Source organism: Zosterops lateralis (assembly GCF_965231275.1).
Source record: "Zosterops lateralis genome assembly, chromosome: 25".
NCBI classification, from domain to species: Eukaryota; Metazoa; Chordata; class Aves; order Passeriformes; family Zosteropidae; genus Zosterops; species Zosterops lateralis.
In genome coordinates, this window is record NC_139785.1 from 3,680,963 (window position 1) to 3,967,306 (window position 286,344).

The 286,344-nt window shown below is 46.4% G+C and overlaps 3 protein-coding genes across 12 annotated transcripts; 2 read left to right on the plus strand and 1 right to left on the minus strand.

Annotated features, from left to right (window-relative positions):
- The first annotated feature begins 54,730 nt into the window (after positions 1-54,730).
- Positions 54,731-161,418, plus strand: GRAMD1B (GRAM domain containing 1B). Of its 9 annotated transcripts, XM_083877953.1 has the most exons (22): positions 63,881-64,129; positions 68,484-68,561; positions 77,023-77,203; positions 81,830-81,873; positions 118,767-118,977; positions 126,465-126,485; positions 135,937-136,021; positions 138,090-138,193; positions 138,828-138,923; positions 140,102-140,182; positions 142,865-142,980; positions 144,353-144,509; positions 145,879-146,068; positions 147,010-147,153; positions 147,914-148,032; positions 148,640-148,782; positions 149,606-149,709; positions 150,442-150,645; positions 151,377-151,467; positions 153,375-153,482; positions 154,507-154,624; positions 155,559-161,418. In XM_083877953.1, exons 5-22 carry the CDS (start codon positions 118,864-118,866, stop codon positions 155,646-155,648), a joined length of 2,085 nt encoding a protein of 694 aa, XP_083734079.1. In that variant the 5' UTR covers positions 63,881-64,129; positions 68,484-68,561; positions 77,023-77,203; positions 81,830-81,873; positions 118,767-118,863; the 3' UTR covers positions 155,649-161,418. The 9 variants fall into 9 exon arrangements, with proteins under 9 accessions (XP_083734075.1, XP_083734079.1, XP_083734080.1 ...); XM_083877954.1 differs by lacking the exon at positions 81,830-81,873; XM_083877952.1 differs by lacking the exon at positions 77,023-77,203.
- Positions 161,419-163,311: 1,893 nt separating this feature from the next.
- Positions 163,312-169,563, minus strand: SCN3B (sodium voltage-gated channel beta subunit 3). Of its 2 annotated transcripts, none has more exons than XM_083878200.1 (5): positions 169,506-169,563; positions 167,299-167,465; positions 165,939-166,164; positions 164,785-164,923; positions 163,312-164,284 (listed from the first exon to the last, which is right to left on the minus strand). In XM_083878200.1, the coding sequence occupies exons 1-5, from the start codon at positions 169,558-169,560 to the stop codon at positions 164,221-164,223; spliced, it is 651 nt and encodes a 216-aa protein (XP_083734326.1). In that variant the 5' UTR covers positions 169,561-169,563; the 3' UTR covers positions 163,312-164,220. The 2 variants fall into 2 exon arrangements, with proteins under 2 accessions (XP_083734326.1, XP_083734325.1); XM_083878199.1 differs by lacking the exon at positions 169,506-169,563 and having other exon boundaries at positions 163,312-163,755; positions 164,188-164,284; positions 167,299-167,457.
- Positions 169,564-198,976: 29,413 nt separating this feature from the next.
- Positions 198,977-222,013, plus strand: ATP12A (ATPase H+/K+ transporting non-gastric alpha2 subunit). Its single transcript, XM_083877899.1, has 23 exons — positions 198,977-199,253; positions 200,990-201,136; positions 202,462-202,521; positions 203,325-203,528; positions 204,377-204,490; positions 205,000-205,134; positions 205,680-205,797; positions 206,969-207,237; positions 208,582-208,780; positions 209,235-209,344; positions 210,078-210,212; positions 210,459-210,651; positions 210,914-211,089; positions 212,370-212,506; positions 213,500-213,650; positions 215,478-215,646; positions 216,331-216,485; positions 217,011-217,134; positions 217,704-217,849; positions 218,784-218,917; positions 220,421-220,522; positions 221,075-221,166; positions 221,493-222,013. Exons 1-23 carry the CDS (start codon positions 199,245-199,247, stop codon positions 221,519-221,521), a joined length of 3,108 nt encoding a protein of 1,035 aa, XP_083734025.1. The 5' UTR covers positions 198,977-199,244; the 3' UTR covers positions 221,522-222,013.
- The last annotated feature ends 64,331 nt before the right edge of the window (positions 222,014-286,344 follow it).

Here is a 286,344-nt window from a genome sequence, read left to right on the forward strand (position 1 = left end):
TGTGTTCTCCTTGGATCTGCAGCTCTGTGGGTGAAGGAATTCTGTGCTGTGACTTCCAGGGGTCTCACTCAGGGATACTCTGAGAAGTACAAATCACTTTGTGGATGAAAAATGAGATTTAGGAGAGCTCAGAGTTCAAATAAAAACAGAGCACCCAGTTTTATAGGAATGTCTGCATGGATGCTGTGACTTCCAGAGGCTCCTGAATTTCCTGCTCAGCTCCTCATCCCCCTTTTGGGGAATCCAGAGCCCAGAATGGTCTGGGAGCAGGGATTTGTTCTCATCTCGCACTCAGGGACGCTCCAGGGAGCACAAATCTCAGGGAAAAAATGAGATTTAAAAGGCTCAGAGCCTGAATCAATGCAGGACATGGAGTTTTGTCCCATCCAGGTGTCTGGATCTGTGAGCATAAGGGAAACTCTGCATCCCTGCTGGGACTTCCAGAGGCTCCTGAATTCCCCGCTGGCTTCTCCATCTCTGGGGAATCCAAAGCCTGAAACTATTCAGGGTTTGCTCCAGGCTGGAGTTGAGTGTGGCCCTTCCCAGCAGGGATTTGTTCTCCCAGACAGGAGCAGCTCCCACTTAGGAAATCACAAATCTCAGGGAAAAAAAGACATTTAGAAAGGCTGAGAGCCTGAATCAATGCAGGACATGGAGTTTTGTCTCATCCAGATGTTTTCTCCTTGCATCTGCAGCTCTGTGGGTGAAGGAATTCTGTGCTGTGACTTCCAGGGGTCTCACTCAGGGATCTCTGAGAAGCACAAAAGAAATAATGAGATTTAAACGGCTCAGAGCCTGAATCAATGCAGGACATGGAGTTTTGCCTTATCCAGGTGTCTGCCCTGTGGATCTGTGAGCATAAGGAACCTCTGCATCCTGCTGTGACTTCCAGGGACCCTCACTCAGGGATGCTCTGGGAAGCACAAACCACTCTATGGATGAAAAATGAGATTTAGGAGAGCTCAGAGTTCAAATAAAGACAGAGCACCCAGTTTTATAGGAATGTCTGCATGGATGCTGTGACTTCCAGAGGCTCCTGAATTCCCTGCTCAGCTCCTCATCCCCCTTTTGGGGAATCCAGAGCCCAGAATGGTCTGGGAGCAGGGATTTGTTCTCATCTCTCACTCAGGGATGCTCCAGAGAGCACAAATACAGGGGGAAATGAGATTTAGAAAGGCTCAGAGCCTGAATCAATGCAGGACATGGAGTTTTGTCCCATCCAGATGTTTTCTCCTTGGATCTGCAGCTCTGTGGGTGAAGGAATTATTTCACCCTCCCGAATTCCCAGCTCAGCTCCTGTTTAGGGCTGAGACCAGCCCGGGCTGTCCCTGTCCCAGCAGATGGAGCCCCTGCAGAGCCGTTCATCCCCAGCCCTGCCCAGCACACCCGGGAAGGGAAAAGGCCGGGGAGAGTCACCAGGCAAAGGTTAGTGAGGGAAAGGGGAAAAGGCAGGAGTTGAAGTTTGTTTCTTTGCAGGAGCTGATCCAGGACATAAAGGAATTGCTGCACGGGATGAGCAGAGCTAAAAATAAAAATCCCAAAAAATAAAAACCCCCAAAAATAAAATAATAATAATAATAATAATAATAATTAAAAAACAAACAAACAAACAAACAAACAAACAAACAAACAAAACTCCCCCAAAAAACTAAACACAAAAAAACCCCAAAACCCCCCCCAAACCCCAAAATAAAAAAACCAGCAACAACAACAGCAAAACTCCCAAAAATAAACCCCCCAAAAATAAAAACAAGCAAAAAAAACCCCAAAAAAACCCACAAACAAAAAAAAAAAAAAAATCTCAAAATAAAACCCCCAAAAAATAAGAATAAAAATAAGAATAAGAATAAAAATAAGAATAAAAATAAGAATAAAAATAAAAATATTGCCCTGGCAAACAAACCCAGCGCATTTAAAGAGCTGGAGGAGACAGAAGTGGTTTTGAGCAGAGCCTGGTGCTCCATCCCCGGAATTCAGAGAAGAGGATGCAGGAAGCTGGATCATGATCTAACAGCCATTTATTAACTCTGCACATGTCATCCCACATTAAAGCTTAAATATGTTTCTCCCCAGGCCTCCAAAGGAATTTAATGCCTTTCCCCAGTGCTTTTATCTTTCCTCTCCCTGCGTTTCAATTCCGAACGTTGCTGCTTCCCACAGCAAAAAAAATATTTTTCTGGGTCATGATTTTTATCTGGAAGTGGAAGTTGAGCGAGGTTAGCCTGGGTTAACTAGTGAATAGTTTTAAAGTTTTAAATGAACCCCAGAAAGTCTGAGGATGGATTATTTGTGTTGGATTTCTCCTTCGTGGATTTGGGGGAGCATGAGATGAGTGTGGGGTGTGAGGGAGTCATGTCCTGATGGTTGGTTGACTCTGTTTTACCCCACAACGACACAAACTGTGAACTTCAGGAGGCTGAAAATGACTCCTTTATTTCTGGGCTGTGTCTCCCTTTTATCCCATTTCACACAGACCAATTGGATTGGTGACACAAAGACAAACCTCTTCACTCCCATTGGTCAGAGCAGAGGGACAGCAAGGAGAAGTCCCTCCTGGGGAAAGGAATGAATAACAAAGTTACAGCTACAAAAACATTTCTCCTGTTTACAGAAAATTCCCTGGGGAAAAGAATTTCAGAAAACCAAAACACCTCAGGCACAAAACCAGAGCTACACTGGTGTCCTCTCCTTCCTGTAATGATGGGATCCTCATCATCCTTGTCCTCCTCATCCTCATCCTCATCATCATTTCTCATCTGGAATTTCACACCGGGCTGTGACACAGGGCTGAGCATCACACTCCTGGTGTGATGCTGTTTTACACCACAACGACACAGACTCTGAGCTTCAGGAGGCTGAAAATGACTCCTTTATTTCTGGGCTGTGTCTCCCTTTTATCCCATTTCACACAGACCAATTGGATTGGTGACACAAAGACAAACCTCTTCACTCCCATTGGTCAGAGCAGAGGGACAGCAAGGAGAAGTCCCTCCTGGGGAAAGGAATGAATGACAAAGGTACAGCTACAAAAACATTTCTCCTGTTTGCAGAAAATTCCTTGGGGAAAAGAATTTTGGAAAACCAAAACATCTCAGGGATAGAATCAGGGCTGCACTGGTGCTGTTTAAAAAACCTCCTCAGGGTGCTGTGGGTGCCAAACCTGCTCCAATTTTGGTGCCAAAAGGCAGGGTTTGCTCTCTGAAGAAAATTCCTGTGCAAACCCAGGCTGAGGATGCTGCTGCAGTGGCTGTTCCCTGCACAGGCACAGGAGCAGATTGCAGGGGAGCAGATGGAGCCCCAGCTGTCCCAGCTGTCACAGCGATGTCCTGGCACCGCTCTGCAAACACCCGGCACAACCCTCTGCTCCTGCCTGTGCTGAGTGCAACAAAAAACATCCAACACAACCTCCTGCAGGCAAAATAAGGAGCCAGGACTTGGGTGTTTAACAAGATTCGTGCAATCCTTTGCTTTTTTGGGTGTGAGGTTTTTATCTTGGTGTTAGAGCCGGGATTATCACACGAGAGTCGCAGTTTTTGTGTTTGAACTCAGTGTTTATTAATCCTTGTCTATAGCACAAAGGAATGAATAACAAAGTTACAGGTACAAAACACTTCTCCTGATTACAGAGTCATTTTCAGCCTTCTGAATCTCAGAGTCTTTTTGTCATTGTGGTGTAAAACAGCGTCAGTGGGAGTCATCAAAAGTCCTTTTCAACCCTGACAGAAAAACCCAAATTCATTTGATGGGCACTGGAACCACAATTTACAATCTGACCTCAATTTACCATTTGCCTTTTCAAGCATAAACTGTTAGAAATGGTGCCTGATTCACTCCTGGCACTCAGAACACCTTAAACCCCATTTATAACCCCCCTGAGGTGCTGCATTAATCCCCCAGGCCAGAGCTAAAAATGTTCCTCACTGTTTAATTATTATAATTTAACATTTAGAAGCTTTAAGCACAGCCAAGGTGTCTGGTGAGGTGCTGAGCAAACACTGAGCCAAGTGCAGCTCCTGCCCTGCAGAGGCCACTGCGAGCAAATTAAATCAATTACAGAGAGCTGGAAGGGAGTCCAGCCCTGCTGCAAAGAGCCTCTGCCACATCCTCATCCCTGGAGTTCTCTGCTTCACATCTGAGCAGCTTCTCCAGCTTTAAAGATGCAAAGGGGAAAAAAAAAAAAAAAATTAGAGTTCCTCTTTTTGAGGACAATGAGGGGGGGGTTGCCATTTTTTTTCCACCTTTTTTTTTTTTTTGCTTTTTTGCTCCTTTTTTGCCTATTTTTCTCCTTTTTTTTTCTTTTGCTTTTTTTTGCCTGATTTTTTTTTTTTTTTTTTTTTTTTTTTTTTTTTTTTTTTTTTTTCTGAAAAGGGAATGTTTCTGCTCTTTTACAAGTGAGTGAAATAATTTTTCCTGGGAAACCCAAACTTGGGCGCAAATGAGAGGAATTTGACCATCCCTCTGATGTGGGGTGAGGTTTGACTGAAAATTCATCCACAGGGCCTGACCCAGCCAAAGAATCCCAAGGAAGGATTTTGAAGGAGGTGACGTTAAATTTGGATTTATACAGACCTTATCCCCCAAAATGCAACCCCAAAACACTTTGTAGAAGCATCTTGATTGTTTTAATCACCTTCTGAAGGCAGGCTGGTGTTATAAATGCACATTATAAAGTTGCATATATTATACACAATATATATATAATATTATATAAATGCAATAATATAATATATTATTATATTCGCAAATATTGGAATGAATACTATATGTATAATTGTACTGTATTATGTTTTATTAATAGAGTTTAGAAAAGTGATGAATGTATTTTCTGATTGTGACATAATGGAAATAGTAAAAAAACTTAAGTTTTTTTTCTTCTTTGTAACATCTAAACTGACCAAGACAGAAGGTCTGGGGGGGTCACCTTGTATCCCTGTATAAAAAGACTGCTGAATTTTTGGATTTTTATTCAAATGAAAAGATTTATGGGACCCATGTTACCAGACAGAGTGGAGCCACCCACAAATGAATCTACCAGATAAAATGATTAAAGATAAGTAAAAAAAAAAAGTTTAAATCATGCACAAGTAGCACAGAGATCCTTAAAACACAGAAACCTGAAAGGGTGAAGGTGCTGCTCGTCGCCTTTATGCCAGACATCCTCAGCTGAAAAACTTCTTTATTCTGTCTCTCAATTGTCTGTTTTATTTTTTTTATTAAACTTATAAACTTTTAAAAGAGAGTAGAACCCGTTTTCACAGTGCTGTGACACCTGGCAGCTCAGGGTGGGGAAATCTGTGTCCCCCTGGGTGGGAACACAAACTCCCTGCTGGGAGTCTCTGCCTCAGGCACAGTTTAATGTAAAGATTTTGGGATCAGCTGTTCCCCCATTGTTATTCAAAGCTTCTCTCCTGCCCCCCAATTTTTTTTTTTTTTTTTTTTTTGTGGTTTTTTTTTTTTTTTTTTTTTTTTTTTTTTAGAGCAAAATGTAACCGAGTTCATTCCCCTCCCCAGTGCAGACAAACAAACAGGGATCAGGCAAGGGTTTGCTGAAGGAAAAATGTCAAGGTGATGCAGATTCTCCCTACACTGATGTGATCGAGCTTCACTTCCCCTCTGCTCAGACTGGGGAGTGCATCTGCCTTTTTTTAATTTTTTTTTTCCTCTAAAAAGGGAAATTCAGCCTCTGGCAGAGCTCTGGCTGTGCTTATGTAACAAAGCCTAGCAGGGCCCAGCTGCAGCAGGAACACAAGTCTGGGTAATACCAGCAAAAAGAATTCATCCTGCTGTATTTGATGCAGCCCCTGGAGCTACAGAGAGATGTTTTGGCACAGATCCCTCCTTGGAAGGTCCGGGAGTTGCTGTAGCCCTGGAAATAATTGTGATTGTTCCAGGCTGTTCCAGGCTGCCAGACCTGCTGCTGCCACAACCTTTAGGAGTCAAAGCAAGGGATGAGTTCTGGCCCCCAGGGCTCCCAATCTCCTCCTGATTTTCCTTCTGCTCCCTGGAGAGTGGCTGAACACAACAACTTTTTGATCCCAGCAGACACATCTTTATGCTTCTTGCCACCCAGCCTCCCGTCAGCCAAGAGGCTGCTCTGGGTCTCCCAAATCCTGCAGGAATCACAGAATCCCAGAATCCCCAGGTTGGAAGAGACCTCCAAGATCATCGAGTCCAACCCAGCCCTGACACCTCAACTAAACCCTGGCCCCGAGTGCCACATCCAGTCTGTCCTTAAACACACCCAGGGATGGTGACTGCACCACTCCCTGGGCAGACCATCCCAGTACTTTATTATTATTTCTATAAAAATCTTTTTCCTGATATCCAGCCTGTATTTGCCTTGGCTCAGCCTGAGGCTCTGTCCTCTGGTTCTGTCAGTGCTGCCTGGAGAACGAGACCAACCCCACTGAGCACAGGCACCTTTCAGGGGGTTGTGGAGAGTGATCAGGTCACCCCTGAGTCTCCTTTTCTCCAGGATAAACAACCCCAGCTCCCTCAGCCCTTCCTCACAGGGTTTGTGTTCCGAGCCCCTCACCAGCCTCATTCCCTCCTCTGGACGTGCTCAAGGCTCTGAATGTCCTTCCTGAACTGAGGGGCCAGAACTGGACACGGCACTCAGTGTCCATCCTAAACTGGACACAGCACTCACAGTCCATCATAAACTGGACACAGCACTCACAGTCCATCATAAACTGATGGACAGAACTGGACACAGCACTCAATGTCCACCCTAAACTGGACACAGCACTCAATGTCCATCCTTAACTGAGACACCCAGAGCTGGACACAGCACTCAAGGATGGGAAAAGAAAGAATCAGGGCAAGGAGTCTCAGAGTGACTCTGCCTTTTCCTGCTGTCCCTACAGACACTCACACTTGTGTTTTTTGGAGCTTTTCAGCCAGAAAATGGCCTTGGGGAAAGGTCAGTGTGACCTGAGTGTGCACAAAATCATGGCAATGGTGACTAAAAATATAACAGAAAGTAGAGGGGGGATAAAAACTTGCTAGTTTGGCCTCTGTGTTTGCTTAGTTTGGGTTTATTATGAATTTGTCACACTGAAGGGGAATATTGGCTTTCTCCCCTCCTCCCTGTTATCTGATAGATCTTCCCAAAGTGATTTCTGTGAATATTTTACTTTCCCTGAAACGCTGTTACCCCAGGAAACTGTGCAAGATCAACCCTTTCCATTGGGTGAGCAAAGAATAAATAATCTCAGGTTTGAGAGGTGCTCACACACTCTGGATCTAGAGAATGAGAGAAAGAATTTGCATGTAAATGCCTTGGACTGGAAAGCTTAAAATTCAAATCCTGCCCTTCATCCTGGAGGATCTGAAGGGAATTTTTTCTGCCAGGCTCCTTCAGCTTTTTTTATTGAGACAGGCAAGTGCTTTCTCTCTATCAATTCTGCCATGTAAGAGCTTGTTCCTTGCATCGGATTAACAGAATCCTCAGATTTCATGTCGAGTTTTCTCTGACTCTCACTGAAATAATCGAATTTTTATCTCCAGAAGAAGCAGATTTGCTGCTGCACTGGATTATTTGTCCCTGGGATGTTGTATGAAGGAATGAGAGTGTGAGACTGAGGTGTTCATGGAGGAAAAATGGATAAATTAATTTATAATTTGGACAAGAAAAAAACCCAAAATCCACAAATCCCAAAGAACTTTTTGCTCCCTATTTATTATTATTATTATTTTTAATTAAGTCAGATTTGCCAATATCTTTCCGGAGTAAATATTCCTCACCACAAATGAATTAGAATAAATAAATATTGAAGAGGTCGGAGCAGCTGCGACTTTATTGCTGCATTTTTCACCTTCACTGGGGGAAATGAAAGTTTTTGTGCCTTGGTTTGCTGAGGTACCAAAATCCCTTTTTTGTTGCTTTTTTTTTCAATTTTTTTTTGGTTTATTTTGTTTTTAGAGTGGCCAAGCTCAAGCTCCAGGCACTTGATATGATTTTTTTGCTTAAACACATCCTGGATTTTAAAAGTTCCCAAAGTTGTTTTTTTTTTTTTTTTTTTTTTTTTTTTTTTTTTTTTTTTTTTTTTTTTTTTTTTTTGTTTTGTTTTGTTTTTTGTTTTTTTTTTTGTTTTCCAAACAAGTTTTGGAGTTCAAGAAATGAAGAGTTTTAAAGTTTTTTTTGCCTAAGAAGGTGTGTTGGGACTTTGAGGAATAAAGAGTTTTTAAGTTTATCCTTTTTTTTTTTTTCTTGAGCACATTTTGAAGTTTGTGGACTAAAGAATTTACAAATTTTTTTAAAAAAATTATTTATTTACTTTTATTTTTTTTTTTTTTTTTGCCTAAGCATGTGTTTTGGAGTTAGAGGAATAAAGAATTTTAAAGTTGTTTTTTTTTTTTTTTTGCCTAAGCACATATTGGAGTTACAGGAATAAAGAGTTTTTTAAGGTTTTCTACCTAAGCACATCTTGGACTTTGAGGAATAAAGAATTTAATTTTTTTTAATTATTATTATTATTATTATTATTTGCCAAAGCGATATCTTGGAGTTCAAGAAATAAAGAGTTTTTAAGGAATTTTTTTTTTGCCTAAGCACAAGTCTTGGAGTTTGAGAAATAAAGAATTTTTCAAACCTTTAAAAGAATCGAAGGAATTTTGAAGTTTTTAAGGTTTGGGGGATTTGGCCTCTCTGTACAAACCAAAATTCTTCTTGAGGTCAGGCTGGGTAATATTTATTGTGATTTTATTCCAGAAAAAACAGGGAGGATTTGGATTCCTCCTCTCACACTGGAACTTTCTCATCATCTCATTTTGAAGAGGAGGGAAAAAAAAAAATCACCATGCTATCCTGATTTTTCACTCACTTTATTCACTTTTCTGCTGCAAAAATCTATATTTTTTTTTTGGTTTTTTTACAGAGGTTTTGTCTGTGGAAATGCTGGGAAAAGGGAGGGAAAATCAGAGCTAAATTTGGTCACTGTGTTCATCATTTTGGGAGGCAGCAGACACTGGGAATGTGTTAAATGTCTCTAATAAAATCCCCCTCCATCCCTGAGCTCTCCCCCAGGCCCTGCTGCATTTTTCTCACTCTGGATTTATCTCCCATTTATTATTAAACACCTCGAGAGGAGAAGCCTGGAGGTCTCTTTGAATTTTTCTGTCCCTGGGATTGATTGTTTGTGCTGCATTTGAGGTTTCTGCTTTTCCTGGCCTCGATGGCAGTGACCAGTGGAGATGTTGTGACTCTTTTCTCGTTCTGATTTTAAAGCAAAATTCCTCAGTTGTGGCCATTAATGTGAAAAATAATTTGGATTTTGGCTCCAGAGGGCAGCTCCTGGTTCTGGGGTTGATTTTCCCTCCCCAATGCACAACTGAGAATCAAATTTTTGTAAATCTGGAGTCACACCAGGCTCTTATTGGTGCAGAACTTGGTACAAAGTTCTGCCTTTCCACCAAAAAAAAAAGGGATAAAATTCGAGGATGAGGGGTTGGAACTGCAGCCACACCAGGCTTTTATTGATGCAGAACTTGGCACAAAACTGTCTTTTCACCAGAAAAAAAAGAGGGTAAAATTCAAGGATGAGGAGTTGGAACTGCAGCCACACCAGGCTTTTATTGGTGCAGAAACTGCCTTTTCACCAAAAAAAAAAAAAGAGTAAAATCTGAGGATGAGGGTTTAGAACTTCAGCCCTGAAGCTGCCAGGCGCTGAGGTGTGGTTGGAAGTGGCTCTGCTGGAGAAAAAGACTTTTGTCATCCTCGTGGGTAAATCCAGACAGCTCAACTGCTGGGAGGTTTCCAGATCTCTGGCTCCTCTGTGCCTCCTTTTTTCCTCAGGTGGGTAATTTGCAGCTCTTTTTATTGCTGGGAATCTTGGAAAGCCTTGGCTGGGTTGTACAATGGGCTTGAGCTCCAGTGCTGGGCTCAGATTATCAGGAAATCAGGATCAGAATCAGGATCAGAATCAAGATCAGGAATCCCCAGGTTGGAAGAGACCTCCAAGATCATCAACTCCAACCCAGCCCTGACACCTCAACTAAACCCTGGCACATCCAGTCTGTCCTTAAACACATCCAGGGATGGTGATTCCACCACTCCCCAGGTAGATCATCCCAAACTTTATCCCCCTTTCTGTAAAAACCTTTTCCAGAAAATGGCAGAATGAAGAGGTTCCTCAGCAATGCACGAGGTAATTCACTTAAAAATCTGACTGGGAAGAGAAAAATCCTTTTCAGGGCCACATTGATGAAAAAAAAAAAAAAAATTGATTTGATCACCCCAAGGAGTTGAGGATACACCTGAGTTTGTGGGATTGGGGGTTGAAAATGCTTCTGGGATTTGAAAATGTGATTTCATGTTTTTCCACCTGTCTGAAAACAGGTAAATGAACAATCTCATCAAACACAAAAGACACCCTGATTGTCTCAATATCTTTATTTATTCTCCTCCTGAAGCTGATGCTGGAAAAGTTTCCCTGATGAGGAGTTGGGGCCTGCCAAGTGGAGATAGAGGCATTTCCAGCATGCGAGGTTTAGATAATGGGTTTATTTCCTGAAAAAAAAACAAACCTCAAAGGCTCTCACAGCCTTTTGCTGCCAAGTCTGTTCTGCCCAGCCCTGTTGGCAGGGCATGAGGCCTTTTCTTGGGGTTTTTTTTAGGGTTTTTTTTGCCTCCAATTATTCATCTGGGCTTTTTTTGCATGTTTTAAGTGGGTAGCCTGGAGTAAACGAGAGTTCAGAGCAGCAATGGCTCACTGGAGGAATTCTGAGTGTTTCCACAAAGAGTGTTGAAGTGGAGAGAATAGAAATCTGTCAGAAGGATTCTTCAAATCCATCCTGACCTCCACAACCCAAAGGATGTTCAGTTCTGCTGTGGGAAATGGCATCTAAACCAGGAATGATGTGTGGAAATGGTTCAGAGGGAAAAATTAATATTTGTCTGCTCAAGTTCTCCACGGCCTAAATGGGCTTTAATTTCTCTGCTTCAGGTACTGAGACAAATTTTGCCTTCTGGTTTGTTTGAAACTAAATTTGGCCATATGGCAAAAAAAAAAAAAAAAAAGGAAGAAAATACAGAAGGAAATGGGAAGGAAGCTTTGGACCTGCTTCTTTAATAGAAGCACTGAGTGTCAGAAAAAAATCCCATTTCTGAGGAATTCCTTTTATGTTTGTGTAGCAATTCTGAGCTGACAGATTGTGAATTCAACCTTGTGAGCAGCTGAATACATTTTTATTTTTTTTTTTAAATTTTATTTTATTTTGTTGGGGTTTTTGTTTGTTTGTTTCGTTTTGTTTGTTTGTTGTTTGTTTGGGGTTTTTTTTCTTTTTTTTTCTTTTTTTTTTTTTTTAATTTTTTCTGTGCAGGTGTTTGAGCGGTTTAAGTTATACAATATGGATTGGCAAACAATAAAGGAGAACATTTTCCCAGAGCAGGGGCTGAGTGTGCTGCTGCTCCCCAGGAGAGGAGCTGAACCCATTTTTGATGGGAAAAGGCACAGCCAGGCTCTCCTGGCCACTGGATTTACAAATCCCACATTTCCATACCCAGAACCAGATTTACACATCCATATTTCCATTCTCCCACCCCCAGTGGGGACAACTCTGCCCAAGGGGATTGAGTTGGTGTCTTTAAATCATATAAAATCACTTGAACCCCTATCTCAAACACTAATTTCCCACTGAATTTCCTTTTTTTCAGGACTCTGCTTTCCTTTCTCCCTCCTCCAGTCCTCACATTCAATTTTATGGGTGATGGGAGGGGAGATAAATCCCACTTCTCTCTTTCCTGCTGGATAAATCCCACCCAAATTTCACTTTCCCTCAAGTCTCCCTGAAGAACTTGCAAGTGAAGAATAAGACCTTTTTATTTATTTTTTTTTTTTTGGCTTTTCCCTCTAATTGGCAGCTGGAAAAGTGAAATCCCAGCAGTTCCTGCCTGGCTGGAGGCAGAGCTGGGGTAATTCAGGAGTTGTTCCTGCAGTGCTGAGTTCCAGCTGTGTCCCCTGCCTGCTGCAGGACAGACAGGAACGTGTGGCCCTAAAATAATGATGTGAAAAGCAAAGAAATGTCATAAAACAGGGAGTTCTCCAGCGTGGGCAGGAGTTTGGCCCTAAATTCTAATCCCATCTCTGCCCATTTGTTCTCTGCCTGCACTTCTGCCTTGAATTCTGCTCAGAATTATTCTGAGATAATTCTGGTGCTAATTCTGCTCAGAGAATAAAGAAAACTCTGGTTGTGCAGTAATCAAGCAGCATTTGACTGATTTTTTTTTTTTACTATTATTTGTTTTTTTTCCTTTGTTAAACCCCAAATTCTTGGAGTTTTTTGTTACTCTCGAGTTGAGTTTTAGCAGCAAACTCAATATCTGAGGGGAATAAATCCAAACCCTTTGTGCAGACAGACTTAATCCCATGTCTAGGTGGGCTCAGTTAAATGTTTGAGGTTTAGGGTTGTTGTTTTTTTTTTTTTTTTTTTTTTCCCTGTTTTTCTTTTGCAGCTTATCAACACCCACACGAGTCTTTGAGGTCAAATTCCTTTCTCAGAAGGCCCGGGTTGGCTTTGTGTTGACTCCCTGCTTTGCAGAAGAGATTAGAGCCTGGAGGAGGCAAAACAGGCCACAGATTATTATTTTTTTTTTCCCTTTTTCCAAGAGAAAAGATTTAGATCTGAAAAACAGACAGGTGGAAACCTGCTGTCCAATTTCCCCAGGTCTGGGAGCACAAGAAATGTGATTTTTTTTGTACCTTTAGTGTGTTTTTTAACCTCCAAAAGTCCCCGTGTCTGCTCCCATGGAAATCCCCGTGTAACTCTGTCATCTTTGGGAATATTTTCAGCTCTGCATTGACAGCTCCCTTCAAGGATGTTTTTTTTTCCTGAGCTGGCAGGTGATGCATGAAGGAGTTTGGCTCCTGCAAAGGGTCAGCTTTGCTTTTTATAGAGGAGCAAGAGGGATGGAGATGAGGGAGTGTTGTGTTTGAATAATGGCTGCAGCTCCCTGAGAAATCTGGGCTCCTCAGCACCACTTTTTATTCAAGTCTGGCCAGACTAACCCCAAAACTGATTAAAATGTGGGTTTGCAGGGTGGCTGGATGGTTTTTTGCAGGCAGATCAGAGGAGTGTTTTACACCCTCATCTCCTGAGGAGCTGTTGGTTTATTCTGTGATTTTGTGAGGAGTTCAGATAAAAGTTTCCTCAGTGAGACACCAAGGGATGGGTTTGTGCTGTTTATTATCAGTGCTCGATGCTGTGATGGGCTTTGTGCTCCTGAGAGGACAAACTCACAGGAAAAAAGTTCATTCAGCAAATTTTCTGGATTAAAATCTGGAGAGAACGACTCCAGTGAGGTGTTTGGGATGGATGTGCTGCTCCTTAACTGGGTCAGTGTTCTGAGATAATCACAGCACTGCTGGGTCCTGGCAGGTTTTCAGCATTAAATCAGAGCAATTCCACCCTCTCTGAAGTGAGATTTTGATGCTGGGAATTAGGGGAGCCTCTCTTTTCCACTTGGAGCAGCCAGGGAATGTCAGATTTTCCCTCTCCCACGAGGATTCCAGCAGCTCCAGCGGGTCAGGCTGGGCAGGGTGAAGGATCCTCCTGCTCTGGCTCTGCTTGGGTGGATTTTCTGCCCAAGACAACCTTGGGCTCTGCCTGCAGAGCAGGCACTCTGGGGTTTAATGGTTTCTCTCATCTGAGATTCCAAGGCTGGTGGTTCTTGTGGGTCCAAGGGAGTGTTTTTCCCTCCTGACCTCTGAAGGATTCAGGGTCTGACTTTGTGCTGAGTCTGGTGTGGCGTGAGGAAGATATGGAGTCTCAAGGTCTTGGTTTTCTTGGTTTCTCATGTTGTTTATTAATTCTTATCTTACAATTCTCTATGTCCGGCCAAGGTGTTCACAGCAGCTCGGACACGATGGGACTCCCCTGTGATGGGAGGTCACTGCCTCTTATTCAGATAATTATGTGTCTGTTATTTACAATTTCATACCAATGTCTATCACCTGGACTAGAAGGGTCATTTCTGCTTTGACCCAATCCACTGAAACTCCCCTGTGCCCACGTCACTGCAGACAATGGATGCCGAGGGAGAAGAAGAAGAACCCAGGGCACCGCCCTGAAATCTCCACCTTGTCCCTTTGCACCTACATTCTAAAAATCCAAAACTACAAAATCTTCTACACGGTGATAAACCACACCACTGTCTGTCACACATTTGTAACTTGCAATTCTTCTCTGTGTTGGATGTTTTTCTCATGGACCAAACTCAAAGCCTGTGTCCTCCTGGGCTCTGTGCCAGGCAAACCCCCCTGCACAGACCCCAGACCCTCTTTCTCAGGTCCCAGACCCCTCTGCTGAGGTCTGTGACCTTCCAGGGTGCCCAGAGGGATGTCCTGGACTCCGACAGACACAACCTTGAGCCCCTGTCTGCAGCTTTGTCTGGTGGCTGGGATGTTCCTCTCTGTTGTTTTCTAGGGGATCTCTGGCTCCAGTCTGTCCAAATCCTCACCAAACGCGGCTGCAGCCAGTGGTGCAAACACTGGGATTTCCCAAGGTCTGCCCCAAAACTCCCAGAGGAAGGCTGAGGTTTGCTTTGAGAACAAACAGGAGAGAGGAAACCCTGGATTAGAGTGTCTTGGAGGGGAAGGATGTGATGGTTGGGGGTTGCCTTGTGAAGGTTTTCTGCCTCTGCTCCTTCACCATGTGCTTTATTTCCCTGCCTATGGTGCATTTCTGGTGTGAGTTTAGTCCTGAGCAAGTGCCCTTTGAAGAAATATGCTTTTTAATTTTAATTTTGATTTTTTTTCTTTCTCTGGTTAGTGTGGGCCATGCCAGCCTGCTGAAAACCTGTTTTCTCTGCCATTGTACAAGTCAGGCTGTCCCCTGAGACTTGGCAGCCCCAGGGTGGGAGCTGGAGCTCCTGTCAGGGCTGGGAGTCTCAGGTGTTGTATTGAGCTGTGGTTAAAAGCAGGGCCAGGCAGCTGAACCTCAGCCCCCACAGTGGATTTTTGATTCATTACAGTTAATGAGAGCCTGGTATCCAAGTCCCTGGGGTGTGCTTTTAAGGGAGGAATATTTGGTATATGAAGGCAGTGTGGAAGGGGGAGTGATGCAGTGAGGAAGGAGGATCAATCCAGGCCCTGGCAGCAGGGCTGGTGTGCCCCAGTGTGAGTGTTTGGTGCTGGGATGACCCTGAGCTGCTCCACCATCTGTGTCCCCTCTGGGACATCTTTGCTGGGGGTTTCTCAGGTGCTGCCCTGACCCCTCTGACCCTGGGAACAAATAAACCCTTAAATCCCTGAAGAGCTGCATTCCTGCTGCAGATGGGGGGCACAGACCCCCAAAACCTCTCTAACACTGCTGTGAAAGGGGGAAACATAAATATTCAGAGAGCTTTTCTGTAAGATCCAAGTCACCTTTCCAAAATATTCTGACCACTCCTCTAATATCCAAATCACCTTTCCAAAATATTCAGACCACCCCTCTAAGATCTGAGGCACCTTTCCAAAAATATTCAGACCACCCTTCCAAAATATTCAGACCCCCCCTTTAAGATCCAAGTCACTTTTTCAAAAATATTCTGACCACTCCTCTGTAAGACTCAAGTCACCTTTCCAAAATATTCAGACCCCTCCTCTGTAAGATCCCATCACCTGTCCAAAAATATTCAGACCTCCCCTTTAAGATCCAAGTTACTTTTCCAAAATACTCAGATCCCTCCACTGGAAGATCCCATCACCTCTCCACCTCCAGTTCTGTGTGTTCGGGATTCAGTCGCTCCAGGCACCCCCTTTCCCCAGCAGCTCCTCCTCCTGCTGATAATGAGCTTTTTTGGGATTTTCTTTTGGTGTTTTTTTAGAGCTGTTCTGACAGCTTTTAAACCTCCAGCCTTCCAAACCGCACCTGGAGAGGGGGGATGAGGGAGAGCCTGGATGGATTGGGCGGCACCGAGGGACCATCCCCGGGGATTGGGGGAGCCCCCGGCGGCAGCGCCGCGGCCGGGAAAGGGTTAACAGGAGCTTTCTGCAGGCTCCGAGCGCCGTGCGGGGCTCTGTGCTCTCTCTGCGTGTCCTTGGGGCTGAGCTGAGCTCGGGCAGGGCGGGCTGGACCACCCGGAGCATCCCCTGGAGCATCCCCTGGAGCATCCCCTGGACCATCCCCTGGAGCATCCCCTGAGCATCCCCTGGACCATCCCCTGAGCATCCCCTGAGCATCCCCTGGAGCATCCCCTGAGCATCCCCTGGAGCATCCCCTGGACCATCCCCCTGGACCATCCCCTGGACCATCCCCCAGAGCATCCCCTGGACCATCCCCTGGAGCATCCCCTGGACCATCCCCCAGAGCATCCCCTGGACCATCCCCTGGAGCATCCCCTGGACCATCCCCTGGAGCATCCCCTGGACCATCCCCCTGGACCATCCCCTGGACCATCCCCTGGACCATCCCCTGGAGCATCCCCTGGAGCATCCCCTGGACCATCCCCCTGGACCATCCCCTGGACCATCCCCCAGAGCATCCCCTGGAGCATCCCCTGGAGCATCCCCTGAGCATCCCCTGGACCATCCCCTGGACCATCCCCTGGAGCATCCCCTGGAGCATCCCCTGGACCATCCCCCTGGACCATCCCCTGGACCATCCCCCAGAGCATCCCCTGGAGCATCCCCTGGAGCATCCCTGCATCCTCATCCTCATGGGATGCCCCGCTCGGCGCTCAGTGAGTGAATCAGTGAATGAATGAGAATCTCCGGCAGCAGAGACAGGTAAGAGCCGTGATCCTGCTCCTCATCTCTGCGGGAGGCACTGGAGCCAGAGAAATAAATGAGGGAAAATTAAAAGTATTAAATCTGTGGGTACCGTTCCCTGCAGAGGGTGAGGTGTGAGCCCGGTGAGGAGTTTGCTGGTAAAGCTATTAACATGGACTGAGGAACAGGCTGTGATGGGTGTGGGGAATTCCAGGACTTTATTTTGTTTTTTTGGGGGTTTTTTTTTGGTTCATCCCGTAGAATTTCAGTGCCTCAGAGTGTTCAGATCATCCAAGGGAGGGCTGGCACAGGGACACAACTCTGATTACACAGTGCCTTTCTGGACCTCCTGGGATTCCAAACTTACTCAATTCTCAACCCAAACCTTTCTCTCTGCTCTCCTATCTTAATTCTGTGGTGGTTTTTCCTCTGGTTTTCTTTCCTCGAGCAGCTTTTCTGGCTGTCAACAAGTATTTCCAGCTCCCTCATGGAAGTGATTCCTTGGAAATAGCGGCTGGATGGGAGCTGGGAGCCTCAGGTTGGTCCAGAGCTCTTATCTGAGTTTTCAGAACAGCTTTTGCCACAAATTAGTATCAATTTGGTACATAAATTAGTATCAATTTGGTATATAAATTAGTATCAATTTGGTACATAAATTAGTATAAATTTGGTATATAAATTAGTATAAATTTGGTATATAAATTAGTATAAATTTGATATATAAATTAGTAAAAATTTGGTATATAAATTAGAATAAATTTGGTATATAAATTAGTATCAATTTGGTACATAAATTAGAATAAATTTGGTACATAAATTAGTATAAATTTGGTATATAAATTAGTATCATTTTGGCATAAAAATTAGTATAAATTTGGTATATAAATTAGTATTAATTTGGTATATATATTAGTATCAATTCAATATATAAATCAGTATCAATTTGGTACATAAATTATTATCAATTTGGTATATAAATGAGTATAAATTGCCACAAATTGGTATAAATTTATTAAAAATCGCATGGCCAACCCTTTTTACAGCCAGTTGTTTGTCTGCTCTGAGAACAAACTCAAAGACATAATTCACACATTAGCTATAATTCACACCAAGATATAAATTCACACAAATATTGAGAGGAGGAATCACTTAGAGCAGCAAACACTTGCCAAAAAACGCTGCTTGGCTGGATTGGAGCGTGGGCTGAGGCAGCCCAGGATTTCTGGGCACACATTGATTATTCTGGGAGCAGAACTCACACCCAGATAATCTCATTAACAGTGAGCAACATCAGGCCTTGAATAAAAGATGACACTGTTAATTCTTGGGGGGGTTTAGGGCTGGGATTCTCTGGATGCTTGACAGAAAAACCTGTATAAAATGCACTGGAAATGCACTGAGAGGGTGCAGGAATTACAGATTTCCTTCACTGCTGGGATCTGTATCCAAACATCAGAAAACTTGAGGTCTAGGAAACATTCCCTGTTTTTTTTCTTTTTATTTTTTTTCCCCACAGCTCCATGTGCTGTTGCTCAGAGCGTGTAAATAGAATTCAAAGATGCTGATTGGTGACCAGAGCTTGTCTTTTATTTCCCTTAACCCAAAATTCTGTCTGGTTTTATCTCCAACCCCTTGTGCTTCCCTGCATTTTTCATGAGAACACGTTGAGGCAAAGAGGGAAAAAAGAAATTTGAGATCAATCTGGAGATATCAGGTGCTGTTAGCATCATCTGCTTCTGACCTTTTCCACAGAAGAGGCCTGAAACTGTTGGGTAAATGTTAAATAAATAACAGCTTTATTGCAGAATTTCATTTATTTATGGATGACCCCGATCTGCATCTTGCTTTATCTGGATTAGATGAGCTCTGAATATTTATTGTTTTTACTTTTACAACCTATTTTTTATGAATATTAGCAACAAGGCTGGAGTTTGGCCTCAGAAAATAAAAAGTTTGAGCCTTGAAGCTCCTGTTGCCCTTTTTCCTCCCTAAAATGGAAACAGCAGAGTTGAATAATTCAATTTTTTGGCCTACCCTGAAGAGAACACAATCTCGGCTCCTCAGAGCACCAATTTTCTCTTGTGAATGGGGATATTAAAATTCATCTGCCCATTTATCAGCTCCTGGGTAGGAAGGCAGAGATGGAGGGACCAAAAGAACATCAGGAGGAGAACAAATACAGCTCCTGGAGGTTCTGGGTGTGCCAAGGAGTCAAGGGGAGCTCTTGGCAGGGAGGGTGGAGGAGGAAAAGGATGGAAAAATGTGTGGATGTGGCAGCAGCAGGGACAGGAGCCTGGAAGGGGAGGAAAAAGGCTGTGGAGTTTGCTGGTAAAGCTGTTAACATGGACTGAGGAACATCATATAATATATATTTATAAAACACAACCTAAGGCAATCATATATGCATTTATAATATACCACCTAAGCCAATCATGTAATGTGTATTTATGACATATAACCTAAGCCAACCATATAATGTGTATTTATAACATTCATCCTAAGCTAATAATATAATATATATTTATAACACACAACCTAAGCCAATCATATAATGTATATTTATAATATACAACCTAAGCCATTTGTAACATACAACCTAAGCCCATCATATAATATATATTTATAACATACAACCTGAGCCAATCATATAATATGTATTTATAACATACAACCTGAGCCAACCATATAATGTGTATTTATCACACACATTCTAAGATAATCATATAATATATATTTGTAACATTCATCCTAAGCCAATCATATAAAGTGTATTTATAATATACAACCTAAGCCATTTGTAACATGGAACCTGAGCCAATCATATAATATGTATTTATAACATACAACCTGAGCCAATCATATAATGTGTATTTATAACACACAACCTAAGCCAACAATGTAATATGTATTTATAACATTCATCCTAAGCCAATCATATAATACGTATTTATAATATACCACCTAAGCCAATCATATAATATATATTTATAACACGCAACCTAAGCCAATCATATAATATGTATTTATAACATTCATCCTAAATCAATCATATAATATATATTTATAACACACAACTTACCCCCAAATTCTGACCTGCTGCCCTGATTTTTCCCACCACCCCTCCCTTGTGGATCAATCCAGCCGCTGCTCCTGTCCTGTGCCCTGTGTTTTGGGAGGAAGAAGAGCCGGAATTTCTATTTGGAAATAACTGTGGCCACCTCCAGCCCTTGGTGTCTGCTGGGAGAGGCTGATGAGGGCGAGCAGGGTGGCCATGTGTGACACTGATGGCTGTGACACAGGGCACAGAGGGAAGGGCAGCCAGCCTGGGGCTGCAGAGCCCCCCTGCCCTCCTGCCCCCCACAGCAAGGAGGGGACACATCCACCCGGGCAGGCTGCACTGATGTGACACGGCTGCTGCCAGAGATAATTGCACCGAATGTGGAAGGCTGGACATGCAGGGGAGGAGAGTGGATCCTTCCTTGAGCTCGGCTGGACAGAGCCCAAAGCTCTGGGAAATGGATTTGTAGAGGATTTTTAAAGTTTGATAGAAAGTTCACATAGTCTTGTGTGTTTGTATGCAAACTTTGAGATGGAAAATGTCCATCTCAAATATATATATATATAACATAGAAATGTTATAGAACAGGACAGATGTTTTCGAGAGAGAAATGGAACTGGAAACAAGTTTGAAATGATGGCTTTGCAAATAGACCAGATACTTTGGAGAAATAGAACTATGTAAGATGCATTGTGGTAGGACCTACAAAGGGTAATTTTAGATTATTAGGCCAAGAAATGCTTATAATGGACTATAATTAAGAAATAGTTTGGCTTCTGATTGTGATGGTGTGAGTTATAACACCGGTACCTTGTCACCCTTCCCATGAGACTGAATGGGAGGAGGGTGGATCCTCCCCTGAGCTTGGCTGGACAGAGCCCAAAACTGTGGGAAATGGATTTGTAGAGGATTTTAAAAGTTTGATAGAAGGTTCACATAGTCTTGTGTGTTTGTATGCAAACTTTGAGATGGAAAATGTCCATCTCAAATATATATAATATACATAACATAGAAATGATACAGAACGGGACAGACGTCGTTGAGAGAGAAATGGAACTGGAAACAAGTTTGAAATGATGGCTTTGCAAATAGACCAGATACTTTGGAGAAATAAAACTATAAAAGATGCATTGTAGTAGGACCTACAAAGGGGAGTTTAGATGATTAGGCCAAGAAATGCTTATAATGGATTATAATTAGGATATAATCATTTGGCTTCTGATTGTGATAGTGTGAATTGTATCACCTGTACCTTCTCACTCTTCTCATGAGACTGAAGGGGAGGAGGGTGGATCCTCCCCTGAGCTCAGCTGGACAGAGCACAAAACTGTGGGAAATGGATTTGTAGACAACTTTTAAAGTTTGATAGAAGGCTTATATAGTCTTGTGTATTTGTATGCAAACTTATCTGTCTAGAAATCCAGTAAGGGTTCTGTTCCTGAGACTTTGATGTGTTCAGAGGAAGCATTTCTTTTAGTAAAAAAACAAAAAAAAAAAAAAAACAAACAAACACAAAAACCCCAACAACGAACACCAGCAAAACAAAAACCCATTAGAGAGAACCTTTGTATGACAACAATGAGGATCATGATGATCCTTTCCTCAAGAGTTTGTTTGGCAGGTCTCTGACTGCACACAGCCACAGGTTTGCTCCATCCCAATCCTCCCTCAGTGAATAAAGTGTTTATTTGAAATTCTCTCTCAGTGAGTGAATACAGTGTTTATTTGAAGTAACTCTTGTGAGAATCTGCAGGCGGGGTCAGGGAGGAAGGACTTGGCTTAATGGTTATGTGATGACACCAGGGGAAAAACTCACTGCTGGAACTGTATATTGCTCTTTGTTACACTTTTAATTAACTCCATGGCAGGGAAAACGGACAAATAGCCTCAAACATGAACAGATAATCTGTGTTGAAATAAAAGATTAATCAAGGAGCTGCTGTGGTGGAGCTGCAGAGTCCAGCTAATGACTTACTCCTTGCCCGAGGGCTGGGTCCCAGGAGGGAGCACTGCTGGGTTAATATTGTGTCTGTACCCCAGTGATTAATGATCTCTCAGCTCCCAGGGTTTGCTGGCAGAGAAGTTGCAAACACCAGGAAAGGACTGAGATGAGTGAGGAGTGCTCATTGCCCCTGGAGTTCCTCCTCTCCACCTGCAATTATCCACAAGGAAAGGCTCGCATTGCACTTTGCAGAAACTCCCCCCGCAGTGCAATTAATTATTGCAAGGGAGGGCTCAAGTTCGGTTTAGTGACGGGTCTAAAAGTGGCAGATTCTAAAAGAGGATCTGAATTTTAAAGTACATGGAGTGGGTGCTCTTCCTGTGGATAAAAATACCTATGGGGGAAAAAAAAATATATATAGACACCAATAGAATTAAATATATATATATAATATTATATTCTATATTTTATATAGAATATATAAAATATATACAAATATATATATGGAAAAAATATAAAATAGAAATATAGAAAAATATATAGACACATATATAAGTATATGTATTTTATATTTTTATATATATCTATGGATGTTATATATATACAATTTATATTCTATACTTTATGTAGAATATATATTTTTATATATATAGACATATATATAGACATATATATAAGTGTATATCTATTTTTATATATATACACACCTATGGAATTATATATATATAATATATATAAATATATACTATACAATATACAATATATATATATAATATTCTATATTTTATGTAGAATATATATTTTTATAGAATGCAGAATATATATTTTTATATACAAATATATATAGAAAAAATATATAGACATATATAAGTGTATATCTATTTATATATTCATATATATATACACACTTATGGAATTATATATATATATAATATATTCTATTTTTATACCGAATATATATATTATATCTTCATATTTATATATGAAGATATATAGACATATATATAAGTATATATATTAGTAGTATAATACACTACTGACAAGCAGCAACTTGTTCTAATCTGATGTTGCCATGTCCATACTGAAGAGGACAATTCCACTTTTTACCTCCATGATCTCATTAAGGATAAACTTGGATGGATCCTGTCAGTGCCACAGCCCTGCACCCCGAGTTTGGAGAGAATTCCCATTGCCTGAAATTTGGCAAAGTTATACCCAGGTGGATTTTGTGACAGAACTTGGGCTTGGTGACAATTTGTGTCACGGACTGTGGCCTCGGAGCAGTGACTGGCAGAGCTGAGAGTGGTTTTGGGTAGAGTTCAAGCAGACCTGGCACTGTATTCATATATATATATATATATTCACTATGGAATTTTATATATGTATATAATATAGATATTCTATATTTTATATGGAATAGATATATTTTTTATACATACATACATACATATATATATAGTGTATATATAGACATATATATAAGTATATATATTAGTAGTATAATACACTACTGACAAATAGTAACTTGTCCTTATCTGATGCTGCCATGTCCATATTGAAGAGGACAATTCCCCTTTTTACCTCCATGATCTCATTGGATGATCCATCTCTCGGATGGATCATGTCACAGCTGTGCACTCCCAAGTTTGGAGAGGATTCCCTTTGCCTGAAATCTGGCAAAGTTACACCCAGGTGGATTTTGTGACAGAACTTGGGCTTGGTGACAACTCATGTCAGGGATTGTGGCCTCGGAGCAGTGACTGGCAGAGCTGAGAGTGGGTTTGGGTAGAGTTCAGGCAGCCCTGGCACTGTGGGGTGGGAGGTGAGATGCTCAGTGTACCTGTGAAACCAAAAATAGGAACTCTGTGCCCAGCAAATGCTTCAGGCAGGGGAACAATCAGGCTGGAGGCTGATGTTTTGTTGAATGCAGCTCTGAGAGAATAAGAAATGTGTTCATCCGAGGTGATTTCTTCTTCATTATGTGCTGGGAGCTTTCATTGACGTGTTTATGGCAAACAAAATAACAAACTCACCAGCGCTATTTTTACCCCCCTGGCCCCTGCCTGTCCCTTCCCAGCTCAGTCTGAGCCCCTGTCCCCTCCCTGTCCCTCCTTTGAAGCCGAGCACACCTTTCCTCACACTTGGAATGTGTTTGGTCTGCATTTTCCTGCCAGGTGCAAACCCAATTTGTGTTACCACTTTTAGTCCTAAACCCTGAAATTCCAGGGAGGGAAATGACAGCTCTGCTAGGCCTGGATCAGCACTGCCTTTCCGTAATGCTGCTTTGTCCTAGAACTTCTGGTCCTGATGCTTTTTTAGTGCTTTCCCTCTTTTAGAGGTGAGGAAATTGGTGGAGAGAAGATTTAATTTGTGCAATTTCATGTTAAGGTGTCCAGAGTCTGTTCTCTTTGGGGTGTGTGCCCTGATTTTTGTGGATTCTCTCGGGATTTCCCTTGTGGGGCTCTTCAGGAACTCACAAAAAAAAAGTTAATTTAGTAATTCTCACCTGCTTTAGTGAGAATCCTGAAATTTCACTCAAGAGGGAACAGAAATTGGGATTTGCTGTAACCCCATTCTGAATCCTCAGAGCACAAACACTGGTAACTACTGAGGGCCTAATTTAACTAAAGAGCAGGAGATTACAGTGGGATTAGCAGAGATAAACACTAAAAGCTCAGTGACAGCAGCGTGCTCCAAACCCCAAAGCCAGAGCAGGCAGGTTTGCCACCAGCCCTGCTGGGGAGAAGCTTCCAGGACGTGCTTTCATGGCCATGGAAGGTCTTTGATCATCACACTCAGGACTGGGGGACTCTGCTGGATAAAGCCCTGGAAAAATAGGACACCTGGAAAGGTTGGGAAAGGAGGATGGAGAAAATCAGCAGCTCCTTCGTCCCAGCCATGTGAGTGTTTGCTATTTCCCAGGGTTGTGGTAGGAAGAGCAGGGAATAATTGTAGCCCTGGTTTGTGCCTGAGGTGTTTTGGTTTTCTGAAATTCTTTTCCCAGGGAATTTTCTGTAAACAGGAGAAATGTTTTTGTAGCTGTACCTTTGTTATTCATTCCTTTCCCCAGGAGGGACTTCTCCTTGCTGTCCCTCTGCTCTGACCAATGGGAGTGAAGAGGTTTGTCTTTGTGTCACCAATCCAATTGGTCTGTGTGAAATGGGATAAAAGGGAGACACAGCCCAGAAATAAATTCAGCCTTCTGAAGTTCAGAGTGTGTGCTGTTGTGGTGTAAAACAGTGTCAAATAATGGCTCTTTCCACATTCACTCCCAGCCTTTGTGCTGGGAAGGGGTTACAGAATAATCAGTTTCAGATCACCAGGGTGGGAATTGCAGCTTTTATCTGGATACAGGTTTATTAAAATGCCTTTAATCCCTGTTTGTGTCTCAGCCCACTCACCTCGCCCACCTTCCCACCCTCCACCTGAGCTGTGTTGTGACTGAAAGAAACATCCACATAATTGCCTTGGTTCGTTTTTATTCCCTTTTTTCCCTTCTTCCCTCCCTGGAGACCTCCTCAAACAGCTCCATTGGCTGGGTGATGTTTTATCTCATGAGTCATCCAGCTCAGATGTACACATATAAACTTTTTATTCTAACCTAATTTATCAATTTCTCCTCGCCTCTTCCTGATTTTTTTTTTCTTTCTTTCTCCTGCCATTATTCTTTTCCCTTCTAATATTTAACTTTTTCTGCCTCTGGGGTGCCCAGTAATTAATTAGGATTTCACACTTTGGTTTCTGAGTCTTATGAGTTGCTGGAAAGGTAAAATCAAAAGAGTGGAACCAAGTTCCTCAGGCCAAGGTAATTTTTGAAGCCAAATTCCTTGGTCCTGGTGGTAAATTTGACCAGTGTTTTGTCACTTTTAGCAGCAGAATCAATTATCAAACCTGAGATCTTTTCCCTCGACTTTCATTTTAGTCTCTACCTTTCTCTTTTACAGGATAGGGGAGCCAATATGGGACATTTCCCTTTAATCTCCTCTGAACTGAACATCTGCTCTTCCTTTCCTTTGCCAGGGAAAGCTTTGGGGATCGAGGCTGGAGAGACGAGGGGGAAATCTCATTATTTAGTCTTAGAGCAGCCTAAATGTTGAAAGAATCCTCTTCTGTGCCACAAGGAAGGGAAAGTTAAAGGAATGGTGTGTGCAGAGGCTCTGGGCTATATTGGTAGCCTGACAGGAGCTTCTGATTTTATTTTAATGAGACTTTGGGGTGCAGAAGGAGCTGGAGATGATCTCTGAGCTCCCACTTTACAGATCTGGGAAGAGCAGAACAAGGCTGTGTCCCTAAAGCTTTTAGCTCCAAACCTGTGTGAGGCTGTGCTGCTCTGGGCTGGGAATGCTCCAGCCTCTGCCCTGGTAGATCACCTTCCACTCGTGGGTTTTGGCTGATTTTGAGCCGTCTGTGGCACCTCAGACCTGGAAATGCTCAGTCCCCTCTGCACCAAATGCTGCTGCTGAGAGAAGGAGCCCTCAGGGAGCTCAGGGTGACTTTGTGCTCCTTTTCCAAACCCTCAGAGGTCTCAGGGATCTTTGTGCTCCTTTGCTCAACCTTTAGAGAGCTCAGGGGTCCTTGTGCTCCTTTTCCAAACTTTCAAGGAGCTCAGGGGTGACTCTGTGCTCCTTTTCTCAACCCTCAGAGAGTTCAGGGTGACTTTGTTTTCCTTTTCCCAACCCTCAGAGATCTCAGGAGTTTTTGTGCTCCTTTTCCAAACTTTCAAGGAGCTCAGGGTGACTTTGTGCTCCTTTTCCACACCCTCAGAGATCTCAGGGTGACTTTCTGCTCCTTTTCCAAACCTCAGAGAGCTCAGGGGCTGTTGTGCTCCTTTTCCCAACCTTCAGAGAGCTCAGGGGGTTTTGTGCTCCTTTTCCAAACCTCAGGGAGCTCAGGGGTCCTTGTGCTCCTTTTCCAAACTTTCAGGGAGCTCAGGGGTGACTTTGTGCTCCTTTTCCACACTCTCAGAGAGTTCAGGGAACGCTTTGTGCTCCCTCTCCAAGCCCTTCCCATCCCCTGGCTGGGTTAAGCAGCTCAGTCCAGTTGGATGTTCACTATTTGTGCAGATAAACCTTTTATCTCCCAACGTGCCTTTGAGGAAGGGCCAGGCTCTCAGGGGTCCTTCACATCTGAAAATGTGAGTTCCTGCCCCTTGTCACAAACCTGGCACTGTCCTGGTGCTGGTGACATCCCTAGATTTGTCACTGGGTTGGGATGGACACGAGGAATTCCCCGGGGAGCAGAAAAGGAGAGTGTCGTGGTTTGAAAGCAAAACGAGTGAGAGGCTCCAAGTCAGAAATATAATTTAATAAGAAGAAAGGAAAAAAGGTAAAATAAAAAAAAATCAATGCAATAACACAAAAGAGCACTGACAGAGTCAGAACACACCCTGAGCAGGGTGGGGGGAGCAGTCCAGGTGAGGGGCTCTTCCTGAAGCAGTGATCCCACAGAAAGGTCTGGGAGCTCTGCTCCTCTGGGAATCCAGTGGCTCAGGGCTGCTTGTCCTGTCCCAAATCCCAGATTCTCTCCAGGTGGGAATGCTTGGCTCCTCCCCCTGGGCATTGGGAGCATCTCCCAATGGGATGAGGAGTCGTGCAGTGGCTCCTTGATGGCCCATTAAACAGAGAGAGCTCCTGGAGGGAGTTCCCTGTGAGTCCTGGGCAAGGCATTGATGGGCCATGAGCAGAAGAGCCCAAAGGAGGGGCCTGGGAAAACACTGCCCCACCTGGTTCCAACAGCTCATGGGGATGGGGATGGAATAAATACTGTGTGCACATCCTACACTGCAACCCAGGACAGAGAGAGAAAAAGGAGACTTTAAGCACAGCTGGAACCAGCACAGCTGGAACCAGCACAGGCTCCACCCCACAGGAGCTGATCCCCCTGGGACAGCACAGGAGGGGACTCTGACCTGCCCCGTCCCCAGGGCACACTTTGGATTCCCCAAATTCAGGGTTGTGATTCAGCTGTGACCTGCCCACAGGGGCCAAGGAGAACCACCCAAAGCGCAGGGTTTGTGCCCAGCTCTGAGGTCTCTAATCAATGCAGAAAATCACATTTATCTCCCAGGTCAATAACTGCAGGATTTCAGAATAAAATTTGAGTTGGATATAATAGAAAGGGAGAAAGATGCATTATTTAATTCTAATAGGTCACTAATGAGCTAAAAGATGTGAATATCAATTGAAACAACAGTTTAGATGAACTCACATTCAAAAATCCCATCAACAACAGCAACCCCAGTGCTCCTCACCAGCTGCTGGGCCCACAGGGGCTGCTCCAAGCACCAGCCCTGGCAGGGATTTGCTGTTTAATGTTCTGTCCCTGCCAGGCTGGTTTTATGTGTCCTTATCCTTCCATTCATTGTCTGCCCGGGCTGGAATTCCCGACAGTGAGAGCGAGCCCAGGGGTGGATTCCCGGCAGTGCTTTATGGGCTGTGGAGAACAAAACGTGTGTGGGAGCCAGATAAGGGACGTGTGCCCTGCTCTGCTTCCTGCTCAGGGCAGCAAATCAGTCAAAAATAGTTCTCAGTGCTATTCCTAAGTTCATTCTATCTCAGACTTGTTGAGGCGGCAGCTCACAGCAAATAAAGCCTCTTGAATTTGGGTGTGAAAGGAGAGACAATCTATTTAAACACAGAGTGCTCCAGCAAAAACTGGAGAGGTTTTTGTTGACCATAAGGAGAGCACTAGGAACCTCCTGGATGCTTAAAACACTAAATTGAAGAGGTTTTTTGTAAAGTGTAAGGATAACACGAGAAACCTTCTGGATGTTTAAAACACAGAATTTGAGAGGTTTTTGCAAAATTTAAGGACAGCACAAGAAACCTTCCGGATGTTTAAAACACAAAACTGGAGAGGTTTTTGTTGACTATAAGGACAGCACAAGGAACCTCCTGGATGTTTAAAACACTAAATTGAAGAGGTTTTTGCAAAATGTAAAGATAACACAAGAAACCTTTTGGATGTTTAAAACACAAAATTGGAGAGGTTTTTGTTGACTATAAGGACAGCACAAGGAACTTCCTGGATGCTTAAAACACAAATCTGGAGAGGTTTTTGCAAAGCTGGTGTCCTTAGGTACCACAGTTCCAATTCCAGGCCCTCAAAACCTATTCCTAACCCAGAGCTGCTGTTTATTTTGGGACACATCTTGGTTTTCACGTTTATTTCTGAGCTCCTGCAATGGTTGATTGTGTTTCAGGGCTCTCCAAACTGGGGTTTTGCAGCTCCCCTTGCCCCATTTACGAGGCTTTGATGGGGAGCAGGAATGGGAGGATGTTTATTGATGCCTTTTATTTCTCCTGTTAGTCAGTGAGGGCCTGAACGAAATCATTCTGGGCTTAAATTATTATTGGAATGCCAAGTGTAATTACAGCCGAGATGATCTGTTTACTAATGCTCTGCTCTCCCTGGAGACATCCCTCACCTCTTCCTGAAGGGTGAGCAGGAGCTGAGACCTGCTGGAGGCCAAAAAATGTGAGCCCTGCCCACCAGAGAGTGTTTTCTTCTGCTCTTTATGAGATGTGATAAAACTTTAGATAAACGAATGACGTTATATAAAAATAAACGACAATTTTATATAAATGACTTGTGGCTGAAGAGACTCTTTGGGGTATGGCAGTAATGGAGTCTCTGATTTTTGGCATAAATCCCCCCCACCAGGGAGTGTTTTCTTTTGCTTTTGTTTTGAGATGTGATAAAAAATATAAAAATTAATGACATTTATGTATAAATGACTTGTGGCTGAAGGGACTGTTTGGGGTATGGCAGTAACTGAGTCTCTGGTTTTTAGCATAAACCCTGCCCATGAGGGAGTGTTTTCTTTTGCTTTCTTTGAGATGTGATAAAACTTTATATAAAACTCCGTGATTTGTGGCTGAAGGGACTGTTTGGGGTATGGCAATAAATGAGTCTGATTTCTGGCACAAACCCTGCAGGAGGGCTCAGGTGAGCTCAGTGCAGCATTTTGGGTCTCAGCATCTCCTGGGTTATTCCCCTCTGCAGATGGGAATATATAAAGTCATATTTATATATATATAAAGTTTATATAAAGTCATTTGTCTAAAGATGAGTGCTGGTGACTGAACAGATGATTTTGCACAACTCTGGGCTCAGAGCAGAGGCTGCTGGGTTCTCTTTGGGATAAATTTGTTTGATGAAATCCAGAAATTCACATCTCTGTGTCCTCTCCCTTCCCGCTGTTCCAGCTCTGCTTCCCCAGTAAAAACCTCACTGTTCATAAAACCTGTGAAATGGCTTTTATTTAATGAGCGAATTTCAGTGCTCATAAATCTGATGTATTAGTGCCAGGAGTGGGACTGTGCTGCCTGCAGAACTGCCAGGGAGGGTTTAATCTGATTTTTAGAGGGGGAATTGAGCACTTTTATTTGCTGTATGGGCTGGGCAGAACAAGGATGGCAAAGAACATCTCAGTGGTGGGCAAAGAAAACCCAGGGCTGCTGGGGCTGTTCTTGCAGAGCTTTAACAACTCAGCAGAGGCATCTGAAAGTCACTTCAATGATCACCTCCAGAAATAAGGGGAGTTTTTGAAGAGTTCTGATCCTTTAGATCTCCTCCCTATGGGTTTATACATTTCTTTCCTTTTTCCATTGGCTTCTGCCTCCCTCCAGACTCGAGAGGGAGAAGCAAAGTGATCACAGCAACATCCAAATCCATGTTAATAGTTTTACTACGAGCATGCTCAAAGATCCGTGCTGTGGGTGTGTTGAAATGTGGAAAATAAACGAGGCAGAGTTTGGTTGGTGGCAAAAAAAAAAAAAAAAAAAAAAAAAAAAAAAGAGAGAGAAAAAGCTTCACTGAGTAACAGCTTGGGGTGTTCAAATCCAAACCTGCTGCTTCCAAAATGCCGTGGAATGTGTGTGCAGCATTTGACTGTCTGTGTTCCATCTGTGTGTGTGTTTGCTCTGAGAGTTCTGCAGAACCTGCTGGTCATTATTGTGTGTTGTTCCTTTCCTCAGCACCCTTGGACCCCAAGCAGAATTCTTGAGATTATATATTTTTTTTATTTATTCTTTGGGGGGTTGGTTGAGCTGATTGTTCTGTTTTACTGGAAACTCTGATCTGAGGAGGAAATGAAGGCAGGAACTCCTGCACCTCCCTGAGTGTTTTGGGTTAAGGAATGAGCCCATAAAACAAAGATAAAATCCAAAGGTTCTCATTGAAAGGGGAGAGCTCAGGTTTTACAACATGAGATGTGAGTTCATGTATCAGCATCAGAGGGAAATGGTAATAATGAAGTGATTGAAAGAGAGAAATGAGGAGATAACTCGGTGTGGCAGCCTGGAGAGGATGGATTTGGAGCAGAACCAATAAACACTCCCGTGCTCTGTCGGGGTCACTCAGGGTTGGAAATGCAGCCCCCAGGGGTGGCTGCTCCTCCTGGGCTGGAATTCTGATTGTCTCTGCAAACCTGGGGACAGTGTCCTCTGTTTGTGCCCCTGAGCTGCCACCTCCGTGTGAAAATGGCATTTTAATGGTGATTGTGCAATTGAATTATTGAATACTTGAGATTGCAGAGCCAGCCCAAGGAACATGGGCAACAAACTGATATAATTGGAATAAATTAAGGAATTTCCCCTTAGGAGAACTGGATGTGTCTCAGCTGTCAAAGCACTGGCTGGGAGGGAGATGAAGCTCTGGAATACAAATCCTGTGCTGTTGACACAAAAAGCGGATTTTGTACCTGTATTTCTCTCCAAAGGAACATTGGAAGGTGTTTTCTGACAGCAGCACCTCGTGTGAGGTCCCCTCAGTGCTCAGCCCTGGGGTTTGTCCCGCACACTGAATTTCACCTTTATGTCAACAAATTATCTTAAATCTCCAGGAGCAGGTGGGCACAAATACCTGGGAAAAGAATCTCCTGCTGAAGACTCAGTTAGAGTGAACAATGCTTTAATTGTCTTAAATTCTCCTCTGTTTAAAGCCACTTCATGGCTTGGAGTTTTACGAGCTCCGGGGAAAAACGGGAAAAGGGTTTGGTGAGCAAAGTTCAGGCTGGAGGGTCTGAGCCATCCCAGCAGGGAAAATGTTTCTTTAACTCCTCTAAGGGTGTCAAGGAGAGGAGCACAACAGCACAAGAGCTGGGGATGTTTTCCAGCTTCCTCTGGAGGACACTGATATCCCTCCTGCGTGTTTATCCAAAAAAAATTAAAATAAAACCTTGTGGTTCTGTGATTGGCAGGCCAAGATAAACGAGGCTTGTTTGTGTTTTGGAGATGTGAGAGGAGCTCAGGTACCTCCTGCAGCTGCTCACAGCAGGGAGGGGTTTGCTCCAAATGGATTTGTCTGACAAATTTATTCCTGGGGATGGCTCTGGCTCCTGATTAAAACTGTTTGTCTCAAGGAAAAAAAATGCTCCACGATTTAATACCTGGAAAGTGTAAAACCCTGAGTGGAGTTCTTGCTGTAACAAATCTGATCCTTAATCCAAAGCTCAGTTTTGATTTTCTTCACAAACATATGGTGAAAAACCAATTCTGAGTTGCTCAATGGAAAAAAAAACCTGGAATTTTGATGGTTGATGCTCCTGATTAAAACTGTTTGTCTCAAGAAAACCAAATGCTCCACGATTTAATGCCTGGAAAGTGTAAAACTCTGAGTTGAGTTCTTGCTGTAACAATGCTGATCCTTAATCCAAAACTTAGCTTTGATTCCCTTTACAAATATATGGTGAAAACCAATTCTGAGTTGCTCAATGGAAAAAATCCCGGAATTTTGATGTCTCTGCTCCAGTGAAATGATAATTTGCCTTTTGGGTTTGTGATGCCTTTTCCCCACAGGTTTATTTTAACTTTTTGCAGTGGAGGATGCAGAATTTTCCAGCTGTAAATAGCAAACCTGGCTGGAGAGATGGGCTAAAAAAAAAAAATGGATCTGATGAGACGAGTGAGGCTATTCCTGAGAGGGGAATTTTACAAATAAAGTGTTCTGTGAGTTAAGTTTTGGCAGGCAATGGGGGGAATGTGAAATGGAGCCGGGCAGGAAGAGGTTTGAGGGTTGAGTGGTGTAAGATTGCAAAAGCACCAAACAGCAGGGCTTGGGAAGCTGGACAGGGGCAGGGCAGGAAGTTCGTGTGCCCTGGAATTCTGGGGCTGTCACAGAGAAGCTTTGCCTGACATTAATTCCCTGAAAAAGAGGAGCAGCTCCTGCAGAGCCTGGCTGGCTGTGAGCTCGGGGTTTGTGGTTTCACAATATTCCCCAGGCTCAGGGTTGTGTCCTCCAGCTGGAAGGGCTCCTGTGAAACCTCAGATCAAAACTCTTTTTAGGGAAATACAACCTGAGAGAAAGAGTGGAAAAGGGAAACAGAATGGGAAAAGAATGGGGAGAAGAGACTGCAATTATAACATGCTCAGGGTTGTTTCCTCCAGCTGGAAGGACTCCTCTGAATCCCCAAATTGAAAATTTTTCAGGGAAATACAACCTGAGAGAAAGAAAAAAGGAAAAGGGAAATAGAATGAGGAGAAAAGACTGGAATTACAACACACTCAGGGTTGTTTTCTCCAGTTGGAAGGACTCCTGTGAATCCCCAAACCAAAACTCTTTTCAGGGAAATAGAACCTGAGAGAAAGAAAAAAGGAAAAGGGAAACAGAATGGGAAAAGAATGGGGAGAAGAGACTGGAATTCCAACACACTCAGGGTTGTTTCCTCCAGCTGGAAGAGCTCCTGTGAATCCCCAAATCAAAACTCATTTTGGGGAAATATAACCTGATAGAAAGAGTGGAGAAGGAAAAAGAATGGAGAGAAAAGACTGGAATTACATCAGTGTCTGTAACTCAGCACCTTCTGTAACCACACAAAACGTTCCTTAGTGATAAAGCAGCCAAATGCTGCAAAAACTCTTTTTTTATTTAATTTCTGGAAGGATTTTTTTTTTCAGGCACTCCCACATCTGTTGAGATGTTTCCTGTGCATCCTTTTCCCCACCAAAGCCCCATGAATGGAGCAGGCAGTGGCTGGGAGCAGCTGGGGAAAGGGAAACTGCAGACAACCAGCTGCTCCCACAGTTTCAATAAACAGCATTAAATAATTTGTCTGGGGTTAGTGAACGAGCAAGTGCTGATTAAGGATTAGATTTGACTCGTTTGCTGGAGGCTCCTGAGCCATTTAAATGCTTATTTCACCATGAGAGAGCAGCATATGTTTCCCTGGGAGTGCCACTGGGGGAGATCAGGGTAACAGAGTCAGGATGAGATGTTGAGGGTGCCTCACTTGGCTCCAGCACCATCCAACAACAACAGGCAGGGCTGTGCTTTAATCTTCTGTTTTATGCAGCAAATGGGAATTTCCAGAAGGTTCTTGTTCCGGAGTCTGCCTTTCCAACAGCCCCTTAAAGAATAAATATTGTGTTTTTCCACTGCTCTGGTGATAGTTGTAGACAAGTGGGATGAAAATTTACCCACAAATGTCTCGACTTCCTTTCAGAGCAGGGTGATGTGTCTGTAGGGCTGAAACCAGCCAGGGCTGTGGGGTGAATTGACTTGTCCCAATCCCAACTCCTTTTTTAGCTTGGGTCACCTTTGGTTTGTGCCAGGCTGCTCCCAGGTTTAGGGGAGGTGTTTGTGGGGTATTTTAGCCATATGGGGTAAAATATAGTGTATCTGGGGTGTTTTAGTGTTTGTGGGGTGTTTTAGTGTTTGTGGGGTGTTTTAGTATGCAGAAAGGTGTTTGTGGGGTGTTTTAACATTTGTGGGGTATTTTAGCCATGTGGGCAGGTGTTTGTGGGATGTTCTAGCCTTGTGGGCAAGTGTTTGTGGGGTATTTTAGTGTTTGTGGGGTGTTTTATCCACGTGGGCAGGTGTTTGTGGGGTGTTTAATGTTTGTGGGATGTTCTAGCCTTGTGGGTAGGTGTTTGTGGGGTGTTTCAGTGTCTGTGGGGTGTTTTAGTGTCTGTGGGCTGTTTCGGTGTCTGTAGAGTGTTCTAGCCATGCAAACAGGTGTCTGTGGGGTGTTTCAGTGTCTGTGGGGTGTTCTAGCCATGCAGACAGGTGTCTGTGGGGTGTTTTAGTGTGCAGCCAGGTGTCTGTGGGATGTTTTGGTGTCTGTGGGCTGTTTTCCCCCCTGGCAGTGCAGTCACTGGCCCAGGCTGTGCCCGGTGTGTCCCAGCCCCTCCCGTGCCCAGCCCTCCAGCCCAGCAGGGACAGCAGGGACAGCAGGGACAGGCAGGGACAGCAGGGACAGCCAGGGCTGGCACTCTGCACCCTCAGCTGATGATCATCCCACACAAACCCTCTCCCTTCATCTCCCCTGACAGCCGGGGCTGGTTTCCATGGAGCTGCTCCATCCATACCTTTAGGAAACATTTATTTTATTTTTTCTCTTCCCCTATAGACACAATTTGAGGTTTCTATGGCAACATCTCAGGAGGGAAAGGGAAGGGCTGTGATGTCTCCAGCAGGGCTGGAGTGATCCCTGGAACCCCCAGTGTGAGGCTGGGTGTGCTCCTGACACACTTCATGACACTGTCCCCTCCCCTAGTCCTTATTCTGGAATTCTGGACCCTGCCTGATGTGATGAAAAAAATAAAATAAAATAAAATAAAAAATCCTGAGGGACTGCCTGGCATAATAAAGTTAAAACTCTGAAAGTCACAGCTCAAAAAGGGGGAAAAAAATGAAATTTCAAGATTTGAATTTAGCTGTGCCATAAAGGTGTTTGAGATGGAAAAGGAATGGTGACATGAACTTCATTCAGTGGCAGGGAAGGTTCTAGGAGGACAATGATCCCTGGAGATAAAATGAGATAAAAACCTTTAGGGTTTTGTATTTAAGGAGCTTTGGAAGAAATATATTAAGCATGAATTGTTATTTTTATATATATATATACACACAAATATATATATATAAATATATACAAATATATATAAATATTATATAGATACAAATATATAAATATATATATAAAATGTATAAATATTATATATAGAATGATATATACAATTATATATAATTTATATATGATATTTAAAAGTGTATATAAGTTTATTTATATTTATATAAAACATACAATTGATTTTTATATTTAGAGAAAAAAGAAGTTAAAAGAAAAACTTCCAATATTCTTGGGAGGAGGAAGAAAGCCAAATATTCACTGTAAATCCTGCAAAGGCCAAGATCAACAGAATTGTGTAATTTTGGGAGAAGCAGGAGGTGGAGCTGGTTTGTGTTGGAAGCAGAGCAGAGATCAGGAAATCTGAGCTGCAATGGCAGAGTCTGATTTGAGCCTCTGCGAGCGCTGGGGGTAATCTGGGAAATCTGGAAATCTGGTAGAAAATCTGTATTAGAAAAGGATAATTACACATTTTTGGGAGAAAACGTCAGGACAGGTCTTAAACTCCCTGAGACAGAGGTTGCCAAGGTTCTTTCTCAAACCCCCAGCTGCTTGAACTTTAATTTCTGCTGACTGAAGGAGAATTTGTATATTCAACAAATTAAACTTCTGATCTCCTCCTTGTGTCACCAAAGAGTCAAGAACAGCCACGTTCATGTTCCCACACCCTCCACAATCCCAGGGATGTTTCACTCCTTCTGATCAGCTCTGGATTTCTGAATCACATCCTGTGATTTCAACCTTCTGGAGATGCTCTGAAGAATTCTAGAGGAGGAAAAAAAGGGAGTAGAAACCCTCCCAAGGAAATTATTGCTGCCTGTGTCACTCCAGTGAGTTGGGGCTGTATTGCTGGTGGAGTTAAGTGAGAGGAAAATGGAAATGACTCATCAACAGAGGGGAAATTCTGTCAAGATTTGTGATTTTGGCTGAAGTGCTGAATTCACTGGAGTGTTCTGGAGGTGGATCATCAACTGCTGCACTAAAGAAATGATGTGAACCTTGGAGAATGTGAGCCCTGAGCCTCCTGCTGGAAAAGTGCAGCTCTTTTGTGCTTTTGTCACTCCCTTTTTCTGGAGCTGGAGGTGACTGATGTGGAGAGTGGCTCTGGAGGAGACAGCTCAGCCCCAGTGAGGCTCTGCTGGGATTGCTGACAGCTCCATCCACTCCTGGTGTGCTTTTTCATTTTCAGCAAGTGGAGAAACTTGTGGATGTCGGGGAAATTAATTCATAAAACCCACAATTTTATGTCCAAAGAGGAGACAGAGGAGTCCTGGAACTTTATTGGAATAAGGGGAGAGGCCATGAGGCATTTCCCCTGGGGTCTCTCCCATTTTTAGAGGATGCAGCCTCCTTTTTATCCCAATTTCCAGCCACATTTCCCTCTCTCTTTCCCCACTGGCTGAGGCACTTGAGAGGTCCAGACTTCCCAAATCACCTAATACAGACCCTTCTAATGTGACCCCTCCCCTTTTTCTTTTCCTTGTGTCACTCAGTGGAATTCCCATGGAATTTATGGTTCTTCCCATTGTTCCCTTCATCCCTCAGTATCCAGTTTTATATATCAGCAAACCCACAGTTTGTTTGGAAAGACAAATTTAATTTGTCATCCCTTTCATGTAGAAGCCAAATTCCTGCTGCAGCCCCACTGAGAATTCCAGGGAGGTGAGAAGAAACCCCTTTTTTAAAGTTTTTACACATCCAGTCAGGCTGCTGATCCCTCCTGAAATGGGAAAAGATGTGTGGAATTCCTGTTTGCTCCCAAAAAATCGTGTCTGTGATGTTCTCTGTGCCAGATGGCCTCCTCTCACATCTCTTTGTCATCTGTCCCAAAAACAGCTGCTGCAGACAGGACAGGTCAGGATGTCACCAGGGCATTCCCGAGACCCTCCTGGCAGCTGCAGGAGGAGCAGTTGGTGCTGCAGTTGCTCTCTGAGCTCGCTGAAAGGCCAGGGCAGGCCCCTGAATGTCCTGCAGATCAGGGCCAGAGTTGGTATAAATGTGAATTTTGTTGGTCACAGCTTTGTTTGCTGCCTCTGGCTCTGACATCACTCCTGGGAAGGGAATCATGGAATCTCCTGCCTGATTCTCCTGCTTTATCCACCAGCATTTCCCATGATCTGCTGATCCTCCCATTTCCCCCGTCCCTCTTTTCTGTCCATCCTGGGTGTGCCTCTGGCCTGGTTTGGAAAGACAGGTGTCTGCCAGGGACAGCTGGAACCTCCCTTGGAATGGAGAATGTAAACCCCCTCCCTCTGAATTATTATAATTGTGAAATTAAGGGTCTCTCAGGCAAAGATATGGGAACAGGAATTAACAGTTCTTTACCAGGAAAATTAAAATAAAAATGCAGTGGCACAAAATAAAACCACTGACAAGGTCAGAGCACAGCCTGACCCCTGTTGTTGCTCAGGGTGTTGGTGTCAGCCCAGCCCAGCCCTCCTGCAGGGACAGATGTGGTTCTGCTGGAGCAGAGATGATCCTGTAGAAGGTGCAGTTTCCCTCTGAAGCTCCAGTGGGGCTGAGCTGGGGCTGGTCTCCCTCTGGGAATCCAGTGCAAACAGGCTGTGCTGGAGTTGCCAATGGCAGGTTTGATCCAGGTGGGAATGCTGGGCTCCTCCCCCTGGGTGGAGCATCTCCCCATGGGCTGATGGAATTGTCTGAGCCCTGCAGTGAGCCTGGATGGGCCATGGACAGCAGAGATCCCCTGGGGGGAGGATGGGCCTGGCAGGGATAAAGAACTGCCCCGGCTGGTTTAACAGCTGGTAATAACAGAATATAAATTTTGGTTACATCCTGCACTGCAGCCCAAGACAACCTCCCCACCAGAACCCTCACAAGTCTCAGAGAAGCTGGAATAAATGACCACAGTGAATTTTTGGCAGAGGTTTTCTTGATGGATGTGGCCAGAGGTGACAGCCCAAATCCTCTGCTGAGTGTTTAACCCCCTAAGTGCTGCTCCACCACATACATTTCACACTGGCTGTTAGAGATGTGCTCTCTGCTGGGTGTTTATTGTGTAAAAATGGCAATTTTAGTTCAAAAACAACAACAAAACCCCCCCTCAGCTACCAGAAACAAAAGTGTGAGGAGAGGATGTGCAGCAGCGCTTGTTGATTGTAACTTGAGGTTTAGTTGTTTTTTTTTTTTTTAATACAGAAAAACAGCAGTTTCTTTGAAATGTTTGTGAAGGAAACTGCAATAAATGTGGAGGAGTTTGCTGCTGGAGCTGGAGTGTCAGTGCTAAAGAGAAAAGGAATTGCTGTGTTATGTAGGTCAGTTTTGTCAAACACTGCTCCTTGGGCAGGGCTGTGCACAGGGAGTGATGGATGTGGCTGTGCAGGTTGTAAATACCAGTTTTCAGTAGAATTATTGGAATTATGAGCCTGTCAGAGGCTTTTTTATCCTCAGAAAATAAGCTCAGTAGTGAGTGCTTCTTGTCACAGATGGAATTGCTCAGAAAAATGTGATGGGATCTCTTGAATGTGAGTTCATCTAAGCCTGTTGCTGCAATTGATATTCACATCTTTTAGCTCATTAGTGACCTATTAGAGTGAAATTATGGATCTCTCTCCCTTTCTATTATATCCGGCTCAAATTTTATTCTGAAATCCTGCAGTTATTGACCTGGGAGATAAATGTGATTTTCTGCATTGATTAGAGACCTCAGAGCTGTGCACAAACCCTGTGCTTTGGGTGGTTCTCCTTGGCCCCTGTGAGCAGGTCACAGCTGAATCACAACCCTGAATTTGGGGAATCCAAAGTGTGCCCTGGGGACGGGGCAGGTCAGAGTCACCTCCTGTGCTGTCCCAGGGGGGATCAGCTCCTGTGGGGTGGAGCCTGTGCTGGTTCCAGCTGTGCTGGGAGCTCTGGGGTCAGCTCTGGGGTCAGCTCTGCTGGGGGTGGCCTTGTAGGGCACGAGAGAGAGAGATGAGACACTCCAAATATTTCAGAAGGCAAAGAGAAAAAAGGCTTTTATTGTCTAATTTTTACTGCCTTTTATAAGGTGTTCCCATACAGATCTAAATGGTTGGTGAATGTCGTAAGAGGACACAAAAAGAACTACAGTCACCTGTTTGCACGAGAGGGAGAAAAAGAAGAAGTTTATTTTTGGGTTCAGGGTTTAAATAGGGTTTGGACTTAGACCAGTGATTGGGGGACAAGGTTAACACCCCTTTGACCCCACTGCTCAAGCCAGGAGTCCATCACAGAAAGGAATGTGAAAACAATCTACTTTATATCACACTTGTGAGAACTCCAATACAAGAATGTAAAAACATCAGAAGGCTGAAAAATCAGAGCGACAGGTGAACAGGAACGACACCTCTCTGATCCCATGGGTTAAACCAGAGAAACAGCAAAACACCACCTGGAGAAAGATTGTTCTGAGAAAGGAGAGTTGCTTGCCAGGATTGTTTTGAGAAGAACCTTTCTTGAAAAATTTTTCCTTGGGAAAAAGCTCACAGCTGCCAGCAGGCTGAAATCTCTCAGGCCCAGAAATATCAGGGCCACAGGTGGGGAAGGGGCTGGGGTGCATTGGCTGAGCCCCTGTTACCCCACAAACAGCTCCAGCACCTTTCCAGGGCTTTTGTGCCACACTGAGAGTGAGCACTGCAGTGTTCTGCTCTAATTTCACTTCTCCATTTGTTTCCTCCCTCTGTTGATGCTCTTGCTTAAGAGTATTTTGGCATTAGTTTTTTTTAAAGGTCCTTTGAGGCAAGTAATTCGTGATTTTCTATTCTTCTGGTCTTAATTTTTTGGTGTAGGTTCATTAGAGAAAATGACTTGTGGAAGCACCTGCTGAGAAATTGTGTTCCTGCTGGGCTGTCCTCAGTAAACATCCAATTCCTGCAGTAAATATCCAACTCCTGCAGTGAATATACAATCCCTGCATTAAATATCCAGATCTTGCAGTGAATATCCAGATCCTGCAGTAAATATCCAATTCCTGCAGTGACTATCCAATTCCTGCAGTGAATATCCAATTCCTGCAGTAAATATAAAATTCCTGGAGTGGATATCCAATTCCTGCAGTAAATATCCAGTTCCTGCAGTAAATATCCAATCCCTGCAGTAAATATCCAGTCCCTGCAGTAAATATCCAATCCCTGCAGTAAATATCCAATTCCTCCAGTGAATATCCAATCCCTGCAGTTGCCTTTGAGTCTGATGTGGGGAAAAGGGGATGGAGATTCCCTGATTGCTGCAGATTCACAGGACTGGGCCATGTGTTCACTCCCCCAGAGCACAGCTGGATTTCCTGGAGCTGAGAACTCCAGCTCTCCATGAATCCCCGCTGCAGAGAGTCCAGGCTGACAGATGAGGATTATTTTTATTTGTGTGACAGGAACCTTCTGGATGTCTGGAGCAGATGCTGTTGAATCCTCACTTCTCGAGGGGGAGAGACTCAGCCTGCTCCTCCATCTGTCTGGGCTTCTGCCTCCTCATTAGGAGCTCTGAATTTGGGGATAAATGTGCAGATTGTTGGGATCTGAGCTCCCTGGGGATGCGTTTTCCTGTCTTAGGCACACAGCTCTTTGTATATTCAATTTATCTGCCCATTCCTAAGCTTGGAAAAATCCTGTAATGACTCCTGCACAGCCCTGGATTCCACTGAGCACCAGGACCTTGTAAGAGCAATTAGCAATTAGTCCGATCCTTGTTTTGCTTCCAGCTGGGATAAAGTTCTGTCCTTAAAACCAGGACAGTCCCAAAAACTTGCTGTGGCAGTGGAAATTTCTCTGAAATTTGGTGAAAGTTCTGTAAAATCCAAGGATTATCTGAGCTATGACTATGCATGAACCACACACAAATCTCTTTCCCCTCCATGCCCCAACTTTTTTTAGGTAAAAGCTGGTAAAATTATTAATTACTTTTACCATTTAATTACCTGAATTATTAATTACTTATTCTGTACTGGAGGGGGAAGCTTAATTCACCATCTGCAAACTCTCCCTGGGATTGTGATAATAATTCTTTGGATGGTCCAAGGAAATGCTTGAAGCTCCTGAGCTGCTTTCAACGTGGTTAAACCCAGAAAACACACCTAGAGGTGATTGCAGAGACAATTTCACATCTTTATGTGAAAATCAAAGATGCAACAGGTCCAATCTCTCAGGGATGAAATTTAAGATTATTCTCTTGGGAGTAGAAGACAAAGAAAATCAACAGATCCCCCAAAGTGAACAGATTTGCTGCTTTCTTGGTGCACAAATTAATATTTAAATAAAAAAGTTTTGCCTTTAAGAACTGGAAGTCACCCTGCTCTCAGCACCACTGTAACTATGCCTGATTATAAATCCCATTGGTAATTTTAGACCCAAATCAGCCACTTAGATCAGCTCAGTGCCTCAGATTTAATTATTGCATGTTATTCACGCTGATGTGCGAGGTAATTGCCGGATTCCAGTGTATTAAAAAAAGACATTTATCTGATTCTTCACTGAGTTTCCACTTGCTGGGGCTTTTCTTTCTGTTTAATATCAGCTTTTTTTTTATTACAGCCTTGCAAAGGTGTCATTGTGCAGCTCAGCCCGAGGCGAGGTGACGAGAGGCTCAGGGAGATGAGTTTTTAGAAAATAACCCTGTAAATGTCATTGTTTGCTCAGATCTAATAGTGGCTGCCTGGGAAGGAGTGGGAGTGAAAGAGCACGGAGGCGAAAATGAGTGGCAGGTGTATTTATAACTAATGAAAAGATCCTGCAAAGAGCTCAGAATTCATCCCTGTGCAGGTTATTGACTCACATCCCCAGTCTGGGCTGGATAATTTTATAACTTAGAGTCAGAACTTTAGAAAAACCTGAATTTGTGGCTCAAAGGTTTAATCTCTGCCTGCCTTCCAACTCTGTTCCAATCGCTTGGAATTGGCTTTTTCCCCCCTTTGATTCAGGATGGAATTTAAACATAAATTTGTGATTTTTTTCATTTAGGAACTTGCCCATGCCTGGAGATCGTGGTAAACACACAGCAGTGGCCATGAAATTTGGTAGGAGCTGCAAACAAAAAATAAAATAAAATAAAGCAGAGACAGAAGCAGTAGAGGTGCAATATTGAAGTAGCCAGATTGATGTTGAGCTTGAGAATATTTCCCTGTTGCCTGCAAATTGAGTTATGGTTCAGACAGGGGAGGAGAGAAATTGCCATTGTGTGAGTGTCAGAATTGGAGAATTCTGAGTATTAAAGCTCAGCAAATGCTGGTGGCACCCCCCAGCCCAAATTTAATAAAGGGAAAAAAAGGGCAGTGAGTTTGTCAGACACATGAATTATTCATTTGCAGCAAACCAGATTTTCTAACTCAGGAGCAGCTGGATCCCAGTGTCTGATCAGGAAGGAGAAGCGAGAAAAAATTTTTTATTTTCCATTTTCCGCCCTGAAAATGGATTCTTGTTCTGCACTGGAGTCGCTCTGGTTGGTGACAGGACATGGAATTTTCAGAACTCTGGAAATCTCCTGGACTGTTCGTTCTGAGAGACTCCTGAGCTCACCACGTGCCTTCATGTTCTTTCTTAAATTAAACTTGCACAGTTCCAACACATCAGGCAGTGCTTCATCTCGGTGTTGTCGGGGAGGAAATGGAGACAGAATGTGAAATGACTTTCTTTGAAGGACAAAGGAATAAAATGCTGAAATTCTGATATTGAGGCTCTCAGCAGGACTATAACCATATCTCCTCTCTGCCTGGCTTTGAGGAAAAATTAAGAGTTTTTTGGGTAGTTTTACTCAGAAGTTACACTGGTGGCAAACATGAATTTCTGAGATTATTTACAGGGCAGGGCAGGTTGTGTGTGACAGGTAAAACCTACTCAAACAAAACATCATTTCTGGGTGCAAATCTTGGTGTATAAAAATAGGAATTACCATTTTTTATTGTGATTTAAACCCCCAAGCAGCAGGAGGAGCATCACCTGTTGGCCTCTGTTGCTACTCCTGTGTTAAAAGGGGAAAACAAAATACTTTTATTTGATGGTTATTAGTGGAGTTTGTAGCTCTGGGGATATTTGGAATTGAGTCCTGCTGGGCTCCCCAGAGCTCTCCTGTCTGACCTCCATTGAGATTCTCTGCAGAGTTTGACCTTGTTTTCCCCGGGAGCCTCACTGGAACATAAAAATGATAATTTTTTTGGGAAAAAAGCATATTTCTGGTGCCACAGCCTGACAGCTCCGAGCCATTCCATTAAACAATGACCATCCTGTTAAACAATATCCTCAGCAGCTGCTGGGTCTGGGTCAGAGAGAGGCTCTGGCACTGAAGCTGTGAGTGTTTATTGAGATTATTTACAACCTGTGCCAGCAGGGGAACCCATCCTGGGCATCCTTGGCAAAGCAAAACACAGGAAAACAAAGGGAAATCATTGCTGGGAGGATGCAGCCAGGAGGAGGTGTGGTGTTGATGTGTGTTATGTGCCAAAAAACAGGTTTGATGTGTGAAATATGCACAGAAAATTCACCTCCATGGCTCTATTTATATAAAAATATCCAGATTTTTCTAACAGTCTATGTTATAGAACATATAAATGTGTATTTGGAGCATCCCCTCACTTTTTTTGGCATAAAAATATATTTTTTGTATATTAATATATATATATATATTTGGTATAAAATATTTTTTTTAAGATTTTCAGGATTTGCTGCTTTTCTCTGGTGTTTCACACCTGCAGGTGCAGGCTCAGGTTAAAATTCCTGCCCCAGGAATTCAGTTTACTGAATTCTGGTTAAAAACAAAGGGAAATCATTGCTGGGAAGATGCAGCCAGGATTTGTTTGGGCAATAGCTGTGGTTGTGTTTAAGATATTCAGGATTTGCTGCTTTTTTTCCTGGTGTTTCACACCTGCAGGGGCACACTGGGGTTTAAATTCCTGCCCCAGGAATCCAGCTCAGTGAATTGTGGTTGTACACAATAAATGTGGGATTTCCTCTGTGACAGAGCTTTTCCACTCTCCTTTAGGGTGACCCCAGCCTGGCTGGAGATGGTTAATTATCTCTGGATAGATGCTGCAGGTGAGGGAATGGTCACATACACTCTAATATGTTCTATAACATACACTGAGAGAAAAATATAGATATTTTTATACAAACCAGAACCATGGGGATGAGTTTTCTGTGCATATTTCTCACCTCAAAGACGTTTTTTGGCATGTAACACACATCAACAAATAGACATTTTTCTGTGATAATAAAATATTAATAATATTACATGTAATATTAATATTACATTGTGCATGTAAAACACACCAACAGACAGACACTTGTCTGTGTTCTATAATAGAGCATTAATAATATTACATGTAGTATTAACAATGTCATAATATTACATTATTATCACATTAATAATATTACATATAATATTAATTTGTGCATGTAACACACATCAACAAAAAGACATTTGTCTGTGTTCTATGATAATAGAACATTAATAATATTACAGATAATATTAATTTTTGCATGTAAAACACATCAGCAAACAAACATTTGTCTGTGTTCTATGATAAAGAACATTAATAATATTACATATAATATTAATTTGTGCATGTAACACACATCAACAAAAAGACATTTGTCTGTGTTCTATGATAATAGAACATTAATAATATTACATATAATTTTTGCATGTAAAACACATCAGCAAACAGACATTTATCTGTGTTCTATGATAATAGAACATTAATTGTTTTACATGTAATATTAACAATGTAATAATATCACATTGTGCATTTGATACACATCAACAAACAGATATTTGTCTGTGTTCTATGATAATAGAACATTAATAATATTACATGTAATATTAACAATATTACATTGTAACCCTATTACAAGTAATAATATTACATTGTACATGTAACACATATCAACAAACAGACATTTGTCTGTGTTCTATAATAGAACACTCCTAATATTGTATGTAATATTAAAAATGTAATAATATCGCATTGTGCATGTAAAACACATCAACAAATAGACATTACTCTGTGTTCCATGACAATAGAGCATTAATAATATTACATGTATTAATAACAATGTAATAATATGACATTTTGCATGTAAAACACATTGACAGACAGAAATTTGTCTGTGTTCTATGATAATAAAGCATTAATAATATTACATATAATATTAACAACATAATAATATTACATTGTGCATGTAAAGCACATCAACAGACACTTGTCTGTGTTCTATGGCAATAGAGCATTAATAATATTACATATAATATTAACAATGTAATAATATTACATTTTGCATGTAAAACACATTGACAGACAAAAAAATCGTCTGTGTTCTCTGATAACAGAACATAAATAATATTACATATAATGTAGTATTATCCACGTAACACACATCACCAGACAGACATTTGTCTGTGTTCTCTGATAATAGAACATTAATAATATTACATATAATATTAACAATGTAATAATTTACATTGTGCATGTAAAACACATCACCAGACAGACATTTGTCTGTGTTCTCTGATGCGTGAGCCCTGGATGGATGCTGGGGGTGTGGAGCTGCCTTTGGGTGGCTCCATTTCCACCCCACAGTGCAGGATCAGGGCTGGGAATGGCACAGGCAGCTGGAGGAGGAGGTTTTCAGTCGTCCACAGAGTTATTTTTCCAATGGATCTGGGAGGGATGGTGAGGAATGCTGACAGGTGTCCTCAGGCATTTGCTTCACTGGAGGCACAGGCTCCAGCAGCTCTGCTGCAGCTGGGAGGTTTGAGGTGATGGACAGGAATGGTATTTATTATAAATTTATATGTATTTTAGTATAAAATGAGTTTACAAATCATAGGAAAGAACCTCTTCTGTTCCTCTGTCTCTTTAGTGGCTCTTGGGAGTTCAGGGATAATTTTGGTGGTTTCCATTTAGGCCTTGTGCAGAATAAAACTTAAATCTTTTCCTGGAATAAAACTTAATTCCCTTTCCTGGTATTTCTGTGGGACAAAGATGTGTTCTTCCTCTTGAAATTCCACAAAGAAAGACAGTGACACTCGTTTTAGGACTGGTTTTGTGTTAAACATAAGACAAAAATCAGAAAAACTCCAGAACACTGCACATCCAACCAACATAGAAAACCATGACCCAGAGGTAAAAGTGATTTATTCTCTTCAGGATCAGCTGTAGAGCCTTGGCTTTCCTGGATCTGAGTTTCCTGGACCTGAATTTCCTGGACTTGAATTTCCTGGATCTGGGTTTCCTGGATCTGAGTTTCCTGGACCTGAATTTCCTGGATCAGCCAGGGCAGCAGCAGGGAATGCCCAGCCAGGAACAAGTCCCAGCTCTGTGCCAGGCACAAATGTAAATTGGAGTCAGGACAATCCAGCAGTGCCAAAGCACCTGGTGGGTTTTGTTCCAGCTGAAACAAAGGCTCACGTCACCCCTGTTCATGGGAGACAGGAGCTGAAATTCCACCACAGTTGTGCTGATCAGGGCAAGCCTCTCCAGACTGGCTGCTCTTGGTACAAATAATTCGCTGCATCTCCCTAGAATGAGAAATCAGTGATATTGTGAGAGCCTCAATTGCTGGCCTGGAGGGTGTTGTGTAACAAAACCTTCCTTCGTTTTTAACTTGGGAAGTATTTGTTTTGTCCAGGTACTGAATGGAAGCAAAGCTGGCTGTTCCTGGCTCCTGGAGCAGGGATTTTACCTGGAGGGGGGAAATGGATTGTTCAGAGCCCTTTTTGTACTCCCAGGCCTGTCCTCCTGTGCTGTGATCCAGGGAGAGGGATTCCCTGGGATTCCTCCACACACCACAGAACAAACCCAGGCTCCAATGGGGATTCACTCTCATGGATCACCCTTGATCCAGTTTAACCCATGCTCAGAGTGTAATGAACCACCTGTAAACGTATCAGTCTCTGAGGGTCCAGCATTTGCAGAGAAGTGGCTAAAATAATCTTAGCCAGACAGATCTTCAGAGGTGCTTTGCAAAGCAAAAGGTTTCATAAATGAAAACATCAAAATAACAAATGTTACAGAAAAGATAAACTGCACACAGGTGTCTGAGAAAACCTCTGTGTGGTGATACAATCCCCACACCTCCAGCAGGTGCTTCCAGATGGGGAAAGGGTCTCACTTTACCTTTGGACATGTTAATAAGCTTAGGTGGAAAGTTCTGTGGATTTCTCCTTGTGATTGCCTCAGAGTCAGCCCAGAATTGTGGATTGGACCCTGGAAATGTAACTCAAAGACTCTTGTTTCACTCATTGGGCCAAGGGCCACAAAGCCCACCTGAGCCATTAGGGACTAAAGAGAGAGAATAAAGGAACTCCACACTTTTCCAGGTGCTGTAGCAGCAAGGAGTTTGTCTCTGTGCTGTGCTCAGCTTTGTTGTATTGCTTTTTGTATTATTTTCCATCTTTATCAAAACCCTTTTTGATTTTTCAAAGCACCCTCAATCAGCAGCCTCACTCATTATTATTGGCCATGTCCCTGCCAGGCTGGACGCTCAGAGTGTGGGTAAAACCCTGCTAAAAACACTCCAAAAAGCCCTTTACTTCCTTCCTGCTCCTTCCTAAATACTGAATGCTTTAGGAGGGACAATCTGGATTTGAAGAACAGTGACAGGGTCCAATAGGTGCTTCTCTCCCAGCCCTGAGCCCATCACTGCCAGGAGGGGATGGAAAAACCTCTGCAAACTTCCTAAAATGTCTATAGAGGTAAACTGAAACTCTTTTCCATTTTGGAAACACCTGCTGGGGGTGTGGGCTGCATTACCACACACCCTCTGTCCCGTGATGGACTGAATTTAATTAGTCCTCTAAATAATCCTTTAATTAGATTTAGGAGAAGAAATGAGCTCCCCTTGCTGACGCTCAAGCAGAATCCCCTTGATCAGAGTGAACAGGCAGTGCCAAACATTTCTTTTCATTTCTAAAATATGAAGAGTGTCAAACAGGTTGAGAAACCTGTGCCCTGCTGCTGTCTCCTGCTGGATCCTCCCTGCCAAGCCATGACATTGATTTAATTTGTGTTGTTTGCTATCCTTGGCTCTGCTGTCCCCTTCAATTTGGAGAGAGAACGACGCCTGGAGAAATTAACTGTGAAAGTCCTGCCCTAGTGCTGGGAAAGGGCTCGGTGTGCTGAGCTGCTGGGATCACATCTGACAGCTCCTGGAGGTCTGGGGGGGATCTGGAGCATCTGGGCAGTGCTGCTGTGCAGGAGGCCAGAGCTGAAGGGCCTGGTGAAGGTGCTGCTCTCCCAGCAGCAATTCATGGCCTGGAGTCTTTAATTGCTGTTGTTGACGTGGGAATTGTTCCCTGGGGAAGGCACAAATAGATATTAATCTCTAATTAATACCTCCCATAAACACAGAATATCTATCCAAATTAACCCCTGAGAAAGCTCCTTTTTCCCATCTTTTCCAAGATGGGCAGGGACCAACAGGTGATGGAATAAATATTCCTCAAGTTGTGGCTCTGAGAGCAGAGATTGGGCACAAATTTTCACCCACAAGGCTGGGGATGGGACTGTGACTGGGAGATGCTCCCAATTTTTTGGGCTGGGTGACCTCCTGTGATGCACTTGGCACTTGTGGGCACTGGGACTACAGGGCCCAGAGCAACTTACAGCAATATTAATTTATATTTCATTTCTTCAGTATTCTTTTAATGCTAAGGTCTATTAAAACAAATTTCTGTCAAATTTAAGTGTTTAGTTTAGTTTAAGCCAGGTAAAGTTTAAGTGTTGCTTAATAAAATATGTTTACTATAAGTTTATATAATTAATAAGTTTAATATAATGCTTAATATAAGTTTAAATTATACTATTTTAAGTTCCGTTAAGTTTTGGCCCTATTAAATTTAGGCGAAATTTTAGTTTTATTAAGTTTAAGTGTTGTTAAATTTAAGTGATATTACTATAAAGTTCTGTTAAGTTTAACTTTCGTAAAGTTTAAGTGATATTAGGTTTACATTCTGTTAATTTGAAGTTTTGTTACATGCAAGTTTTATTAAGCTAATGTAGTTTATGGGCAAACATAACTAAACATTACTATGTGCACACCTGCTTTTAATTCAGTGGCCAAAACACAGATAAAATCAAGAAAGAATATACACTATTTATCCAAAAGCTGATTTTCCCACTGACTGGAGTTTTAATTGAAATATTTCACCGAGGAGGGGAAAAATTGAGGCGGAGGAATGTGTGACCCCCTCTCTTTGTCCCAGGCTGTCTCTGGTGTTTCTGGCCTGTGAAATTTGTTTTATCTGCCTGGTCACAGTGCTGGGATTCCAGAAAACAACCCGTGCAGGGATCAGGTGTCACCCAGGCCAGGGACAGGGAGGGCAGGGCTGGAGGGCACCAAAATAAGAATTTACTCATCAGGGTCTCGTCTGTCACACTGTGATAGAGCTCATCTGATTTAATGTGCAAAGAGGAAAATGGGGCTGAAGTCCCTGCTGGAGATCCAGCTTCAAGGATAACGTGTGTTCTTGCAGAATGAGGTTAGAGTGTGAAAGTGGATGTGGATAAATGGATTGGTTTTTTATTCAAATATCACAAAATTACTCTAGAATTTTCACAAAAACATCCCCCAACCAATACCAGCATCACCAAAAAACACTCAAGCAAACAAACAAAAACCAGGGAAAAAAACACCCAAAAAACACAAAAACCAACCAAAAAGAAGCCCACCAAAAAAAACCCCAAACCAAAACACAAAACCCAAACCCAACAAACCAATAAACAGGAAAATCCTAAAAAAGCTCCCTCTGTGTTTTTGAACTTCAGAAAATCAGAATTTTGACTTAGACTGAGCTGCAGGTTCCTCGTGCAGAACCTGCCCCTCTCAGCTGTGTGCACAGGAAAGGGAAGAACCTGAAAATGATGTTGAACTATGGGAAAAGGGGAATTCTGCTGGGCTCCAATCTCCCTGCCCGGCCTGGCAGAGCCAGATGTGCATCTGAGTGACTGAAGAAACTGTGATGGATTTCCTGTGCTTAAAAATAACTGCTTTTAATTAATAAAATCAGGTTTCTTACCCTGTACTCTCAGTGCCAGCTCCTACTCTGTATTCATCTCCCTTAAACCCATGGGAAAACCCTCATGGAAAATTCTGCCAAAGAAGTCTGGGCTGACATTAGTTCACCTTCTTCCTTCAGGGAAAGGATTTGAATTTATTTTAATAGGATTTTTTTCTTTACTAATTGCTTCATTTGCAAGCCCTTTTCTGGAGAACCCAAGAACATTTGGGGATGAGAAAGGCTGATGATCAACCCGAAGCCTCGACAACCCATTTGTTGCTGGAATAAATCTGTTATTAGCTGGATAATTAAACTGCAGGGAGAGTCATTAACTGGAGCTGGGGGAGAGGGTGCTGCTGTGGCTCTGGGACAGAAATAATCCTTGCTCAGGCTGGAATCTCTCACTCCGGGTCAGGTGTTGGAGCTGGATCTCCTGGTAGAGTGGTTTTATTTCCCAGGCAGGTGTCCGGAATCCCCTCTCAGGGATAAAAATGTTCCAGAGTGTAAATGAGGGTTGGTCACTAATCCCTGAGTGCCTGGAGTTAAAGGGGCAGTGACTGTGCTGCTGCCTCACTCCAGAGAAAGACTCCCAGAGTACAGAGAATTATCTCCTTTTCCATGTTTAAAGGAGGTGGGAAAAGCTCTTTCCTCCAATGAGCTCCACTGGAGTTCAGTGGGGATCAGGGTGAAAACCCACCACCAGCTCCTCCTTGTGCAACAACGTGGTTACCAAAGCCTGGCCCAGAGCAGTGAGGATGAGCCTCCTGTGGATTAATTAGCTAATTGCTGTGGGGTTCTGAGGGTTTGCAGTGCCCACTGTGCTGAAGGATCAGGCCAGAGCTGGAGCTCTGACCCTCGTTTGTACTTGTTGCTGCAATTAAATGAGGCTCTTGTGCTGCTGCTGGAAGATTCCAATGGGAGATCAAACTCGTTAATGCATGGGACAAACCATGATATAATGATGATCTCCAAAGGGCTGCTCATCCCTCCCCAGAACAGGCAGATGAATTTTGTGAAGGTTCACATTTTCTTGGTTAAAATTCAGGAGTGATGCTCTGGGGGTTTGATTCCATCATCATGGACAAACCATGGATGATGATGATGATTTCCAAAGGGTCGTTCATCCCTCCCCAGAGCAGGCAGGTGGATTGTGTGAAGGTGGTTAAAATTCAGGAGTGATGCTCTGGGGGTTTGATTCCCCCATGCCCTGGGAAGAAGGTGAAATGTGAATTTTTTGGTTAACCATTCTCTTGGTTAAAATTCAGGAGTGATGCTCTGGGGGTTTGATTCCATCATCATGGACAAACCATGATGATGATGATCTCCAAAAGGGCTGCTCAGCCCTCCCCAGAACAGGCAGATGAATTTTGTGAAGGTTCACATTGTCTTGGTTAAAATTCAGGAGTGATGCTCTAGGGGGTTGATTCCCCCATGCCCTGGGAAGAAGGTGAAATGTGAATTTTTTGGTTAACCATTCTCTTGGTTAAAATTCAGGAGTGATGCTCTGGGGGTTTGATTCCATCATCCTGGACAAACCATGGATGATGATTTCCAAAGGGCTGCTCATCCCTCCCCAGAACAGGCAGATGAATTTTGTGAAGGTTCACATTGTCTTGGTTAAAATTCAGGAGTGATGCTCTGGGGGTTTGATTCCATCATCCTGGACAAACCATGGATGATGATGATTTCCAAAGGGCTGCTCATCCCTCTCCAGAACAGGCAGGTGAATTGTGTGTGGAGGTTCACATTCTCTTGGTTAAAATTCAGGAGTGATGCTCTGGGGGTTTGATTCCCCCATGCCCTGGGAAGAAGGTGAAATGTGAATTTTTTGGGGATTATGAGGTAGCCAAGAATGATTCTGACTGTGGTGAGGAGGTGGAAATCATGGCAGGATGTGGGAGAAAAGGGATCTGCTCCCGAGGCAGAGGAGATGCAAAGCTACTCTCAAACCATTGGCATCTTGCCTCAATATAGATTTTTGTTTCTTGGACTTAAAAAGAAAACAACAAACCGCATTTATTTGAGTTTCTCTTTTTAAGTGGGCGTCTGTGGAAGGCATTCTGTTTGTGTGTGTGCACCTGGTGCATGGATCCTAGGGTGACAGATTCTCCAGAAATCCCTCTGAAGAGCTGGCAGGCTATTAACTTACAGAAACGAGCAGAGCAAAAAGGACAGTGCAGAAATTAAATATAGCACTTGAGCATTTAAACTGCTCTGTCATTTGATTGAAATGTTTCCTTCCCCCCTTGTTCCTGCTGCTATAAATCTGCCTTTCCTGACACATTATCCCTGTCCTAGATGGCAGTTTCTGATGTCCTGTAAAGTTTATTTTCAAACAAAACCGAGGCAGCCTGTGCAAGAACAACTATTTGGATTTGGGTTGACAAATATTTTCTGACCTGAAGCTAATATTTTTTTAAAAGTCCAGGCTGTTGAACAATGAAAACTAAAGCTGTGTCAGGTTGATTTAGAGATGTTTTTGTGTTGATTTTTTTTTTCTTTGAGAGAAGAGAGAACACACCAAATTCACTCAGCCGAGTTTTAGTCACCGCCTTGGAGGGCTTTAATTTTATATCTCTTTTTTATCACAACAAATTAGGGCCTCAGGCAGCGAAATTCAGAGGATGCTGATGGAGAATCTGTCAGAACATTTTTCCCTGAGCTGATTTTGCCAGCAGAATTTTGCAAGTCGTGTCCTGTGGCTGCTGGAGCTCCCTTGGGGTGTGGATGCTGAGAATTGTCCCCTCGGTGTCTCTGTCCTGTGTGAAACCCGTTCTGCTCGTGTTTTGTGGTGTCTCTGTGGGTTCCTGCCCCTCACACCCTCCATCCTCCCCCTCCACGGGCATTTTGGAAGCAGCATCTCCCCCAGGAGAACTGTTTTAAATCAGCTTTCACTGGTGTGAAACTGAGCTAAAAGCCCCACCAGTTCTGGTGCCAGAATTGCTGCTGCTGCTGCTGCTTTGTTTGGGTTTGTTCCTCAATCCCCCTTCTCCTCCTCCTTTGGCTTCTCTGGTCAATCCTCCTTCTCCTCCTCCTTTGGCTTCTCTGCCAGCAGCTAATGGGGACGAGAAATAATAATAACAATAACAATAACAATAATAACAATAATAACAATAACAATAATGATGATAATGATAATAATAATAATAATAATATGACAATGATAATGATGATAATAATAATATGATGATGATGGTGATGATGGTGATGATGATGAAGATGATGATGATGATGATGATGAAACTATTGTGAAAGAAGGCTGAAACCTTCTTCACAACCCGAAATATTCTGAAAGAAAGGCTGAAAGTCCCAGTTCTCTCCCCGCCGGGGCTGGGCTGTGCTGGCTGAGCAGGAAGGTGGGACAAAAGGGACAAACCCAGCCCAAGCGGCTCCTCGGGGCGTCTCTTCCCCTCCTTCCCCTTTCCCCGGGCGGTGCATTTTGTCTCAGCCGCACGTTGGGTAACCCCAGCCCTGCCCGGGGATCCCAGCGCGGTTACACTTGCCACAGCCCGACACAAACACACACACACACAGGGAACGCGCCGCTCTCGATACACTTTCTCCTGATTTTTATCGAGCCTTGTTCCTCTCCCCTCCCTCTGTCTCTCTCTCTGCCCTCCCCACAGCTGCTCGCCGCTCCTCTCCATGCTTGCCTCGCCTCTGGAGAAGATCCGCAGCCACAGAGTTTTCCCAGGAGCTTTTGCTTCCCCTGATCCGGCAGAAAAGGGGAGGGAGGGCTGGGGAGGGGGAGCTGAACCCCGGCCAAGCCTTGTGTCAGCCCTTGTGTCAGCCCTGAACCTGCTCTGACACAGCCAGGGGAGGGACTTTTCCTAGAGGAGAAAAAAGGGGAAAAAAAAATAAAAAGCAACTGGAGTCGTTTTCCCTTTGCGGGTGTCCCGGCCGTGCCCTCCCCTCCCTCCCCTCCCTCCCCATGAGCGGGGCGCTCCACCAGAGCACGTGAAGAACATGAGGTTTCCTGCCTGACAGGGCGGGCGGAGGGAGGAGGAGGAGGAGGAGGAGGAGGAGGAGGAAGGCGAGCCGTGGCTTTGCGGTGTGCTGTGCTCTACACCCGCCTCACAGCCACAAGTGCCCCGGGGGTGGGAGCGCCAGGGAGGAAAGGGCGGCCTGATCCAGCTGCCAACATGACAGAGACCCTGCGGCTCCCGGCGCTGCGGGTGCCCCAGCAGCAGGTGCTGGAGGGCGGCTGGTCCAGCTCCTCCACCCCGACCCTGCGCAGGAAACGCTTCAAGATGAGGCGGATGAAGAACGTGCAGGAGCAGAGCCTGGAGGCCGGCACCTTCCAGGAGTCTCCTTCCTCCAGCAAGGAATACCTGCAGCTCCCCTCCATTGAGATCACCCCCTCCAGTGACGAGGACACCCCCTGGTCCAACTGCTCCACTCCCAGTGCCTCCCCCCGCCGCAAGCGCTTCCTCCTGCGCAAGTGGCTGCGCGTCCGAGAGAAGAAGGAGTGCAGTGAGAGCAGGTAGGTCTGTGCTCCCTCCCTGCTCCATCCTGAGGTGATGCTGTCCAAAGTGAGCTGGAAGGGTCTGGTGCTCCCCTGGATGCGCCTCTTTCCAGATTTTGTCCTCGCCTGTTGGCCGGGATGTGTCATAGTGTTGGTTGGATGTGCTGGAGGCAGAGCAAAAGGCCTGGGAGCTCTCTGGGAACATCAGGGCAAGGCTCTTGTCCTTGCTGTTGGCCCTCCTCTGCTCCCTCCCTGCTCCACCCTGAGGTGATGCTGTCCAAAGTAAGCTGGAAGGGTTTGGTGCTCCCTTGGATGTGCCTCTTTCCAGATTTTGTCCTCGCCTCTTGGCTGGGATGTGTCATGGTGTTGGTTGGATGTGCTGGTGGCAGAGCAAAAGGCCTGGGAACACCAAGGCAAGGCTCTGACCTTGCTGGTGGCCCTCCTCTGCTCCCTCCCTGCTCCACCCTGAGGTGATGCTGTCCAAAGTGAGCTGGAAGGGTTTGGTGCTCCCCTGGATGCGCCTCTTTCCAGATTTTGCCCTCCTTGCCTGTTGGCTGGGATGTGTCATGGTGTTGGTTGGATGTGCTGGAGGCAGAGCAAAAGGCCTGGGAGCTCTCTAGGAATAAAGGGACAAGGCTCTGACCTTGCTGGTGGCCCTCCTCTGCTCCCTCCCCTGCTCCACCCCGAGGTGATGCTGTCCAAAGTAAGAGTCCAGTGCTCCCCTGGATGTGCCTCTCCCCGGAATTTGTCCTCGCCTGTTGGCTGGGATGTGTCATGGATGTTCTAGTGGCAGAGCAAAAGGCCTGGGAGCTCTCTGGGAACACCAGGACAAGGCTCTGACCTTGCTGGTGGCCCTGCAGGTGACACAGAGCAGATTTAACTTCACACTGAGCGAGAGCAGTGACCTCTCTGCTGGCATTACCTGTGTGTGATGATGATGATGATGCCAAAGCTCTGCCGGGTTTTGTGGTGATGCTCATTCCTGCCACTGAGACTTCCCTTGATGTCCCTAGCTCAGTGCTGGGACAAAGAGAGGACAGGAGAGAGAAACCAGTGGGTCTGTGTGTCAAGGCTCAGCCCTTGGCTGTTGTCCAGACCTGAAAGTCACACAGTCCTCTGGCTGGAAAGGACACAAATCATTCCCAAAGGCCTCCAGGAGCTTGTCAACACAGGGAATTAATTCCTGGCCATTGTGTTGTGTGGCCACACAGGAGATAAAGCTGCACCTTGTGTAATAACCCTCTGCAGGGCACCCCACAGGCAGAGGAATTAACCCTTCCTTTGACAATCTGCCTTTCCTGAAGGCCCCAAATACACAAGACATGTTAAAGATTTCTCCCAGAAATTACAACTTTATAAATAAACTCCTTGGCCTTAGTGTGGGCCAACTTTTCTTCCCCCTGTTTGCAGCTGCTCCGTGGGGTTGTGCTTAAAGAATGTGCTGCACTCCCAGAAAAAGAGAAACCCTCAGCATTTCTGCACAAACCACGCTGACTCACTGCCTGCTGTGCTGCTCTGAGTGTTTACAGGGCAGAGCTTTGAATGTCCACTCTGATTATGTGATAATTTCTCTTTTCATCGGGTCCCTTCAGCAAGGTCAGCCTGGCAGCTTATTAATTTTTAAAGAGCATTCATCAATTAATTCATGGCACTGAGGATCTGATAGTCCCTCTCAGCACTGAAAAAAAACATCTCTTGGCTTGGGGAATATTTGTGATTTTCATGTGGCAGTGGTGGTGTCAGTAGGGATTGAGGCAGAGCACACAAAATGGGAAAGATGATGCGTGAGGCACGTGGTGAGGTGTCAGAATATTGAAGTTATGGTCTCAAGTTCGGAGGATGAAGGATCCAATCCTTCAGCTGAAGGGCTAAATTTGGATTTATTGATGGTGAGTGAGTTTCGGGCAGGCCAGGACACGTTTCTTTTGGTGTGAAGGAGGAAGAAATAACTGAGTTTCCTTGTACATGTATTATTTACACGGCCATGCTGACAACTTCCTGCTTATTCATCCCCAAGGGAGTTTTTGGGGATGTTCCCTAATCAGTGCCTGGAAAAAGGTGAGGTGGTGAACAGTTTAGGTGGTATCAGCACCCCAAAACCAGCCTGGCACCTCCTTCCTTCACGTGCAACAGGCTCCAGACCTGCCCTTTCTGCCACGGGAGACACGGTGCTTTCAGAGGGAATTTTCCCCTCCCTGGCCCGGATGGAAAAGCCCAGTTTGGTGGTCACTGTGGGCTGGCAGAGTGCAGAGATCACCCCAGGCTCTCACACCTCAGCAGGAAACAGCACAGGGGAAGCAGAACCTGTGGGGGGCTGGCCATGGGAAGGGTGATGAACCCTGAGGGGTTTGTGGCATTAATTTGAAAGAGACGTGGGGTAAATTTGCAGTGCCCTGAATGAAATGGGACTTTTTTAGGACAAAGAAGCTGTTTTGTTATAGAACAACTATTGCCTGTTTGCTGCTGCTGCTGCTTTAGCAGGGCCAGAGAGCACCTGCTCTGTCCTGCTGTGCCATTGGTGACAGATGCTCCTAATGTCACCTCGGTGCCACCCGTTTGTCTGAGGGTGACAGGGACAGCCGTGCTGGAGGGGTTTGTGCAGCAGGGACAGCCATGCTGGAGGGGTTTGTGCAGCAGGGACAGCCGTGCTGGAGGCTGGAGGGGTTTGTGCAGCAGCTCATCCACCAAACTTTCATTTAATTCATTCCCTTGAGATCCAGACAGTGATGGTGTCACTGGGATTCCCAAGGTGTGCCACCCTGTGCAGGGGTCTGTTGTTATTTTGGACACACAAAGGATGAGGCAGACAGCAGAAGGTTTGGCAGGAAAGTTTTATTTTAATGTTTTTGACTTTATACATATATACACTTGTTACAGAAGGCAAAAGGTTGGCTACACAAGGTGCCACTTTGACCTCATTGTGCTGGAATTTCAGATTTTAACTTTTATCACCATTCCATGGCCAACCACCCAATTTCTCTGGCTGAGTCGCCATCAGGCTGCTACTTAAAATTTCAAATTTTAATTTTTTTCCCTATTCAGTGGCCAATCACTCAGTTTCTCTGGTCGAATCACCATCAAGCTACTGGAATTCCAAATTCTAACTTTTATCCTTTTCAAATTTCAAATATCTAACTTTTATTCCATGGCCAATCACTCAATTTCTCTGGCTGAGTCACCATCAAGCTGATGCAATTTCAAATTCTAACTTTTATCCTTTTCAAATTTCAAATATCTAACTTTTATTCCATGTCCAATCACTCAATTTCTCTGGCTGAATCTCCATCAAGCTGCTGGAATTCCAAATTTTAACTTTTATCCCCATTCCATAGCCAACCACCCAATTTCTCTGGCTGAGTCACCATCAAGCTACTGGAATTCCGAATTCTAACTTTTATCCCCGTTCCGTGGCTGATCACTCAATTTCTCTGTCTTAGTTGCCATCAAGCTGCTGGAATTCCAAATTCTAACTTTCATCCTTTTCAAACTTCAAATATCTAACTTTTATTCCGTGGCCAATCACTCAATTTCTCTGGTTGAATCTCCATCAATCTACTGGAATTCCAAATTTTAACTTTTATCCCTGTTCCATGGCCAACCACTCAGTTTCTCTGGCTGAGTTGCCATCGAGCTGCTGGAATTCCAAATTTTAACTTTTATCCCTGTTCCGTGGCCAACCACCCAATTTCTCTGGCTGAATCACCATCAAGATGCTGCAATTCCATTTTTTGGCCCCATTCCATGTCCAGGTACCTGTTTGGGGCAGGGTTTTCCCAGGAAAGCTGGCAGAGAGCTCAGTGCTCCCACGGCCCCGAGCAGGAGCTCTGTGACCATTAACACACACCAACCATCCAAGTGAATAAACAAAAAGCTTTCAGCCCTCCCAGCTCTGTCTCTAACGCTCCAGGTCTGCTTTCCTCACCCGGAAACACCGAGGTGCTGGTTAGTTTTTAACAGCCGGGGGATAATTGTGGGCTTTGTTGACCTGCTGGGTCTCTAAAAGCTGATAGAGCAGGGGGGAGGCTGTTCTTTTCCTCCCATTAAACCAGCTGAGAGAGCCTTTCCTGCCCCTGACACTGCTTTGTTCAAGGTGAAGGTGATTCCTGGGGGGCAGGACTGTCCCTGTGATGTGTCCTCGCTCAAAGAGCCACAATCCAAACTTCAAGGTTGCTCTGCAGATGATAAATAGGATTATTTTTATGAGAGATTGTTGTGGTTTGAAAGCAAAACGAATGAGAGGCTCCAAGTCAGAGATATAATTTAATAAGAAAAAAGGAAAAAAGGTAAAAATAAAATAAAATCAATGCAATAACACAAAGGAGCACTGCCAGAGTCAGAACACACCCTGAGCAGGGTGGTGGGAGCAGTCCAGGTGAGGGGCTCTTCCTGAAGCAGTGATCCCACAGAAAGGTCTGGGAGCTCTGCTCCTCTGGGAATCCAGTGGCTCAGGGCTGCTTGTCCTGTCCCAAATCCCAGATTCTCTCCAGGTGGGAATGCTTGGCTCCTCCCCCTGGGCATTGGGAGCATCTCCCAATGGGATGAGGAGTCGTGCAGTGGCTCCTTGATGGCCCATTAAACAGAGAGAGCTCCTGGAGGGAGTTCCCTGTGAGTCCTGGGCAAGGCATTGATGGGCCATGAGCAGAAGAGCCCAAAGGAGGGGCCTGGGAAAACACTGCCCCACCTGGTTCCAACAGCTCATGGGGATGGGGATGGGATAAATACTGTGTGCACATCCTGCAGCACAACCCAGGGCAGGGATGCAGACAGCTCCTCCTCCACCCCTCACCCATCATTTACCAGCCAGGCAATTAAGTTATTTACCTTTATAAACTATGAACTCTGCACATAGGTGATCAAATTTTGTGTTTTTTATTAAAACATAATGATGTCTCTGTCTTCAGGGCCAAGCTGGTGGTGTTTTGCTGTGCCTGGAGCCTTCCTGCATTATTGATGTGGGCACAAAACACACATTAATTCATTATTTACCTCTCCAAGCCACCCTTGCTTGTAATTTCAGGACCTGAGTGTGATTTTTTGCTGAGTAGGTAATTCAGGCTTCAATTTAAGGACAGCTCTCCCTCTTGGCCAAGATCAGGGCTGGTTAAGGGTGAAATGTTGGTGCTGCAGAAGATGCACAAACTTGTGGGTTTTGTTCTTGGTGCAGCAGCTCTTGACACTTCTGCAGAGGAATTCGCTCAGGTTGGTTTTCTGCTGGAAAATCTGATATTCACTGTGGATTCATCCAAAAGGAAAGGCTTGTCTAAGTCCTAAAACACCTCTAACAAATTAAAAATGAAGTTTATTATGAGGAGAATTCCATCCCAGCTCAGGGCAGTGCCTGTGCTGAGGGGCTGGAGGTTCCTTGGGCTGCCAGCCACGTAAATGTGGAGTTTTTTCAGATGAAATCTTGATAACTTATCTCAAAGTGAGGGAAAAATGAGGGGAGACTCCAGCACTGCTCAGCACTGGGCTCTGAGGCTGTTTCCCTTCTTGTTCTGAGGTAAAAATTCTCATTTTTTTCCTTAAAAAAAATCTCTCTAGTGCTATAAATCAGTTAACAGTGAACTGCTGATTTGGTTGGAAATTGAGCTAAAAATATTATTTACAAATTGGTGGCTCAGCTATTTTGAATTGGCTTGTAAAATCAAATGAGCCTTTCATTTCTAGTAGCCCATAATGCTTTTATTTGCCTTAATTAAATTGGAATTCACTCTGAGCATTTCTGGGAATAAATTATTGGTCATTCCCCTTCCTCTGGCTTTGATGTGTGTGAAAAATATTGTGGTGTTTTCTAGAGGAAAAAAAAAAACCTGAATGATGTGATTTATTTTTTTTTATTTTTCTCCTAAGAAACTACTGATTATGAAATGTAAAAAAACCCAAAATGCTGCAAAATTAAGGTTCTAGAGCCTCTTCCATTATGGAAAAGTGATGGAAGGCTTTAGGAATATGGTGGAGGTGTTTGGTGGTGAGGAGGGAGCTGCTCCAGCCCTGGGGAAGGTTTTGGTCTCTCTGTTCTGAGAAGCCGCTCTAAATTTTGCAGGTTTTAATTTTTTTTTTTTTTTTTTTTTTTTTTTTTTTTTTTTTTTTTTTTGAACTTCCATGTTCCAGCTGTGTGTCAGAGAGGGGAGGAAATGGGGCTGCTCCTCTCTGAGAATTGGGAAGTTGGGTGTGAGCTGGGCTCGCTCAGTTCTGTTAAAATCCCTGTTAAAATCCTCTTTGTGTAAAGAACAATTTTACAATTTTAAAGAAGTGACGGCCCCACTGGGTTCCACTATGGAAGACACAAATGCTTTTGTTTCCCCCCTGTTTTTGCTTGTAGTTGGAACTGGTTAATTGAGGATTTTGGGGAAGACAAGTGTTTGGGAACCAGCTGTTCTTCTTGGGAAAACCCCTGAGCACAAACTTCCCTCTGTGGTGTCTATTCTAATCTGAAGATAATAACAACGTGGTGGCAACTCAGTATTAATGTAACTTTTTCCTTTTTGAACCTGCAGGTTCAATTGAGGCCTAAAGTGCTCTCAAAAAAGTGATTGATTGATTTATTTATTTATGGTGGGGGGTTTTTTTGTGGGTTTTTTTGTGGGTTTGTTTTTTTTGGTTTTTTTTTTTTTTTTTCAGCTATTTTTGCTGGTGGCTGGAGATGGTTAATTGAGGATTTTTTGGAGGACAAGTGTTTGGGAACCAGCTGTTCTTCTCTGCTTTAGGTGGCTTTGGGAAAACCCCTGAGCACAAACTTCCCTCTGTGTGGTGTCTGTTCTAATCTGAAGTTTGAAAACACTCAAATAACAGTGTAGTGGTAACTCACTATTAATGTAACTTTTTCCTTTTTGAACCTGCAGGTTCAATTGAGGCCTAAAGTGCTCCCAAAAAAGTGATTTATTTTTCTTTTTCAGCTGTGCACACCTATCTCCTGGGAGTGCTGATGTGCTGTTTGCTGCCACTGCAGATTTTTTATTTTTATTTTTTTTTTTTTTTGTGCCATTTGTTTCTGGTATTCTGTGCCAAGTGACTGTGGATTCCACCAACCTTGGCTTTTCTTTAATTTATTTATTTTTTTTTGGCTGAATCTCACTGCCTTTGTGGTTTTCTGTCCAAATATTTGCCTTGCAGTATTTGTGTGGTTTAGGGCAGCCAATCACCCCCAGAGTATCAAAATTGGAGTGATTTACAAACATCCTGGGACTGAAATACTGTCGGATCTTATCTGGTCAGCAAATATTTGCCATCTGAGATCCTGCTGATGGAATTCAGCAATTAATTCCTCATGGAATTGAACAATTAATTCCTGTTTTTCTCAGCTCAGGGGTTTCTGCTCCCAGCTCGAGGCTCTGCTGGTGGTTGGTGAATGAGATGTTGGTGAAAGGGCTCAGGGAGGGGTTGGTGTTGATGTTTTAACTGGAACTTTGATGTGTTTGATTTTAACCCATATATCCTTCAGTTCCCAAAGGTGATGGTGAAAATCTTCATGTGCTGTGAATATTTTGGCGGATTTTGGTTTAAAACTGTTGCCAAAGTTGTTGAAAACAACTGAAGAATTGCCAATTGTCAATTATTCCTTTTTTTTTTTTTTTTTTTTTTTTTTTTTTTTGAAACAGGTAATACTGAACCCAAAGCCTTATGAATAAAGGGGTTAATTAAACAAAGTGAATATAAAATACTCACCTGAGTTCAGACCTGGAATTCTCACTAATACCTGTGATTTTTTATTTTTTTTTTTGGCTAATTCTCCAAACTCCTGAACTGATCCCATTTCCCAGGACACAGTTTTATTTATTTCCTTATCCCATTCATCCTCAACTTTGGAAAAAAAAAATAAATAAAATATCCTTGGATTAAAATTTTTCCAGACACACCTGGAGATTTAAAAGCACAATGGGTTCATCACCCACACCTGGAGGGCTCAGGAGTTCCAGAAGGTTCTTGGTGTGCAAAAATTGACCTGAACTTTGTGAAATGCTGATAAATATCTCCTGCTGGAGCTCTGAAAGGCTGTTCATGCATAAAATCAGAGATCCTGCCTCTGCCTTATCCTTCCCTGAATAAAATGAGACTTTTCTGTCTCTTTTCATAAATAATAATAGTACAAAATACAGTTTATAGCTCCTAACTTCCCCAGTGCAAGAGAAATATTGAAATATTGAAGGCAACAACAGCAAATTCGATTTTGCTTCAAAGAAATCGTGTGGGATGAGAACACCTGGGTTTAGTCAGTGGAAAAATGGGTTTTTTTGTGCTTGGGTTACCTGGGTAAATTGCTTGTGGAGGAGTGCTGGAAGCTGAGGCTTCAAAGATTTAATTGTTAAAAGGCCTGGTTAATCTGTGCTGAGGAATTTTCTAAAGCAATAACTAATGAGTTTGCATGAGAATTGAGGAAAAACCACAAGGGCACAAACCTTGAATTATTTTTTATTGTTTTAGAAATTACAGGAACAACAGGGGCACCCTGGGCTTGTGCACCTGGAGATTTAAACCTTGTCCAAATCCAAGTTTCTCTCTGCTGAGCTTGTTTTGCTGATTCCCTCAGAGCTTTATCCAGCTTTTTGACCTTCCCTGTGGATACAAAATCCTGTCTGAACATTTCTTTTCTGTGTTTTTCCTCAGCACAAATCCCACTTTTTTTCTTCATCTCCTTTCATTCTGCCACATTTTAAATTGTCATTACACGAATTGTCATTACACCAAAGGAACACTTAATAGCAGGTTATCCTCAAATGGACTGAAAAAAAAAAAAAAAAAAAAAACAACCATAAACCAGCAGATTTTGCATTTCAACCACTCTGAGCATTTTACTGAGCAATTTAACTGCTTCACTGCCTAATAACCAGAAAGTTGAAATAATTTTATTTTTGCTTGTGAAAAGCTCCCAAATTTTTATGCAAATCACTTCTCTGGTGAGCAGCTCATGCTGAAGGGGCAGGTGGGTTAAAAGTGATTTATTTTTTTTTCTCTCTGAGTGTTTAATTGCTCCCAGTCTGGAGCTGAGGTGTTGTATTTCAATGAGCTGCCAGCCCTGGGTTCTGTTAAATTTTAAACTCCCCCCTATTCGGAATGTGAACTTTATTGGGTGGGTGAGCGGGAAGAGGTCTAAGGTTCATTTTGGCTGTTCATTTTGATGTTTGGAGTTCCCAGCATTGCTGGCCTGGGAGAGACTGGCAATTCTCCTTGGGTAAGTTTGGGCTCCATCTGAACCAAAATGGGGAAATCTGGGGGGAAGGTTTTCTATTGCAGAAACAAGAAATTATAGAAATAATCCCTGCACTGCTTGCTCTGATCAAAAAGGGGAGATTCCTTTGGCAGAGGAGGGGAAATGTGGTTTCCTCTGTGCTCTTTCCCAGTTCACTGGGCCACAATTCAGCTCTGAAGTGCAAAAAAAAAAGGTTTATTTGCTTTCAGGAATGTGTTATTCTTACCCAATTTGGGGCCAATACAGAATTCTTCTGTACAGAATTCTTCCTCCCTTATTGCAAGAGTTTTGCAGTTTCCTGTCAGCCCCAAAGGCTGATCCCTGTGATGGTTTTTCCAGGATTTTTATGACTATTGATCACTAATTCCCTTCTCTGGAGGCTCCAGCCTGCTCTGCTCTCTCTGATGACAGTGACAATGTTCTGTCTCGAGCTCTGGAGGGGCAGAGATGGGGGACAGTGCCAGGGGGTGTCACCCCAGTGCTGGAGGTGTCCCCAAGGCTGGTCAAAATGAAGGTGGTTCAGGAAAATATGGACTGGAATTAAGATTCATTAGTTTTTATTCTTTGCAGAAAAATGCAAATTTTTTGGCCAAAAACTCTTACCAGGAGGGAGAAGGGAAAACCCATCTTTTTATTTTAATTCTTGAGTCCACTGCATGGAAATGTGCTATTTGCAGTTTGGGTGCTGTTTCCTCCAAAATAGATGTCACTGGATAAAAATTTGCTCTTTAGAATAAAAAAGATGTAATTTGATGGAGGTTTTTTTTATCCCATATTTGCATTTCTGTGCCTCTGCACGATGTGATGTGTCCAGTGCAGCAGAGCTGTGACTGCAGCAGGTGATAACACACTTAAACTGGTTTGATTTAAAGATTTAGATCCTTCCCAACAGAGAAATTTATCCTGGTCTGAGTTTGTTGCATTTAATCTTCTTTTTCTGCCAGAGTTGGGATTCAATGCACCAGACGGTGTTTCTTGTTCAGACTTAGATGTTTATTAATTCTTATCTTTGTTACAGTCTCACAAACTGTGAATGCTACAGCACTGCTGATAACAAAGTAAAAATGGCCCCTATTTCTGTCTCTACAAGGCCTTTTAAGCACAAACTGTCCAATTATGAGATGACACCTAAATTATTTTTACTTTTAACCCAATAACCAACCACCCATGGCCTGCAATGAGGATTTTTCTCTCCAATTACGAAACACCACCCAGACCCATGAAGGAGAAGGTGCAAAAGAAGGAGAAAAAAAAAGGACTCAGCCTCTGCCCTAAAACTTCCATGTCACTTTATATATATATTACTATATTCTATATATTACTGTATATTCTATATATTATATTATGTATGTATTACTGTATTCTAAACCCTTAAACTCCAGTTTTCCACCCTGTGCTATCACACACTTCTATCCAAACCCCACACCCACAATCCCAGTGCTGTCACTCAATTTTGGGAGCCTTTTCCACGGGCTCAGGTCAATGCAGTGTTTGCTTGGGGGTCAGTGCCTGTGAGCACAGAAATCTGAAATTCTCAGTTCCAACAGGAGTTCCCAGACCAGTTTGTGCTGCTGGTTTGCACCTGGATGATTTCAGAGCCAGATTAAATCCCTCCCAGGCTCAGCAGGAGCTGCTGCAGGGAAATGAAGCTGCACCAGGAACCCTGAGCAGCCCCTGGAGCTGCCAGAGGGGGATTGAGGTGAACTCTGCAGGAGAAATGCAATTATCTCCCACAAAACACCCATTGCAGGGGGGACAGTGACATCTGGTGGGCTCAGCTGGCAAATCTCACCAGAAATTCAGCGCTGAATTTCAAAAGTTGGTTTTTAATGCTCTTTTTCTGCCTCTGCCTGGGACTGGGGTGGGTATAAACACTCAGCAGCTCCCTGTTGGAATGTTTGGCTGTAAGGAATTATGAGATGCAAGGTCACTTTTATATTACAGAAAGTTCTCAGGGAATTGTCACCAAGTGAAATTAAAAAGACTCCAAACCCCTGTGCTGGTTGTGGATCAGATATAAACTTAATGCCTCCTGTCGTTTCCTCTCTTCCACCCCAAATGGAGTGTGAACCTTGTGTTCTCCTCCATCTGGGTTTAAAAATGAGTGTTCCAGAGGAGTCACCCAGCTCTGGCTGTGTTTTCTTCCACCTGAATTCAAACTGAGTGTTCCAGAGGTCACAAAGATGTTTTCTGTGATCTGGATTTCAGCTGAGTGTTCCAAAGGAAGCCACAAAGATCTGTTTTCCTCCATCTGGATTTAAGATGAGTGTTCCAGAGGAGGTTACCCAGCTCTATCTGTGTTTTCCTCAATCTGGATTTAAAGCTGAATGTTCCAAAGGAGGTCACACAGCTCTGTCTGTGTTTTCCTCGATCTGGATTTCAGCTGAGTGTTCCAAAGGAGATCACACAGATTTGTTTTCCTCAGTCTGGATTTAAAAATGAGTGTTCCAGAGGAGGTTACCCAGCTCTGTCTGTGTTTTCCTCCACCTGGATTTAAGGGGAGTGTTCCAGAGGTCACAGAGATCTGTTTTCTGTAATTTGGATTTAAAGATGAGTGTTCCAAAGGAGGTCACAAAGATCTGTTTTCTTCAGTCTAGATTTAAGATGAGTGTTTTAGAGGAGGTTACCCAGCTCTATCTGTGTTTTCCTCAATCTGGATTTCAGCTGAGTGTTCCAAAAGAGGTCAAATAGATTTGTTTTCCTCAGTCTGGATTTAAAAATGAGTGTATTAGGAGAGGTTACCCAGCTCTGTCTGTGTTTTCCTCCATCTGGATTTAAGGTGAGTGTTCCAGCGGCCACAAAGATGTTTTCTGTGATCTGGATTTAAAGCTGAGTGTTCTGAAAGAGGCCACAAAGATCTGTTTTCCTCAGTCTGGATTTCAGCTGAGTGTTCCAGAGGTCACAAAGATGTTTTCTGTGATCTGGATTTCAGCTGAGTGTTCCAAAGGAGGTCACAGAGATTTTTTTTCTTCAGTCTGGATTTAAAAATGAGTGTTCCAGAGGAGGTTCCCCAGCTCTGTCTGTGTTTTCCCCCACCTGGATTTAAAGGGAGTGTTCTAGAGGTCACAGAGATCTGTTTTCTGTAATTTGGATTTAAAGATGAGTGTTCCAAAGGAGGTCACAAAGATCTGTTTTCCTCAGTCTGGATTTAAGCTGAGTGTTTTAAAGGAGGTTACCCAGCTCTATCTGCGTTTTCTTCAATCTGGATTTAAAGCTGAATGTTCCAAAGGAGGTCACACAGCTCTGTCTGTGTTTTCCTTGATCTGGATTTCGGCTGAGTGTTCCAAAAGAGGTCAAATAGATTTGTTTTCCTCAGTCTGGATTTAAAAATGAGTGTATTAGGAGAGGTTACCCAGCTCTATCTGTGCTTTCCTCCATCTGGATTTAAGGTGAGTGTTCCAGCGGTCACAAAGATGTTTTCTGTGTTCTGAATTTAAAGCTGAGTGTTCTGGAGGTCACACAGATCTGTTTTCTGTGATCTGGATTTCAGCTGAGTGTCCCAGAGGAGGTCAAACAAATTTGTTTTCCTCAGTCTGGATTTAAGCTGAGTGTTCCAGAGGAGATTCCCCAGCTCTATCTGTGTTTTCCTCCATCTGGATTTAAGGTCAGTGTTCCAGAGGTCACAAAAATGTTTTCTATGATCTGGATTTCAGCTGAGTGTTCCAGAGGTCACAAGGATGTTTTCTTTAATTTGGATTTAGAGATGAGTGTTCCAGAGGTCACAAAAGTCTATTTTCCTCAATCTGGATTTAAAGCTGAGTGTTCCAAAGGTCACAAAGATATTTTCTGTGATCTGGATTTAAGCAGAGTACTCCAGAGGGGGTGAAGCAGAGCTGTTTTCCTAAATCTGGATTTAAGCTCAGTGTTTTAGAGGAGGTGAAGCAGAGCTGTTTCCCTGATCTGGATTTCAGCTGAGTGATCCAGAGGAGGTGAAGCAGAGCTGTTTTCCTAAATCTGGATTTCAGCTGAGTGATCCAGAGGAGGTGAAGCAGAGCTGTTTTCCTGATCTGGAATTTAAGCTGAGTGTTTTAGAGGGGGTGAAGCAGATTTGTTTTCCTGCTCTGGATTTAAGCTGAATGTTTTAGAGGAGGTGAAGCAGAGCTGTTTTCCTAATCTGGATTTAAGATGAGCATTCCAGAGGAGGTGAAGCAGAGCTGTTTTCTTGATCTGGACTTAAGCTGAGTGCTCCAGAGGAGGGCAAACAGATCTATTTTCCTCAATCTGGATTTAATCTGAGTGCTGCAGAGGAGGTGAAGCAGAGCTGTTTTTGGGATCTGGATTTAATCTGAGTGCCGCAGAGGAGGCCCCAGGCCTGACTGTGCTGTGTGTGTTGCAGCAGCCAGCAGAGCAGCCAGCAGAGCAGCCACGACGATGACTCCGCGCGGTTCCTGAGCCCCTTCACGCGGGAGGACAGGTGAGTCTGAGCTGCTCATTTATTTCCCTTGCGCTTCTCAGAGCCATTTAACAAAAAAAAAAAAAAAAAAAAAAAAAAAAAAAAAAAAAAAAAAAAAAAAGTTATTTAAATTGGTCTTATCGATGTCTAAAAAGCTGCATTTTTCATCACCTTGACAGAGGGACAATGCAGCTTTTTTTTTTTTTTTTTTTAAATTTTAAAATCTCATAAATGGAATTTCCTGAGTGGATCCTGTCCTCAGCAAACACACCTCTGAGCTTGGCTGTTTTATTCGCTTCTGATATATTTTGGCAGTGCTGGAGCCCAGACCTTGTGTGCAGCACCTGGGGCAGAACTGCTGGGAAATTCCAAAAGAAACTTTTAATTTGGGTTGATTAATGACCATTTCAAACTGCAGCATTGGCACAAAAAGCTGTTGAAAACTGATTTTTTTGCCTTTCATTTTGGTGGGTGATTTATGAACGTTGCTTTGCTCAGAGCCACGTGGTGAGGAGGAGTTTGGTGCATTTTGTAGGTTCAACTTCTGAGCCTGAACCTGCTGAGTTTTCCTGCACTGGGCATGAACTGTGAGCCCTGAGTTATCACTGCTTTATTTTCCTTGCGCTTCCCAGAGTAAGGAAAATAAAATTTCTTTTCTTTTTTTTTTTTCTTTTTTTTTTTTTTTTTTTTCATAAAAAAGAAATTTTATTATTTGTGATTTACCTTGGTTTTAGTAATATTTAAAATCTGCATTTTCCATCAGCTTGAAAATAAAAAAATCCATCCAGCCCCTGAAACAGCAGGAATTGATTCACTTGAGGGTGACCCTAAGGAGCCAATTAATATCCCACGAGGGTTTTTGGCTTGGATTCAGCACTTGGGAATTGTGGCTCACCTTTTCCTCCATATTTCACTCCAATTATCCATCTCCCCATGGCTGTGGAACAACTCAGCAATGCTGACCCTACTGGCTTCTTGTATTTAGGACCAGCAACGTTCCTGCTGCCTAAATTTAATTACAATTTAATTCTCTTTTGGTGGATCCTAAAATTATCCCTATGTGAGGGATAGTAAATTATCTTTTCTACTTTTTTTTTTTTTTTTTTTTTTTTTTTTTTTTTTTTTTCTGCTTTGGGATGGTATTTTTTCACTGTTTTTAACAAAGAGTCCTCCAAGCACAAATCTGAAGCTCTGAGCTTCTGTTTTGAAAAACTTCAAGGCAAGTTCTGGTCACTTATACATCACCCTGAATTTTCAACTTTCTAAAACTTTCTCCTACTTATAACAAAACCAGAGGCTGATATTTTGTAAATTACCCATTCCTTCCAGGGGGAAGGACAAATCAATAAACTTCTAAGTTAATTCTAAGTTACCTTCTAAGTTAACTCCATTAATTCTAAGTTAACTTCTAAGTTAACTCCTCATCAGCATTAGAATCAAAGAAATATTACTCTCATCCCCCAATCCCTAATCAAATTCCTATTTAAACCCCAAACCATAATAAACTTTCTCTTCCTCTTCTCACTTCTCACCTTGATGGGTGAGTGTGGTTGTTTTGTGTCCTCTGGTGACACTTATCCACTGACTATTGTACATCAGTTAAAAAAACTCTTAAAAAAACCCTAAAAGCCCCACAAACCCCCCAGGATTTCATCAGAGCTGTAGGATGTGGGCAGGAAGGAGGGCAGGGAGCCCTGGAAGGTTCCCCTGGCCTTGGCAGCCTGTCCTGGTGTCCCAGAGCTGGGGCAGGAGCAGAGGGAGAGCAGGAGATGCTCAGAGCAGGGCACAGGCTGCACCAGCCTCAGGACAGCTGGGAAAGTGCTGAAAGAAGCTGTCCCCAGCCAAGAGCAAAGAGCTGCTGAGTTGATTCTGGGATGAAAAAAAACTGGAGAGCACAGAGCTGAGGATGGCTGGAATCCTCCCAGGCAGCACCTTCCCCCAAGGTGGAATTCCCTTCTCAGCATCGCCAAGGGCCACGCTCCAGCTCCTGCAGGTTTTAGGAGAAGCCTGAACGTTTTCCCCCAGCTCTGGCTGCGTTTGGGGCTCTCTGGGCATCTTTTCCCTGGAGGTGTGAGAGCTGCTGCTGCCTGGAGGGTCGGGAAGTGCTGCCATGGTCCAGCAGCCCTGCCCTGGCACCGAGTCCTGCAGCAGGATCTGCCACCCCTGCGTCACCTCCCTGAGGAAAAAACTCTCCCTCTGCAAATCCCTGTGAGTTTTTCTGCCTCTGCCACGCCTGGGGGATGCTGAGAGGGAACCACATCATTATCCTGGGACAGTGATGTCCTCCATGGGTGTTTTTGGGAGGCAGAATGGAGTGGGATGTGCTGGGAGGAGGATTTTGTGGGGGTTTAGGGCTGATTGTCTGGGTGAGTCACTTCGTGAAATCTGAGTTCTTTTTTTACCTCACGGGGAATTAAAGTGGGGAATTAAGTCTGAGATGCTGAACCACCATTTCTGTGTCAGTACAAATCCAGGCAGAGCTGAGGTTGAGGGTCCAAATTTGTGCTTGACTTAAAATAATTCCTGGGGTGGGTAAGGCTGGGATGGAGCCACAGGTTTTTAAAATAATTCCTGGGGTGGGTAAGGCTGGGATGGAGCCACAGGTTTTTAAAATAATTCCTGGGGTGGGTAAGGCTGGGATGGAGCCACAGGTTTGGGTGAGATGTGTGCACATGAGAGACCCCAAAATCACTGAAAGGAGAAAAAGTTATGCATGAATTACCTTGGATTTTCACCTAATTAACCCCAAATTCATGTGCCTGTCCCTGCTTGATCCAAGGGTTTGTTCTTTATCACAGCACCGAGGCACCCATAAGGTTCAAGGGTGAAAAATGTGTTTTAATTTAAAGTTAAGCTACTGAAGCAGGGGAAAAATCAGTCCTTAGACTCAGCCTAAGGTGGAGATAAACTGTTGAAGAGAGGAGAGTGTGGAAAGCAAAGCTGGAAATGAAGGAGAGGGAAACAAGTGGCAGTTTACACAAGATAATAAAAAACCTATTTACACAAAACCCCAAATAAATCAGAATTATTTACATTTACACTGCTGTAAACTCAAATGATTTACACAGAGCTGATATCTGATGGAGGAAATGGGGAAGCACAGTTAACTTTAACATCTCTGCCTTTGACATATCCTGCATTTCAATTCCTTCATCTGTGCAGCTCCTGCAGGTCTTGCTGTTGCCCTGAGCAATCTAATGAAGATTTCTCAAGAAGTGAATCAAAATTCACCAGACAGTTTTCCTGGGAATCAGGGAAAAGCTCACGGCAGAGACAAGTTGAAGAAATTCTGTGGAATTTTCCCAGGAAGTTGTGGGAGGAGCAGAAAGGAGGTCAAAGTTTGAAAATGGATAAATTCCATATTATTTATGGGATAAATAGGGCTTGTACATTCTGTATCTTTCTCCCTCTGTCCTTTTCCCTTTGGCACTAAGCCCTGGGCCCCTTTTCCTGCAGAGATCCAGCACAGACACTTTTCAGGAAGGTCCTGACCCACTCAGATCCCTCAGGAGTTTTATCCCACACAGGGAAATTTTAAAACTGCTCTGGACAAGGTTTGGAGGCTTCTGAGCCCTCACAGGTCCCTGATCTGAGCCCTGATGCTTTTGCCATAACTTGAAAATGAGTTTGGATGCCTTTCTAAGCTGGGCAGTGTGGGATGCATTTAAGGGTTTATAACTGTCCTCCCAATCTTCCTGGATGTGCCCAAACCCAAAGGATTTGGGAATTTTATCTGTGCCAGTCGTGCTGACAGAATGAATGGCTGCTGGCAATGAGTGCAGGGCTCCCTGAGGAAAAGCAGAGTGTGGGCAACTCCTCTTTGTCTGCCTGTCACAGGAACCCACCTTCCTCCGTGCTGGGAACATTTCAGCTGGGCTGGCACCACTGAGAGAGGTGTGAGTCATGCCATGAGTGTGCCTGTGAAAAATAAAAAAAAAAGTTCTAGGAGTGCATTTGTCCCTTGTTTCCACCCCTGTGACACAAAGGTGGTGTTCCGATAAAATGGGGTGGGATGGGGTGCAGCTCTTCAGGAATTTTTTTTTTTTACTGACATCTTTTTCCTTGTGAATCATTGCAAATGTGCTTTGCTGTCGTGACAGAAATGTTTTGTAAATGGTATTTGCGTGTAGAATTTCCGTGGGGACGTTCTGGGACCTGGTGTGCTGGTCAAGGGGAAGTAAAAAAGTGATCTTGGACACACAGAACTCCACCTGTGCGTCTAAGCAACAGAGAAGACAAATAATAAGTGGGAATGCACATAACAGAACACGTCCCTCAGCTTCTTTGCAGCCAAAATCCAGTTTAAAAGGGGAGTTTCCCATTTCAAAAGGCTTCCTGGGAGGTGGAAATGTGTGTCCACTTAATAAAACTCTCAAATACGATGTCAGACATCCCAGCTGGACCACAGAATGTCTGTGCCTGTGCTGAAGAGTCGAGGTAGCAGATGGGGGAGCTGCTGCTGGTGCCTGTGAGGAATAAATGTCATCTTCTCCCACCTTTTTAACAGAGATTTTTAACTCCAAGCTGAGGGGTGGAAAGGGTGGCTCAAGGTAGGAGCTCCTTGGGTTGTTATGGCTTTAATCTGCTTCTGCTCTGAATGAAATCTCAAAGATTTCAGGCTTCACTTAATCTTGGGGATGAGATGGGGTGAAATCTCTGAATTTATAGTGACTTGGTTAATGCCCAGTGGGCAGAGAAAGGATAAATGCACAGGTGAAGGTGAGGAGAGACAGTGCAGGGATAAGTGAGATAAAACCCATTTGTGGAGCCAGTAAATCAAAGGGCAGAAACAGAAAGTTTATTTTTTTTTACAGCGTATTTCCTTTGGTTCTCCCCCTCTTATATTTTGGAGACTCTGGGCCCACAATAAACTGGAGTTTTGCTGGTCCCAGCCCTGGCTGAGGGAAGCTGAAGGCACAGGGAGATGCTGATCCTCCTTCTGCAGCAGAAATTGCTCTTGAGCCACTCTGGTGCTGCCTCAGCCTCCCCTGGGACTGGAGCAGGTTGTGAGTGCTGGAAAAGGATCTGGGAATGGTTTCCTTCAGCTGGAATGTCTGTGCTGCTGTCCTTACAGAGACCTCTGCAGTCACAGCCATCAGCTCTTTCTGAGGTGCAGCTGCTCCCTGCAGGGCATTTCTTCCTCATTTTCTGTAGGAATGGAAAAATCCCACTGGTCTGAACTGGGAATTCAAGGGGTTTTGTACTGGTTTGGTGAAGGATCCTCCAGCTCTTGCGTCGCTGTAGGACATGAAAGACTCCAAATATTTCAGCAGGCAAAGAGCACAGAAAAAAGACTTTATTTTCTAATTCTTACCACCTTTTATAAGGTGTTCCCATCCAGACTGAACATGGTTGGTGAATAGGAACGACACCTCTCCGATCCCATGGGTTAAACCAGAGAAACAGCAAAACACCACCTGGAGAAAGATTGTTCTGAGAAAGGAGAGTTGTTTGCCAGGATTGTTTTGAGAAGAAGCTTTCTTGAGAAATTTTTCCTTGGGAAAAAGTTCCCAGCTGCCAGCAGGCTGAAATCTCTCAGACCCAGAAATATCAGGCCCACATGATGGATGATGAATGGATGGAGGGATGGATGATAAAGGGATGATAAAGGGATAATAAAGGGATGGATGCGTTGCTGTAGGACACGAAAGAAAGATGAAAGACTAAAATCTCTCAGGCCCAGAAATACCAGGCCCACACTGTTCTGTTGTAGTTGTTCCTGTCAGTGAGTGTCTGAACAAAGCTCACTCCTGACTGTGCAGTCAGCACACACACACACAATCTCCATCATGGCCTGTTCTGTGCATTTAGGGCTGTAAATCTTCAGAATATAAAAGGATTTGCAATGGTTACCTTGGGAAATACCGGCATCTCCACATTTCATAGTCAGCAGTCAAAAAGCAGAGGTACCAACCATTCCAAAGCAGCTTGGAACATCTTTGTATGGATTTTACCTCCGTAAGGCATCCCTGGGCTTCCTTCTGAGCTGAGCATCCACACTTTTCACCAGTTTTCTCCTCTGACTGAGGAGATTTGGGGAAAGCTGTGACAGTGGTCGTGAACAGCCCTTGGGAATTTTGTTCCAGTAATCATTACCCTCCAACCCTCTTTGTGCCAACAGGGAATTCCTTCTCTCAGTTTTGTGCATCCACACTTTTCACCAGGTGTTTTCTCTCCTGTTTGAGGAGATTTGGGGAGAGCTGTGACAGTGGTAGTGGACAGAACAGAGAATTCCTTCTCTCAGCTTTGAGCATCCTACCCCAGAGCAGCATCTGGCTCAAGGCTCCAAGGCAGCTGCTCCTTTAAAACCGAATTGCCTGTGATGGGAGAAATCTGAGAGCAGAGCAGAGAGCCGGGTGCCTCCTGCACAGCTCTGCCCTCTCATCATCAGCCTCGTCACCGCTGCTTCCTCTGGGAAGGGCACAGCAGCCCCCCAAAACTCCATCCCAGGGCTGTCTCCATGGCAGCACTGCATCCTTCCACGCTGGACTCCGAGGTCACGGCCCTGTGCTGCTTTTCCCCCTGCCCCACTGTGCGTGTGTAACCCGCCTGGGATTTTATCCTCTTTGACTGCAGAGGTGTTTTCTCCCCTGCTGCTGAAGGGAGGCTCCCTCAGGGTGCTGGGAGCTGGCCTGGGACAGGCTCCCCTCCTCTCCTGCCGATGACTGTAACCGTGTGAGTGCTCGCTGACCTCTTTCTGCTTGTCCCCTGCCCGTCCATCCCTCCCTGGGCTGTGCAGAGCATCCCTTGTGTGTTCTGGTGATGTGGTGTGTGTGTGTGGAGTGGGGTCAGGCACTGGGGTGGCCCCAGCCAAGCTCTATCCTTGAGCCCCTCTGCTTTTTTCCCCTCCAGCTTTAACCTAATACCTTTCCTTAAGCTTTCCCTGCTTTCCCTTCCCTCCATGAGCCCTGCCCCAAACCTTTGGCTCTGCTGAACCCCTCCCTGGGCCTGCCTGGGGGTCTGGCAAAGCTTCCAGCTCCGTAAGATTTCATTATTTCTGTACTCTGTTAAAGGATCTTTGCTCCAGGCTTAGGCTTCTTGACGTGAGTTTGGGTTTTGTGCAGCACCTGCCACCCCTCAGTGCCCTGAGAAACCAGGATTGAGGCTGGGGACCCCAAGGGAGTGTGGCTCTGTGGGGAAGGGGCATTTTCTGCACTCTGTTCCTATTCCCAGCCCTTGTCCTGCCCTGTTGTTGATGTCACTGTCCCTGGGAGAGCTCTGAAGGTGCAGGAGGGGCTGGGGGAGGCTTTCAGTGCTGCCCTGAAATGCCTCTCTGCAGCCTCAAGTTGTGTTCTTTAGCTGCTTCCTTCTGGCTCAGGTTTCAGAAATGAAAGATTCAGGATCTTTCTCCTGCTCTGCAGTCATCCCTCTAGTGGCTTTTATTCTTAAAGCCAAAAAAAAAAAAAAAAAAAAAAAAAAAAAAAAAAAAAAAAAAAAGAAATCATAATGTGGGTTTTTCACCACTCTACCTGAAACTGGAGACTGGAGATTATTTTTGAACAGGATATTGCAGGAGATACCCCACAGACCCAGATGGGAACAGAAGGTTTGGTTTCTCCAGTGTCTCCCTGGGTGATCCCTCAGGGACTCCAGGCTGTTGGACTGAATATAAAGATTTAATTTGATGGACTGGTAAAATCTTCAGTTCCAACAGGCCTAAAGGCTTCAGGCAGTTAAAACACTCTGATTTGGGGAGTTCAGCATTATCCTGAGTGAAAATCTTGTCCTGTTCAGCTGTTGGGCTGTGTGTGGTGTGATGGGAATTATTTCAGGCCGTGAGATAATTCAGAATTTCCTCGTCTTTAAGTGCAAAACCCAACCAGGCCACAATATTTCCACCCCAGGCAGTGACGTCTTGCTGCCTTCTCACAGTGGCCACAAGTTCCTGGCAATGAAGGCAAAAATTAGGAAACGACTTTCCTTTGAATTGGGCAGAAAACGAGCAGGGGGATTTCTGTCTGAGGCAATGCCATGAGTCACAGAGCTCTGGTAGCAGCTCTGCAGAGTGCCTGAGCCTCTCCTGGGCTGGGAGAGGTGATTGCACCACCTCGGGCAAAGGGAAGGCTGAGTCCAAACAGGCAGGACAATGAGGGGAGGAAAAGAGCCAGGGTTTTTTAATTCTAATATTGCTCAAGAGAGCAGCAGTTACAACCTGAACCATCCCAGTCTCTCTGCCTTCCTGGTGCTGTTCCTCATTCTCCCGACACAAAAATTCTCCCAAATCTCTCTGGGGGATTATTTTTTTATTTTTCTCCTGCTGATGGAGGGGTGTTTTTCTCCACTCTCCAATCCCAACTATCTGAAGGTGCTGAGCTGCTGCTCCACTTTCCTCTCCCCCCAAGGCCAGAGGCTGCAGGCACAGCTCAGAAATGGCTCAGCCTCTCTCAGCTCTGCCCATGGAACTACAGCTCCCATCATGCCCAGAGAGAGAGGAAAAATAAAAAGGAATTTTTTTTTTTTTTTTTTTTTGCTGGAAATGAAGGCCCATGTGACTTCCCAGTGTGTGCACACAGAGGGAGTCCCCGCTGAGGATTTGTCCGGGGAGATGGAGGTGATGCTGTGATGGCACCTCTGAGCCCGCACATCACTGCTGACTCCGGGGAGGACTCGGGATTTGACCTGCCCGCCACATTTTCCTGGGGATCTGTACACCTGTAACCGAGGTGCATTACCCATTCAACTCTCTCCTCCCTCCACCACCCTGGCGTTCTCTGTAGCAGTTCTTTCCTCTCTCCCCCCATAACATTTTCCTGTTTTGTTTCTAATTTCCCCTCCCAGCGGTTCTGTCACTAACAGGTTTTGTTTTGCATGCATTTCTCAGACCCACAGAGAGGTGTTTTTTTTTTTTTTTTTTTTTTTTTTTTTTTTTTTTTTGTGTTTTCCTAACTCCTGCAGCCTTTTCTTCTTTTTTTACCATATGGGAGGATGACATTGTGACTGGAGTGGTGCAGCACGTTGAATTCTCTTGCCTGCAGGTCATGCACCTTTCCAGGCAAATTAATCTGTCTGAGCCTCCCCAGCCCTTTGTTTGCCCTGCCTGGGCACTTGAAAAAGGGAATTTTTTGGGTCCCTGGAAGTCTTGGAGAGGTGAGTGTGAAGCCACACAGAGGATGCCCTGCTGGCTCTGGGGTGTGACTATTTGGACTTACAAAAAGCGACGTTTTTTAATTTTCTAAGATCTCCTTTTGGAGGGAATTATGAGCTGGAAGCCCGGGCTAACAGGAGCGGGGCTATTTATAGAGCCTGGAATTCCTACCCAGAGCTCAGGCATTTCACAGTGGGCTGTTCCCTTCCGAACACTGCACTTCCTCAGGAGATGTTTCCTGTTTGCTTTCAACTCCAGGAGCTGCTGCAGCCACAGGGAAGCCTCTGCTGTAAACGAGGCTGAAACGTGGAAATTCCACTTTTTCCCTTTTTCCCAATAGCAAAGTCATGATTCTGTAGCTCAGGATTTGCTGAACTGATGATTCTTTAGCTCAGGATTTGTCCTTCATGAAGCTGTTGTGGGTTTTTTTGGGTTTTTTGGTTTTTTTTTTTCCTTCTCATGCTGCTGTGAACTTGGAGGAAATCACAGGAGTAGAAATGTCATTAAGGGACATCAGTGGCCTCAGGAAAGGGGGATTGGGGAGCAGATTGTGTGGATTTGCTGTTTGTGGATCTCTGTGCCTGCAGTGGATGCCTCAGGAGGTTGAAATAAGAGTTCAGAAGAGGGATGTGTGTCCCTGATAAGGCTGGATTTTATGGAATCATGGGATGGTTTGGGATGGGAGGGACCTTAAACCCATCCAGTGCCACCCCTGCCATGGCAGGGATAAATTCCACTATCTCAGGTGCTCCAAGCCTTGTCCAACCCAGCCTTGGGCACTGCCAGGGATCCAGGGTCCCCTGTGCCAGGGCCTGCTCACCCTCCCAGGGGAAAATTCCTTCCCAAAATCCCATCCCAGGCTGCTCCAAGCCCCATCCAACCCAGCCTTGGGCACTGCCAGGGATCTAGGGTCCCCTGTGCCAGGGCCTGCTCACCCTCCCAGGGGAAAATTCCTTCCCAAAATCCCATCCCAGGTGCTCCAAGCCCTGTCCAACCCAGCCTTGGACACCTCCAGGGATCCAGGGGCAGCCACAGCTTCTCTGGGCACCCTGTGCCAGATCCTGCCCACCCTCCCAGGGGAAAATTCCTCCCCAAAATCCCATTTCAGCTCTCTCTGTCCCCGAGGGTTGGTGTGCTCTGAGCCCAGGGGTGCAGTGTGCCAGCTGGGCTGTGTGCAGGCACGCACAGAGGCGGCACAGCACAAACAGGGCAAAACTCACATTTCCTGTGTGTGCCCAGCCAGGAGCCTCCTCTGTGCTCACGGCCCTTTCCAGGGCTGGTTTTGTTTGTAAAATATGAATTGCTGCCTGTTCCCAGCCTGCTGGACCCTCTGCACCTCTGCAGGATGGGGATGTCTGTGCTGTTTGCCTCCAGTGCAGGCACAGGGCAGGGCTGGAAAATAGTCAGATATATTAAACCCTCGTGGGTCTGCCAGGGCTGGAAAATACTGAATATACTAAACCCATATGGGTCTGAAAGGGGTGGAAAATACTGAATATACTAAACCCTCATGGGTCTATAAAATACTGAATATATTAAATCCTCGTGGGTCTGCCAGGGCTGGAAAATACTGAATATACTAAACCCATGTGGGTCTATAAAATACTGAATATAATAACCCCCCCTAGATCTGCCAGGGATGTAAAATATTGAATATACTAAACCCTTGTGGGTCTGCAAGGGGTGTAAAATAATGAATAAACTAAACTCCCCTATGTCTGCCAGGGGTATAAAATACTGAATATACTAAACCCTTTTGTTTCTACCAGAGATGTAAAATAATGAATATACTAAACCCCCATGGGTCTAGCAGGGGTATAAAATACTGAATATACTAAACCCCTGTGGGTATGCAAGGGGTGGAAAATACTGAATATACTAAACCCTCCTAGGTCTGCAAGGGATGTAAAATATTGAATATACTGGTTCTGCCAGGGGTGCAAAATACTGAATTTACTAAACCCATGTGGGTCTATAAAACACTGAATATAATAAACACCCATGGGTCTACCAGGGGTGTAAAATACTGAATATACTAAGCCCCCGTGGGTCTGCTAGGGCTGGAAAATACTGAATATACTAAACACCCCTAGGTCTGCCACGGATGTCAAATATTGTATATATTAAACCCTTGTGGGTCTGCAAGGGATGTAAAATACTGAATATACTAAACCCATGTGGGTCTATAAAATACTGAATATACTAAACCCCTGTGGGTATGCAAGGGGTGGAAAATACTGAATATACTAAACCCTAGTCGGTCTGCAAGGGGTATAAAATACTGAATATACTAAACTCCAATGGATCTGCCAGGACTGGAAAATACTGAATATACTAAACCCTGTGGGTCTATAAAATACTGAATACACTAAACCCCCCTAGGTCTGCAAGGGATGTAAAATATTGAATATACTGGTTCTGCCAGGGGTGCAAAATACTGAATTTACTAAACCCTCGTGGGTCTGCAAGGGATGTAAAATATTGAATATACTAACCCCCCGTGGTTCTGCTCCCTGGGGGCAGTGTGTGCCCACCCCTGTGTTTTTGCAGCCTGGGCTGCCCTTTGGTGCTGTTCAGACCCTTCAGTGCATTCAAACCCTGCTGTAAATTGCTCTGCGGGTCTCTGCACCGCGCCTGAGCCACCTGGGGATGAATAAGCACTTTGAGGCGGTGATGCTCCTCACCCTCCGAGCATCTCCATCCTCCTGAGCTCCGCAGCGTTATCCCTGCCTCTCTCATAGCCAGGGCGCTTTGGGGAGCTCTGGGGTTGATTTTCCCGGAGCAAAGTAGGCCAGGGAGGATCTGGGGGGATGCTGATGATGCTGATGCTGAGTGTGAAGTCAGAGTGATGCGCCAATCCCGCAGCTACGGGTGCCTCTGCTGCCGGCCCCCAGCGCCTCTCCCTGCGGGGTTTGTGCCTCCAGCCCCAGCTGGGCGCGCAGGAAAGAGTGACAGCCTCAGGAAAGAGTGACAGCCTCAGTAAAGAGTTACTGCCTCAGTAAAGGGTTCCAGCCTCAGGCGCGGTGCTGTGTGAGCGTTCCGTGAGGTGAGTGCGCTCAGGGGATGCTGCGGCTGAGCCTGGCGGTGTCCGCCCCCCCAGAGCGGGGTCTGTGCGGCTGCTGTGCCCCATGGCTGCTTCACCCGCCCCGCCGCCCCTCCCGCACTGTTTTCTTTGCTCCGCCGGTGTCTGAGCGCTCCTCCTGTGCCTGTGCACTGCCCACAGCATCCTGCTTTGTTCCTTTCCTCCTCACTGCTCGAATGCCCGCTCGGGGTGGGTGGGTGGGTGGGATGTGTGGGGTGTGAGGCTCTCCCTTCCCGCAGAGTGACAGGGATGAGCAGCTGCCTGGGAGCTGGGATGTTCCCATACTGGGAGCTGGGATGTTCCCATACTGGGAGCTGGGATGTTCCCATGCTGGGAGCTGGGATGTTCCCATGCTGGGAGCTGGGATGTTCCCCTGATGGAAGTTGGGATGTTCCCCTGCTAGAAACTGGGGTGTTCCCATGCTGGGAGCTGGGGTGTTCCCATGCTGGAAACTGGGATGTTCCCCTGCGGGAAATTGGGATGTTCCCATGCTTGAAGAGTGGGATGTTCCCATGCTGGGAGCTGGGGTGTTCCCCCTCTGGAAACTGGGATGTTCCCCTGCTGGGAGCTGGGATGTTCCCTTGCTCTCCAGAAGTTGGGTTGTTCCCTGATTTTTGGAAGTTGGGTTCTGTCCCTGCCCTCTGGAAGTTGAGTAGTTCCCCTGCTGGAAGCTGGGTTGTTCCCTGCTCACTGGAAGTTGAGTTATTTCATTTCCCTGCTCCCTGCAGGAGCTCAGCCTGGAGAGGAAGCTGGGAGCAGCAGGAGGAGCAGGGTCCTCTCTGCCCCTCAGGGTCCTCTCTGCCCCTCAGGGTCCTCTCTGCCCCTCAGGGTCCTGCCCGACCCCTGGGAGGTGGCAGGGGAGGATCTGGAGCATGGCAGTGACTCAAGTCTTGGTGCCAGGCTCCAAACAAGTTCCTAACCTGGGCCCACCTGCTCGAGATGCTTTTCCTGCCCTTCTCAGGGTGGGGGCAGAATGTCAGGACAAACCCCTAAGCGACTCATTGTTCTCACCCTCCTGTCGAGTTGTTTGCCTGTTGTTCTTCACCCTCTTTTGACTGTCCCTTTCTCTCCCTTCCCTCCCTCCCTCCCTCCCCTGTCCCCCGGTGCTGTGTCCCCTGCTAGGCCAAGCAGAAAGCATGGAGACGTCTGATATGGCGACAGCAAAGGTAGGATGGAAATGCTGCCGGCCTCACTGTGCGTAAGTGGTTTCGCTTGGCACCTTCTTAACTCTGCCCCCAGACCTTTTCACTGCCCCCCCAGCCAGGGCTGGGCTCAGCATGGCTTTAAACCCCGGGAGGATGGCACAGTTCTGAGGTTGGAGGAATTGCTGGAGTGGTGGGGTTGGCAGGGAGGGAAATTTAGAGGGTTGTGGTCCCTCCAAGTGGTGTCTGAGGTGGGGACAGGGATGCTGGCAGGGTCTGCTTGGTGAGGGAGTGACACTAGATGGTGCTTTAGGGGCAGCTTTCCACTCCCAGGGATGGTTGTGTGAGGAGAAATAAATAATTCCTTCTGGCAGCCTCTTTTCTTTTTTTTTTTTTTTTTTTTTTGGAAAGGATGTCGGGGGAGTGCCAAGCGAGAAAGTAATTCGAGCTTATGGATGCATCCACCCTCTTTCTGTGAGGTTTCTCTGTTGCCTGTGCCTGCTTTCACCAGGCTGTGGGTTGTGCTTTCCTGTGGGCTGGGCAGCCTGGAAATCTGGGAGTGCAACTGGGTGGATCCAGTTGGGTTTGCCAGTGGGAATGGCTGGGAGGCCTGGGAAGCTCCACTGAGTGGCTCAACATCACTGCACGGTGCCTTTGGAGCCAAGGTTTGCTTTCCTGGCCACCAAAAGGACTCTCCTTGGGATCAGAGCAGGGTTGGAGTGTGTGGGATGTGTCTGTAAAATGTGTTGGAGGCTTTGTCTCACAAAGTGATGAAGTTCAGCGTGGCTGGAGGGAGCCAAGGCTTGCAAAGGGCATGAAGAGTTATAAATCCCAGCTTTGGAGGCTGCTGTGTACAGAAAGGGGGATAAAGTATTGGGATGATCTACCTGGGGAGTGGTGGAGTCACCATCCCTGGGTGTGTTTAAGGACAGACTGGATGTGCCAGGGTTTAGTTGAGGTGTCAGGGCTGGGTTGGACTCGATGATCCTGGAGGTCTCTCCCAACCTGGTGATTGTGATTGTGATTGTGATTGTGATTGTGATTGTGATTGTGATTCTGATTGTGATTCTGATTCTGATTCTCCTCTGGCTGGACCCTCAAGCACGTCCTGCTGTATTCCACGGAGAAACTCCTTCCTGGGCACAGAATTCCCTGGTTAAGCCCCTCCCTGTTCCCCATGGTCAAACCTTGGTGCTGCTCGCAGACTCAGGGCTCATGTCTCAGCTCGAGCCCAAGCTGGGTTTTCCCTGTCACGTTGATTCCAGCTGGAACCTTCTCAATTCCACTTCCCTGGGTGATGCTGGGGAAGGTTTTGCCCTGGGACTGGGCAGATCCTTGAATGCAGCTCTTGAGTTTTTGAAGTGTTTATCAATAAATTGTATGGTGCTTCTGGATAAATATGTTGCTTTATAGAGGTGAACTCATCCTCGCTATCACATTTGCTGAAGCCTCAGCCCTCTTCAAGCTGAAGGGCTTGAATAATAATAATAAAAAATCCCACTGAGGATGCTGGAGAGTCTGTGGCATTTCAGTTCTGTTTTGGTGGCGTTTTGAGGAACTCATTTTTTTCCTCTGGGTTAAAACCCAGACATTTTCCATGACAGAAACAACAGCATTACTGGAAAATTGTTTTTCTCTGTACCTGTTTTTGGTAGGTTTTGGTTTTCATTAAAAGGAAATGTGGCCTGTGGTGTTAAGGCAGCATCTGAGCATGAATGTACTGGAAATAAAAATCTAATTATCTTTTTTGAGAAATGGAAAACTGGGTTGAGTTTGAACCTTCTAAAAGAGATACAACTTGGGAATTAGATGTGTAGACATTCCTGGGGCATGCACAGGTTTATTTGGACTTAACCTTGGCGAGTGCCGATGTTTAGTGCCCAGTTCTTTATTTTAAACCCCAAAATTCTGTTTTGAGCCAGTTACCCTGGAAGGAGTTTGGAGCATTAAAGGGATGTTGTTAATTTGGATTAATTTCTGCTGGGGTCAGTCTGGAAGAATTTCTGAGGAGGTTGAAGAGATTTGTTTCCTCCTGCTGGAAGGCTCCAGGAGTGGTTGGGATGTCAGGATGTTCTGTCACAGTTTCTCTCCTTTGAGAAGACCAGAGAATGGTCCCTCCCCCCAAAAAATAAAATAAAATAAAAAAATTAATATTTAATTAATATTTTAGAAATCCTGGGGAAAAAATTTGCCTTTTTTTTCCCCCTGCAGCACCAAGCCCTAATTCTTTTGCCTCATTTGTGCAGATGTTCCTGCCCCATGCACAGCCCTGTTTTATCTGGACAGCCCCATCCAGTATTTCCTTCATCCAAGTAGGGGGCCAGGAAAAAACAAACAAACAAACAAATAAAACCCCTCTGGTTTTGTGTATTCCAGACCCAATTTTAAAATTCATGAGGCCTTGACAGTTTGTACTTGCAGGTCAACAAAACATCCGGTCTTCTTTTCCAACCGCTTTTTATTTTATTTATTTAAATTTTTTTTCTGCTGCTCCTGATCTCCCAAGTTTTTTTGGTTTTGTTTTTTTTTTTTTTTTCCAGTTTGAGAAAGTTCTGTTGGGTTTTGTTGCTGTTTTTAGTGTTTTTGTGCTGCTGCTGTTTGATTTCCTCCTCCTGGCTGGTGCTGGAAGCCACCAGGAGCCCCCAGGGAGGTTTTATTAATGGAATTCTTGATCTGGACCAGGAATACTCCAAATGTCACTGGCACGAGGCCAGGATCCAAATTATCCTCATTCTTTTTGAAGTTTATGAGAATTTATTTTATTTTTTTATCCTGGGAGAAAGGACAGGACAACACAACCATGTGAACTTGTTTTATTATTATTTATTGTTTGTGCTGAGCTGATGGTGCATCTAATTAAAAAAAAATAAAATATATTCCCTCCCCCAAACAATCTAAATGTCATTCCAATAAATTCATTGGATTTACAGCATTTATGGCTGTGTGGACCAAATGAACCTCTGGTCTAACATCCTGTATGAAGGATGAAAATGGTGAAAATACGAATTTATGGCTCTGTGAGGGCACCTGCACATCTTTCAGAGCCGCTGCTCAGCTCAGCTATTATGTTTATTTTCACAAAACATCAAAACAAACTCTAAGGAAACCCAGTGTTTACCCTTTTAATGCCTATTTTTAATTTTTCATATGGAAAAAGAATTTTTACCAAAATACCAAAGGCTTGGGAAAACTCTTTTGAACACAAAACATGATCAGGAAAGAGATTTGCCATTAAATTGACATTTATACAGATGAGGACAATATATCAATGATGCTTTTTAGTACCATTTTCTGAATTACCACCTGCAATTGCACAGAGCAGTGAGAAGCCAGGGATTTTTAGGGCTTCCCTTCCCAAAAAAAAAAAGAGTTTGGAGTTCTCCAGCCACATCCCTGGCTGTTTTTTTTTTTTTCCCATTTTCCCCTTTTAGTGGGATGGAGTAGGTAGATAATTAATCTGGAATTAATTTTGTGTGTGACTGACAGGTATTCTTAGCTGTGAGGAGGTGGCTGAGCACAGCCCATCCCTCCTGATCCCACAGCTGCTTTTGCCTTGCCTGATTTCCTTTTTAATAATTTTAAATTTATTTTTTTTCCCCACTGGAACAGTTAATGCAGAGGATGGGGGGGGGGAAAGTGAAGGGTGGAATCTGGGATTGGGAATATCTGAGTGGGGTGACCCACACTCCCCCCCCAAGGCTCCTGCTGGGGGGATTTTGGACATTCCAAACATTTAAACAAACACCTTTCCAGCCATTGATAACTTCCCCACCCCTCACATTATTTGAATTAAAAAAAAAAAAATCTAAAAAAAAATCTAAAAAAGAAAAAAAAGTGCACCACTGCTTATCTCTTAATACCTTTCTTGCCTGAGCTTTGATTTCCCACCATGCGGCTCTGCAGCACGAGTCTGTCCTAGATTTGCCAAGCCTGCAGGTTTCCTGACCCATTTTTTCCAGCATTTGTGATTTGCCTCCCTCCCTCCCTGGCACCCTGCGGGCCACAGCTGCAGAGCTGCTCCTGGAGAAAAGCCCAGCCCAAAGCCCGGCCCAGGCTGGTGGAGGTGGGACCTGAGGAGGGCTGAGTTTGGGATTACCTGGAGTGAGATTTGAAGGGTTTTTTTTCTCGTGGGGGAAAAGCCTGTGCAGTGATTTGTGGTTAAATCGGTGCTTTTTGTCTAGAAATGAATAAAAATGCCTTGTGGAGTTGTTGTTATTGCAGCCAATTCCCAAAGCAGGGATTTGGGATCTCCCCACCTGCCCTGGGGTGGGGAGATTCTCCTGGAATTCTCCTGCACAATTCCCCATTTCAGTGTTGCTGCCTCAATTTCTCAAACTTCAGCCCAAGGTGCTGTTTCATTTCAGCTGCCCTGAAACCATCCAAACCCTCCTAAAGTGACTTTCCTGCTGAATTCAGAACTGAAACTTTGCTGCTCTTCATCTCTTTAGGGCTTGGGACAATCAGAAAAAAAAAAAACAAACCAAAACCCACCCCCAAAAAAATCCCCAAAACAAACAGACAAACAAACCACAAAAAAACCCCACAAACAAACCCCCAAAACATCTTTTTTTGTTATTAGGCCCAGTAGGAAAGCAGAGAACCACATTTGTTACTTTCCCAAGGGGATGTGGGTGTCAGAATCCCAGAATTTCCTCGGATAGTTGTCACTGGAAGCTTTGCAGACCAAGACAGAGCTGTGGGACTGCCCCAAACACTCCCCTGTCCCCTGAGCAGAACAAAGGTGATGATTTTACAAATTAAAGTTTTTCTGTCAGTCCCACTCATCATTATCTGCAGCCACGGGGATGGGGGTGTGAGTGTCACAAAAAAATATTGGCAAAATATCATTTAAAGCCCTTCAGGAGAGTAGAATCTTTATTTACACCCAGCTCCCTGCTCTCTTTCCTCTGCCACCCCTAAAACTCATTAATTTCTGCAGGATTTATAACCCAGGCTGTTCCTATCCCAGGAGCAAACCCCGCCAGAACTCTCTGTGTGGAATAAGAGTGTGGATGTCCATCCCTGGACTCTGCCAGGCTTCACTTTTTGAAGCACTTTACGAAGAAATAATGAAATTATAAATAATTTGAAATCCATTGCCCCAATCCTTACCAACCTGTGTGCAGGATCAGCGGGCTGGGCTCGGATCCTGTGGGATGGACAGAAGAATTCCAGGGAAAAGCACCTTGGATTGCAGGAAATGAGGATGGGAATGAAAGAATTGGCACTTTTCCCTCCAGGCCAGGAGCTGTGGGGGGCTGCTGGGGGGGGCCAGAGCTCTGCTCCTGCCCTGATAAGAGATAAGAGATAAGAGATGGTGCAACAACGGCTCTGCTGCTCCCCCAGTGCCAGAGCTGCCAGATGAGATCCCCCTCCCTCAGCTCCAGGGCAGGCACTGGCCCCTGCCTCACTGAGGGTTTTGGTTTTCCATTAGGAAATTCGGTCTTCCATTAGGAAAATCAGTTTTCTATTAGGAAATTCGGTTTTCCATTAGGAAAATCAGTTTTCCATTAGGAAATTTGGTTTTCCATTAGGAAATTCTGTTCTTCCATTAGGAAATTCAGTTTTCCATTAGGAAATTCAGTTTTGTATTAGGAAATTCAGTTTTCCCTTAGGAAATTTGGTTTTCCATTAGGAAATTTGATTTTCCATCAGGAGCATCAGTTTTCCATAAGGAAATTCAGTTGGGTATTAGGAACATCAGTTTTCCATAAGGAAATTCAGTTTTGTATTAGGAAATTCATTTTTCCATTAGGAAATTTGGTTTTCCATTAAGAAATTTGGTTTTTCCATTAGAAAAATAAGTTTTCCATTAGGAAATTCAGTTTTTCCATTGGTTTTCACAGCCCTGAGGTGAGCCTGGCGGGGCTGAGTCTCTCCCCTTCAGGAAGCTGCAGAGGGGATCTTCCTCAGGAACTGGTGATAGGACAAGGAGAAATGGGTACAGACTGAAGGAGGGGAAATTCAGGTTACATGTCCCAGCTTCCTGAGCATCACCAGGGATGGAATTCTCTTTTTTGGCCTGGACAATCAGCTCATCCCTGCTCTGAGACAGTCAGGGTATTGGAGGGGTGGTTTGGCAAACCCCCCATGAGCATCAGCTACTGAATATTGCAGCCTTGGCAGAGGGAGGAGAGGACTGGGATTCACTCTTCCTCTTCCTCCAGCTCCATGGACAGGACCTTGAGCTGGGAGAGAAGAGCAGACAAACCTCTTGCTGCAGAAAAAAGTCCAAAGGAACACAACCCATGTGTGTGAGGGGCCTTCAAAACCCCCATGTGTCCTTGCTGGCCCCAGGAACTGATTGCACACGGGGGGGAGAATGAACAGGACTGGGGGGAGTCTGCAAGGGAGATGGAGAGGGGCTTTTATGGGGGCATGGAGTGACAGGGCAAGGGGGATTCACACTGACAGAGAGGAGGTTTAGAATAGATAATAGGAAATATTCTTTACTGTGAGTGGTATGGAGGGACAGGACAAGGGAGGATGGCTTCACACTGACAGAAAGTAGGGTTAGGATGGATAATAGGAAATATTCTTTACTGTGAGGGGCACAGAGTGACAGGGCAAGGGGGGATGGCACCACACTGACAGACAGTAGGGAGAGGTTTAGATTAGATAATAGGGAATATTCCTTACCTTGAGGGGCATGGAGTGATGGCAAGAGGGGATGGCTTCACACTGACAGAGAGTAGGGTTAGATTAAGAATAGGAAATATTCTTTACTGTGAGTGGGATGGAGTGACAGGGCAAGGGGCTGTGGCTCCACAGTGACAGAGAGCAGGGTCAGATTGGATAATGGGAAATGCTCTTTACTGTGAGGGGCATGGAGTGATGGCAAGGAAGGGATGGCACCAGAGAAGAGGTTTAGGTTAGATAATAGGGAATATTCCTTATCTTGAGGAGCATGGAATGATGGCAAGAGGGGATGACTTCACACTGACAGAAAGTAGGGTTAGATTAGGTAACAGGGAATATTCTTTACTGTGGGGGGCACAGAGTGACAGGGCAGGGGGGGATGGCTCCACAGTGACAGAGAGGAGATTTAGATTAGATTATAGGAAATATTCTTTACTGTGAGGGACGTGAGCCCCCGGACGAGAGAAGCTGCCGCCCCGTCCCTGGCCGTGTCCAGCTCTCCCAGAGCTCACTCTGACACTCTGCCAAGCCTCTCCCTCCCGTACGGCGGGGCCGGTCCGCGCCCCCCCTGCCCGTCCAGCCGCACATCCCGCTCTCCCGGGCGGCGCTGGGGGCCGGCCCATGGCACATTCCGCGCTCCCCGGGCTGCTGCACATGCTCAGCAGCGAGCGGGGCGGCTCAGCCCGAGCCCCGGCCCCATTCCCGTTCCCATCCCCATCCCCATCCCCCGGCGCTGCTGCGCGGAGCCGTGCGCGCCTCTCCGCGGCTCGGGGGGCGCGGGGGGCGGCCGTGGCCCGGCCCGGCGCATGGGGCTGCGCGCTCCCCGCGGGACGCTGGCCCGCCCGGCCCGCTCCAATATGTGCTGGCACCTCTGGAGCTCTCCCTGGGCAGACAAGGGCACGGGCAGCGCCTTGTCGTGGCTGTACTAATGAAAGGGTTCAAGCTCGCCTGGTAAGAGAGCGGGGAGGGATGGGGGAGAAAAGGGAGGGGAGGGGTGGGGGGGGGATGCTGCTGCCCCCTCCCCGAAATGGGATTAATAATAATAATAATAATAATAATAATAATAATAGGAGGATGCGCTCCGCCAAGTTGGCGGCGCGGGCGCTGCGGCACGGCCGGGGGGGATGGAGGGAGGGATGGATGGAGGGATGGATGGATGGATGGAGGGATGGATGGATGGACGGACGGATGGATGGAGGGATGGATGGATGGATGGATGGAGGGATGGATGGAGGGATGGATGGACGGACGGACGGACGGACGGAGGGATGGATGGAGGGATGGAGGGATGGATGGAGGGATGGATGGAGGGATGGACGGACGGAGGGATGGATGGATGGAGGGATGGACGGACGGATGTGGCTGCGGGATGCGGACAGGGAGGCACCGGGAGAGGCTCCGGCGGGGGATGCGGCGCTGGGCCGCCGCTGCCCGGGGAGCTCTGCATCCCTCCGTGCTACCCCGAGCCTCCCTGAGCTCTGAGCTCTGCCTGAGCCCCTTTAGCTCTGCTGAGCCCCCCCGAGCTCTCCCCGGCTCCGCCGCCGCCCTGGGCACGAACCGCATCGCCCGGGCTCGGGGGATGCTGAAATAACCACGAGCGGCTCTTGCCGAGGGATATAAAAGTGTTTTGGATGCTGCGTGTGTGGAATGGCTCCTGCCCGGCTCGTCCTTTAAATAGCGGCTTTTTGGGGATGCTCCTCATCAGTCCCAGGGAACACAGAGCTGCCTGCGAGGTACCCCAGTGCTGCTGAATTCTTTCATCATTTCATTATTTCTGGGTGTTTTGGGGGGGGAAACTCGCCAGGTTTGGCTAATTGGGCACTGAAAGAAAACATTGTGTGGGTGAAAGGCGATTGGCAAAGCTCTGTGTGTGTTTGTGTGTCTAAAACATTCACACATAGATATTTTGTTAGTCAAGTTTGTATTTTATTGTGTAGGTAAATACCTATATATGTGATAGAGGATATAATTATATATCTGTATATAAATATAATATCAACTTGGCCACCAAAGGCTTACGTAGGACCCCAAGTGTCTCAAAACTATTTTAAATTTCCAATATGTCAAAACCACTTAGCTGGGATAAATAGGCTTTGAATTATGATGATGAAATTGATTTAAGCAGAACTTTATCAGATGGGAACGGGTCCACAGCTAACAGTGGAATGTGACTTCGTAATTTGGGTTGACAAGAGCAAAGGGAAGGCCTGTTTCTTTTCCTTAATTCTTTTTTTTTATTATTATTCTGGGATGAAAAAGGAAGTAATCATAGAAATAACAGCCTCTCTGGTTTTGCATCACGATGAATGTGGTGCTTTGAGATCCTCGCCTGCAAAGTGTGAGAAAACAGCAAAGTTATTTTGCATTTGTTATTTTACTTATTGCTGCTATTTTAATTTTAATTTTTTTTTTCTGTGTAAAAAATAAAAGCACTACAGTATAGCATCTTGTACTGGGCCCCAGGGGACAGACGCGAGCCAGGGATGACTCAATAGGTCATCTCTTTTTCTAATTTCTCTAATTCTGTCTTTTATTTAATTACGCTGAGAGCCTTTGAATTTTCCCTGTGTTTTGTATTGCTCTGTCTCACACAGGCCATACAGATTTGAAAATATTACACGATTTTATTTATTTAATTTTTTTTTTTGGACTGAAAAGAAAAAAAATAAAGAAAAAAAAAGCTTTTCTCTTGCAGCAATTTGCTGCCTTCTGTGCTGTGCAGTTGGGCTGAGGAGTTGCATAATCTCTCCGTGTAGTACCAGGAGAGCAGAGCGTGTGCTGGAGATGCTGGAAATGCAGGAAAAGCTGGGATGGAGCAGATCTGCAGTGACACTGCATCCCCATCCCTGCCTCCCCTCAAGCCCAGCAGGGAGATTTTGGCGTTCCCGGTTTATTCCTGGCAGCTCCTGTTGGAGCATCCTGGGGATGGTGCAGGCCGGGGCTGAGCAGGGAGGTCTGGAGGGACATAAGCAGATTACAGGGCTGGAGGGAGAGCTGGCCCGGCTTCAGTAGGTGACGCTCTTCCCTCTCCCTTCCTCAGGCTCTGGGCAGGGCCCTGGGGGCTCCAGGCAGCCCTGGACCCCTTTATTCTGCTGGGATGCCATAAAACCCCCATCAGCTCCCCTGGAACAAGTGCCACCCCAGCCCTGCCTCTCCAGCATCCCCCTTCATCCCAACCCCAAAATCAAACATTCTGATTGCTCCCCTTATTTAATTACACAGCAGTCTGGAGCTCTGCAGCTGTCACTGTGTTCCCCCCAGGATATTTACAGGCAGTTTTGTTTATTTGGCTGTGCTGCAATGTGCAGGCACAGGAGGATGAGTTGGGGATGTTATTCCAGGTCCTGCTTTGCCCAAATCCCTTTGGCCCTGCTGGATTGGCTGGAGGAGCACAGATTTAAGGACAGGATGAAGGCAGGGTTCTCTGAACTTGCTCAGGGTATTTAATGTGGGCTGGACAGCCTTGATACCAAATGGGTTGATAGGGTTTGTATTTCTATAAAGAAAAACCATCCAGTGCATGGGATGCAAATAAATCCTCTGCTCCAGGCACTGCTGGGTTAACCCAGATTTCCTCAGGGAGCCGTGCTCAGAGAGAGATGTGATTTCTGTCTGTACCAGGGGGGGGACAGAAAGCTGTCAGCAGGAGTGATCCTTAGGGACAGGAAGGTTTTCCCACTTTTTTTCCTCCCCTTTTCCCACTTTCCAGGCCCCACATCCATCCCATGCTGTGTGACCACACCAGCTCCCACCCTGTGTGACATCAGGGAACCTCTGGGCCCGTCCTGGCCCTGCATTTCTTACATCACACCACCTCATCCTGCCCAAAATGATCTCATCCCTGTCTGGCTGCAGCTCCCGGGGCTCTGCAGCAGCAGGGGACAGGCAGAGGGGCTGGGTGACATCACAGGGTGACAGTGGCACCATGCAGGGAGCTGCTGTGGCGTCACACGGTGCTGGTGGCCCAGTGATGCTGCAGCCCCCCCAGGACTCTGTTAGGACAGATGACAACAGCGATTTGCCTCATTCAGAGCCTTGGTTTAATCAGTTATTTTGGTGTTTGAATGCTGTCTCCATCTTTATGTTGTGACCTGGTATTGTGAGAGAGAGCTTTTGCCTCCAGGCTGACATCACTGTTATCTCACAGCTCCTCGGGGACTGTAATCAGCCAGGCCTGGAGCTTTGAATCCCAGAAAGCCAAAATCCACAGCAGCCTTTCCCTCCCCTTCCATCTCAGGCCCTGCTGCTCGCCCTGCTCTTCCTTCTTAGGAGTTTTGGGGAGTTCATGATCCGGCAGAGATGGAAACTAATTTAGATCTTTGTTGAAAAATGAGAATCTAATGCCAGAAGAGCGTTGCAGGGACAAAAACAAGCTGGTTGGTGAAGTTGATGTCCCATAAATGGGATACTGAGTAAGACTCTGCTCGTCTGATTTTCCTTGTTTTTGTGGCTCCTTCTGCATTGCTTGTGCTGCTGTGTTGGTTGGGATAGTTCTGAGCTGCAGAACCTGTGATCTGGAACCTACAGAGAAAATAAGGGCCAAAGGCTCCACTAAAAATAAATCTGTAATTCATTTTTTTTCTGCTAGTGCCTGTGGGTGAGAAAAAAAGAAAAAAAAGAAAAAAAAAACAACAACCAACCTCTCAATGTTCCAACACCCTACTTATCTGAGGGAAGGATCTATTATGTAGTTGTGGGGGTGGGATGGGAACTAGGTAGGGTTACAGAACAGCAGAGCTAAAATTAGAAATTGTTTGATGTCAGGGAGCAGTGGAGATTGACTTGAGGCAGTTTCAGTTCTGCCTTCTGGAGGCTGCAGGGCCCTTGGTACCTCCACCAGCCCACCCCTGCCCTTCCCCTGGTCTGGAAATCCCACCCCTGCCCTTCCCCTGGGCAGGAAATCCCACCCCTGCCCTTCCCTGGCTCTGGAAATCCGTGTCCAGGGGGTGGGAGAGGGGAGGGAAAGGTTCCTGAGCTGTCACACTCATCCCACCCAGCTCTGCTCTTCCAGCCTCGCCGCTTCTTTGAGATGTAAAATTAGGGGTTGGTGAGACAGGGACAGGAGGGGTGGTGGCTCTGTCCTCGCTTCCAGGCACGGCTGTGACACACAGGGGTGACAAACGTGGGTGTTTGGGATTCGTGGCTCCTTGATTACCCAGGGAAATGATGAAGCTGCTTAAATCACTTCCAATTTCGTGTTGAAGCTGCAGAGCCTTGAAGATCTGCTGCGTGCAGCGACAATGAACTTCATCCTGTGGCACTGCAAATGATCCCAAATTTCCACATCAATTCTTCCCCAATTTTTCGGAGGAGCCTCGCAAAATAGTTCTATTAAAGTTACATAATTGTGCTGCTGTGCCCGTTGTGCTGTTCGACCTTCACGTTACAGGTTCAAATGTTGCATTTTCCGTCTTTCCTGCCTTCATTGATTCCTCTGCGCTTCTACATCTCCCTTTGTGCCTTTTATTCAGGGGGAAGAAATAGGTGCTGATAATCCTCGGCTAAAAAGCACCAGGGCTGACCCACATGCATATAAATATGGCTCTGGTGTTTGGGAAAGGAGAGGCCTCAGCTCTTTATGAATTCTGCAAATGGATCTGAGGAGTCAGAACGTTCCCGTTGGCTGGAAGGGCAAAACCTCATTAATGGGTCGCTCGTCTTTCCCTCTGCATCCAGAACATTCTGACCTGGCCACGCGTCCTGAACATCCTGGCTGTCCAAAAAATACAGGTTTTATCCTTTTACCAGCAAGGAGATGTGGTGCCAGGTGCCTGGAAGGGCAGCTTGGAGCAGCTTTGGCAGGTTTATTTCGTGGATGGTTCTGTGGCACGCAGTCACTAAGGGGTTATCAGCAGGTTTTGTGCTGATTTCTCTGGCCTTGGTGTTATTTTTCCCACAGTGGGAAGCCCTAGGAAGCAGTGAGGAGCCTAATCCCAGTGTCCTAAAGCCAAGGAAAAGCTTTGCACACAATTCCCTTGGGCAGGCTGTGCCCGTGGGCACCGAGAGAGGCAGAAATAGGAGCAGGATCAGCCCCAGCACCAATTCTTGTCCTGGGCTGCACAGTGCCACGCTGGATTGATACCTGCAGTGGCAACAGGCTGCGAAACACAACTTTTATTTTAGTAAAAGTATGGAACTACACTGGAAGGAGACCATTTGAAGTAAAACCAAGGCATTTTGAAGCCCTTGATCTGAGGCTGGGTTTGCTGTGTGATAACAGACTGGCAAAAGCATCCCTTTAATATTTTTCTTTCTTGTGTGGTTGGCTTTTGGCATCAAGTTTTGGTTTAAATTTGGACAAACATCTGTAATTTTGTTCTCTAATATATATGTACAGATTGAAACCTCTCCAAGGACAGCCAGACAGGGCAGATTTCTTGATTTAGGCCATGGAGAAGCTGCACTTTGCAGGGTTTGCTGCCACAATCTCTCCCCCAGATCTCTCCTTGGGCTGCAGATCATTTTGGCTAATTGAATCCCAACCGTTTGTTCTGCTGGGAAATTGCCTTCCCCTCCTGTCAGATGGCCAGATCACCTTGTCTCTGCCTCCAGCCCTTCAGCAGCCTCAGAAATGTCAAGTGAAGGGCAAACTCCTCGGAATGGCTCTGGAATTCTGCAGCCTTTGCTCACTTGGGGCCTGCAGTTGAGGCGGGTGAGGCAGCAGTGGGGCTGTTCCAGAGATCCTTTTCCTCACTAAAAACCCCTGAAATTCAGTCAAGAAGAGACGAAATGTGGAGCTGAGGCTGCTGTTTGACTGCTTGAAGGGAAGGAAGGTTGTGGAAGCACAAGGGGCCCTGATTGTGCCTGGATCTGTCATTGACCATTTTCATCCTGCTGTGGCCTCTGCCCCGCTTTCCCTGCCTGAAAAATGAGGCAAATCAGTCTCCTCTTCCTTCTCCCTGTGCCTGGGGCAGAGATTTTCATGGGACAAGTGCTGGAAGGAGGTGTTAGACAGGAGTAATTGTCCTCTTCCTTCTCTCTCTGCCTGGGGTAGAGATTTTCAAGGGACAAGTGGTGGAAGGAGGTGTTGGACAGAAATCAGTCTCCTTTTCCTTCTCCCTCTGCCTGCAGTAGAGATTTTCATGGGACAAGAGCTGGAAGGAGGTGCTGGACAGGAATCAGTCTCCTTTCCCTTCTCCCTCTGCCTGGAGTAGAGATTTTCATGAGACAAGTCCTGGAAGGAGGTGTTAGAGAGGGATCACTCGCCTTTTCCTTCTCCCTCTGCCTGGAGCAGAGATTTTCACGGGCCAAATGCTGGAAGGAGGTGTTGGACAGAAATCAGTCTCCTCTTCCTTCTCTCTGTGCCTGGGGCAAAGATTTTCATGGGACAAATGCTGGAAGGAGGTGCTGGACAGGAATAATTCTCTTTTTCCTTCTCCCTGTGCCTGGGGCAGAGATTTTCAAGGGACAAGTGGTGGAAGGAGGTGTTGGACAGAAATCAGTCTCCTTTTCCTTCTCCCTCTGCCTGGGGTGGAGATTTTCATGGGACAAGAGCTGGAAGGAGGTGCTGGACAGGAATCAGTCTCCTTTTCCTTCTCCCTGTGCTTGGGGCAGAGATTTTTGTGGGACAAGTCCTGGAAGGAGGTGTTAGAGAGAAATAATTCTCCTCTTCCTTCTCCCTGTACTTGGGGCAGAGATTTTCATGGGACAAGTGCTGGAAGGAGGTGCTGGGCAGGAATAATTCTCCTTTTCCTTCTCCCTGTGCTTGGGGCAGAGATTTTCGTGGGACAAGTGCTGGAAGGAGGTTTTGGACAGTGTCCCACGTTTTTAAGTGTCTGATTCACCCCGTGTGTGTTGATAGTTGTGTTGGGCTGAAGAGAAGCACTCACATAGTTGGAATTTCTGCCTCGGTTCTGCTCAGCAAGTGGGCAGGGCAAGGCCTGAAAGAGGCAGAAATTACCATCAAAACCCTTGTGGTGCTCCCTGACAGAATCACCCTGTCCTGGGCAAGGCTTCTTCTGCTTTTCCCAGCTGAAATTCCAGATTTCTCTCTGTTTTAACCAGTTCATGGATTCCTTTGGTTGATTGAGCAGCTGCTGTTTTTTGCTTGAACCTTCCCCTGAACACCTCTGAGTTCAGGCCTAGTTAAAAAGTGCATCTTAATGCCATTATTGTTTTAATTGATGCTTATTACGACTGGTAACTACTAAATTCAGGATTTGGAGCCTGTATAAAGTAAATGATATAAGTTGCAATATAGCAGCAATAATATATGCAAGGATGGAATATCCAGGCTCAGGAAATGGAGACACCAAACCCAAAATGCTGCACAGAATTAATTTTCCTTCTGGGTGCCCATACTGAATCCAAAATGCTGGAATGTTCTCTGAGCTTCTCCTTTCCTGAAGTTCTCCTTTTTGGCCAGATTTAGGCCTGTGCTGTTGATTATATTTTACATTTTCCAGTGGTTTATTCCCCCTGTAACCATTTTTTTCCAGCACAGAATGCTCTCTGTGGTCACAGCCAAGTGATCTGGGGGCAGATGCTCTGCTTTTTTTTTTTTTTCTTTTTTTCCAACTAAAAAAAGATGCAAAATGCTGCCACTCTCCTTTGCCAATGTCACAGTCACTCCATGCATGTGGCAGAGGAGCAGAGAAACAGGAATTTGTGGCTTTTTTTTTTTGGAGGTTCATATATTTGGGATATATATTTTGGATAATTTTCAAACCCCTCAGAATAGCAGGTTTGGTAGAGTGTGGTTTGGGCCACAGCTTAATTTCAGGCCTTGGAATTGAGAAAGGAGAAAAATGGAGGATAAAATGAGTGGAGTGAAAAAGACTTTAGGGGGGGGGAAAGGAGGAGCAGCAAGGATTTGGTAACAGAAGAAATGTCCAGATATGCACATAAAATTAGAACAAATTAGCTGGAGGGGGAACACACAACTTGTTTAGTTTGAGAACAGCTCCCTCTAATTAGAATCGTTCCCTTAATGAAATACTGAGCAAACCAGGCTGTGGTTAAAGGATTGCAGAGATCATTTGCCAGGTCTCAGCCCTGGTGCAGTGAGGACACACGAGGGGCTGGGAATGAAAAGGTTTGCACTGCAGACAGAGGGGTTTTAGAGAACTGCTGGAGAGGCAGAGCTGTAATTTGGGTGTATTTCTGACCCCGCAGGACCAGGAATAAAACAGCTCTGGAGATGTGGAAGAAGTGCCCTTTGCTGTGAGGAGATTGAGGGCTCTGTGCAGCCCTCAGAGCTGGAATTTGGCTTTTTTCAGAGCTGTCAGCTCTGAGAGAAATGTGATGCACAACCTGATGCACATTTTGGAAATGAGGTTTGGGAGGCAAGGCCAGCTCAGCTGCAGGCCATGAAAGAAGGATGTGTCTGGAGGCCAGGGCTGAACCTGAGTAATATCCACTGGCTGCTCCAGGGCACTAAAGCTGCATCATTGCCTCAAATACCTCCTGTATTATTTTTTTTCCAGCAGGAAGACTAAGTTCCCCGTGGATTCTTTTCTGTTTTAAAGGCAGTTGATAGCACAGCTGATCTGGGAAATGGAGCTGTTTCTGAAATGTTGTTGTTTTACAGCAAAAGAGGCTCTTGAAAACAGAGATTTGCTGTGCTGGGAGATTTTCATTGCCTCACCTCCAGTCTGGAGGAAGAGAATCCATCCTAAATAGTCAAGATGGACAAAGGGTAGAAGAAAGGAAGTGGAATTAGTCCTGGTTTGCAGATGAGGCACTTGGAGATTAAAGGTGTTTTTCCTTTTAATGCATTTATTAATAGCTGTGTATTAATTCCCTGCTGGAAGCTTGGCTTAGGAAAGCAAAAAAATTTTTAAGAGTTTAAACAACTCTCTAAAGAGAGCAGAATTTACTGAAGTAAGAGCCAGGATGAGAAATGCAAACTTCCATCCCTATCCCTGCACTTCTCACAGGGGACTTGCCCAAAGGCACAAACAGAATCTTTACGATTGTCCCAAAACAACCTGTGCCTTGCTCGTGTTTGGACATGCCAGAATTATCCCCAGGACATCTGTTCTTTCAAGGATCTCAGCCCAGATTAGGAACTCGGGATGATTTGGATGTCACTTTGCAACATTTCCCACGTGGAGCTCCAAACCACATGGATGTCACTGTGTGTGTGTCCTGGGAGTTTTGGGGACAAAAAAATGCAGCAAAGTCAAAACAATCCTTGAAATTGTAACACTCAGCCAGCCCTGACACCAAACATTGCAAACCTTCAGAGCCCTGCATTGCTGCAAACTGGGCTGCTGCCTCTTAAAAAAATTGGAAATATTGGAAAGCAGAACTAGAGACTGAAAAAAATGTGATTTTATTGAGGTGTTGATCCATGTTCCTGCCAATGGGGTGAACTGTGCAGGGCCAGGAGCTGGAATTTAATAATCCTTGTGGGTTCTTTCCAGCTCAGGATATTCTGTAGTTCTGTGATCCTGTTTTGTTAACAGTTACCTATTGCTGTTTATGGATATGAGTTTATTCCACTTCTCTCCTGCTCCTCTGCCTGTGAGGATTTGACTTTGGCCTTGTTCCTTTCCCACAATTTCATATAATCCCATTGCTCATTGTTCAAAAAAAAAAACCCAAAAACCCCAAACCTTTTAATGCAGCTTCTCTTTCTCTTCAATATTTACATTCCTCAAATATTTATTGACCACTCCAGCGTGTTTACCCTTGGAGTTTGTTTTCACAAACGAGCCTCATGAGTGCCGGGATGTTTTTGTTGCTTTCCTTTGAACTCGTTGCTCTGCAGGAAAAAATCTGTCTGGTTGTTTGCCACCTTTCTAAACATGTTCCTGCTCGGGGATTAACTGATCATACAGAGCAAATATTTCATCATCCCATGAGGGGAGATTGATCAGCTCCCAGTCACATCAGTCCTTCCTTCTCCTTTATCATGTTGCAGGAACATTTTTCATTTGCTTTTTGTCCATCTGTGCTGTTTTCTTGCTTTCTGAATTCTTTAAATTGCTGCTCGTGGTGTTGTTTCCTCTGTTGCACCTGCCTGGAGTAGGTACAAGCCCAAGGGCAGCAGCAGGGTTTTGTTCTTGCTTTTCCCCAGTGGGAATCAAGCACAGCCTCTGTTTATTTTTCCCCAGACAGGTTTTTTAAGTGTGTTTATACACACTTTCAAGATGAGTCACATTGTTACCTTCTGCATTGTAGAACCTCCGTGCAGAACGTGGCCTTTCCCAGAGCTTGAATTTGGAAATGCCCGAGTGTGGAAGGCAAATATTTTTATTTATTTTAAGTATTTCCTGCTGCTGCCTGCTGTTCTAGCAGGGAAATCGATGGTTTGCGTTGCTGATAAGGTTTAGGAGGGTGTGCAGCCCCTCAGGGTGAAAAGCCAGAGCTTTGTGGGAGCTGAGGAAGTGGAATTTGGAGGTAATTGGAGGGATGTTTGTGTCCACGCTGACTTCTCTGCTCCTTTGTCGTCACACAAGTGCTCCCTGGTGGTTTGCACGGCGGGGAGGACGGGGATGTTTAATAAATCCCTGCTCAGGATGGCAGGGCTGTGCAGCCACCCCGAATATTTAATAAACCCTTACTCAGGGTGCCGGGGCTGTGCAGAAACCCTGAATATTTAATAAATCCCTGCTCAGGATGGCAGGGCCGTGCAGAAACCCTGAATATTTAATAAATCCCTGTTCGGGATGCCAGGGCTGTGCATGAAACCCTGAATATTTAATAAATCCCTGTTCGGGATGCCAGGGCTGTGCAATAACCCCGAATATTTAATAAATCTCTGCTCAGGATGGCAGAGCTGTGTAGCAACCCTGAATATTTAATAAATCCCTGCTGGGGATGCCAGGGCCGTGCAGCCACCCCGAATATTTAATAAATTCCTGTTTGGGATAGCAGGGCTGTGCAGCAACCCCGAATATTTAACAAATCCCTGCTCAAGATGCCAGGACTGTGCAGAAACCCCGAATATTTAATAAATCCCTGCTCGGGATGCCAGGCAGAGAAGCTGCACCAGGGCAGGAGAAAAGATGGGTAAGAGGAGGAGAAGAACAGAAATCCTGGGATTTCTCAATGCGAGGAGCATCCAGGGTTAACCAGGCCATGCGGGACATCCTTAAAGCCCCAGTGGGAGCTTTTCTCCCCAGTGGGCAGCGGGCGGCTCGGATGCCAGAGCCGGGCAGCGCATTGCAAAAGGCGGCTTTGTTCCAGCCATGCCAAGCCTTTATCAGAGCGGGGAATCTTTTTGTCAGACTCCTTTGGCGGCCGTGAGATGCCTCGGAGCAGCAGCAGCAGCAGCAGGGAGGTTCCCGGGCGGTTCCATGGTGCGGCCCCCGGCAGGAGCGCTGCGGGCTGCGGGGACCTGCCGGAGGAGCGATGCCCTGACAGGTGGAATCCTTTAACTCCTCGGTTTTCATCTCCCAGGCAGGCGGGGACTCCTTCCTTTTGTGTGCTGGAGGTCAGGCATCTCCTCGGGGAAAAGGATAAAAGGATGCGGGGCTGGGATGGGGCTGCGGTTGGATGGGGGAATCTCAGTGGGGGTGGAAGGGAAAAGACTTAAGGTGGAGAAATATTCTGTCGTCGTGGGAGTAGGGGCTGTGCTGAGCAGCTCTGATAGTGTTTTTGGTGAGTTGCAGAGTGATGAGTTTCAGGACGAGCCCAGCAGATTTCAGGAATCTGGAGGAAAGGGCCAAGCAGAGTTAAGGATGTCACCAGGAGCAGGGATGAATCCACTGGGGTTGGGGTTGGGATTGGGAATCAGAGGAGGCGCAGGGCAGGGCTGAAGGCAGAGGCTGGAGCAGTGCTCTGTAGGAGGCTGCAGGAGGGGCTGGTGTCTGCCTGGATAAACAGATTGGAACAGTTGGGAGAGCTGGAATAGCCAGAGCAGAATAACACCGTGCAGAGGCACACACTGCACCAGCCAGTGCTGGAGGAAGAGATTGGACCACAGACCATTTTAGGACAATTAGGACAATTTTCCTTCTATTTATGAATGAGCTGTGAGCCATTCCAGCTCCGTGGAGCAGGGAATAGGGGGCAGAGGGTGCTGGGTGGTGGATGGGGCCTGTCTGTACCAGGAGGCTGCTGCAGCCCAGCCCTGGCACAGCTCCGTGGGTGCTCATTCTGCTCTCCCCAATGGCAGCTATTGAAGCTGTGGCAGCTGTCAGGGAGCTCTCCCTTTGTGCTGAGCCTGCACAGGAGCTGCACAACTGAGGGCTGCTGCTCAGTTCCTGGGAGCAGAGAGGGGGTGGCTGTCACGTATTCCCAGAGGCATCCCAAGAACTCCTTTGTTTGTGTTGGGTTTGAGGTGAAATTTTTGGTGCTGCTTTGTCCCTTCTGACTGTCCTATAGGAAGTATAGTGGCGTAACATTTAACTCTGTCCTGAGGGAAGAAAAGAAGGATAAATAATGGAGGCACTACTGTGATGATTTCCCAGGGGCCTGTAATTAGTGTGAGCTCCTGTTTCTGCTTTTTCCCTGTGTATAGGGCAGCCTTCCCTGGCCGACCTATTTTGCTTTCCCCTTCATCCTCCCTGAAACTGGGGGCTGATCCTGCTGAGATGCGCTCAGGCCAGTGTCTGCCTCCTCTTCCCAGGCCTCAGCACGGTGCTATAACCCAAATAAATGCAGGAGTCCCTTTTATCAGTGCTCCATCTCAGAGACATCTGCTGGCGTTATTGATGTGCCCGTTAATCTTCATTTTCGAGCGCGCTGCCTGCTGGATCCATTATCTGTCAGCGCACAGAGAGGGCTCCTGGGGTAAAATATGCACCAGTGCAGGAGAACAGAGCATGCAGTGGCTCCACAGAAAAAAACAACAAACAGGTGGATTTAGCACCAAGCAGAGGCTGACAGGGAAGTTAAGGTGTGTGAGTGTGATACGTGGTTAGGAATTCCAGGCTGGGGGTTTGTGGGTGGGCAGCTCAGCCTTTTCCCTCTGCATCATTCCAAACTGGAGGTTTCCAGGTGGGATTTGCTGCCTGTCCCTGGTGCTGTGTGCTCTCCTTTTATCCTGGCATTCATCCTGCTGTGCCTGTCCGTGTTGGGATGGGATTCTCTTGGCCTCAACCCACAGGGAAAAACTGATTTACCTTGTGCTACTCCTCCTCCTCCTTGTTTTCAGAGATCACATTGGTTTAAAGGCCAGAACTGCATTGAACATCCTCGTGGACATCACTGTTCATGCAGTGATAGTTGTGCTTCCCTTGGGGATTTGGGGCAGCCCATGGCAGTGGCTGATGAGGAAACTAAGACAGATTCTGGCCGTGCTACAAATGCTTCTCCTGGCTGGTGGAGGCTCCAGCTCTCCCTCCAGCACTTGTTGATGCTGAACCTCCCCAGAGCCTTTTTCCTGCCATCCATCCCTGCCCCTGGATCGTGGTGTTGGGGACAACAGGTGGGGCCGAGTTTCCTGGGTGAGGTGGGACTGGGACCTGCTGCTGGTGAATGTCTTTAATTCTGTGTGGTTCCCTTTGTGCAATTAAGGAGAGCTAATTAGCTCCTTTTAGTGCAGTCTCCTTGCAGAGGTAGCTGACCTCTTGTTAATCCTGGATTAAGTTCTTACTAAGAACTGGCTCTTTGTGTGTCCCAGTTAAGATGTTGACACTTTGTTCTCTCTCTCCCCTTGTTCTCCTCCTCCCCCTCTTCCTCCCCATGCCTGTGAGCACATGATTCCCTGCCTCCTCCAGCCCCCACTGCTGGAGGAATCCATGGACTCTGTGAAAATGCCAGCTCAGAAATGAGCTTTGCTTGGTCTGGCACCTGTCTGGGAGCTCGTTTTCCACAAGGGAAAAGGGAGAGTGCTTCTTGTTGCTTGACAGGGTGGGAATCCTGTGGGGTTTGAGGAGTAGCACCCATGGAATGAGCAGGAGTGTCAAACCAGCCAGAGAAGTCCCCCTGGCCCGTGTTGAGCAGTCAGGAGTCCACCCATTCATCCCTAAAGAGGGTGAATGGCAGAAAAGCAGCTGTGGAATGAGCAAAAAACAAATTAAACATGTGCAAAATGCTAATTACCACCCAGTTACCCACTAGTGCTAATCCTGCTTGCACATCTTGAAGTTGTTGCACTGAGTCTTCCCTGAGGACAAGGTTTTGTATTTTTTTTTTTTTTTTTTACATTTCTGATGTGTCTTTCAAAGATGAAAGAGTGACCCCCTGGTCCTGTCTGAACTCATCTGACAAGCAGAGATCTTGGGGAGTAACTGTCCCAGTGCCTCTAAGTTTTCAAACCAGGTCATATTAAAGGTGGACAAAGAATTATGGCCTGGGAGGGAAATGAGAAACCCTTGGTGTTTTCCAGTCCAGGTGCTCATTGTTGCCTGACGTTTTGCAGACAGACTTTTAAAGGCTCCTTTTTGTTCTGCACGGGTGGTGTGGCTTACAGGGAGGGTAGGATTGCTCTGCCTGCCTGGAGAGTTGATCCCAGCCCCACCTGATGCTCTGCAGGCCCGGCCATCCAGGCCCAGCTCTGTCCCACGGATCTGTCACCAGCCCCGGGCTTTAATTACTCGGACAGTGCCTCATTTCCTCGAGGCTGGGAGATGCAATATGCATGAGAGTGCTTGTGTTACAGGCGGCAGGACAGCCCTGCAGGCACTGAGGGGCAGTTTGGGGAAGGAGAAGGCTCTGCCTGGCACAGGTGTGCCCAAAATTGGAGCATCCTCGGAGGGAGGATCCCCAGATGTGACTCTGCTCCTCCTGCAGGGCCTGGCAGAGCTGTGATGTGTGACCATGTCATGCTCACATTGTCCTTCACACATGAAATAAAGTCCTTACCTTGAGCCTTGAATGCCAAACCCATGCAAGCGACCCCAGCTGACATAAAATGCATTCTTGCAGCTCTTGAACAAGGCAGGATCTTGCAGCTTTATGTTCCTTAAAGGCTCCTAAAGATCCTCTCTCAGTGCATTATTATCTAACTTTTGTCACCATGGAATGAGTTCAGTGCCAGGGATGGTGCTGCAGAAATGTAAAAACCCTTTGTCCTTCCAAGAGTTTTGGGTGAAACTTTGCAGATCTGACCAAGTCTGTAAAGCTTTTGGAGGTGCTGTGTGGTTTTCCAAACTCCCCATAACTTTGCCCCTTGCACACCACACCAGATAAGCTTAAGCAGCTTTTCTCTAAGTAAGTCTTGCATTTTTACTACTGCTCTTAAAGTGCTTTTAGAAGCAGGATTTTGTTTGATCCATCTTCTCTCCTGACAGTCTGAAGGGTGGGTTAGACTTGACCTCGTGTCCATCTTGCCACTCCATGACCTGCTTTGAGCCTTTGTGTGTTCCAGATGTGAAGAAGCCATTATATAGAATTTATCACATCATTTGGGTCAGTGTAACTCTTGTGACTATTGAAAAATATCACCTATTCAAACCTTAATAGTCATCCAGACTAAATATTTCAAAAATTGTGGAGGTTAAGAATTATGTTTTTTAATTATTTTTCTTGCTTTCTGGAAGAGAATAAAACACTGGAAAGATCCATAGGCTGTAAAACAAAATGGGACCATTCAGATATCTCATTCCAAGTCCTGCTGAATGCAGAGAGTGAGGCTTGAATTGATGCTGGTTCGAGGTACAGAACAGTGTTTGGGAGAACACAAACCCTTGCATAATAATGTCTGCCACAGATGGGTAATTGAGCCTTGAATTAGTTACAGTGGTTAGTTTTGTTTGCTTCCCAAAATAGGTTTTCTCTTGTCTAGTCAGGATTCATCCAGCTTCAGCTTCCAGCACTTCCAGCTGATCCCCACTGGGATCAAACCTGGATTCCAGGTGAGCATTTAAATCTTGCCATTCCTTGGCCTCCAGGCTGTGTTCAGAGGACTCAGTGCCACTGCCTTTAGTGCTGGTTGCTCTTATCTGAGTTTATCCAGGTTATCCACTCACTCAACCTGGACACAATCCTGGATGTGGTGTTTCAGGGGAATCACACCATCCTTGGGCACAGGGAGTGAGGAAAATTGAAGGTAAAATGTCATTTACATGAAATAAATTTCTAATTCTCCAGCCAGCAAGCTTTGGGAGGCATTTTAAACAACAAATTTGACATCAGGCTGATGGATACCATGAATTTATTAGACCAGTGGCACATAAACAGTGAATAATGTGCACCTAGGAGTAATCTCTGAGTAGTATGAAGGTGGTAATTGTGGTGTCCAGACAAAGGTGTATATGGTGGTGGTTGTGTTTTCAGTTTGAAACCCTTTGAATCATGCTGGGCTGAGCCTGCTGGAGCACCTGCTGCCCCCACTGATTTTGATTCTAGAGAAATGATGGATAATCAGCCTTGTGGGAAGGTGCTGTCCTGGGAATCAGCACCCAAGGCTGGGAGTGATTGTAAAGAGAAGAGAAAATGCCCAACTCTGGTTATGGAAGGGGCAAAATGCAACTAAAGCAGGCAAAGGGCAGAGTGATCAGTATTTGCAGCATCCAGGGAACAGCTCCCTGTGTTGTCAGTGCAGCCTGAGGGGTCATTCACAGCATCCTGAGTCCAAAATTCAGTGTAATTCCACACGTGGACACTTGTGCTCTGATCAGGGGTGTTAGTACAGCTCCAGTTCAGTTCTACACCATTTCCTTGCCCACACAAGGCCTGATTTCATAGACTGGGAGCTAAAGTGTGAGCTGGGTGATTGTTTTGGTCTCTTATCATCCTTAATTTTTATTATACTAAGGTTGACTTATTATCACTTATTTATTGTATCGGGAGGGACTGAATCCCACCTCTTTATTCTGGAATAAAGATGCCCCCAAGGAGCTTTGGAGGGGATACAGTGTCCTCAAAAGAAACACCACGTCCTAATGCTGAAAAAGCTGCAAACTTTCCTTGATAATGTTTCTTTAAAAATCCCAGGCTTGTTTACACATGGATAAGCACGGCAAAAGCAAAAAACAAACAAAAAAAAAGAAACCAAATTAGCTTCCTAGACAGAGCCGGCTAAATTGAGTCGAGGTCACCTTAAACCCTGAATGAGCGTTGTTTAATTCAGCTCAGATAATCCACGCGGCCGCTTAATTAGGGTTTAATTTTCCTGCCTGTTCCTGCTCACAGGCTTTGAAACTTTCTCCCAGCAGCACGTGTGCGGCAGGGAGGACAAAACACAATGTTTCCAACCTGTCCGGGTTTAACTCCCAGGGTTTGCTGAAGCCCTTGGAAAACCTTTTAGGGTCGTTTTTTTGGGTTCCTCGGAGGAGATGGGAGGACAAAACACAATGTTTCCAACCTGCTGGATTTTCACTCTTGGGGTTGTTTAAATCCTTGAGAAGTGTTTGAGGGTCTTTTTTTGGCATTGGGGGAGATTGGAGCCGGGTGGGTGCGTTATGTAAAACGTTGCATGTGCAGGGAGGACAAACACATTTCTAACCTGTCGGATTTTAACTCCTGGGGTTGTTTAAATCCTTTAAAAGCGTTTGGGGTCTCTTTGGCATTAGGGGAGAGGCGAGTGGGGCGGGCAGGGGTGGGTGAGTTATTTAATGTGCTGTGCACACACAGAGAGGACAAACAGCGCTTCCAACCTGTCGGATTTTAACTCCCAGAATTGTTTAAATCCTCAAAAAGTATCTAGGGGTCTGTTTGGCATTAGGGGGAGACTCGAGCCGGGGGGGTGCGTTATTTAATGTTCTGGGCACTCAGAGAGGACAAACACATCTCTAACCTGTCAGATTTTAACTCCTGGGGTTGTTTAAATCCTCTAAAAGCGTTTGGGGGTCTCTTTGGCATTGGGGGAGAGGCGAATGGGCCGGGCAGGGGTCGGTGCATTATGCAAAGCACCGCGCACACAGACAGGACAAACAAAACATTTCCAACCTGTCAGATTTTTAACTCGTAGCATTTGTTCAGGCCCTCCAAAAGCGTTTTGGGGTCTCTCTGGCGTTAGGGGGGAGACGAGAGGGGCGAGAAGGGGCGGACGCATTATGCAAACTGCTACACACACAAAAAGAACACACACAGCATTTCCAGCCTGTCGGATTTTAACTCCTCGGGCTGTTTCATTCCTCTAAAAGCGTTTGGGGGTCTCTTTGGCATTAGGGGAGAGGCGAGAGGGGCGGGCAGGGGCGGGTACATTATGCAAACTGCTACACACGCAAAAAACCCAAACACAGCATTTCCAACCTGTCGGATTTTTAACTCGTAGCGTTTTTCAGGCCCTCCAAAAGCGTTCGGGGGTCTCTTTGGCGTTAGGGAGAGGCGAGCGGGGCGGGCAGGGGTGGGCGCATTATGTAAAGCGCTGCGCAGGCGTGTGCGCGGAGCGTGTGCCGGGCACAGCATCACCGGGGGGACGGGCACGGCCATGGCCGGGGCAGCGTGTCCGGCACGGAGCCCCTGAGAGCCCCCCGGGGAAAGGCCGTGCCATGCTGCAGGAGGTGAGTAACCCCTCCCGGCCGGCCGCTGCCCCAGTGCATGAATGAATGAACCCCCAATGAATGGCGAGCGATCCCGAGTGAATTCCTAACTGCTGCTGCTGCTGGTGCTGCTGCTGCGCCGCTCCACGCTCCCCAATGGCTGCCAGGTTAGTGCTGTCGCTGTCCCCGCTGGCTGTCACACACATGTGTCACCCGCAGGGCTCGGCTCCATCGCACACAGGCGCTCTCCGGGCAGATTAAAGCCGGAGTCCATGTTGGTTGCTGCTGTTGCTGCTGTTGCTGTTCTCCGTTTGGGGGGCTGGAAAAGCAGGCGGTGTGACATCATGGTGCGGAGATGCTTCGTTCCTCTTCCTTTCCGCCGGGCTGGTCTCTCCGTTTTATTTTATTTCATTTTATTTAATTTAATTTCATTTTATTATTTATTCTTTTTTTTTTTTCTCTCCCCCTGCCTCTCTCCTGCGGGGCGGAATTGCTGAAACAGCCCTTTCGATTGTTCAAAACAATGGGCAAATCTGATTGTTTGCCTTCCTTTTTATTTATTTATTTATTTATTTTATTTTATTTTTTTCCCTGCAGCTTTCATTCCCCTCACCCCTCCTCGTTTCCCCTTCACGCCCTGCTGTGTCCCCCATCCCCCATTCCCAGGGGGACAGTTATTCCTGCAGTAACATCTGGGGCCAGGGGAAGAGACAAGGCACGAGGGGGTCGGAGTCGGCTGCAGGAATATGGTTGGATTTGTTTGCCCATGTGCTCCCTGTGCTCCTTTGCCTCTCCAAAGGGCTCCTGGTTCCTCTCTGCCTTCTCCTGCCCGTGTTTGTGTGTTTGCACTGATGGGGAGAGGCGAGGTTTGGTTTGTGCAGCTTTTTCAGGCTCTGCTCCAGAGTCTATACAGGTGGCTTTTTTATTTATTTATTTTTTAATATATTTTTTGGCTAGGGAGAACAGTAGGAAGTGAGGATTCATCACACTGTGTATGTTCACAGACAAGGAGAACCTGCTGAATGCCCCCAAAATTTGCTTTTTCTTCGATTACTGGTGGCTGGCATTGTCCATGTCCTCCTGTGCATCATGGAAATGCTGGTTTAGAAAACTAGAGTCCGTATTCCTGTTCCTTTGCTCCATTAAATCACACTCATCTGCAGGAAAGGCTGGTAAATTTAGGATGGAGCTTGTGATTTTGACTCAGTAGGATGGAAACTTCAGGTCAAATCTTGGGGATGTCCTTTACAGCAATGCCATAACTTGGAACCCCCAACATTCCCTTGGAGAAGCCCCCAGCTGATAAACAGCTGATAAACAGCTGGATGAAGCAAGAGGGAATCTGTTGAAGGGGAGGACAAGGTTGGAGCAGGTCCTCAAGGACAAAGGGCAGTTTGTGGCTCTTGCACTGAGGGGTCTGACCCTCCCTGGTTTTCACTGGGACTGGCCAGTTCTCAGCTTTTAATTTTGTCTCAGTAGGATGGAAACTTAGGTGAAATCTTGAGGATGTCTTTTACAGCAGCGCCATAACTTGGGACCCCCAACATCCCCTTGGAGAAGCCCCCAGCTGATAAATGGCTGGATGAAGCAAGAGGGAATCTGTTGAAGGGGGGGACAAGGTTGGGCCAGGTCCTCAAGACAAAGGGCAGTTTGTAATTTTTGGAGTCAGACTGAGGGGTCTGACCCTCCCTGTTTTTCACTGGGACTGGCCAGTGCTGCTGCCTGGCTGGAGCAAAGCAGAGGGAAATCAACCAGAAATTGTCGCCTTGTTATTTTCAGAAAGGTAAAAGGGAGGAAACGTCAAGGGCTGAACAAAGGGAAGTCGCTTTGATCCCAGCTTTGAAGATCACAACATCTTCCATTAACTTGTGACGGCTGAGGAGCTGTGGGAGTGAGTGGGAAGATGCAGAGCTCCAGCTTTGTCTCCTGCTCCTGATGCACAATATCCCTGTCCGCCCCCACGCTGGCTGTGAGGCGTGCTCAGAGCCTTCCTCAGTCATCCTCAGAGCTTTCTTGAGCCTTCCTCAGAGCCTTCCTCAGGGGCTTCCTCAGAGCCCCCCTGAGCCTTCCTCAGGGCCTTCCTCAGAGCCTTCCTCAGGGTCCTCCTCAGAGCCTTCCTGAGCCCTCCTCAGTGACCTCCTCTTCCTCAGAGCGTCTCTCAGAGCCTTCCTCAGGGTCCTCCTCAGAGCTTTCCTGAGCCCTGCTGAGGCCTCCTGAGCCTTCCTGAGCCCTCCTCAGAGTCTTCCTCAGAGCGTCTCTCAGAGCCCTCCTTGGAGCCTTCCTCAGCCCTCCTCAGAGCCCTCCTCAGAGCCCTCCTGAGCCCTGCTCAGGGCCTTCCTAAGCTTTCCTCAGTGCCCTGCTCAGAGCCTTTTTGAGCCCTCCTCAGTGACCTCCTCAGAGCCTTCCTGAGCCCTGCTGAGCCCTCCTCAGTGCCCTCCTGAGCCTTCCTCAGTGTCCTACTCAGAGCCTTCCTCAGAGCCTTCCTGAGTCCTCCTCAGAGCACTCCTGAGCCCTTCTCAGAGCCTTTTTGAGCCCTCCTCAGAGTCTTCCTCAAAGCCTCTCTCAGAGCTCTCCTCAGGGCCCTCCTCAGAGCCCTCCTGAGCCTTCCTCAGTCCCCCTCAGAGCCTTCCTCGGAGCCTTCCTGAGCCTTCCTTAGAGCTCTCCTCAGGGCCTTCCTCAGAGCCTTCCTGAGCCCTCCCTCAGGGCCCTGCTCAGAGCCTTCCTGAGCCCTCCTGAGCCTTCCTCAGTCCTCCTCATAGCCCTTCTGAGGCCTCCTCAGAACCTTCCTCAGTGTCCTCCTCAGAGCCTTTCTGAGCCCTCTTGAGCCTTCCTCAGGGCCTTCTGAGCCCTCCTCAGAGCCTTCCTCAGTTCCTCAGGGCCTTCCTGAGCCCTGCTGAGCTTTCCTCAGAGCCCTTCTGAGCCTTCCTTAGTCACTCAGTCTTCCTCAGAGCCCTCCTCAAGGCTCTCCTGAGCCTTCCTGACCCTTCCTCAGTCCTCCTCAGAGCCCTTCTGAGGCCTCCTCAGAGCCTTCCTCAGAGCTTCCTCAGAACTCTCTTCAGAGCCTTCCTCAGATCCCTCCTGACCCTTCCTCAGCCCTCCTCAGAGCCTTCCTGAGCCCTCCTCAAGGCCTTCCTCAGAGCTCTCCTCAGGGCCTTTCTGAACCCTCTTGAGCCCTCCTCAGGGCCCTGTTCAGAGCCTTCCTGAGCCTTCCTCAGTTCCTCAGAGCCTTCCTGAGTCTTCCTCAGAGCCTTCCTCAGTGTCCTCCTCAGAACCTTCCTGAGCCCTCCTGAGTGCCCTCCTCAGTTCCTCAGTGACCTCCTCAGTGTCCTCCTCAGGCATTCTCTCAGTTGGGCTTTGTGACACCCCTGCCCCAAGGCTGGGATGTGCCCAAGGGGACACTGCTGTGCCAGGGGGAAAGTCTGGAAAACCTTGCTGGAATTGCAGCAGGAAAAAGTGCCTGAGCTCTTCTGGAGGGAACCCGGGAGTGGTATCACACCTACATCCCCACCCAAAAGTGGGGCTGGGGGTTTATCATCAGCTCTGTTGCTTTATCTCACTCTCTCCTTTGAAATAAAGCACATTTGACAGCAGCATTGCATCCCCAAACCACTGCAGGATTCTGCTGTTTGCTTGGAAACGGCGAGGATTAAAATAAACAGGCTCGGATTTACTTTAATTTTTATTTTTATCCTTCGAGCTGTCAGGTTTTCAAAACTTTTCCTCACATCAAAGATGGTTTAACAGTATCTTTGTTGTTCTGTTTATTTTATTAACAAGGCTTTGCGAGCTCCATTCTGCCCCAAGTTCCAGGCTTGGAGATGTTGATGGAAACCTCAGACATTGCAGTTCTTGCTGTTAATTGCAAGAGCTGTTGACTTTGTGGTGGGGAGGGGGGGAAAACAAAGCCTGGATGTGTTTCTCCTTGGAAAGCACAGCTGTAGAGTTGGTGACCTGCAGGTGACAGTGCTGGGGGCCGTGTCTGTCACCTCCAGAGGGATGTGAAATTCTTCCTTAGTGCTGTTTCCCCTTTACTGCTTCCCAGATTTCTTTGTGTTATCCATCATGCTTTGTTTTATGAGGCTTGGCCTCCCTTTGGAGCAAATGGAATTGTAATAATTTGTGACTGAGGGAGGGGTTCGGGGTGTGATTTATAACCCGTGCACATTAATGACCTTTTCCAAGTCGTGACTGGTGCGTTCTTGGACTTCATGACTAAGATCTATCTTGTTGTATTCCAGAAACATTTTTCCAACTTTTCCTGGGCATTTTTGCAGCCACTTCAAGCAGGAAGGGAGAGGTTTCTTCCAAGCAGTCCGAGGGGGAGTTTCTGTGAGAGATAAGGCCGTTTGTCCATGGGTCTGTCTCCAGTGGTAACCAGGATCGGGTGTTCCACGGGGACAATGACATGGTTAATAATGCATCTGCCCATCCTCGCCCTGCTGGCTGTGGGCAGAAGGCAAATTCCTCCCTAATGCTTGCAGTGATTTGCTAATCCTCTGAGGCATAATAATTGCATTAATTTTATTTCATGAATATGTAAACATGTGATTGGATGTCATGGGAGGACAGCATTCTGCCAAACGTCAAAATAGACAGAATAAATCTTAAACAAGGCTGGACTTCTCTGCTGCAAAAACACACACAGAAGGCAGACTATTTTTATGATTCTTTTCAAAGCACTTGTCATGAAACACTCCTTGGTTTCTGCACAGCCCTGCAGGTGTCATTGCTTTTTTGACTTATTGCTTTCTCTTTTGTCTCTCTTGCTGGGAGGGAGATGTAATAGAAATATAACATTTTGTTATTGCTTGTAGAGCAATGGTGAGCCCAGGGAATTGCTCCAGGATCTGTGCAGGTTTTCATTCTTGGATTATCAATTTGAAGGGGAGTGTAGGTTGGTGATCAAAAGTTGTTACCATCTGCTTGCTGTTTGGGAGACTGCATAATGAGCTTCTGAATCTCCTCGTTTTCCACTGATGTCAGACTGGATGGCAGAAAAGTATCTTTGTAGGCGTGTAATTAACCCCTCTAATAGCTGTTTCTGAGGAGAATTAACTCTTTTCAGTGCTCCAGCCAGGCCTGAGGTGCCTTCTTGACCTTTCTGCTCTTTTCCAGACTATCAGCACAGTTCTGTGGTTGTTGTCCTCGAGGATCTCCTCTGGTCTTGTTCAGGAAAGTGTAGGCACAGCCTTGACTTAGCACAGCCCTTAGATTTCAGACAGAGAAGGTTCAATATGTGCTTCAGTATGTGCATCCTTGCTGGTTTGGGGACATATTGCTCAGCACTTCCCAAATTCAGCTCAAATTGCAGAACAAACCCCAATTCTGGGCTGGAAGAGCTCATTACCAAGTCGGTGCTGCAGGGAGAAGTGAGTAATTGCAGGATGACTCTAGGAAAGCAAATTCTTATGAGGACTGAGGGAAGACTTGGAGGCCTTTGAGCTTTCCAGATCAGGACTTCCATGAGGAGATCCAAGGGGTTGAGAAATGCACTGCAGGGAATGGTGTCCCTGGTGGTTTTTTCTGCAGGGAATGGTGTCCCTGGTGTTTTTTGTGCAGGGAATGGTGTCCCTGGTGTTTTTCTGCCCCCTGAGGAGCTGGTGGTGGTCACAGCAAAGGTGGTCAATGCTGTGTACCTGAGGCTGCTGTTTGTTCAGCTGAGCTGCTCTGGCTGCAGAATTCTTTGGTCCTTTTCCTGCTTCTGGCTGAATTCTCATTCATACCCTGCAAGTGGCAGAGCCAAAGGGATTTGCTGTGTTAATCTGTGTCACAGGTGCTGTGACAATGCCCTGCTGGAGGTGGCTGGTGGATCTTGGGGCACCTGTGGGTTGGGAAGGAGCTGCTGCAGGGTGCCTGTGTCAGTCTGTGATTTCAGATCTGATGGGGTGGACAGACTTCTGTGTCACTTCAGGGCTGTTTGGGTCATTCAACAAACTGCAGCAAAGTCAGGTTTCTTGTGGAGTTCTCCATTGTAAAGAGTTCCTTTACAGTTTTAAGAACACCAAGCTTGACTTGTGGAATACCTTTCCCAACAATGACTGCTTGGTGAAGCTCTGTTCATCACCTGGTTCAGATCCTTGCAGGAAATACTCTGTTGGAGGAGGAAATTTGGCTTTTCTGTGTCTTTCCTGATGTCTCAGAGCAGGGTATGAGCAGGGGCTGGTCTGTGCATTGCCAAATGTTCTTTTTCATCAGCTCAAGGAAAGCTTGTGGGATCCCAGAATGGTTTGGGTTGGAAAGGCCCTTAAACATCATCTATCCCATGGGCAGGGACACCTTCCACTATCCCAGGTTGTTCCAAGCCCCATCCTTGGGATTCCAGGGATGAGGCAGCCACAGCTTCTCTGGGCACCCTCTGCCTCTGCCCACCCTCACAGGGAGGAATTTCTTCTATTTATCCCCCCTCTATTTATCTCCTCTTTTAGTCTGAATCTGTTACTCCTTGTCCTATCACTGCAATTTCTGCTAAAAAAACAAGACACTGGCAGGCTACAGATGCTTTACTGCACTACTGCAGGTATTGATGCTTTTCCTCCACCTCTGAGCAGAGTTTGGCCCCTTCCCACCCACACCAGCCTTGCTGATGGTGTTTTGATGATTTTTTTTCCTTTAGGGACAGCAAGGACATAAACCAAGGAGACAAACTCAGCCTTCTGTGCTCTCGAAATGCTCCGTGCAGGGGTTTTCACCTCTGAGCAAAGGGGTTGCTGCTTAGGTGGGCTTGTTTGTGTTCTGTCCCTCTCTTAATGTGTCTCATCTACTGAAGGCCACTCCGCAGGGGGATGTGAGGCCCTGAATGAGCTCCGGGCAATTAGGTCTCTAAAGCGTTATTTATTACAATTATTTTTTTTTTCAAAGTGGGTCAAGCCGTTTTGGCATTTCAGGCGTCGATTCCTGGTTCAATTGCAGGCCCTGGTCGCCGTGGCAACTGCAGAAAGCGTTCGTCATGGCTGTGCCTTGGGCTGGATTCAAGCTCCAGGGAATGAGCAGGAGCTGGGGGAGTTTGGAGGGGCTCAGGGCAGGGGCAGCCCTGTGCTTTCTGTGCCCATCCGCAGTGCAGTTAACAAACTCGTCGTTTTCTCTGTCTGTGGAGTCCTTCATGTGAGGAATATTGAGCTTTTCCTAGTCATCAGAGAGCAGGAGGGGAATTCAGCCCTCCTGGGTTTGATATTTGTGCCACTGACTTCAGGGAGAGCCAGAGAAGGAGTCCTTGATGTTATTTCCCTCCCCCCGCCCCTATTTCTGCAAAGGTGAGAATCCACATCTAACACGATATATGTGGATGGATTTAATCATTTGAACTAAAAAAAATTATCTTGGAAGACAGAATCTTGTCTAAGGTCGTGCTTGGCAGAGCTGGCACCAAAAATTATGGCCATGGCAGTGTGAGCTGGGCAAAAATAAAATTGCCAGCTCTGAGCAAGTCAGTGCTGAAATATTCAGCTTTTCCCAGTCATCAGAGAGCAGGAGGGGAATTCAGCCCTCCTGGGTTTGATATTTGTGCCACTGACTTCAGGGACAGCCAAAGAAGGAGCTCTGGATGTTATTTTTCCCCTCCTATTTCTGCAAAGGTGAGAATCCACACACACCTATCACAATATATGTGGATGGATTTAATTGTTTGAACTAAAAAAATTAGCTTGGAAGACAGAACCTTGCCCAAGGTTGTGCTTGGCAGAGCTGGCACTAAAATAGGTGGCCATGGCAGTGTGAGCTGGGCAAAAATAAAATTGCCACCTCTGAGCATGTCAGTGCTGAGGCTGCTCCTGTGCAGCTTTCTGGGCTGTGACTGAAAAACCCACCTTGAGGAGCTTTGTAAGGCCATAAAAAGACAAAAACAGCACCAGACACTCCAGCATTTTTCATCTTGAGTTTCACATGCACCTGATGGCAGCTGTACCCCCGGGTTTGAGCTGCTCATTCTGAGCTTCGATTGAGCAGCAGCAAAATCTCCCAGCTGCAAACTGAAAGCAAACAGAGCCTTGGCTTGGGCTTTACAGAGCTGCTCTAAACTCAAACTCAAAGTGAAACTGTGAACCCACACAAACTGAAAATGAGACAGAGGTTGTGCATGGTAAACTTGGGTTTTGTGGAGCTGAAGAGGAAAAATGAGTTCATCTGTTCAGAGCGATTTGGCCCAGTGATGTGTTAGCCAGGGGAAATGCCTTGTGTTTTTGGGGACTTCTCACACAAACCAGCTTATGTTGCCTCAAGCACGCTGGGGGCAGGCAGGACCAGCACAGCCTCAGGATTTAGAGGTTTTAACAAGAAGTCTGCTTTTTCTACAGTCTGTGAAAATGGCAATTCAGAACCGTGTCCACCTCTGGGACCACTGCTGATGGACTTGGAGTCACTAATACAGCTCTGCTGGGCTGCTAAAACTGAGTTTAGCAGGGAAGGAGCAGCAGGAGCACAGACAGATGAAAATATGTGAAAGGAACCTGATGCTATTTTTAATACTTCAATAAACTAAGAAATCCCTGATAATTTTACATCATGTTATACCTAAACTGTTGCAGGCAGTGCTGCTGAGAGAATGGTCCAGATCATTTTTTTTTGATTTGTCTTTTGCTTCAATTATTATTTGGGGGAGATTAAATCTTGAATATTGCTACAGTTATTGGTGCAGTGGTCTGGCATTCAATATTCCTGTGCCTTGTCCAGGGAAAGGGAGGGCACAGGATGAGATGATGTGACAATATTTCATTTGGGGCTGTGCCATTGCTGCTTGTGAAGAACCCCAAGCCAAGGGGGAATTTCTCTGGAGCTGCCTTGGGGTTTAGGTGATATTTGAGGGGATTTTTGTTGGTCTATATCTATATTTCTCATCCTACTGAGTAGAAATAGGTAACAGAACAGAGTTGAGCTTAATACACCTCCTTGCCTACAGAACATTTTGCAAACCCATTTTCCCAAGCCTGTTCATCATCTGTATGAAATTCCACACTTTGTAGTGGTGGAAGCATCTTCTCAGGGGCTCCTTGTGGAGCTCCATGCTGCTGTTCCTGCCCCGTGCCAGCTCCTAGGAAATCTGATTCTGGCCCTGTTTGCATAAGCAGCTTGGCTGTGTGCTTCCTGCAGGCTGCTCAGGGAGAGTTTCATCACTTGTGCCTTGACACAAGCAGTGAGCAAATAAAGGATCATTTACGAGACCAGCTCATCCAGAACCAAACCAACCCAAACCTGGTGGTAACTGCTGCAGGAGTGTGTGACACTGGCTGCTCACATCTGACTGATGCTTGTACAATGGTTTTGGCATCCTCAGAGCTAAGAAGAGATGGATATGGTTTTTATCTGGAAATTAATGGAACCTCAGAAATCTTCTAGATTATCAGGGAGGAAATGAGCTATTTGGAGTTCCTTCATTGGGATTGCTGTATCTAATTTGGCTTAAATTGTAACCCTAAAGAGTCTGATTGTAACAACTTCTTTAATTCAGCCCCTTGCAGTTGTAATTCCTCCATCCTTCTCCTGCTGACAGATGTGGCCAGTTTGGCGTTGCTCATGAGATAACAGAGTCCTGGAGAAGTTAACACAGATCCAATCCTTGCATCAGCCCAGGCTCCTCTGTCGCCTGCTGGCTTGGGCAGGACCAGCTGGAAAAGCCTCGAGGATGTCTGGACTGGCCAGAAATAGATTTGACTCCTGAAGGAAATGAGTGACTGAGGGAAAAATGGGTGTAGTGTGTGGTATTTTGAAGAGTCTGGCAGGAAGGAGAAGCATCAAAAGAGAAGGAGCAGTGAGGAAATTTGAGTTTTCCTGTTCTGTGTTAGTGGACACGTTGCTGGCTTGCTGATCCAGGTGTTGGGGCATTTGCTGAGGAAAGAGGATGAGAAGTTCCATTCACCTCATCATTTCTGTAAAACTCTAAAAAGCCTTGTTTCTCCCATTGTGAAAGAGGAACTGGATTTTATTTTTTTAATCGTAAAAGCTTTTAGGTCACAGCAAACCATTTTCATGCCCATTTCGTGTGGGAAAGGATGGTTCTGTACAGGAAATGCTGCATTGAATGTCATCATGACTCGCCTCCCAGAGGCCCAGCATTTCTGATGCTCTTTGATGGGGTGTTTTCTGAAAGATGTGACCCTGTTTTCATGCATCCTGTTGAGAAGAGCTGCACTAACAGAGGAGGGGCAGAGTGAGGCTGCATTGAGAACACACTGAGAGGAGAGCACACCTCTCTTCTTTTTGGGTGCACATTTGACTTTTCTAAGCTCAGATCACATTTTGAAACTCTGGGAGCCCACAGCAGTCAACGAGTTCGTTCTTGTGGGCACTGCTCTGTGGTCTGAGGGGTTGAGGGCTGGGTGGAGAAAGGCACTGCCAGCAGTTCCTCTGTCCCTGCTAAACGAGAACTGCCTGAATCCACCTTGGGGCACCGGGGGTGATTGCTCAGGAAGCAGCTCTGCCTGCAGTGCCTGGGGGAGCCCTGGGGGAGCCCTGCGGGTGCTGCTCAGCTCGAGGTGCAGCAGTTTCCCTTTGGGGATGGTTTAACCTCTTCTCCCTTCCTCTCTCCCTGCAGTGCTGCCAGTAACTCCAACCACAGCACGCCTGTCTGAACAGCTTGGGGTGCAGATCAGGGAGCAGATCAGGGTGCAGCTTGGGGTGCAGCAGCTGTTTCATTTTGGGGATGGTTTAACCCTACTCTCTTCTCCCTTCCTCTCTCCCTGCAGTGCTGCTAGTAACTCCAACCACAGCACACCCGCCTGCACAGCTCAGGATGCAGCTTGGGGTGCAGATCAGTGTAAGATCGTGGTGCAGGTTGGGATACAGCAGCTGTTTCACCCTGGAGATGGTTTAACCCTTCTCTCTTCTCCTTTCCTCTCCCCCTGCAGTGCTGCCAGTAACTCCAACCACAGCACATCCACCTGCACAGCTCAGGATGCAGCTTGGGATTTAACTTGGGGTCCAGCTCAGTGTCAGATCAGGGTGCAGATCAAGGTGCAACTCGGGATACAGCAGCAGTTTCACTCTGGAGATGGTCTAACCCTGCTCTCCCCTCCTCTCCTCCTGCAGTACTGCCAGTAACTCCAACCGCAGCACGCCCGCCTGCTCCCCGATCCTGCGCAAACGCTCGCGCTCGCCCACGCCGCAGGACGCCCCGGGGGACGCCATGGTGGAGAAGGGCTCCGACCACTCCTCGGACAAGTCCCCGTCCACGCCGGAGCAGGGAGTCCAGAGGAGCTGCTCGTCCCAGTCCGGCCGCAGCGGGGCCAAGAATTCCAAGGTGAGGGGTGAGCAGAGGGCTGGTGTCCTCGTGTCCGTGGTGCTGGGCTTGTGCTGCACTGCCTTTGTCCTCTGCCCTTTTTATCTCTGACTTCCTTCCCTCCCTCTTCCCCCATCGTATTTCTGAAGGTTCTCCTAACTCGGAGTCCTGGTGGGTCAGCACAGCTCTGAGTCTACAAGTTTCTGTAGTATAATTATGGATGTCAGGATAATTTTTTATTATTTTTTTTGTGTGTGGAAGAGTTTAAAGAAGAACCTGCAGAGCTCTCTCATAGAGGACCTTTGATTCAGGGGAATTCAAATGTGAGGAGGGGAAAAAAAACCAGTTCCTGCAATGAATGGAGCAGAGTCAAGGTCCTGTTCTCTGGGAGGCTCTGTGGTTTTGAGAAAGGCCTTGAAAAATCAGCTGTTGCAATCACTTGTTATCACCTGGATCATGAAGGGGCAGGAAATAAATAAGGTTTCCCCTGTGAAGGGCCTGTGCATTTTCTCAGTCCTATCCAAGCCCTCTGAGGTCAGTTCAAACTGCACAGAATCAATTTTCCAGCCCTCTGCCCATTCGTTCCATGGCTGCAATGTTATCACTGCCTTGCCCAGGGTAGCTGATATTTTCCCCAGGCAGGTTTTGTGCCTTTGGACCATATAAAAAACAGCCTTGTCCTTGCTGTGCAGGGGAAGAGAGTTTCAGGTTTGGATCTAGGTTTTTGTGGGAGCTGTGGGACAAGACACACAAGAGCCTGAGGTACCAAATAAATCTTTGATTATAGCCCTGGTATCAGTGATAGCATATAGATAAACATAACACTGCTAGCTGTCAGGAGCACTTGTGTTTGCCCAGATTTTGGAAGCGAGCTGTTTCAGCCAGGATGATTTCACAGGCAGAACTCTGCTGGCCTGTATAAAATGAATTGTTAGATCTTTGCCTGGTTTATTGCTGGATTGTGTCACAGACAAGAAATCTCCATCCCCTCCCCTTTGTGGCCACCACTCAGCACTCAGTGGCCCACATTCTGATCTCTCACCACCACTGGGGCAGTCTGTGAGCTCAAAAGAGAGGGGAAAAGGGTTTTTCAAGCTGAATCACTGGCGTTCTGAGGTTGCCCTTGGGGTCAGCCTGGCTTCCTGTGCACACAGTGACCTACAAACCCCGTCCCAGGGCCGGTGACACCCTCAGCACGGGGCTGCCAGCACTGTGCTCCCAAAGGGAAGCCTTGGGATGGGAGGCAGGCAGGATGTGCTTGGAGCCACACTGGGGATGCTCGCAGGGAAATGGGCTCCCTGGGATGGGGGAACCACAGGGAGGAAAGAGTTGCATCGCCCTGGCCCTCAAAATGCTGTGAATTAAGGTCATGGGAGTGAGATTTTTATCAAAAAGGTGATTACTAAAGCTCAACTTTAACTCCTGGTGCTTCCCACAAGGAAGAAAGGGGGTACAATGCTCTCTGTTGGGTGTGTGGGTTTTCCTTCTCTTGATCTGCGAGGTAATTTTTTTCTTCTTTCCCTAATTTCTCTCTTTTCATTCCTGCATGCTTTCTCTCCGATTAAGTCACACAAGCGCCTCTCCAAAGTAAGCCTTCTTTTTTCTCTCCTGTCCCCCACTGTAGAGCTGTCTCACCACTCAGGAACCCTCCCCGTGGTGCTGAGTGCTGACCCCAGTCAGGCATTCTCCTGCTGTGGCTGTGAGAATGCCAGCAAGAGCTCAGCCCCGTGCCTGTAGCTGGAAGCTGGGTTCACTTACATCACTGGCATCTCGCTGGGATTTGCTCACACAGACTGAGAACTGGCCTGTTCATCACACCCCTCCAGCTGCTCCCAAATCAGCCTTTGAGTTCTGCTTTCCCCTCTTCCTTGGAGTGAGCTTTGCCAGGGAGAAATCCTCTGGAGCTGAACAGAACCATGATCCCTTCTCTTTCCTGTCTTCTTCCTCCATGATTTCAGGAACAAGAGTTGTTCTCCATGACTTCTTCCCTGCTTTTCATGATGAATAGCATTTTTTGTGGCCAGTGATCTCAGCTCACTGCCCTTGCACGCTGTGTGATGTAAATGTGAAAGATCCATGATTTCAAATGAACCCAGCTTGAACCTGGTAGAACAGACCTGTCCCAAATGAATTGTGAGAATTCATGGGCTCGCTCTGAGAGGTGATAAGTGGAAGATCCCTCTGTGGGTGCTTGAATTGGAGATAAGCTCAATTGGGATTTGATCTCACACCTCTGTGTTGCCCTCAGTAGAGTGGGAAAATCAGAAATGCAGGTGGGATGTCACTGGGGGAAGTGCCAGGCTGTTGGCATTTCCTCTCCCTGAAAGCAGAATGGCTTGGATGGCTTCACAAAAATCCACCAAATCCTTGTCTTGGCCTTTCCCCAGCCTCAGGTTTCCTTCTAGGCAAGTTCTCAGAGAGCAATGCTGGCTCAGCGTCTTCCCTTGGTCGTGGTCCTTGTGACCAGCCCGACCTTGCATGATGTGCTGGTGTCTGCTGGAAGCTTCTTGACGTCTCTTTTTTAGACAGATTGTCTTGTGCTTTGGTATCTGTAGCTGGGATAAACTGCAGAGGAGCACTGTGGGACTCAAAGTCTCAAGGTGAGGTGTGAAAGAAGTGCTGTGGAAGGTCTGGAGTAGCAGAGCCCTGGCAGGATTGCTGGTGAGTAGAGGTGTGTGGGCCAGGACAGGTGCAGAGTGCAGGGGGTTTTAGGAGAGGGATTGGTGGGAATGAGCCTGGAACAGAGGGATGTGTGTGTAAAATGTGTGTGCAGTGGTGCTGGGAGGGGCCTGCAGCCAGCCCCTGCTTCTCTGAGAGGGAAAAAACCCAACCAGAGTGAGGCAGCTGGAGAAACTGGAGGGAAGCAGAGCCCAGATGAGTTCAGAGGGAAGGGGATCCCAGGCAGGGACCCCCAGCAGCCTGTCAGGGCCTCCTGCCCTGCTCACACAGAATATCCTGAGCTGGATCCATGAGAATCATCAAGGATACAGCCTGGAGCTCTGCTCTGTGCTCCACAAGCTGCTTCCTCTGCCACAAATGCAGAATTTTCAGGCATTAACCCCCCTGCTTCTCCCCACGCAGATCATTCTGTTGTCTACTCATACAGGGACAGAATAAGAACAAAAAACCTCAAGGGGCAAAGATTATAAACTCTCCTTTCTCAGCCTCTTCTCCTCTCCCCACTCATCTCCTGCAGGAAGAATGGTTTGGTTTCCCAACCTGTCTGGCTAATGAGGTGGAACAGCTTGAGCCCATGAGTTTGCTGCTGTGTTGGTACAATTGCTGACAGATCTGCTTGAGTTCCCTGCCCTCTTTTGTCTGTGGTGTTCTGTCGTGCTGCAGCGCTGCCATCAGAGGGAGTGCTCCTCCAGGAGTTTTTAAGCACTGGAATTATCAAAGGCAGTGCTCCACCAGTTTTTAAGCACTGGAATTGTCAAAGGCAGTGCTCTACCAGTTTTTAAGCACTAGAATTGTCAGAGGGAGTGCTCTACCAGTTTTTAGGCACTGGAATTGTCAGAGGCAGTGCTCCTCCAGGAGTTTTTAAGCACTGGAATTGTCAGAGGGAGTGCTCCTCCAGGAGTTTTTAGGCATTGGAATTGTCAGAGGCAGTGCTCCACCAATTTGTAAGCACTAGAATTGTCAGAGGCAGTGCTCCTCCTGGAGTTTTTACAGCACTGGAATTATCAGAGGCAGTGCTCCACCAGTTTTTAAACTACTGGAATTGTCAGAGGGAGTGCTCCACCAGTTTTTAAACTACTGGAATTGTCAGAAGCAGTGCTCCTCCTGGAGTTTTTAGGCACTGGAATTTTATCCCAAGGGAATCTTTCCTGGAGCTCTCTTTGCCACCCTGACACCACCACAGTGCCACAGACCAAGGTCTGAATCAGCTTTAGGCTTTTCTGGAACAGCTTTCCCAGCTCAGGGAAACCCCATCTTTTTGCTTGTAGCCAGTGATGAAATATGTATTTTTAAACTATTTTGCTCTTGCCTGACGATAAAAGTGATTTCCTTCAGATCCTTCCCAATGCCTGTAGCTAAAGCTGAACACTGAGGATTAATATTAAAGTTAGGGGGAAAAATGGAAATTTTGGTGCAGGTGCTGGGGGGTTGTAGAACAGTTTCGGTCAGGAGGAATCTCAGGAGGTTTCTCCCCCAAGTCCCCACTCAAAGCAGAGTTAAACCCTTGTCCAGCCACATTTTGCAGCCCTCCAAGGCTGGAGATCCCACAGCCTGGCCAGGCCCCTGCTCCAGTGCTTAACCACTCCTGTGAACAGGCTTTTTCCTCCCCTCCAAGTAGAATTTCCCCTCCTGCAGCTCATGACTGTTGCACCCTGTCCTTCCAGGATGAGAAGGGTTTGTCTGTGTCTTCTCATTCACCCCTCCCACTGGGTGGGACAAACCCCCTTTAGGTAGCAGGTGATGAAATCCTGATCATTTGAGGCTGGGGTGAGGGTTTGGGGAATAAATCCCATAATTTCCCCTGGGTTGTGGCCATTTAGGATCTGGGTGGGCAGAGCAGCTTTTACAGGTGCACAGATGAGGAGAGAGGGCTCTGGAATGTCCCGAGCTCTGGTTCTGTGCCTCTGCCCCCCCAGGTGTGGGAGGGATTTAGGGATGCTCCTGGAGCTCTGTGATGTGCCATTCACTTGGCAAAAAGGTTTCTGTTCCCCTGGGAGCAGCAAGGAGTGAGTTGTGGTGCTGCTGCCAGTGATGAGAGGCAGAAACTCTGTTTGGATGGAGTTCTCAGGGTGAGGTTTAATGTGTGAGCTGTGTGCAGAGCTGTAACCTTCCCTGGCAGTGCACACACATGGGGGGTCACTAAATCATCACTGTTCAGAGGGTCAAGTTAAAGGCTTAGAGAAAATATTCCATTTTTCACATCCCTCCAAAGCTCTTCCTGGTTATACCCCCCTTGTAACCACGAGCTCTGCTCTGTCCTCCTGCAGCATCATCTCTGCAAAGCAGCCCCATCTTCTCCCTGTCTGTGTGCAGCCCCCTCCTCCTGTCACTTATTTATTTTCTCTTTTCAGTTCTAATGCTTATGGTTTCTTTTTCCAGTATGACAGACTTAACCTGCTCAAAGTAAGAATATGTTTTTCCTTTTTCTTTCTTTTTCCCCACCTCCGTCTCTCCATTTTACTGTTTCTTGATTTTCACAGTTCGCATTTCCCTCTCAGTGATAAAAAAAAGATAAAGTAGAAGAGAGATTAAAAAAAAAAAGATAAAATAGATTAAAAATATTTTAAAAAAGATAAAATAAAAGAGAGATTTAAGGGCTGAGGTTGTTTGGATTTTGGACAAGTCTGTTGAACTTGGTGGAGGCATAAGATGGAGTTTGAGTGTTGGTATAATTAAGGACATTGGTAAAATTACAGATGTCAGTCTAGTTATGGATGTCAGGATAATTTTTTTTTTCATGTGGAAGAGCTTGAAGAAAAACCTGCAGAGCTCCCTTATAGAGGACCCTTGATTGGAGGAAATTCAAATGTGAGGAGGGAAAAAAAATAAGCAATTCCTGCAATGAATGCAGCAGAGGGGAGTGAAATCCTGTTGGGCTGTGCTGACACCACAGCATGGGCACCCTGAGTGAGCACTGCCTCTGCTCTGTGTGTGCCAATTATAGTTTGATTGTGAGGGGTTTGGTTGTTTTTTTTTCCCCAGGAATCTCTGAATTACGCCTTTTTGCTCATTAAGGCAGACAGATGGCAAAACAAATCTGCAGGAAAATCAGATTCATCTCAGGCCCTGTGCTCCTGAGGACAAGGTGCTGTGTGCATGGTTCAGATTAATTACCCTGCTTCTTTTTTTAGTCTACACTGGGTTGCATAAGAGTTGTTTTTTTTTTTTCCACGTCCTACTTGCAGGCAGGGCTGACTTCAGCCCAGTCCTTTATGAATGGATCAGGTATGGCCAAGTATGGAAAAGAGTGGGAAGTAAGAGGAGATTCCTCTGGTTGGAGGGATGAGTGTGAGATATGAGCCATACTCTGTGTTCAGTGCCTCAGCTCATCTCCTCTCCCCAGGATTTGGGGGGAAAAAAAAGGGATGTTCCTCTTTTTAATGTCAGTTTTTTGTATTTTAGCCTGTGTACTGTATTACTGTGAGGCTTTTCATTAGAGGCTGGGAGCTCTGCAGTGGATCTTCCAGAACTGTTGGCTCCAGGAGGGGGATCCAGTGAGGTTTTGTGGCTGGAGTGTCACACAGAGGGAGCTTGGAGCAGGAAGATCCAGGGCTGGGAACAGCCCCTGTGTCTTCACAGACCTCACAAACACTTCTCCTCCTTCCCTGTGGCAGAACAGCCCCTGTGTCCTTGGGCAGGCAGTGTCCCATCCCAGGGAATTCCCAGTGAAACTCCCGCAGCCACAGCACACAATGTTTCCCCTCCCATTCCAAACTGGCTGCAAAGCCTGGAAAGTCCTCCAAGGTCAGCAGCAAGATGGCTTCAGAGGAGGAAAGGCAGTGAGATTGTGCTTCTGTCCTCAGTTCCTACAGATGGAAGTGTTTGGGAGAGGGAACAGCACAGCTGGAGCTGCCCACCCTCAGTGGGAAAGGCTCCTGTGCCCCCAGGCTTCACTGCCAGCAGGGAAATCCCAAAAAAAGGGGGATTCCTGTGTGTCCTGGCAGCTCTGCTCAGTGTCCTGCTGTTGGAAAGCCAGTCTGGGAGTGGGAAGCTCATTTCTCCCTCTCCCTGTGCAGATAAATCTCACCTCCAGCTGAAAGTTGCCAAGTGTGACTTTCCAAGCTGAGCCAGCTCTTTTGTGTGCTCTGGTGTGTGTGTCCTGCCCTCTCCAACCATCTGAAATGCCATGATAAGGACTGAAAAATAAAATAAAATAATAAAAAAAAATCACATGTGCAGATGATGCAAAACACTGTGCACTGAAATGCTGAAAAAAAAAATAAAATCCCAGCCTTTTTTTTTTTCTCCTTGCTTAGCTTTTCTACCGATTTTCTACAGCACTTTTCCTGGCTCTGTGTGTGTGTGTCTCCCTTTTAAAATTCAAAATACCCTTGGAACATTTGCCTTTTGTGAGCAAAGCTGTGTCCCTGCCCTTAGCAGTGCTGCCAGGGCTGCTCTGAGTGAGTTTTGCCACCTGGCCAGTGGAAGAATGAAGCCCCTGAAGAGGTGGTTGGCAGTGCTGATAATGATGATGATGATGATGGTGATGATGATGATGGTGATGATGATGAGCTCCTGTGTTGCTGGCTGGCACTGCTGGTCTGCAGACAAGCTGACAGCATGTCTGTGTGTGTGTGTGCATGTGGACATGCACACTTGGCCTGAACTGTCTCCTATTCCAGACTCCTGCTGCTGGATTTGTCCCTTGCTCCTGTAACTGGGGATGTGTTAGACCACACTGTGAAATCCATTGAAATCTTCTGTTTAATCCCACTTTCACTCCACTAATGATCCAAACCAGATCGGACCTGCTCTCTCTGCCCCTCTTTCCTTTTGATCCTAAAGATCTCTGTGCTAACTAATGCTTCTCTTTTATTTTGTCCTTACAGAAAAGCCAGAGTTGGTATAATGTAAGTACTCCCGTTTCTCTTGTCCCTGGGTGGCTCTGGGCTGGGCGGGGGGAAGGTGCAAAGGGGCTTTGCAGTGGCACCGGGGCACTCTGACCATTTCCAGCAGGAGCAGAGGTGGAAATGGCTCAGCACTGGCAAAGGAGGGCTGACATCCCCAGGAAAGGGGTGCCAGAGGCCACAGAGCAGGAGCTTTGTCCCTTTGGTCACTCTCGTGGCGCTCCCCACATCCTGCACCTCTGGTTTCTCAGCTGGGGGGGCCGGGATGTGGTGACACACGGTGGTGACACATGGTGGTGACACATGGTGGTGACATGTGGTGACAAGCAGAGCTGCCACCCTGCAAACCCTTTGCATCTCTCAGGGTGCTGCGGGGGCGACAGAGGAATCATTTTCTCCCAACCCCAGAGAAACCCCCACCACCCTTTGCTTCTGCCTCGTTGTTGTTTTCCCTTGTGCCAGCACGAGTGGCTCTGCTCTGGGGACAAAGCCAGTGTCACCTTTGCACAGTGGGGTCCCCTGGGGGCTCTGGAGCAGCCACAGCTCCTGCCCTCCTGCAGCCACTCAGATCAGAGCAGGTGTGAGATCTTGGCTGGGCAGGTCTGACAGAGGGCAGAGGCAGAGTGAGGAACCTGCTGGGTGTGAGCAGCATGGGGCAGGAGGAGATCCCAGAGGCAGAGAGGGGCTGTGGCTTTAGGAATAAAATACAAACCACGGTGGGCCAAACTGGGGGAGAAGTGGCAGATAAGTGTGAGGCTGATATTTCTGGGTCTGAGACATTTTAACAGCTGCTAAAATCTCTCAGACCCAGAAATTTCAGGCCCACAGATAAAGACTGTGAGCAGATGCCCCAGCCTGACCTGGCTGCTGCCAAACCCTGACTCTGTCACCAGGCTAGAGGTGACTTTGGCTCTCGCTGCTTCTGCCTGTAGCTGCTGAGCTCCATTCCCTGCTGCATGATGCTTTGCTGTGCTCTGCTTCTGTGGGTCTCTTGTGTTTTCATGTCCTCTCTATCTTATCTTTCTGTTCTCTTGTTTTTCCTCCATATATTTTCAGCATGAGAGACAGTACATCCGGAGAGTAAGCACTGGCTGCATTTTTTTGTGGTTTTCCCCACCCCACCCCGTTATTTTCCTTTGTAAACAAAACGAAACAAACCCGTTTTCTAGTTAGCAGAGACATTCTGGCCAGATAAAAGCAGCAGGGTGAAAATATGGATGAGCCCCAGACTCCAGGAAGGCAATCAGTCCTACTTGGCAGTGTTATTCCCATTAAAAAATTGCTAATGCATCTCCCTGATAGAGTTTCCCTTCTTTGCCAGCTCCTTCCAGGCAGGATTTTTCTGCCATTTGGACCATTCTGATTCCATTTCTCTCCTCTCTGAGAGCAGCTCTAGAAATGAATCCCTGGACTCTTCTGCCGCTGTGTAACCTCACCATTTCCTTTGCTCCCTTTCCCCCACTCTCATTTTACACAAACCTCACCGTGCCCAGAGCATCCTCCACATTGTTCTGTGTGTCAGCTCAGCAGCCCTGGCAGTAAATCCAGCCCAAAACATAATCTCTGCCTCAAAGAGCACTTGGGCCTCAAATATCCACAGGGCATCACCAATTTTCTTCATTTTCTTGCTGCTTTTACCTGGTCTTTTTGTCTCTGGAGCACCGCCTTCCTCTTTGCCAGTTGGAACCTTTCCCTTCCCCTCTCCTGGAGTCCTTTATCTCTAATTTTTATTTTTTCCTTAGATGCCACCAACTTCTCCTGCTTTGTGTGTTCTCCTTTCGATCCCACCAGTGCTTTTTTTTGGGATTGCCATCCCTGTCCCGGGGAGAAGTGGGAGGAGAGGGGTGAAATGAGGTTGTGGGTTGGTTTGGCAGACCTGCCCCTCTCTTTTTCTCTGGTTGTGCTTTCTCTGCTTGGCTTTGCAGAGGATCAATGCAAAGTGGTGCAGGTGCACTGTGAGATTGAGGAGAGATTATTCTCAATTCCAGTTTGGGAATAAATGCACTCAGGGTTTTGGGGTTTGCTCTGTGTTCTTGTCCTCATGGTGGAAGAGCACAGGGTCGGTGGAAAGGAAAAGTCCCTGAGGTGCTTCTCATGGCTTTAGTGAGGAATTGTGCACATGGAGACTTTGGTTTGGAGATATTGTTGTTTTTAGGGGGAAAATAATCTGTTGGCCACTTGTGGTTTAGCCATCAATTGTGTCTGCTTTGGGTTGGGTGTCTGCACGGTGAATTATTGTTAATTAATTTATTATTTTAAAATAATTCATAAAAATTGACCTCAGACCTTACAAGGAAAGTTCCTGTGTAGTTTTGTTGGCTGAAACAGAGATGTGCCTCACTCTGCACCCCTGGGGTGCCCAGAGAGGTGGGAAATTTGTGTTTCACCTCCCCGAGGACACTGAGGAGGAGCTGCTCTGTCTGTGGGGGTGTCACTAACTCCACACCTGGGAGAAGGCATTTGTCACCCACTGTCATTCCAGTGAGAGACAAACTGGAGATGTTTTTCCACCAGGGAGAAAATCTCTCTCCTTCTCTCTGTGTTTTGGGCAAAGGGCCCCATTTCTGAGCTCTCATTTCTGTGTCACAGTTGAGCCTGGCAAACCTGCCATGGTTTTCCTGCCTTGTTCTGTCTCCCTTGGGCTGTGAACCTTCTGTTTCCCTGTTCCTAAAGGAGTTTTCTGTCTCAATGCCCTGCGATGTTTCTGCTGCTCTAGAGCAAGGCTGGGCTCTTAAATTCAGCACCAGGAGAACCCAGAGGATGCTCTGGACAAGAGAATGGATAAGATGATCTTGAAAAGTTAGAGGAAACACAGTTGACACCAAGGAAGAGATGAGATTTAAATCCATGAGATTTTCACTTCAGCATTTACATCCCAAGGTCTGCCTTACTCTTTATTCCTTTATTTTTATCTATCACACACTTGAATATTTTACTTCTTCCTTTAACTGAGCAGTGAAAAGACATCAATTGTCTCTTACAGGTGCTCCTAAATATTAGAATATTAGAAATATTAGAATATTAGAAATATCTGCTGTCCCAGTCATTCTGGGCAGGTCAATATTATTTATCTATTTATTTATCTGTCAATTGTTTATCTATTTATCTTTATTTTTATCTACCAATACACTATCACACACCTGAATATTTTCCTTCTTCCTTTAACTGACCTGAGCAATGACAAGACACCAATTGTCTCTTTCAGGTGTTGCTAAATATTAGAATATGAGGAATATTTGCTGTCCCAGTCAGTCTGGGCAGGTCAGTAGGAGCCCAGTCCTCCCCACCTGTGTTTGGGAGAGCAAAGTCTGCCCTGAGGATTGCAGGGAGTGGGACAGGAGCCCTGCTCCTGCAGCTCTGCAAACAAATTTGTGCTCTCAGGGCAGCCCTCAGCCTGGCAGGAGCTCAGAGTCTCAAAAATAAACCCAAAATGCCAGTGGGGGAGGCAGGTAAAGAGGAGAGCCCAGAGTTTTCCTTTGGGAAAGGCTGTGCAGGAGGAGCTGGCTGAGCATCTGTCGTGGGTTGTGATGCTGCAAAGGGCCTTTGTGGGGAACTCTGAGCAGCTCTTGGGCTTCTGAAGAATGACCAGACATCACAAGACTGAGCAGAACCCAGCCCTGGCTGGTCTCAGTGCTGTGTTTTTTCTTGGAGACCTCGTGGATGCCACAGCAGAGGGAAACTCAGCTGCTGGGAAGAGTAAAATATTCCCTGTAAAGGCACAGGGGAATTTTGTCTCATTTTAGGGAGAACATCAGGAACACCTTTCCCAGGGCTGGCAGGCTGAGCCTCCCTCAGCACCAGAGTTTAAATGAAAAAATCCAGGCCTGATGAGTGAGCAAGGTGCTGGAGAGCCCTTTTCTCTGCAAACCAGCACAATCATCTTTGAGCTCCCAGCAGCCATTTCATCCAATTATTCCTGCAGCAGCATTAACTCCCTCCCTTTCAGATATTTTCCATCCTGTCAGATTTGCCCCCTTTTCTTTGCAAATCAGCACAATCATCTTTTGACTCCCAGCAACCATTTCATCAAATTATTCCTGCAGCAGCATTAACTCCCTGCCTCTCAGGTACTTTTTTTTTCACTCTGTCAGATTTTCCATGACTTTCAGCATGTGGATTGCTCAGCCTGGCTGAGTTGCTGGGTTGTAGAGGCATTAAATTATCAGTGAACTCTTGTGTGGTGATGATGAGCTCAGGTCCATTTTCCAGCCCAGATGGCCAGTGATTACTTTGAAGCGTCTTCATTCTGCTTTTCATTCACTTTTAAAGGGAGAAAAAAGGAAAAAAGATGGAAAATCTGAGCAGCCAGAGTGAGTTTGGAGGAGATGCTGTGGGACAGGTGGTTTCTTTGGTGGTTTTTCATACCAGCCCTGCTGTCAGTGGGGTCTGAACTCTCCCCCATGCACAGGGAACATGTTCTGTTTATTCCAGTAGTTTCCAGAAGCAATGAAAATCATGGTATGAAAACTGGCTGAGATTTTCCTTCCCCCTCTCCTCTGTGCCATCTCTGCTTCCTATTTTTTGTATTGCCCAAGACTCACCATTCCAGGTTTTGTGTTCTCAGGCTTCCCTGTCCTGCCCCATCCCCCAGCAGGGTTTAATTTCCCCTGGAGGATTTGTTTGTGTGTGATGGGGAGATGTCACCACGGGCAGTGTCCCCTGTGTCCCCATCCCCTCACCTTGGCAATGCCATCCTGTCCCATCCCTGTGTTTGCACTGGAGTTAATATTTGCTGCCTGCAGCTCCAGGCCAGCTCTTCCCAGCACTGCTGGCACTCAGTGGCTGGGGATGGTTTTATTTTCTTTTTTCCCTTTTTTAAATTATTTTTTCTTCCTTTTTTTTTCTTTCTTTTTTTTTTTTTTTTCATTTTTTCCCCCTTTTTTTCCTTCCCCCTCCTTTTTTTTTCTTTTTTTTTCTTTTTTTTTCTTTTTTTTCTTTTTTTTTTTCTTTTTTTCTTCAATCCCAGTCTCCAGCCAAGAGAGCCATCCAACAAAAGCAGTGCAGGTGGCTGTAATGCCAATTCTTTGTCCTCCACAGCTACAGAATGCTTTTTTTTTAATCATTCCCTCATTTTGGGGTGCAGATGGATGCAGTGCTGAGTGGGGACACCTCTGTGCTCCCCAGCTCCAGTGATTTTGGGCAGACAGAGGTGTCAGTGAGCAGAGCAGTGACTCTGCAGGGCTGGTTTGGTTCCTTGGGGCTTTGTTGAGATCTGTGTGCCCAGTTCTGGAGGGATGAGGGGTTTATTTCAGTGTTTGCTCACAGCTGAGCAGGTCTGGGGTGTTCACCTGCACACCTGAGCAGGGAGATGGAGGGGCTGGGGCTTGGGGCACAGGGAGTACCAGCACCCCAAAAATCTCCTGCACCTGCAGGGAGTTCATTCATCCTTCATTTCCAAAGTGACCTGGCTGATTAATGGATCCTGCAAAGTCCTGGGTTTTGGGGGGAGAAGAGGGGGCTCAGAGATGGACCCAGGAGTGGTGCAGCCCCTCAGATTTCTGCCTGGGTGGGTCTCCCATGTCTGGTTCCTCCCAGTCACATCCTTTATTTTTATCTAATTACATTTATATATATATTTATTTATTTATCAATCTATTATCTTTTATTTATTTATTTATTTATTTATCTATTTATAATCTATTTTAAATTTATATATCTATTATTTATCTATCTATTTATCTAATTATCTTTATTTATCTTTATTTTTATCTATTTATCTTTATCTAAGTAGATTTATTCATTTCTTTACCTATCTATTATTTATCTATTTATCTACCTATTATTTATCTATTTATCTATCTATTATTTATCTATTTATCTTTATTTTTATCTATTTATCTTTATCTAATTATCTTCATTTATTTACCTATTATTTACCTATTTATCTATCTTTTATTTATCTATATATCTATTTATTATTTATCTCTTTATCTTTATCCTTTTTTCTTTATTTTTATCCACCACTACACCATCACATGCCTGAATATTTTTCTTCTTCCTTTAACTGACCTGAGCTGTGACAAGACACCAATTGTCTCTTTCAGATGTTCCTTAATATTAGAATATTAGAATATTAGAAATATTAGAATATTAGAAATATTTGCCCCTGCTCAGTCTGGGCAGGTCAATATTATTTATCTATTTATATATCTATCTATTATTTATCTGTTTATCTTTATCCATTTATCTTTATTTTTATCCACCACTACACTATCACACGCCTGAATATTTTTCTTCCTCATTTAACTGATGTAAGCTGTGACAAGACACCAATTGTCTCTTTCAGGTGTTGCTAAATATTAGAATATTAGAAATATTTGCTGTCACAGTCAGTGTGGGCAGGTCAGTAGGAGCTCAGTCCTCCCCACCTGTGTTTGGGAGAGGAAAATGTTCTCTGAGGTTTGCAGGGAGTGGGATGGGGCCACATCCCAGCCCGCCCTGGCTCCCCTCAGCCAGCACACTGTGTCCAGCAACTTTCCATGACAGGAAACATCTGCTGGGAGGCCGGGCCGGGTTACTGCAGGGCATTGGCCGGCAGAGCTCCCCAGCCCCGGGGACTGAGCTGTGTCAGAGTCATTTTGGGATCTTCCCCACCCAGCCCTGCCATGGGAAACACCCGGACTGAGGCTGCCTTTGACAGCGGGGAGAGGCTGCAGGGGAGAGCCTGGGGCAGGCACTGAGGAGCCACAACCGCTGCTTTTCTGCTTCCAAAGAGCCTTTTCAGCTTCCAGAGAGGAGGGAAAGCTGGGCTGGAGCTGCTTGTCTTCCTGGAAGCTGCGGAAGCCTCAGCGGGGCCAGAGCTGTTTGGGACTGGAGCTGTTTGGGACTGGAGCTGTTTGGGGCCAGAGCTGTTTGGGACTGGAGCTGTTTGGGGCCAGAGCTGTTTGGGGCCGGAGCTGTTTGGGACCGGAGCTGTTTGATTCTGGAGCTGTTTGGGGCCGGAGCTGTTTGGGGCCGGAGCTGTTTGGGACTGGAGTTGTTTGGGGCCGGAGCTGTTTGGGGCCGGAGCTGTTTGGGGCCGGAGCTGTTTGGGGCCGGAGCTGTTTGGGGCCGGAGCTGTTTGGGGCCAGAGCTGTTTGATTCTGGAGCTGTTTGGGGCTGGAGCTGTTTGGGGCCAGAGCTGTTTGGGGCCGGAGTTGTTTGATTCTGGAGCTGTTTGGGGCCGGAGCTGTTTGGGACTGGAGCTGTTTGGGGCCGGAGCTGTTTGGGACTGGAGCTGTTTGGGGCCAGAGCTGTTTGGGACTGGAGCTGTTTGGGGCCGGAGCTGTTTGGGGCCGGAGCTGTTTGGGGCCAGATCTGACACTCCTGGACTGTTCCTAAGGGCACTGCAGGTGCCCTGCACACACCTCCCCAGGCTCCTGCAGGGAATGCCCACTGCCAGAACCTGCTGAGGCTGCAGCAGGACAGCCCAGAGGGTGCCTGCCAGCACAGCCACCCCAATGAGGCTCTTGGGGAAAGGTCCTGTGGAGGGCAGATCCTCTCTCAGATCCTCAGGTGAGCTGGATGTGGGCAGGGAACCAGGGGAAGGCACCTCGACTCCTGCCAGGCTGCTGCACCTCTCTCGACTTTGGACATAAACAAGGAGCAGTGGGAGCAGGAAGAGCAGAGTGTGAGTGGACACGGGGAGCTGTGCCAGTGCTGGGGGAAGGAGATGGATTCCCTGCTGGAGTGTGGCTCCCTCTGGGAGCTTTTCATGGATCAAGAGCTGCCGTGGCTGCGGTGGGACCTGGAGGGGCTTGTGGACTTGTCTCGAGGAAACGCCAGCCCTGGATCTGATGAAATCCCAGCTGTGAGTGTCTCTGGGCTGATTTGTGCTGGGGCTGAGCGGAGCCTCTGCCAGGACAGGTTTAACTCCTGCTGAGTTGGGCTGCACTGAGCCCAGAGCTCAGCCCTGCAGGATTTATCATCCCTTTTCCCCTCTCCATCCCCATCCTGTCTGCCTGTTCCTGGAAATCTTGGCCTTGGGCTCTTGCTGGAGCCCATCTCATGCCAAAATCTTTTCCAGATGTTCAGGCTGGGAGTTTGGTAAGTTACAATTCCTATTTCTGTCATCAGGTGGTTGGCAGGCTTTGCTCAGAGTCAGATCCCTTCCTCTGGGCCTGCAGCAAGGCTGGGGAGTGCTGAGCTGCCCTTGGAATATTCTGTTTCCAGCCCACTGAGTCGCTGTGAGGAGCAGGGAAACGCTTTTGGGGGCGAGGGGTTGTCTGTGATGTGACAACCAGCACTGAATCTGCTGTGATCTGACAGCTTTTGGCAGCTCAGTGAGGCTAATCCTGAATAAACTCTATTCCTCCCACCCTGTGGCTCCACCACCATTCTTAAGCAGAAACTGCCTTCTCTAATCTCAGAATTTTGGGGCCATCACTGGAACATTTCTGCTCTTCCAGAAGATCAGTGCCTCTGGAGAGAGGAGGATTGTTGGATAAAGAGGGAAATGTTCTACCCCAAGTGGCTTTTTCTCTACATTTGTGGGAGAAGGAGCATTGCAGCTTCTCTGGGAGATGTTGATTTTCCCTGCTCTGTTTGGAGCCTTCAGAAGGTGCTGTGGCTGTTGGGAGGTGCAGAGTCACATCCCAAACCCCAGAGAGGAGCCTGCTGTCCCTCCAGCCACCAGCCCCGTGTCCCCTGAGCCCTTCCCTGGGGCTGGGACACAGAACAAGTGCAGGACACGCTTCAGTCCCTGGGAGAGCCTTTTTGGGGCCCCACTGGAGTGTCCTCACAGTCCCAGGACGTGGCTGTGTTTGCTTGGTGGGGAGAGAGGGGGTGGGCCCAGGGAATCCTGAGCTATTGGTGACAGTGTTTGCTCAAGCTCCTCTGGTGGGGCAAATCCCCCATTTTCTGGGGTTAATCACCCCTTTTCTTGGGTAAATTCTCCCTTTTCTGTGCTGAATCATGACTTTTCCTGGGTGAATCTCCTGTTTTCTGGGGTGAATCCCCAGTTTTCTGTTGTGAACCCGTTGTTTTCTGTGCTGAATCCCCTGTTTTCTGGGGTAAATCAACCATTTTCTGGGAGAATCATCAGTTTTCTGGGGTGAATCTCGTTTTCTGGGGTAGCTGTGCCATCCCTGGGCCCTGGGAGGTGCTGGCTGCTGCCAGCAGAGCACACTCTGTACCTTGCACGGTGTAGGATTGCAGGCAGAGGGAATTCCTGTGCAGCCACAGCTTCTGCAGGCAGGGCTGCAGCCTTCCCAGCCTGGATTTGCTCTTCCAAGGCAGATTCTCCTCGTCCTCTCCCTCCCTCCCTGCCCTGAACCCAAACCCTCCCATGGCTGGGCTGTGATGGGAGTTTATTCAAACTTATTTTTTTTATAAAACTCCCAGCCCCAGGCTCTGTGAGTGCATCAGACCCCCCTTTTCCTCCTGTCCCCGAGGTGATCCCGTTTTTCCCACTCCATATCCCTGCTCCCCTGGCTGCCCCTCTCCTCACCAGGGCCCCTCATTTTTTCCTTTGCAGGTGTTGAGTCCCACCTACAAACAGCGGAACGAGGATTTCAGGAAACTCTTCAAGCAGCTCCCGGACACGGAGCGACTCATCGTAGGTAAGGGCAGGGCTGTGCTCGGGGCAGGAGAGCAGCACAAATCCAGCCAGGGGTTAGTTCTTGGCAGGAGAATTAATGCACAAACACCAGAGGTTTGGGTCCAAAGAGGAGATAGAGGAGTCCTGGAATTTTACTCCAATAAAGGGAGAGGCCGTGGGGCTTTCCTTTATATTTTTAGAGGATTCAGCCTCCTTTTTATCCCAATTTCCAGCCACATTTCCCTCTCTTTATCCCCACTGGCTGAGGTATCTGAGAGGTCCAGACTTCCCAAACCACCTAATAGAGACCCTTCTAGTGTGACCCCCCCTTTTTCCTTTTCCCTTTTCCCTTTTCCCTTTTTCCTTTTTCCTTTTTCCTTTTCCCTTTTTCCTTTTTCCTTTTCCCTTTTCCCTTTTTCCTTTTCCCTTTTTCCTTTTCCCTTTTTCCTTTTCCCTTTTTCCTTTTCCCTTTTTCCTTTTCCCTTTTTCCTTTTTCCTTTTCCCTTTTCCCTTTTTTCTTTTTCCCTTTCCATTTCCCATGGAATTCCCATGGAATTTATGGTTCTTCCCATTGCTCATCTCTCAGTATCCAGTTTTATTTATCAGCAGACCCACAATTTGCCTGTAAAGACAAATCTCTCATTTCTTTCATCAGTCAGTGGGATCCTTCCCATTCTTTCCTTTATATCTCAGAGCTGGTTTTACCTCCCAGCAGACCCACAGTTTGTCTGTAAAGAAAAATCCCTCATTCATTTCATTCTTCTGTCATTCTCTCACTGACAATAAGCCTGTTTTGTCTGCCTGGAGCACAGGCAGAGCCCCATTTCCAGTGGGTTTTGATTTTCTGATGGATTTTCCTCATTTATTGGGGGACGACATGATTATTTCCTCCCTTTTTCCTTAACATCCCTGCTGCCACAGGAGTGCCCTTCCCAAACCTCACCTCCCAGCTGGTGAGATGCACCTGCTCCTGTGTCTTACACAGCTGCTGATCCCCTCCTGTGCCCCACGCTGGTGGAAGCTGCAGAGGGGTGGAAATCCTTAGGGATGCTTAAACTAGGAGAGGGGGAAATGCACAATGAGAGAGGAAAAGACAGATGGGATGGTGCAGAGTGAGCAGCTGAGGAGGCAGATCATCACTCAGGGGGAGAGATTGGTGTGACGTACCCCTGGAGCAAACAGCTGAGCTGGGGCCCAGCTCCTGTGGCCTCTCTGTGTTTGGTGCCTTCTCCTGATGCTGCTGCTCCTCGTCCTCACCTCCAGACTGTCCTGGTGCCTTTTCTCAGGCTCACCTAGAAACAGAGGCCAGACACAATTAAAAACATGGATTTATTAAGTGAGTATGTTTAATGAAGGGGCTTCAGGTTGATTTGGGGCAGATGAAGCCTCCCCAAGTATGGAGGATTGAGAGAAAGACATAAAGACTGATTCATGATCAGGATTTGTTTTTACTGAGATTTCCAAATGTTTATATACTATTCTAGGATGATTAATAGTTTTTTACTACAATGATTGGGTTAAACATCACACGAACAAAACTCATTTCACAACATCTCTTGCTTGCAGAGGTTTGACTCAATTTTCTTTTCCTGTCAGACAGGCTTGATCCAATCTTCTCATAATCTTCAAATCTCTCTGTTTGTTCTTGCCAAGGCATCTTGGTTATCAAACTGGCTGTGCTAATTAAATCCACAGTGCCCTGTGTCCCATGTGTACACCCCAAATGGACAATGGCCACAAGCTTTTCACACAATTATAAATTGGCTCATTTGCATATCAGGGGTTAATCCTCCAATTACAGTTCAGGTAATGAAGTAATTTTCCACCCAAATTCACTTTTGTTTATAATTTTGGGGCCTGAGGTTTTTGGCTGTCCTTGGTTTCCAGGCCCAGAGGGATTGTTTTGTCTGACCAAAGTGTTAACTACACTTCATATGGAGTTTAGACTTACGCACTGATACAACACAGGAAAAATATATTGAAAAATATAAAGGCAAAAAATATTTGAAAAATATAAAGACAAAAAATCACAATCAGCTGCACTTTGTGTTTTCTGTGCTCCTCACTGAGCACATTCTGTCCTCCCACAGATTACTCATGTGCCCTCCAGAGGGACATTCTCCTGCAGGGCCGCCTCTACCTCTCCGAGAACTGGATCTGCTTCTACAGCAACATCTTCCGCTGGGAGACACTGGTGAGGCTCCCCCCTGCTGCCCCAGCCAGGGCTCTGCTCACATTTTCTTTGCAAGCTGTTTTAAATACATATTATAAATTTTTTTTGCAAATATTAACATGAATGCTGTATGTATAATGCCAAAATAACTTTGCTTTTATTTCTGCTATTAACAAAAATTTAGTAGTAATAGTAGCTGATATAATTATAAGTGAAGTGTCAGTTTAACATCCTATAAACATTAATGAAGACTCTGCTATTAATGTGCTAACTATCAATATCTGCTGTCTGAAAAAAGTGTAGACCACAGCCCAAACTAGAAGTGATAATAAAACCACATATGCTTTAAAAAAGCAGACCCAAGGAGGGGCCATGCTAAATAGTTCTTAGAAAAATATGAATATACATAATAGTCTATAAATATGCAACAGGCTGATGTAATAGGAAAAGTATTTAAGGAATTTCTCCCATATAGTAGGTGTGCTCTTGGTTGAATGCCAAGCACCCAAACATTAAAACCTTTACTTTTTATTTCTGTCTCCTATTGTCTTTTTATTAAACTTCTTAAATTTTACCAAAAAATGCAAACCTCGTTTTCTGCTGCCTTTCTCACCAATCTTTCCCTTTTCCTGGTGTTTTTCCCCCCCTGCTGCAGCTGACAGTTCGCTTGAAGGACATCTGCTCCATGACCAAGGAGAAGACAGCCCGGCTCATCCCCAATGCCATCCAAGTTTGCACTGACACTGAAAAGGTACTGAGCCCACCCTGCCAGACTGCCAGGGCACTCAGGGTGTGTGTGGGGTTTTTCCAAACTGGGGCAGGGTTTGTGCTGAGCTGGGATAAGGCTGGAGCTCAGATGAGGAGTAAAATATCCAGGTTTTCCAGCAAAGAGCTGTTCCAGTGCTCACTCCCTGGTGAGAGACCTGGCCTCTCCATGAGCTTCACTCTGTTATAAATGGATATTATATAGTTGGCTTTTTTGCAAATATTAAAATGAATACTTTGTGTATAATTGCACTGTATTATGTGTTATTAATAGAGTTTAGAAAGGTAATGAATGTATACTTTCTGATTGTACCATAGTGTTAACAGTAAAAACACTGAGTTTATTTCTCTTTGTAACATCTAAACTGACCAAACCTTGTGTTCCTGCATAAAGGCTGCTGACTTTCTGTTTCTTATCCAAATGGAGATAACCAAAAACCTCAGGAGGAGAATTTACAAGACTGTTATAAATGGATATTATATAGTTGGTTTTTCACAAATATTAAGATGAATACTATATGTATAATTGTACTGTATTATGTTTTATTAATAGAGTTTAGAAAGGTGATGAATGTTTATTTCCTGATTGTACCATAGTGTTAACAGTAAAAAAACTGGGTTTATTTCTCTTTGTAACATCTAAACTGACCAAACCAGCAGGTCTGGAGGGTCACCTTGTGTTCCTGTATAAAGGCTCCTGGCTTTCTGTTTCTTATCCTAAATGAAGATAACCAAAAACCTCAGGAGGAGAATTTATGACCCCCCTGTCACCAGATGAAATGGAGCCACCCACAGATGGATCCACCAGATAAAATGATTGGGGGGGAATTGAAATGGATCAAACCCAAAGAGAATGTTTGAATCAGCATTGGGGTCTATTGAATATTTAAAACACAGAGATCTGACAGGGTGAAGGTGCTGCTGGCTGGATTTATGCCAGGTACCCCTGGCTGAGAAACTTTTGCTTTTCTGTCTCCCAATTGTCTATTTTTTTTTATTAAACTTATACACTTTTCTAAGAGAGTAGAACTCATTTTTCACAACACTGTGTTCTATGGATGGCTCACTCCAGCTCCAAAGTGACCCCAAACCAGCCTTGTTGTGTTCTCCTGTTTTTTTGGCTTTTTCTGAACTGATTTTCCTCTCCCTCTCTCCCCCATGCAGCACTTTTTTACTTCCTTCGGGGCTCGAGACAGGACGTACATGATGATGTTCAGACTGTGGCAGAATGCTCTGCTTGACAAGGTACAGAGAGAAACCCCAGAGCTGGGCTGGGATGGGAGGGGGTGATGGAGATGGGCAGGAGCATCACTTCTGGCTGAAAAAATCCACCCAGGGACAGCAAACACAAGTGTTCAGGCAGAGCAGGCTCATGACTGCAGATGCAATTCCCTCTTCTTGCAGGGAAATTTTTGCTGGGGTAAATCACCCATTTTCTGGGATAAATCACCTGTTTTCTGGGGTTAGTCCCTCATTTTCTGGGGTAAATAACCTGTTTTCTTGGGTGAATCACCCTTTTTCTAGGCTGAATCACATGTTTTCTGGGGCTAATCACTCATTTTTTGGGATAAATCACTCATTTTCTGGGATAAATCCCCCATTTTCTGCGATAAATCACCGCAGTAGGTGCCACTCTGCCCCTGCTGTGGAATCAGGGTCTCAGGAGGAATTTTATTATTTATTATTATTATTATTATTTTAATTCTGTAATTCCACAGTGTAGCAGCCCTCAAGAAAGCAGCTCAGAAAGCAGCAGGAATAACTCCCTGTGCAGGCAGAGCTCTCAGTCAGTCTGTGCTCCAGGAGTGGGGAGATCCAGACAGGACAGAAAATGAGTGTTCAGGGCATCCCAGATCCAGGTGGGAGCAGCTGTGGGTGCTCTGGGTGAGGGCTCAGTGGGTTGGATTTTAAAATAAATTAAAATAATTAATAATTAGTTTTAAAATTAAAATTTAAAATAAAATTACAGGGTCTCTGGGTCCTGCTGTGCGAGAGGCTCTGTAAATCCTGTGTGGAGGGTGTTTCTTTCCTCCCTGATGTTACAGAACTCCCAGAATTTTGGGGTGTCCTGGCTGGAATTCAGACCTGAGGCACCAGGAACACCCTGTCTCAAAAATCAGGATGGGATTTAAGGAGGAGAAAGGATCACCTTGCCTGGGTTGTTCTGTAACCTGAGCAGTGTTTTGAAATTCCCAACGAAAATTCCGCGCCCTTGGCCTCAAGGTCAAGGCAAAAGGGAACTGAGACAGACAAACACAGGAAACTCTTCCAAAGCTCTTTTTGGGATCCTTGGCTGGCAGGAAAAAGGGAGAAAAAGCTGAGTCCAGTGTTCCTGATAAGACAGGGATGGGAGTTAATTAATGTGTGTGGGAAGGAGGTGGAACAGTCAGATTTTTCTGGATGAAAGTTCCTCATTAGAGGCATTTTTTTTCCCCCTATGCTTTTGGTTGCTGCTGTAGGCAGAAAGATTAAAAAAATTCCTGCCTTATCCCATGCAGTTACTATGGGAAGAAATTCAAGCCAGCAACTCAGGAAAAGTTCACTGCATTTGTTTCTCCTCGTTACCAAGAAATCTTTGTCGTTGGTCATAAGTTTCATGTGGGTGAAAATCCCCTTTCATTCCTGAACCACATCTTTAACTCACAAGTTTTCCTGCCCCGTTTTTCAGAGCCTCATGTCACAGTCATGTGGTGATCACTGAGCTGCATCCCTAAAATTTGGGCTTTTTTCAATGGTCTGGATAATTAATTTTCTCTTTTTTCACTTTTTTTTTTTGCTTTTCACAAGGGTGTCTGCTGACACAAACTCCTTTTGATTCCAAACTGCAGCAGGAAATGTTTTCCTTTGTTGCTGCTTTAGATAATTTTCCCTGCAGCTGGGATTTTTCAGGCAGCTTTAAATTAAACGAAGTTGAAGGGAGAGGGGAAAAAAATAAATCTCAAAAGGTGTTGGGGTTTGGTGGAGCAGCAGGGATTAAATGGAGGCACAGCAGAAGAGGTGGGGAAAACATCTGTGGAGGGAAATGCAGGTTTAGTGCTTCCATTGGTACATTCCAGCAGTTTGGTGGGAAATCTCATCCATGGGCTGCTTTTGGATTTTTTTTAAGGAAAAGGAGAGTGTGGCATGGAAAAATCCCAGTGGTGGATTTTGGGGCAGAACATGGGCTGATGGTGGAGGATTATTGGTGACAGGTCCTGTTTGTGCTCAGTGAGGGCAATCTCTAGGCCAGAGATTAAATAAATAATAAAATATATTATTAAATAATAATATAATAAAACATTACATATAATCACATATATAATATATTATTCTATATTATAACAGATAAGATTATTTATAATATATTATATAAAACATTTTATAATATATTATATTGTAGTATATGTCATATATTATATATGTGCATATATACATTATATATAAAAATAATATTATATATGTGTATATGTATATACATAAATATATACATATGTATATACATAAATACATACGTGTATATATATACATATATATGTATATATATATATACACATATGCATATACATAAATATAAAATTCCATTATATAAATATATATATTTATATATAAATATGTAAATTTCCATTATTTATATAAAAATAAATAATTCCATTTAATGGCATTTATTATTATTTATTTTTTATTTAAAAATTAACTTTATATATAAAATAGTTATTAAAATAGATAATAATAAATAAATAAATTTATTTTAAAAAAGTAATAAACAACTCAATAAAATGGAATTTCACAGAGCTGAGCCCACAGAAAAGCTCCCACCTCAAATATCAGAATCTTTCCCTTCTCCTTTCAAGGCAAGGAATGCCCTCCTGGCTGTGGTAATCCCAGACTTTCCCTGTATTTTGGCATTTTTAGCTGCACATTAATGATGTTCTGTACCCCCTGTTGCAGCCCCTGTGCCCAAAGGAGCTCTGGCACTTTGTCCACCAGTGTTACGGGAACGAGCTGGGGCTGACCAGTGACGATGAGGACTACGTGCCTCCCGACGACGACTTCAACACCATGGGGTGAGTGGGGCTGAGCTCTGCCTGGGGGGCAGGACGTGCTGCATGGCCCAAAGTGCTGCTGCTGCTCCTGCCACGTCCCGGGCTCTGGCCAAGTGCTTGCCCTGGGATGTGTGAGGCCTGAAGAGCTGCAATTGTAGCATTTTCTCATGGATTGAAATGCCCCCTGAGCCAGCTGAGCAATTCCAGAAATGCCAAAGCACGAGGCCAGGCTGTAGGGGAAAAAAATTATTATATTTTATTATATCTATTATATTATATTATTATATTATTGTATTAGTTATTATATTACAATATATATTATATTATTTTAATTAATGTTTATAATATTAAAGTATTATTTATTATACTTATTTCAGGGCTACTGAAATAAACGAATCAATATGATTCCAACAGAAGTTATTTATTGTTTACATAAAGCCATAGTTATAGTTTCTAGCCCTAATGTTTATACCTGCAGGAGTCTTTTGATTGGCTGAGTCATTTGTCCATCCTTCAGGACACTTTTGTCCATCCTTCAGGACACTTTTGTCCATCCTAAGGCACACATCCTTCAGGGCACTTAATTGCTCAAATGTCCATCACCACCACACTGTGTGTCTTCTATCTGAGTTTTGTATTTCTTGTAGACACTTTCCCAGGCTCTTGCCCGTTATTTTTAGGCCTGTTGTTATTCCCTGTAGGTATTTTGGAATTAAGTTTGAACACCAAGACCAACTGTAAAGCCTGTGGTGCAGCTAAAAATTAGATGTTAAGGTGTTAATGAGAGATAGTGGGTTTTCTAGAGGTTAATAAGTATAGTCATTAGTGTGAACACTTTACTCACCTTAAGGAACAAGTAAAACAATGTTTGTTTGCATTTTTCTGTGTGCTGTGTGCCAATAAAAATGTATCTGCATTTGTAAACTATCTAGAAGGGTATATAACCTGCCATTTTAGACAAAATAAAGGGAGAATGTAGAATTAATCACAGTGATTGGATCTGTGTTTGCTCCCATCCAACTTCCCATTATTTTAAGGGTCTTCCCTGTTTATAGTTCCCATAGCCTTGACAAATCTTCGAGAATTCTGAAATCAAGACTGCAAATATCTTCTTATCTACAAACAGTTTGGCTGGTACAAAGCATGGCCTGAGTTATTCAGATAAATTACTGCACCAGGCAGTGCTGCATGGCCAGAAAATGCTGATGCTTGTCAGTCCCTGCATAAAACACCCCCCCAAAAAATCGGGGCTTGCTCTCCCCTGCACTGAGCCATTCCTGCCTCTGGACAGCGTGGAGACTTCATAGAAACGTTCTCACTTGCTCTGTGTGTGCAGCTGTAGCTGTTGTGAGAGGGGTAACCATAAAAACCTGTGTTCTCTGTGGCGTCCCAGCTACTGCGAAGAAATCCCCGTGGAGGAGAACGAAGTCAACGACAGCTCCTCCAAGAGCAGCATGGAGGCCAAGCCAGAGGCCAGCCCTCAGCTGCCAAAGAAATCTGTCACTGCCAGCACCCTGACCTCCACAGGCAGCAGTGAAGCCCCAGCCTCGGTGAGTTTTCTCTCTCCCTGTAGTCCTGATTCTGTGCCTGAGGTGTTTTGGGTTTCTGAAATTCTTTTCTCAGAGAATTTCCTGTAAATAAGAGAAATTGACTCTGGTTTACATCACAACGACACAGACTCTGAGATCCAGGAGGCTGAAAATGACTCCTTTATTTCTGGGATGTGTCTCCCTTTTATCTCATTTCACACAGACCAATTGGATTGGTGACACAAAGACAAACCTCTTCACTCCCATTGGTCAGAGCAGAGGGACAGCAAGGAGAAGTCCCTCCTGGGGAAAAAAATGTAAACAAAGTTTACAGTTACCAAAATATGTCTCTTGTTTACAGAAAATTCCCTGGGAAAAGAATTATGGAAACCAATACATTTCAGGCACAAACCAGGTCTACAAGAAATATTTTTGTAACTGTACTTATGTTATTTATTTATTTATTTATTAGGAGGGACTTGTTCTTGATGTCCCTCTGGTCTGACCAATGTGATTGAAGAGGTTTTGCCTTTTTTTTCACCAATCAAATTGGTCTGTGTAAAATAGTATAAAAGAGGGACACATCCCAAAAATAAAAGAGTCATTTTCAACCTTCTTAATCTCAAAGTTTGTATCACTGTAGTATAAAACAGTGTCACCTCCCTGGCAGGAGGGATTTGTTTTCCCTGAAATTCAGCACCCCCTGGGTTGTAGGAGATTTATTCATCCTCCAGTTCCTGTTCCACTGCTGCTGATTTCAGTCTTTGCTCAGTGATTTTGTCGCTGGGACTCTCAGCGGCAAGATTTTCCTTTCTGAGCTTCTGGATGAAAAGTCTTGGACATAAAAGAATTATAATTTCTTCCCTGCCTTCAGTAATTCCCTGGAAAACAGTATGTACCCTCCTGGTGTTATGGCAGAGCAGACCTTGTTTAGCAATTACCTAATAGGTTCTTCTAGCTTGTTCAGGAGCAAAACCAGCACTGGACAATATTGTGCTTGTCTGAACAAAAATCCTGGTGCTGCTCAAAGCTTGAACACTAATTTTTTTGAGAGGAGGTTTTACAAACACTGCCTGGCAATTCTCCTCCTCTCTCTATTTAATTTCCTTACTTGAGAGGTCCAGACTTCCCAAACCACCTAATACAGACCCTTCTAATGTGTACCTCCCCTTTTTCTTTTCCTTGCATCACTCAGTGGAATTCCCGTGGAATTTTTGGTTCTTCCCATTGTTCATCTCTCAGTATCTTGAGATAAGATATTATACATATCTTTCTGACTATATATCAAGGCCAAATAGGCAGAAATTGGCTCAGATATGTGAGTTTTTGTGAAGCAAAGGCCATTTTTAGGTGCTGATGTTGCCCTTGTTGTGCCCTGTCCCTGCTGCAGTTCGATGGAGTGCTCCCGGAGGAGGAGGAGGCAGTGGCAGAGAGCCCTGTGGAGAAAGACCTCGGCATTGCCAACATCATGGGGGAGAAAATCGACATCATTGGCCCCGTGAACTCCCCCTCCCTGGACTTCAATGACAACGAAGACATTCCCACTGAGCTCAGTGACTCCTCAGACACCCACGATGAGGGTACGTGGGCCAAGGCCGTTCCAGCAGGGGATTTCCACCCTTATCCCATCCTCTCCTGTCAGGGAATGGAGTGGGGGCCACTGAAATCCTCTTCTGGACCCTGAAGATGCAAGGAATTCCCTTTGTGGGCTGCAGAGAGTAAATATTTAAATTTTAGGGTGTGCCTAAAAATTTTAAGATGTCCCTAAAATAAGCTATATAATTAATTATCTCTTCTGATCCCAACTCCTGCCCTGGGGTCAGTGCAGAAGAAGAGTTGAAGTCTCTCCTTTACATTCCTTCTGAATTATTTGGGTCCTGGAGAATAGGTTTTTATCTTTATTTTCTGTCAGAGCTGGGATTAAATGCTCGATAGATGGATTTTGTGTTCAGGCTCAGATGTTTATTAATTCTTATCCATGTTAGGATCTCACAAGTTATAAGTTTTAGCTAACAAAGTGAAAAATGGCTCTGTCTCTAACTCTTTCCAAGGTCTTTTAAGCACAAACTGTCCAATTATGAAATGACACATAAATTATTTTTAGTTTTAACACAATAACCAACCACCCATGGCTGCAATGAGGATTTTTCTCTCCAATTACAAAACACCACCCAGACCATGGAGAAGAAGGCGGAAAAGAAGGACTCAGCCTCTGCCCTAAATCCTCCATCTTACTTTATATATAAATTACTATATTCTAAACCCTTAAACTCTAAGTTTTCCACCCTGTGGTATCACACACTTCTATCCAAACCCCACACCCACAATCCCAGTGCTGTCACTCAATTTTGGGAGCCTTTTCCATGGCCTCAGGTCAATGCAGTGTTTGCTTGGGGGTCAGTGCCTGTCAGCACAGAAATCTGGAATTCTCAGTGCCCAGAGCTCCAACATTGATGCTGTGCCAGCACATTTTCCATCCCCTGGAGGGTCTGGCTGGCCCTGAGGGTCTCTGTCCCCACAGGGGAGGTCCAGGCGTTTTACGAGGACCTGAACGGGCGGCAGTACGTGAACGAGGTGTTCAACTTCAGCGTGGACAAGCTCTACGACCTGCTCTTCACTGACTCCCAGTTCCAGAGGGACTTCATGGAGCAGCGCCGCTTCTCTGGTGAGCTGCCCTGCCCGAGGGGCTGCACAGGGCAGGGCTCTGCCTTGGAGGTATAATTTGGTCTGTTTGGATGATGCTCTGAGCAGATTTTGGGACAGCGTGGCCTCTAAGCAGGCAGGACCTGTGTGCCTATCTGGTTACATTTTGTAACAGCTAGAACAGCAAAAGCAGAATTTATATATATATATATATATATATATAAATAATTATTGTAATTATAATTATTATTTATTAAATATTTAATATTTATTAGTATTATATATATAGTAATTATTATTTATTATTTATTTATTTATACATATATATTATATATATACTGAGAGTTCTGGCTTTTTGGTTTTTTAAAAAATTTTTATCATCACCCAATTAAATAAAAAATTAAAAAATCATTAAAAAAAATTATCATCATCTGATTCTGTCTTGGAGGCTTAGGAATGTGAGGAAAAAGCTTTTCTAGCTCCACACCTGACACTGGCATGGACAGAGCTGCAGAGAGAATCCCTTGGCATGTCATAGTCCTCCTTTCACTGTAAATGTAGGTTTGCTGGAGGGGATAAATCCCCAGCCTCTCCTCTTTTCCCTGCCCTTAAAATAGGGGAAAATATTCCCATTTAGCACAGGAGCCCTTTGTTTCACACTCAGCTGAGCTCCAGAGCAACCAGGCTCCCCAAAGGGGAAGGAAATCCCATTCCCACCTTGGTTATATGGTTATGCCTTTCCCTCCCCAGTTACCTGACTGGAATGTTCTTTGTCCTCTCAGATATTATCTTTCACCCCTGGAAGAAGGAGGAGAATGGCAATCAGACCAGAGTGATCCTGTACACCATCACCCTCACCAACCCTCTGGCCCCCAAAACTGCCACAGTCACTGAGACTCAGGTAAGTGGCAATGGAGCAGGGCGGGAATGCTTGGTAAAAACTGCTCTGAGAGTTATTTTTTTGTCCTGAGCATGTTTTCATTCTCCCTGTCCATTTTCCTATCCACATTCCCTTGATTTAACTCCCAGCCATGAACAGTTAACCTTACCCTGCATTTTAATGAAAGCACCACAAATTTCCCAAATTTGCAAAAGCAGCTGAGTTTGTGAACAAGGCAGGACATCTTAACACCTCACCCAAACTGGTGGTTTTTTGAGCTGTGAAAGATGCATTGTAGCAAGACCATGTGGGGTAAAATAATAATAATAATAATAATAATAATAATAATAATAATAATAATAATCGGTGATTGGTGTTAGAAGTATTAGCAGCATTGTGTGGCAAAAGCTGATAGGCTGAAAAACATTTATAAGAAATAATTTGGCTTCTGATAGGATGGTGTTGAGTTTTCCATCTCTCCCTTCTATGAGATTGATAATGGAATAAAATCTCCAAAAACCCCTCTCAGTCCCCCCATCTCTGCAGAGCTGGGTTTTTCCAGCCCCACTCTCCCAGAGCCGTGTCCTGACCACACTCAGAGCTGCCCTGCCTGCTCTTTTCCCTGCAGACAATGTACAAAGCCAGCCAGGAGAGCGAGTGCTATGTCATAGATGCAGAGGTGCTAACTCACGACGTCCCCTATCACGATTATTTCTACACCATCAACCGCTACACGTTGACTCGTGTCGCCAGGAACAAAAGCCGACTCAGGTACCTCTCCTGGGCAGTGCATGATGAGCAAAAGGCACCTTTGGGTGGGAGTTTTGGGTGTTTGGGTGGGTTAGGAAGGGTTGAGGGGGTTATTTCTTTGTCTTCATTCCTGTCACAAAGAGTAGGAGCAGGATTTTCCCCTGCTGGGTTGACACCAATGCAAAGGAGTTAGAGCTGCATCAGGGAGAGGATTTACAGAGTTTTTCTTGCCTCTCTCTCATAGGGGTTTGCAGAGCCTGCTATCACTGCAGACTCTGAGTGGATGATGAGCAAAAAGCACTTTTGGGAGGGAGTTCTGCTGTTTGGGTGGGTTAGGAGGGTTTGAGGAGGTTATTTCTTTATCCTGTTGCTGGGACATTCGTGTCACGAAGAGTAAGGGAAGGATTTTCACCTGTTGGGTTGCAGAGGAGTTAAAGCTGCATCAGGGAGAGGATTTACAGATTTTTCTTGCCTCTCTCTTGGATGCAGGGGTTTGCAGAGCCTGTTATCACTGCAGACTCTGATAAGCAACAGGATGAACTTCCTGGGGCTGTGCCTGGGGGGAGAAGCAGAGGAGTTGGGCAAAGCTGTATCCCTGTGACTCTGTGACTTCAGTAATGACAATCCAAATGGCTGTGGAGTGCTCTTGGGAGAGGCTCTTCCTGCCTTTGGAAGGACTTTTCCAGCAGAGCTTCTCCTCTGGAAACGTGAAGGGCCACTGAGGCCATTCCAGAAATAACAGTGTACATGATTATTTCCTGGATTTACACTGACAAAGATTATGAATTGACATCACCCCCAGGAAGCAAAGCCAGGGGAATGACTGACCTTTGTCTCCTCACAGGGTTTCCACAGAATTACGCTACAGGAAACAGCCTTGGGGGCTGGTGAAATCCTTCATTGAGAAGAATTTCTGGAGCGGCCTGGAAGATTATTTCCGTCATTTGGGTAAGAGTGGCAATGCCAGTGACATTCATGTCTCCCTGGGAGTGGGAAGTGTGATCCAACCTTTGGGTGGTTTATAAAAGGGGCTACCACAGCCAGAAAACCTGCTGGAATTAATCAGAGCATCAAATCCTGCTCCCTGTCAGGCAGTTTGGAGACAAATTTTGGTAAAAGGTGCGAGGAATGTGGAACACAAATCTCTCTTCTTTGGGCCAGCTGCTGCCTTTTTTTGGCTTACCTAAAAACAGAGGCCAGACAAAATTAAGGGAATAAAAGGCAGTTCTGTTTATTGAAAGGCCTTCAGGTGCATTTAGGGCAGACAAAGCCCCCCAGGGGCTGCACCCAAAATGGACAATGGGCACGGCTTTGCACACTTGGATCACTTTGGTCCATTTGCACATTGGGGGTTCATCTGCCAATTCCAGCTCCAGGTCATGAAGTCATTGAGCCCAAGTTTGCTGCCCCCAACTCCCTTTTGTTCCCATCTCTGGGGCCTGAGGCAGTGAGGGGTCCTTGATTGCCAGGCCTGGAGAGGAATTGTTGTGTCTGCCCAAAGTGGGGAAGCAGCAGCTCACAGTGTGTGTGGGGTTTGGAGTTCTGCACTAAACAACTGCAGGGTTACAGGTGGATGGAAAATAGAAAAGCTCAAATCCTAAAGCACCACAACAGAGGGATTAAACCTCTCTCTCTCTCTTTCCAAAACCACCCCTCTAACCCTCTCCCTTGGTGCTGCAGAGAGCGAGCTGACCAAGACAGAGAGCACGTACCTGGCCGAGGTGCACAGACAATCCCCCAAGGAGAAGGTGAGCAAGCAGCCCGCGGTGCGGCGGCGGAAACGCGCGCACACCCACCTGCGGGTGCCGCACCTGGAGGAGGTGCTCAGCCCCGTCACCACCCCCACGGACGAGGAGGTCGCCCATCGAATCAAGCACGTGGCAGGTGAGGAGCTGCCAGCCCCACAGCCCTGGGCATGGGGACAAACAGGGGCTTTGGTACAAAGGGAGGGAGTAGGTTTTTGTCTTCTTTTTCTGCCATTTAATCCATTGGGATTAAATGCTCGAGATGATATTTCTTGTCGGGACTCAGATGTTTATTAATTCTTATCTATGTTACAGTCTCACAAACCGTGAGTTCTACAGCACTGCTGATAACAAACTAAAAATGGCCCCCATCTCTCTCTCTACAAAGTCTTTTCAGCACAAACTGTCCAATTATGAAATGACACCTAAATTATTTTTACTTTTAACCCAATAACCAACCACTTGTGGCCCTCAATGAGGATTTTTCTATCCAATTACAAAACACCACCAGACCCATGAAGAAGAAAGTGAAAAAGAAGGACTCAGCCTATGCCCTTAATCCTCCATCTTGCTTTATATATATATTACTGTATTCTAAACCCTTAAACTCTGAGTTTCCCACCCTGTGCTATCACACACTTCTATCCAAACCCCACACCCACAATCCCAGGGCTGTCACTCAATTTTGGGAGCCTTTTCCACGGCCTCAGGTCAATGCAGTGTTTGCCTGGGGGTCAGTGCCTGTCAGCACAGAGAGCCTGAAATTCTCAGGGTTCCAACAGGTTGGGGAGGATGTGTTGGGGTTGTTTGGGTGAGGTGGAGGGGTGGGTTTCCCCTGTTTCCCATCCCAAATGCATCCCATCTCCTCAGGTTCCACTCAGACACGGCACATCCCCGAGGAGAGCCCCAGTGGCTTCCACCTGCAGAGTGTCTCCAAGCTGCTCCTTGTCATCAGCTTTGTGTAAGTGAGGATTTTTTCTGCTTTCCTTCCCAGTCAGCTTTAACTACCTTTGGTTTATCTGTGTTCCTGGAGTTCATTTCTGGAGTTTTGTGCTCCCTTCTCTCCTTTCCCTTTGGTTTTGCCCTTGTTTGAGGCAAACATGGGCTTTGCAGATCTATTCTGGGAGTCCTAAAGGCAGGTCTGGGACAGTGACAATCAGGACAGAGGCAGCTGTGCAAGAAGAGAGGTGTCAATACCTACAAGAGAAGAAATCCAACAAGCATAAGCATTTTAGTTTTTTGGGGATTTTTTGGGGTTTTTTTTACTTCAGGGACGCAATTTACAGATTTTTAATGGCACATAGAAACTCTCTGTGTGGGTAAAATAAAACAAGTGATTTAATTGCTGACACACGAGCTGCTGTCATAGACAACGAGTGTGCAAAGCTCTCTGGGAGTCACTGGACTGCCACAACAGGCCTCAATGTCTATGGATTGTCACATCTTCCCTCTGATCTGGCAAAAACCTTTCCCATGTCAGGTTCTGGACAGTGATTTTGGTGAGAGGCATAACCAGAAAGCAGCTGGAGCCTTTAGAGATGATTTCTGGACAATAAGTAAAGAAACACTTCAAGCACAAGAAATTGGTGTGATTCCATCAGCCCCAGCAGCAGGAACTGCTTGGTTTGGGTGTCCTTCTGCCACACCTTTCAGGATTGGTGATACTGGACTGGGATGTGCTCACATCTCTGTGGCTCAGTTTAATTCCTGAACTCACTGTTTTTACTGTTCCTTTCCCCTTGGGCTGACAGCAGCCTCCATTTATTTCTGGGCAGGTGCTGTGGAGCAGACCAGTCTAAAGCAGTGATCCAGACTTTTCTGACTTGGGCTGGGCTTTTCCTTAAGCTCCACCCAGTTTCTAGAGAGGTGTGGAGAAGCTGGGATTTCAGGGCTGAAATTCCAGCTCCAGCTGAGCTGCTCTCTGTGTTTCCTGGTCCCAGAGGGGGCACAGCTGCAGAGGTTTGCAGCAGCACCCAGCCAGTGATGGATGAGGTGCTGTGAGGTGCTGTCGAGATGAGAACGTGGCACAGAGGTACCAAAGCTTTGTGCCAGTGTCTCCTGGCAGCTTCCCTTGGGTCACAGAGCCCTCTGTGATGTTTCCAGAATATTCCTCTGGCCAGTTGCCATCCTCCTGACTGAGCTGGTCATAGTGGGCCATTCATTCTTCCAGCAAAATAACTGCACTGTTCAGAGGCAGGCACCAGCCTGGCAGTCTGGGATCTCCTCCTGGGGAGGAGCAGAAATGCCCCTGTGTGGTGAGGGGTGAGAGGAGCTGGGCAGGGCAGGGCTGGGGTGTGTTCTCAATGCCAGGGGAAGGCTGAGTGTGAGCCCTGTGTGTGTGTGTGTGTGTCAGACAGTGCCTGCTGTCCCAGGAGCTCAGCTGTGCTGAGGGAGCTTCACCAGCAGTGCAGGCACACAGATCCCTGTCTGTCCTTCCTGCCTCTCTTCCCTCTGCTCCTTTTTCCTGGCCCTGTCTGAGCCTCCTCCTCCTCCTCCTCTCAGCCCAGTTTGTGTCAGTCCGTTTCTAACCTGCGGCTGCTCCGTCTTTTCTCTTCCCTGCTCCCATTAGGATCTGTTTCAGGTACTGTCTCTTCTCTTTTTTGACCTCTTTACTCTCCCATTTCCCTCCCTTTCTCTGCATTCAGCCCATCCACTCACCCAGCCTGAGCTGTCTGTCTGTCCTGGCTCACACATTTCTTCCACGAGGTGAAGTTTTGGGTTGCTCACTCCGATTGAATCCCCACACTCACAGCATGGACTGAGCCTCAGACACCTTCCTAAAGGCCTGGGTGTTTTCCCAGGTGTTCCTGGTGAGCAGTGAGCTGTGAAATGCTCCTAAACTGGGCTGTTTTCTTGCTTTCTTTGCAGTCTGGTGCTGCTGGTCATTCTGAACATGATGCTGTTCTACAAGCTCTGGATGTTGGAGTACACCACACAGACACTCACGGCGTGGCAGGGCCTGAGGCTGCAGGAGAGGTACAGCCACACCTGCTTGTTTTTTATGCATTTCAGAGGTTTTTGTATCACACCAGAGCTCTGGGCTCTCATTTCTGTGTAAAACAGGTTGTGTGCATTTCCCCTGCAGCTGAAGAGCAGAGTTAAAGCCTTCAGTGTGAATTGGCATCACTCCCAGGAGGCAAAGCCAGGGGAATGACTGACCTTTGTCTCCTCAGGGGATGCTCTGTGAATAAATGTCCACCAGTTTTGGGCTGAGGTGGTCACTTCCCTTCCTTTGGCCAAACTTCCCTCTGCGTGGGAAGAAGCATCTGAGAATGATCCATTTGTACCCAGAGCAGAGTCTGGGCCTGGGACACACAGCCTGTTGGGTTTGTGTTTTGGATCCAGATACCAGCAATGTGTCCTGCCTGGATGGCCTCTGGTCTATTTTTAGTCTGAGAACATCCTGCACCCACTTTTCTGAGGTGTTTTAGTCCCCTTGTGTCCCTCTTTTGAGGTCCCAGCTGCTCCTTTGCTACACTGGGTTTAACTTCAAGCATTCACAGCCATGTGCTACCACTGTGCTGGAATTTTTATTTTTTTTTTTCTATTTGTGTCATTTCTCCTCATTAGGAAAGGGAATTATTATCTTCTCCATAACAGCCCTGCTACTTCCCCACAGATGGATACTTTAGGTGATTATAGACACTTTAGGTGATTTTATCTTTCTCTGGTGCTCTTGCTGCTTTTTTAGATTACTACAATAGTTTTGAAGTACAGACCTTACATCCTGTTTGCATAGTTGTGATGATGTGCAAGTGCTGGAATTATGTGAATAGCTCCACATGGGTGATTTTATAGTTGCAGCCAGGATTGCTGTGGAAACATCTGAATTTATCCAAACAACTGGAATGTTTCCATCTGTCCTGGTTCCCCTCAGTTCTGTTCTGGGGGTTTAAATGGACCTGAAGGGAAGGGATTGGGAAAAAGAGCCAGTGCAGCTACTCCTCACAATAAAGAGAATTCTGTGATTTTCTGACTCCTGGCTGTGTTTTTGTGGCAGGTTACCCCAGTCTCAGACAGAGTGGGCCCAGCTGCTGGAGTCCCAGCAGAAATACCACGACTCCGAGCTGCAGAAATGGCGCGAGATCATCAAATCCTCGGTGATGCTTCTGGACCAGGTGAGGCTGCCCAGCTGCAGGCAGAGCTGTCACTGTTTCCTCCCAGCTCTGCTCCCCATCCCTCAGCACCTTCTGCCTCCACCACAGCCCCTCAGGTGGGCCAGCTCCTTCAGATCCATCTCCTGCTGGAGCTGGGTGCCACAAGGGCTCTCTCCCATCAGAGGGGTCCATGCACATCAAGGAGGGAACCCTAAAATCTCATATTGGGCCAAAAATCTGATATTGGCACTTTCGGGATCTGAGCTCTGTCATCCCAGTTTGGAGAGCAAACTGGTTTTAGCTGAGCAATGGATTTCCAGGCAGCTTTCAGGGAGGAAGGGGACACAGTCTTGTAGCACAAAGCCAGGAATTTCAGGGTGTGCTCCCCAAAAAGCACACAGGGCTGCTGAGAGCACAGTCCAGGAATGAGGGCTGCTCCCTCACAAGTTCCTAAATATGAGCTGCTTTCCCTTGAGGAGAGAGAACTCCCTGCACTCTGCTCACCCCTTCTCTTGGAGAGTGGTGCCCCACATTCCCAGTCCCCATTTGTGCATCCCAAAACCACAATTATGGTGTCAATACTCCAGAGGGGAAAAGGGAACCCCCAAGTTCTCTCCTCCAGGGCAGCACCACAGTGGAGGAATGTCACAATAGGACATGAAATAAATGTTTGACCCCAGTCAGGAGGCAGTAGAAATCAGAAGGTTTATTTACAATTCATTCAGCCCTTTTATGTGCTTAAAAATCACATTATTGGTCCATAGGACTGACATCTCTCACATTGGCTCAGTAACAGAAATAGCAAACAACACCTGTTGTTATGGAAAAGGAATATTGTTTACACAAGGTTGTTTTGAGAAAAAGAAAAACTGTTAAAAAGTTTCCCTTGAGAAGAGCTCAGCAATTCTCAGGCTCAGAAAATATCGAGTCCACAGAGAAATCTCTTGTCTTGCAGATGAAGGATTCACTAATAAACCTCCAGAATGGCATCGGGTCCCGGGACTTCGGGTCAGATCCAGAGGAGAAACGGAAACGTTTCCATTGACAGGCAGGAATGCAGGAGGCCAGAGGACGGTGTGCAATACCTGTAAATAGGATATATAAATATATATATATAAATATATATATATATACAGATATAAATATATATATTATATACAGATTTTAAGAGAAAAAAAAAAAAGAAAAAAGACAAAAAAAAAGCCTAAAGAGGGGAAGGAGTGACCTCCAACACTGGCTGAACTGGAGTGTCTCTGGGGTGTGTGTGTGTGTGGGAGGGCTGTGCTCTCCCAGCACTGAGGTGTGCTTAGGGCCGTGCCCAGCTCTGCTCCCTGGGCCCGTGCACTGCTCCTCTGTAATATTCCTGTCTGTCTGTCTGTCTGTCTGTCCTGGTTTTGTTGTCTCAAAGGGAAGCATCAGCGTGAGTGCCCCCCCCGCCCGTCCCCGTCCCCTCCCTGCGCATGGAGGTCCCTGCCTCGCTCTATTTATCTCTCCCAGGGGACACTGTCACCCCCCTCACCTTGCTGGCTTCAGGGCACAGAGGTTTTGGCAGTGGCAGTCAGTCCCTTGCAGAGCTGCTGTGGAGAGGAGGGGGAGCTGCTGTGGGTCTGTGCAGGGCAGAGATTTGCTGTTGGGGTGGCCAGGCTGGCTCAGAGAGCAAAGCACAGAGCTGAAATCCCTTCCACAGTCACCCCAAAGTTTGCTGCCTCCTGCTGTGGATGCTGCAGGGAGAGCCAGAGGGGAGTGTGTCACACCTGTGACAGTGTCCCCTTTACCTGTTCTCTGATTTCTCTGTGCTCAGGCCCCTGCCATGAGCCACCCCTGAGCTGCAGGTCTGTGTCGGTGCTGGAATCACCGCGGTGGGAGCGCCCAAATTTAAACACAAAACCAAAATTAGGATTGATTTGTGACCACTCCCACTACCCAGCTTCAGCAAATCTCTCTCCTGTTTGTTCACCTAGCCCTCATCTTGTAAAATCTGTGGGAAAACAGGGGGTAAAAAAAACCAAACCTACAGCTTCCTTTCCTTGCCTGGGATAAATTTACAGAATTGTATCTATGCAGCAACAGCCATCACTGTGGGTATCCCTGTGACTGCATCTGTAGAGCAACAAGGCTTCCAAAAATTCAGGAGAGGTCAGGAAGGGCCACAGGGACCAAGGGAGGGAAGGAAAAAAGGCCCATCAGAGGGTGGAGGGCAGAGCTGGGTGTGAGGGGTGTCCCCATCAGTTGGGGAGTGCAGCCCTGGGAGTCAGCCAGCTGGTAGAGCTGCACTAAAAGAAAGCCAGGGTGCATTTGCAGTTGTTCTGGGGGATAATTCCAGGCTCCATTAGCAGCCAGATGAGGAAGAGGGGCAGCTTGGCTGTGCTGTGCAATGCACAGACTCCACGGGGACTGCTGGGAGTGCAGGCTGCTCCTTGAAGTGTTTAATAAATGCTTTGGCCTCTTCCCCAGCCCGGTGGATCAGGGGATTGTGAGCCCCACTTAGGCCAACACTGGGATTTTTCCACCTCCTGGCTGGCAGGAGGGAGGCAGCTGCACATCCCAGTTTGGGAATGGTGCAGTCGTGGCTCCCCCATTGCCTCCAGGATCAATTATTGGTCTCACACAGAAATATCCTCAGTGCAGTCTGAGGAAAACCCTCTCAAGCTCCCACTTTGCAATTGGGCAAGGCAATGGATGCAGAACAAGCTGCTGATTTCCCCCAAGCTGCCTGCAATCCCCACACAACTCCCACGTGTGCAGGAGCATGGATGAAGCCAGGCTTGTCAAAAGGACATTTCAGACTGTGAAAGCCAAGTCCAGCTGGGGAAAACCAGAGAGCAATGTGTATTTATGATTATTTATTTAATTTAATGCTGCTGACTACTGTACTGCTCCCTGGCTTTTTCCCAGGGAGGCTGCTGAAGTGACTGCTGGACCATGAAATTGAGGTGCTAAGGCCTGGCAAGGGCTTTCTGTGGCTCATTTTCCCCACTGTGACCTGTCAGAACTGTCCCAGAGTCCCTTTTCCCCTCTTAGTCACCCCCACAATTACTAAGCACACAAAATTCCCCTGCTGCTGGAATTTCCCTCTGCTAGAATTTAATTTCAAGCACCGAGCAGGATGGCACAGAGGAAGCCTTGGGCCAGGGTAGAGAAAAAAACTCACTGTGAAAGGGGAGCCTGGAATGTGGGGTCTCCTCCACCTGGAGAAATCAGAAAGGCTCACAGATAAATGGTCAATATTTACTGCTCACCAATATCACATTCTCTCTGTTAGGGAGGCAAGAAACTCTTTTTTTTCCCAGCTGCAGGCTCAGGGTGTTCCCTCAGGCCCCAGAGACAGAGCTGCACAAACTCTGTTAAATCAGTGTCAGGCCAATCTCAACACTAATATTTGTTCTACCTGCACATTAAAGTGGGTTTTTAACCTGTTTGACACTCAGCAATGTGAAATCCTTCAGTAAGAGCACAAGGGCACCAAGGAGAACCTGGTGCTGCAGTGTCCTTCACACTGAGGGAGGTTCCTCTGATGTCTTAGGGGTTTTTTTTGGGGTATTTTTTCATTTTTTTCTTTTTCCCACCTGGCAGCCAGCCTGCCTTGGAGTTGGATGAGAATCACAATCTTTTTTTTTTTTTTTTTTTTTTTTTTTTTTTGCCTGTTAATCTCTCACAATAGTAATAAAAAGGGGAAAAGCAAGGTCTTAAGGCACTAAGGGTGAGGGTTTAAACAAAACCTTGGAGTGTTTTCACTTCCTCTGGAAGGTTGGGGTAGGAATCAGCTGCCAGGTTAACTCCTCCTGCAGCCAGAGATGATTTTGGATTATGTTTCCTGGAGGGATCAGTGACACTTTCTAGGAGTGAGAGGCCTGAATTCTGTTTCAGAGGGTGGTGCTTCCCCAGCACTCACTCAGAGCCAAGCCTGCCTTCCACCAGCAGGGCTTTGTTTCTCCCTTTGTTCACCTGTGCCACAAATCCCCCTGGATTCTTTTCACAGCAGGTGCATTTCCCCTCCCAGTCTGACCCTTCCACCTGCACATCTGCTGGGGTTTGATTTGCAGGATGTGAACAACCACAAAAACAGGGATTTTTGGGGTTTTTTTTAAAGCTTTTCTCCAGCCTCCATGCAGAGGTAATGCCAACAGCTCAATCCTGCCAAGGAACATCCTTCCTGCTGGGAGGAGGGAGAGCAGGAGGCTCTGACCCACCAGTTTGTGACATCCTCAGTGATCTTACCTTGGCACAGCCTCACCTCTGATAAATGCACACCTTGCAGTGCTTATCTTAGGGCAGTTGTGGCAGCTGGGATGAGGGGAATTGAGTCCTGGATAACTGCTGTGCAGCCAGGCATTCCCAGGGCAGGGACCAGAGGTTCCTGCAGCAGCAGCACCTGCCTGTAAAGCCTCTGAAGGACCAAAAATCAGATTATTCCAGGTGGTGAGCTGCCCAAGGCGGGGGCACTGCACATTCCAGATAGTAAATATGGGAGAATAAAAGCTAAGAAGGCACTTGCAGTGAAGGAGTTGGCTGTGGGTTAACAGGATGATGATATTTTTGGGTGCTCTGCACTTCAGGCACTCTCCAGCCAGAAAACTGTGACATTAACTCACACTAACTGATCCTGACTTCTGCCTAAACTCTTCTGGCTCCCTCAAGTCCTTTGGGAGAAGAGGAGAAAGGCAGAGGATGACTCTGATGTGCCCTGAGCTGCCTGGATGCTCCTGATCCTAAAAACCAGAAACTTTAGTGGCAGGAAATGTCTTTAGTGTAATATAACCCTGGATTGGAAGGGGAAAGGTCTCAAAGCACAAGGCTTTGGTGGATTTGGAGGCACAAAAGTGTCTCTGAAATGACAGGGCAGATGTTGGGAGATCCCCTGTAGGAATGCCAGTCCTGGAATGCTAATCAGTGTCCTTATCAATTTCAGCAGCTCACCTGGGTGGAGATAAGGACAGATTTTCAGCCTCCTTGGCTCCTCAGCTCTGTCCTGGTGGCCACATAGGAGCTTTTTCTTACCTTTATGCGAGAAGGTAGAAATTTCCTTTCCAGAGAGCGACTGGAGACACTTTTGGGTACTTGAGAGCTTTTGGGTTTGCTCTGGTGTGCTGCAGCACCTGCTCTCCCCAGGAGCACAGAAACAAATTTCTGATTTACAGCTGGGACTGTCTGGTTCCACATTACACAGAAAATCTGTCTGAAAATCGCTGTTTGGAGCAGCAGTGCCCGGCTCAGGGGAGGCAGCTCTGTCCTGCCTGCCCAGGGAGCTGCTGCCAGCCCCAGCTGGTGACAGGTCAGTGCTCTCTGCACTCCCTGCTCAGCTCCAGGGGGCTCTCCCAGGGGATCTGTGCCAGGCTGCCACCCACCCCTAGAGCCACCTGGGCTCTGGTTTTGTCTCCTCAGTCTCAGCACCACTTAAAATACCTGGCAGAGGCTCGTTTAAAGCACAGCTCAGAACAGAGGCTCTGGAAGCAGAGCCCCCAAGGGAAGCTGCTGACAGAACACCTGCGCCAGTGTGGTTCCTGTGCTGATTTTCCAGCCTGTTCCCCCCTGGACACGCTGTGATCTCTGTGCTTTGCAGTCTCTCCAGCACGAGTCTCTCTGTGCCATAAACCCTCTCATTTCCCTGATGTGCACACTGGCCAAACAACCTCGTGTCTTGGGCGACTGCTGGTCGAGGCCATTCCCTGACCCAGGCAGAAGCATGGGCTTCTCTCAGCATGGATCCGTGGCATGCCATGCCCTCCTCCTCTCCCACACGTTCTGCAGTGCTTGCTGTGGCTTTTCCCCGTCCCCTCCCTCCTCTGCTGCTGGACAATCATTACCTGTGTCATAGATGGTCTGACCTGGTGCTGTCCCTGCCTGCCTTCCCCTCCTGCGGTCTGGATGCTCTTCAAGTGAATGTGTTTTATTTTATTTTATTTTTATTTTTATTTTGGGTTTTGTTTTTTTTTTTTTCAGTAGGGAAAAGGACTTCCTTCTGCTGAAGGAATTATATTTGCACATGGCTCGGGGAGGTTCCTCCTCCTCTGGCCGTTTCTGTTACCTCACTCATTTAGGCCAATTCCATTGCTAACGTTCAAGGCCACCTTCCCTGACCCAAACCCCGAGAGTAGGTAGGGAACAAACCCCAATTAGGGAATAAATCCCAGTAGGGAATAAACCCCAGTAGGGAACAAACCCTGACGTGCAGCTCAGGCTCTGGAGCCACGTGGAATCAGGATTTGGGAGAGAATGTCACAGCTCCATCCCGCAGGGAGTGGAGCCTGTGCTGTGCCCGTCATCCCCATCTCCACATTCCCACCTCCCGGGAAATGGCCCTTGGAGAGCAGGGATGGAAACACCCCCCTGGCTCTGGGCTGGACACGGAGGGAGGGAAGAGCAGCAGAGCAGTGACAGCATCACAACCTCCCAACGAGTGGCTGTGGCACCTCTGGGACATCACCATTCCCGTGGGATTTCATCTCCCACCGCGTTCTCCGGGGCTGGAGAAAGCTGCTCAACCCCTGGGGCGTGTTCTCCCCACCTGGATCCTGCAATTCCTGTGCACAACAGCTGATGATGGACGAGGCTCTGCTCTGCTCAGCACGGCACAGGAGTTGGTCCTACAACCACCACAGGAAGTGTTTCCCTCCTGGAATCCCCTCCAGAGCCCGGGAATCAGGGGACTGATGGCTGAGGGGACTCTGGGCTGGGCGGGGGAAGGATTGTGGGTTTGTTTGTAGGAGTTGTCCCGACTGTCAGAAACTTTGCGCTGTGCGCAAAAAAAAAAACAAAACAAAAAAAAACCAAACAGAGAAAAAAAAAAAAACAACCAACCCGCGGTTCAAACTCGATACTGGAACGTGCTGGAATGTAGGAATTGTACAGGCTCTGCAGCCAAACTCCGTGTAAGTAGTTAGTACCATGGAAGTACGGTATCAATTAAAAAATCTATCCAACAACCAGCGTGGCTCTTGGTTCTTTTTATTATCCTGCCTGCTCTGGAGTCTCCTCTCTCATTCCAAACACACACACACAGAGTCTTTGCCAGGGCTGTCTCTTCCAGGTCTTGAAAAATCACCAGTTTTTTTAATTATTATTCTTTTTTTTTTTCCCTGCAAGATTCTTGAGCAGAACTTTGTACCCCGTTTCCTCCTGCTTGGAGCACCACATGGCAGTGGTCACCTCTGTCTGCAGGAACTGGAAAAGTGAAAGATTTGTCCAAAAAAAACAAAAAGAGTATCTGCAGAAGATGCCTGTGGGGTACAGGGAGGTGCAGGACAAGGGGATGGCCCTTCTTTACCACCTGAGGTAGCTCTCAAGAAGTCCTTGGGTTCACTCCTTTTTTGATTTGACACCAGAGGGTTATTCCGTGGTTCACAGAGATTGAGGAGCAGAGCTGGAGTGGGAAAGAAATGTCCTAAAATTCACCTTGGGCTCAATGCCACGGGCAGTGCTGGAAACTCCAGAGTTACCACCCAGTCCCTCCTCTGTTGAGTTCAGGATTCTGCCAGGAAAACTGGGATAGGGAACAAGATGATGTCCAGCTGAATCCAAAGAGGAGCTGCTTGGATATTCTTTTGGATATCCCAGTTTTTTGGGAACTGGTGCCCAGACTACGAGTGTGCTTCATCTGGAAAACGTGCTCCCCTTGCCAGGCTTGGCTCTGGATTTGGGAGCAATCCTACTACCAAGACTGCACTGGAGTAGTTTATACTAAAGTTGACACTCATTTCTAAAAAAAGGGTTTTGAACAAATGCCAGTTGGAAATCTGGCCTGGGCCTGACTTACAAATGGGATAATTTCCGTGATTTTTTAGCAAACACATAAAAAGCAGCAGAACAAAGCCGAGGGGATTCCGTGGGTGGGGAGCATGCCTGGAGTCAGGAGCACTTGGGAACTACTTGCAAGCAGTCAGTGGAGCAGGATTTGTCAGCTCTGGCAAAATAAAGCAGCACAGGCTCCATTGCAGCAGGGAGGTCACGACTCTGCCGTACAACAAACCCAAACCTTCCCCACCTGGTTTTACAGCACAATTCCAATGTTTCTGCCTTTTTCCCCTTTCTAATCCCAGCTTGAGCTCAACTGGTCTGCATGGAAGGGCAGAAAACAATTTTTACTCTGCTTAACCCTCAGAAAAGGTGAATTTGCATAGGAAAGATGGATTTTCCAGGGTGATTCCTGGGCCACAGAGGATCATTTAGGACAAAACCAGATTATTTATACTGGTGATTAATTACCTCAAGAGAGAATTAGGATTAACTGGGAAAAGTGGGTGTTTTCTGTCTGTCCCTCTAGATGGTGCTGCTACAGCACCAGAGAACCACCAGCGTTATAAAACTGCGACCATTTTCCTGAGCTGCCATCCTGTGAGGGCTTTACATCCTATTTATTTCTCCTTTTCGGGGTTTCCCAGGAAAAGCTGGATGCTGTACCCTGTCCTGCTGCCTTGGCAGCTGCTGCAGGACGTGGCTCTGCAGGTTCCTCCTCCTGCTGTGCTCCAGGAGCAAACCTGCTGTGCCAGGCAGGTGGAAGGGTTTGACAGTTGATAAATGAGAGGGATTCTCCTACTGACATCATCCTGCTTCCCTCCAGGATCTGTATTCTCAATTCTCTACAGAAAAAGTGTGAACATGGCACAGAGACCTGTCCTTCCTACTGTACATTTCCAATTTGGTGCATTACAGTGCTCACTCTACTCTGCTTGTGCATAGACAGCCTAAAATTCATCAATTAATTATTTTTTTCCTGTTTTAACACCAAGAAAGCTGCTTGGGCCACAGTGTGGGGTGGATTAGCCCCCTGAGAGAGCCTTGCTCACAGTCCTGCAGCTCAGAGCAGCGTGCCACACTTACCCTTGACCTCTGCAATGGAGAAGCAGCACATTTAGCAAATAAAGGTGGTGGTGAGAGCAGCTGAGAAGTGACAGGTAACATTTACAAAGCCATTGAGGTGGTGATGGAACAGAAACTGGAGAAGGAGCCGTGCTGCCCACAGCCCTGTGCTGTTTGCTCAGGGTGAGGAGTCCTTCAGCACTGTGCTGGCAGCTCAGCTGGGCTCCTGGGACCAGAGTCAAGGCTGTACAGAGTCCGAGGCAAATGGAAGAGAATTTTTACACTTCCTGTGCTCCTCCTGATGGTGCAGAGCTCCCCCTCAAACCTGGCTGGAGTGGCGTGGTCCTTCAGAGCCCCTGCAAGGGAGACAATTCCTCTTGGAGCTCACAGGAGTGAGGACGGCACCGGAGTCAGCGCAGGAACTGACGGGAGGTGAACCAGGGAGTGAAAGATCCAGACTTTCATCTTTAGCACACAAACTCCTTCCTAGAGCCTGTGTCCTTTGGAGATGGAGCTCTGACAGTCCTCATGGGCACAGCTGCCCTCGTGCAGGGGAAAATGAAGATTCCCAACTCCACAGCAACGGGTAAAGGAGGCACAAACACATCACAGCCTGTGTCGGTTTGGGGGTTCAGCAATACAAGGACACCCCACACCTAAAGACACCTGTGTGGCTTCTAAGGGGAAGCTCCAGAGGAGCACAGGCATGCTCCAGGAGGCCCCAGCTCCACCAGAAGGGAGCTGAGGGCTGGACAGACACAAGGAGTGAGCACTTCTTCCCAACCCACCTCGGTGCCGTTCGCTCCGCTGCCTCCTCCCTGCTACTCCTCCACTGGCACAGCACAGTTCTCCTTGTTTTCCGAGGGGATCGCAAGGTAGTCTGTCCTGCAGTGGGAGGAAAGGAGGAAAACACAGAGTGTAAAGCCCAGCTGGGGTAAACTCACCTCTGCTGAGTGCCTGGAAGCATCTCTGAGGTGACAAGCATCACCTGTAGTGTCACCTCACATAGGAAACTCCTCGGCATAGGCAGGAGCAAACACCGAGTCTTCCCTGCTCTAAAATCCTCCACATCCAGCCACAAAGAGTGTTCTAATCCAAGCCAAGCGTGTGGAAAGATGGGAATGGGCCAGGATGAAACCAGACCTTCCCAGGAGAGCATCTCCACATGGTCCAAACCAGGCCACCCTGGAATGCTGTTCACTCCCAGCCTGGTGTGGGGTGCAGGAGGGCACAGCTTGGTGCTCCTGAGCACTGGGAGGACTTTGGGCAGAGCAAACACCAACCAGACCGTGCCATAGCAAAATTCAGTCCTCCTGCAGAGTCTGGGGCACGGGAAGAGCTCTGGCAGGACAGATCTCATCTCCAGGGGTTCCACATTCACTTACGCGTTCTCCTGGGCGGCCTCCTCTGCCTTGGACACCTTCCTGTAGCAATAGACCATCTCAATCAGCAGCCAGAGCGTGAGGAACACCAGCAGAATGTACATCATAATCTCTGAGATGACAGAGGTGAAGTCTTCTCCAGCTGTGAATAAAATGAAATAATAATAATAATAAATGATCATTTCCGTGCAGCTCCACGGACACTTTCCACTCTTGTGTCATCCTTCCTTCCTAACGCGCCTTGCCAGAACCTCCAGGTGCCTTTAGGGCTGTGAGGGGGCAGAAGAAAGGGACTTGCAACAGGCAGGGATGGATCCCAGAGCATCTCCAGCCTGTCTGAGCCTCACATCACCCCCACATCCTCAGGGATTGCTCACCCAGCTCATCTTCACGCTCTGTTTCCTCCCCGTGCCCTACTGCCGGTGTTACTGGGCTCTGTTGTGCCGCCAGTGATTTGTAAAGGATCAAAACCCCACGGTGCTCGTGGGGGAGAGGGAGGGGAAAGGACAGACAAAAGGACTGAAAGCTGCTGGCCCTCTCTGCAGAGATTTTTGGTGAGAGGCACAGCCAGAAAGCAGCTGGAGCCTTTAGAGATGATTTCTGCACAATAAGTAAAGAAACACCTGAGATTGGTGTGATCCCCAGGATCCCCCACTGCTCCTGCTGTGACATGTTGGGATTTCAGCGCTGAGCCCAGAACACCGAGAGGAGCAGAAAGACGCAGGAGCAGCACAAAGGGAAGGAGGAGAAGCAGCAGGCTGGTGTCAAAATGGAGAACGAGTCGTTGTTCCAGGAGGGAGGGGGCGGCAGCAAGGAAAGGCTGCGGCTCCCTGGGAGAGGCTTTGCTGTAACATCCCAGAGCCGCCACGGGAGGAGCTGGAAACCTCTGCTGGCACCTGCCCAGCTGTGCCCAGCTGTGCCCTGTTCACTCTGCCTGCCCACACTCACACACAACCAGCCTGTGCCCAAAAAGAGCCTCCAGCCACCAAACAAGGAACAGGTTTTTTCATCACCGACAAACTCGGAGCCCTCTCCCGCTGCGCGGTGACAAACTCCATCTCTGTGTGACAAACTCCATCCCCAGGTGACAAAACTCCATCCCCTGGGTGACAAACACCCACGGCCAGCCCTGAGCAGCCCCTGGCAGCCCCTCCTACCCTCCTCCACCACGGTGAGGTGGATGAGCCGGGAGCTCTGGAAGAGGGGCCGGTGGATCTCGAACTCGAACTCGCGGGTGATGTTGCAGGTGTAGATGCCCGAGTCGTTCAGGGTGACGTTGAGCACGGTGATGGACACGTCCTGCATGTCTTTGCTGCCATTCCACTGGATCCGCCCGCTGAAGCGGCTGGGGAACTCGTGGTTGCTTTTCCTGTACTCGTAGATCTGTGAGGAAACACAAAAGGGTTGATCTCTGCCTTGGCCAACGCCACGGCATGAGGCAGGGAGAGCATCCCCCTCCAGCAACGCCCAGGGAGGTTCTGAGCTCCCTTGGTAACAGCAGCTATTCATATTCCATCATCCTTCGCCTCAAAGCATCAGGTGACTTTACAAAAGACAGGAAAAATGAGTGATCAGGAATCCAGTATCTCCATCAGAAAGAGGAAAATTAAGGCACAGCAAAACACGGACGCACGTGGACATAAAAAAATCAGTAATGGAACAGAAACCTGGGATTTTTCATGCCCAGCAATGTCCCTGTGAGACCACCTGAGGAAAGAACCGCTGAACGTCCCCAGAGAAGATAAACAGCCCTTTTTGGGAAGGTCTGGGATATTCAGCTGGGACAGAAGTGCTGCAGGACAAATATCAGTGTGACATTCTGGCTGACCCTGCCCGCCCCAGCTCGCTTTGGTTGGTGTTCCTTGGGCCAATGGATCCCCCAGGGCACTGGAAGTGAATTCCCATCTCATTCCTTAGCCTGATCTCTTTAGTTTTCACAAATAAGGAGAATATTTGTCATCCTGCCTGGCCCTGCTCAATCACAGCCACTGATTTAATGCTTCAGACTCAGATAAAACAGATAGAAAGAAATGTGCTCTCAGCCTTTATCTTGTTCTCCATTTCACCATTCTCTCTTGAATTCCAGCTGCCCCTCATGTGTCTAATTTCCATTTTGATTCACTCCGAAAATCAATTTTACCTTTTCCTGACAGGGATGCAAAGCAGCTCCCAGAGATCCTCCCACAGCTGGGATAACACTGCTTTCTCTGAGGCAAAACGAAATAAATCCTGCCCTGCGGGTTTATTGGAGGCCAATTTCACCTCCAAAAGAGCAGCTTTGGGATTCAGAACTGATCCAGACAAGGGCACCGAGTCAGTCGTGTTTGACATCCTCAGACACTGGGCTGGAGGTACTGAGGGGATGGGGCTGGGAATGGGCATTGATGAATCTACAACCCAAAATGTTTGAACTCAGCGACTGATCCCAGCTTTTCCTGCCGGGAGTTCGTGCTGTGCCCAAGAAATGGGATAAGAAAGGGAAGAAATGGGAAGGACTCAGATGCCAGACACACTCACAGGCTCATCCTTTACCCCCTCCTGGGGCCTGTAGAACCACTCCACCACCGTGCTGGCCGTCACCTCTTCCCTCTTCATGCAGGAGATGCAGAGCAGCTTCATGTCCGTGCCCTGCACAGCCTCTGTCTCAGATGGGACCTCCACACACACCGAGGAGCAAAATCCAGCTGGGCCAGAGCAGCAGCACAGAAAGAAGGGTTAAAACAGAATTAGAGAAATATCAGTTATTCACATCTTGCCATTAATGTCCCCAATGGAAAAGGGTTTGATTTATTACTAGCGCTGCCTGATAATATTTTAAGTCTTAAAGATCAAATTTTACCAAGCCTCCTTCTCCTGAGAGATTAATAATTCATGATAATTAACAGAGGGTGATCACTTCACACAGATTCACCTCTCCAGCATCAGCTTTCATCTTTCCCTGGTAATTAATGCCCCTTTAAAGGCATTGTTCACTCCCTCCCATGCGTGCTGGGCATGCTCCTGTTAGAGCAGCAATTAGTCTGGGATCAGGGGAAGCCCAGAATTCCAGAGTGGAGGAACAGTTCTCTCTGTGCTAAGCTGGAAGGTCTGGATGCTTTAATTCAGCAAAACTGGGAGGGCCCAGCACCTTTCCTGTCCCTGGGCTCCGTGGGCACTACTGGGAACCAAAGGGCTTGGACGGGAGCGAATTTGGCAGCAGGAGGAGTTATTGATTTCCCAGGTATTCCTGCTCAAAACGCTTCCAATCAGAGCTGTGCTAACGCTGGCAACTCTCAGACGCTGCTCTGGCAAAGAGGACAGGAATGGTTGCATGTGAAGCCACACGCTGGAGCAGAAAGGGATCGTTTCAGCACGACATCCCCCACCAAATCCCTGCTGACATTTGTCCCCTGGGCTAAACAATCCCGGGCTCTGTCTGTCCAGGGCTGTCTCCAGAGCACAGACGCTGACTTTGCTGGCTGCTGCCTCCTCCCCAGCCTCTGAGGCACCATTAACCCACTCTCTCAAGCAACGTATTATCCCGGGACTATTCCTGGAAGCAGCCTGCTTCCAATTCTCCCCTACCACCAGCTCCACGGACAGCAGCAGCTTTCAGGGGGAAATGAGGAAAAGCTCCTGGATCCTGCTTTGCTCCAGGAAAGGAGATCTGTGCACACAGACAGGCACCCACACACAGGGCTGAGGGCACACGCACACCCAGTGTGGCACAACCACCCAGCAGGACTCGAACTGCAGCTGCAATCGATTGATTAACTCCAGTTTACACAGTCTGCACTAAACTGGCACTAAAGCAGCGTTTAATGGGCTGCACACCCTCCCCGAGGCAACCCGGTGTTAAATCACACTGCAAAGCCCAGACCCACGGCCAGCAGCAGCCAGGGACCAGCTCAGGCTTTGTGCTCGGTGCCGAGGTGTTTCCTCAGCTCACATCCACTCCTGCACGCTCACACCAGCTCTGCACGGGCACAATCCCCTTCTCCTGACAGCCAAAACCCACTGGGAGGGCAGCCAAAATCCCACTGGGAGGGCAGGAGTGAAGAGAACATCCTCCCTTCTCCCAACAACCAAAAACCCACTGGGAGGGCAGGTGTGAAAGGAGCATCCTTCTTCTCCCAACAACCAAACAGCTGTGGAGGGAGCATCCTCCTTCTCCCGGCCACAAAAAACCCACTGGGAGGGCAGGTGTGAAAGGAGCATCCTCCCTTCTTCCAACAACCAAAAACCCACTGGGAAGGCAGGCATGGATGGAACATCCTCCTTCTCCCAATGATCAAAAACCCACTAGGAGGACAGGCGTGAAGGGAGAGCATCCTCCTTCTCCCACAACCAAACAGGCGTGGAGGGAGCATCCTCCTTCTCCCGACCACAAAAAAAAACCCACTGGGAGGGCAGGTGTGAAAGGAGCATCTTCTCTTCTCCCAACAACCAAAAATGCACTGGGAGGGCAGGCATGGAGGGAGAACGTGCTCCCTTCTTCCAACAACCAAAAACCCACTGGGAGGGCAGGAGTGAAAGGAGCATCCTCCTTCTCCCAACAACCAAACAGGCGTGGAGGGAGCATCCTCCTTCTCCCGGCCACAAAAAAACCACTGGTAGGCAGGTGTGGAGGGAGCATCCTCCTCCTCCCAATGATCAAAACCCCACTGGGAGGGCAGGTGTGGAGGGAGCATCCTCCCTTCCTTCCAGCGGCCAGAGGGGCCGGGAGGGGGAATGGCAGCACCTACCCCAGAGCAGCAGGGCCAGCGCGGAGGCGCGCAGCATCCGCGGCAGCGCAGCCATTGTTCCCAGCCGGGCCGGGCTCCAGCTCAGGCTCCTGGGCGCGATGCTCTCGATGCTCTTCCCCCTCTCCTCGCTCGTCCCTTCGTGCTCCCGGCGCAACAGGATGTCGGGAGAGGAGCGGGCGCGGTCCGGGGGCAGCACCACGGACAGAGCCCGGACAGAGCCCGGACAGACCGAGCCCGGATAGACCGAGCCCGGAGAGCTCCGCCGGCTCCTCCGCCTCCTCCCGCCCCGGGGCTCCGCGGGCGCGGCCGGCGCTGCGCAGGGCGCGGGCGGAGCGGAGCGGGAGCAGCGCTGGATCAGCAGCAGCGGCAGCAGCAGGTGCCCCGCTCCGGGAGCGGCTCCGCGGGGCGCGGCCGCGGCGCTTTTGTTGCGCGGGCTGAGGGCAGGATGGAGAGGAGGATGGAGAGGAGGATGGAGAGGAGGATGCTGAGGAGGATGGAGAGGAGGATGGAGAGGAGGATGGAGACAAGGATGGAGAGGAGGATGCCGAGGATGCTGGAGGAGCCCGGGCGGGGGGCACCGCCGGCACATGCGCGGCCGCCTCCCCCCGGCCCCGCCGGGCTCCTCCCGGCTCAGCACAAACAGCCCGGGGCTCCGGGGGTCCCGCGGGCAGCGCCCGGCCCGGCTGCGGGCACCGCAGAGAGGGTATCACACAGGCACGGGGCGTTACGGCGTTGGGATGGACCTCAAAGCTCAGGCAGTCCCACCCCCGGCCATGTGCGGGGACAACTCCCACCGAGACACAGCCGGGCTTTGGGCACGTCCAGCGCCTCTCTGGACACGCTGGGACCGCCCTCACAGCCCAGCATTCCTTCCCAAAATCGGAATTTCCCCTCTTTCCATTTGTACCCCTCGCTCCTGCTCCCAACTCCACAGATCAGCATCCCTGTCCTGCCTCCAAACCGAGCCAGGGGCTGGCGGGGGGGAAATGGGGGGAGTTATCCCTGCGGGGTCACACAAAGGCCTCTGCTGTTAATAAGTTTAATACTGACATTTGCACGGCTCTGAAGGTCACAGTGGGAAATACTGGGAAATCCTCTCGCCTCATGTCCCTGCCTGATTCCAGGGAATTTAATGCCAGCAGCAGGCTGGGCTTTCTCTCCTTGGACGGGGGCCACCGTGCCCTGGAGGGCTCCTCCGGCTTTGAAGGTCACAGTGGGCACAGAGAGGGAAATGAGGCGTTTGTTACATGTGCTCCTTTCAAAGCCCCTGCAGCTCGATGTATTGAGTCAAACCTGAGCAGCCCCACCAGGGGATGGCACAGGAGTGCCCTGGCTGTGCCAAAACTCCCCGTGAAGGTGGCCAGACACACCCAGAGAGGTTTGCAGCCAGCAGAAACATCAGCTCCAGCTGTGCTGGGGCTCTGAGCCAGGCACACACCGCTGGCACAGCTCTGTGGTCACCCAGGGGGGACACAGGGGGACACACATGAGACCAGGTCCCTGCGCTGCCGGAGTGAAGCAGGCACGGAACAAAGCCAACACTTTTCCTAGACATCACCTAATTGTGTTTGTGTCAGCAGGCTGCACTCATCGTCCGCCAGTGGCCACACGGAGCAGCTGCCTGCACGTCACCCTGCACAGGCTCTGAGTAATTCCCAGCTAAGGACACCCTCCTGCTGCCTCCTCCTGCCTCCCACAGCTTGCTCTGCCCTGCTGCAGCCCACAGCTCCCTGGGATTCCTGAAAGCTGAAGGATTCCAGCCAAAACCACACCTGGCTGTCCTCGAGGTTGTCCTCGCTGTCCCCTCAGCTCCCAGGCTTCTTTGAGTTCCTGTGTGCTGTTCCAGCAGCCCACTAAAATAAATCAAACCTATTTAATGGGCCTGCTGGAGCCGGGTGTGACCAGGGAGAACAACAGCTTGCAGGTTGCTGATGCCAGCACCACCATTCCAATTCCCCCCCTTAGGAGACATCCATCATGGATATGGAAATCTCAAAATCTGATTTCCTCCCTGGGAAGACAGAGCAGCAAACGTGACACCCAGAGCTGCATGAAGGACGTTGAGCCATTTATTTTACTCCATTTCCCCTCGTTATCCCCGTGACAGCACCAAGGGAAGGGCAGGTTAAGCCACAAGGGTTTGCTCCTACCCTTCTGGAACAATCCAGCAGATGAGTGCTGGGGGTGGGTTTTTTATAGCCACAGGAGCTGCTGGCTAACATGGCTCACTCATTTGACAACCACCTGTTCCACCCAGCACCATGGAGATGAGAGCTGTTCCCAGGCTGGCAGGTGCCCTGGCAGATCCCCGGGCAGGGATCAGCAGGGCTGCACTGTTTGTGCTGCCGCCGCTCTAATTACATCTATTACAGACAGTCCTGCCAGGGAGGAGACTCGGGGGCCAAGAGGATTAAGAGGAAGCAGCAGCTCCACCACACTGACTCAGAGTCACTGACTGATCCCCCCCCAGCCCTCTTTACTCCTGCTGTTTCTCCAGGTAGGAACAGGAGCCTTTTCTCCTCTGACCCCCAGAACTCCCCTGCCAAACAATCCAAATTACAGCGGCAAACAAACATCCTGAAAAAGTAATGAGTTCTCCCTCAGAATCACTCATGTACCAACCTCAATTACTTCATTGCAGACCAGCGTTGTAGCTGCTATTTAAAGAAGGGAAATGGGGCCCTGAGGGGAAGAAAAGCTCTGGTGAAGCAGGCCTTGGATTTGGGTGGATTTTGAGATGAAAAATTACAGGTCAGGGAGGTCACACCCTGTTCCTCAGCTCTGGATAAATTGATTCTTCACCTTGGCCTGTACCACAGCCAGGATCCAGGGTGATTTGGAGTAAACACCCGTAGTCCATCCAGTTTCTTCACCTGCCACGAGCTGTGCTGGGTTTTGTTTTCAAAGCAAACCTTCTCTGGGCTCGCTCAGGGAGAGACTGAATGGAAGGATAAGATCATTTCACTCCTGCTACAATCCAGGCTTAGCTGGGAACCACTCCAATGTCGCCTCATGCCTGCTTAGGACAAGCAACAAACACCTCCCTGCCCTCTCCAGGAAAACTTGCAAATAATCGGGATGTCACACTGGAAACCTGTTTCAGTTCTGAGCCCTGCACTGGGGATGGAGAGCAGAGATCCTTCCCAGCCCATCCCACACCAGGATGATGCAGAAGCTGCTCCTTCCTGCCCTGACCCAGCCCTGGTGCCTCCAGGGAGCTTTTAGGGCAGCACAGAGGGCACTGGCACTCCAGGGGAAATGGGGAAGGGGATGCAATGCTGAGAGAGAGGGAGAATTCTTGACTGTTGAGGGAGAAATCTCTGCAAGAAGCAGCCCAACTTATCATGCAGGGGTTGCTATGGCAACCCACCCAGTTAATGCTTCACAGGAGGAAAAAAAAAAGGAGGAAAAAAAAAAAAAAGGCTGAAAAGGCTGGCACTTGTGCACAGGCACAACAAGACGAGGAGATAAAAATAATTTCAGCACCCTGCCCCCACTAATCCCTCACTGTCATGGTCCCTGAGGCTGGGACAGGGCAGTGGGGACAGAGCCCTGCGTGTCTGGCCACGTTGGCAGCTTCCTCTGCCATCCCTATCACACTGTGCCATCCCCATCACACTGTGCCTGAACCATCACACTGTGCCCTCCCCATCACACTGTGCCATCCCCATCACACTCTGCTGAACCATCACACTGAGCTGAACCATCACACTGTGCCTTCCCCATCACACTCTGCTGAACCATCACACTGAGCTGAACCATCACACTGTGCTGAACCATCACACTGAGCTGAACCATCACACTGTGCTGAACCATCACACTGTGCCATCCTCATCACACTGTGCTGAACCATCACACTGTGCCTGAACCATCACACTGTGCCTGAACCATCACACTGTGCTGAACCATCACACTGTGCCATCCTCATCACACTGTGCTGAACCATCACACTGTGCCTGAACCATCACACTGTGCCTGAACCATCACACTGTGCTGAACCATCACACTGTGCCTGAACCATCACACTCTGCTGAACCATCACACTGTGCCTGAACCATCACACTGTGCTCAACCATCACACTGTGCCTGAACCATCACACTGTGCCATCCCCATTACACTGTGCTGAACCATCACACTCTGCTGAACCATCACACTGTGCCATCCCCACCACATCCTCCCGCCCCTCCTGGCCCCCAGCAGCAGGAGCAGAGCCATCAGCTGCTCCCAGACACTCCAGGGCTCCCACAGCCAGCCCTGCAACCCCTGAGCCTCAAACCTGAGACACCCCCTTTGTGTTCTCCCTCTGCTCCCCCACCCCGAGCAGCCTCCAGCCTCCTCTGGGCTTTGCAGAGGAGCCCTACAGCATAATGAACACCAATTTAGAGATGCTGGGTTTAATAGATGTAGGCATCCTTCCCACACACTCCAGCAGCCGTGGTGAGGGAGGGCTGCTCTGGTTCATTTCACAGGGTGCCTGGAGGGTTGGAAAGGCTCATTCAGTTTTCTCTCTTCACACTCGAGGTTTAAAATGAGTTCCCAGTGTACCTGCCAACACCTGGATCCTCTGAGTGTTCTAAACAGGAGACAACTCCAGCTTTGCTCTTCACACACCTTTGCACCTTCATTTCCAGCTGACGCACAGATCTGCTGCTGAGGCTTGATCTGCTGCTCCCAGGGGCACCCAGCCCCTTCCCCCCCAATATTCCAGAGGGCAGATCCTCAAGGTGCAGGTCCCCAAAGTCTCTCTCTCCCCACACAAATACCCACCTGCATTTGGGTCACACATTTTAATTTATTTTTCCCAGTCTCTCTCCCCATGGAGTGTGACTGTGAATATCCCCCCCACTCCCCAAACCTCTGCTCCATCCCCTGCAGCCTCGGGGATTTCTGTCACACAGCCCCTCCTGCAAAGCCTCTCCCTCTTAGATACAGATGGAGCTTGGCCTTGATTTCCTGCTCTGCCTTTGCCTTCCCCCAGGGCCCACAAGTCACAGCTCCTCTCCCAGAAAAAAAAAAAAAAAAAAAAACCTCAGGCGTGTTCACCCTCCTCCATTCATCCTTGGCTCTGAGGGTTGTTTTTCCATCCATCAGGGATAAAGGGCTGGATTTCAGTGATCCCTCCTCTCTGTGAGCAGCCTGGCCTGGCTGTGAGCATTCCCAGAGCATTCCCAGAGCATTCCTAGAGCATTCCCAGGGTATTCCCAGAGCATTCCCAGAGCATTCCCAGGGCATTCCCAGAACATTCCCAGAGTATTCCCAGAGCATTCCCAGAGTATTCCCAGAGCATTCCCAGGGTATTCCCAGGGTATTCCCAGAGTATTCCCAGAGCATTCCCAGGGTATTCCCAGGGTATTCCCAGAGCATTCCTAGGGTATTCCCAGGGTATTCCCAGAGCATTCCCAGAGCATTCCCAGGGTATTCCCAGAGTATTCCCAGAGCATTCCCAGAGCATTCCCAGGGTATTCCCAGAGTATTCCCAGAGCATTCCCAGAGCATTCCCAGAGTATTCCCAGAGAATTCCCAGAGTATTCCCTGCCTCCCAGAGCCAGGAAAACGCTTCCTCAAACAGGGAGCAGCCTCAGGTCAGGCAGAGCCTGCTCATGCACAGAGCCCTGGCAGGGTCAGGGATTCCTTGGAACACCAGCCATGCTCTGAGGACTGACATGAAAATGTCCAAGGAAAGCACAGAGCACATTCCTGTTGTGATCAGCAATTAAATAAACAATTTTATTTTATTTTTAACCCCCCTCCAAGACCTTTAATCCAGGCCATGTTCAGGGCTATGCTGTTGTGCACATCCTGGAAATCCTGGTGTCCCTCCAGGTGCTTTTTGGGCGCTGTGTTTTCTGGGGGATGGATGCCAAGAAAATCAGGCAGTGCCTTCGCTCTGCCCATCCCAGCCTAATGAGGTGGCAATTTCACAGATTTGCTTTCAGGCCTCACCTCAGCACTGGATGCAAAGCCATTAGAGTGTCAGGTTCCCACTCATATTCATTCACATCTGCCCATTTAATTTTGGGATTCTCACTGCCTGTAAAACGCACAAGTGCATCAATTATTGTAGCTCCGTGTGAGGATTGTGTTGTTTTATTTTATTTTTCTTTTTGGTGGAGGAAAGCTTGTTCAGCAAATGTTCAGCCTTACCTCAGCTGCTGCTTTTCCTTGAACACGAATAAAGGAAATAAAGCTGGATCTACCCCCAGCTGCCACTAAACATGGACAGGAACCATTCCCACATCCCTTAAAACACCAGGAGCCTTTGCAATGGAGATTTTTAGTCAGATTTCCCTCATTGCTTTGCACAGTCAAGTCCCTCATTGTGAAAGAGGAACTTTTTGGGATTTTGGCTGTGTTCTGCACCCTCCATCTGTGAGTTCCCAGCTTTGTCCTCCTCGTAGCACATTGTCAGCCTCCCTCATCTAAAATGACAAACACATTTGTAATAAATTAGACACGACAGAAGAGAAGGAGGAGGAAGGAGGAGGAAGGAAGGAGGGAACAATTTTCCAGCTTAAATACAACAGAATTGAAAGGTATTTTGTTTTCTATTAGTGAGGAACATCTCCCAGGCTCTATTTACAGGTGCTGTGTAAAACAGCACAAGTCATCCAGAGCTTTGAATCTGTAAAAAATATCATTTTCTTTCCCTAAAAACACAAATTTTCCAAAGGGAATTCCTTGCTGGCACTTTGGGGTCTAAGCAGACAGCTCCTCCTGGCTGGGGGTTCTGCTACAGTTCATTTATTTCAGGTGTTTTTTTTTTTTTTTTTTTTTTTTTTTTTTTTTTTTTATTTTTTTTTTTTTTTTTGTTGTTGTTGTTGTTGTTGTTGTTGTTGTTGGTTGGTTGGTTTGGGTTTTTTTGGGGTTTTTTTGGAGTGCTTTTTGTTTTGTTTTGTTTTGTGGTTTTTTTGTGTGTTTTTTTTTTGTTTGTTTTGTTTTTTAATTTGAAACAAAGGAACAATTAAAAAATTAAATTAACAAACAAACAAACAAATAAATATTAAATAAATAAATAAATAGGGAAAAAAAAAAAAAGAAAAAAAAAAAGAAAAGGAATTTGGTAGGTTTCCATCCCGAGCCCAAACAGCCTTAGGGAAGAGATTTTATGGAGAAATGGCTGTGTGGGGGTTTGGGGCGGGGAGGCGCTCCCGGGGCTGGGCGATCCCGGCGCAGCCCGGCAGAGGGCGCTGTGCCCCCGGGGCCGCCGCAGGGAGTGTCCCTCCTCCTCCTCCTCCTCCTCATCATCATCCTCCTCCTGCCGGTGTCATTGCTGCTCTTTATTCACCTCAGAGAGTCCCCAGCACCCACAAAAAAACCCAACCCAAACCAAACCAACAAAAAAAAAAAACCCAACAAAACAAAAAACCCCACTCAACTGCCCCCCCCCAAAAAAATTCCCAAAAACCCAAAAACAACAAAAAAACCCACAACAACCCCCCCCACAAAAAAACCCCAAAACCCAAAACAAACAACAACAACAAAATAATTAAAAAAACCCCCAAAACCCCCCCAAAAAACCCCAAACCCAAACAAACAAACAAAAAAACCAACCCAAAAAACAAACCCCCCAAAATCCCTAAAAAACTTCATAAACCCCAGACTAACTGCTCACTGCAGCTTTTCTAAATACCAGGATTTAGCAACTGAGATCCTCAGCTGAAAATCACTTCTCTAGGAAAAACTCTCTTTAATTTCTCCACAAACAGCTCAGGTTCATCCTTCAGCATCATACCTTTCCCCCAGCTGCAGAAATGCACAGAAATACTTTAAAAAAAAGAACCAAATTGGGGGTGCAAATCTCCATTAAAGCCTCAGACAGCAACTAATTAACCACAATAATTAATATGCAGCGAGCAAATGCAAATTGTCCCCTTTGAGGCCAAAAGATTTGAGCTCCTTCTTGGTTGAGCAAAGTGGAGAAATGTCTGGGACAGAGCAGCTCTGACACATCCTGAAAGCATCTGCCCATAAAGGACTTAAGTGCTGCTGCATCATCATCATCTCCGAGCAACCTTCGGGATTAGATTTCCATGGAACAATAAAAGCAAGGAGGGATGCACAGATTCCTCTCCAGATGAACCCTGGCATCCAACACTGACCCTGCCCTGATCCAAGTTCTTGTTCCTCCTCTCCTCATTCCTCCTCTACTTGTTCCTCCTCTCCTTGTTCATCCTCTCCTTGTTCATCCTCCCCTCGTTCATCCTCTCCTTATTCCTCCTCTCCTTGTTCCTCCTCTCCTTGTTCTTCCTCCCCTCGTTCATCCTCTCCTTGTTCATCCTCTCCTTATTCCTCCTCTCTTTGTTCCTCCTCTCCCTGTTCTTCCTCTCCTTGTTCATCCTCTCATTGTTCCTCCTCTCCTCGTTCCTCCTCTCCCTCCTACAGGAATGGTTTTCTCAGGAATATCTCGATTTCCCCCAGCACACAGGAGCCACAGAACTGCTGTTTCAGGGGCAGCAGCTGTTGGAACTCTGGGCGCTGAGAATTTCAGGCTTTCTGTGCTAAAAAACACTGACCCTCAAGCAAGAACCAAATTTGACCTGAGGTGGTGGAACAGGGTTCCAAAACTGAGTGATGGCACTGGGGTTGTGTAGTTTGAATGGTATTTTGTGATTTTACAGGGTGAAAAACTCAGATTTGAGATTTTACTCTATAGTAATGCATGTGAGTCAAGATGGAGGATTTTAGATGTTGTCTGAGTCCTTCTTCTTCACCTTCTTCCTTCTTCTTCACCTTCTTCTTCCTTCTTCTTCATGGGTTTGGGTGGTTTTCTGTAATTGGGTGGAAAAGGTCCCCATGGAGGGCCTTGGGGGGTCATTATTGGGTCAGGAATATAAATAATATAAATGTCATCTCGTTATTGGGTGATTAGCACTTAAATAACCTTGGACAGAGTTAGAGACATCTTAATTTTCCCTCATTTCTCTGACTTGCTGGTTAGAGCTCACGGCTGGTGAGTCTGTAAATAGATAAGAAATAATAAACATCCAAGTCTGAACACAAACTTTTACTCTTATGTATTAATCCCGATCCTGGCAGGGAAAAAGAAGCCAGAACTGTCACAGCTGGAACCAGCTCAGCAGCTCCAGCTGCTCTTTAGGCCAGGACTAAAAACTGGTGGCAGCTGCCAATGATGTGTGGGGGATGAACCAAAGGATCCAGGGGCATTCCTGACCCTGGTGGTGTTGTGGTTTCCTGCCCTGCCCCAAAATTAACAACACCTAAAGCACCTTTTTGGGTGGTACTTTGGAAAAACAGAGTTTCCTTCTGGTGCTGGACAAATGGACACTGTGAGGGTCACACTGATCACCCTCACACACACACAGAGAAATGCAGAATATCAGCACCATGCTCCCAGAAGGGTTTTATTGCAAAATTCCTACTAATGGGGAAAAATTCCTACAGATGGGGGAAAAAAAAGGTTTTTGTTTGTGCTCTCCTGAAAGAATGAATTTTATCTGCTGCTTTTGTAATTTTTTTCTTTCTGAATTATCAAAGTGGAAACCATTTGGGCTCTAATCTGTTTTTCTTCCCTGTTTGTGTAGATTCAGCACCAAAGGATCCTTGTCCAGGTACAACGAGCCAGTGATAACAGCTGAGCTTTGACAGGGAGCCACACTGATGATGTCAGAGCACAATGAAATATATTCCTGCTGATAAAAGCTTTTATATCAAAGTGGAAATCCTGGGAGCCACACTGATGATGTCGGAGCACAATGAAATATATTCCTGTTGATAAAAGTTTTTATATCAAAGTGGAAACCCTGGGAGCATCCACAGGGCCAGGAATGGCCAGGAAGGAGGAGGTGAGAGGTGACTGCTGTGACCCACTTAGCACAGCCATTCCCATTCCAAAGGCACTACACACAGCCCCAGCAGCACAGGGGTCACTGAATTCTGGCCATTCCTGCACTCAGCACATCCACAGCACCTCAGTCAAAGCTTTCTTCAACAGTCCCTGGTTACAAACATTGCTGGATGTACATTTTTAATTGGAAAATCCAGATATTTTATATTATCAGGCTTTTCTGCACAGGATCAGCAGAGCAGTACTGAGGGAGGCAGAGCTCAGAGCCCTCAGGGATGGTGAGAAAACCACAGGGGAGGTGTCCACTTTTTGTCACAAATGATTTTAAACAAAGCATTTGGTGAGGAGAGGAAAAACAAATTATCTTTTCCTGTAAAACACATCAGCTTTATGCCAGAAATTCCATTCCAAGAAGAGCCAAGCAATGAAGTGTAAAGCAGAGCCGTGGCAGACGTGCTCAGGCAGCTGCTCTGAGTGTGGTCTGTTTGTCTGGCCAGGATCAGGTTCTCACCTCCTTGGAACCCTTGTCCAGGAGCTCCACCACAGAGGGCAACTCCCTGTCCCTGGACAAAAGTCCTTCCTCCTCCTCCCTGCCATCCTGATGGCAAATCAGACAAGGAATGGCACTTCCCAAGATGGGAGGTGTTCTATAAACAGCCTTTTCCTCATGTGCCACAGGCATCGCCGCCCTTTCCCAGCATCTCAGGGCAACAGCAAATAAATATCAAACCAATAAATATCAACACTGGCTGTTTCTGTGAGAACTGAGGCAATAAAGCACATTAGTGCCTGCTCTGAAGCCATTTTCTGAGGCAGCAGCAATAAAAACTTCACACATCCTCAAGAAAAGCTGGGAGCTCATCTCAATTTTCAGAGAAATGTGTTTCCCCTAAAATGCCAGAGAGCTCCTCAGCTGGAATAAAGAGTATTAAGAGTATTAAGGTTTTATATTTTCAGTATTTCTTGCTAGGCAATCATATTTGTAAGCTTTTCCTGTCTCATCTTTCCCAACAAATGATGATTTTTCCTTTCCCAGCTACTCTGGGGTTTATAAATATTGAGTTTGAGGTGGAGAGACAATGCAGACAAGGAGGGTCAGTGCTGCACCTCCCTCTGGCTCCTGTGGGCACTGGGTGACATCCATCCATAAAATAATAAAGTCCTTTATCTCCTGAACCCACAGGGTGTCAAACCCTCCCTCCCAGGAGCAGGAGTGGGAACAGGGGTCAATCAAGGCCAGGTGATTTGCTCAAGGCCACACATTAAACCTGGGCTGGGGCTGAGGGCCCTGCACTCCCCATTTCCTGCTGTAATGACCAGTTTATGGCACCTCCGCCCCCGCAGTGACCCCCATTCCTGCATTGCTGCCCCATGACCAGCCAGGCCTGCCTGAGCAAGGTCAGTCTTTCCCCTTCCCCGGCTCGTCTTGCTCAGCAGATCCTCCTCACCTCATTTCCCTTTCTAGGCAGAGCTTTATGGGCTCTTCCCCACCTCCTCACACCCTCCTGGGGCAGACAGGAGCCAGCACACAGCAGGCAGCACTTTAGTGCTTTAAACTACCAAAAACTTTTGTCTTTTTTATTTCCTTGGCTGGTTCCAGCATCAAAACCAGCTTTGCTCTTGGCAGGATGCTTCACTGGGGGTTTTGTTCTTCCTGAGGCATCAAATCACCTGCATTTTGTGATTTGCAAGTTATTAAATATGCAAATAGCCATGGTTCTCTATGAGCTGACTCCATGTCCTGCTAATTTAGTGCTTTACAGCAAAAAAAAAAATAAAAATAAATGCTCAGCAGGGCAGATTGAAAACCTCCCATGACTGCATGGAACGGAGCAAGGCTGAGCCCAAGTCTGGGAGTCCATGACCCCAAACACAGGCTGAGGTTTTTCAGGAAAATTTGGGAATCCATGGCATGACCCCAAACACAGGCTGAGGTTTTTAGGTTTTTCAGGAAGATCTGGGAATCCATGGCATGACCCCAAACACAAACTGAGGTTTTTAGGTTCTTCAGGAAAATTTGGGAATCCATTACATGACCCCAAACGCAGGCTGAGGTTCTTCAGGAACATTTGAGAATCCATGGCATGACCCCAAACACAGTCTGAGTATTTTCAGGAAGATCTGGGAATTTGTGGCATGACCCCAAACACAGGCTGAGGTTTTTCAGGAAGATTTGGGAATTTGTGGCATGACTCCAAACACAGGCTGAGGTTTTTCAGGAAGATTTAGGAATCTGTGGCATGACTCCAAACACAGGCTGAGGTTTTTCAGGAAGACCTGCTGCAGCCAGGAGCATTTTCCAGCAGAATATAGATCCTCCTGTGGGTTATTTTTGTCTCAAAGCCAAAATGCTGCCTCAGGAGGTTCACACAGGACAGACAAAGCTGTGAGGAGGAGCTGAGTCCTTGTCTTGTCCTGGTTTTGCTCCAAGTATTGACGTTGCCACCAAAGGGATCTGCTCACTCTGGCAGTGGCAGTATTTCCTGATCTCATGGAAACTCTGTCCAAAAAAAAAAAAAAGCCAAAACCCAGAGCTCAGCTCATTTAAAAGAGTTCAACCCAAACCCCTTGGATCTGTCTGGTCCAGCAGATCTCAGATTGAACCATGGAAAGTACCTGCCATTAATCAGAGCAGGAAAACATTTCTAGTCCATAATTCCTGATCTCCAGCTGTTTTGGAGCTAATTTAAAACCACTTTCTTAAAAAAAAATAAATATTAATTTATGCTGATCCCTTCAATGCGATTATTAAGATTTTGAAAAGCGTAATTCAGCTTCGACTCCACCAACTCATGTTTCTACATTCCTGAAAAATCTCCCTGAGCACCAAAATGCAAATTCCTTTCAGCTCCAAACGACAGAACCACCAGATTGGATGTGCCAAACTGCATCCAAGAGCTGAGCAGCTGCTGAGAGGAAACTTCAGAAGGGGGAAAAAATAAAATAAAAAAAAGCAGGGGAGAGAGCTGTGACTAAAGCAGGCTGTGAGAGAAGGGAGAAGGGAGGAGAAGTGCCTGGAGGTGTGGAACAGCAGACCCCAACACTCACCTCGGGGAGCAGGAAGGCTTTTTGGGAAAGGAGCTGCTTGGTGACCTCTAATGAGGTCAAACCAGCCTTGGCTTCCTCTGGAATTCCTTGCCAGGCTTTGCCTGGAGCTGCTGACAAGTGCTGGAGGTTCTTGTTTTGGGAGCAGCATTGCCACAATCCCTGCTCCATCAGCAGCTGCCTGGGCTTTATCAGCCACCCCACGTGGATGGGAATGTTCCCCATGAGGAGGCAGCTGGGAAAGATGGGACAGGAAGGGCTTGTGGATATGATTGTCTGGTAAGAAATACTGGAGATGTAAAACCTGTGAGTGAAATAGAAATGAAGGGCAGCTCTGAGATGTGATCATGGCAGGCAGGAAGACGGGGATGAGCTGGAGATGGGTGGAAGGACAGAAAACAAAAGGAGCCAAGGGTGCAGCCCCTCTCCACCCTGCAAAGGTATCAAAGGTGGATAAGAAAAGTCTCTTTAGAGTTTAGAATACAGGATGATGTGGTGATAGAGCAGTTCTCATGGGCTGCAGGCAAAGTCTGTAGGGTTTGTATCTTGCACCGGTTGGTCGCTGTAAATTAGAATATTCAACACAAAAGGAGATAGAATGGATTGGAACAAGGTCCTCGCTCTCTGACTGCTCCCTCTCTCTTACCCCTCTTAGCTGTTTTACCTCCCCCACCTCACCCCCTCTCTCTCCCCCTCTCTCTTTGGGGTTCCCTCCAGCCCAGGCTGGTGGCTGAAGGCAAAGTCCTTTTTACCCACGACCCTGCAATAAACCCACGTGTGTCTAGAATATCTCAGCTCTGCAGAGTTCCTTCTCCCTGCCCTCCATGGATGTTCCTACAGCAGAGAGCTCTAAAATAGGGCACAGAGATGGCACCGACCCCATGGCCAGGCAGGGCTTCACACACAGAACCTGCTCAGCTCCAATGGGGATTTCAACCCTTTCCGTCAATATCTGCAGGGAAATTGATAATCTGCTGTCACCCTGATTTTTCAGCCTTCTGGTTGTTTCTCATTCTACTGGAGTTTTCTCATGAATTGTAAGATAAAAAAGGGTGATGTTTTGTAAACAACACATTCCTTTCCAGGGGGAAGGACAAATCGATGGACTTCTGAGTTGACCACTGGGGTCAGAGGAATGTTCCTCTCACCCCCCAATCCTTGACCAAATCCCAAAAACTATAAAAGTCGAGATCCCCAAAACAAACCCTCTTTTTCTTATCATCTCACATCCTGATGGGTGAGTGTGGTTCATTTTGTGTCCTCTTGCCACAATCTGCTTTTTCTTTCAGCAAATTCTCCTGACACCCCCAACTCCGAGCCACTCCCACATCCCTGTTGAGCTGCTCGTTTTTCCCATTCCCATTTTCCCATTTCTCCCTCACTGCTTCCAGGCAGGTTTTATTTTTTCCCAAGCCTTGAATTTGTAATCCACTCCTTTATCCTTGGGGTTTAACAACCTACAACAGCCCAAGGTTTTGTTCAGAGTCAGCAGGAGACAAATTAGCCTAATGGGAATGATGTCTGTAGGTGTGACAGGATTTATGGCAGTGGGACAGTGACCAGGCCATGGAGCACATCCCCACAGGGTCACAGCAGAGATCCCTGCAGGCACCAGAGTATCCCCAGGCAGGAAAACACCTCAGAGATTAAATCAATTTCCAGGAAGAAAAGGAGGGAAGACACAGAGAAGCAAAGATTAAAAAAATGGAGGGATGGAAAGATGGAATTCAAAAATGAAGAGGCAGCTCTGGGCCACGCTCCAAGGCAGCCCTGACAAGCTCCAGCTTAGAAGCCTCTGCTGCAATCAAAGCCAGAAAAATGCCAAAAATCTCCTCTTTGCCTGAGAAACAAGCTCAGAAAAACCTGTGGCACAGATTTTAACCAGCAAGAGAGTCCTGAAGGAGGATTGTTCACTGCCCTGGGCCCAGTGCAGGTGCTGGCAGCCCTGGGAGCCCCGGGGAAGGGATGATGCCATTCCCAGACATGCACGGACTGGGAGCCCAGGCTTTGCTGTTTATTGACTTATAAAGCAAGAACTGAAAGTAGGTCAGAAGACAGGACACCCCAAGGGTGGGGAGAAGCATCCTCCAGCCCCTCCTGCCAGGAAGGTTCTGCCTGATGGTTCCGATTGATGGTTCTGATTGATGGTTGTGATTGATGGTTCTGCATGAGCAGGTTTTTAATGAAAAAACTAGATTTTTAGTGAAAATGCAGAAATTGTTTGAGCCCCAGGCTGCAATGTTCTCCTCCAGGCAATTCAGCACTCAAGAAAAAAAGGTAAGATGTTCACACCTCAGAAAAAAAAGGAAGATGTTCACACCCCACTCCCTGGGGGCCCCAGGCAGAGGCACAGAACCAACTCTGCATCAAAACTGAATCAAAAATCAACCCCGTGTGCAGCAAAGCAGAGATGATAAACCCAGATCCAGCCCAGCACTCACAGCTTTAAGCTATTCTTCCTGAGTGTCCTACATAACAAACCCAAACAAATTAAGGAATGAGTAATGAAAAGGTAGGAGGTGGCAAGGCTTGTTTTGGTTCAGGAAAGGATTCCCATCCCTTGCTTGGAATCTAAATTAGATTCAGTTTAGATTAGAGTGAGGCAAGGCCAAATTCCCCTGGTGAATGAGTTGCTGCAGTAAATCACTCAGATTTTGCAGCCATTCTTCAACTAATGTTGTTTTATTTTCTTTTTTCTTCTTCTCCTTTTATTTCTGATCCTGCCAGCCCCATGCCATGGCCCTGTTCCTCTGGGTTGGGATATCCCTTTTTATCTCCCTCAGAAAGGGAAGAACTAATTTGTTATCTGGGAGGGAGAGAAGGTGTTCTTGGCCTGATAAGTGGATTATCTCCCTAAACAAGCTCTGTAATGCAACAAACCCCACACACACTGGCAAAACCAAAGGAATCCATCACAACCAGGGATGTGACATCCAAAAGTGAAAGTTCCCTGTCCTGCACAGCACACCCAGTGCCTCGGACAGGCTTTTGCTGGAGCAAAAAATCCAGGGAAAATGCACAGAATTAAATCTGTATTCAGGCTTGCTGTGGCTGAAAATGCAGCTCTGAATTCGTAGCAGCATTTGCAGAGTGACAGAACCTACATGAGATTTCTCTTCCAGTGAAAACTCTTAAACAGTCTAGAAACTGAAAAAAGGGTAATTAATGTCAGCATGAGAACATCCTCCAAAAAAAAAAAAAAAAAAAAAAGAAGATGGGAATTGGGGAAATGGAGGCAGTGACCCCCAGGAATTTGGCACTGCTCAGCCTTTCTCCATTTGCTGCAGCCCAGGCTTGGGATTTTAACTCTGCTGACCCCACAGATTATCACTGGAGATGTCAGTGATATCAGCTACGAGATTCAGCCCCTCTCAGGAGGAAACAGCAACGTGTAGCAACTTAAAATAGAAACTGGACTGAAACTCTTTAGCCTCTGACTCAGCCCCAGAGGAAGCTGGGCAGGTGTAAATCACATGCTGAGCCAGAACCTTGGACCTGCCAGACCTTCAAGTGCCACCTGCTGCTGCAGAGAAGGGACTCATTAATGCCAGGAGCTGATTTACAGCTGGTCCTCCCTGCCTGGGGGGGTTTGTGGGAGCCCAAAGGCTGCTGCTGACACCTCCTGCAGGAGGCTGGGGAGGTGGAAAGCTCCTGGTTTTAATCCACAATCCAGTGCCTGAGGTGGCTGAGATGATTTGGCGTAAGTCAGGGATTTCTCCCAGGATAATCTCTCTCTCTGATGGATCAAAATGAAGCTGCTTTATTTCCTTGGCCCGGCTTCCTTTGGAGCCACCCTAATTTCTGCCTCTCCCCCTCAGAGAAGCCAACTTCACGAGGGGCAGCTGCAGAAACACGGAGCTTTCATTTTTAGTGCTTACCTTGTGCTTAAACACGCTCCCTCAGGCAGGACCAGCCCATTCATCATCCTGATGAGAAGAAATACCCAGAATTACTTCTCAGAGTACAAGACAATTCCCACAGCGCCAGTAATTTATTAAGCCCCATTTTCTTTATGATGCAATTTTCCTTCTCTGAACTTTGCAAAACTGTTCCACTGCTGTGCTCCAGCCTTTGTTTCCTGCTTGCATTGCATATAATCCCTCCCTTCTGCTGTTTGGTTTCACACGGTGGATAAATGATGCTTGTTTTGTAGCATCACTCCAGCAGCTGAATAAAATCCTTCAGGGTGGAACTGCAATATCTGAACCCAGCACTGATTTTTGTGCACTAACTTGATAAAATCAGACATTGTTCCAAGGAGCTGTTCTCTTGAATGGATGCCCAGAAACCTCTGAAATTATTAATCTTAAATATATATTATGCTAAGGAGTAATTTGCTTTGAAATGATGCGGCCTGAACTCCTGCATGTTGTGAAATATATGTGTCAAATAATGTGAAATATATGTGTCAAATAATGTGAATTTTCAGGGTTCTGAAACAGCTAAATTGAAAGTATTATTCTATGTACATGAAATATCCAAGTATCTGACTTGCCTTGCAAGGAGGAAAACACTACCTCATGTATTTTAATTTGCTGTGATTACAGTTTTCATAGGAAAGAATAATAATAACAATAATAATACACATTTTGGATCTTTTTTAGTCATCCCACTGCGCTCTTGGTGCTGCTCTGCAATTTCTAACAATCACAGGGAGATAAAGATGGAGTTTATTATTGCTGAGAAGTGCCTGGTTCATGTCCAATAAATCCCTGGGTCAGTAACTGAGCTGTGCACGTCCCCAAAATTAAAAGGATGTTGTCACCAAGGGTGAAAACTCAAACAACTGCAACCCTGATGACACAAGACTTCACACAGAATTATCCACAGGCTCTTGCCATGGCTTTTAGGGCACTTTGTGGAATCAGGATCCCAAAATGCTGCACATTCTCCTCCTCAGGGTTTTCTGAGCTCAGCTGAAGTTCATCCCTTTTGAAGGGCAGTGAGCCCAGACAGACAGACCCCAGTGTCACACATCTGATCCAACCCCGTATTTTCCAAACTCATCCCAAACTCCTGCCTGCTTCATTAGCAGAGAGGGCAAGCTCCAGAGGAGCCAGGCTGTTTATAATTTGCATTTCAGCTGCTTTTTGGTGTTTGCAGAGTGCTGTGCAAACAGGCAGATCCCAAACCAGCTGCAGCTCCATCCTGTCCCTGTTGGACATGAAAGACTCCAAATATTTCAGAAGGCAAAAATTATAGGAAAAGAAGGGTATATTGTCTCAATTCTTATGACTTTTTATAAGGTGTTCCCATCCAGACTGAACATGGTTGGTGAATAGGAAAGACACCTCTCTGATCCCATGGGTTAAACCAGAGAAACAGCAAAACACCACCTGGAGAAAGATTGTTCTGAGAAAGGAGAGTTGTTTGCCAGGATTGTTTTGAGAAGAAGCTTTCTTGAGAAATTTTTCTTGGGAAAAGTTCCCAGCTGCCAGCAGGCTGAAATCTCTGAGACCTACACCATCCTTGCCCTGTGACACCCCTGGGAAGGGTCTGCAGTCAATAATCACCCAAATTGGCACCCAAAAATCATCCAGGCTGAGCACTTTGCACCACCCTGATGTTTGTGCTGTGCAGGAGCTCTGCAGGGAGAGCTGCAAAGCAGCAAGGGAAACACAACAGAGCTCATTTGACAGGATAACTCAGTTACCCCCTGCTTTTCCCACATCTCCCTGGGGTTATCAGGGACATAAACACCTTCTGCACCTCACAGTCCTTGGCATTATTAAACTCAGAGCTTCTCCTGTGGTTTGGGTCTCTTTTGACTCCTGTCTTTCACCTGGAAAGCCACAGAGCACCTGGGGTTTGTCCTGGGGTTTGTCCTGGGAGAGGAACAGCCTCCTGCACCCTGGGAACCACTCGGGTCACACCCACCACCACAAGGACTCTCTTTGTTTTCCCTCTTGTCAAGGAGGTTTAGATTGGATATTCCAGAGAAATTCATCCCTGTGAGGGTGGGCAGGCCCTGGCACAGGGTGCCCAGAGAAGCCCCTGGATCCCTGGAAGTGTCCCAGGCCAGGTTGGAACAGGCTGGGATAGTGGAAGGAGGTGGGATGGGATTATTTTTAAGGTCCTTTCCATCCCCAACCAGCCTGGGATTTTATTTTGGCTCACAGCTCCTGACAGAGTCACTTACTCATCACAAAACTTCGCACACTGAGATGGATTTGGTGACACACAGGGAGCCTCTCATTCATCCTTAGCTTTTCCACAAATCATCTCACCCCTGATGCATTCAAAATATTTGACTCTGGGAGCAAATCTTGATGGGATTTGCCAGATCCTCTTTCAGTAAAAGTCGGCATTAGCTGCAAGTATTTCTGCAGCAGATTAGTGTGACCAGCACAAGCTCAGGTCCCAGAAAAATGTGTTCCCAGGAAGTCTGGGGCTGGCTCAGACACAAAAAACAAATCAAAGCTTGTTTTAATATTGAAATGATGTCATCTGCACTCATCCCTATGCATTTGTTCCTCAGGACAGGAGTTCTCTGCCTGGCCTGGAGCAGCTCTGTCATCTGGAGTGTTGTCCCTCCATCCAGGAGAGGACAGGATGCCCCATGGGATAATCATCATCTCCTCTCTGCCTGCCTCCTCCTCTCTGCTGGCTGGAGGTGCTGCTTTCTTCCTCCTGGCTAAAGGACAAGCTGAGTGATGAGAGCAGAGTTAAATTAGATGAGCAGCATCCCATCCCCAGCAGTTCAGTGCTCGTGTTTTGCAGCTCTTTAGTAAATTAATCAGGCAAGGGACACACAGAAATCAGGCAAGAGGAGAATCAGGGCTCTGGGATCCTCCTGCTGGGGGTCACACAGGGACAGGACACAATTCCCAGCTGGATTTCCTGGATGATCCTGCACAGGTCATTTCCTCTCCATGGCCCCTTTCTCTGTCTGCAGAGTGGAGATGATGCTCCCAACCTCCTCTGCCAATTCCTCTTCAATTTACTGATGAAAAGCACCCCAGTCCTAACACAGATGTGACTTCTCATCCATTAAAAATGTGATTAATGATTTCTCATCCTCATTTAAAAATGCTTTTTTTTTTTTAACCATGACAATAAAAACCTAAAAGTGATTTGTCATCCTCATTTAATTTTTTTTTATTATTTTATTTATTTTTTTTTTTTTTTATTTTAACCATGACAATAAAAACCTGTGACCTTCCCCGAGCTGAGCACAGCAAAAACAGATCCCACAGACGTGACTTATAAAAACAGAGAGAGCTGCAGGGAGAAAACCTAAACCCAGCTAACCTTTCCTATTTAACATGTCAGGGCTGCTCAACACAAAATGCTCCACTAAAACAAGGCTAGGAAATAGTGAAGCACATATTGCAGCTAAAAATTCTGCATTCTTTGTGGGCAGAAGAGATTTACAAAACATTATTCAGGCAATCCTGAGCCACTTCAGACTGAAAATCAGGGAATTCATGGCTTGGCAAGCCCTGAGCCTGTAGCTTTATATATTTCTTACTGAAGTGAGATTTATGTATTTCTTTCTTACTTTATTCCAGTGTGCATGGAGCAGGTGGTTGGACTGGTTCTCAGAGCACTCAGACAATTCCCAGTGTCAGTCACAGCCGTGGGCATTTTCCCAGGAGGAAAGGAGGGGAAAGGAGAGGTTGGATTTTCCTGCAGCCTCGAGATGGAAAGTGGGAGGTGGAAACTGCCCACGGATGGGGCCGGTTCAGATTGGCACTGCGGGGCAGAGCTGGGAGGATTTTCCTCTCCTCACAGCCATGGAAAACCCCTGGCTGGGGCACCTCTGCCACCTCCCAGGACTGGGAGAGAGAGAATGGCATTCCAAGGGAATGGCAGCATTGATCCCTTCAGGACTGATGCTGTTTTACACCACAACAACACAGACTCTGAGATTCAGAAGGCTGAAAATGACTCCTTTATTTCTGGGATGTGTCTCCCTTTTATCCCATTTCACACAGACCAATTGGATTGGTGACAGAAAGACAAACCTCTTCACTCCCATTGGTCAGAGCAGAGGGACAGCAAGGAGAAGTCCCTCCTGGGGAAAGGAATGAATAACAAAGGTACAGCTACAAAAACATTTCTCCTGTTTACAGAAAATTCCCTGGGAAAGGAATTTCAGAAAACCAAAACACCTCAGGCACAAAACCAGGGCTACAAAAGGATTCTGTGGCACCTTTGGGTGCCCTGGCAGCCACCATGGGGACGTGTCCAGCCCCTCCACGGCTTTGACAAACACAAAACAAGTTTTTCTTGAGCCCAGGTATTTTCTCCAGCAGGCTGAGTGTGGGTGCACTCAGGATTTCACACCGAGCTGTGCAACAAACCCCCCGTGATCCTCAGATCCCACAGGGAAAATGCTCTTTGCAGGTTCAGATCACAGCCCAGTTGTGCAACACCTTGAACTATTTCAAGGCCGTTTTCTCTGACCCCAGGAGCCTTCTGTGAATTTTTGCTCAAGAGCACAAACGTGACCATTACTCTGATAATGTGATTTCTAGAGGATGGAATTTCTGGGGTTTCTCTAGAGGGTGGGGTTTAAGGAGGAAATACAAATGAAAAATAAAATAGGTAAAATACTGCAATGCCTTCTCAGAAGGTATGAGGAGCTGAGTGGAGAATGTTTGCCTTCCTCTCCTTGGCAGCAGCCAACAGGATTCCACTGTGGTGATAATGCGTGGAAATAAGAAAAATAAAGATGAAAATAAAGATAATAATAATAATAATAACGACAATAAATAATAATAATAAAAGAGAGAAATAAAATAAAGATAAAAATAAAGATAAAAATAATAATTAGAAATAATAAAAATAAAAATAAAAATTATATAAATAAAATATAAATATAAAGAAAATAAAAATAATAGAAAATATTAAAATATATTAATAATAATAACAAAATAAATAAAAATAAGGAAATGAGAGAAAAGGAGGAAACAGCCTTCTCACGAAATGCTTCCATCGATGCCTTCCACGCTCCCTGACCTGGGAGCAGCTCCACAGAATCCACCCACTTTTCTGAGAACTCAAAAATAACTCCAAACCAATCACTCCTAAACCCACTTCCTTCTGCCACTGAAACCACTGAAACCCACAGCTCCAACACCCTTTTCACCTCCTGAAATTTCACTTTTTTTGCTCCTTCCTGCTGCTGCAGGTGAGGCTGTGCCAGGGCTGAGAGCCACCAGCCCCCTGGGCCAGCCCCGGCCTCTCCAAGCCGTGACTAAAGGCTGGCCTGGCTCTGCCAGCAGCTGTTGCAAGGCTGTGAGGCAGGATTGTGTGAGGCAGGATTGTGTGGGGCTGTGAGGCAGGATTGTGTGAGGCAGGATTGTGTGGGCCAGGATTGTGTGGGGCTGTGAGGCAGGATTGTGTGAGGCAGGATTGTGTGAGGCAGGATTGAGTGAGGCAGGACTGTGTGAGGCAGGACTGTGTGAGGCAGGATTGTGTGAGGCAGGATTGTGTGAGGCAGGACTGTGTGGGGCAGGATTGTGTGGGGCAGGATTGTGTGAAGCTGTGAGGCAGGATTGAGTGAGGCAGGATTGAGTGAGGCAGGATTGTGAGTGAGGCAGGATTGTGTGGGGCAGGATTGTGTGGGGCAGGATTGTGTGAGGCTGTGAGGCAGGATTGAGTGAGGCAGGATTGAGTGAGGCAGGATTGTGTGAGGCAGGATTGTGTGGGGCAGGATTGTGTGGGGCAGGATTGTGTGAGGCAGGATTGAGTGAGGCAGGATTGTGTGAGGCAGGATTGAGTGAGGCAGGATTGTGTGGGGCAGGATTGTGTGAGGCAGGATTGAGTGAGGCAGGATTGTGTGAGGCAGGACTGTGTGGGGCAGGATTGTGTGAGGCAGGATTGTGTGAGGCAGGATTGTGTGGGGCAGGATTGTGTGAGGCAGGATTGAGTGAGGCAGGATTTTGGCATTCCCAGGTGAAACCCTGGGCACCTGTGCCCTGCCAGAAGTGACAAGGTCAGCGAGGTGACATGGCAGGGGACGGTGCTGGGGTGACCCACATCCCATAACTGAGTCAGGGTTAATCCTTCCCCAGGTCAGGCAGCTGGTAAACATCTGGCTGTGGCACCTCAGCCACTTCCAGGGGGAATTATCCTGCCGGGCTCATCCTGCTGAGGCAGTTGGCACTTGTTTGTGCAGTCACTGACCTGCTTTCCATCACAAAAACACCCCCCAAAAAAAATCAGATTTCCTGTGCAAATCTTTGCCAAATAATACCCAGTTTGGATCAGTTGTTTTGGCAGTTGTTTGTGCAGTCATATCCATGCACTGACTTCCTTTCCATCACAAAAACTGCCCCAAAAAATCACATTTCCTAAGCAAATCTTTGCCAAATTACACCCAGTTTGGTTCAGTTGTTTTGGCAATTGTTCGTGCAGTCATATCGATGCAGTGACTTCCTTTCCATCACAAAAAACACCCCCCAAAAAAACACATTTCCTGAGCAAATCTTTGCCAAATAATGCCCAGTTTGGTTCCACACGAAACTGAGAAGTAATTCTTGCCCACTCAATGTGACCTTTGGTGAAAATAGCTGTTCCAGAGTCTGGAAATGACAATTTTGCTGACCACCAGCAGCTGTTTCTAGACAGCAGCAAGGACTAGGAGCAGCCCGGGCAGGGGAGGTGTCCCTGCACAAGGCAGGGCTGGGCTGGGATGAGCTTTGAGGGACCTTTAACCCCAGGGATTCAGGATTCCTGGTGCTGGGATGGCTCAGGACACATCACACATACCTGGGCTTTACAAGCCTGGTCACTTCCTCTCCCAGATTTGCAGAGGCGCTTTGGGGTCAACACACCCCTGGAAAAAAACCCATTTTCTCTTCCTGTGTGTCCAGACTGAGCCCAAACTCACATCCTTCTTTTAATCATTTATTTTTTTCTGATTGCATCCCAAAGAATTCCTGCCTCTGCCACTCTCCAGGCTGTGATGTCTGTCAGGAATGAGGCTGGAGCCTGCAAACCACAGCCTGGCCCTCTGAGCTCCTTATCCTGCACATCAGATAATATTTTAAAAGTAAAAATATATATTTTTTTCACCTGAGAATGATCAAAGCATCTATGCAGCAGCTGTTTGAAAGACTGGAATTTACAAATTGCTATAAATAAAAAAAAAAAAATTAACATATTATATTATTGTATATTATAATTCTATTATTATATAAAATTATTTATATTATAATATATTATTTTATATATAATATATTATAATTCTATATATTATATTATATTATATTATATTATATTATATTATATTATATTTCTATTATATTTCTATTCTATTCTATTCTATTTTATTCTATTCTATTCTATATTATTATATTATAATTCTATTATTATATAATATCATATATATTATCATATATTATATATTATATATTATATATTATATACTATATATTATACATTATATATCATATTATATTGTATCTTGTATTATATATTATCATATTATAATTCTATTATTATATTATATCATATATATTATCATACTATATATTATATATTTTATATTATATATGGTATTATATTGTATATTGTATTATATTATAATTCTATTATTATATCATATAGTATATATTATCATATTATATTATTATATATTCCTATATTCCAAAAAAAATAATGAATTTTCTACGAAATATTGCCGTGTTTAAAGAAAAAAGTTCTGTGCTTTTTGCACCAATTTCCAGCCCCGACTCTTCCTGGCAGCCCCAGGAAGTTGCAGGGAGGAAAATCAATTTTCTTTACTGTTTTTAAAAGCAATATGAATCCAGTAATGGTTCATATTTAGGAGCATGAGGAAGCAGGAAGATAAAATATTAAGAGGAGTAAAATAGTCCTGGATGCTGTGACTCACTGGAGATTTATTTTTCTTCCTCACAGACAGAAAATTGATTCCCAATGATATTCCTTCTGACAAAGAAATGTGCAAATTCTGATTTTTGGGCTCTCTTTGGGCAGGCAGCACACTCTGATCTATAAATTACAGCCAGCCGTGGCTTTTTGATGGCCCACATAAAAACATTTGGAATGAGCAGATTTCCATGTCAAAAAGTGAAAATATTGCTGTAGGAACCCAAAAAACAAAAAAAAACCTCAGCACACAAGGGCTGGAGATGAAAAACCAACCACTTTTCCCCAGGATTCGCCAGCTCTTCTTCAGGTGATGGGAGGAAATAAAGGATATGTGGAAATATAGAGACATGAAATGCAGAATTCCACCTGTGTCATCTCTCTGTGGGTGTTCAGAGCTCCAAAAGGCAAAGGGAAAAGCCAAATCCTTCTGGGAAAATCAAAACCTTGGCCTGAAATGACCCAAAGTTGTCAAGGCTGTGCCAATTCTGCAGGAACACCAAGTCCTGGTGGCATTTACAGTGAGGTTATAACATAATTCAGCATTTAAAACTGTCAATGAACCCCCTCTGCTCCTCAGCAACTTCCTACTCATCATTTTGATTAACGAGAATGGAGAAATTAGGAGGGGAAGGAAAAAAAGCAGAGAAATCTGGGTTTTTATGAGCTCCATGAGCAGCAGTAAATGTGCAATGCCCCCTCTCGGGAGGTGAATGCTCAGACAAGGAGTGGTTTAAATTGCCACTGTCCAAATAACACTTAAGCCTGGTCTTCATTTGGCTCCTGGGAGGTTTTTACAGGTGCTGGGCTCGTTACTCGCGGCCTCTGAATTGCGGTTTAATATATTTGGGTTAAATTAAGGAGGAAAACAGGTGAGATTTAGGATTTGGTACTTGGAGGGAAGGGGAATTTCTGCTCCTCACTGAGCAGAAAAAACAAAATTCTCAGAAATTCTCTCCTGGGTATGGATGGACCCAAAATAAATTCTTGTCTGACTCTGGAGAGTTCAGGGTCGGTTTTACCTTCAGCCTTGAGGGAGGGAACGAACAGACCCCAAAGAAAACCAAACAAACCCTTTTTCTGTAGAATCTCAGAACCACAGGATGGTTTGGGTTGGAAGGAACCTTCAATCCCATCCAGTGCCACCCTTTCCACTATCCCAGGGGGATCCAAGCCATGTCCAACCTGGCCTTGGACAATTCCAGGGATCCACAGCTGCTCTGGGAACTGTGTCACCCTCACAGGGAAGAATTTCTTCCCAAATCCCATCTCAACCTTCTCTGTTTTTCAGTTTGAAGCCACTTCCCCTTGTCCTGTCCCTGCAGACCATGGCAGGAATTCTCTCACTGGCTCAATTCATGCACAGGAAGGTCACAATGAATTCTCTTCTTCAAAAAATCTGAATAATTCTCAATTTCTCATCATTCTGGAGCCTCCTCTGGCCTGGCTGCACAGCTGGGGCAGCACTGCAAGGGGGGTGACAGGGAAAATCCCGTTAATTTCTGGGGAATTTGGAGAATTTGGGGAATTTGGGGAATTTTTCAGGAATTTTTCAGGAATTCTCTGAGCGCACAGAGTCGTCCGCCCTCTCCTGGCCCGCCCGGGAAGTGCCGTGCAGCCCCGCAAAAGCAAATTGAAGCGAATTTAAACAAATTAAAGCAAATTTTAGCAAAATTTGGCATCGGTTTACGGCCCTCTCTGCGGCCTCAGGTCCTTCCAACGCTCATTCTCGTCCTGCTTCATCCAAGACATGAAAACAACACAGCAAGGCTCATCAGGCAGAGGCAAAATATCCCAAAATCTCTACAAACATTTGCACTTTTACTTGGAAACCTGAAGGAATTTGACTGTCTGAGCACCGGGATCAGCCTCTATGAGTTAAAAAATGTGGTTAAATAACATCCAAACATTCTCCTGGTTCTTTTTTATTTTTTTTTCTTTTTTTTTCCCACATAGGATCCAAACAAATCTTAATTCCAGCGAATAAATATGAGATACGATAACCCAGAAGAGTTTTTTTTTTTCTAGATTGTTTATTTTTCTAGATTTTTTTTAGGAACCAGCACAACACAAACTCCTCGTCCCCCCTGAGCAGGGCCCAGCTGTGGCTGTTGTGACACGCCAGGAGCACAGGGGACAATCCCAGCCCTCGGGTCTGTTCCTCTCAGGACGTGCCACGTCTTGCCAAGCCAAGGCACGGGGCATGATTTGGCTCTGGAGCAGCTCTTGCTCAGAAATTCAACCTGGGTTCAGTTCCTGGGACCTTTTCAGCTCAGCCAAGTGACAAAACACGAATTTTGTCGTGACAAGGAGGATTCCAGCTGGCCAAGCACCTTCTGTTGGCTCAAGAAAAAGCAAGAGGTTTGAGTTTTTTATGGTTCTCCTCATCCTGGCTTTGTAACAAAACCAAACCAAACCCTTCAGCTGTCAGACCTAATGGAATTTTGGCCGCAGAACTTCAACATCAAATTTGCCCTTTGAACTTGGCAGCTGCCCACAGGTGGTTTGGTTTGCCAGCAGCAAATTCTTGGTAATTCCTGAGCCACAGAATTGTCCTGAGAGACCCTCCCAGCTCAGCTCCTCGGCCACAGAGCACATCCCTCAGCTGGCAGAAATGTCGGGGTAAATATCCCTGTGTGGAGTAGGGGTTGTTGCCAAACACTTCTCTCATTTTCATTTCTATAAATAATAGAAACTCATCCCCCAGGCAAAAGCCAGCAGGGTTTATAAAAGGCAAATGTAAAAACTGCCCAAATGACCCCGATAAAGGTCCTGAATCACAAACCTTTTACTGAAAAGCACTCGGTGGTTGCTTTGATGGATCTGTGGACTGTAGGATGCACATCCTTGTTTTCCATCCAGCACTGGGTCAGAGATCTCAGTGCCCAGTTAAAACCTGGCCATGAGCAGGGTGAGATGTGCTGGGTGTCACATTGTGCAGCCACTGCTTTTCCCCACAGAGCTGATGTCAGGAGAGCACATTCCTGGAAGGCATTTCCCCATCTCTTGGGCCACTTCCCATCTCACATCTCCCAAATCCCACCCTGAGCAGTCCAGCTGGGTGTCAAATGTGCTCACATTTCCTCTGCATCACCCTGCTCTGGATCTTTCCCAGAACAGAGAGGAGGATCTCAGTGCTGACTCTAACACAACACAGATTCCCTGGATAGAGCCAATCCACCCCTTCTCCTGCTCACACTGGGAAACCTCCAGCACTCACAGACGTAGGGAAATGTTGATATGCCAGGCCAAAACCCAGCTCTGATTACAACAAGCAGCAGAAACTGAACACGAAACCTTTTCAGCCCCACTCCTGCACCTTGCGCAACGTTCAAGGGTTGGAGAATTCCATGGAAAAAGACCAACGCACACATAAACTGCAAACTGGGAGCAGCTCGAGGAGGTCTGCCACTCAAACTCCTGCTAAGTTGATTTGAATATAATTATTCCTGCTCCTGTTGAGGTAATAGATGATGTCCTTTGGATTTTCCCCTCCGCTAAGGGCTTCTATCTGTGTTTTGATAAAGTCTTATCGAATCGTAGACAGAGGATTGATTATCTCCATTAGCACGTCATATCTCTGACCACAACTTGAGTCATTTACTGGTGGCACCACACGGTATCTCCAATGGATTTAAAGTTTATGGGCTACACACTATTCAAAACGATGTATAACAGCAAAGAGTAAAGATTGTCATATTAAAGATGAAATGCTGTTGATCAGCAGGGTCAGATGGACAACACAAAGTCTTTCCCCAAATAATGTTAAACTACAGAAAACCATTCCTTGTTTTGAGGAATTCCTCAGCTTTTCACCAGTTCAGCCTCAGAGGTGCAGAAGCAGATTTACTCTTCAGTGATGGGACCAGGCAGGCAGCAAAAGTGTCACAAATCTCATTATCATCCCTTCCTGGAAACTGGAAATTGGTGCAAGATAAACCAGGAGCTGTTCAGAGAAGTGCCCTGCTGGAAAGCACCAGGAAGTTCACCTCTCCCTGCTCAGCATGAACGTGGAAAACACATGAAATACAAGGCAAGGATTGAGAGTGAAGTCCAAGCTACGAAGCTTCAAAGGACACTGACGCTGTTTTACACTACAATGATACAGACTCTGAAGTTTAGAACGTTGAAAATTATTTTTTTTATTATTTTTGGGATGTGTTTTTTTTTTATATACTTTTTTACACAGACCAATTTGATTGGCGACAAGAAGACAAACATCTTCAATCACATTGGTCAGAGCAGAGGGACAGCAAGAAGAAGGAAAAGTCTCTCTTAGGAAAAGGAATGAAAACAAAGCTACAGTTTAGAAAAATACATTTCTTTTTTACAGAAAATTTTCTGGGAAAAGAATTTTAGACAACTAAAACATCTCAGGCACAAAACCAGGGCTACAGGACACCACTGCACTAAATCCCTCCAAACAAGGCAGGGATTCCACTTTGAGGGACCTCAGGCAAAGAGGTCACAAACATCACCTGTGCAGGTGAGACAAAATGTGCAGAGCCCTCCTGTAGCCCAGAACAGCTGGGATCCCGAGGGGAGCCCGGAGCTGGAAAGTCTCAGGAGGAAACTCCTTGCTTCCAGCAAGATGAATAATACACCTGTTCCCTACTTGTGAGCAAACACTACAAAGGAATAATTAGAACCTATCTGACCTGAAACCCACATGCCCATTACTGTGGTATTTTTCCACCTACTCCAGGTGAAACAGAAGATGGGCTGGACCTGGAAGGGGAGGGGTGGAGTGGCAGCACAAGATGCTGATTTATAAAGCAGCAGCAAGCAGAGCTCTTTCTCCACAGGCTTGGGACAGGGAGCTCGTCCTGCCTGAAGGATGCCGAGGTGGGAGCAGCATTCCAGCTAACACCTGCTGGCCACAGGAGAGGGACCCACCACCTCGGGGAGCTGCTGCACTCCAGGACTGCTCTGAGCCACCACAGACCCCAGCTGGGCTTGGGCTTTTCATCCAGAGATTTTTGGCTTTTGATCCAGAGGTTTTGGCTTGGCTGCTTCTCTCCATCGGGAAAGGAATAAACTCCCCAAGATGGTCAAGGTGGGTACGACGCCCAAGGAACTGCCCCTCGTGTTTCTTCTTGAGGTTTATTTTCTATAAGGACAGGCTAAGTGAAAAGTTGAATTAATACCAGAAACTCTTGGGCATGAACAGTTGGGATTGGGAAGAATTCTTGGACTGGCTGAGTAAAAAAAAAAAAAAAAAAAAAAAAAAATCTGAGCCAAAATCTGAGATTTTATTAAACTCTGGAGGTTAAAGGCTAACACAGGTTATGTTTACAAGTGAGCCATAGATTTTACTAATTTCATCAATTTTCTTTATTTTTCTCTTCCATTTGCTGTGTTCTCCCAGCAGAGAGTTGTTCTCTCCTGGTTTCTGTGCTCTGTAGGGATTTGAAAAGCTGAACAGATTCTTTTGGGTGGGAGAGTTAAAGAGAAGAGGAGGAGGAAGGAGAAGAGGAGGAGGAGGAAGGTGAAGAGAAAAAAATCCCAATAGATAAAACAGATTGTGAATCTTCAGCATGGCAGAAAAAAAAAATCAGAACTTATAAGAGGCGAGCCCTGTCTCTGGGATGTGCATCACTGAGCAAAATTAAGTGTTTAGGAGCAGGATTTGGGTCTTTAAAGTCCTCAAACTTCTCAGCAGCTCTTTGCTTTCCCCTTCATCCAGAGAAAATGTCAAGATTTAACTAACTCCTTTAGTTACAGCACAGCTGGAGATAAGATGTCAGTTTTGAGCTCAGAACAGTGTTAAACAATAAGATACCTCAATTATTATTGGTTTTTTTCCTTATTGCTTCCATTATTTGAGCTTGCTTTATGTTTTGGAGAGGTCTCCCTTCATTGCTGTGAGATCTCACAGGAAGCCAAGCACTGGCAGAGCCCCTTTGTGCTTTGTCCCACCAGGGAACATCCAGGGGGTCTCTCCTGAACCTTTGGGCTTTAATCCCTCAGGAAACCTCTGGAATGGGGTCAGCCAGTGGCTCTCCCAAGGCCTGGCATGTCATTTCCAGGATAATTGGGGGCTGCAGTGTTTTGATCAGGCAGCTGGTAAACCAGCACGGGAGGGAAGTTTTGCCCTGCACCCTGCAGAGTTAAACCAGGTTTTGGAAACAGCACAACTCCCCAGTTATCACTGAAAGCAAAACATTCCCCGAGGTGCAGCAGCCTCCCTGGGTCAACAGCCTCCTGTGCCCAGTGTTGCACTGGCAAAAAGAAGGGAATTGTTGGTTAAACCCCTGCCAGTTCTGAGCTCTGTGTGAGCAGAAAGAGCAGCTCCTCCTTGGCTCTCAGTCTGATGTTTGCCTCCATTCCCCGCTTTGAATCAGTGAAAATATAAATTTGTAACTGTTAATTGTAATTAATATTTAAGTCTTGAAGTTATGAGTCTTAAAATCTCCAGGAACAAGCAAATTCTCAATGAATAATTTTTCCCCTCCCCTTTCTTTTCGTGAATATTTTGCTTTTCCACTGATTTCTTCTTGGAGCTGGTAAATAAATGAATGATTTTCACTGCTGAGGTCCTGGGCAGTATTTTCCTACACTTGTTTCAGATCATAAACTGCTCTAAATGTTGCACATCCCTAAAGGGATCCCTGCAATCTGCACCTGATGAAATCCTGACCACAATCACGGTGACACAAACTGGATGGATCTCTGGATAAGACAGGGAAAAACACCCCAAACAGCCAGGAGAAAGGGACAGGAGAAATTTATAAGTTGTCTAAAAAAAGTAGATCTGCAAAATTTTGACTGTTCTGTGGGGTTTTTTTGCAGAAAAGGTCTGATGTTTACTCAGTTGAGATCTATGGGACAAAAGACCTGCAAAAAACAGAGATCGAAGATGAAGAGGAGAAGCACAAAGACTCAAAAGGCAACAAGAAGAAAAAGAAGGCAGAAGATCTTAAGAAAGAACTGGACCTGGTGAGTGTTGCTGAGCTTCCATTACACACCCTGTGAAAGGCAGGGGATGTCCTGCACTGAAAATCCTGCCACAGGGAAGGATTTGCTCCCTCACACTCCTGGAGCCTGCCAGAAAAAATGCTGTGCAAGATTAATACCTAAAATGAGAGGATGAGTCTGGTGTAATTCAGCCACCAGTGGTACAGAACATTATCTGCCCAAAAAGGATCCATTTCCCAGATGGAATCACTGCCATCACTATTTCCTGACAACTTGCACAGCCAGGATCAGAGGGAGAGGCAGAACCACAGCATTGAGCTCCAGAGATTCCAGGGCTGAGAGCATTTCTCAGCTTTAAACACAGGGGGTTTCTTACCCAAACCAACTGCTCTGGCCTTCAAGAAATCCGTGTTTTCCTCCTGGCTCCCCACTGACCTGCTGGCTGCTCTTGGAAATGTTGCTTCCTCTCCACACATTCCAGTTTCCCAATCTGAAACATGAGGGTAATTATGCTGACCTCTTTTTGAGATTGCTGTGAGAGCAGCTCAGAGGAGAGCTCAGCTATTTACGGGCTGGATGGCATTTCAAAGCTCAGAGAACACCAAAATAAGACTTTTTATTCTCTCCTCCATTCACCCACCACGTTTCCAAGAGCTGCCCAGCAGCAGGTAAATATTTCTCAGCCCATATTGTCTTTTGGGATGTAACTCCACTCCCGTGTTTCTAAAGAGAAACCCAAGCACAGACAGGAGAATTGACTCACCCCAGTACCCATGAATCACTCTGAGAAAACAATTGGGAGATCTCTCAAATTCTTGGCTTCTAAATCCCGGTTCAGCACAAGATATAATTAGGCCAATCATACCACAGAGGTGGCACTGCAGGCCGGGGAGAAGAGCTCTGAGATTTCCCTCTCCCACACCCTTTTAAACTGAGAACCTGTTGCCTCTTTCCCCCAGAGTGAGGAGGATCATTCACATTCCCTGCCCTGGCAATCAAGGGCAGAGGTTGTTGTTGTCACACACATTCTCTGAGCCCTGCAGGGTGCAGAGAGAAATGATTTATCCCAAAGCAGCAGAGACATGAACACACCACCCTGTTCTTGTGACAGATTTGCTGGAGGAGGGAGCTATTTACAAAAGCACTCTGCAAATCAAAAGGAAAAAAAAAAAATCTTCCAGTGGGAGATATTTTGCTTCTCAATATGCACATTTGTCTAATTAATGAAATTAATGTGTCATACAAGCAACTTCATCCACGTTCCCAGATCCAGGCGGTTGGGAAATAAAACTTCCAGCACTCTGCTGCTCTGCTCACTGTGATTTTCTGTCTCCCTTGGAATGCAGGATGACCACAGGCTCAACACCTCGGAGCTGGAGAAGAAATATGGCACCAGCATTGACAAAGTAAGTGCCCAGGGCTTCCTTGAGGAGCTGCCTCCATCAGGTGCCTCCCCAGAGCTCCCCAGGAGAAGGGATTTTGGTTTAGATTTGGTTTAGATTTGGTCTAGATTTGGTTTTTTGTGTGTGTTCCTGCATTATGCCCCCACTAAAGCCTAAACCAGCAAGCCAAGGAGCACTGGCCTGGATTTAAAGTGGAGTTTCTCTCTGAAAAATCTTTGAAATCACAAATGGGACCTCAAGGGTTTTGCACCAGGACCTCGTTTTTTCCTAAAGCTGTTATCTGATCTTTTGATTTCACCACAATTCGCTTCTCGCTGTAACAATCCATAGCCAAACACTGCACGGATTGAGCTGGTTTTGAAGGAAAATCTGGACTTGAGAAACCACCCCTGAGTCCCTTTGACCCCTGACATTTGAATATATCAAAGCACTGAACGTGGCCAGAGCACAGACCAGAATTTCAAGAACCCCCTGAGCTGCACACACACCTTGTGGAAATGCAGAAACAGCAGCAAAAATAATGTCAGTTTTGTCCTGGCTTTCCAAACCCTTTTTTTCTATATATTTGGTTGATAACCAACAGGATGGGAACTCTTGATGGATGTGGCCCCTAAATTCAGTGCTCCATAAAGAAATTGCTGTTTCTCCATAGCAGATAATTTACAGGAGGAGGTTAAATTGGGAGGTTTGGAAATCAGAGCTGCAGTTTTAACAGCCTTAAAAGAAACAGCAGGGTGTGAATTTTGTAAAAAAAATCTGTTTTTTTTTCTGGGTTTTCATTGCAAACGTGTCTTCTCCTTCTTCAGGGTCTCTCCAGCGCAAGAGCAGCAGAAATTTTGGCTCGGGACGGTCCCAACGCTCTGACCCCTCCCAAAGCCACCCCTGAGATAGTCAAGTTCCTCAAGCAGATGATTGGGGGCTTCTCCATCCTGCTGTGGATCGGGGCCGCCTTCTCCTGGATCTCCTTTGGCATCCAGCTGGCGCAGGGGGTGGACTCAGCCTTCGACAACGTGAGTGGACGAGTGACCGCGCCGGGCTCCGGCTGGTTTAAATCCTACACGGTTACTCAGTAACTACAAGGAGGCCTCTGGTTTCCTCAGGGGACTCTCCTGCTGCCCAGCACTTCTGATAAAAGCTCCAACAGCCCCAGCACCACACGCTGAAAGAGTGCCCGGGCAAAGGTTTAATAACTGCTGGGCATGATCACAGTGCTGGAGTGTGCTCAGAGCAGGAAAAGAGCCTGAAGACTTTAGACTCTGACTTTAGAGTCTACAACTATTTCCCCTTTGAGTTATACTGCTATTATTATTATTATCATTATTATTATTATTATTACTATTATTTTGTTATGCTATAATTTGTTTATTATTATTATTATTACTGTTATTATTATTGCGGTTATTTGTTTGTTACACTCTGATTTGTCCAGGATTGCGTCAGTTTAGAGAAGGATTGTTAGATGGGAAAATCGCTATTAAAATGCTTTTTTTATACACACACATACACACAAATAAAAGTTTTAATTGATCATTTGCAGGCCAACACCTGGAAGTTCTTTTCTTAAGAACTTTCTCTTCTTTTCTTTTCTTTTCTTTTCTTTTCTTTTCTTTTCTTTTCTTTTCTTTTCTTTTCTTTTCTTTTCTTCTCTTTTCTTCTCTTTTCTTCTCTTTTCTTCTCTTTTCTTCTCTTTTCTTCTCTTTTCTTCTCTTTTCTTCTCTTTTCTTCTCTTTTCTTCTCTTTTCTTTTTTTTAACTTGGCCAACACCTCATTTTAAAACAACACAGAACTGATTTATTCTAACAGAGGAACTGCTGAAAACTTGTCCTGAATTAACCAGATTGTATCTTTTATTGATCAGCTCTACCTCGGAGTGGTCCTGGCTCTGGTTGTCATCCTCACTGGCATCTTTGCCTATTACCAAGAAGCCAAGAGCACAAACATCATGGCCAGTTTCAGCAAGATGATCCCACAGGTGAGAACAGAGGCAAAAATTCATCCCAATAATGCACGAGGGAAGCCCAGCAAGCACAACCTGGATTTATCTCTTGGCAAATGACCCGGATAAAGGTCCTGAATCACAAACCTTTTACTGAAAAGCACTCGGTGGTTGCTTTGATGGATCTGTGGACTGTAGGATGCACATCCTTGTTTTCCATCCAGCACTGGGTCAGAGATCTCAGTGCCCAGTTAAAACCTGGCCATGAGCAGGGTGAGATGTGCTGGGTGTCACATTGTGCAGCCACTGCTTTTCCCCACAGAGCTGATGTCAGGAGAGCACATTCCTGGAAGGCATTTCCCCATCTCCAGGGCCACTTCCCATCTCACATCTCCCAAATCCCACCCTGAGCAGTCCAGCTGGGTGTCAAATCCGCTCACATTTCCTCTCCATCACCCTGCTCTGGATCTTTCCCAGGACAGAGGGGAGGATCTCGATTTAGAGGGTGGCACAAAGCTAATTCCTGTCCCCTTTCTGTCTTGCAGCAAGCTCTTGTCCTCAGGGATGCCGAGAAGAAGGAGCTGCCAGCAGACCAGCTGGTGGTTGGGGACATCGTGGAGATCAAGGGAGGGGACAGGATCCCTGCAGACATCCGCCTCATCTCCACCCAGGGCTGCAAGGTGAGCAGGGCTGGGGAGAGCAAAGGAGAGAGGGAAAACAGAGTTTGGAGTGGATTATTGTATCGAAAGAATTTCTACCCTGCCAAAACAGAGTTTAGAGGGGTTTATTGCATAGAAAGAATTTCTACACAGCCAATATGGGTTATTAGAGCTTTGATTGGATGTAATTAATGAAGTCAGAGAGCAGAAGACTGAATGCTGGACTGAGACCTCCCTCCCTGACCATCCAAAAAGTCCATGCCAAGTTCTGTCTCTGCTCTTTTCTAGGACAGGGCAGATGCACCAATACACAATTGAGAGTTTCCACTGCAGGCAGATCCTCAAAACTGTGGGATTTCCTCTGGCTGAAAATCCCACTGACAGACAGACAGACAGAACTGAATTCCCACAGAATTAGGTTCTGCCAGGGACAGCAGCAGCTCAGAGAAGAGGCACTGGGGGATGTTGATGTCACTGATTATGAAATAAGATGCCACCTCACCTCCTGGTTGGACACCACCGTGCTCTGCTGACTTTAACCTGGGCCTGTCTCCGTTTCATTAAAGGTGGACAATTCTTCACTCACAGGGGAGTCGGAGCCACAGTCCCGCTCCTGTGAGTTCACCCACGAGAACCCCCTGGAGACCAGGAACATTGCCTTCTACTCCACCACCTGTGTGGAAGGTGAGCTGAGCCTGAACCTGGGCATGGAAATCCCGTTTTATCCTCTTGATCTGTTTCTCCACTGTTTCCAGCCACGTTTATCATCTTGTGTGCACACCTTTACATCCTTTTAGCTTTTTTTCTATTTAATCATTGACCTCTATTCAGCAACTTCAAGGGAACTGAACATTTCTAATTTTTATTATTTATCAGAGAGAAGGGCCCCCCAAAAGGCACCTGCACAGGTGCCGCTTGGTCCTGCTAAGTAATTTAAGCAATTCTCTGAGGAACTTCTGAAAGGTTCAATTGCTCACAAGGATTTTGACCAGAGCAGATTAAAGAGTGACCCTGGGGGTGGTCACACTTAGCATTTGTTCCAACATGCAGTGTGGTTATGGCTGGACCAATCAATGAATTGATTTGGGTTTGAACTGACCACGGTTTCCCTGCAGTTTTTCCATCAGTACCTGTTGGAATGTCAGGCTGTCACAAAATACCCATCTTTTGGGAAACTCAAAAATGTCCATGTATCAGTAGACACCTTCTCAGGTGCAGTCTCTGCCTCCTTGCATGCAAGAGGGGGAGATGTTGGAGCTCTGGGCACTGAGAATTTCAGATTTCTGTGCTCACAGGTACTGACCCCCAAACACTGCATTGACGTGGAAAAGGCTCCCAAAATTGAGTGACAGCCCTGGGATTGTGGGCGTGGAGTTTAGATAGAAGTGTGTGATATCACAGGGTGGAAAACTTAAGAGTTTAAGGGTTTAGAATATAGAAATACATATATAAAGCAGGATGGAGGATTTAGGGCAGAGGCTGAGTCCTTTATCACCTTCTTCTTCATGGTCTGGGTGGTGTTTTGGAATTAGGTAGAAAAATCCGCATTGTGACCATGAGTGGTTGGTTATTGAGTTAAAAGTAAAAATAATTTAGGTGTCATTTCTTAATTGGACAATTTGTGCTTAAAGATCTTGGAAAGAGTTAGAGACAGAGCCATTTTTTAGTTTGTTAGCTAGAACTCTCCACTTGTGAGACTGTAACACAGATAAGAATTAATAAACATTTCAGTCCGAACACGAAATCCATCTCTCGAGCGTTTAATCCCAGGTCTAACAGAAGAAAAGAAAATTTTAAAAAAACCCTATATCTTAGTGTCTGTGTGGCCTGGAGGTGACAGCGTTTTCCCCTGCAGGCACTGCCACGGGCATTGTCATCAACACTGGGGACCGCACCATCATCGGCCGCATCGCCTCGCTGGCCTCGGGCGTGGGCAACGAGAAGACGCCCATCGCCATCGAGATCGAGCACTTCGTGTACCTGGTGGCAGGAGTGGCCATCTCCATCGGGGTCCTCTTCTTCATCATCTCCGTGTCCATGCGCTACAAGATCCTGGACTCCATCATCTTCCTCATCGGCATCATCGTGGCGAACGTGCCCGAGGGGCTGCTGGCCACGGTCACGGTGAGTCTGTGCTGGGGTTCTCTGCTCGCCACGCCAGCCCTGGGCTGGGTTGGGTTTGGAGAGGGGTGGGTGTGGGCCTGAGAGATTTTAGCCTTCTAGCAGCTGCTGACATCTTCCCAAGGAAAAAATTTCTTCTCAAAACAATCCTGGCAAACAACTCTCCTTTCTCAGAACAATCTTTCTCCAGGTGGTGTTTTGCTGTTTCTCTGGTTTAACCGACGGGATCAGAGAGGTGTCGTTCCTATTCACCAACCATGTTAAGTTGGTGAATACGCCTTATAAACACCTTATAAAAAGTAATAAGAATTGAGACAATAGACCCTTCTTTTCCTATAATTTTCGCCTTCTGAAATATTTGGAGTCTTTCGTGTCCTGCAGTGACAGGTGGGGGTTATTATTCCAAGGATAAACCTTTCATTTGGTTAATTCTGGTGTGACTGAGTCATTCATCTCAAATCCAGTTTTTGGGTTTAAGTTCAAGTGCTGCTCTGCCCAGAGTACAATGACGTGGCTCATTTCCCCACCACTCATTCCCACTTGGGAGTGGGGACATTGTACCCTGAAAGTCACATGGAAACTCCACTTGTTACCACATGCCCAGCTCTAAAATCCCCACCTGAGGAGCAGCACAGGTGCCAAGCACTGCTGGCTCTAAAGCAGCCCAGCAGCAAACACTGAAGGGAATCATTGCAGGATTCATGGAGTGAGTGACCTGTCGCAACAGGACACGAAATAAAGATGTTTGACTCCAGTCAGGAGGCAGTAGAAATCAGAAGGTTTATTTACAATTCATTCAGCCCTTTTATAACATGCTGTGCTAAAGGCACGTTATTGGTCCATAGGGCTGACACCTCTCCCATTGGCTCAGGAACAGAAATAGCAAACAACACCTGTTGTCATGGGAAAGGAATATTGTTTACACAAGGTTGTTTTGGGAAAAAGAAAAACTGTTGAGAGGTTTCCCTTGGGAAGAGCTCAGCAATTCTCAGGCTCAGAAAATATCGAGTCCATAGTGACCAGCAGCTCCCTCCCTGCTGCAGGTTCCTCCACCTCAAACAGCCTCTTGACTGATAAGACATCCTTATCTCTATCAGCAGGCAGCAGGTTCCTCTCAGCAGCAAATCCACCTGTGCTAGTTACAGCCAAACCTCAGACTCTAAATTAAAAAAAAGGAGGAAGAAAAAACGCACTACAACCAACAAAAATGAAAAAAAAAAAATTCTCCTAAAAACCCCCAACCAAACAAAATATACATGCCATAAAAGATCTGCCAGGGGAAGGTAATGTCTTTACACCTCTGTGTGAGCACACCTTGGTCACATCTGGACCCTTTCCTCCTGCCAGGTGAGCCTGTCCCTCACGGCCAAGCGCATGGCCAAGAAGAATTGCCTGGTGAAGAACCTGGAGGCCGTGGAAACGCTGGGCTCCACCTCCATCATCTGCTCCGACAAGACTGGCACCCTCACCCAGAACAGGATGACTGTTGCCCACCTCTGGTTTGACAACCAGATCTACTCAGCCGACACCAGTGAAGACCAGACAAGTAAATGGGGAAACGGGGGTGTGGGATCACTTGGTGAGATACTTGGATCAGTCCTAGGATGTTCATTTTTGATGGATAAATCAGACAGATCTTCCTTCTACACATGGGAATCCCTCCTTAGCTATGTGGAGATGTGGGAAAAAAAAAAAAAAAAGAAAAAAAAAAAAAAAAAAAAAAAAAAAAAGAAAGGCATTAATATTGAATTCCACTCAGTTCAGAAGTTAACCCGGAGGAGGTTCTACAGCAGAACCTTTTGCCAAGAGTGCATTTAGTAGGGAATTAAGCAGAGAAACATCATCCAAACCCTTTTGCCAGCACTGCTGGAGGGAAAATTTATATAATTTTTTTTTTCTATAAAAGAATAATATTTTTCTGCAAATAATTCTGTTTTTTCACTCTTAAGCTTTTACATGCAACATGATAATGGATGCAATGTGTGTTTTGCTCCTCTCAGCCCAGCCCTTTGATCAAAGTTCCCCCTCGTGGACGGCGTTATCCAAAATTGTCACTCTCTGCAACCGCGCGGAATTCCGGCCGGGACAGGAAAATCTCCCCATCATGAAGGTACTGCTGACTTCACACCAGCTTATTCCCCTTCCTCTGAACGAGCACTTTTCTCTGTTTGGCTTTAACAATCTCCATTTTACTGTGCCAGCTTTTTAAGTTCCTACTGACAGTGGTTTTACTGCTGTACACTCACACAAAATTTAATGCAGGAAAAAAAAGCCAAGAGCATAAAAACTCTGATTATCCTGAATTATCTCTCCTGGAAAAGATCCATAGTCCCAACTCCTGGCCCCAAAAATCCACGTGTCCAAACCCAACTGTGCCTGCCAGCAAAAAGGCAACACAAGTTGCAGGAACAGTAATTATTGCACTGTTAATTTATTATAGCAAAGGTAAACGTGCCTTAATTAATGTTTTTGCACACAACTGCTTGAAGGTGGTAAATTCTAGTGACTGGAGTGCCAGAACAAATCTGCTGTTTACTCATCAATTAATAAATTAATTTGCGTTTGTGCCTCAGCTGACCTATAGTGACCTAAGTGTGACCCCAAATCTGCTTTTCAGCAGCAAATGATTTTGCCTTTGTTTGCTGAGGCTCAGTTCTAACTCCAAGAACAAAGCAGACATCCCCAAAATCTATTTTAATATTTTTCCAGGATAAAAAAAAAAATTGGACATAAAAATGGACATTGTGGACATAAAAATGTAGATTCCTTGTTGCTGAAGCGTGCAGCATGTCATGGAATTATAGAAATGCAAAAGTAATTTTTTTTTTCCTTTGTGTCCTCAGAGAGTTGTGGTTGGAGATGCCTCTGAAACAGCTCTGCTGAAATTCTCTGAGGTCATTCTGGGGGACGTGATGAGCATTAGAGCACAGAATAGGAAAGTGGCTGAAATCCCTTTCAACTCTACCAACAAATTCCAGGTGTGTTTCATGGGTTTTTGTTTTTTTTTTGGAAATCATGCCAGATGGTTTCTATCACTGGGCCTGGGTGACCTGGAATGGGGTAATCCAACAGCAGAGGAAATTCGAGTTATAATAAATACAGCTCATTCCATTTGACGGAAATTACGATTTCTTCATGGAAAAGAACGTGAATCCCACGGAAAAAAGTAGAAGCAAACGAGGAGAATTTGAGCTCTTCCAATTCATTTCCTGTTTGTGGCACAGCTCTCCATCCACGAGACCGATGACCCGCACGACAAACGCTTCCTGCTGGTGATGAAAGGAGCCCCGGAGAGGATTCTGGAGAGGTGCAGCACCATCATGATCAACGGCAAGGAGGAGCCCCTGGACAGCGAGAAGGCAGAAGCTTTCCAGACAGCCTACATGGAGCTGGGGGGCATGGGGGAGAGAGTGCTGGGTGAGTGCAGCAGCAGGGACTGCCTGGGGAAACGGGGTGAACAGTGAGGGCCTAGAAAAAATGGGGTAAAAAATGAGAATGGGGTCAAATCCTGCTGTGAAACCTCTGAAATGGGGTTTAAAGTCTTGGTACATCCAGCATGCCTGGAAAAATGGTTAAATAGTGGAGTTCTATGGGCAAGAGCAAGCCCTGATGTTTTATCAAGCTCTCCTCTTCTTCTCACATTTTCCCGCCCATCCCACCAACCTGAACATCTTTCCAGGTTTCTGCCACTTGTACCTGCCTGAGAATGAGTTTCCAGAGGGTTTCCAGTTCGACACGGACTCCATGAACTTCCCCACCTCCAACCTGTGCTTTGTGGGGCTGCTGTCCATGATTGACCCGCCCCGTTCCACCGTGCCCGACGCCGTCTCCAAGTGCCGCAGTGCCGGCATCAAGGTGAGGATTTTACACTCAAAAACACATTGAGTCCACCACAGAAAGGCTCTTAATGGTTATTTCGGGGATTATTTGAGGTATTTAAAATCTAAGATTGTCCACCATGTCGTCACAAATTGTCTTTCTAGCAACAACTACCAAAAATCTCAGCCTTAGTTAAGACCTTCGTGTAATTTCAGTTTAGAAAGTTCCCAGAGGCAAAACATTTTCATTTAAGTGGGAATCAGACTGCAGGAACTGCACAAAACCCTCAAGTCTGGGAACCCAACAGTGCAAAAGCTCAGATCCTCTCTCATCAGATCCATTTCTAGAATAGAGAACACACAGCAGCTGGAATTACTCCCTTGTAATCAGAGTAAGGTGATAGGAACAATTCTAGAGAAGGCATCAGGACACTGCTTTGGACATTTATCCAAAGGAATCACTAATCTCAAAATTATTCAAGTGGAACCTGAAGCAGTAATTCCCCTAATTTCACTCCCTGGGGACCCACAAATAAACTTTCAGCCCTAAGCAGAGGTGAAATCTATCTAAATCTAGGAAAATCATATTTGGAATTACAGATCTCAGAGGAGATGAATCCCATACACCAACCCTGATGAATCTTTCCATAGCCTGAAGACAGATCTGGCAATTTTTCTTCAAGAAAAGCAAGAAAAGGTTGTGCCTCATTTGTCAGGACACCTCAGTCACAAGGATCCATTTTAAGATGCAATACTCTAAGAAACCTTCCCCACTGAGCAAACCTAATATGGATCCTTATATAAAGGCCCTTTATTCTGCATTATTCTAATCTGGCAGCTTGTGATGAGTTCTTCCTCCAGAGCCCTGATAAAGGGTGAGGAGAGGATGTCTGTCACTAGATAGACACGAAAGAACCACACTCACCCACCAGGTTGAGAAGTGAAAAGAGAAAGAGGAAATTTATTATGATTTGAGGTTTATATAAGATTTGGAGTTTGTTCAGGGATTGGGGGATGAGGGTAACACCTCTCTGACCCCAGTGGTCAATTTACAAGTCCATCAATTTGTCCTTCCTCCTGGAAAGGAATGTACATTTACAAAATATCAGTTTTGTTTTTGTGAGAAAGCTCCAGTAGAAATGTAAAACAATCAGAAGGCTGAAAAATCAGGGCAACAGGTGTCAATATTCCTGCCCCTACCCTCCCTTTGCTGTGCACACAGCACTGCTCTGACCCCCAGGTGCCTCCTGCTCCTCAGCAATGGACATTCCCCCTTCTCTCACTCAATGCTTTTGTCACCCACTTGTCCCTCTCCAGGTCATTATGGTCACTGGGGACCACCCCATCACGGCCAAGGCCATCGCCAAGAGCGTGGGCATCATCTCAGCCACCAGTGAGACCGTGGAGGACATTGCCAAGCGCCTCAACATCCCCGTGGAGCAGGTCAACAGGAGGTGAGAGCCAGCACAGCCTGGGCAGCACCCCAGGGTTCCTTCCCCTGCTCCCTCCATGGTGCTTTTTATTCTAAATCCCCGCTGCTTTCTGCTCTTTTTTAATGACACGTTCCCATTCTTGAGTCAGCTCCACCTAAATGTGTCCACTCTGTGGTTTGCATCTTTGCTGCCCATGAAGGAAATCTGGCAAATTAAACTCTGCATATCATGTGGAAGTCGCTGTCACTGCCTGTTTGACAAAATAAAGCAAAATTCAGCTTTAAACACGACCCAGTTTGGACCATCAGCCCAAATCCCTTCTTCACCTCTTAAATGTGGGAAAAAATAACATCACAAGGGAGGGATAAAAGTTCTCTGCACAAGTGATGTCTTCCCCTGTTCCTCCCAGTGAGAGGCCTCTTTAAAATGCATTTTCTGAAGCTTCAATGAGACCCTTCTGCGTCTGGGTGACTGTGACCCACTCTGGATTTCTGCAGTGCCTTTTGTTCAGCTCCTGCTGATTAACAACAAATGCCTCTGCAATAATTATCAATTATTATCAATTATTATCAGTTATTATCAATTATTATAAATTATTATCAATTATTATCTGTTGCGATAGAACACAAATAAAGATGTTTGACTCCAGTCAGAAGGCAGGAGAAATCAGAAGGTTTATTTACAATTCATTCAGCCCTTTTATAACAGGCTGTGCTAAAGGCACGTTATTGGTCCATAGGGCTGACACCTCTCCCATTGGCTCAGTAACAGAAACAGCAAACAACACCTGTTGTTATGGGAAATGAATATTGTTTACACAAGGTTGTTTTGGGAAAAAGAAAAACTGTTAAAAAGTTTCCCTTGGGAAGAGCTCAGCAATTCTCAAGCTCAGAAAATATCGAGTCCACAATTATCAATTTGCTGCTCTCTCCCCATCCAGCTGCACACCCATCCTACGAGTGCACCATTTTTTAACCCCTTTTAATCTGAAAATCCACCCGTGGGCTGTTGCAGGGAGGCCACAGCAGCCGTGGTGAACGGGATGGAGCTGAAGGACATGAGCTCGGAGCAGCTGGATGAGATCCTGCGTGGCCACTCCGAGATCGTCTTCGCCCGCACGTCGCCCCAGCAGAAGCTGATCATCGTGGAGGGCTGTCAGAGGCAGGTGAGGTGCCAAAGGTCACTCTCAGACAGCCACCAGCCCAGAGAGGCTGGGAGCCAATTCCCAGTGCTCCCCAAGCTCTGTTTATACTCTTTTCCCCGTGCCAGAACATTATCTAACAGATTGCCACGAACGCTGCCTGGACTCGGTCCAAGCCACTCAAATTCCAGCTGCAGACACAACTCCTGGTGGCAAAAGGAGCTTTTTCCCTGGGTTTGGAGCTGGTAGCCAGGGCATGGATTGTCCCTGGCACTCTGAGAAGCACAAAAAGCCTCTTGTGCCCTGTTTGGGAAGGAGAATTCCCTGGGGAATTCTTTAAACCCAGATAAAAGCAACGGTGCTGCCACATCCTCCCCTCTTATCTCTTGTGGCTGCTCAGGCTGTGCCCTCCTGCCCACAGGAATGTTTGGGAGTGGAATTGGTTGGTGGCAGTGCTGGGTGAGCAGGTGAGCTCACAGCTTGGATTATTTATGATTCTGAGGTATGAACCCCACAGAATGATTTATGTACCACCAGGCCTTATCTGTGTTACTTCTCAGGGCTGTAAATCAGGCAGGATTTAAAGAGAGTTTGTCCCATCCGTGGGCAATATTATATAAAGCAGCCTGGAGTGCAGCCAGCACAGGAGGAAAAAAAAAAATACATTAACAGAGCTGTGCAAAAGAGGAAAGTTGCCATCAAAAGGCTCTCCACTCAAAAATTACATTTTTCAAGGAGATTTTGTGAATTAAAGCCACACTAGTGCTGTGCCTGGACTTTGTAGAGAAGATGCGGCACAAGATATTATTTTATTTTTGTAGTTGTGCCAGCACTGGAACTTCCCAATCAGCATGATCAGATCGTTGGGTTTGAAGCCTGGAGGGCTCTCCACAGAGTAAAAAAAAAAATAGAGATAAATCTTTTCAATTTCACGTGGCTTTTATTTTTTGAATGGTCTCTGCTGGGCACACGGCGGGTAAACGTGTTCTCAGACTCCCACTCTCCTGGCAGATTTGGCTCTTTAGGGATGAAAAGGAACACCCTCCCCCAGCCAGTCTCCAGCTATGTTTAGTACTCAGAGCTTATAAGCCCTTCTGTGCGTGGCATTATTTATAGGTAGTGACACTCAATCCCCCCCGGGGAAAGGAAATTCAGCATTTTGTTAATCAGTTTGCCAGGCTTTGTCCCCACTCTGAACACCCTGAACCAAGGCAGAAACTTCTGCATCAGCCAGAGCAGAGCCTGGAGCTGCAGGAGATGGCTCGGGAAGATAACAAAGAAGCTGAGTGGGATAAATCAGAGTTTTCCATCTTTTGGATTAGCAGAGAAATTCCAGCACAGGCTGAGCAGGGCCAGAAGCTGTTGGGGTAGGATGAGGATGGGCTTTAACTCAACAGTTACATAATTTATGATTCAGATGAAGCCTGGCTGTTCCTGTAGCACCTCATTAAGAAAATACAGGATATTTTGTGTTAATCAAACCTCCCCCAGATGTCAGAGGTGACCCTGGCTCTGCCCAGCCAGGGATGGACCAAATCTAAAATCCTCTTTATATCCAACTACCAGACTAATTGCATTTGAAATGCATCTAATTGAGCTGTCCCCTCTTTAGGAGGCAGTGAGTCACATCCCTGAATTCTCCAAGTCTCTGCTGTAAAAAAAACCACACAAAACTCTGGGGTTGCTCTCCCAACCCTGCTCACCACCCTCCTGACCCCTGCCTGTGTTGTGGGTACAGAGAGGATTCAGAACTTCCCAAAATCATTTTTCTGCTAGAAATGTGAAGACTGATGATGGCAGGGCTCACCCTCTCCTCCCTAACCCACACCTGGATGTTTTTGTGCGTTGCAGGGAGCAGTGGTTGCCGTGACTGGAGATGGGGTCAACGACTCCCCTGCCCTAAAGAAAGCAGATATTGGGATTGCCATGGGGATCGCTGGCTCTGACGCCGCCAAAAACGCAGCTGACATGGTCCTGCTGGATGACAACTTTGCTTCCATTGTCACAGGGGTGGAGGAAGGTAAAGATAATTTTTTTTCCCTATTTTAGAAGCTGGAAGCTGCTGGCAGGTCCTCCTGATTCTTCCCTCCTCCCTTCTCTTTCTGGATTTGATATTTGGGAAAGCTGGGAATTAATTCCATTTCCACACATGCCAATGAGAGAAGGAAATCATCTCCCTCTCTCACACACAATAAAGATTTGCTGTCTCTGTTTGATCAAGCTTAAGATAAAAGCACTTCCTGACTTGTTCCAACGCAGTTTGAAGCCTCACAAAGATACAAATTATTTTCTGCACCTTTTCCCTCTATGATTTTCTCACATTTGCCTTCCCTGTGCTCCACCTGTGACAGGAACACTCATCCCACTCTTCTCTCACTGTGAAGAGCTCGTGGTTTCCATTACAACCACAGCATTTTGGGGGATGGGATTTGTCCCCTCAAAATGCCTCATGGAAAGAAATGTTTGATTTCATTTGAGTTTTCAGAAGGCTCTGAGGGAGGGGAGCTTAAAAAAAAACAAACAACAAAACCTAATTATAAAATGCACGAGGAAAAATAGAAATAAGCAGTGAACGTTTTCACTTCATTTAGTTAAATTTGAAGTTTGATTTTTTTTTTAATGGGAAGAAAACATAAAGAAATAAATAGAAGAAGATATAAATAATTAAAATTCCCTTTGACAGAAATATTTTCTCCTCCCCCAGGCCGCCTGATCTTTGACAACCTGAAGAAAACCATTGCCTACACCCTGACCAAGAACATTGCTGAGCTCTGCCCCTTCCTCATCTACATCATTGCCAGCATCCCCATGCCCATCGGCACCATCACCATCCTCTTCATCGACCTGGGCACGGACATTGTGAGTTGGGACCTGCAAAGTCATTTTCCTGCTGGAACATCCTGCCAAGGCACAGCCAGGACAGGGAAATTGGTGGTTTAATCCCACAGCTGAGAAAGGCAGGGGAAAAAGGAGTTTAAAAGGAGCCAAGTGGAGAGAAAGAAGAGTAGAAAATAACAGCAACCTGGAGAGAGGGAGCTGAAAGCAAAGACTGGGCTAAAAGCAGCAGTGAGCAATTATCAGTGTGTTTTAATTAAGAGGTCATTTCTGACATTCCACCCAGCCCAGGGGACCTAAAACACCCACAAATTTTAAATTAATTCTAAATTATTGTTAATTCTCTCCAGCCTTTTGTATTCCTCACCAGATCCATGAGAATTTAAGATTTCCCCCAAACCTTTTACACATTAATAGGAATTAATCCACACTGATCCTCCTCTCCTTCCCTCCAACATTCCGAATTCACTTGGGAACTGCAAATTGCTGCTAAACCTGGGAGAACCAGGCCAAGGCTGCCCAGCCCCTGAGGGTTTGTGTTTTTTGCAGATCCCCTCGGTGGCCTTGGCTTACGAGAAGGCTGAGAGTGACATCATGAACAGGAGGCCCCGGAACAAGAGGAAGGACCGGCTGGTGAACCAGCAGCTGGCCGTGTACTCCTACCTGCAGATTGGTGGGTTGGCCTCCCAAACACTCCCTGGGGTTGGCAGAGCAAGGCAGAATTGAGCTGATTCATTAAAAATAGCAAAAAACCCCCCAAAAAACCCCAAAACCAAAAAAAAAACCCCAAACCACCACCAAAAAAACTCACAAATAACCAAAAAACCCACCAAACAAAATCCTCTAAAGAACCCAAACCAAACTAAACCCAAACCAAAACACCCCCCAAAAAAACCCCAAAAAACCAACAGCAACAAAATAACCCCCAACCCCCCAAAAAAAACCCCAACCCAAGACCCCCAAAAAACCAACCCCCCCCCCCAAAAAAAAAAAACCACCCCAAAAACCCCCAAACCAAACCAAACAACAACAAAAAAACCCACACCAAAACTGGGAGCTAAAACTCAACCCCTTCCTCTGCAAACCCACCAGCTGCTCATGATTCAGCAACAAAATCAGGTTTTATTTACAGAGAGCAAGAAATTCACAGCACCAAGAACCCTCCAAGTGCCTTTAGCGCATTCCCTACATCCATCACATCCCCCAGCGCTCCTGAATTTCTGTTTCTCCTCATCCCTGCAGGAATCATGCAGTCGGTGGGGGCCTTTGTCACCTATTTCACCGTCTATGCCGAGCAGGGGTTCCTCCCCTCCACACTGCTGGGAGTGAGGGTGGACTGGGAGAGCAATGCCATCCAGGACTTCGAGGATTCCTACGGGCAGCAATGGGTAAAGCAGCCCTGAAAACTCCCTGCCTCGTCCCTCACCCATCTGCTGGCTTGGAAAAATAAAGGGAGAGGGGATGCAAGTGAGGTTTAAATGGAAATAGAGTTGGTTTTCATGCGGTGTTCCTCTCAGGAGAGACTCTTTAGGGCTCTTTCATTCAGTCTCTGCTCTTTCATTCATTCTTCCACAATTTGCCACCTCAGCCTCTGCAGATGGACCTTCCTCTCTGGTCTGGGTATTTAAACTCCTCAAAACCCATCAGGCTCATCCTCTCCCAGCCCTGCTGATGTTCAGCACCTCTGCCAAGTCCTTTGCAGCCTCCTCTCCTTCCCCACTGCCCTCCCTCATCCTGCAGCATCACAAGGCACAGGAGATTCATCACATTGATGGCTCCACACCAACACCCCTCGATGTTCCCCTCGGGAGAGACTCTTGAGGGTTTTGTGCCTCACAGCTTTTTCATTCAGACTCTGCTCTTTCATTCATTCTTCCATAATTTGCCACCTCAACCTCTGCAGATGCACCGTTCTTTCTGGTCTGGATGTTTAAACTCCTCAAAACTCATCACTCCCATCCTCTCCCAGCCCTGCTGATGTTCAGCACCTCTGCCAAGTCCTTTTTAGCCTCCTCTTCTCCCTCCCCACTGCCCTCCCTCATTGTGCAGCATCACAAGGTACAGGAGATTCATCACATTGATGGATCCACACCAACACCCCTCACCCCCAGCTCGTGCTGCAGCCTCGTGGCTCAGTCACGGAATAAAGCCCAAATCTCATAATTCTGTGCCTAAATCTGGAGTGACTCTGCATTCACACCTCGGAAATTGAGATAAACCTCCCACCAAGGGGGGGATAAACCTCCCTCCCGCCCTGCTGTCTCCTGTGGGAGATTGAAGGGGCTCATTTCCATCTTTTTGGTGTTTCCCTTGGCTCTGCAGACCAAATACCAGCGCACGTACCTGCAGTGGACGGGCTACACGGCCTTCTTTGTCAGCATCACCATCCAGCAGGTGGCTGATCTGATCATCAGGAAAACCCGCAGGAATTCCATCTTCCGCCAGGGCCTCTTCAGGTGAGTTGTGCCTCTTCAGGTGAGTTTTGCCTCTTCAGGTGAGTTGTGCAGCAAGATGGTTTGAGGATGGAAAGAACCTTTAAAGTTCATCTCAGGGACACTTTCCACTGCTCCAGGCTGGCCTTGGGCACTGCCAGGGATCTACAGCTTTTCTGGGCACCCCATGCCAGGGCCTCACCTGGGAAGAGTTTTCTCTCAGAGGGAAAAAGTTTTTCCTATCTAATGTAAACCTGCAGGCCAAGTTAGCCTCCTGCTCTGCTCAGCTCAGTGATTTGGCCCTCTCACTTTCAGTCTTTGCACAATGATTAAGTCTGGCCTTAAACAAGCACAAATCTCAGGCAAATATTTTATTACACCTCCCCTCAGCCCCTTTTTCTGCTTCAGGATAGGGATTTTCTTTAAAGACATTGTGCTGGTAATTCTGAAAATACACCAGCTTCAAACCAGCTCTCCATTCATTAAAATGTTTACTAGAAAAAGAAATAAAAAAGGGAGTTTCTCTTCCAGATTACTCTCTGAACTCCTTATCAAGAGATAGCAAGTCTGGATTTCTCTGAGATAACTTGAGACTGTGAGAACAACACAACTCTCCCAAGCAGAGCTGGCCGCCCTCTGCAAACCACCCTGCACCCTCCAGCCCCGGGAGAATTCCAAATATCAGCTGGGCCAGAGGCCAACAGCAGAGCTGCCTTTCACTCCCGGCGTTTCTGATAGCACAGGGATTTGTTTTCCATCCTTTATCTGTGGGTACAGGGCCTACACCTATGTGTGCTTCCTCCTTTAACACCTGAGTCACCCCGAGCACATTCCCAGAGCAGCACAAGCCCTGAGGAGCTGCTGCTGGGTGTGAGCCCACAGCTGGATTTGGGCTGGGAATGCTGCCAGGAAAGGCAGGAGAGGGTTGGGTACAGGGCAGAGCTGCCCCTGTGCCTGCAGAGCTCACCTGGGGCAGGGATTGGGGGAATACAGAAGGTTCCTGCAGGCACAGAGGGGTTTAACTCTGGGGTCAAGTCTCTCTGGGGTTAATTCTGGGGTTAACTCTCTCAGGGTTTGACTCTGGGGTTGACTTTCTCAGGGTTTGACTCTCTCAGGGTTTGACTCCAGGGTTAACTCTCCCTGGGGTTAACTCTCTTTGGGGTTAACTTTCTCTGGGGTTAACTCTCTCAGGGTTTGACTACAGGATTAACTCTCACAGGATTTAACTCTCTTTGGGGTTAACTTTCTCAGGGTTTAACTCTCACAGGGTTTAACTCTGGGGTTAACTCTCTCAGGGTTTGACTTTCTCAGGGTTTAACTCTCTCAGGGGTTAACTTTCTCTGGGGTTAACTCTCTCAGGAGTTAACTCTCTCAGAGTTTAACTCCAGGGTTAACTCTCTCAGAGTTTAACTCCAGGGTTAACTCTCTTAGGGTTTGACTTTCTTCGGGTTTAACTCTCTCTGGGCTTAAATTTCTCTGGGGTTAATTCTCTCAGGGTTTGACTCTTCCTCTCTGCTCTTCCTGCAGGAACAAAGTCATCTGGGTGGGGATATTTTCCCAGATAGGGATTGCTTTGATTCTCACCTACGGCCTTGGACATGTCACAGCCCTGAACTTCACCCCGCTCAGGTGAGTTCTGGTGCCACTGAGCTTCCCCTGCCCCACTCGTGGACACAAAACAGGGGCAGGAACCTGTGCAGCACCACTGCAGGATAAATATTTTTATAAAAATCATTTTATTCATCACTATTTCTTGGCCAAAAAGGCCATTGTTGCCATAATTTCCACATTACCCCACTAGATTTCTTACTGAGGATCCAAAACCCCACTTGTGCAAAACCAACATTTAAATATTTCTTCCGGCATCTCCAATGTTTTTTTGGGCACAGACAGCATTTAACTTTTATTTTAAATAGAGCAGTGAAGTGATTTATTGCTGTGATAACAAAATTTCCTCCTGAATAGGACCTGGAATTAATTAATCCAGAAACTACTTAACACTGGGAGGCTTTACACCCACATCATCAATTTGAGAGATTAATTAAGAAAAAGAGAAGAGGCCTGAGGGGGCAGATTTGTTTTGGTGACATTAAATAGCACAGACAGACACACCAGAACTGCATCTGAGTTGTTTTGGGATGTTAAAATGTTTCTGAATGAGACTTTTGCCCCCACCCCCAGGTTCCAGTACTGGTTTGTGGCTGTGCCTTTTGCCATCCTGATTTGGGTCTACGACGAAATCCGAAAGCTGCTCATCAGGAGATACCCAGGAAGTGAGTTCATTCACTGTTCTAAATCAATTTTGATGCAATATTTTAATTAATATTTTAATTCCATGTGTCTTTTCCTACCCTTTCAATCCCATCCCCAACTCAGCTGCCGCTCGCAGGCGACCGCAGTAAAATCAACCTTTTTTTAAATTTTTTTTCAATGATCACTTTTCCTTTTTGAGCAAAAATAACCAACAATTATTTATTTATTTATTTATCTATCTATTTATTTATCTATCTATTTATTTATCTATCTATCTATCTATCTATCTATTTATATATATATTTATTTATTTATTTAAATTATTATCTCCTCCCTTCTCCTGCAGGTTGGTGGGACAAGAACATGTATTACTGAGCAGTCCTGAGCACAGGAGAGCTCCCTCCCCACCTGGCCCAGCCTCTGCTGCTTTCAAGTCCTGTCTGTGCAATATCAAGCCCGGATCCGCCCCGTGCTGGGGTGAAGAGATTTCATGAACTCAATGAAGAAATAAGGACTTTAGAGGCTGAGAAATTACCTCCCACTGTACTGTAAAGCCTAGAAATTGAAATGCTACCTATTTTTGTAACTACTCCGATTTTCCCTCGTTCTGAGATGGAGTTGGAGAGCACTCTGAGAGGAGAACAATCCAAAGACAGGAATTCCACACAGTCCAAGGCATTAATTTGCACTGAAGGTGTTTTTTTTGCTGATTTTTGTGCTGAATTCCAAGTGAGTGCATAACTAGACCTGTTTTACCTTGCCACGGGTAATTGTGCTGTATAGGAATAATTTGATAATAAAATAGTTTTGTTTTTTTTTTCCAGAAAACTGTTCTCTGCCTTATTTTTTTCATAAATATTGAGAGAAAGTGAGTGGACACTCACAGAGGAAAGAAGTGCAACCCTCCTTTGTTTTTTACTCCCATTGACAGACCAAACACTTGGCCCATTCTGATCAAGGTGTCTTGAAAATCAAGCCACAACCAAAAAAGATTTGAACATTTTGGGACCCAAAACTCAATGTTCACTTCTCAAAGGTGACAATCTCTGGGGCAAAAATCGATATTAGAGCCATTAATTCTAGGATTAGTTAGGCACAGGTAAAATTATTATTGAAACCAGGGTGATTTGGTCGCTTTAGCAAGAACCAGGAGGTCCCACTGCTTGTTTAGATGATTTCCCAATTTTAAAGCAAAAAAAAAAAAAATTTCAATGATATTGAGTTGATATTTCACTTTTAAATATAAGTTTTAGAAAAGAAACAGGGCAGAAGGAGAGCTCCTGTTGCAGCAAAGTGAAATTATCCATGGAAGAGCTGAGGGGGGGGAAAAGAGGGATGTTTCCCAATCTAAAGCCGTTCCCAGAAGTCCCCGCCCTTCCCTTCTAGATGACAATTTACATTTTGCCACCTTCTTTCCCCTAAAAGCCCAGTCAGGTACAAATCAACCCCAATTAATGCACCTCAGTGGGGTTAATTACCCCGAGTATCAATCATCCCAATATCAATCATCCCGATATCAATCATCCCAATATCAATGATCCTGAGTATCAATAATCCCAATATCAATCATCTCAATATCAATCATTCTGAGTATCAATCATCCCAAATTCAATCATCCTGATATATCCATCATCCCAATATCAATCATCCCGAGTATCAATCATCCTGATATATCAATCATCCCGATATCAATCATCCCAATATCAATCATCTCAAGTATCAATCATCCCAATATCAATCATCCCAATATCAATCATCTCGATATCAATCATCCCAATATCAATCATCCCGAGTGTCAATCATCCCGATATATCAATCATCCTGATATCAATGATCCTGAGTATCAATCATCCTGAATTCAATCATCCCAATATATCAATCCTCCCAATATCTATCATCCCGATATATCAATCCTCCCGATATATCAATCATCCCAATATCAATCATCCTGATATCAATCATCCCAAGTATCAATCATCTCGATATCAATCATCCCAATATCAATCATCCCAAGTGTCAATCATCCCAATATATCAATCCTCCTGATATCAATCATCCTGATATATCAATCATCCCAATATCAATCATCCCAATATCAAATCAGCGCTTTTCCCGGAGAGACTCAAAGAAGAGGAGCTGCCAAGGAAGGAGGAAGAGCGGCAGAAAAGGAGCCTGGAAAACAACGGGGAGTGTCTGTACACCAATTCCAGATAAACCCGCTGTTATCTCCGCTCCAGCAGTGGGGCTGACTCACTTCACACCTTGGCACTCGCCAGCAGCCAGCGCTGATTGGTTTTATCTCCTGTTGAAATGATAGGAGAGATAGGAGAGGAGCTGCAGCACGGCCTGCTCTGCAGCACCTCTGGAGCATTGATTTAGAAGAATTAAGGATTTTAGTTAAAATAGATATTGCTGAGGTAAGGTAGGTAAAGTTTCCCTTTGTTAACAGAAGTCGGATTTAAGGAATTGATAAATCATGAAGTTTGTCAAACTATGTTTGTGCATCCTGACTAATCAATAGACTCCAAGAATAGAATTTATGATTATACATCAAACAGTCCTGGAAAAACAGGATGCAGTGGTCACGCAACACTAAAAGGTTAAAAAGTCAAAGCGAGGAAGACCATCTTACTTCATCATTTTTGGGACTCCACCCCATAAAATGGACCACGGACCCATTTCAAAGAACAAACCACCCATGTTTAATGGCTTTTTGTCTAATTACCAAAGGAAACGGGGAATGGGATGTACCAGAGTTACATTTGTGCATTTGTGTTTTAGGTATTCAATACTCCTGTACATAAAAAGACCCTGTGACCATCAGTGGATTTGGGAATAATCCCATACACTCCTGGCGTCGTAATAAAAACACACTTTCTAACTTTAAACTGTTAGAGAGTCTTTGTCATAGTTGGATATTGCTATTAGATCGATATCCATATTTTTTTAATAATTCACCTGCGCCTGGGCCAAAATTCCTGTTCCAACAGGGGCGGGAAGTGGAAAGGAAAAGAGGAAGTTTAGGTTGGATATTAAGAAAAAAAAATAATGGAAAGAATAATAAAGTACTGGAATGGTCTGCCTGGGGAGTGGTGGAGTCCCCATCCCTGGGTGTGTTTAAGGACAGGCTGGATGTGGCACTCAAGGCCAGGGTTTAGTTGAGGTGTCAGGGCTGGAGTGGACTCGATGATCCTGGAGGTCTCTTCCAACCTGGTCATTCTGTGATCCTGTGAAATTCAGGGATTCTGTGACTCTATGACTCCATTATTCTGGGGTTCTGTGATTCCATGATTCCAGGATTCTGTGAAATTCGGTGGCAGAATTTGCTGTACAGAGCCAGGAGAAAATGCAGCCACTTTTAGTTTGTTTCCAAACCAAAGCACATTGTCTTGAAACAACTCAACTGGGAAAATGATGCCTGGAGAGGTTTTGTGGGACACCCCTGGAGAGGTTGTGTGGAATGTCCAAGATTAAAAGCACGGTGGCTGCTCTGCGAAATCATCTCTGGAGTAAAAATCTGTTCTTTCCCTGCTGGCTGAAGACCAAATCTATAAAGAATTCTTACAAAAAGGGACTTTTTCTTGTTGTGCTCCATCTCCTGGCAGTTATCACATCATAAACACAACCCTGGGGAAGGACAGGAGAGTTTTGGCTCCTGGTTTTTCTTCCTGGCTCTCCCCTTGTCACCTGGATAAAACCTCAGCGCTGCTGGCTGCAGTCACAGCCAACAGATTTCGCTGCCAAAATAAAAATAAACCCAAAATAATCAGCAGGTTCTATCCACAGGACAAAGCCACAGAGCCACAGGAAAGGGATTTCCCAGGATTTCAGGGCCAAGGGACACTGTGGCAGCTGGAACACTGGAAATAATCTGGCTTCAGCCTTGTATTTCCAGGAATATCCTGGTAAATACCACGAACCACTCAGCCCCTGGGAAATGCAGCATCAGAGGGAACTTTGGCTGCTCTGGGCTTGAGGAAGAGTCAAATAAAGAAACAGGAAGAAACAAAGCAGTGCAAGCTGGAAAAAAAAAAAAAACTTCAGCAGCAGAAGAAGGAGGGAAAAAAAAGGAAATTTTGAGAGAAAAATTTAAAAGCTGGATGTGATCCACCCATTTAAGCACCAATATGTTCCTGAGAGGAGAGAAAAAATATTCTGGAATTCTGTCTCCTGTCATGGCAACTGGGAATGGCCAGATGAGTGTCTCCATGTCCCCTCTGTGCAAGGGGAAGAACTGCAGGATCTCATTTCCCATATCTAGAACAAGAATTCCCATATTTTAAGGGGGAAAAGCCACTTTGAAGATCAGTAACAAAAAAAGAAAAATTAAAAAAAAAAATTAAAAAATAGAAATAAAAGGCAGCTGAGTATCTGGAGCAAACACCTCAAACCCAGCAAATCCTTCTGGAACAGTTTGCACCTGCAGGGTCAGTTTTGTTTTTAACAAGGATTGACAACAGATGCTCCTTTGTGTTTCAAAAGTCTCTTTGTCACCGCTCTCTTCAAAGGCTGAGAGAGATCTGTACTCACCCCAGAGCTCCCAATGTTCCCTGAGAGCTCTGGAGCTTGGCTGCCCATGACTCAACCACACCAACATCTCCCCGAGACGACAAAATGTTCTTTGCCATCTGTTTTACCCCATCCACGCCTGAGCAGAGAGCTCCCATCAGAGGTTTGCAAAGAAATCAGAATATTTACGTCATCTTGGACATGGGCAGAGCCCGTGAACGCCTCAAGACAGATTGGCTGTCTCTGGATCTCAGAGACTTTCCAGAGTTACAAAAGGAGAATGGATAGAAAGGAACTTCCTGGAGTTACATAAGGAAAATGGACAGAAAAGAATTTCCAGAGTTACAAAAGGAGAATGGACGGAAAGGAACTTCCCAGAGTTAGTTAAGGAAAATAGATGAAAAGAAACTTTCCAGAGTTACAAAAGGAGAATGGACAGAAAGGAACTTTCTAGAGTTATAAACGGAAAATAGACAGAAAGGAACTTTCCAGGGTTATAAAAGAGAAATGGACAAAAAGGAACAGCCCAGAGTTACAAAAGGAGAATGGACAGAAAGAAACATTCTAGAGTTACAAAAGGAAAATAGACAAAAAAGAACTTCCCAGAGTTAAAAAAGAAAATGGGCAGAAAGGAACTTCCCAGAGTTATAAATGGAAAATAGACAGAAAGGAACTTTCCAGAGTTACAAAAAGAAAATAGGCAGAAAGGAATTTTCTAGAGTTACAAAAGAAAAATAGACAGAAAATAATTTCCCAGAGTTGTAAAAGGAAAATGGAAGAAAAAGAACTTCCTAGAGCTGTAAAAGGAAAATAGACAGAAAGGAACTTCCCAGAGTTACAAAAGGAGAATGGGCAGAATGGCACTTTCTAAAGTTACAAAAAGAAAATGGGCAGAAAGGAACTTTCCAGAGTTACAAAAAGAGAATGGACAGAAAGGAGCTTTCTAGAGTTACAAAAGGAGAATGGACAGAAAGGAAATTTCTAGAGTTACAAAAGGAAAATGGTCGAAAAGGAACTTCCCAGAGGTACAAAGCAAACCAGGCCAGAGGTGTGGGAGGAACAAACCCCACACTTGCCCATGGGGTTGCTGGGACCAGCAGGGCTGGGAATTGCTGCCCAGGACAGGACAGGTCACTGCAGGGAACACAAACAGGGAACTGCAGCAGGACCTCCCTGCCCAGTGTTGACACCTGATTAGGGCAGGAGCTTGTGGGGCCTGATGCAAGAGAATGTGGAACTGAACCCAATTTTAACCCCATAAACTCAGGGACCGCTGGAGTGCTCAGGTTAATCAGAAGTGCAGAAAAGATGATAAAATCCAGCTGCAAACTCAAACACGGGTAACAAGGGAAGGTACAAAGGCACCTTCTCCCCAGCCTCAGAACGGATTTTTAAGTAGCAGCATCACAAATCAATTCTCACACTTAGTGCTGCATCATTTATTCCCTTTAATCTGCTTTGCCTCCCATTTGTGAGCAGGTTAAAGATGCTGATCATGGTGTCCTCACATCCTGGTGGCTCCCAGATCAGAAATCTTAGAGGGGTTTAGTGAAATTCCAGATCTGGGCAGAATAAACACATTATAATCCAAAATCTGAGTAACTGAGCTGGGAAGCTCCTTATGTGATAGATGGGAAGGAAAAGAATTTGTTTTCCATGTCAGGCTTGTGTTTGGCTTTTTCATTCAGCCTCACACAGAACATTCAACCTTAGATGGGGATTTTTACTATGAGATACTTCATTATTATTATTATTGTTATTATTATAAGGGTGGGAAAACATGTATGAACAAATGAATAATGAGAAATACTCCTGTGCTAAATAATATACAGAAAACGCAATTCCTCCCCTCATCTCTCACTTGTAAATCTCTCAAATCAGTTCTGCAGCCTCAGCATGAGCAGACATTGCTCTCAGCCAGGTAAAAGCAATTTATTTATTATTAATTTCTTATTAAGATGTGCAATGGAGTGCAGCAGATTTTGAAGCCTTCAAGCAGGATGGGTTTGGTATTTTTTTTCTGGTACAATTGCACTCCAAGCAAACCAAGAGTTAACTCCCCAGCTCATAAAATGAGAAATATCCACTGAGCACAAGACCCTTCCTTGCTCCAGCCTCAGCCAGACTGGGCAGGTCTGATGTCCCCGCTGATTGCCCTGAGCTTCACATCACAGCTCTCCCTCACCTCCTTCTGCTCAACAACATTTTCCTGCCACAGTTTCCTCCAGTCTGAACCAGCTCTCCCCCTTTCTCAGCACCAAAAAAAAATCTCAGGACTTTCCCCTTTCACCTCGGTGTCCCTGACAATTCCTGCAGGGTGGTGAGGAGTGAGGAAAGGGAAAAGGGAGAACTGGAGGCCAAAGCTTTGTGCAATGCAGCTGTAAAATTGTGTGTAGGGGTGGTAGGTTGTGCTGGTTGCTTGGAGTTTTGACCCTCAAAAATCTGCTCATGGCAAAGCTTTGTGCTGGAGTTAGTGGGGTTTTGGGTCCTCCTTCCTAACACAGAGGTTTGGGGTGAGTCAGAGTTGTTGGGCTGTTTGTGCTGCAGTGAGTTAAACTCCAGAAAAATAATTCCTGCCCTCTCTCAGAGTTAAATCCCCGTGTGTGGCAGGAATGGATTTGCCCCTGTGATCAAACCCCAAACTGATCTTGGCAGCAGCAGCAGCAGCAGAGCCACATGTGTGTTATCTCTGTGTGGTGTGGAGAATTTCCAGTGGCACCTGCAGAGCACCTTCCCTCCCCTGGAAATCAGCTTTGTCCTCCTGAGGGACACTGAAAATGGCCAAACCCTGGGAATGCCCCAGATTGCATCTTTAACCACAGATTATGATTGAAGAAATGAAGAACTGAGAGAATTGGTGATGTTGAGGCTTCAGCGAGGGCCACAGGAACACAGTGAAGGTTTGTGTCCTATAAAGTGAGAGTGTCATCAACTTGTAGGGAGGAGTTGACCTTTTCAAATAAAAACTGCAGCCAAATTATACCTTGAAAACTTTTCTTTAATATTTTTTTTTTTTTTTTTTTTTTTTTCTGATGCAGCGCCTCCAGTGGGAGAAATCCCTTTGGCAGACACCAGGGCACTCCTCTCTTGTGCCAGGAGAGGAAGGAAAACACAGAAATTCACATTCTCACTCAAACATTTGCAGACAGCTGTTCTCTCACTGCGGTGTCGAGGGCCACTGGAAATGGGACAGGTCACAGGGATGCTGAAAAGTGACACCCAGATCACAGCCTGGATTTATTCCTGCAGTTCCAGAGGCCTCTCCTGAGGGCAGCCCTTTCTCTGAGGGTGTGGGGTGCAGCAAAGTGAACTCACACCAGCACATGGGCAAGCTGTGAGGACAGAGACAGCATTCCATGGGGAAAAATAGGATTATTTTCCCACTCTTGGGCCTTCACAGCCTGTCAGGGATTTATTTAGTGTTACACCCTGCTCTACAGAGACCCCACTGAGGTGTTCCAGCCCCATCCTCTGACATTAATTCCTCCTGATTCCAGATCCTTCCTCTGAGGGAAAACCTCTCCCATGTCCTTTTTCACCTTCCTGAACCAGGTCAGCTCATGGACTTTCCCCAAAAACATTCTTTTGCAACGAGTGAGAAACTGGTCCAGACCCACCAGCAGGAAGGACCTCCCCAGGAGCAGCAGGTATTTTCTGGCAGCTCTGCACACTCCCCATAATCACCCAACGCATCAAATTCCAGGCAGCAGCAGCAGCACAAGATGGAATTTGTGACAACACTCAACTCCTTGCTCAGGCCACGACTGAGCTGCCTTCAACTCCACTGTAGCTCTGATTCTGTGCCTCAAGTGTTTTGGTTTCTGAAATTCCTTTCCCAGGGGATTTTCTGTAAACAGGAGAAATGTTTTTGTAGCTGTAACTTTGTTATTCATTCCTTTCCCCAGGAGGGACTTCTCCTTGCTGTCCCTCTGCTCTGACCAATGGGAGTGAAGAGGTTTGTCTTTGTGTCACCAATCCAATTGGTCTGTGTGAAATGGGATAAAAGGGAGACACAGCCCAGAAATAAAGGAGTCATTTTCAGCCTCCTGAATCTCAGAGTCTGTGTCCTTGTGGTGTAAAACAGCATCACCCCACAACATAAAACTCATCTTCCAGCTTGAAAATGAATTTCCATTTGAAGGTGCACAATGAATGAAAGCCAAATGAGCACAGAAATTTCAGATCTTTACCCCCAGCAGATTCCTTGGATTCACCCCAATCCTCACAGCAGCACAGACACCTGCTGAATTCCCTGATGTGGAATTGAGTTGCTCCATCAAAATATTTTGATTTTTATTTGTGCAGAATTTCTGCTGGGCTGTTCCACAACCGTGTGCTCCATCCCTCTGTGATGCCTTGGGGAGGCTGAGCTGGAACAGGGACTGGGCAGAGCTGGAGAATAAAGCAGAGATTTATTGAAAGGGCTTTAGGGCACACCTTGGGCAGGACAAGAGCCTGGGCAGGGCTACACCCAAGGTGGACCCAAAATGGACATAAAATGGTCACAAAATGGACATAAAATGGACACAGAATGTCTGACCAGCCTCAAGGTTTCACATTTTTATAAGTTTTTATCCATTTCCATATTGGAGTTTAATTGTCCAATTCCATCTCCAGGTTTGAAGTCCCATCCTTCTTGTCCCTCCCATCAGATGCTGATACCTCCAAAACTCATTTCAATGCTGACATTTCTAAAATGTTATTTAGGAAACAGAGCCCAGCTGGGATCAACCGCAGCTGGTTTGGTGCTGCTGAAAACCCTTGGGATGTTTTCCTAATTATTTCAAGGAGAAATTCAGGAGACCAATACAATACGCTGCACTTAAGGGCAAAGATGATTTTTTTTCTAGAAAAAGCACACAAAACCCCAGCCTAGAACTGTGTCTTTTATTGAACAGCCCACTCTAAAACACCACTGTGGTTTTTAGTTAACATCCCTTTAACTGGAAAATGAGTTGCAGCAGGTGGTGACTTTTTTTGCAAATATTTTTAAGACTGATTTCTTCTGTTTCATGAAAGCTCCAGGAAAAAATGTAAAATGAACGAGAAAAATAATTGGTGGGGGGATTTTTTTGTTTATTTTTTGTGTGGGTTTGTTTGTTTGTTTTGGTGGGGTTTTTTAGTTTTTTTGTTTGGTTGGTTATTTTGGGGTTTTTTTGGTGGATTTTGTTTGGCTTGCTTGTTTTTGTTTTGTTTTGTTTCATTTTGGGGTTTAGGGGGTTTTTTGTGGACTTTTTGTGGTTTTTTGTTTTGTTTTGTTTGGGGTTTTTTGTGGGGTTTATTTGTTTAATTCGGTTTTGTTTTTTTTTTTTTTTTTGGTGTTTTTTTTGTGGGTTTTTGTTTGGTTTGGTTTGGTTTTTGTTTGTTTGTTTGGTGTGGTTTTATTTGTATTTTGTGGGGGTTTTTTAGGTTCACTGGGAATTTTATAAAAGACACAAAAACCTTCCCAGGAGGAGAGGGCAAAACACCAGAGCAAAGGCTGAAGAGTTGGGCAATGAGCAAATTCAGCCTCTAATTTTGTTCTCCTTGCAAGAAAACCCCCTGGAGCTGCTGCAGGGCCAAAATCAGAATTCTTACTCCAGCAAGACTCACCAGCCCTAAAGGAGGAGCCTTTCCTGTTGCCAAGGGGGATGGAATTAATGTTCTTCAGCACAAGGGATGTGTAGTGAGGTGCAAAACAGGCAGAAAATATATAAATAAATAAATAAATAAATATATATATATATATATAAATGGTAACAGATTTCTCTGCCAGAGGAAGTGGCTTGGGCAGTTGGGAAATAACTGCCCTTCAAGGCACCAAAACCACACCTGGGGCCTGTCCAGCTGAGCTGGGCTTTTTATGGCACCAAGAAAACCAGATTTAGGTGTTTTTTTGTTTTTTGGGTTTTTTTTTTTTTTTTGTTTTTTTTTTTTTTTTTTTTTTTTTTTTTTTTATTATTATTAAATCTCAGGGCCTTCAGCTCCACACACAGCTCAGTTTATTGCTCAGCCTCTGGCCCTACAAATTTCACCCCAAAAACCTCCTATAATTGTCCTTTTATACATTAAGGTATTACCCCACTGTTAGATCAATAAGCCAATCTCATTCCAGGCTCAGGGGGAATAAAATAAAAGGTATTTTATCAGTCACCTGCTGCCAGCAGGCAAGAAACCTCCTAATCTCCTTATCTCAGCAATAAAAATATTGGAAGTGGTTGCATTATTTATTTTTACCAAGCTCTGGTTTCTTCAGCCATTCCAGCCCTGCATGTTCTCCGTGCTTCTCCAGCCACCACTCTCGTAAAACTGGAAAAAAAATAAAATTTTGGGGCTGTGCAAATGAGAGACAACAGGAAAAACCACATTGTTTTTGTGTAGGAATTCCTGCCTGGAGCCCTGGGAGGCTGCTCCCCTCTCCCAGAGAAGGATTTGTGATGGAGCAGTGAAGTTTATCCAGGTGTAAATTGAAAATCTCAGTGATTTTCTGACAGGTTTGTAAATCAGAGCGAGAACTTCAACAGCAACAGAAGTGTGAATCCTAAATAAAGCATAAAATGTGTTTAGCAGAGTCCTGGCAGTTGTGGGGAAAGAGGGACAGAGGGAGGATTCCAGATGATGCCTTGAGTTTGAGCTTTGATGATTTTCACATTCTGTGGTGCCCAGGGGTGCAGCTCTGAGCTCACAGTCAGTGTCACTCAGCTCTGCACACAGCAGGGACACAAAACAAACCCTTTTCCTGCTGCACACCAAGGACAACTTTCAGCCCAAAAGCACAAACAAGGGTGGGCTGGAGGGAGGGACAAGAAGGATGGGAATTTATAACCTAAAACTGTAATTCGACAACTAAACCCCAATATGGAAATGGATAAAAACTTATAAAAATGTGAGACCTCATGACCTTGTATCCATTTTGTGACCATTTTTGTGACCATTTTGTGCCCATTTTGGGTCCACCTTGGGTGCAGCCCTGCCCAGGCTCTTGTCCTGCCCAAGGTGAACCTTAAAGGCCTTTCAATAAATCTTTACTTTATTCTCCAGCTCTGCCCAGTCTCTGCTCCAGCTCAGCCTCCCCAAGGCATCACAGAGGGATGGGAGCACACGGTTGTGGAACAGCCCAGCAGAAATTCTGCACAAATCAAAACCAGAATATTTTAATGGAGCAGCTCAGATCCAAAGCAGGGAATTCCCCCAAAGCAGAAAGCTCAATATCCTCCAGAAGCTGGAGACTTTTCTTATGTCTCTGAGAGAAAAAAATGCTGCCAGAGAGGTGGGGAAGGGGGAGAGTTAAAGCTGAGAGCTCTCCCAGCAGAGTCTGCAGCTGGTTCTGAGCTGGGCTCTGCTCTCTCTGCAGGGAGGGCTGGAGCAGCTCTGCTTCTGTGGCACAGAGAGGAAGAAAAACACAGCCAGGCTGCTATTTTTGAAGGTGCCTGCAGCACTGGATCCCTGAAGCCTTTTCCTTTTTTAACAAAAGACGTTGCTCAGTGAGAATTTCAGTGTGTGAGGCAAGAAATGTGGCCAGGGTAGGGCCAAAGCAGGGGCAGGCTGGGCCAAGAGGCACCAGAGATCACCTCAAAGCCTTGCAGAAAGCAAATTGGAGACAGCAAAAGCTTTTGCAGACTCCCCTGGTCACAAGGAGCACCAGAGTCAGGTCATTGCTTTAACCAAAAAACACTAAGCACAAAAAAAAACAAACCCTGCAGTGACATCCTTTCACATTATTCCAGCCTAAAACTGCCAATTCCTAAATTTCAGCTTTTTAGGAGCTTCAATTTTGTCTAATTTGATAATTTCCACCATTTTCACTGTCTCTAGACACTCAAATAGATCCAGTAAAACCATCTTTTCCCCCATTCAGTGCTTTATTTTTCCCCCACAAATAAAGTCATCCCAAAGGAGTGACTGAAGGGCAAAGTAGACTTTAAAGGTCATTTCCTATGGGATTGTAAGAGCTGATAACTGAAGCCCAGACAGGGGTTTTATAGCAGGGAACTCGATCCTGTGTCTGCCTGGCACGTAAAGGAGGTGTCTGTGACCTGAGAGGGCTGAAACAGCTTTTTTTTTAATGAGTTCTGGGAGTCACAATGTGTCACACAGAGAGAGGGTCACTGGGTGTGCTGGCAGGGATGAGGAGCCTTTCATCAGGAGCTTTCCAGCCCTGAAGCCCTGTCAGGTGATGTCACACTGTCACCTGGCTCCAGTCACCAAAAACCAGGAGTGAACCTGAGCCAACAGCCCCAATAACCTCAGCTCCGATTCTCCACCTGTTCCAGATGTTCCAAAGCATAAATTTGGCAGCTTTAGCAGCAGAACCAGAGAGAGCAGCAGCTTGGGGCAGCTTCCTTCCTCTCAGGTGTAAATCCTGCAGTGAGGTTGATGCTTTTTAAGATTTGAGCTTTTATATTTTTCATCCATCTGTAACCCTGCAGTTCTTTAGTGCAGAACTCCAAACTCCACACACACTGTGAGCTGCTGCTCCCCCACTTTGGGCAGACACAACAATTCCTCTCCAGGCCTGGCAATCAAGGACCCCTCACTGCCTCAGGCCCCAGAGATGGGAACAAAAGGGAGTTGGGGGCAGCAAACTTGGGCTCAATGACTTCATGACCTGGAGCTGGAATTGGCAGATGAACCCCCAATGTGCAAATGGCCCAAAGTGATCCAAGTGTGCAAAGCCGTGCCCATTGTCCATTTTGGGTGCAGCCTCTGGGGGGCTTTGTCTGCCCTAAATGCACCTGAAGGCCCTTCCATAAACAGAACTGCTTTTTATTCCATTGATTTTATCTGGCCTCTGTTTTTAGGTAGCCCCAAAAAGACATCACTGATTTTCACCAGTTCCAGATGCTCCCATGGCACAAACATGGGCAGCTTGTGCAGGGGTGAGGTCAGAAGTGCAATGATGTTAAATTATTATTTCATTTAATTTCATGTGTCCAGCTCAGCCATTCTGGGAAAGTTGGGGAGTTTTTTGTGCTTTAAATTTTTGCTAAACTGGGAGCAGCACAGCCCTGGCCAGAACCAGTCCTTTCATTGCGGCTGAAAGGAATTTTGCCCTGAATTCCTGAGGGTCCAAACCAGCTCTTCCAGGTTAGGTTTGAATTACCCCGTGTTTCTGTCGGGTCTGAGCTGATCTGGGGGAAAGTTCATTCCCCCCTGAGCACACAGAACCTTCCCAATCTCCCAGTCTCCAGCTGCAACTGGGATTTCGTGACTGTTTTCTTTCCTTCCCCCCAGCACCACCCAGGGAGGTTGAAGAATAACTCAGAAGGAAAGGAGCTGCTGGGTCCAGCTTGTTCTGAGATTAAATTCACCCTCACAAGGTGAATTTCTCCTTGAGTGCAGGATCTCCCAAACCCAGCCTCGAATTTCCTGCCAGTGCAGAGGGTGAGTGTGTCAGGAAGTAAAAAATAAACAACAAAGGGCCACAAAAGAATAAAACCCAGGAGAGGTGATTCCCTGCCCAAATACTTTATTTCTGAGCTCGACCAAAGGGTTTGAAGCTGCAGTTTGCCAAGGCAAACAGAGGATTTATAACACTGCAAAGGATTTATAACACTACAAAGTCTTCCTCGTTCTTAGTTAATGCTGACCTACAAAACACAGGTAAATACTCTGCAGGAAAGATCCTGAGGGTGGTAAATCATTGATGGGAGACATGTGCTGATGGGCTTAATCTGGATCCAGTAACATTTGCATCTTAAATTAAAAATTGCTTCCCCAGGAAAGAGGTCAAGGACTGTTGAATGAGCATGAAACCCTCCTTTGGCTCCAGGAATAAAAAAATAATTCTGGCTCCTTTGACAGGACCCAAAAGAATCCCCACAGGTCCTGAACTCATTTATAGTAAAATATATCAAAATTTCATGAAGGTGGAGTAAACCAAATTTCCCAGCAGCACTTAATGAAAGAGCCATGTTTTCTTAAAATCCCATTTCCAACTTCTGCCACTTTGGCCTGTGACTCCTGCCCAGGGATCTAACCCAAACCCTAAATCTAACACTAACCCTAAGAGAGCCATGTCTTTCTTGAGCTTGAATTCCCAACTTCTATAACTTTTCCCTGTTATCCTTCCCCAGGCACCTGACATTAACCCTAAACCAAACCTAAATGTGACCCAAACTTAAATCTAACCCAAACCTAGCCCTAAACCAAACCTGATCGGCACCCAAACCTCATCCAAACATAACCCTAACCCAAACCTAACCCTAATCCTAACTCAAATTTAAATCTAACCTAAACCTAAACCAAACCTAACCCTAGCCCTAACCCAAACCCGAACCTAACCCAAACCTAACTCTAACCCAAACCTAACCTTAACCTAACCCAACAAAGCCTAAATCTAACCCAAACCTATCCATAACCCAAACCTAACCCTAATCCTAACCCAAACCCAAACTTAACCCTAACCATCACCCAAACCTAACCCCAACCATAACCCAACCTAACCCAAACCTAACTCCAACACCAACCCAAACCTAAACCTAACCCCAACCCAAACCTAACCCCAACCCAAACCTAACCCAAACCTAACTCCAACCATAACCCAAATCTAACCCTAACCATAACCCAAATCTAACCCTAACCATAACCCAAACCTAACCCCAGCCATAACCCAACCTAACCCAAACCCAAACCCAACTCCAACACTAACCCAAACCTAAACCTAACCCCAAACCTAACCCAAACTCACCCTAACCCAAACCTAACCCCAACCATAACTCAAACCTAACCAAAACCCAAACCCAAGCTAACCCTCACCATAACCCAAACTTAACCCTAACCCAAGCCTAACCCAAACCCTACCAAACCTTCCCAGCCCTTCCTCCCATCCTTCCCAACCCACACCTGCGGGAGCCGGACGGGAAGAAAAGCTGCCAATAAACCCATTTTCTTGGCAGGGCAAACCCAGATAAGGAGCAGCAGGTTCTCCTTGTGCCCAGGCTCTTCCTGAATTCCCCTGGAGAGCCCAAAGTGTCGGGGCTGACCTTTGCCAGCGGCGCCAGGGAGGTGCGGGCTGATAACGGCGCCGTGGTCAACAAGGAAGTCAATGTGTGATGTGTGGGTCAAAGGGCTCCAGGAGCTCAGCTCAGGCCCTTTGGGGAAACCTGGGTTGTTTTCCCAAAGGCTGGGGCACCAAACTCTCCAGGATCCAGGTGTGGGGTGAAGGGCAGGAAGGGCCACAGCCCTCGATAAGCCGGGCTGGGAGAGGGGAATGTGCTCAGCAAAGGTGTCACAGGGATCACAGGGAAAAGGGGCAGGAGCTGGAAAACGGAGCTGGAAAAAGACATGGCCCTCTCTTAGGGTTAGGGCTAGGTTTGGGTTGGGGTTAGGTTTGGGTTGGGGTTAGGTTTGGGTTAGGGTTAAGATTAGGGTTAGGTTTGGGTTAGTATTGGAGTTAGGTTTGGGTTAAGATTAGGGTTAGGGCTACGGTCAGTTTTGGGTTGGGGTTAGGTTTGGGTTTGGGTTAGTTTTGGCTTAGTGTTAAGTTTGGGTTAGGGCTAGGGTTAGGTTTGGGTTAGATTTAGGTTTGGGTTAGGGTTAGGTTTGGGTTAGTGTTAAGTTTGGTTTAGGTTTGGGTTAGGTTTGTTTTAGGGTTATTTTAGGAAGTTTAGGGAGCTCTGTGGCTCTGGAGGAGGAGAGAGGGGCTGCAGCAGGTTCCTCCCCAGGAGCTGTGCAGATTTGGAGGTGTTTTTGTTCTCTGGTTTGTCAGAACTGTCTCTGGCTGACAGATGCTGAGGGGGAGACTGGGAATCAGGGCCTGTAGCTTGTGGTGGATAAAAGTGGAATTTCCAGGCCTCTCTTTTTCAGGGTCTGATGCTCCCAATCAGCACAAGGCAACAGGGAAAACCAAATTTCTTCTTTCTTACTTTGTTCTTCTTCCAGCCCTTTTAATGATGGGTCTGGAAACCTGATTTACTTTAAGACAAGATTTTGTTTCTGCTTAATTTTTTTCTCCTTGCACAAAACCACTTTCCCAGATATGGACACCACTTTCCCAGGACATGGAGCTAAAAACTTCCACGATTGTCGTGTAATTTTCACATAAGCACAGGGAATTCTCCCTCCATCATGTCAATCTTACTGGGAAATCCCCACAACGTTTTTTCTTCTTTGGGTATCACAGTGAAAAAATAAATTTTGGATATGTTTTTGTTCAGTTCAAAATCCTTACAGCAGCAAAAGAGCTGCATAAAACCAAGTGCTGGAATTTTAAAATTGCTTGTGAGTATTTCTGAGATCAATGAACCCCTGGGTGGTGTAGAGAGAAAAATCTCTGCCCTTCATAATTAAATTTTATAGCTTGTTTTATTTTGTCAGGAGAAGCCTGGAGGAAGAAAGGTTTATCTCTAGGAATTGCATTTTTACACACAGTTTTACACACGTTTCTAATCTTGGGAGATATCCAAGTGCCCAGCACAGCAAATCAGCAGCACTGATGAATCAACAGCTCTGTGAGTGCTGGGCCAGGGTCCATCCCGTGAAGATAGGAGCTATCTCAGGGGTCATAAAGTGAATTAGAGAAGCTGCTGGAGTAAAAGATAAAAGCACCATGAACCTGTTAACTGAACACTTCACTGGGCCAGGAATAGAAATACTGTGTGAAAGATGAGCCAGCTGGGGCTGCAGCTCGTCCTGGTGCCAAGGGCTGACTCACCAGACAGTCTGTGAGCACCACGGGGAGTTCACCAGGGATGTTCCTGCCTCCAGGATGCTGCACTGGGTCAGTGGGAGCACCAGCTCACAAACCAGGCACTGCCTGGCTCAGGGCTCTGCCAGCAGCCCAAGAAATTCAGGGCATCACCACGGGATTGTAGTGAGGCATCCCAGCAAGTGTTTTCCATACAGGGAAAAGTTTAAGAGTCACCCCTTTAAGAAAGAACCCAGAAATTTCCATGCCCTGCTGACAGGGATTGGCTCAGGGCCAGCACTAGGGCATGGACTGGGCCCTCAGAGTGGAACTCAAAAGCCTCCTGGTGACCTTGTTGGCAGTAAACCAGGTTATCCATCCTAAAACATTCAGTATTTAGGAAGGGGCTCTCTCGGGTTTGGTTTTCTTTGGCCGAGATTTCAGGTGGTGGTTCTGGTGGTGGTTTGGGAGAGTGTTTTTTGCCCTTCTGCCCTCTGAAGGCTTTGAGTCTGTGCTTGGTGTGGGAATGAACTGGAGTCTTCAAGATCTTGGTTTTCTCTTGTTCTTGCATGTTTATTAATTCTTATCTTACAAGTTTTGCTCTGTGTCCAGCCAAGGTGTTCACAGCAGCTCAGACACAGGATGACTCCCCCCCTGTGATGGGAGGTCACTCTGCCTCTTACACAGATAATTACGTGTCTATTATTTACCATTCCATACCAATGCCCAGTGCCTGGACTAGAGGGGTCATCTCTACTCTAACCCAATCCACTGACACTACCTTGTGCCCATGTCACTGCAGATAATGGATGCCAAGGGAGAACAAGAACAACCCAGGGCACCACCCTAAATCCTCCATCTTGTCCCCCAGTCAGCTCCATTCTAAAAACCCCAAAACTACAAAACTTTCCACCTGGTGACAAACCACACCACTGTCTGTCACACATTTGTAATTCCTCTCTGTGTTGGAAGTTTTTTTTCATGGACTGAAATCAAACCCTGTGTCCTCCTGGGCTCTGTGCCAGGCAAACCCCCCTGCACAGACCCCAGACCCTCTTTCTCGGGTCCCAGACCCCTCTACCAAGGTCTGTGACCTTCCAGGACAACTAAAGGAATGCCCTGGACTCCAACAGGGCCCAAAAGGAGGAAGAGGCTTTTTGGGGTGTTTGTAGAAGGTGCAAGAGATTTCTCAGACACCCGTGCACGGCCCAGTATTTGTTTTTTCCTTATTAAACCTTTTGATTTACAAAACATCTCAGAGGAGCAGCCTCACTCTAATTAATTACAGCCACTTCTCTGCAGAAGGCTGGTCCCTCAGAGATTGATTTATTAGCACCTGGCTTATTAGACTCCATGTGTTACTCAGTATCATGGAATGAACCAACAAGGCTCCAAGATCATTTCCAAGCAACCCCTTCCTTCTGCATTGTCAGTGTTTCCCAGTTTTCCCAGTCTTAAAGTCTAAGTTTTGCCCCCTGTGATATCACACACCCATGGCCTACAATGAGGATTTTTCTACCCAATTACAAAATCCCATCCAAACCCATGGAGAAGAAGGTGGAAAAGAAGGACTCAGCCTCTGCCCTAAATTCTCCATCTTGCTTTATATAGATATTACTATATTCTAAAACTTTAAACTCTTAAGTTTTCCACCCTGTGCTATCACACACTTCTATCCAAACCCCACACCCACAATCCCAGTGCTGTCACTCAGTTTTGGGAGCCTTTTCCACGGCCTCAGGTCAATGCAGTATTTGCTTGGGGGTCAGTGCCTGTGAGCACAGAAATCTGAAATTCTCAGTGCCCAGGGCTCCATCACAGCTCATTTCACATCCCAGCCCTCCCTCCCTCCTCACAGCCACTCTTGGTGCTCTCCAGGAGAGGCTGAACTTTGCAGTGGATGTTGAAAAAGGCCTTTTCATCCTCTCTCAAGAGAGGCACAAATCAAAGAAACCCAGGAAAAAAACCATGACCCTTCTCCAAATGCCAAATGAATTGACCCTGCACTCCATGTCTGTTATCAGCAGTCCCAGGGAGCTCTCCTGATATGAGGGGACTTCACTGCTACTCCAGGCTGGGCTTTCAGGAGGTTCCACAGAACCCTGGAGAACGAGCTGTGAGCAGCAAATACATCACAAGTGCAATAAACCCGGTGGTTGCACCACTCCTCTTTTTATTAGATCATTCTCCAAGGAATTTTTAAGAGAAACTCTTCAAAACTCTTGTTTTGCATTGATACTGTTTGTGTCTGTGAGAAAAAAAAAATTAAAAAAAATACTCAGAATATTTTGAAACTCTGATTTTTTTTCCTTATAACTGAAGTTAAGAAAACAAAAATGGTGAGGGAAAAATTAAAGCAAAATTCCACACACGTATCTTTGCTTTGGTGTAAAAAACAAACCAACTCACTCACTGAAATATCGCTGCCATAAAAATTTTGACATATTTTATTTACAGCTGCCTTCCACCCTGCCTTTTACAAATAGGACCTGGAGCCACAAGTCACAGAGATAACTTTGTCACCTCTTGGGGACCGGGTTTCCCTTGGGTATCAGAGATTTTTACCTCCATGGAGGACTGCTGTGAACATATCTGCTGAAAACATTAAAAAAAAAACCAAGAATGTTTTTTTTTTTCACTGCCACATTTCCCAACAGGCAACCACAGTGACCTGCAGGGGTTTTACAGTGTTTGCCTGCCCAAAAAATCCCTTTGAGCTTCAAGGAAGCCTCGAAATTCTCCCAGGGTGAAACTGAAAAGGAAAATGAACAAACCTCTTTGTTTTTTGGGAGCAAGCTTGGAAAACGTGGAACTGCCAAGAGGAGTGGCAAAATCCTGGAGTTCCTCTGGATCCAGCAGGGGAAGCAAAGCTGAGGTTTCTGTTGTGGCTCCTGGACACCCAAATCTCACCCTGTGAACCCCCTCTGGGGTGATGCAAGGAGCAAACACAGCTTTGTGCCCAGGAAACAGTGAGGAGTGGGCTCCTCGAGCTCCTCACACATAAATAAATCAGTAAATGTTGCACTGAGAGGAGAAGTGGCTTTGCTGCTGGCTGGAGCCTCCCTGAGGAAGTGCCAAGTGTCAGAAAAACTCTTTTTCTGACCCAGAGATGGGGCTCCTGAGAGGAGTTTTAAAAGATTTAATTCCATTTTCAGTCTCATGTAAAGGGTGAGACGGTGCAAATGTTACAATTCACACCATCACAATCAGAACCCAAACTATTTCCTAATTAAAACACATTATAAGTGGGTTTTGGCCCATCAGCTTTTGCCACACAATGCTGTTAATGCCTCTAAGCCAATAATTTAAAAACACCCCATGTAGGTCTTGCTACAACAGATCTTTCACAGTTCTATTTCTCCAAAATATCTGGTCTGTTTGCAAGGCCATAATTTGAAATTTGTTTCCAGTTCCATTTCTCTCTCAGCAATGTCTGTCCTATCCTGTGGCCTCTCTAAATCAGTGTATTTTATCTCAGAGTTTACACACAGATGCACAAAACTATGTGAACCTTCTATCAGGTTTGGAAAATTCTCTAGAAACCCATTTCCCACAGGCAAGGGACTGTGCTGGTTCAGATCTCGTGTTGCTGCCCTTCACCTGGAGATCAGGGATGTGGAGCAGAGGATTCTGCTCTTGGGCCACGGGAACAATTCCCTCCTCACAGCCCTGCTCTCACACAGACACAGCAAGAGAAGCAGGAGGATGTTAAAAAAATTAAAAATCAGGCTTACAGAGCACTGGACACCAGCAGCTGCCCCTGCAGGAATAATTTCAGTGTGTCTTTGCTCAGGAAAATCACATTTGTAGAGATCTTTGAGGTCTCTGCCAGCAGAACTTGCTGAGTGTATTTAAAACCTGCACAGGCCATGTGGGGGTGCTGGGCAAGGCTTGAAAGGATGGCTCTGAAATACTCAGAAAACTCACAGATACCCCTCACATCAGAGATCAGAAAGGCTGCACAGATCACTTTGGCAAATTGAGGTTCTTATGCCACTTGTGGTCTTATGTTTATTGTTTTATTGACTCCACCGCAAAACCCACAAAATCAGCAACACCAAAAACTTCAGCCTCCTTCTCCAGCCTACTAATTACTGATAACCCACGGCAAATGGGAAAATATTTCAAGGTTAAGCAAAAAGAATATGGATTCCTCATAATTTAAATTAAATCTGTGTCTGTTCTGATTCTTCAGGTAAAGCTGCTTCAGGTAAACACCCCCTCCCTCCCCAATCCCACTGCATCCATTGCCCAGGATGAGTTCAGCTCCTCCAGGAGATGAGCTGGTGGTTGTTTGATTGTGCAGAACATGAAATGCTCCTGCTTTCTGTCCCTTCAGTGCTCTGAGGGTGCAGCTCCTCTCTATTCCAGCTTCATCCCAGGAATCCAGCAGTCAGGAGAGGGCTGAGCTCCCCAGGCTGGTGGAGAAATTCAGAATAAAATCAGGGTGGGAATTCAGTGGCCACCACTGCAGCAAATCCAAGGGATTCACCCAGGACAGGACCTGCAGCACCCAGGCAGGTTCAGCCCTTTGCAAACTCGCTGCATTTGAATTTCAAAACGATGCAAATGATCCTCCCATAATTACACCAAGCCCACACCGTTATTAATTTCAAACTTGGTGTCAAGGCCTGAAAAAATCCAGCAGCTGCTGGAGGAAAATGTTCAGTTCAGGAGAAAACCTGCTTGTTTTATCTCCTGGTTTATTTACTGCCCTAAACCAGCACACGTGAAGAAAAAACAGCTGAATTACCTGAATTATCGAGGGCTGAGAGTTGCTGCAGGTTCAGCAAAGCTTCCTTGATCTCACTCAGGGTCTTGGCAAGGGGGGAAGCTGCCACCAGAGCCTCGACCTCCAGCTCAGTCAGATAAACCGAGTGCAGATCTAAACCTGGAATAAATAAAAGGGGCATTTCTAAGCCTAAAGGAAGAGGTTGTTCATGGCTGCAAGATGGAAATATCATCCTGGGCAGAGGGAATGCTGTGAGCATCACAGAATGATGGTGTGAAATCTTCCCGGCCTCCCAAAATTAGCATTTAATTATTATAATGACATCCAGACTCTTCCCTACAGGTGGTTACTTAATATAAAGGTGTGAAGGGTCTGTAGGGATGGAAATTCTTTGAGTTCTCTCCTACAGAGAAGGATGTAGAGGGATGGAAACTCATTGACTTCTCACTACAGGGGGACAGAGGAGGTAGAAGTGGCTGCCTTGAGCTGGCACCTCAGAAAAAAAAAAAAAATAGAATAAATGAGGGAAAATAATTCTACATTTTCTGTATTAGCAAACAGAGACACCCCTCTTCACCCTCAGCAGAATCAGCCTCCTCTGAGAGCACCCCAGAGCTGTGGCACTGCCCTTACCGTGCTCCTCGTGCCCAGGCAGGCTGGGAAAAGCCTCTTTCCTGCTGAACAGCTCCCAAAGCTGAGGCAGCTCAGCATCCTGGGGGATAAAAAAAGGGTTAAAGAAAAGGAAAAACTCCCAAAAAGGTGAGAGGTGGCCCAAAACCTGCAGCTCACCTGCCCTTCTGATTTATTTTCACTGGCCAGGCTGTGCAGGGAGGGTGTCACTGCAGCCTGTGCCTGGATCTTGAGCTCCATCTGTGGATTTGCAGCTCTGCTCCCGTCAGGAGTGTCCCCAAGCAGCACTTCCAGAGCTCTCATCAGCTCTGTCACCTCTTGCCACGGGGCACCTGATGAACCCAGCAGGGAATTTCAGTGGGATTCCCCAGAACCACTTGGAAAATTGTGATTAAATCCAGGGCAGCACCAAGAGCAGGAGCCTTTCTCTGGAAATTTCTCAGGGCGCCTCATTTTGTACAACATTCCCAAATAATTCCGTGCTCACTCCTTCTGAGCTGCCAGACCTCCCCTCTGACTGAGCTCAGGGGCAGACAAGGCTGTCTTGGTGTTGTTTTACATCACAATGGGAATCAGAAGGTTGGAGATTCAGAAGGTTGAAAATGACTCCTTTATTTCTGGGATGTGGTTTTTTTTATATACTATTTCACACAGACCAATTGGATTGGTGACACAAAGACAAACCAGGGTTTAGTTGAGGTGTCAGGGCTGGGTTGGACTCAATGATCTTGGAGGTCTCTTCTGACTCTGTTTTACACCACAATGACACAGAGTCTGAGATTCAAAAAGCTGAAAATGACTCCTTTATTCTTGGGATGTGTCTCCCTTTTATCCCATTTCACACAGACCAATTGGATTGGTGACACAAAGACAAACCTCTTCACTCCCATTGGTCAGAGCAGAGGGACAGCAAGGAGAAGTCCCTCCTGGGGAAAGGAATGAATAACAAAGGTACAGCTACAAAAACCTTTCTCCTGTTTACAGAAAATTCCCTGGGAAAGGAATTTCAGGAAACCAAAACACCTCAGGCACAAACCAGGACCACAGTGTCTTGCAGCTCTTACAGAACAATTTTCTGGGCTCTCTTGTGGGGATGAGTCAGGTCTTTTTTTATCTTCACTCATGCTACACCTGGCCTGGCTCTGCACCCTCTCACCTGGCTGGGGGTTGTTGTTGCAGTGTCCATCCCTCAGCTCAGCACCCGCCTCTGCCCAGCTCTGCTCTGCAGCTTTCTGCCCACGAGTCCCTGGCCTGGGAAAGGTTTTCAGGGATTCCCAGTCCAGGGCTTGCACCGTGTCCTGTTCACAGAAAGCAGAAGTGTTATGTTTTGCAAACCTCAGAATCCACGTTCAGCCCTTCATATAAGACCATATAAAATAATAAATAATAAAGCAGCAGTGTTATGTTTTGCAAACCTGAGAATCCAGATCCAGCCCTTCATATAAGACCATATAAAACAATAATTAAATATTAAAAAATAAACGTTATCTTTATATAAAAAATTATACATTAATATACAATATATTATATTAAAATATATAACATCTTATATTATATATTAAATATATATAATAATATAATATATTAAATTATATATTAAAATATTATATTAAAATATATAACATGTTATATTATATATAAATATATGTATTATATATTATTATAACATATATTAAATTATATATTAAAATATATTATTATATAATAAAATATTTTAAAACCCATATGAAAATTTTTTATTTATTAAAATAAATTATTTTATTTATTTATTTATTTAAATAAATTGATAAATAAAGTGATAAAGTGATAAATAAATTAAAAGGAGTAATGCCCATCCTTTGATAAACTTTTACCATGGGGGCAACCATTAATCTTAAAATTTTCCATGTTTTTTTTTCCCTGAAATGTCTCTCCCCACTGACCACGAGGCTCTGGATCCTCTGGCTGATCCCGTTGTGGAAGAGCAGCACGTCCATCCTGTGCTTTGCCAGCTGAGAGGCCAAGTGCAGGTTCTGATCCTCCAGCTTGTCATAGAGGGTGCGGACACTGAAATCCTCCAGCAGCCCGGGGGTGGGGATGCTCTCTGAAACACCAACACCAAGACGAGGTTATTGGGGTTTATTTCCCAAATAACCGCAGGGATTTTGTGCTCTGTGAGGAAGGGAAAAGGATGAGGCAGGAGATGGGAGAGAAGGTCTCGTTCCCCAGCGTGGGGAGTGTTGGAGTCCAGGGCATCCCTCTGGGCGCCCTGGAAGGTCACAGAGCTCAGCAGAGGGGTCTGGAACCCGAGAAAGAGGGTCTGGGGTCTGTGCAGGGGGGTTTGCCTGGCACAGAGCCCAGGAGGACACAGGCTTTGAGTTTGGTCCATGAGAAAAAACATCCAACACAGAGAGGAATTGCAAGTCTCAAATGTGTGACAGACAGTGGTGTGGTTTATCACTGTATAGAAGATTTTGTAGTTTTGGATTTTTAGAATGTAGGTGCAGAGGGACAAGATGGAGATTTCAGGGCGGTGCCCTGGGTTCTTCTTCTTCTCCCTTGGCCTCCATCTCCTGCAGTGACGTGGGCACAGGGGAGTTTCAGTGGATTGGGACAGAGTAGAAATGACCCTTCTAGTGCAGGTGTTGGGCATTGGTATGAAATTGTAAATAATAGACACATAGTTATCTGTAAAAAACAGTGACCTCCCATCATGGGGGGAATCACCTCGTGTCCGAGCTGCTGTGAACACCTTGGCTGGCACAGAGAATTGTAAGACAAGAATTAATAAACAACATGAGAAACCAAGAAAACCAAGACCTTGAGACTCCTTTCATTCTCACACCGAGCACAGAGACACAGAATCAGACCCAAAGCCTTCAGAGTCACAGAGAGAACAGAGACAGAAAATCACTCCCTCAGACCCACACGAACCACCAGCCTTGGAATCTCTGGTGAGAAAAAACCATAAAAGAGAGGGGAGGATGACAGAGCGTTACTATATCAGCTCCTAAACGCTCCAGGAATTCGTTGGCATGCTCCTGGAGCTGTTCCCTGAGCTGTCCCCACCTCCTGCTGCCATCTGCTGGGCTCGGGCTCTGCAGCTCCCTGAGAACATCCCCAAATTCCCCAGATCATTCCCAGAAAGCAAATGATGCCCAGGAGTGACGTGCCTTCGGGGAACAGAGTGACCGGCACACGAAGCCCAGGAAAATGATTGTAAATCTTTATTTCCTTCACCCGCTGCTGTTTTAAAGGGCTTCCAAGGCTGGGAATTGACTCTTTTAATTCCTCAAGGAAAAATCTCCAACCCATCCCAATGACAGGGGTTAAATTCCCTGTAATAAAGCCAGGGTGGAAGTGCCTGTGTTGCCTCCTGGGAGTGCAGGAAATCCTGGGACAGAAGGTGTCAAAATATTGCACCTGAGAGAAGAAAATGGGGAAAAAAGCCAATGGGAGAACAGCTGGGGCTGGCCCAGCACTTCACCTGCAGTGGGCACTGCTCCTTTCTCTCCAGAGACAACATCTTCTCCAGACCCACGAGGACCAAGCATCTGATAGAACTTGAGGCTGGAGAAATGGCAAAGAGGGTGAAGAGCATCTCATTCCTCTCATTGAGGTCAGACCCCAGCCCAGCTCAGGCAGAGGATGGACTTTTGGGGTAGATATTTTTGTAGGACCACACAGAGGTTGATCTTTACCTGTCCTTGAGCAGGATGTACTCTGGTGGGATGTGTGGCTCCCCCAGGCTCCTCCATCGTGGCTTCCAGCTCTTCAGGGGGCTGATTTGGGGGGCAGCAGGTTGGAACACGATGGCCAGGGTGGTCAGCAGCACCACCAGGAAGCCCAGGACAAAGAGGATGGCTGGGGAAGCCGGGAGGGAGGGCGAGGAGTGAGAAACAACAACAACAAAAAAAACATTCAGCACCTTTCCTACTCATTTCATTTCTGCTTCTCCTGGGAGAAGCTGGGGCAGGTGGATGAGGATGGTGTGGGCCTGAGAGATTTCAGCCTGCTGGCAGCTGCTGACTTTTTCCCAAGGAAAAAATTCCCAAGAAAGCTTCTTCTCAAAACAATCCTGGCAAACAACTCTCCTTTCTCAGAACAATCTTTCTCCAGGTGGTGTTTTGCTGTTTCTCTGGTTTAACCCATGGGATCAGAGAGGTGTCGTTCCTATTCACCAACCATGGTCAGTCTGGATGGGAACACCTTATAAAAGGCAGTAAGAATTTAAACAATAAAGCCTTCTTTTCCTATACTTTTTTGCCTTAAATAAAAAATATTTAAATAATATTTGAGAATAAATAATTATTAAGAAATAATTAATAAGAATTACTTGGAGCCTTTCGTGTCCTTTACATGCTTAAAGAAAGGTCATGGGTAAAAATTTAAACAATAAAGTCTTTTTTCTATGCTCGCTGCCTGCTGAAATATTTGGAGTCTTTCATGTCCTACAGCAACAAGGAGCAAAATGTTTTCAAGGACTGAAGGATCCAGTTTATAAATTTTATTCATAATATATAAAATATTTCTATTTTATAGAGCCAGGATGGTGCTTGCACACCACACTTTCAAAATTCTATTGATAATATATAAAATATTTCTATTTTATCGAGCCAGGATTGTGCTTGCACACCACACTTTCATTTCTGTTGTTTCCTGGCCTCCCCCTGAAGGACTGGCGTGTGCACAGCACTCACACCCACACCTGGCTTGGAGCAGAGACCTTACCTGACCTTGTGGTCAGCTCTCAGCTTTGAAATGATAGATTTCATTTCAGCTGGGTTTATCATGGAAATACACTGTCATTTTCTGCCTTCCAGCCAAGGAAAACAAAGCCCTCAGTTACCTGGGCTCTTCAAACAGGGCGTGGGGAGAGGGATGACTGCTCCTTCCCCCTCTCACCACCTCAGCTCCTGGACAGGCAGGTTCTTGGCCACAGAGCCGTGGGCTTGGGGAAGTTACGCAGGAACAAGGGATTAAAGCTGACAAAGCAGTGCTTTGGTGGCATTTCTAAAGAAAAGGCTTGTTTAAACACACTTAGAGAGGACACACTCTTGTGGGCCTGAGCAATTTGAGCCTTTCAGCAGCTGCTGACTTTTTCCCAAGGAAGAATTTCTCAAGAAAGCTTCTTCTTAAAGCAACCTTAGTAAACAACTCTCCTTTCTCAAAACAATCTTTCTCCAGGTGGTGTTTTGCTGTTTCTCTGGTTTAACCAAAGGGACCAGAGAGGTGTTGTTCCTATTCACCAACCATGTAAAGTCTCTATCAGAATATCTTATAAAAAGTAGTGAGAATTAGACAATAAAACCTTTTTTTCCTATGCTCTTTGCCTTAAATAGAAGAAAAATAAAAATATTTGAGAAAAAATTATTAAGAAATAATTATTAAGAAATTTTTGGAGTCTTTTGTGTCCTACAATGACACACATTTAGAGAAAGGTCATAGGTAGGAATTGAGGTTGAAGGTGGGTGTCTCAGGGTTTTGGCCGTACCTGTGATGGCAGCCCAGTTGGGAGCCAAGTTCAGCTCCTGTTGTTTCCAAACGCCGTGTCTGGCCAGCTGGAACAGGGAGGAGGGCTGGAAGGGCCCGGCCCCGCGGTCACAGCTCACGTTGGCTTCGTTCACTGTCACAATCAGGAAGTGCTCCTCAACAGAGCTGTCCCTGAAAACAAATGTCCCAGGCTCCAGGAAAACGTGGGAAAACCTGGAAGAGAGGAGGGAGGGAGGCTCCAGCTCATCCAAGCTTCCTTCAGCCTCCGTCTGTGAGGATGGTTAAACACAGGGGCTTGAACACAGCAAAATTTGGCATTTTCACCACCAAGGACCTGCTGATTCTGTCACAAACTCCCTCTCAGGTCCTGTTACACAGACCTAGGTGACTTTCAGGCTCACAGCACTGCTACCTATGGGCCTGGTATTTCTGGGTCTGAGAGATTTTACCCTGCTAGAAGCTGCTGACTTTTTCCCCAAGGAAAAATTTCTCAAGAAAGCTTCTTCTCAAAACAATCCTGGCAAACAACTCTCGTTTCTCAGAACAATCTTTCTCCAGGTGGTGTTTTGCTGTTTCTCTGGTTTAACCCATGGGATCAGAGAGGTGTCGCTCCTATTCACCGACCATGTTCAGTCTGGATGGGAACACCTTATAAAAGGCAGTGAGAATTAGACAATAAAGCTGACACTGTTTTACATCACAATGACACAGACTCTGACTTCAGAAGGTTGAAAATGACTCCTCTATTTTTGGGATGTGTCTCTCTTTTATGATATTTTACACAGACCAATTTGTTTGGTGAAATAAAGACAAACTTCTTTAATTACATTGGTCAGAGCAGAGGGACATCAAGGAGTCCCTCCTGGGGAAAGGAATGAAAACAAACTTACAGTTACAAAAACATTTCTCCTGTTTACAGAAAGTCCTCTGGGAAAAGAATTTCAGAAAACCAAAACACCTCAGGCACAGAACCAGGGCTACATAAAGCCTTTTTTCCTATTCTCTTTGCCTTCTGAAATATTTGTAGTCACTCATCTTTCTTTCATGTCCCTCAACAACAGCTCCCCACAGCAGGTTTTACCAGGAGATGTTGAGCTGAGTCTCCTGGATCAGGTGGTCCAGCCTTCGGAAGGGTCCGAAATCCCAGCCTGGGTTGTTGTTGTAGAGATGCTGCTTCTGGTACACGGGGTAGTGGCTGGAGGCACGTTCTGGGGATGGGGCAGCACAGGGTCACAGCCCTGAGCCACCCCAGCTGGGAAAGCACAGAACTGTGGAGCTGTTTTTGCAAGGCCAAGCAGCATCAGCTCACTTAATTGGGTTTAATTACTGCCCCACAAAGATTTGTGCTGTCTAACACAGCACCAATCTTATCTCACTCCACAGAAATCCAGTCCAAAAGTGAAAACCTGCAGGTAATGCCCTGGCAGGGCTCAGATTGCAGATCTGGGGTGCAGGAGGTGAAGGGATGGATCCGTGCAGGATGCCCAGTGTGGAGCCACTGCTCTGAGCGGGTCTGGACACACAGACGTGCTCAGCCCCAGCCACACTCACCCTGGGAATTGATGCTGAGCTGGAAAAGGATGGTGTCCCCAGCCTCCAGACACACCACTGGGTTAGGGATGAGGGGCAAGGCCTGGCTGTTTTTGGGGGAACTCCTCTGGGCACTGCGCCCTTTCTGCAGCAGCTGATCAGAGGAAAAATCTCCTGCCACAGGCAAGAGGAAAACCAGAATGAATCCTGCAAAGTGAGCAGTGCGTGACAACACCCAACCCTTGGCAAGGAAGAATTATTTATTTTGTATCTGGGGGCAATTGCAGCTCACAAAACCACATCCAGCTTCAAAACCTGCCAACAGATTTACCTCCTAATGGAGTTTCCTTCTAGTTCCTTGGAATTCCACAATCCTGCGACCTCTGTCTGACCTGTTCCCAGGGAGTTACCCACGCACTCAGGGAATTCCCCACTGTTTACTCCCAGACAGAGCAAGGTGTTTCCCTGCTTTCTGAATAGTTGGAGCATCTAATAATGAATTCACTTTGTCCCAGCTTGCTGCCCAGTGACTGTGCAACCATGGGAGGGAATGGGTGGCCTGGTGTGGCTGGAGTTTGGGTTCCCTCTCAAGCCTTACCCATGAGAAACGCATCCAGAACTTCTGTGCTGGAGACAACGAAACCCAGCACTCCCTGGGGGCTGAACAGAACCAAATGCACCCTCTGGCTGCTCTGCACGTGCTCATCTGGGCCCAGGACGTTTGACAGCTCCTGTGGGGAGCAGAGGGAACTCTGATCACTGATTCCATCAACCCTGGGCCTGATATTTCTGGGCCTGAGAGATTTCAGCCTGCTGGCAGCTGGGAACTTTTTCCCAAGGAAAAATTTCCCAAGAAAGCTTCTTCTCAAAACAATCCTGGCAAACAACTCTCCTTTCTCAGAACAATCTTTCTCCAGGTGGTGTTTTGCTGTTTCTCTGGTTTAACCCATGGGATCAGAGAGGTGTCGTTCCTGTTCCCCAACCATGTTCAGTCTGGATGGGAACACCTTATAAAAAGCAGTAAGAATTTAAAGAATAAAGTTTTTTTTCTATTTTTTTTCTACTATTTTCTAAAGCTTTTTTGCTGTGCTCTTTGCCTTCTGAAATATTTGGAGTCTCTCATCTTTCTTTCGTGTCCTACAGTGACACTGGGCTGTGGCCAACCTTCAGCACAGCTGGGAAAGGCTGCTCTAGGAGTTTTTCCCCTATAATTCAGGAATTGTTGTTTCTCTGTAATGCAGCAGCCCTGAACCTCATCTGGAGGAGTCCCTGCGATTTCTGGGCTCTCCCAGATCTTCACTTTTACACAGCAATCCCTCCCTCCCTCCACACCTACCCTGACCTGGCCCTCGCCCATCCTCAGCAGCAGCTCCCTGTGGGTGCCAAAGGCCAGGGAGATCCGTGGGGCTCTCAGCAGGCACGGCTGGTCACAGAGCTCCTCAGCAGAGATGTACTGCCTGCAGTGACAGCTGCAAAAGGGACAATTTTGTCACCATTTTGTGATCGTTTTGTGCCCATTTTGTGATCGTTTTGTGCCCATTTTGGGTCCATTTTGTCACCATTTTGCGTCCATTTTGTTACCATTTTGGGTCCATTTTGCGGCCATTTTGTGTCCATTTTGTCACCATTTTGTGTCCATTTTGTCACCATTTTGTGTCCATTTTGTTACCATTTTGGGTCCATTTTGTCACCATTTTGTGTCCATTTTGGATCCATTTTGTGTCCATTTTGTCACCATTTTGTGTCCATTTTGTCACCATTTTGTGTCCATTTTGTCACCATTTTGGGTCCATTTTGCAGCCATTTTGTGTCCATTTTGTCACCATTTTGTGTCCATTTTGTCACCATTTTGTGTCCATTTTGTTACCATTTTGGGTCCATTTTGTCACCATTTTGTGTCCATTTTGTTACCATTTTGGGTCCATTTTGTCACCATTTTGTGTCCATTTTGGATCCATTTTGTGGCCATTTTGGATCCATTTTGTGACCATTTTGGATCCATTTTGGATCCATTTTGTGCCCATTTTGTGTCTGTTTTGTCACTATTTTGTGTCCATTTTGTGATCACTTGAGGTCCATTTTGTCACCATTTTGGGTCCACCTTGGGTGTAGCCCTGGCCAGGCTCTTGTCCTGCCCAAGGTGAACCTTAAAGCCCTTTCAATAAATCTCTGCTTTATTCTCCAGCTCTGCCCAGTCTCTGCTCCAGCTCATTCTCCCAAGGCCCCAGCAGCCCTCCCTCTCCCCTCACTCACATCCCCATCAGCGTGTGCAGCTCCCCTCCCTCGGGCCCGCAGGCCGGGGCGCAGTCATGGCGCTCGGGGGCGGCGCAGCGGCGGGTGGACGCCAGCCGGACCTCGCCCGGGGCACACAGCTCGTCCACCTGCAGGAAACACTCAGATACAGGGTGAAAACCCCTCACGGTTCAATTGGCAAAGGGTTTCCGTGCCATCTGTAGGAGCATCCGTGGAGGGCAAGGAGAGGGAACTCTGCAGAGCTGAGATGTTCTAAACCACTCCTCCTCTCCTGCACATCACACAATAATTTTGGTTAGGGGACCCCGAGTTTACCTGAGGTCGGCAATCCTGGTCGCTGTTGCTGTCAGGGTCTTTCTTGCCTCTCTCATCATAATAAACATAACCTGCCTGGCAGATGCAGGAGGCATCTGACTGCTGGAAGGCCCTGTGCAGCCCATGGCAGGTACAGCTGGTGGCACCTGGGAGAAGAGGGTGGATTTAGGGTGGGGAATACAGCCTGTGGAAAGGAGCAGCTCCTGTGCTCAGAACTCTTTATCAAATCATGTGGACTCGATGTTTTCTGAGCTTGAGAATTGCTGAGGTCTTCTCAAAGGAAAATTTTCAACAGTTTTTTTCTTTTTTCCCAAAACAACCTTGTGTAAACAATATTCCTTTCCCACAACAACAGGTGTTGTTTGCTATTTCTGTTACTGAGCCAATGGCAGAGGTGTCAGTCCTATGGACCAATAATGTGAGTTTTTAGCTCAGTGTGTTATAAAAAGGCTGAATGAATTGTAAATAAACCCGATTTCTTCTGCCTCCTGACTGGAGTCAAACATCTTTATTTTGTGCCCTATTGTGACAAAATCCTACTGCTCATTTCAGTTACACTGCTGCAGCCTGTGCCCCTCTCCAGGGCAGAGCTGAGCCAGCTGGGGCCAGCCTGCACCAGCACAGCCTCGGAGCATCTGCTGCAGCACCCACTGAGCCAGAGATGCAGAAAGGCCCAGCTGCTCGTTGGCAGCAGGGTTTTGACAAACCCTCCATTAAATTGTAGATTAAACCCTGGATGGAGTAAGGACCCAGCCAGGCAGGGCTGCCAAGCCTCTCTCTCATGCCTCAACAGCCTCAAATCTGCCTGATTTGAAACACTGGGGCTGTGCTGCACATACACTAAGTGAGGAATAAACACTGTTTACTTTCCCAGTTTCCAGCCTTATCCTACTTTGTCATGCCCTCAGTGCCCAATTTTGGCTCAAAAGCACCTCTAGATTTAACACAATCCTCTCCAAATCCTGCCTAAAATGATCTTGGTGAAACTCCACGGCTTTCAAAGCAGGAATTAGTAGAGCTGCTCAGCTCTTCTTTCCTTTAAGGAGATCAAATCCCCTTGGGTAAGAGTGTAAGAGGAGGAAAAAGACAGATTTGGAATTGGGGTCCTTCTCCTGGGTGGGACAGGGGAAGAGCAGCATCAGAAAATGCCTCCACAGAGGGGAAAAAACTCCACTGACACACAAAAACTCACCTGGCTGGGAGGAAGAGGAGCTGCCACAGGGGAAGCAGGCAGCCTGGCCAGGGAGGTGGTTGAAGGTGCCAGCAGGACAGGCCTGGCAGTCCCCTGGGTGCTTGGCAAAGTGGCTGCTCCCGTGGGTGCCCGGGGGACAGGGCAGCGGGGCAGGGGACAGGGCAGGGCAGTAGTGGCCACGGGGACAAGGCTGCTGGTGGTAGCTGTCACTGCCTGCAGAAAGGGGAGGCATCAGGGACCCCAGCAAGTGCAGAGAGACAGGCAGAGAGCACTTGCTTGTCCCAGTGATCCATCTACACACGTCTCTCTATATATAGACACGGGTCTATATAAATACACACGTGTGCAGATCAGAATTTTCCAATCTAATTCATATTTAAATATAAATCTCACTTTTTCCTTTTCCCTCAGCTCTTCCACCTGCTAAATCCAGTGGCAAACCCACGTGACAGCCCACACCAGGCTTTTATAACTGCAGAGGATTCAGAGCTTTGCCCACACAGAACTCAAAAACTCTCTGCTCCCAATTTAAGCTGCTATTTCTTGCCCCACTCCCTCGCAGCAGCTGAATTTACCTGGTGGGCAGGTGAAGCCAGCTGGGCAGGGCTGGCAGGGCGCTGAGATCAGGGGGTCACTGCGGAAGGTGCCTGCAGCACAAAGCCTGCAGAACCTCTCAGCTGAGCCCCTGAGGCCGGGCAGGCTCAGGGCCATGGACCCCCCCTCACAGGGCACGGGCTGGGCACTGCCCGCGGGGCAGTAGTATGGGAACACACACCTGGGAGGAAAAACAGGGCAGGGAAAAACCCTATGAAAATTATTTCAGCATTCAGTGATCAGTGAAAACACAGGGAAGAGCTAGAAGTGGTTCTTGTCTGATTCCAAGCTAAGCAGAAACTATAAATCCCCCTCCCTGTTCAGTCACCAAATCCATGAATGCATCCACGAAGATTCCTTTGCTCTTGCCCCAAGCACAAAGCCTGCAGAACCTCTCAGCTGAGCCCCTGAGGCCAGGCAGGCTCAGGGCCATGGACCCTCCCTCACAGGGCACAGGGTGGGCACTGCCCACGGGGCAGTAGTATGGGAACACACACCTGGGAGGAAAAACAGGGCAGGGAAAGGAAAAAAAATACCTCTGGAAATGATTTATCTATTCAGTGATCAGTGAAAAACAGGGTAAAACTAGAAGTGGTTCTTGTCTGATTCCAAGCTAAGCAGAAACTACAAAATGGCAGAAACTATAAATCCCCCTCCCTTTTCAGTCACCAAACACATGAATGCAGCCATGAAGGTTCCTTTGCTCTTGCCCCAAGCACAAAGGCCATGGTTTGGGTTGGATCCCAGGCACAATTCCCAATATTTGGTGTTTTGGGAACTGGAGGCTGGCTGTACCAAGCCCCAGGTACTCACAGCTGCTCGGGGCTGCTGTAGGTCCAGGATCCCTCAGGGCAGTGGTAGCCAGCGGGGCACAGGGGAGGCTCTCCTGTCACAGCCCCACAGTAGGAGCCAGGCCTGCAGGGCTTGGGATTCACTGAGCCTGGGGGAGAAACAGGGAACGGTGTTGATGTGACATTCCCAGAGCAGCAGAATCTGTGTTGGGGCTTATCCCCCTTTGTCATGCCCTCAGTGCCCAATTTTGGCTCAAAACACCCCAAGATTTAACACAATCCACCCAAATCCTGGCTAAAGTGATCTTGGTGAAACTCCACCACTTTCAAAGCAATGATGGAGCAGGAATTAGTAGAGCTGCTCAGCTCTCCTTCCCTTTAAGGAGATCAAACACCTTAAGAGAGCAAGGAGGCTTTTCCATAAACCCTGTATTTTTCCTACAGCTCCCCAGAGGGCACAGAACTGCTGGGAACCAGTTTATCATTCAGCATGGCACGCTGACACCTCAATGCCCAGCCCTGCACGAAAACATCTTCTCCTTTCCCAAGCCCAGACCACTTCCTTGGCAACCTCAGCTAAACAAAAACAGGGAGGGCTGAGAGGGACCACGGGCTGGGAGAACAGGGTAAGAGTCACTGCTAAATCCCTGCTGATCCCCCATCCAGGCTCAGAAATGAGGAAAATAAAGGTGGTGTCACCTGCTGGGCACTCATAGCCGGGTTTGCAGGGTATTCCCTGGGTGTTGGGCAGCCCTGTGTGGGCTGGATCAGGGCAGTGATATCCAGGAGAGCAGGGATCACACTCTTCCAAGGATTTGGCACCAGGCTGGACCCTGGAAGTGCCAGCTGGGCAGGGGAAAGTGTCCCCATTGCCAGGGCACCAGTACCCAGGGGGGCAGGGATAGTCCTCAAAGCTGGTCAGGCCTGTGGGGGAGAGAAGGGAGTGAGGAAGGAAAGGAGGATGGAGGGGCCAGGGGTGGTTTGGAGAAAGGCTCTTAGGTGGCTGTGAGCAGGAATTCTCTCTCTCTTTCCCTATCTCACAGTGGGGAATTTTGTCACAGGGAGGTGGGAAAGGGAAAGAATTTTGTCACCCAGAGTCATGAGAGGGAAGGGATTTTGTCACAAAGAGGAGGGAAAGGGAAGAAATTTTTGTCACCCAGAGGTGAGAAAGGGAAGGAATTTTGTCACCCAGAGGCTAGCTTTGCCCCACATTCACCTGAAAAGGACAGTGACACTCTGATGGCCCTCACCTGAGAGGGGACAGTGACACTCCAATGGCACCCACCTGAGATGGGGCAGTGACACCCCTGTGACACTCACCTGACAGGGGACAGTGACACTCCAATGACCCTCACCTGACAGGGGACAGTGACACCCAATGGCCCTCACCTGAGAGGGGACAGTGACACCCCGATGACCCTCACCTGAGAGGGGACAGTGACACCCCAATGGCCTTCACCTGAGAGGGGACAGTGACATCCCGATGACACTCACCTGACAGGGGACAGTGACACCCCATGGCCCTCACTTGAGAGGGGACAGTGACACCCAATGACCCTCACCTGAGAGGGGACAGCTGTATCCCGGCGGGCAGGGCTGGCACTCCGCCCGGCTCCGCGCCCCCGGGTGCCCACGGAAGGTGTGTGGGGGACACTCCTGGGGGGACAGGACACTGCTGTGGTCACTGCCATTGCTCCCAAAGCAGTAATGTCCCAGAGGGCACAGGTGGGCCTCAGAGTCCCCTAAAAAAACAGAAAAAAAAATGGATTTAAGGGGTGCCCCCAATGCCGCTGGAACACCTTTGTGTCCCCCTCCTGTGCTGGGTGGCACCCAGGGGTGTCACTGGGTTAACAAACAGGTCACTGCCCCTTTTCTCTGCAGAATTCATCCCTGCCAGGACTGTCACACAGTTCCACACCTGACAGCCAAGCCATCCCCTGGGATGGGGGGAAAATGGGGTGGGAATGGTGGAAAATGGGATGGGATTGGGAAAAATGGGAGAAAATGGGGATGGGATGGGGAGAGGTGGGGAAAATAGGGGAAACTGGAGCTGGAAAGGAAAGGAAATGGATTGGGATTGGGAAAAATGGGACAAAACGGATGGGATGGGATGGGATGGGATGGGATGGGATGGGATGGGATGGGATGGGATGGGATGGGATGGGAGAAATGTGGGAAAAACCAGTTCTGGAATGCGTGGAAATGGGGCTGGAGTAGGGGTAAATGGGGCTGGGACTGGGAAAAATAGGAGAAAAAGGAGCTGGGAGGGTGAAAAGGTGGGGAAAATGGGGGGAAATGGGATGGAATTAGGAATAATGGGAAAAAGGGGGCTGGGATGGGCGAAAAAACTGGGAGAAATGGGGAAAAAGGGCTGGAATGGAGGAAAATGGGGCTGGGAAATCAGGGATACACAAAACTCTCCCAAAAAGCAGCTCCCATCCCCTCCCCTCAGTGACTGGAGCCAAACCTGGTTTGCACCAGTGGCCTGGCGGGCAGGGCAGGCAGTCCTCCCTCCTGCCAGCCCCTGGGAAAGCCCGGAGGGTGTTGGCAGGACACGGTGTGGGCACCTCAGACCCCTCCAGGCAGTAGTGACCTACAGAAATGGGGGAAAAAGGGATAAAAGTAAAAGATGCAAATCCTCCAGTGGCAAAAATGACTAAGCCAGAGTCTGTTCTTGTTGTGGAATGAACTTTCATATTCCCATATTCCCCAACACTTTTACAGCTGTTGGGCAGCCAGGAGCTTTCAAACTCTTCTGGACTGGCAGCTCAGCATTGTAAATTCCAGGAGGCCTTTTGGGTCTGGCCCACTTTGGTTCATAAAGATGCAAACCCATCAATAAGGAAATCAATAAGCAATGATAATTTTAATTAGATACAATGCAGTATATTATGGGATATATTATATATAATAATATATATTATTGAAAGTCTGGGCACTGAGAATTTCAGATTTCTGTGCTCACAGGCACTGACCCCCAAGCAAACACTGCATTGACCTGAGGCCCTGGAAAAGGCTCCCAAAATTGAGTGACAGCACTGGGATTGTGGGTGTGGGGTTTGGATAGAAGTGTGTGATATCACAGGGTGGAAATCTTAGAGTTTAAGGGTTTAGAATGTAGTAATATATATATAAAGTAAGATGGAGGATTTAGGGCAGAGGCTGAGTCCTTTTTTACCTTCTCCATGGGTCTGGGTGGTGTTTTGTAATTGGATAGAAAAATCCTCATTGTGGGCCATGGGTGGTTGGTTATTGGGTTAAAAGTAAAAATAATTTAGGTGCCATTTTCAATGGGATAGTTTATCCTTAAAAGGCCTTGTGGAAAGAAAGATAGGGGCTCCATTTTTAGTTTGTTATCAAGCATTGCTGTAGAACTCACAGTTTGTGAGACTGTGCTATAGATCAGAATTAATAAACATCTGAGTCCGAACAAGAAACACTGTCTGGTGCATTTAATCCCAACTCTGGCAGAAAAAGAAGATAAAACCCAACAATACTCCACTTGGTTAGCAGCAAGTGAATATTCTGGTCTGTGGCTGTGACAGAGACCCTCACCCACCTGCAGGACACAGCCCTGCACAGGCCTGGCCCCAGCGGCACAGGAGGCGCCAGGAGAAGGGGAGACCCTGGGGAGCAGCCTGAGAGCTCCCAGCCAGGCAGAAATATCCAGCAGCACATTTCCCTTCCAGCTTCCCATGCCTGGAGAGGAGAGGAGAGGAGAGGAAAACAGTCATTTGTGTGCTCTGAGCTGCTGCTGATGGTTTGGTGCAAAAGCAGAGTATTGACACTGGGAACTCTGCAAAAAAACCCAAAGTTCTGATATGAGAGAGCAAATAGATACATTTTTTCACTTATAAAAACATGTAGGTGACTAAAGTGAGCCAGTTAAAATTCCATGAATGTGGTACATGGTTGTAGATGGAACTGTGGATGACTTTGCACCAGGCTGGACACTTTGCATTACTCCCATGATCTCATAAATGCCACCCATAAATGCCCTCTTTCAGCTGCTTCTTTGTACCACAACAATGATACCAGACACTTTTTGCCACCCAGAATTCCCAGATCCAAAGCCTCTGTACCCAAGTCTGTGGCTAAACTCATATTTCTTTTCTTTGAGTGAGAGAAATGCAGGAGAGGAGCTGGGAAGAATTTTCCCAGCACAAAACAAGGATGTTAAACTGTTCCAAAGGAAGGAAAAAAAATGCCAGAGTGGATGTTGGAGCCCTGGGCACTGAGAATTTCAGATTTCTGTGCTCACAGCACTGACCCCCAAGCAAACACTGCATTGACCTGAGGCCGTGGAAAAGGCTCCCAAAACTGAGTGACAGCGCTGGGATTGTGGGTGTGGGGTTTGGATAGAAGTGTGTGATAGCACAGGGTGGGAAACTTAAGAGTTTAAGGGTTTAGAATATAGTAATATCTATATAAAGCAAGATGGAGGATTTAGGGCAGAGGCTGAGTCCTTCTTTTTCACCTTCTTCTCCATGGCTCTGGGTGGGATTTTGCAATTGGATAGAGAAGTCCAGGCCACGGTTGGTTATTGAGTGGAAAGTAAAAATAATTTGTCATTTCATAATAGGACAGTTTATCCTTAAAAGGCCTTGTAGTGAGAGAGATGGGGCCATTTTTAGTTTGTTATCAGCAGTGCTGTAGAACTTACAGCTTGTGAGACTGTAACAGAGATAAGAAATAAAACACATCCGAGTCTGAACAAGAAACACTGTCTGGTGCATTTAATCCTGACTCTGGCAAAAAGAAGATAAAAAAACCCAAACCAAACCAAAACAAAACAAACAAAAAAAAAAAAAAAAAAACAAACCAGGTGAATCCTGACCTGCAGTAGTGGCCAGGGAGGCAAGGCAGGCATTCCTTCTCATTCCAGAGGCCAGTCGTGTTTTCAGGAGTGAAGGTGCCTTCAGGGCAGGTGAGGGGAACTCGTGTCCCTAAAAGGGAGAGCACAGAGACAAAAATCAACCGCCACAAGAGTGTCATGGTGTGACAAGTGGTGGCCACTGTGCCACACTGGCTCATTGCCACCTCCTCATCCCCTGGCCTGGGGGACACACTCAGGACTGCACATCTCTGGGGCCACAGGCAGGGACAGGACACCTGAGCCCTTGGGAGGTGCCAGGTTACCTGTGGGGCAGTAGGAGTGAGGTGGGCAGCGCCGGGGGTCCCCTGCCACCAGCTCCTGGCAGTAGAATCCTCTCTGGCACGGGATGCAGGAGGAGGAGCCCGGGGCTGGCTGGTACTGCCCGGGAGGGCACGGCCTGGGGAGGGCTGTCCCTGAGCCACAGAAGTGACCCTGGTGAGGACAGAGAAGGGAGAGCATTTCATAGAGCAGTAGCATTTCATGGGCTACCTAAAAACAGAGGCCAGACAGAATTAAGGGAATAAAAAGCAGTTCTGTTTATTGAAGGGCCTTCAGGTCCATTTAGGGCAGACAAAGCCCCCCAGGGGCTGCACCCAAAATGGACAATGGGCACGGCTTTGCACACTTGGATCACTTTGGGCCATTTGCATATTGGGGGTTCATCTGCCAATTCCAGCTCCAGGTCATGAAGTCATTGAGCCCAAGTTTGCTGCCCCCAACTCCCTTTTGTTCCCATCTCTGGGGCCTGAGGCAGTGAGGGGTCCTTGATTGCCAGGCCTGGAGAGGAATTGTTGTGTCTGCCCAAAGTGGGGAAGCAGCAGCTCACAGTGTGTGTGGAGTTTGGAGTTCTGCACTAAAAAACTGCAGGGTTACAGATGGATGAAAAACATAAAATCTCAAATTCTAAGGCATCATTCCCCCCCTTTAGAAGCTTGACAAGGCCTCTACCTTGTTCAGTCTCTATTCTAAATATCTATTAATAGTATCTAACAGCAGGATGTATCTGACAGCAGTAAATATCTGCCATAGTTGGGGGCTGTATAAATCCCAGAACCACCCAAACCTCTGTGTGGATGTAGCAACGTCTCAGCCAGCTGTGGGTGACCCTTTGCCATTGTGGGACCCCAAGAGCCCTTCCCAGAGCTGAGAACCCCCAGTGCCAGCTCTCAGCAGTACCTTGGGGCACAGGAACGCCGTGGGGCTGACGGAGCTGAAGTTTGCAGGGCAGTAAAACCCCTCAGAACAGGGTCCTGTGGGTGAGCTCAGCCCCTCCCTGGCACAGAAAGCTCCAGGGGAGCAGGGCACACAGCTGTCCTGAGAGCCACCACCTGAGGGGACACAAATGCAGCGGCTGGGACAGCACCCAGGGCACTGCCAGCAGCAGCAGTGCTGGTTTGGAGTGGCCACCATCACTGGTAACACGTGGCCACTGACCCCAGGGGCAGCTGGTCACCAGTGATGTCCCCACAGGACAAACCCCTGGGGGAGGTGACACTCACCAGTGGCGTTGTTGAAGGTCCCAGCTGGGCAAGGAATGGGGAAAGGAGTTCCCTCTGGGCAGTAGTGCCCCAGGGGGCAGGGCCCGCTGAGAGGGGACATGGGTGTCCCCCGGGGGGTGGCATCGGTGGCTCCTCTGTCACAGAAGTATCCGGGAGAGCAGAGACCTGAGCAGGACAGAGGGAGGGGGGCAGCACCCACAGCACCCTCCCAGGAGCTGTCAGAACCCTCCTTGTCCCGGGTTATCTCTGCTGATAACCTGGGCTGGTCACCTCTCTGTGTCCCCATTAACCCTCGGCCTCCATCCCTTTCTCCACTGGCACTGACCTCACCAGGTGTTTGCTCTCCTTATCTCCCCTCTGACCCTTTCCCTGCCCTCTGCTGCCCTGGGAAGGTCCTGCCTTTCTGCTTTCCAGGTATCCAGCCTGGAGTTTTGGCACTATTATTCCGTGTGTAAATGGGAGGGGAAGGATTTTGGAGGACAGAAAGAGCAGAGATAAAATGTTAAAGGAAGAGAAAACAGAAAAAAAAAAACCAAAAAACCCTAAGGGAGAGAAGGAAAAGCAGTGCAGTAACAGGAATAACTGTTGAATAAAAAAAAAAAAATTATAAAATCAAATAATAATAGAACAAAAATACCCAAATATATAACCAAATATAAATAAATAAATAAATAAATAAATATTAAGAAACCAAATAAATTTGGTATAAAATTTTGGTATAAATATCAAAATATATAACCAAATATAAATATATATATATATAAAACCAAATAAATTTTGTATAAAATTTTGGTATAAAATTTTGGTGTAAATACCAAAATATATAACCAAATATAAAAAAAACCCAAAAATAAACCAAAAAAAACCCCTAAAAAATAAAATAACCAATAATTATAATAATAAATAAATAAATAATACATACAAAAATAAATAATAAACCATAATAAATATAAATATTAACCAATAATAAGAAAACATCATTACATTAAATATAACTATATTATACTAAATCATATAATAAGAATATTATAATTAAATAATAACATAATAATTAAAAAAAAAAACAAATTAAAAAATAATAAAACCAAACTAAATATTCAGTGAGAAGAATGAAACAGAGAAAAAGAGGAGGCTGACAAGCACAACCTCAGGGTGTCCTACAACAGCCTTTACCCCATTCCTGGAGCTGTTTCCCATTTCCCCGCATCCTCCAGCCCCGATCTCCCCCCTGTGCTGGGACACCTCTGTTGTCACCCAAACTCACCATCGGGCTCCCAGTTGGCCTCTCCCCTGCAGTACCTGCCCACGGGGCACTGCCTGCAGGCCGTGGGTGCCACCGCCCCCTCCAAGGGGCTCAGTGTCCCCTCGGGGCAGGGCACGGGGACAGCACTGCGGCCAGGACAGAAGTACCCTGTGATGGAGAGGGCCAGGAGATGTTTATAAAGCCTTAGAAAAGAGGACACAGCCTTAAACTGCACCAAGGGAAGTATAGGTTGGATATTAGGAAAAAGGTTTTTATAGAAAGGGGGATAAAGTACTGGGATGGTCTGCCTGGGGAGTGGTGGAGTCCCCATCCCTGGATGTGTTTAAGGACAGGCTGGATGTGGCACTCGGGGCCAGGGTTTAGTTGAGGTGTCAGGGCTGGGTTGGACTTGATGGTCTTGGAGGTCTCTTCCAACCTGGGGATTCTGTGTGTGTGTATATATATGTGTGTGTATATAAATAACTCTCCTTTCTCAGAACAATCTTTCTCCAGGTGGTGTCTTGCTGGTTTTCTGTCTGGGAATTGAACCCAGGTCACAGCAGTGAGAGTGCTGAATTTTAACCACCAGACCACCAGGAAGAGGCTGTTTTGAGAAAGGAGAATTATTTCCCAAGATTGTTTGGAGAAGAAACTTTCTTGAGAATTTTTTTCCTTGGGAAAAAGTTACCACCTGCTAGCAGGCTGAAATCTCTCAGACCCACACTCCAGGACTTCTGCAGGGAGGCAACCAATGCCAGCCTGAAGGTTTTTATCCAATCTGACAACACACTGGTCACAGCTATGAGATTTACTCAGCCTTGGGAATTGTCAATGAAGGAATGAAGATCCCCAGCCCCCTCCCAGAGCTGTGCTCACCTCTGGGGCAGGTGAGGGGCTGCACAGTGCCAGCACTGCCACAGGATGTTCCAGCAGGGCAGGGCAGGCAGGTGCTGGCCCCGGGCAGGGGGCTGAAGGTGCCGGGCTCACAGGGCAGCTCCAGCCCCGAGCCCGGCGGGCAGTAGGAGCCGCTGGGACACGGGTACCCGTGGATCCCATCAGAAGGGCACGGAGAGGAGTTTCCTTCCAGGCAGACATAGCTGGGGAGAGAGAGAGAATCCAGTTAGAACAGGGAGCTCCCAGCCCTGCTCACAGGTGATGGTGGGGTGCTGCTTTTATCTTCTTTTTCTTTCTTCTTCTGGGATTAAATGCTCAGGATGGTATTTCGTATTTGGACTCAGATGTTTATTAACTCTTATCTATGTTACAGTCTCACAAGCTGTAAGTTCTACAGCACTGCTAGCTAACAAACTAAAAATGGCCCCCATCTCTCTCTCTACAAGGCCTTTTAAGGATGAATTGTCCAATTAAGAAATGACACCTAAATTATTTTTACTTTTAACCCAATAACCAACCACCTGTGGCCTGCAATGAGGATTTTTCTATCCAATTACAAAACCCCACCCAGACCCATGGAGAAGGTGAAAAAGAAGAACTTAGCCCCAAAATCTCCATCTTGCTTTATACATATATAACTATATTCTTATATATTACTATATTCTTATATATTACTATATTCTTATATATTACTATATTCTAAACCCTTAAGCTCTTAAGTTTCGCACCCTGTTGAGGGTCATTTAAAATTTATAATTTACATTTCATTACCATCCAGCTCAGAAAATCTTGATCATTACTGTTACAGATAGGCTGTAATAACTTTTAGGGTTAAAGGAAATTTTGGGAAGGCCTAAAGTTCATCTAGGACAGGTCAAATCCCTTATATTGACAATGATAATTCTTTTCAGTCCTTCTCAATGTAGCCCTCATTGCATTCCCAGTTTATCTTCGACTTCTAAAGAAATTTCATTGTGATTTTCTCTGTTCCTTCATTGTGATTTTCTCTGCTCCATTCAAGAGCCAGCTGCTCTCAGAAATCTCATTACGCTGCACTGAAATCACTTCTAAGACTCTCTTACACTTATAAAATAAATCAGATTTCTGCAGCCCCTGCCCTGAGGCTCTTGAGATGGGCAGACACTGCTCAGGGCACCGTGCACAGGCTGGGAACGGCGCCTTGTCCCTGGTTCTTGCACCACCTTGTGGGAGAAGAGGACTCAGAAAGGGAAAAAAATAAAAGGTAAAATTCCCAGCAAGTGTGATTATGGGGCTAAATAAGGGATTTGCAGCAGCAATTTATTTTAAATAATTATTTATATTTTTTTTTTTTCCCACTGAAAACAGAGAGAAAAGATTTATAAGAGTGTGAGGGGAACAGGAATGTCTCTGAGACACCAACAAGGAGATGCCACATCCCAATGAAAGGGCTGAGAGCAAGCCCAGGACCCGGAAATTTGGATTACAACGCACAACCTGGCTGTGTTTGTGACTGACCAGTTGTGGGGAATGGATTTGCAGAGGATTCTCAAAGGCTGACTGAAAGTTCACTTAGTCTGGATACAAACTCTGAGATAAGGTGTGCTGACTTAGAAAAGAGAACAGATGGAATAGAGAAAACGTTGTTAAGAGAGGAATTGAACTGGAAACAAGTTTCAAACGATGGCCTTGCAAACAGACCAGATATTTTTGAGAATTAGAACTGTGAAAGATGCATTGTAGCGAGACCAGGTGGGGTAAAATAATCAGTGATTGGTGTTAGAAGGATTAGCAGAGTTGTGTGGGAAAAGCTGAAAGGCTGAAAAACATTTATAAGGTGTTGTAACAAAGAAATGGTTTGGCTTCTGATAGAATGGCCTTGGGTTTTCCATCTCTTGTGTGATTGATATAAAACCAAAAATTCCAACAAATCAAATTGGAATAATTTTTTTAAAAAACACCTCTCAGTTGCCCCATCTCTACAGAACTGGGTTGCCAGTGCCACTCACCCTGGGTCACACGGCGAGGTCTGGGCCAGCTCAGCCAGCCCTGGGCCACCACAGACCCTGCCAGGGGGACAGGGCTGGCACTGCTCCTCTGCCCCCAGCCCCAGGGCACTGGACAGGGAGCCCGGGGGACACGGCACGGGGTGCCCAGTGCCACGGGGACAGAAGTGCCCCACGGGGCAGATGTCATTGCCAGGGAGGGCAGGGCTGGAGGATTCCACCTGGATGAGGGAAAAAAAAATACAGGGGGAAAATGTTATCAGGAGAAGGTTCCAAAAAAAAAAAAAAAAAAAAAAAAAAAATAAAAATAAAAAAAACCCCAAACATATTATGTTAATATTTTTGCAAATATTGAAATGGCACTCACCCTGTGCTTGAAGGGGGCTGGGCTGACGGCTCCCTTGGCACAGTGATAACCAGGGTAACAAAATCCAGATGGCTGGGACAGCCCTGGGGCCGAGCAATACATCCCTGGAACAAACAGAGAGCCGTGTCAGGCTGCACAGAACGGCAGGAGAGGGGTCAGTTATGTGAGAAGAGAAATCACTCACACATTCCCTGTGCCCAGGGAAAACCTCTCCTCACCTGCTGGGCAGGGCTCGCAGTCAGAGTCGCTGGTGGCACCAGCCCTGGGGCCAAAGGTGCCCTTGGGACACGGGTGCTCCGTGCTGAAGGTGGTCCCTGGCAGACAGAAGTGCCCAGCAGGGCACAGCTCAGGGGTTTGTGCTCCAGGACCTGGGATGGAAGGGAACAACCTTGCTCAGGAGGGACTGGGACAAGTCATGACATCCTCCATCAACAGAGGCAGCATCTCTCCCTCCCTCTCTCCCCTGTTTGTCCAGGCAGACACAGGGAGTGGGGACAGCACATCCCATGGGGCAGGAGGATCCCGTCGACAGCAGTGGGGTCTGGCAGGTGAGGATACAGAACATGGTGTGGGGAAAGATGGGACAGGAAAAAGTTGCAAATATGATTGCCTGGCAAGAGATACTGAAAATATAAAACCTGTGGGTGAAATAGAAATTAAATCAAACCTTGAGATGTGATCATGGCAGGGAGGAAGACGATGATTAACTGGGAGATGGGTTGAGTGAAAGCAAACTAAGGGACACCAAAAGACCCAAGGGCGTAGCCCCCACCAAGGTATCCAGGAAAAGGTAGATAAGAGAGCAGCCTTTAGAGTTTAGAATACAGGGTGATATGGTGATATAGCAGTTCTCACAGGCTGCAGGTTTCATATCTCGCGTGGGTTGGTCACTGTAAATTAGAATATTCAACACCAAAGGAGATAGAATGGATTGTAACAAGGTCCTTGCTCTCTTACCCCTGCCACCTCTTACCCTCTTGCTCTTACCCCTTGTCCTGTCACTCCTGCCCCTTGCCCTCTCTCTCCCTCTCTCTTTGGGGCTTCCCTCCAGCCCAGGCTGGTGGTTGAAGGCAAAGCCCTTTTACCCACAACCCTTGCAATAAAAACAGGTGTTCTCAGAGTGTCTCAGGTCTGCAGAGTTCTCCCTCCCTGCTGTCCACAGATGCTCCTACAACATGGTCCTGCAGAGCTGATTTTGCCCAGATCAGAGACAAGGGAAACCCAAACCCATGATCTCCTTCCTCAGACACCTCTACCAAGCATCAGGAAGTGCCAATTCTCTGAAGTTCAGCCTCAGAAAAAGAGCATTTTACCCCCTAGGTGAGTCAGTTCTGAATTAAGTGCCTGGGGAAAACCAAGGCTTCCCATTAAAAAGCTCAGCTGGGATTATGCTGCTCCCAGTTGTGCCTCCAGCTCTGCTAAACTTCACATTAGCTCAGACAAGTATTTCCTTCCCTGTTGCTACAGCTGCTCACCTGAGAAAGGAAAAGCCTCTTTGTCCCCAGGAAGGTGATGGGTGAATTTGTCACTGTCAGAGTGACCACAGAGATCCCTGTGGTGCTGGGACAGCAGATAAACATCTTGTGCAGGCAGATGGTGAGAACCTCTGAGCAGGAGCAGCTCTGGCTCCTGGCCAGACCAGGAGCTCCCTGCCAGGGATATTTATCTTCCTGGGAGGCCAGAACTGTGTCAGACATGCAGGGGAGGTGCAAAGAAGCTTTTAACAGCAAACAAGGAGTTCTGCATCACCTGAGGCTGCTCCTGAGAACCCAACGGGAGCAGGGAATTCAAATTATTTGGGGCATTTCTGCTTGCTGCTAGAAACCATCACTGACTAAAAATTATGGGGGGCCCTCAGTTTGTTCTTGCTGTACCCAAAGTTGTCAGAAATGAAGCTGTGGTGGGTGGAAATGAAGCTGTGGTGGATGATTCTCTTTGCCCACTCTGACACCCCAGCACATCCTCACCGCTGCAGGAGTGCCCAGCTGGGCAGAGCTGACAGTCTGCTGCCTGCCCTTTCCCACTGGCAGGGCTGAAGGTCCCAGGGCTGCAGGGAATTGGGAATTCTGAGCCTTCAGGGCAGTAGAAGCCAGCGGGGCAGTGCCTGTGGTCTGGCTGGGTGGAGCCAGGATCACAGAAATACCCGGCATAACACGGTCCTGCAGGAGAGAAAAGCTTCAGTGTTCGGTTTGGAACCAGAAAATATAAAAAATATCCAAACTGGGACAGAAAAAGGTGACACTGTTTTACACCACAACAACACAGACTCTGAACTTCAGGAGGCTGAAAATGACTCCTTTATTTCTGGGCTGTGTCTCCCTTTTATCCCATTTCACACAGACCAATCTGATTGGTGACACAAAGACAAACCTCTTCACTCCCATTGGTCAGAGCAGAGGGACAGCAAGGAGAAGTCCCTCCTGGGGAAAGGAATGAATAACAAAGGTACAGCTACAAAAACATTTCTCCTGTTTACAGAAAATTCCCTGGGAAAGGAATTTCAGAAAACCAAACATGAACCAGGCACGAAACCAGGGCTACAAAAAGGCTGTTGGATGAGTGAACACTCACCAGAGGCAGCAGGCAGCCCTTCTCCCTGGCAGAACCTCCCAGCAGGGCAGGGCAGGCAGGAGTTCAGGGATGCCATCCCAGCCTGGGGCAGGAAGGTGCCACTGGGGCAGGGCTGGGGCTGGGGGCTCCCTGGGGGGCAGAAATGCCCTGCTGGGCACAGAGCCCCCGTCCCATCGTCCACGGGGTCGGGCACACGGGCCTGGGAAGTGCAGAAATGGCCAGGCCAGCACAGGCCACTCGGGGCTGACAGTCCTAAAGAGAACCAGCATCAGGTCAGGGGAGACAGAGACATCCTAGAAATCACATTTTGGGTCACCACAATTATCCCAAACCATCCTGGCCAGTCAGGACCTCTATTAGTTAAAAGCTCAATCTAGACTCTCAATATTTAATATTTACTCACACAACTAATAAGCAGAGAATAAAAAAGCCCAAATTGTTTCCTAAATCACCATTTTAGGGGAAGTTGATAATTATAAGTCTTTCCACTGAGACACAAACCCAAATGAATCCCAGCCCCCAAGCTGCTTGATTTCTGGTTTCATAACCTCTGCTAGAACAAAACCACCTTGACCTGCCTTTCATTTAAATTTCAAAAGATGGGTTTGCAAAAAAATCCCTTTAAAATCTGCTCAAGGGCTCTGAGAAATCACTGCAAATGCCCAGTGACATTTGGATGAACTGCTCAGAACATTCCCCTCACTCCCAGACCCAAAGCAGACGAGGATTTTGTTTGGTGCACACACAATTCTCACCTGGGCTGGCACAGAACGAGCCCCCAGGACAAGGGCTGCAGTCCCTGGGGTCTGTCAGGCCGGGCTGGGGGCCGTAGGTGCCCTCTGGACACGGGTACTGGTCAGCAGCCCTTGTTCCTGGGGGGCAGAAATGTCCTGCTGGGCACTGCAGGGCTTTGGCCACTCCATGGATGTTCTGTTGGGCATCATCTGGGTGGTCCTGTGGGGCACAGAACCTGCCAAAAAATGCCAGAAGTGCTTGTGCTCTCCCTCTGTTCTGCCAGAGATAAAAAAACCCTGTTGCTCTAATTAGGAATGGAGGTAGAAACAACACACAGACTCTCAGGCTTGTTAGCAAGCGAGAGCAATCTTTACTCTTTGGAATCCTCTTTTATAGACAGTTCCAAAAGAATAAAACTTCATTGGGCAGCAAACCAACACATCACCATCACTGGACAGTGAGGAAACAACACCCCTCAATAATTTCTAGCAAGTAAACAACAGGGGGACAAACAACACCTGAAAATGTTGTTTTACTTTCCCCAAGTGTCACAAGCAGGACATGAAAAGAACCACCCTCACCTGTCCTCATGAGAGCGAGAAAAAAGAAGGACTTTATTTTGGGGATCTCAACTTATGCAGTTTTTGGGATTTGGTCGAGGACTGGGGGACGAGAGGAACACCCCTCTGACCCCAGTGGTCAAACCAGCAGCCCATCACAGAGAGGGACGCAAAAACAATCTACTTTGTTTATGTTAAAATCATGAGAATTCCAATACAAGAATGAAAAACAATTAGAAGGCTGAAAATCAGGGCAACAGCCAAGGAGTGTTTGAATTCCTCCTCACAATTTCTCAGGCCAATATGACAAAACTGTGACTTAGTTTCAGACAGACACTGTGCTGCTGCCTGATTTCTGGCATTCAGCATCCACAAAAAACCAACTCCATGCACAGCAGTGACCACACCATGAAAGGGAAGGAAATTCCTTGGGAAAACCAAGGGAGAGCTGAGGTGTGACCTGCCAGGATCACCCTGCCCCTGCCAGAACTGCCAGGAGGGATTCCCTGGGATGTCTCTGTGGTACAGAAAATGACACAGTGAAGGGAAAGGTGGTGTGAAAACAGAAAACTCATTCTTGTACATCAAAGTGTATCTTGTATTTCAAACACAGAGCAGCCTGAGGCAGAGGGAAACACTCCTGATAACTCCTAAGGAAGCATCAAGAGGAAGGAACAAATCCATGTCACTCACATTCCTGCTGGGCATGTTTCACACTGGCCTTTCCCAGCCTGTTCCTGGTATTCTCCAGGGGGACAGGGGACGGGCTCTGGGCTGCCAGGGGGGCAGTGGTGACCCACAGGACACAGATAGACTGGGGGCAAAACAAGAAATACCCCTGTGGTGAAAATATATTTTATTTTATTTTATTTTACTTTATTTTACTTTATTTTTTAATCCTATTTTGTTCTATTCTATTCTATTCTATTTTTTCATTATTTATTATTTTATTTATTAATTTATTTTTTTCTTTTTTTTTTTGGCTTGATAAGATCCCCTATTTTTCATACCTCTCACTATCACCCAATAATTTACCCTGCGTTACTTGGACTAATTTTTAGAAAAGGTTCTTCACCCCAATTATCATTTCTGAACTGCAACTAGAGTCAGATTTTAAACTGATCTTGCTGCTGAAACTCCTTGTAGGTAAGAATGACCCCGAAGAATTCCTACCTGGGTGCTGGGGTGACACAGAGCCTGCAGGGCAGAACCATCCCTCCTGACACAGCCCCTGCGGGGAGCTCTGGCCCTGCTGGGAGCAGAACCAGCCCGGGGAGCAGGGCTGGCAGTCCTGGGCTGACTGACCACCAGGATGAGGCAAGAAGGAGCCTGGTAATGAAAAACCCACCAAAAATTGCATTATTGCATCCTCATACACCCTGCTGGGGGTGGTTGTGGGGGAATTATCTGGATCTCAAAGCAGCAGCTCAACACAGGAACTTTCTGGCTGTGCTTGTCCCAGAAGGTGCAAAAGGATGGTGGTTTAGGAAGGAATTCCCAAAATCCCAGCACTCCCTGGGATGAGAGATTCCTATCAGGGTCCTGATTGCTGAGGTGAATTCCTATTTATTTCTGGGCTGAGCAGTGCAATCCCTTGTTGATACAACTATAGATTCAATCCAGGAAAGAAACCGATGATCCACAGCCTCTTACTTAATGAACCCTTTGTCTCATTAGTGATGCTGTTAATGATCTCTCCATGTGCAGTTTGTATTCTTTCCCCAGCTGTTAAACCAGCTGGGGCAGTTCTTTATCCCTGCCAGGCCCATCCTCCCCCCAGGGGATCTCTGCTGTCCATGGCCCATCCAGGCTCACTGCAGGGCTCAGACAATTCCATCAGCCCATGGGGAGATGCTCCACCCAGGGGGAGGAGCCCAGCATTCCCACCTGGATCAAACCTGCCATTGGCAACTCCAGCACAGCCTGTTTGCACTGGATTCCCAGAGGGAGACCAGACCCAGCTCAGCCCCACTGGAGCTTCAGAGGGAAACTGCACCTTCTACAGGATCATCTCTGCTCCAGCAGAACCACATCTGTCCCTGCAGGAGGGCTGGGCTGGGCTGACACCAACACCCTGAGCAACAACAGGGGGTCAGGTTGTGCTCTCACTCTGGCAGTGTTGTGGGTTTTTTTGTTTTGGTTTGGGGTTTTTTTTTGTACCACTACATTTTTGTTTTTAATATTCCTGGTAAAAAAATGTTCTTCCTATTCCCATATCTTCACCTGAGAGTCCCTTAATTTCAAATTTATAATAATTCAGAGGGAGGGGGTTTACATTCTCCATTCCAAGGCAGCCTCCTGCCTTCCTTAGCAGACGCCTGTCCTTCCAAGCCAGGACACCTCCCCAGCAGCAGCTCCAGGGCAGTTCAGCCATTCCTGTCTGATTTAGGGCTGATATTCTCACCCTGCAGCACTGGATTAATGTCTGAATTTCCCTGCTGAGAGCAGCTTTTCCTTGGGGAATACAGGAAACCTTCAACACAACCTGAGGAGGGGCTGCAGAGCCTCAGCTGGGCTCGGGGAAGGGAAATGCCAGCAGGGACCAGGTGCCACCAAACCTACCTGGGGGACACGGAGATGGGGAGTAACTCTCTGCAGGACAGAAGTGGCCTTGGGGACAGATGTCTCCCACTGCTCCATCCCTGGGGTTTGGAGTTGTGGAGCCTCCTGTGCAGTAGAACCCGGCCTGGCAGGGCCCAGAGGGAGCTGCCAGCTCTGGGCTGGCACAGAACAAACCTGGAGCACGGGGCAGAACCAGGAGCAGCTTTTGGAGACAGCAGGAGCAGTCCCAGCACGAGGCTGGGATCACCAATGTGTCTTGGCAGAAGGGGAAAGGGGACACAAACACCAAAAATCTAAACCAAAAATTGTGTGCTGAGAGAAAGACTCAGCTCCTACCTGGAGGGCAGGGAAGAGGAAGGGATGAGCCAGCAGGACAAAAAGTTCCTGCTTGGCACAGCCCAACAGATCCTGGAGCTGGAGCTGCCTTTCCTGTGAATGGGAAAGACACAGAGTTGAAACATGAGAATTGAAAATAAACACCCTATTTTAGTGGAATAGCTCAGGAAGAGGAGAGATAGAGCACTTAATTAAGGGAGAAAAAAAAAAGGAAAAAAAGGAAAGAAAGCCATCCTGAGCCTGGCTGGTGATCCTAATATCCTTTAGGTGACCCCAATATCCCCCTCAAGAACCACCACCACCATCCTTTGCTGTTCCCCTCCCTACCAGAGAAATTTCCAGGAAACATTGGTTTGCTTGATGTGGATCCAGGTGGACAAAACCACCCAGGCGTGCAGAGCCCATCTGGCCTGGCCAGGCCTGGCCTGGAGCAGACTCTTCCAGGAGGACACAGCCGGCACTTGGAAGCATCCCAGAGATTCAGGGCCTCGCTGTAGGTCCCAGGGGGACAAGGATGCTGCGTGGCAAATTCTGTGCTCCTGGGGCAGTAGTGACCTAGAGAGAGAAAGTGGTTTCATAATGGGTAGGACAGGCTGGGAACAGCCTAAGGAGGATTCCCAGCCTGCACATGAGTCATTCCCTTCATCTCTTTGTGGGAAGTGATGCCTTTTTCGGGCTACCTAAAAACAGAGGCCAGACAAAATGAAGAGAATAAAAAGCAGTTCTGTTTATTGAAGGGCCTTCAGGTCCATTTAGGGCAGACAAAGCCCCCCAGGGGCTGCACCCAAAATGGACAGTGGGCACGGCTTTGCACACTTGGATCACTTTGGGCCATTTGCACATTGGGGGTTCATCTTCCAGTTCCAGCTCCAGGTCATGAAGTCATTGAGCCCAAGTTTGCTGCCCCCAACTCCCTTTTGTTCCCATCTCTGGGGCCTGAGGCAGTGAGGGGTCCTTGATTGCCAGGCCTGGAGAGGAATTGTTGTGTCTGCCCAAAGTGGGGAAGCAGCAGCTCACAGTGTGTGTGGAGTTTGGAGTTCTGCACTAAAGAACTGCAGGGTTACAGATGGATGGAAAATAGAAAAGCTGAAATCCCAAGGCATCAGGAGGACTGATCCCAAGCCCATCCTGCAATTTGTCACTGCTCTGGGTGGTCCAGGCCATCAGGGGCAGCTGATTTGCCCCTGGTGGGTGCAGCCAGACCCACCTTGAGGACAATCCGTGTAGTTGGTGGAGGCTGAGGTGCAGTAAAAGCCCTCTGGGCACTCCAGGCACCGTGTCCCACTCCAGGCTGGGCTGTAGGTCCCTGCAGGGCAGGGCTGGGCTCTGCTGCTCCCCTCCTCACAGAAATGCCCCGGGGGACAGGGACCTCCACTGGCGCTTGGCTTGGAAGGAAAACACCACAGTCACAGCCTAAAAAACTCCTCGTGTTCAGAAAGATCTGAGTCAGATCGTAAAGGTGACATTCACTGTGAAATCCTGATCTCACCCCTCGCCCCTGCCGGCTGCACAAAGACAGGGCTGAGTCTTGTCATCATCTTTAAAAATTCCTGCTGAATTTTGCCTCGGAGGAGGGCTGGCAGAGGCAGCGTTCTAATCAAACTCATGAACTATTAACCTCTGGAATTTTAATGGGATGTGGCATTCCACGCTGCTTTGCAGCATCAACATGCAAAGACAGAGCTACTTTTGCTCAGATTTTAAATGTAAAGCTCAAGGAAAGCCAGATGTGTTTTGTTTTCTCTGTTCCCCTTTCACTATCAATCAACCAGAAGGAGGAATTGTTGAAAGAGAGAGTTTAATCCAGGGCAGGAGAACCCAGGTGACCTTGTGGCCCTCAGTCCCACAGATATTTTATATATTTTACAACATTTCCACTACACCTGAGCTTACCCTGGGAGGTCTGGGGGAAAGGCTTCCCCCACTGCAGTAGAACCCAGCCTCACACACCCCTGTGGGAGACACGAGCCCAGTCCCATTGCAGAAATAACCTGAAATTAAATGAAGAGAATGATGTTGGCAGCTCCAGACAGACAACAGCAGATTTGGGATGGAGAAATGATGCTGTTTTATACCACAACGACTCTGAGATTCAGGAGGCTGAAAATGACTCCTTTATTTCTGGGCTGTGTCTCCCTTTTATCCCATTTCACACAGACCAATTGGATTGGTGACACAAAGACAAACCTCTTCACTCCCATTGGGCAGAGCAGAGGGACAGCAAGGAGAAGTCCCTCCTGGGGAAAGGAATGAATAACAAAGGTACAGCTACAAAAACATTTCTCCTGTTTACAAAAAAGTCCCTGAGAAAGGAATTTCAGAAATCAAAACACCTCAGGCACAAACCAGGGATACAGGGAAACATCCATCCTGTTTGATTCAGCTGCAGAGAACAAACAGCCCCTGTGTGACCTCTGGATGTGAGAACATCCAAAGGGTGGAGAGGGAACATCTCCATCCACACTTCACTCCGAGCATCCTCTTGTAGGAGCTACTGGGATACACAGGAGTTCTGCAGTAACTCTAGTTAGCAAGGTGCAAAATGGACTCTTTCCAAGGTTATTTAAGCAATAATTACCCAATAATGAGGTGACACCTGTATTATTTATACTTACGACCCAATAATGACCACCTAAGACCCTCAATGTGGACCTTTTCCACACAATTACAGAAAACCACCCAAACCCATAAGGAAGAAGGAAGAAGAAGGTGAAGAAGAAGAAAGAAGAAATTGAAGAAGAAGAAAGAAGGTGAAGAAGAAGGTGAAGAAGGACTTAGACAACACCCAAAATCCTCCATCCTGACTCACATGCATTGCTATATACTAAAATCCCAAAATCCAAGTTTCCACAATTCCAACAACAGTAAAACCAAATTCTGATCACGAATCAGTCTCCCCATCTCTCTCTCAATCATCAATATCCCCTGAGGTAGAAAACTGGCAGATTTAGTCTCCACCCTCTGCCCAACACCTCTATTGAGGAAATCTCTACCCAACACCCCTCTTCAGCAAAGCATTTTCTCAGGATCTCCTGCCCCAGAGCCACAGGAGGATTAGAAATGTCTAAAATCTCATTAATCAGGATTTTTTATTGCTTTACCTGCATCGCACAGGAGGCAGTCCTGGCTCCCAGTGTTCCCAGTCGAGCTGCTGTAGTGGCCAGGAGGGCAGGGCAGTGGGGAGGCAGAGCCCAGGGGGCAGTAGGATCCCTGGGGACACAAATTTCCCTCCAGGCCATCCCTGGGGCTTGGGCTGGCAGCTCCTCCAGAGCAGTAAAACCCGGCCAGGCACGGTCCTGACACCTGGGACTGCCCAGGGAGGGCACAGAAATGACCTGAGAGAGAAAATGCATCAGCACAGGAAGAAAAAACAAGGCTGGGATGGGGAAAAATAGGGCTGGAATGGGAAAAATGGAGTTGGAGTGGGGGGAAATGGGGATGGGTTGGGAAAAATGGGAGAGAAAGGGGCTGGGAGGGGGAAAATGTGGGAAAAATGGGTCAGAAGGGGAGGAAATTCCGACCTGACTTCATTTCCTGAATTACACATGGATGAAAAATAGAAAAGCTATTAGGAAAACTAATAGGAAGTGGGGGGAAAATGGGATGGGATAGGGAAAAATGGGAGAGAAAGGGACTGGGAGGGGCAAAAAACTGGGAAAAAGGGGGAAAATGCCTGGAATGGAAGAAAATTGCATGGGATTGGGAAAAACAGGAGAAAAAGTGGCTGGGAAAGGGGAAAAAGTGGGAAAAATGAGTCAGAAGGGGGACAGGTTGGGAAAGTTGGGCTGGAATGGGGGGAAATGGGATGGGATTGAGAAAAAATGGGAGAAAAGGGGGGAAACAGCTGGAATGGGAGAAAATTGCAAGGGATTGGGAAAAACGGGAGAAAAAGTGGCTGGGAAGGAGGAAAAAGTGGGAAAAATGAGTCAGGAGGGGGACAGGTTGTGAAAGTTGGGCTGGAATGGGGGGAAATTGGATGGGATTGAGAAAAAAATGGGAGAAAAAGGGTCTGGAATAGATGAAAAACTGGGAAAATTTGGGTCTGGAATGGCAGAAAATGGGGCTGAGATTGGGAAATCACAAATACACAAAACTCCACCAAAAAAGCAGCTCCCATCTCCTCCTCTCAGTGTTTCTCCACAACCTGTTTTGCACCAGAGGAGACATTTCAGGGAGGAAACACCCTGTGAACACCAAGGACACTGAGCAGCCCCTGTCCCCAGGCCGGGAGAGGCTCCTGGGCCCCACCTGGTTCACAGGGGCGGCACTGGGAGCTCCGGCTGCTCCCGGCCCGGGGGTTGAAGGTGCCGCTGGGACACGGGAATTGAGCTGCAGAGGCGGTGCCTGCAGGGCAGTAATGGCCAGAGGGACAGTCCTTCTCCAGGATGGAAGAGGAGTTCTTGGGGCAGAAGAACCTGGGTCAAAAAGAGAAAAAAAAAAAAAGAAAAAAAAAAGAAAAAAAAAAAAAAAGGAAAAAAAAAGAAAAATAAAAGAAAAAAAGGGGAAAAAAAAAAGGAGAAAAAAAAAAGAAAAGAAAAAAAAAAGAAAAAAGGAGAAGAAAAGAAAGAATTTTAAAAAGAAAAAAAGAAAAAAAGGAGAAAAGGAGGAGAAAAGGAGGGGAAAAGGAGAAAAGGAGGGAAAAGGAAAAGAAAAATAAGAAAAAAAGAAAAAAAAAGGAGAAAAACGAAAAAAATTAAAAAAAGAAAAAGGAGGAAAAAATAAAAAAGTAGAAAATTTAAAAAAAGAAAAAAAAGAATGGAAAAAAGAAGAAAAAAGAAAAAAAAAAAAAAAAAGAAAAAATTAAAAAGAATGGAAAAAAAGAGAAAAAATAAAAGAAAAAAAAAAAAAAAAAGAGTTTTGGCTCCTGTGCTGGAGTGACCAGAAAAGGCACCTAATTGTGCTCATCCCCGCAGTCTGAGTTGATTCCTCAGACGCCAAATTGATGACATAATTACAAAAGCCGCAGAGACATAATTTCCTTAACTTGAATCACAACACATCCAAGCTGTGATTCATCAACTTGTAAAAGTTAATCAAGTCCAAATCCAGGCAGTAATTGGAGCTGAATCCCCCAAGGAAAAGCTCCATCGGGTGATTTTCAAGCTGCTCTTCCCCTCCAGCAGGTCGGGCCCAGCCTGTTGCCAGGGGAACCAGATTTTATTCCAGACATGGAATAAGGTGATGGTGCCAATGGTTTCTGTGCTCTGAAGAGTTTAAATTCCCTTTGCAGTGGGGCTGGGTGTGGGGTTGGGGATTTTCCTGGTCCCACAATCGGTGTGGGGATGAGGAGCAGCTCTGCTGCCTCACTGCACTTCCCCAAGGCCTTTCTAATGGTAAAATAACTCGTTTTCTCCCTCCACACACACTGCTCCAGTGTGTGTGGGGAAAATAATAAATAAACAATTATTAAATAAACAAATAAATTAAAATTAATTATTTAATAAATAATTATTTAATAAATAATTCTTAAATAAATAAAATTAAAAAATCATTAAATATAAAATAAATATAAAAGAAAATAATTATTATTTAAATATAAATATATTCATAAATATATTTTTATTATATATATAAATATGTATCTTATATAGATTTATAAAAGATATATTTATAAATTTATTTATTTACATATTCATTTATATATTTATTTATATATTTATCTATATATTCTATATATTTTTATTTTTATATTTATTTTTATTCTATATATATTTATTTTATGTAACTTTATAAAATTATTTATTTATTTATATATTCTATATATTTTATTTATATATTTATTTTTATTATATACATTTATAAAATATAAATTTTTATATTTATATATTTATAAATATAATATATTTATATATTATTATATATAAAGTATATATTATATATATTATATATATTATATATAATAATATATATAATAATATATATTATATATAAATTTATATATTTATAAATATATAATAAATACATATAATATTTATTTTTATACAAATATGTATTTAAAAATATATATATTTATAAAAATTAAAAACAAATAAACAATTATTTCCAGCAGTCCCTAACTCCCCATGTCTCACCCCTGAGGACAGGGCAGGCAGCTGCTTTGGCTCAGTGAAGGGTTGTAGGACCCTGCTGGACACGCAATGGGCAGAGCTGTGCCCTGGGGACAGAAATACCCTGGAAAAGACAGAGCAGACCCAAATCAGCAGAGTCTGGAGAACCCAACACAAACCATTTCTGTGTGGCCTCAACTCACCCTGGGGACACGGCCGTGGCTGTTCACCAGACTCACAGTAGTGACCCTGCGGGCAGGGCTGGCACTGCTGTCCCCGGGAGTGGGGCCCGTGGGAGCCGGGGGGACACGGCTGTGGCCTCTTGGAGCCCTGGGGACAGAAGTGACCCAGGGGACACGGGGCTCCAGTGAGGCCATCCATGGGCGTCGGGCTCTGGGCACCGCCAGAACAGTAGAACCTGCAGCCAGGACACACCTCTGGGTCTCAAACAGGTGGAAAAAAAAAAACTCTCCTAGAACATCCCAACCCACAGCAGGGTGTGGGGACAGGATTGTCACACTGCTCACCCAGGGCTGCAGTGCCCCGAGGGTGCTCTCTGCCCTGAGCCAGTGCAGAAGTGTCCCCCTGGGCAGGGCTGGCACTCCTGCAGCCTCCTCCTGCCCTCCCGGCCCGACCAGGTGCCAGGAGGGCACTGCAGTGGCACTGGGGTACCTGGGGAGATCACAGCAGGGTGAGGAGACTCCCAGGATTTCTGGGAATGAAGGAAAAGGCCGCCCCAAAGCTCCCCCCACCTTCAGGACAGTAGTGGCCAGCAGGGCAGGGCAGCCCTGACTCTCCATCCTGGGGGTTCCTCACTCGGGCTCCGCTTTTACACCAAAACCCCTCAGCACAATCTCCTGGAAAAACAGAACGAGGGGGAAATAAAAACCACGGAAATGCAGATTTCAGATACAGGCATTTGGGATCCCTGGTGGAATTGTCAGCAGAGGAGCTGCTGGACCTGCCAGGAGGGCAGGACTGGTGACAGAGGCCACAGTGACAGGGACAGAGAAGCCCTTCAATGCCTGGGCACTGCCTCAAATATCCCACATTCCAATAAATGTCCCACATTCCAATAAATATCCCACATTTCCAACAGATATTCCACATTCCAATAAATATCCCACACTCCAATAAATATTCTGCATTCCTATAAATATCCCACATTCCCATAATTATCCCACATTCCCATAAATATCCCACATCCCAATAAATATCTCACATCCCAACAAATATTCCATGCTCCAACAAATACCTCACATTCCCATAAATAACCCACATTCCCATAAATAACCCACATCTCCAACAGATATCCCACATTCCAATAAATATCCCACATTCCCATAAATATCCCACATTCCAATAAATATCCCACATTCCAACAAATATTCCACGCTCCAACCAATACCCCACATTCTAATAAACATCCCACGTTCCCATAAATATTCCCAGCACACATTTCCCTTCAGAATCATATTCAACACACTCTTAAGCAAAGACTGAACTATGAAGAATTTTATCAACGTGCTTTGCTGAAATAAGGCTTTTCAGGATAAGGATCAAGGAAAAATCATCAGATGTGGAAAAAAAAATCTTGGAAAAAAAAAAAAAGGGAGAGATGTCATTGCTGGGCATTTGGCCCTCTGTTTCTCTGCTGAGCCTAATCAATGTGTGATCAATTTTACCAATGTGTAATCAATTTTATCAATGTGTACATCAATTACATGGAAGGATTAGGTCTTTGGGAACCAGGCTAAAAACCCAAAGCAATTCTAAATAAAATGCCAGACACTGAAAAACTTCACAATGAATTTTTTTTAAGAAGTGTCACACACAGAGCTCTGGTTTCTGCAGTCCTTCTCTCATTCCTTGCTTAGGAAAAAAAAAAAAAAAAAAAAAAAAAAAAAAAAAAAAAAAAAAAAGGAGGTTTTTTTAAGTAAAAAGGGACATTTTACCCCAACTGAGGTGAGAACATGGAGCCCAAGCCCTGCAGTAATTCCCAGATCTCAGCAGGACCCTCACAAGAGCAGCAATGTACCTGTCGGGGCAGCCAGGCCAGGCAATGCACAGTATTTCCCTGCTGGACACCTCTGACATTCCTGGAGGGATTTCAGCCTCTGCCTGGCCCCAAAGGTCCCTGCAGGGCAGCTGTGCTGGGAGCTGCTGCTGGTCCCTGCCGGGCAGTAAAAGCCTCGTGGGCAGGGGAACAGGGTGACATCCATCAGTGGCCCTTGCTGGCTGTCACAGTAAAACCCTGCAGGGACACAGGGGAAGGCTGAGTTAGACCCGGAGAGGAGAGGAGAGGAGAGGAGAGGAGAAGATGCAGTTCGTGCTCAGACTTAGACATTTATTAATTGTTATCTATGTTACAGTCTTACAAGCCATGAGTTCTGGCTAACAAAGTGAAAAATGGCTCTATTTCTATCTCTTTACAAGGTCTTTTAACTGTCCAATTATGAGATGACACTTACTTATTTTTTTATTGTTATTTTTACTTTTAACCCAATAACCAACCACCCGTGGCCCTCAATGCAGACTTTTCTATCCAACTACAAAACACCACCCAGACCCATGAAGAAGAAGGTGAAAAAGAAAGACAAACCTCAACCCTAAATCTTCCCTCTTGCTTTTATATATATTTTACCATATTCTAAACCCTTAAACTCTAAGTTTCCCACCCTGTGCTATCACACACTTCTATCCAAACCCCACACCCACAATCCCAGTGCTGTCACTCAATTTTGGGAGCCTTTTCCACGGCCTCAGGTCAAGGCAGTGTTTGCTGGGGGTCAGTGCCTGTGAGCACAGAAATCTGAAATTCTCAGTGCCCAGGGTTCAAACAACCTGCTGCTGTCCTTAATAACTCTTGAGATGACCCTCTGCTGCTGCACAAACACACTGCACTCTTAACAGGAAATTTAGCATCCAGTGGTCCCCAAAAACCAGGACAAGACTCACAGCTGACCCAGGAAAACATTTAATGACCCAACACTGATCTCTCTGTTTCCCTTCAGCCACTGGAACACTTCAAGTAAAGTTTTGCCTCTGAACATCAGAGTTTTTTTCCCTGTCAGTGTTTAAACTGTTCAGAACACACAGATGTTGCTATTTCTGCTTTAATCTCTAACGGGCTTTGCAGAGAGAGACAGAAAATGTTCTCCTCCAGAACAGTGAAGAAACAGAGTGGGCAGCAGATCTCTGATCATGGGAAGGCCCAAAAGACAACAACAAGCTGCCATCTCTGGTCTGAGTGAATCACAGAACAACATTTGGATCCTGTGAAGCACAATTCCTGTTTTCTGGAAGGGCAGCACCTCTGGCTCCTGTCAGATCTCCCAGCAGGGAAATGGCTTTTCTACTCCAGACAGTGACTCACAGAGTGACATTTATTTTGAATTTGTCACCCACAGTCCTTTGAGCACATCCCCAGGGACTGTGGCAGCCTGAGGGACACCTTATTCCCCACTCACCTTCCAGGCACTCCCCAGTGGGGGCACTCAGGCCAGGTTCCTCACAGTAGAAGCCAGAGGGGCAGGGCTGGCACTCAGAAAGTGCTCTCCTCCCTGGCAGGCTGGAGAAGGTGCCTGCTGGGCAGGGCTGGGGTGCTGCTGATGCTGCAGCTGCAAGAGGAGAAGCAAGAGCGAAATGAGAAGTGGAAGAATGAGTGAGATGGTTTGTGAAATGTTCATTTGGATGAACACAAAACAGCAGCAGGGAAGTCTTCTCTACTCATGGATCCAACAGTGCTGTGTGATTGCAATGGGTGGGTTCAGTGTGTCTTGGGTTGCAGTGCAGGATGTAACCAGCAGTTTGTGTTCCATCCCCAGCTGTTAAACCAGCTGGGGCAGTTCTTTATCCCTGCCAGGCCCATCCTCCCCCCAGGGGATCTCTGCTGTCCATGGCCCATCCAGGCTCACTGCAGGGCTCAGACAATTCCATCAGCCCATGGGGAGATGCTCCACCCAGGGGGAGGAGCCCAGCATTCCCACCTGGATCAAACCTGCCATTGGCAACTCCAGCACAGCCTGTTTGCACTGGATTCCCAGAGGGAGACCAGACCCAGCTCAGCCCCACTGGAGCTTCAGAGGGAAACTGCACCTTCTACAGGATCATCTCTGCTCCAGCAGAACCACATCTGTCCCTGCAGGAGGGCTGGGCTGGGCTGACACCAACACCCTGAGCAACAACAGGGGGTCAGGTTGTGCTCTCACTCTGGCAGTGTTTCTTTTTTGTTGTTGTTGTTTGCTTTGTTTGTACCACTACATTTTTATTTTAATATTCCTAGTAAAGAATGGTTTTTCCTATTCCCATATCTTTGCCTGAGAGCCCCTTAATTTCAAAATTATAATAATTCAGAGGGAGGGGGTTTACACTCTCCATTCCAAGAGAGGCTCCAGCTTTCCCTGGCAGACACCTGTCCTTCCAAACCAAGTCAGAGTGGTCAAGTCAAGAAATTACTGGCCTCATTTCACCCACAGATGAAGCCAATCAAAGTTCAGACTTTGAGACAAAGATGTGACCTCCCACTCTGAAAGGAAGGGGAAGAATTAGGGGAAGAATCTGGGGCTTTGGCACCATGGCCAGACCCCTGGCAGTTGGCTGCCACTCCCTGTGAGTGTTTCAGGCCTCCTGTGCCATGAACTCTTCAGTTCTGGGTACCCACTGCAGTACGAGCCCGCGGGGCAGACGTTCCCGGTGACTCCATCTGTGGGTTTGGGGCCAGCAGCTCCCCCTGCACAGTAAAAACCAGCAGCACATTCCCCGCTGGGGACAGGCAGCCCTGCAAGACACAGAGGATTGGTGGCACTCAGAGCGCTGAGATGAAAGGGGAAAAGCACTGTTGGGGGTTAAGTTTGCTCCTTTTTTACTTTAAAGAATTTTCTCCCCGTGAGTTACCAAGGAGACTAAGTGTTGGATACTTAAAGAGGACTTGACCAAAAATCAAAGAGATGGCCAAAAGCTCAGTTGGGGATGTTTTATCTTATCTGTTGTAACTCCAGAAGGGAGGGGGTAACTGCCTTCCCTAACAGGGCATCAGGTTGTATTTCTGACTCTGTCAGGGGTTTCTGGGATTCCTTCTTTGTTTGTTTATTCTTTTGTACTACAACATTTATATTTTTAATATCCCTAGTAAAGAACTGCTATACCTATCCCCAAAACTCTTTGCCTGACAGCCTTTTAATTGCAAATTTATAATAATTTGAAAAAGGAGAGGAGGGGGCTTACATTCCAAGAGAAACTCCAATCTTCCTTGGCAAATACCTGTCTATTCAAACCAAGACAAGCACAGAAAACAAATGCTCAGACACCACGGGCAGCTGGCAAACACTGCTCCATCCCCATGGGAACAGCAGGAATATCCCCTCCAAACTCCTCCCTCCCCACAGACACCAACCTGAGGCATTGCAGAAGAGCCCTGGGGGACAAGGGAGAGGCTCTGGGCTTCCCTGGGGACAGAAGAAGCCAGCTGTGCACTTGCCCCCCGTGGCAGTGGCTGGGCACAGGCAGTTGGCATTGGTGTAGTTGTCCAGGTCAAAGGGCTGAGAGGTCCAGGCTGCTGAGATGCAAAACCAGCCTGGGAACAGCAAAAAAAATGGGGCTGAAGAGCTCTGGCAGTGATAGAGGCCAAAAAAACACCACAAATAAACCAGCTGGGATGGCTTTGGGTGTGATGTGGGCATGATGCAGACAGGTAGAGATATTATAAAAGAAAGGTTTTATAAAATATGGTTTAGGCCCTGTGCTACACAGTGCCTGCCCCTGCCCAAAGCTGGCATGGAGATGAAGATAAGAGAGCACAAATAAGCTAAAAAAACTTGGAAAGCTGTAAAAAACTGCCTGCCTCGAGGTCAGGAAGTCAAAACAGCAGCCAGGGATGGCACAAAGAGAGAATTCAGAGAGAAATTACCTCACCCAGCAGGCACAGAGGGCACTAAAGGGAAACTTTTTTCCCATTTCCCATAGCTCTGATGCCTCACTGATCTGGTCTGCTCTAGTGACTCTGTTTTACACCACAACAACACAGACTCTGAGCCTCAGAAGGCTGAAAATGACTCTTTTATTCTTGGGATGTGTCTCCCTTTTATCCCATTTCACACAGACCAATTGGATTGGTGACACAAAGACAAACCTCTTCACTCCCATTGGTCAGAGCAGAGGGACAGCAAGGAGAAGTCCCTCCTGGGGAAAGGAATGAATAACAAAGGTACAGCTACAAAAACATTTCTCCTGTTTACAGAAAATTCCCTGGGAAAGGAATTTCAGAAAAACCAAAACACCAAACCAGGGCTACACTGTGGTGAATGCTCCAGGGTGAGAGCACCACCCTGTCCCCAGTGCCACCCCCAGCAGCCCCACGCTCACCTGGGTCACACCTGCCCGAGGCCATGGTCAGCCCCTCCCTCCCGCAGTAGTGCCCGGGGGGACAGGGCAGGCAGCTGTCCAGGCTCTGGCTCATGGGGTCAGGGTTGAAGTAGCCCCTGGGACAGGGAAACTCCGTGGCAAACTTGGTGCCTGTGGGGTAAAGAGAGCAGGAATTTTTCATGGAACATGAGCACAATCCTGGTTCTCAATCCTGCTGCATCACTTCGTGTCCAGTTTATCCCACTGCTGACCCCCCATAGCTCTTCATGCCCAAAGTTGTGTTTGGGTGCTGTTTGATTTGTGAAGCTGTTAAACAGCAGCCAAGTCTACAGCTAAAAATGTTGTTTTGGTTTGATTTTTTTTTCAGTCAACAACCAGGCTGACACTTAAACATATCAAAAAACACAATTAAACAAACAAACAAAAAAGACACTCAAACATGAAAAGAAATATTTTGGGGGGTATTTTTCTGTGAAGAACCAGGCTGACACTTAAACATGTCAAAAAACACACTTAAACAACAAAAAAAGACACT

Bases quoted from the DNA above. Each gene is read 5' to 3' on its own strand.
- GRAMD1B (XM_083877949.1), top strand. From the start codon at position 54,746: ATGAGGCGGATGAAGAACGTGCAGGAGCAGAGCCTGGAGGCCGGCACC. The intron at 54,979-68,483 runs GTAGGTCTGTGC...TGTGTGTTGCAG, and splicing joins AAGGAGTGCAGTGAGAGCAG to CAGCCAGCAGAGCAGCCAGC. The intron at 138,924-140,101 runs GTACTGAGCCCA...TCCCCCATGCAG, and splicing joins TTTGCACTGACACTGAAAAG to CACTTTTTTACTTCCTTCGG.
- ATP12A (XM_083877899.1), top strand. The intron at 208,781-209,234 runs GTAAATGGGGAA...TGCTCCTCTCAG, and splicing joins CACCAGTGAAGACCAGACAA to CCCAGCCCTTTGATCAAAGT. The intron at 217,135-217,703 runs GTGGGTTGGCCT...TCATCCCTGCAG, and splicing joins GTACTCCTACCTGCAGATTG to GAATCATGCAGTCGGTGGGG.
- SCN3B (XM_083878200.1), bottom strand. From the start codon at position 169,560: ATGGCTGCGCTGCCGCGGATGCTGCGCGCCTCCGCGCTGGCCCTGCTG. The intron at 167,466-169,505 runs GTAGGTGCTGCC...GCTCTGGCCCAG, and splicing joins GCTGGCCCTGCTGCTCTGGG to CTGGATTTTGCTCCTCGGTG. The intron at 164,924-165,938 runs GTAGGAGGGGCT...TTTTATTCACAG, and splicing joins CCTCACCGTGGTGGAGGAGG to CTGGAGAAGACTTCACCTCT.